This window comes from Gasterosteus aculeatus, chromosome 1 (genome assembly GCF_964276395.1).
Source record: "Gasterosteus aculeatus chromosome 1, fGasAcu3.hap1.1, whole genome shotgun sequence".
Lineage (NCBI taxonomy): Eukaryota > Metazoa > Chordata > Actinopteri > Perciformes > Gasterosteidae > Gasterosteus > Gasterosteus aculeatus.
The window spans coordinates 12,628,205-12,911,903 of record NC_135688.1 but is presented as its reverse complement, the minus strand read 5'-3'; the positions used below and the strand labels follow the sequence as shown (position 1 = coordinate 12,911,903).

Here is a 283,699-nt window from a genome sequence, read left to right as displayed (position 1 = left end):
AATGTTATGAAAAGAAAAAAAAAGAAGAAAAAAACCCCAGTTGTTGTACTATTCCATGTCAGCATGGTCAGAGGATGAGTTGAGGTAGATCATTATGGAAATTATGTAAGAGCGAGAAGCACGTTCACTGTTTAACTGCTGAGCATGCAGCTGCTTAAATTGTCTAAACTTTTCTCAAAATATTTACTCCGTTTACCTAACAGATCCTGACGAAATTAAGGATTTTATCAAAAACCAATGAATAGTATGTATCTTGGGCCGGTTAAAAGAGTTTTATTCTACACCAGGAATGGGGTATAATGAGCTGGAATTGTGATTCTTAAAGCTAGATTTAAGCATTGTGCGTAAAATATGGTCTGGGAACACTGGGAAGGAAATTGCTCCCATGTGAAGGGAAGGACTGCTGGTTTCTTTTCCATTATGATTCGCGAAAGGTTGAAGTCAGCTGTGATTTAAAACCTAGCAACCGTTTTTTGGCTTAATTTGTGCCCTTATTCTCCCTGTTGTCTGTTCCTTTGCTCCAAAGAAATCAGTCTTCTTTCTCATTTGTTTTTTCCTCCCTGAAAGTCACTTATCATCGCTGAGTCGAGGTTCTTTTTGTACTGTCCACACCTCCCTAATCATCTAGAGTTGATTCGTTATGAGGGATTATCAGGGATCTTGAACATCTTTGTCACTCGTGACAAAACTGTCTCGTGGACCAGCATAACTATACAGTTATAAAGTGAGGTTTAAGGGTGTGTCTCTCTGAGCAACATGGGCATGATGTCTGGGAAGTAAATTAATATAACTGAAAAAAATTGCATTGAAATAATTACTCCCACGACTTGAGTAATGAATATCTTACCGCCACACTTGCCTCTATCTAAAGCTACTGGGTATTTAAGGCCTTTTCAGGTTACAGAGTCGGAATCTTGTCAAGGATTAATGGAGCTAGCTCGTGAATCAATGTGTGCCGTTGTTGCAAGGTTTTTTTCTTTTGAGCGGATGATGTTGGAGCCGCGGCGGCCCCGTGTTTCTCTGATGCTCTTTTGTCATGCGATGAGCCGAGTTAGATGCCCTCCGACACCAGCATGGTCTGTAAAGCTATTGAAAGAGTAGAAGGTAATGCCTGTATAAGAAAGAAACCATCATCCCTGTGAGTCCATTCAGTTTACTGTCTGCAATAGAGAACTAGTTAGTTACCTAGCAGCAACGTAGCGCTGACGGTGACCTCCAGCTCTGCCTGACAGCGGCGTCCACTGAATCACCCTGATTGTTATTCCAAAACAGCATCGGGGTTTGATTTGTTCTGTGGTCTGGAAAGCAATATATGGATGCCGCAACAGCGACGGGGAACGCATTAAAACCTGAATAGATCAAGACGGCAGAGAGCCGGGGGGGCCTCGGGGGGCAAGAAGGATGCTGTAAATCACCGTCTGCACCTTCCTAACCAAAGGTCATTCCTGAGGTCCGCAGGTAGAGACAGAGATAGTGACGTGTACCTCTGGGAAGTTGGCATGACAACAACTCTGCTCTTTAGGTCAAGCCTGGTTTAACATATTTTATATTATATATTATATCTGTCTTGTTTTATATTCTGCACATTGTCATGTAAATTAATTTTACTTCGAAATAGCGGAAAGTAATTTCCGCAGCGCAATATTTGTCATGATTCTGGTTAGGAGGCTTAATGTAGTTGACCTCATTCGTCCGCTGCGGTGACACTGCAGTAAAAGGTTTCGCTGTTTGGTGGTAGTTTAGGAAATGACCAAAAGGATGCACTGCAGCCAGATTATAAATAGGTCTTCAGATCATTTCGCAGGGCGCAGCACCCGCTGGATGCTCGGACGATTTAATGCGCACAAAATCCTGTTATACCAGCCGACAACACAGGAGTTCCGTCTCTGAGAATATGGGAAGCCGCCGCCTTAGAATATTTTCCGGCGGGGGGGGAAAGTAACAATCTCTAGATTGCATTTGAGAAAGCAATTATCCAAAAGGCCTCCCAGAGCAGAGGGTTGAATGCAGGAGACACGGATCAGTTCTCAGCGAGTCATCAGATGTGACGAGCTGTGTCCTACCTTCACTTCTATCAGTAACCAAAGTCATGCATGTCTAACTTGGGACGGTTTGATGTGGCAGAGTAGATGCCCGAAGCTAAACAAGTAGCTGCATGTTCAGGTTAGTCTCACATGTTTTTTCATGTGTTTTCCTCCACTTTGGTATTTCCTTTAAATAAGAGATGTTATGTACGGTCATCTTTCGTTTAAGCTTTCCAGCTAGTGTGTTCCACTAGGTAGCTTATTAATGCAATATCTGTTTCACTCGCAGCATCGTGTAAGATGAAAATGAAAGAAAATGATTAAAGAGGAACTGCATGAAGAAACAGTGTGTGGCTCTGTGAGATTTCAGTTTCCCGGCTCTTAAATCCAAAGCAACATTTATTGAGTACAGAACCTAAAACAAGAATCAAGAAAGCAACATTTCTTCAAACTACAAAGGGACATAAGTAAGTGCCATTTCAAGCACTACTAAAGTGCCACCTATTCAAGATATAGTCTGAATAGGTGTGTTTTTAGTTTGCGACTCAAACGTGTGTCATGGAAGATGTGAAAAAGAGATATATGCATCTTTATCTTCCCATCCACCTGGAAACTGCATGCAGTGGAGCTGTGTAGAGTTGAACATCATTCTAGGAAGAAAAATGAGGTGTTGTAACTCAAGTAATGTTAAACCAAGACGTGTCTATAAACTCTGGAGATTAATGTTTAACCTTGAAATGAGCAGGTAGAGTTTATACATCATCTATTGTTTTGGACTGTGTAACTTTGCTCCGTCTCATGGACATCTGACTTTTAACATAAATGACTTTCTCCCGTCTGCAGATGGGTCAGGTGACTCTTTCCGCATTGTGAAATGGACAGAATGTGGCCTATATGTTCATTGTCAGTGGTTTTCCTCTCCTATGTTCATACACAGCACGATGCGCAATGTCAATGAGCACAGACACAGTCCTTTGAATGGAACTCCTCAGAAGCTGATGAAGATCAAAACGCGCCAGTGTGCATCAATAAAACACAGAAATTTGCATACAAAAAACATGGATGCAGAAATGATGACAATGTGATTCTAAAAATATTTGTCGTGGTTAGTTACAAAAAACTGCTGTTGGGCTGTTGTAATGAGATTTAGTAATGATGCGTGCTTCCAATATAATACACAATTAGCACATCGACAAAGTTCAGCTTTATCATACAGCACAGCCGGGCTCACTGATTGCTGCTCGTCCACAAATGGGACAAACCGCTAATCAGGGATAAACAAAAAATATTGCGCAGCACGAGCTCGATCGAAACTCACACACAGACAATAGCCGGACGTCCTTGGCTTCCTTAAAGGTGCCCTTTGGAGTTGTTATTGTAAACAAACCGAACCTCTTTATTATTTAATTCTGTATTATTCGCCCAACCCCTGTGTGTCTTTAATAAGGAATAAAGTGCCAGTAGGGAGAAAGGCAGAATAGGTACAGGAAAACAGACGGTGAAAGACACGGCTCGTGACTATACAAACTGTATTAAACATTTAAAACCGCAGCCTTCGGATCTTGGCCTCCTTGTGCTCAGGGAACAGAATCTTTTTACACATGACTTTCCTCGTGCAACATTTGGAACTCACCGTTGCTTTAGCATCTCCTTGTGCATCACGTTTACCTTAAGAATAGTTTTTTGAGAGATTGTTACTAATGTGTGTACTACTGTATGATGTGTAAGATATTACATAAACAGTACAGGACGTAATGCGTACTAAATACAGTTTATGATTCTCTCACAATGTAATGCACAAAGTAGATGGCAAAGCTGTTCACCGCTGGTGAAAATAATTGTGGGCAGTGGTGAAACAGCTTGATAAAAATCCAGAAGGAGCACATAAGAATACATATTTGTTATTCATAACTGGATTTCATTAATGAATGTGTTGTATTGAGTTTTTTCATTTAGTTTAGTCCGTTTTTTTGTGACTGTGTTCGCCAACATTTAGTCAGCCTCGGGGGGAGAAAGACAAAACTGAACTCTGTTGCTCTTTGTCACATGATCATCTATAAAGAACACCTATATGTTGGTACTGCTGTTGATTTATATTTTTTTCTCAGTAAGTCTCAGTGAAATACACATCACTCCCACAGAGCATCAATGTTTGTCACATCCAGATAAATATCAACATGTCAACATAAAAAAAAGCTGTGGCTTGGCAGAGACAATTAGAAGAAGTTGGGGATAAAGCATCGAAGACAATACTGACCCGAAGCTGTGGGGGAATATGAAGAGACATCCGATGGACTGCGTGTGAAATAACAAGTGACAGATACAAATCACTGGTGCTGCAGCACACAGCATCTGTGGCAGTCATTCCAACAGGCCGATTGATTTGGCCAACATGAAGCCTCGGGGGTTCGGGTTGTCTCACTAAGGGGAGCTCATTGCAGAGTCCACTCTGCAATGTGACTCAACAGAAGCAAGTGGATTGAGCAGGAATGCAACATTTTCTTTTCCCTGTTATCAGAGATGTATATACGGATAGAACTCACACGTCTTTTCTGATCAGGTCAAATCAATCGATCCGACAATAACAATCTTTTTCTTGCTCATGTTGTAGTTGACAATTTGTTTAATATTTCATGGCTGATTCTGGGGTTATTAAGACAATAACGTTTTTAGGTTAGTGCTGTATAAGAAAAAAATCATCACTGCCTAAATATGGGTAATACCTGCATTTTGTAGCATTCATTTTCATGAAACCATGCTGTGTTTCTTTGTCAAACAACATTGAGGGACAAACCGACTAGCCGCGCCATGGTCAGCCGGTCCAAAGCAACATCTGAGTGTGAGGAGAAACCTTGAACAGTTTGCTGGTATAAAGCGAGAAGAGATCTGAGGGAAAGGGAAACTTGCACACCCAATTCGCTACATTAGTTTTATTGTCTAGCTGTGAGGTGTCACTTTTTAACATGGATTCAACATGCACAGACACATTATGTTTTGAGTAAATTCTCACTCGACACCCGCGTAAAATCATCAAAACAGGATTTTTAATGTTTGCAAACAGGACACAGAGTTGAAAAGTCATGTGCCAAGCCTACTCACAGGTCTTCAATCATTTTTGGAGCAGGAATATATAGTTGGAAGATAAACATGGTAAAGTGAGCCTAGTGCAATAATCTCACTTGGTCCTTATGAGGCAGCTCTAAAATACTTTAAAGCACACAACATCTGAGTGTGTAATCTTATTGTTACACACATTTACACACAACCTTTGCCAAGTGAAAAAGAAGTGTCGCTCATAGAAATCTATGAGCGCGGTGATGCACAGTGTCTCCGGGCTGCAGACAGTTGAATGGGTTCTCTAGCTGACAGCAGCAGAGGGCTTTATCTCATTTAGATGTTGCCAACACATGGACTGGTTTACCTTTGCTGCTGAAAAAGTAAGTCAAAGAACCATGTCATGGTGCCAATGTTTCATATCCCTAAACACTTAAATGAACATGACAAGCTAAATTATTGGAGACTGATTTCACTTCTTTAAAGGAAACCTACCCCAGTCATTAATATGCAGGAGATGTTCATCATGTAATAATCATGACATCACTCCTTATGTCGGTTTGCACATCCTATCTGACAACACAGAGGTAGAACGAAAGCAGCTCATGGTTATTTAATATGATTCCCACAATGGCATCTTGACCATATAATACTTCACTCATTGAACGCAGTGAGACGCAAAATTACATTTTAACCGCATTCAAATTTAAAATAAATTTGCAAATGTCATTTTTGTGCATTGTGCATTGCTTTGGTTCCACATAGTACACATTGTTACGCAGTAACTCGTGACATGTAGTTTGTATAATGTTACCAGAACAAATTAAGATATGATTTTTCTTTTTGGCCAGCATGAAATGCAATATGTAAAACGAACCCTGAGTAAATTAATAAGTTACCTTTTAAGAAATACATTGCACAGCAGTGGGGAATACTGTCCCTGGAGATCATCAAAGAAGTAAATGACAGAAAGGGCCAACCCTGCAGGGGAGAAACCTGCATTTGTATCTGGTCCTGCAGACATGGAGGGGCCCAGTGACAGCCTCTTCTGCTGCAAATGGCTACGCCACCGAGTTCCGTTGGCCCACAGGGAAGAACTGTACCACATCCTGAGGATGACAGTCCCTCTGGTAAGGTTGGATTCTGTTTACATATCTTCCTTTGGCTCTTAGGGATTGTGTGTGAAAACCTGTTTTATACAACAGAAGTGTTTGGCTGGAAATGTCAAGCAAAAAGAAACTTGTGTCTTGTTATTTACACCCAACAGTCAACCCAAAGGCAGCGCCTGCCTCGTTTCCCCCAGCGGCTGCAACCTGTGATCGATCATTTGCAAAGAGAGTCAAGCCAATTAATTGTGACAGGCGTCTCTAGTCATTTACAACGTGTCGTCTGTGAGCTGGTAACTGCAACAGCTGCCTCATTGTCGATGCTTGTCTTTCTAGCTGCTCTCTCGCATCCTCAATTACCTGCTCCCCTTTGTGGTCACCATGTTCTGCGGGCGTCTGGGAAACGATGTGATGGCTGGCTACGGATTAGCTTCTGCTGTAAGTGGTCATCTTCATGCCTCCACAGACCTGTGCACGTAGGGAAGAAAAAAGGAGGAGATGCAATTTATATCACAGTGCTTCATATTTGTTTCATATTCCTTTCCAGACCATTAATATTACGACTGCGGCAACGGGATGTGGTCTGGGACTGGCTTGCGATACTTTGGTGTCTCAGGTTTGCCCTGTGCCTTTTTTGCCGCCCCCCCCCTTTGATTCAAGGTCCCCCCACTGTTCTTTCAATACTCCCTGTTCTACAACGATGAGCGCGGACTGTGCTGTTGCCTGCAGACATTCGGTGGTAAGAACCTGCTGCGGGTGGGAGTGATCCTTCAACGGGGCACCATCATCTTGCTGCTGTTCTGTCTGCCCTGCTGGGGTCTGCTCCTCAATGCCCAGGCCATTTTGTTGTGTCTGGGCCAGAACCCCGAGGTGTCCAGGTAACTAACAGTATTCAAAAGCTCAGCCTGTCTGTCCATGAATGGCTCTCAAACACCCCAACATCCGAATCCCCGCAGGCTTATGAGCAAATTTAATTGGTATATTTATACTGTTTTTCCTGAAAGGCCAAACTTACAGGCGGGGGACATACAATAGCTTGAAATGACGACATTGATCTGTGTGTACTATAAAATAATAAGTGAATTGGACCCGACTACATCCTTTTGATTTCAGAATAGCCCAGCTGTATATTACAGCCTTCCTTCCTGCCGTACCAGTGAGTAGTGACTTTTCTTTTGCCTTTTTAAACAAATTCAAAGCCAGATTTCATTGAAATGTTTTTGAAAAAGCCACTACCCATCAAAGGTGTGTTTTAAAATCTATTTTTATGTCTTTTAGGCCATGTTTCTCCATCAGCTTCAGGTGTCATATTTGCAGAACCAGGTGCTCTAATATCCTGTATTGTATACAATCCTTTTCTTTCAGGGATTGAAAGCATGTCATCTTAATTAATGCAATAAGTGGTACTCATCATAACCTGGTGTTTGTGTACTCAGGGTATAATACTGCCACAAATGTACGCTGCTGCCGTGGCAAACATAGCAAATGTCGTGACAAACTACATCTTTCTTTACTGGCTGGATCTGGGTGTTGGGTAAGTGTACTCATTCACCTTTTTGAATCCGAGTAAATCCCACACACACACACACACACACACACACACACACACACACACACACACAGAGACTGATATCAACTTGTCTGTGTCCGTGTCTCACAGCGGATCAGCAGCAGCCAATACTCTGTCTCAGATTTACATCTGCACATTTATGTTCGCTTACATTTGGTGGAAGAAGCTCCATGTAAAAACATGGGGAGGTGAGAGATTTCATATTTATGGTTTATCTCTGCTTCTATGCATCACTCTCTTCAGCCTCCATCTTTTTTTAGTCTACGTGAGGTTCTCTCTCCCTCTGCAGGCTGGTCTCGGGAATCACTGCAGGAGTGGGGCTCCTACATGAAACTGGCTTTTCCCAGTACATTAATGACGTGTTTCGAGTGGTGGGTTTATGAGTTTGGCGGGTTCTTTGCAGGTAATCCTGATATTTTCATACATTAACACCAAACCATGTTGTCAATTGCTACCCATCTAATTATTTATTTAATCACAACAACACTCTTTCTCGGTCTCCGACAATCAGGAATGCTGAGTGAAGACGAGCTGGCCGCCCAGCATGTTGTGATAATGGTGGCTTTCATAACCTACATGGTACTAGCAATAAGTCATGGTGTGATATTCTCAATGTGTTTAAGCAAAAAAAAGAATTTAAGTCTAAACCCTTTTACGTGCAGGCTCTAAATCCGTGTTCATTCTTTCTTTTGCTGTTTGTGTAAAATGATGAATCCACAGTTCCCTCTTGGTATTCAAGCTGCAGCATGCGCCCGTGTGGGTAATGCTCTCGGTGCAGGAGACACAGGCAGGGCCATCCTCACCTGCAAGATGTCCTTTGCTCTTGCAGGTCAGTACTAGACACGTTCTGTTGAGGTTCTGTATTAATAAATCAGCAACTAATGTTTTATTTCATTACTTTTTCTAGGTATCTTTGCAGTTGTTGAAGGTATTTTGCTCGGCTCTACTAAAACAGTGATCGGCTACCTCTTCACCTCTGACGAGTAAGACTTTTCACTAATTGGACGTTAAAGTTGTCACAGAACAAAAGGCTGCACACAAAGACACAATCTTGATTGTCCTTTCAGGAAGATCATTGGTCTGGTCTCCCATTTGATGAACGCTTACTGTTTCCTCCAATTCTTTGATGGTCTTGTGGTGAGTCTAACAGAAAGCAAAATACCTTCCAATGCCAAAATCAAGTTATATATGTCTATCTAAAAAAGAAAAAAAAAATCTCATTCTAGTGTGTGTGCACGGGCATCTTCTTGGGAACGGGAAAACAGAAGATACCAGCTGTGGCCAATTTTATTGGATACTACTGCGTAGGACTCACAATGAGCGTAGTTTTAACGTTTGTTGCCAAACTGAGAATTTTGGGTAATTGACCATGACTGCACAGGATGATCCAAGTTCTCATAAGTGAGGCCAGCTGTGTCCATGACGAACTGACTTGTCTTTTTCGCTGCAGGTTTTTGGCTGGGTTTGCTCATTTGTGTTGTTCTGCAGTCCACCTTCTACATCACCGTCATCTTCAAGCTCGACTGGATCAGAATGACGGAGGAGGTATGCTGCTGGCCAATCGATCAACGGGGATCCCGCAGGGCCTAGAGACGTTTTGATATTCCAGCCAGAATCGGGTTAATTTCCATAGCATCAGCTTCTCAGGCAAATCGGGCAAATTTCTTCTCAAATGTCTTTTTGGTGAATCGATAAGAACATTGTCAGTTGAGATCTTGTTTATGCTTGTTTGCAGGCTGTAAAACGGGCTCAGAAAAAGACACACGTGACATTATTAAGCCCAGCTGATGACCAGACAGCAAGTAATGGGAAAGTATGTGGCTTTTTATTCTCAACACTCATTTGTTTAATACATTGAATTCCCAACCGATCACGTGCCAACGTTTATCATACTTTTCGCTGCCTTGGTTCTCCGTGTGACTCAACAAAAGCAACTAATATATGATACTTTTTCTCTTCAAGTCAGGGGAAGGCGACTTATTCGTGGGCCCGGAGGGGCACAACGGGGACGCGGACACGCAGCGTGGTCAGGTAGTCCCGCTGAAAGGCGGCCGTCTCTCTACCACCCAGCTCGTCCTCAGGAGGGGCCTCACCGCGTTCGCAGCGGTTGGACTTCTGGCGGTGGGAGCGACGGTGCACTTCCTGGTGCCGCTGCCCGAGAGCCAGGCTTCAGAGGCCAACTTCACTTTGGACTGGATTAACACGACGTATACTCCTCATCCAAATCTTTCCACCGAACTGGTCCCAATTATGGCATAAGATGGTGGATGATTAAGTTGTTGCTGTTCAATGTACCTGAAGCCCATGATCCTGTTTCATATTTCATTCTTTATTTGATCATAGATGATTCCATTTTTGAATCGAGTCATTTCATTTCAAACTGAGATGCGGCTCTGCATGATAAATACTTTTATCATGCTATTTTTTTCCCAAATCTTTAGAGCATTTTTGAGTTCAAGCCTCGTCTGATGGCAAAATAAATCATTTGGTTTTTAGATATGTGAAGATGTTTTATTTTGTTGAATGAGAATGTTAAAAGTGTATCTTTACTGTTTTACTTACAGTGGCTGTAAACAACTGTATGCAATGTAGAAAGCGTAGAATTTAGCAGAGCTCTGGATTAAGTGTGGAAGAAAAATTGTCCTCACACACTACACGAAGTGTATTATTTTTTACACACCACAAAAAACACACACTCGCTTAACTAAATTAATAATCAAACAACTTAAGTTTAATGGGGACTATTAGTCATGCCACAAACACGTACTTGCTAATCAAACAAACGATAAAACTGTAATTTCCTTCCAGTCGGTCCCTCTATTCGTTGTCGTACTCTTGTGGTCCATCAGGAGCCCTCTGGCTTTTTCTCCTGTTCCAGACATCTGACCTCCTGCGCTCCTCTTTCCTCCACTTCTACAGTTAAATCAAGCCTATTTCATTCACACTTGTTTGCCTTTGTTACTGGATGAATTTCTGATTCTTCTCCATGTAATTGCTAAACTGGCTTCAACAATAAAACAATAAATAAACACTTGAGTTCATACGAGGATGGGTTTACTATATGTTGATGGATACTTTTCCAATGGGTCCTGTTTCTTCAATTCTAATTACATCCATCAATACACAGTCTTAAAAGTTCATGTTTCCTTTGAGGCGTTTCCATGAGCATTGATTTTGATCGATAAATATATTGTACTTAAACTGACATCAGTAACTAAACCAAAGCTTTATTTCTCATACTATTTATAGCAAGTAGGTTGAATGTTACACTCTAAGAAATTTTACCGTAAATTAACGGTATTTTACTGGCAGCAAGGACGCCAGGAATTTACCGTTATTTTACGGTATAATACCGTAAATGGTTTTTACACTATGTTACCGTAACATGGATTTCTGTATGATACTGTAAACTTGAACAAATTTTACTGTGAATTAACTGCAATTTACTGGCAGTCGACGCTAGTAACTTAGTTTTATTTACAGTTCCCTACTGTACTTTACGGTATGTTGTCGTATATTGGATTACAGTTTGTTACCATACGATTACTGTTTTTGTGTTATAAATACCAGAATGTTACCATTTACTTTTGAATTTGATTCCCCAGAAATTAAAGAAAGACAACCGAACTCATTTCGGTCACAGTGGTTGGAGTTTATTAGATGCCTTTAAGACAAAAATATTAGGCATTTGGAAACAAGAACAAAACATAAAATTTGCCACATGTATACAATAATAAAAAAATGAATCATAAAATCATTAGGAACAAGGTAAACTAACTGCAACAATACGCTATGGAACCCTTTCAATTGACCGCGGCAAATGGCTGGCGTCCTTAATCCCTTTGTAAAACAAACCAAAATTAAATATTTAGAAACACTGTCATGGGTAAAATATTAAAATTACAAAGTTGAGGAAGTCAACAAGATGTAAGGAAGGAGAATGTTAATCATGCTAGGCAAATAACACTTACCAACGTTACCTGGAGAGACGAAACAATGAGAAACTCCTCCGATGTTGAACTGCACTGACAGGTGTTCTGGATGAACTGAGATTACGCGTCTGACGTCACGTTCAGGAGCAGTCGGTCACGATTAACACTCAAATCACTTTTAGGTAATGAACATTTTGAATAATACAAATATTTATAATCTTTACATTCCGGCCATTGAAACAACAGTGAAGGTGGCGCTTGGCATAGGGAGGGTGTGCTGTGCAGCACGAGGTTGGCGGTTTGAATCCTGGCTGCTCCCTGTGCCAAGTTGTCTCAAGTGTCACTGAGCAAGACACCTAACCCCCAAATACTCCACATAAAATCATCTCAAACCATGGGTGTTTGGATAAAAGTGACAGCCGCATGTATAGTAATGTCCTGTAAGTCAAAGTCATCATTGTATCTATGAGATACTATCTCATTATGATGACTTACAGGACCTGTTTTTCAGTGGCTGACATGGGCTTCCACACATTAACCTACAACAGATGTAGATGGATTGTGATTCACTGCACTCGCATGTGTGTTCCCACCACTTCATAAAATATATGTAACATGCAGTTGAATTACGGTAGTCTGCTATTATTGTAAATTGACAGCTTTAACTGTTTATTCATGACATTGGCCGTTAATTTACAAACAAGGGATGGAAATTTAACTGTATGTTACAGTTATTATGACATACTGTAAGATACTGTTAGAAATGCACCATATATTTACAGCAATTTGATACAGTGTAGAAAATATGTGAAAAAGATGAATTAAGTCAGATGTGCCATTTTTTAAAATGTTTTTGTCTTTGGGGTGATAGAAATACCTAATTTACCATTTTTATCATTAACCTGATTCATAGGTTATTCTTTTTTAAATTATACACCACTCAAGATCACAGCATTCATTGTTTTTTAAGTCATGAATTTTTTGTCTTTGTTGTGATTGCAAGTTTTTTTTCCTCCTTGTTTTCCACAATCTACATTGTTTCAGCTGGCCTTGGCTTCATTCCAGGGCAGCTAAGTAAATATTTCCATCCTTTCCCACATTATTTCCGTGACCGTGAAATAAAAGACGGACGTTGCGAGACGAAGGATCTGCTTTAGCATTTTGTCCTGCAGACATGGAGGGGTCCAGTGACAGGTTCTTCTGCTGCAAATGGCTGCGCCACAAAGTTCCGTTGGCCCACAGGGAGGAACTGTACCACATCCTGAGGATGACAGGCCCTCTGGTAAGGTTGGATTCTGTTTACATACCTTCCTCTGGCTTTAGGGATTGTGTGGACTGAGGTTGTCTCTGCTGACGACATGATTTATACAACAGAAGATTGATGACAGTTATATTTTCACAAAGGAAAGGTGAAGATGTCAGGTAAACAGACTTCAAAGTAGGCTTTTTAGAAATCAATAGACGCAACACAGCTTTTGGCAGGTAGTGCTGCCAGTGTCACCGACTCTCTTTGTGAATGCAAAGAGAGTCATGCCAACTAATTGTGACATCTCTAGTCATTTACAACGTGTCGTCTGTGAGCTGGTAACTGCAACAGCTGCCTCATTGTCGATGCTTGTCTTTCTAGCTGCTCTCTCGCATCCTCAATTACCTGCTCCCCTTTGTGGTCACCATGTTCTGCGGGCGTCTGGGAAACGAAGTGATGGCTGGCTACGGATTAGCTTCTGCTGTAAGTGGTCATCTTCATGCCTCCACAGAATTGTGCACGTAGGGAAGAAAGTAGGAGATGCAATTTAACGAAAGAAAATGAAATACTGAAGCTATGAACTCACCTTCGCAAGATTTTAACATCTTCTGACAGGCCCAAATATGTACTGGTGAAATCATATGGATAGACAATAGAGTGTTTGTTTCTTATTCCTTCCAGACCATTAATGTCACCACTGCAGCTACTGGTTACGGTCTGGCACTGGCATGCGATACTTTGGTGTCTCAGGTTCGGAAAGGACTTTTGATACCATGATACGGAACGTTCAAATTGTTTATCATCCCTTCTTGTTAAAAAATGTCCATTATGTGGCGTGCAGACATTCGGTGGTAAGAACCTGCTGCGGGTGGGAGTGATCCTACAACGGGGCATCATCATCCTGCTGCTGTTCTGTCTGCCCTGCTGGGGTCTGCTCCTCAATGCCCAGGCCATCCTGTTGTGCCTGGGCCAGAACCCCGAGGTGGCCAGGTACAGCCGCAAACATGTACCGATGCCATTGCTAACATTACGTGTGAGTGTGCTTGAGTATGGGACATTGAGACGCGATGTTAATGAAAAATAAATCTCTCCACTTAACTCAAATCCAGTCCTCGACATATTCACTTAGTTGCTCTCATTGCGCTTCAGTATTTTTATCCCCATTTAATTATGACAATCTGGGTCAGAACCTTTTTTTTAGTGGTTACATTAAAGTTATGACACATTGTCTGCTTCTAAATGGCAGTGGAATTAGATTAAACAGAATGAACAGTGTACATTATCATAAGTTGAGAAAGTGCTTCTTTGTCTTGATTTCAGAATAGCCCAGCTGTATATCACAGCCTTCCTTCCTGCCGTGCCGGTGAGTTCTACCTTCTTTTTCACCTTCCAACAACAATTCAACATGTTTTCTATTTTTGCTTTTCAGTATTTCTGCTCAAAAAGCTGATAAAATGTAAATCCCCTTCTTTATAGGCGATGTTTCTACAGCATCTGCAGGTGTCTTACCTGCAAAACCAGGTACATTACTTTCTTAAAGACAATTTATTTTAGTAAATGTTCTAAATCATATTCAGTCTAACTTAATAAGTGGTACTCATCATCACCTGGTGTTTGTGTACTCAGGGTATAATACTGCCACAAATGTACTCGGCTGCCGTGGCAAACATAGCAAATGTCGTGACCAACTACATCTTTCTTTACTGGCTGGATCTGGGTGTTGGGTAAGTGTACTCATTCACCTTTTTGAATCCAAGTAAATCCCCCCCCTCCCACACACACACACACAGACTGATATAAACTTGTCTGTGTCCGTGTCTCACAGCGGATCAGCAGCAGCCAATACTCTGTCTCAGATTTACATCTGCACGTTTCTGTTCTCTTACATTTGGTGGAAGAAACTCCATGTAAAAACATGGGGAGGTGAGAGACACTTATATTTAGCAGATACTTATTGTGGCTCTATGATATCATGGAAAACTTCATCTTCCAATAGTTTTCCTGCACCTTCATGAGGTTCTCTCTCCCTCTGCAGGCTGGTCTGCAGAATCCCTGCAGGAGTGGGGCTCCTACATGAAACTGGCTTTTCCCAGTACATTAATGAAGTGCTTTGAGTGGTGGGTTTATGAGCTTGGCGGCTTCTTTGCAGGTAATTTATGTTATATATATAATGTTAAGACATTTGTTTTTAAAATTGGTAAAACAGATACAAACTTTTTTGTCGTGACTCTCTGCTTTGTCTCTGTTGATCAGGAATGCTGAGTGAAGATGAACTGGCAGCTCAACATGCTGTGATAATGGTGGCTTTCATAACCTACATGGTACTAAAAACAGAGCAATGTCTTCTCCCGTTGGAACTTCTCTAAACGCGTCCCTTTACTTCTCAAACACTCTCTAGAGTTGACTCAGTTTCATACCTTTACTAAGAAATGATGAATCCACAGTTCCCTCTTGGTATTCAAGCTGCAGCATGCGCCCGTGTGGGTAATGCTCTCGGTGCAGGAGACACAGGCAGGGCCATCCTCACCTGCAAGATGTCCTTTGCTCTTGCAGGTCAGTTCTAAACACGTTCTGTTGATGTGGCCTGCATTAATACATTTGCATGTAACGTTTCATTTCTTCACTTTCCCCTTTTACTAGGCATTATTGCAGTTATTGAAGGTCTTCTGCTTGGCTCTACTAAATCAGTTATTGGCTTTATCTTTACCTCTGATGAGTAAGTCTCTGCAGCTGCACTTTATTTCAGTAACTCTGATCCAAAGATTGGCCTGGAAACACAGATGTTAATTCTAAAACCTTATTTCAGGAAGATCACAGGTCTGGTTTCATACTTGATGAACGCATACTGTTTCCTTCAGTTCTTTGATGCGTTTATGGTGAGTACAACAGTTTGTCTTGTAAGTAGAGCAAATACATTTGTATGTTGAATGAGACAAATTTCTAAATGTTGCCAATGGAGTGAATAATCTCTTTACATCCCAGTGTGTGTGCTCAGGCATCTTCTTGGGCACGGGCAAACAGAAGATACCAGCTGTGGGCAATTTTATTGGATTCTACTGCATAGGACTCCCACTGAGTGTCACTTTAACGTTTGTTACAAAACTGAGAATTTTAGGTAATTGTATCAAGTGACATGTTTTGTTTTGGGGGGGGGGGGGGGAGTCTGCTTTGCACTAAACTGAATAATTGCAGGATTTTGGCTGGGACTGCTTGTTGGACTCATTTTACTTTGCTCCTTTTACATCACTATCATCTCCAGGCTTAACTGGGAGGAAATAACACAGGAGGTATGCTCAGCGGGGCGTCAGCATCTGGACTTTCAAGAGCTTTTTGTTTCATGTAAACATCTGAGAAGTTCAACGCTGGTTCAGTTTCTGTTTGTATTTGTTTGCAGGCTTTAAAACGAGCACAAAAAAAACCTCCCATGACATTGTTAAGCACAGCTGCAATGTCAGACGCTCAGGGTAACGCCGCTGTTGACCGAAGAGAGAGCCTTGGGAACGCAAGTAGCCTGCCAAACTTAACATTAACAACATCTTGAAATACTTTCTGAGCGTATTAATCCATCTTCTAAATTGGAACTTGTACTTTTTAAATTGTTGTCAAGTTTTGTTTTTTTTCCATCCTTTGACATTGACTTCATGGTGTCTTAACAAAATGAAGTCATGGACAATGCCTGTCCCTCTCTCTCCCCAGTCAGTGGAATACCACACGTCCATGGGCACAGAGTGCCATGATGGGGACTCGGACACACAGTGTGATCAGGTGGTCCGGCTGAAGGGCGGCCATCTGTCCACGGGCCAGCTGATCCTCAGGAGGGGCCTCACCGCGTTCGCAGCAGTTGGACTCCTGGCGGTGGGAGCGGCTGTGCACTTCCTTGTGCCCCAGCCGCAGACCAACTTCACCTTGGACTGGAATAACACGACACATACTCATCAAATTCTCTCCACTGCACAGGTCCCAAATTAACCGTCAAATTAACTCAAATTTAGACTAAAAATATGTCACACTGCCAGCTGCTGTTTAAATGGAGTACTGCAAAGCAAAGTAATGCCTAATATTTACCATATTTTAAGTTGAACCAGATTGCCGTGTTGAGGACGATAAACATATTTAGTGCAACATGGTACTTTTTCACAGGGACTTACACTGGTAAGTGTGTAGTTGAGGTTTGTTTGCAAGAGCCAGTTGGACGAAAATCTGTTAAGTTAGTTATGTTTAGATAAAAATAAAAAAAATGTTTTAAATGACACTACAGTAGAAAAAAGAGCAAGTACATACGTTTTAAAATCCTGTGATCAGTCCATCCCTTAAATAAGTTTGAATTTTTCTATTATTCTATTCTAAACAGGAAAAATATTGTTGCTTTAAAAATTCAAGATAGCCACAATGTATATTTTTAATGCATTAAATACAAAGGTTGTCAAACTGTCTTTAGTTTGACTCATTATCATTGACAGATTGTCGTTGCGAACACTATAATCAATTGATTGACCGTACACAATTTCCCATTCTTTTGCATGCATGCCCGGCTTTGTGCCTCTGTATCACATTGTGCACTGGTGTCCAAGGAGTTACTTCACTCAACACAACAGATTTTTATAGTGTTCACGTGAACACGTTTATGATCAGCAGGTTAAGAATGATTCCAGCAGCCAGGATGGCCAACATGAGAGCAAGAGTCAGTCCTCTACGCAGAACCAGAGCCCTGTGAGAGAACTCCTTCTGCTCCACTGTTTCTGCTGCTTTCCCCGCTGTGTCAATCAGGCCCACGTGGTCCTTTTGTTCTACTGGGGTCCATGTTTTCTCTGGTGGGATCCCTGGAACATCTGGTTGGGAACCTGGATACATACAAACACATACATATAGATAATCCTCATTGAATTCAATGAGGAAGTGTGTCCAAACTGGATGGTACTGTATACATACACATACACACTATATATTATATAGTCGAGGCTGGCTTGAGCTGTAAAGGATACATGTATTTTTTTTTTCCTTACCAGTAGAAAATATTTTACTTACTTGTGCCACTCAAGCTCTCACACACTCCCGCTCTGATTTGAGCCTGGAAGAAGAACAATGTCTTGACATGTATCCATAAAGAAGTAGAATCAGGCAATTTGCAAAGGTAAAGATGTCCCTCTGAATACAAACCTCAATTGCTGCTTTCATCCAGTTCATCCTTACCAGGTAGAGAATGACGAATGTAGACTGCAGAAACCCACAAGCAAACATGCCGGTCCACAGACCTGAGAGAAAAAGAAAAATACTTTTACATCTTTGGCCTTAAGTGTAGCGTGTGATGCGGTCAGATCTCGCACAAAATAAAAATAAAATACTAGCTGTACAACAATGTGGCAAAAACAAACTGCTTGCGGCAAGAGAACAAGCAGTAAATCTTACCCGTGATTCCCATTTTGGCTGCAAACATGAGCGGCACTCCAACGGGAAAAGCAACACCATAATATCCCAAAATGTTGACAATAGCCCCGATCCTCTGTTTACCAGCTCCTCTTATAATTCCTCCCGCGGCCGCCTAGTCACACAAACACAGTAAAGAAATGGATTTGGAAGTTTGTCAACGGATCTGGTCTGAATGGAACACTTCAGTGATACTTACTGATATTGCATCCAGGAGAACGAAAGGTGCGTATAAAACCATGACATCAGCAACCCTTTCCTGTATTTTTCTGTCAGTAAAGAGACTCAAAATGAACAGTTTGACAGAGGTTTAAAAACAAAAAGACATACCATTGGATTTGTGTGTTAAATATATTGAGAAACCTATTTTCCTTGATCAAAGAGAAGTCAGTAGTTGCAAGAAATCGCGGTGATGCTGAGCGTAACATTTCCTATGAGTTAATGTTTCCTACAAGTTAATGTTTAAACAAATGTGTAGGCAAAGTTCACTGTAATGAAGGTCGTGGAACAGATTTCCTCTCACAGGCGTAACATCATCTCAAGGTAAAGACATACTCACTTGTCGTAAGTAAAGACATAAGAGATGTGGTCCTTCAAGCTCCCCATGAGAATGGACAAACACATAGAGGCCGACACTGTGGTAAAAAGTAACAGACTTCATTTTCTGCAGGTTGCATCATGCACAAGGTGTTGAATGTTTGTTTTGTTTTACAACCACAGTCTCCTAGAACTTTTTAGTTCTAAGCAAATCATGAATTAGTTTGGAATAGAAACGGTGTGTACTGACTTGCACAGAACATGGTGAGTTTAGCTGACAGCTTAGCCTGCTCCGTGTCTCCAGCTCCCAAGGCATTTCCAACCCTTACATTGCCTGCTATACTGAAGCCCATAGGGAACTACGAGCAGAAATGCAACATCCACACGCGGGTACACAGAGGGGCCGAATAGAGGGACAACTATTTGATGGATAGACATTTTTGGAAGCAAAAAAGATTACCATGTATGCAACATTAGCAAGTCCATATACAACCGATTGAGTTCCAAGCTCCACCTCACTTATCAGACCTGTTGGAAACAAACGAGTAATTAAGATTCCACACCAGAAACACTTTAAACAACAAAGTGGACCTTGACTTTACCTGCCAGAAAGCCTCCAATCTCATACGTCCACCACTCAACACACATCATGAGCATGCTCGGGACGGCCAAGTGGATGTACGAGCCCCAGTCCTGCAGGCACTCTTTAGACCAGCCTGCATGGGAAAATAACAAAGCAATGAATCATTATTTCCCTCTCACACGTATGACATACGGGTTTGATTAGATCGTGACCTTGTCTCCACAATGGGATTTGTATCATCTCCAAGAAGCTGTGCTGGGAACATATCATAGGAGAATTGGGCTCATGATTTGAAATCTACCAAAACATCCTCCAGTGTCTTAAAGCACGAGAAGCAAGGAAGAGAAGGAAAAAAAGAGCTTTTTTGTGCATTTTTAGTGACACAAGCCTCAGCTTCTGAACTAAACCATTGTTTTTGCACGCAGCTTTTTAAACATGGAAGTTGCATTATGTTGCTGTGGAAGGAAGGGTATGGAAACATTCCTCTGGGAGTTAAAGATCTTTGCCGCACGAAACGTTCACTGCATTGCAGTATTACAAATCACGTAATTATATTCAATACAAGCAAGTAGTGCCCCCCCCATAGCTTTCTTCATCATTGCAATAACTCATTAACACCAGCATGAAGGAAAGAGCCCGAGTGTATAAGTGAATGCAGGCTCACTGTCCGCCCATGCAAATGTACTTCTCACCTCCCCAGGTGGCCTTGTGAAGGCCTTTCCACATTATATAAGAATAGAGAACGACGACCATGGCGAACTGGGAAATGCTGTTGGCAACAGCAGAACCTCTGTAAAAAAAAAAAAAAATGCAATTTGTTGCATAACATTTGGTATGTGATGCAAACGATAGATGTATACTGAAAGAGGCAACATGCAACGATACTCACGCTACTCCCAGATGCAACACGTAAAGGAAGATGTAGTTGATGAGGGCGTTAAGAAGGTTGACCACAACGCCTGTGATTACCTGCGGCCATATGATGCCCTGAAAGAGGAACGCCACATATATTATTAATTATTAGACACAAGCAACAATAGGGGATCAACCGAGTAACAGACAGAGGACGTACGACTAGATACATCTTTACCTGTTAAACCTTTAGCAGATGTAATAAAAAAATGTAAAAAAGGTGCCATTCTTTAGTGTTGTTGAGCCCTTTGGGTGCAGAATGTACTGTACAGTTTCTGGACTCAGCACCTGAACAGGAGAGATGTGCTTTTGTTCGACAAACTGAGAGGTTCGCAAATGCAAAATCCAATCAAAACTTTAGGTCCCGACGGAGGTTTGTGCCAACAATCACATCAGTTTTCTCATACTGAATTTGTAAGAGTACTTCTGTCCAATCTCACATCTACATTGTCCCTACTTCAGCTCTTCAGGAAGTTACTTTATGTTGAATGATAAAATGACCGTACCTGGTTTTGCAGATATCTTGTTTCTAATGAATACATGAATGTAGCCTAAACCAGACAACAAAGAAAAAAAATAACAATGTTAATGTGTCTTTTGGTTCCTCCTTTCTAAAAATTGCTTGCTTTTGTTATTCAAATACTTACAGGAAGTGCCGGCATGAAGATATTCACGTACATCTGAGCCAACCTAAAAAAAAAGATTTTTAAACAAATCATAAATATATCCGATAAATCCATAAAGCAAAAGAAGGTACAGTTGTGAGACAGCTGACCTTGCCACCTCTGGCTCCTGTCTGACCGCCAGCAGAATGGGCTCAGTGTTAACCAGGATCGCCCAACAGGGGAAACACGCCAGTAACAGGATGAGGATGGCCCGTTGCAGAATGACCCCGACTCGCATCAGGTTATTGCCTCCAAAGGTCTAAAAACAAGAGAGCTTTTTTTCTTATTTATTCAATCCTTGTATTACCTGATACCAAGTGGAAGGCACATACCTGTGAAATCAGAGTATCACATGCCGAAGCCAAACCAGATCCGATAGATATACCCGTGACATTAATAACCTGAGGATGCAACACAAACGTTGAGGAATTGGGATCGGACTTGGACTTTCGCTGGAGGAACGTCCCCCGTCCGGGACTTACTGCTATGGCCAAAGACACCGCTGCCAGCTCCGTCCTCCCCAGATGGCCACAGAAAACAGTACTGACAAAACTCACAGCAAACACCATGAGCTGGGCTATGATCTGACAGGGATCAATCAAATAGAATAAACAGATTTAGTTACAAGCATTAGTTTCGGGCCTAAATGTGGCCCGCGCAGTACTGATTGGTTCAAGGTTCAGAAGTAATCCCAGCAGCCATGACAGCTGACAATTAATCAAGAGTGCATTAAAATACAGGGCCACTTACCACCGGTCCGGCCAGCTTAGACAAGGCTTTTATCTCGGCCTTGAAACCAACGGGGACCAAGCCCCGGATCCGCCTGAGCGAACAGCGATGGCCGCCCGGAGCCGGAGGGCCGCTCGGCGGACCGCTGTCCATGGAGGCGCCGGCTGCGGCGCCCTGATCCCCCGGGTGTGTGCGTGTGCGCGCGTCGGTGTCAGCGCCTCTGCGTCGAGGCGGTGCGATCGAAGCGAAGAAGGTTCCCCATGCGGCGCGTTGAGTGCTAATGATCTGTCGCGATCTGCGGGTCAGCAGGTGAGGCAGGAGGGGTGAGGCAGGTGGAGGGTGAGGAGAAGGACAAAAAAATACTGTGGTGGAGTCGGATAGTTTTTTTTTTTTTTTAGACGCCTTCACCGGGAACACAGGAAGACACCGGGACGATTACATCCTGTTCGATCCGATCTGTAGGCGACTTGTAGTTTGCGGATTTCTGTAAAAGGCTTTTTATGTGGAACATGTGCGTGTGATCGGCATCGTAGGCTATTTATTTTTTATTTCAATGTCTGCTTGTGAAACGCTCGTTTTGAGTACGTGGATGAGCTTTATTAAAATCACACCAGATTTGCTTTTAGATGCACAACATGAGACTAATAGACCATCAGACAATCGAGTGTATTAAAATGACACAGAAATTGACTTTCGGATTTGACAACAAACAGCACGTTTTAAAGAAACCCAGTCGGCTCAATTGCTGGCTAAATCTACGGAGATTTCACCTTATTGTATATGTATTAATAATGATAAAAAAAATAAGCAGTACAAGTAATAGCCTACTGGCAGGGGTTATTTATGTAGGCTATGTATCAAAGCCAGCAACAAATAACAAAATATAATGCTAAATACACGCAAATACCCCCCTTAAGATGTATTTACAACCACACATGAAAACCTCTAAACGAGGTCTGTCGATTGCAAGTAGTTTACGGATCGGATTTAAAAGGTTCTAATTGTCTTTGACTTCATGTTTATTCCTTGAAACGAGCTGAAAACAATGTGACACAGCAGTTTTTGTTTCACGCCCCCGGCTGCTCGCGTCCTTTAGCCCGGCGAGGCTGAAATATTAACTTTCATTTTCGCCAAGTCCAATGATCACAAGGTGAGTGAACGCCTGGTGAAACAATAGTTGACAGACTATAAATTCTAAAAGTGGAATCAAACTAAGCCTTCCAACACAGCTCAACACTTAAGATCGTGTCAATAATACATTTAATATTCAGAATCTCAAATTCAGTTGAAGGCATTTCCTAGATATTTTATAATATTTTTCCAACTGTTGCATTGAACTAACATCTTTCTATTTTTATTCTAATTGTGCCCATGTGTTGTAAGAGGCCTGGTAGCCCCAAAGCGATCCGCATCTCTGTTGTCCTTCAACGACCCCTGTGAAGTAACGTCCTGACACGTTGTTGTAAGTGCTAAATCTCACCAGCAGATGGAGCCATTTCCCTGAAACACGTGCAAACCGAGTGTAGCTGTGCATCCCGAGGTCTTTGTTGACCAAATCACATCACAAATGATTAAACCTAAATGACTCATCATTCGTTATTCATTATGTTGATTATCCCTTAATGTCTTCATTCTCCACTATCTAATCATTATTAGATAGTTATAGATTTAAAATGCCATTAAAACATTTTTTTTTAAATCCACTGTTTTATTAAAATGTACACTGTTGGATTTATGGGGCACACATATGCTGCTAATGATTTTGACACCTTGCTAACGGCTAATAATTTATAGGTTGATAATGAGTCAGCAGGCATTACAAACAAGTTCCATCAAATGACTGCATAATCACCTATTATTGTACTTTATTCTCAAGGGTTCTCAAAAGCGGTCTCAAAAAGTTGAATCCACGGAATTTCATAGTGCTAGACAAAAACCCCATTATCTAATTGAAGGGGGGCTCGGAAATAAGCTAAGGGGAGATCAATGTCACTGCTGATTAGCATCTGCCATGTAAATAAATGTAATTGGTCTTCAAAATGTCTTTTGCACGCACAGTCGCACACAAAGGGTTTTTGTACGTTCTTAGGACGACAAGTTCAAGCCAGATTCTAAATCCACAAATGTACTGTCCTGTAAATGACGGTTCCACACAAGGCGGACCCCTGATGAAAAACCCTGTGATTCACTATGACGTCATCTGGTGGACTCAGTTGTCCGTTTTTGTGGCCACCGCGGCATGAAAACAATCAAAAAGATCCAGGTTTAAGAAGGTATGCATGGTATGCAAGCACGTGCTCTTTGGTCACCTAAATGTGCTCTAATTTACACGGAAGAATAAAAATACATGCAACCTCAAATCAGTTAGCTACTTATATGAATTCAAAACTGTTTTGATGAAACTGTCTGTACTGTTTGAACTGACTATTGAAAACTTCAGAGAGGAAGACAATTGTAGGGTTGCATCACTTTAGCCTGTTATTACACCTAAAAATGCCATATTTCCAATTAAAGTGGTGGAAAGAATACATGAAATGTGGTCATACAGTCTGATGAGTACATCTCGATCCCTTTTTTGAACATGTGTGGTAGCCGCAAAACAAGTGTCTAAGAGGGCTGTGTTCCCTGTGAAGGGAAGGGTTCTGGATGCACTTCATGGTAAGGATATACCCAAAGAGTACAAAGAAAGGCCCTCTGTCCTCTTCTGGATCTTTTAAGTTCTGGCCCGGGCTCTTGTCCACGAGTTAACTGGATACGTTGCAAACCGAAAACCATCTCTACAAACAAGTCTTTATGTAGCAGGAAGGATTGATTGTATCAAACAGGCTGCATATTGTCTTCGTGTGTAACTGATATAGAAAAGCTGGAAGGCCAGTGTGGCTTTAAAAATACTTCCCATCCGAAAAATGCTCTCAAATTCATTGGGTTGATAAGTCACAAAATCAGCTTTTTGAGCTCATATGTGCCTGAAGAATTTGTCCTCTTACTTCACTTCTGTGAAGGCTCAGTTTAATACATTGTACAAGAAACAGTTTGTAGCGCTTAAAAGGAATCTTTTCGTGGAAATAGAATATGATAGAATATATTTGAAATGAAAGGATCTGTTTGTTTGCATTGCTTTATAATCACCTGCAAATAGAAAGTGTGTTACCTTCGAATTAGCAAGTCCTCCAAATGTAGAAGAGACAAACAAACCCAAACCTAACTCAATTTTGCACTGATGCCTCTATGTGACATGTTGGTGGATGCGCATAAAACCCTAGCAAATAGAACACCTTGAATGTTCAATATCTGAAGCCTTGCGTGTATATATGAGCACTAATGGAGGCAGTGATACGTGAGGAAGGGTTTTTCAATTGGATAATGAGTGGGTGGCTGAGAGGCAGCAAAGGAAGAGAAACGCACTGTAATTACATGAGCTTTTCCCCCAATTGGGACCCAAGATCATAGTGATCTAAAGGCACCCAACCGCTTGTTAACCACTTTCAAACCGTCTAACATTTTAATTGTCCGACAGAACTGAGGTCAAAACGTTGTTGTGATCCTCTCTTCTACCCCCCCTGCAACCTTTGCTGCAGTACAACATGTTTTCCTCTTTCACGCGATACCACCAACACGGTTAGCAGCAGCCGCGTATGCAAAGTCACAGGATTGATGGTCTTTTGTTTTGCTGTAAAACACTGTCCTCATCATGGTGATAGTGGTTAGGCTTGTAATAAAGTGCTTTGTGGTATTGAAATGCAGACATATGAAATGTCTTCTTAGAGCTCATAATGTTTATGACGCCGGACAATATGACCACCTTGACCCTTGTCTCACGCAACGTCTCGGCAAGAGGACAATGACACAGAGCTCCTTCCTTCACGTATTAGGTGTGGCCTTTCAGTGCAGGAGTTATGCGGCTTTGCGCCCTGTGTTTACAGGATTAAATCAGCTTCATGCGCGAGACGAGAGGTCACTAAGCGAGAGGCGCGGAGCAGCTAATAGTCAGGCGTAGTTGAGAAAGAGACGACCGGTGAGGAAAGCGGGATTGTTTTGTTATGGACTCAGCAGTTTTGTTTCCACTGGCTTCATTAGACTCTTTGGTTTGGTGAAAAGGCCAAACTCTGAGTGGAAATTGTCAAATCAGTGGTATTTTAAAAATATTGTGTGCATGGATAACTCACTAAATAGCATTGAATATGGAAAATAAATTACGTTTTGTAGCACTGTGTGTGGAGGCAACGCAACGAGGAACACACTTGAAAACGCACTGTATTAAAACTTCTTTTATTTTTTAGTTTGTCAAAGGTCAATTTAACATTATGACTTTCATCCACCGGCTACTTAGGCAAAGAATACGCTTCATTAATCATTACTCATTTCCATGCTACTCTTGAAAACTAAGAGGAAAATACGTAACTTAAATACCACTTTATTGCAACTCAGTGCGAGTGTACAAGGCCCATATGTTTCTTGCATTGTAGTGATAATTCACTGCATCCTGATATTGTCCAAAGTACATGTTTACAAAAAGCATAACAGCGTTTAAGATGTAAGGTGAAATAGTTTAAGCTCCTCTCCTTATTTAGTCAATTTCTACCATGAAAATAAAAAGATAATTTGGCTTTAAGTAGCTATAGCATTTCCCTGTCAGTATCAAACTTCAATTTTCTGTCCTACTGTTCATATTAGCCCATTATATATAAATACTTTATTACCAAAACCAACCATTTGTTATCTTAAATCTATTAAAAAATATATTCTTGCACATATATGTGACACATATGTAACACATATGTGATGGCGGTTTAACTAGCACTGGGAGAAATAGCAACAACATAATGTAAAAACAGTCAATCAGTCTAGAATTCAACTTTTTATTTTGTTTTTTTTCAGTGAAAGTACAGATTTTTGATACAAAAATGTATCAAACGGTAAAAGTACTGAATAAGCAGCTTAATTGCCCTCGTCAGTGTTATATTAATGTCAATGACTATACTGATATATTAACGAATAAAATAGTGTTGGTTGAGATAGGGCTATTTCATATGTAGTTTAATCTGTTATAAAAAATAAAAAAAACATTTTCCTCACAAATGTCAATGTCAAATGTCAAATGTCTTCCTCAATATTGTGCATGACTTGAGTGAGTGTGCAAAGATACCTTCTTGTACCACATGGCTTATTGCTATTTAGATGTTGTTACATGTTAAAATGAAGAAAAAAAAAGAAAAACCTTCACTGTATGAAAACAAGAATGTAATAAACAGAGTTTAATACTTTATCTTATGCATATTATATCTTGTCTGTTTAATATTTGTTTTGATCCTTTTTTTGTCATAAATAAGGGTAATTCTTTTGCATTTTGTCCCGATGCTTTTAATGATTAATGATTTATCTGCCTTGTTGCTGAATATGCAAATAAACTTATCTTGCCTTAGAAATAGCCGTCCCTTATTTCACTATTTGAGGGTATAAATACCCACAGTGTGATTTCTAGGACACTATGTTATAGCATAAATTTGAGTATAACTGTAACTTAATTACGATATAATGTAAATAAAGAAAGCTTTTTAATGTAATTCCTCTTCATATTCCTCACCACTTTCTTTCACAAGCAAGTCTCAGCTGTCAAAACAAGCCTTGAGGGTCTAGTATTTCACCAGCAATTGGACGCGCACACTGTGTGGTCCTGTGCCGTCGCTCCCACCAGAGGTCTTTGTCTGGCACCTGTGGATGAGGAGGGCAAGGTGTGCGAGGATCCACTCCCGTGGCAGCACCAGGCTCACACCCCGGTCCCGTTGGCCCAGGCAGGGAAGGATTCCAGGTCAAACATGGCCTTTCCCCAGCTATTGATGGCCAGTGTGATACAAAGGATGCCAATGATGTTCATGACTATTCCTGTCCTGGCCTGATGGAGAAGAAGAGCAACAGTTCAGACATCTTTTGAGAAAATAAGCTTGTTAACGCTTATTCACTTTCTTTCTGAGTTAGATTAGATCGACACCATCCTTGTGTAATTCCATTAAATAGGAAGGTATACAGCCAGAAGCTGGTTAGCTTAGCTTAGCATAAAGAGAACCTGGACATCAGAACCACACTACTAAACACGCTATATGTATATATATATATATATATATATGTCTTTTTTAGGGGGTTATTTGCCAAACTATATTTTCCCAATGACAAGTGAAACAAGTCAAATTTTCCTGCTGCATCTTCACATTTACCACTAGCAGATAAACGTGTGTCGAGACAAAATCAACAATCAATTGCAAACTGACATTATGATATGATTTCAGCTTGAGGAAACAAATGTTCGCATCCAGGTGTTTATGACGCACGGCAACGCAGACTGAGCAAACGGTCCGGCGCCCACATTTCACACCTTGAGAAGACTTTTTGGCAGTAAAGCCAAAAGGCGTTTTTATCAAAATGATATCCTTACATTTGCCACAGTCCCCCTAAACTGACAACTTTGCATGTTCAAGATCTCATTTAGTGAACCAACACAACAAACCGCTGCCATACTCACCATGTCAGCAACCTTGAGGTATCCATAAGAGAAGACTATAGCATTCGGGGGCGTAGCAACAGGCAGCATGAAGGCAAAAGAGGCACTCAGGGTACAAGGCACCATGACGTACAGAGGGTTGATTCCAATAGACTGAGACTGCAATAATCACACAGAACGACAGGGATGAAAAGAGCCGTCATCACAAAATCCTCCATTCAGCTATCTTTCTGCAACCGCGAACACTGACTTATAATTCAGAGGTAAATGTGTGCAATTCTGTGCAGAGTGAGAACTCTCATGCGGTGGGTGTAATTAGGATGTCATTCCTGCGAGCTCGGAGCTGAGTCGTGATATCTAGACTAGAGGCGCTCTACGTGTGCAACGATAATGAAGCACAACGAAGATGCAGCAAACATCACTTTGTGTAATTTGCTTCTGAATTACATTTGCTGCGGCACAGTAGCCTAAACGTGCACAGTCAATTCTGGCATTCAAAATAAGGAAAAGGTGAAAAAAAAAACCGTATAGTTAGTCTTCTAAGAAATACAGGCTGTATATCAGGTAACAACAATGACAGCACATTGTCGCGTCTGAAAGCTTTTGATCGAATCAAATTAGCCTGACGGGATGACACATGAAGTGACATTACACAAGCCATGATTACCAGAAAGTGTCATCTCCTCACTTTTTCTATCTCTGCTATCACACAGGAGTTGGACGCCCCCCCGTCTGCCCTACTGGGCTTCGCCCTCAACAAAGATCTATCTTAATACCCCAGCTTGGCAGCGGCTTTGGTAACCCAGCCACGGCGTTCTCTCGAGTGTTGGACTAGCGGTGCACAGTGATGCCATTCTTCAGCAGCAGCGGGGCGGGCCCTGCTACAAGCCACTGGGCTGCATTGGTGTGTTTGGCAGGCTCATTAATAGGAGGAGGGGCCTGGGGAAGGGGACCAAACACATTCAGCCAGAATGACCAACTCGATGGGTGACCAAATGAGGAAAGAAATAGGCCGAAACGGCTCAGAGTGGGAGTCGCTTCAATGCAGGTCTCCAAATGAGGAAATCGTTTCAAAAGAAATTAACACGTAGCATTTCACATAATTGAGCCAGTGTGTTCAAACGTAACAAACTCTCTCCTGCAGAGTGAGACCCTGAAAGCCTCTGCTTTAAAAAGCAAACAAACAACATCCCACCGTCTTCCTGAGAACGTACCATTGAGGCTAAGACAGGTAGGAAGAGCGTAGCAGTGGCCACATTACTGGTGCACTCAGTGAAGGTAGCAATCAGCAGGCATAAGATGATAGCAATTGCCCAGGGAGGGATGCTTTGCAAGGGAGTCATTTGATCTCCTATCCACTTTGAGAGTCCTGATTCCTAAAGAGAGAAAAATATAAAAACATGAGCATATTTCTGGGAAAGTACATGTTTCATATACATCTGGGTCGACATTTGCTAATTTACCGTCATTAAACTCTGTTTCGGGTTGGCTCTTCTTGTAGAGCATCCTTTGAAATATTATTCAGGGCTATTTGTGGCAGAAATGAGTCTAACCAAAGCAAAACAATCCAGGAACATTTGATCTAGCACCAGTAAGATGTTAGCATAGCTTTGACCTAAAACAGCATTAGGAGGCTACAACATAAATAATGAGGCTTATTTGGATAGTAATGGAAACAGGCTGGATTACATGCTGCATCGTTCCCTGTGAATCCCTTACGTATAGGAAGGCCATAGGGATCAAAGGTGGGAATCGACAACAAATTCAGAGAGGCTTTTACATTATGTCAATTCTTTGATAACTCGAAAATAAGCCCACACTTACTTCACTGCCCTTGGCCAGAGCAAAACCTCCGCCCAGAAGAAGCACGATGCCCCACGGTAGCTTCTTTTGTGCAACTTTCCAGGTGAGCAGAGGTGGAGTTGGGCCAACAGTTTGATGGGGTACTTAAAAAAAGAAAAAAATCAATATCAAATTCAAGACTTTGATATAGCTGCATAATACTAAATATATCCAGAAAGATGGCTCACCTGTGTCAAAACTGTGAGTCCTCCACGAGCAGAATCGTGGCGGTTTAGAGGGAAGGATAAAGAGAAGGGCGGCAATGAAGATTGCCACTGTGGCATCTGTCACATACCTAAGAAGTGTTGAGAGAATAAACAATCTTAGAAAGTGTCTTTAAAGCAAACAATACAAAAGTCCTAAACTAGATTGACGAATGAGTTTGTTATCATTAAATACAAACTCTGCTTTGGAGTTGAAGATATGTGACGCCCAGCCGTCGACAAAGCCCGGCTCCCGCGTGAACCACATCACCACGAGCAGAACGAAGACGCCGAGGACGCTGATCTCTCCGAAGGACATGGGCCCCAGCCGGCGGTGCTCTTCGCGGATCACATTATAGGCAGCGATGTCCTTCTCTGTCTTCACGGCCCCACAGCCCCACGTCTTCTTGAAGCTAGAGGGATCGCAAAGAAAACCGTCACAATCAATCACGCTCCTTACGCAGGAAGACTTTTTTGATGTTGAAGTCCGTGTCACTGTAATTAGGCTTTGACCGTCACCAAACCCACTTGAATCCCATGAAGACAAACTGCAGCCAGAGCCAGGCCAGGGTGAGCATGAGGATCATGTTAGGGAAGGCAAAGCCAAACCAGGAGGCAAAGTTAATCACATCCCCGTTTTCAGGAAACAGCCTAAAACAAAAACAGTTTTATTTTAATAGAACATTTGATAGAACACTAATAGAAAACTGACTAAAAAAAGCTTTAAAAGAAAAGCACTCACTGGTTCATCTGGCCCTTGAGCACCAGATTGGGACCCGTTCCTGTCAGTGTGGCGGTGCCTCCGATGCTGGCAGCGTAACAAATACACAGGGTCATCCCTTTACACATTTTCCGCTTTTCTGCTGCCTCTTTTTGCATAGCTGCCTCAACTGTCTCATCCAAGAAAGTCACCACCAGTGGGCCTTCAAAGAAAGGGTCACTTATGAAAAGAGCGACAAATGAACTTGTTTTACAAGTGGTGCGGTGGGCAATCGGAACGCATGGCTTACCTTGGCCCTCACTCGGTTTCTCTGTCTGTGGAGGCTGTTTACCGTCGGCCTCCGGGGTCTGGACCTGCTCCGCGGAGCTGAGGATCTGAGGTATCTCTTCCTCACTGGTGTTGAGCTGCTGCAGCACCGCTTGGACAATGGGCACCATCATGGCTGTGGTAGCTGTGTTACTGATCCACATGGACAAGAAGGCCGTCACACCCATGAAGCCCAACATCAAACTGCCCGGGAAGATGAAAAACAAAACAAGGCAAAAAATATTGACACCTTTCGTGGCCTTGGAACGGAAGAGGTCTCCCAGGCGGCTTTACAACGATCAACAATAAAGAGTAGAATAACTTTATGATGCCCATAACCAACCTGAACATAGTTTCCTTATTGACTGTATATGAGGTCCTTTCATTTGATTGTTGATTAGATATGCTTTGGAAATGTCGTGAGAGCATTTGAGCTACTCACAGCGCTGGTCGCACACCAACCAGGAGCAGCACCCGCAAGGCGATGCGCTTGTGCAGATTCCAGTGCTCCACAGCTACTGCGACCAACAGTCCCCCCACAAACAACATGTTGGTGTCTTTCAGGTACTGCATACACACCTGGGTCAAACCGACGGGAGAGGCGCATGAAAAGAAAACCCATCCCCACGGAGACTGGTTTGACACCCTGCTGCAGTTATTTTCACTCACATCTTTGGATTGCATGATGCCGAACGCCGGGAAAAGGATGGCCGGGAGCAGAGCTGTCACGGCCAGTGGTAGGACCTCTGTGCACCAGTACACCGCCATCAGGATTATCACATAGGCACATTTGGCTTCCTGCGTAAAGGACATGTGATGACATCGCCGGAAAATGCACAAACACAAAGAGTTGTAAAGTCCAAAAAAAGCGTCAGGGGTCAGCGAGTGTTACATCAGTTTTAATGGGACGTTGTTGTGTCTCAAAGGTCAAAGATAATTCTCTTTTTTTCCAGTGTTTCTGTTCACCTACATGTGAACTTCCGAGGCAAACACTCTTTCGGTTATTAGAACAAGTCATATTCATCGTTTTATGTTTCAATGTTCTGCAGTATCATTACGACAGCTCAGATAATGCATTTTCAGTTCTTGCCCCCCTCCCCATCACAACGCATGTCCCCGCAACGTGGACAGATCACACTGTGTGTTCCCACGCTGCACATGAACCCTTCATGATAACAGCAAAGAGTTAAAATAACAAGACTTCACAGTGCCCCTGCCCCGGGCAACACCGGACAGTTCTCATGCAATTTGCCTCCAAGTGCAAGTGCATCAACAGGTGCAAAGAGAGAGAGAGAGAGAGAGAGAGAGAGAGAGAGAGAGAGAGAGAGAGACTGCGAATCTGATTCAGTCATTGAAACTGAATCTGCAGGAGGGGAAGTTTTCGGATGAATTTACTTGTTTTAAAACGGCGTGCACGCGCAGCGGAACGTCTCCTTAATTGCGCTAAATTAAAAGGGAGCGGATTGGAGTAGCCGGGTGCTTTTGCCAAGTGTTATACAACACTGCCATTATTTGGTGAAAGGATCCCCGGGAGTTGTCGCGTTTATCCACTTTTTTTTGGACAATTTATCAAACGTTAAACATTTAACCGCATTGCGTTACATACCGATGTGCCGATCACTAGAGGCAGTGGAAGGAGGAGGAACGGCGCGGAGAAGAGGATGAGCTCATTCTTAACGGAGCGCAGATATTTGAAGAATGCCATCCTGCGGGAACACGGAGAAAAGGAGGCTTTCGCACCATGGATCGCGCTTTTGACTAGTGGACGAGAGGAGGAGGGAGACGGGGCAGAGGGGTAGTGCAACAGTGCATGAAGGAAAGAGCGAGGGAGGGAGGGAGGGAGAGGCAGGGAAGGAGGGAGGGAGGGAGAGGTGGACAAAGGACCTCTGACTGATTGGCTATTCTACCAATGAACACAAAATAATCAGCATCAACTGTTGATAAAATAGTCCCAGAACCCGAGGTTCCTTCATACCGACAGGTGCTGTCTTATATCATCGTGGGGATCGGATCATGTGCGAAGTGAAAAGCCGTCGTGGCGGATAAAGAGCCTCTGCGGGCACCAATTGTGTTGGTTTCTGATTCATGTTTGAATGGGGGGGGGGTATTTGATTCATTGCTTGGAAGATGTACAGTACCAGTCAATAGTTTGGACACACCTTGTCATTCCCAGACTTCTGACTGGTGTTGTTTCAAATACTGGCATGATGCAAGTAAGGCTTAAACATATAGCCAGGTCTATGTATACACGTTCCATTATGTAACCTAAACACACAAGACACACACGAGTACTCGTGTATTCCAACTGTTTCTGCGAGATAAGCTGACGGTCTCCTCAGCATGTTGTTGCCTCGGCGCTCAGAGCCCCCACCTTAAAAATGTGTTGCAACCAAGGAGCTGTCAAACCAAGTGACTTGTATACTGTGCACTAAATTAAGTAAAAACAGGTTCTTCTGTGTGTTTCTGTTGACCTGAATACATCAGCACATCTACTCTTCACGAGAAAAGAAAAACTGTCTGTTTCTCCCACAACACATAAACATATCACGGTGAATTTGTTCTTTTCTATCAGACTTAACATCAGGCTACTAACCTGCGAAAGAGTGAAAGTCACACTAACGTGAAAGTTACACTCATGTGAAAGTCACACTAGTAAATAATGTGAAGTTGAACTATTTTGGGGATGTTTGCAAAATGCACCACTTCTGCAGAAATATCATCCGGCTGGTGAGATTGACTTTTTTTGTGTGTATCGATCAAATAATGGAAACTTTTATCAGATACTTACAGAGTACATTTCTAGCCAAATGACTTGAATGATCAGACAGGCGATGATTTGCGAGATTTGTGTGCATTTGGTAAAATCATGTTCTGCCACATAATGTATTTCCCCCTCATGATGCCAAAGGAAAGACTGACTTTCTCAAATGTATTGAAATGACCTATAAATGAATGATTGCTTTATCAGCAACTCTGTATTTCAACATTAGAGTCATGTGGATTTCTGTATTTCCGTCTTGGTCGGTTTTTCATTTCTTGGCAAGAGATGCATCGTTCTCTTTGGTCAACATTCCGGTATTTACTAGCCCCCCGACAGAAAGGATTCTTGTTTTTGTGGTGCTGCTTAACTAATAGCTTGAAGGCTTTCTGGTAGAAAGAAGAAAAATCTTGCCACTTGTGCCACCTCAGATTGCCATTTCAGAATTTTATTCTGATCTTTTTGGCAGGTCAAATTGGTCATGTACGTAAGAATACCAGCACAAATGTATTATATGTATACATATATATATTTTAGGGTTTTCTAAATGTTTTTGTGTCACCAATTCAATTTGTATGAAGAAGTAAGGAATAGCTAGATATGTTCTGAGATAAAGTGACATCTGACTGCACCATCCCAACCAAAAAACAATGGCCGCTTTGATTTTGATTGAAATCTGTCATTCTAAAAATCCAAATCACTAAAAGACCATCAGACCCACAGAAAATACAACCCTGTTTACAGCAGTAACAACTTCTCTCCAGATTTTGACAATGATCAACAAATAAAACAATGTATTTATGATGCAAAAGTATCAATACTATGAATAGCAAGGATATTAAGTATTGACATGCAATACATTATGCGTCTTTGGTCATCCTTCTTTTAATTTATTGCAAGTATAGGTCATTTGTGAAGAATACCAGCGTACTTTGGGGCATGAAACCCATTCTGCCTGGCACTACTATTAGACGAAAAGCAGAGATAAGATGAGAACATAATGCTAAGCCAAGGAATGTCCTGTTCTTTGGCTGTATTTTGTCCGTCAAAGTACTGACAGTAACTATGCTGCATGGGTGGTATGCTGAGATGAGAGAAGCTTGAAATTTGTGTACCTGTGTTTGTGAGTTTACAACAGAGAGTGGGTTTAAAAATTCCTGCCTTGTTTTTACAAATTTTCAAGAAAATCTGTCTGGACCTTGAACATAACTGCTTTGATTCTGTCCATAATTTTATCAATTGTTTTTTCATTTGAATCGGTTTTGCCTGCTATTTTTGCCGTCTCAAAGAATATGCACATAATATATATATATATATATATATATATATATATATATATCCATTTGAACGATTAACTTTGTCATATATATATATACATAATATACATGATATATATATATATTTATATACTCTCTTCTGATAAATAGAGCACAGTGATAACACATCTGTTCCATTCAGTCTCTGATAAACCTTATTTGCACGTTCACGTTAAATCAAGGGTCTAACTTCAAATGACTTCCATGCAAGTACACACACATCGCCCCCATGTGGAAATGGGTCTGACTACGATACAGACTCAGGAACTGCAGCCTTAGGAACTGTCAAATTGGGAAAACGTCTATAAAAAGCCTAAATATCTATGTGGTGGATCATTTCATGGGACCTTAAAAGACAATTAACGGCAGGCCGTGTTATTAGTACATTAACTCATCTGATCTGTTATGCCATGAAGATGAGATGTATTGGAGCCCTTTCTTCACTCTTCAAACTCACTGTTACCTTAGATATATAGTCCAATACAATTAAATTAAACCCCCCTACATCGATACATCTATCTTGTCACAGTATATGTAGCACAGTTGACTATTCTGCTTTATCAAGTGGCCACAAAAACAATTTCTGGTATTAATCAAATTCATATTTGCAGGTATTTGGGGAAGTGGCCCTCGGGATGAAAGAGGAGAACATCAACATTTAATCCAAAATAGAGGGTTACCATTGTGAGAAACAGGAGAGGGCAAACGGGAGCAGGATTACAGAGCACACCTGTGAGTGGTGGAAGAGGATGTTTAGTCAGTTAACTGAACACTGCAGGAGCACATGAATAACTCCAGAGGATGGCAGTAATGCCAAACTAAGGATGGCAGCTCTGCCTTTATACGTCAAAGAGGAAGAGGCGCTGCCTCTCAGCCTCAGCAGCAGGAGTCACATGAGAGGGGGCCGGTGTTGTGTCACGTGAGGTGTCTCTTCCGAAAACATGGCAACAACTAACTAGCACGGAACGAAACAGCATCCGACCGACTGTCGTCCGTCCGCTAACGCGCTTCATTAAGCATCGGAAAACATGGTGGACGTAAACGTCGCCCCGCGCGTTTGTTCTCGTCTCATAACGTTTCTCTAGTCCCACTTCGCGATGGCCGAAACCGCCCCTGAACCGTTAGCTTAATGCTAGCTAGCTGTCAGCCGCCACAAACGGTAAGAGGAAGCGAAATGTGAAACGCTGATTTTGAATGCCACTGCCCTGTAATAACATTGGAGTTACGTTTAACCAGTATAGCCGGTCTTTATTAGCTCCGCGTCACTGGTTTTGGTAAGAAACCTAACGCTATATGGGGGCTTTTTGCTAGCTCTAGTGGGATCTCGTTAAACTCTTTAACGTTACGTTAAGCTAGCCAGCTAGCTGACGTTAACTTCTCCCGATCGTCTTCCTTCAGGCTGCCAACTCACTTTGGCCTTTTCAAAACATATAACTCGCATTGGCTAAGTCACTTTGATATGTGCCGTTTGATAGAAACAATTGGTATTAAGTAAAGTACTTTATTGGATGGTAGTTATCTCTTCCAAACAGTCCACCGACTCCCGTCAAGAAAATCGATTCAAACTGTTATTCACCTCTGGTTGCCGGCGGCTAGTTCGCCATTGACGTTAAGTAAGACTGAACGGTTTAATTCGTTAGTTGTCACTCGGGTGTGACGTAGAACATGTGTCGATGGTGGGGAGCAGGAGGCAGTCATGTGAGCGCGGCTAAACTTGAAGTGGTGCACAATCAACCACGTCACTCCTTTACTGTCATCACAGCATTGTGCAGCAATGCCAGCGTTAAAGCACTGTACGATGAGCCCATTTTGATCATTTCCACAGAGGGACCGGTGGAAGGGGAGACGAGTTCTGCCCTTGGTGACTCTGAGATCGTCCCTCATGAATGTCTGAGAGGAATCCTCGTGGGAGACAGCGAGGTGAACGCAGCAGGACACTTTGCTACTGTTAACAAGCATCGTAAACTCACCATGGATTGGCTGATGGACACCGTCGAGAAGGACTTGGGGGTTGACCGGCGGCAGCAGGGCCCAGGTCCCCGTGCCAGGGAGCTCATCGCCCTCGTTCCCACGCGCTGGGTGACCAGCCTGAGGGAGATGAGGCTCATGCGCTGTGCACGCGTTGATGGTGTCAGCGAGCCGGAAATCCGCACCTTCCTTCAGTGTTCTCAGGCAAAGTTGCCCCCCGGCTGGACGCGAGTCTGCATTCAGGGACTGAGGAAAAGCAAGCTGGGCTACAGGTTGGCCAGGGACCCGTGCCATCAGCAGACGGAGTTCACGTCAGGAGACTCTTATGTCAAAACCATGCAGTATGTGTCGCAACATAATGTCAGGTAGGATGCACACTTTGATATTCTTTTATTCTGTTCATATTCTAAAATGTATCTGAGCCTACATTTGTGCGGACACACATTTACATTTTTTTAAAACATTTTTTTTACATTTTAATTACAGCCATCCAAAGAACTAAAATTAGCTTGTAAAATGGATCAATTTCCAGGTATTGTACTTTGAATCACGCAAAACGTGACCTTTGGCATGACCCATCCGTTGTTTTGACTAAATTCTTACATTTAATAGTAAATAATTGCTAAAAAAGTAATGATGTTATATATCACATGTGTAAATTCTTTTATCAGGATACCTATAAGTTCAAAATTGAATGTGGTTTGTTTTTGTATTTAGATGAGCTTCATCCAATTGGATTGCTCCCCTCTTTGGTTAGGACAATATTTTGCTTCATCGTGCACACTTAATAATGTAAAGAGGTTCACTCATGCTTTTAGTTTTTGGAAGTTTCTATGGTCAGAAAGTCCATTTGAACGATTAACTTTGTCAATTTAATTCTGATGGATCTCTTAACTTTAACTGCTAACAAGACATTTAACACATGTGAAGTTTATATTATTGAAATGGTGGATGATAAATGCAACCATTGAATATATTTCAGATGGTAAACCTCCAATCAATCGGCCCTTTTGTCTTTTCCCCTTTTCAGGAATCTGTGGCGTGATGCTCATTCTAAACATGTGCAAGCCTATTCAGGAGCCAATGAGCAGATGCATGTTGCAGCTGTGGATGCAGTGCGTCAGGCGTTACAGAAGCTCTTCAATTCACCGTTCATCTCAACTGACAGAATGTCACCATCTCTTTCCCCGGCTAAAGAGAAGGAGAAAGAAAACAACTTGATGTCCGGTCCATTGTGCTTTTCCAAGTCCCAGCCGGAGCATCCGTGTCCCAACGTTCTGCCTGCAGATTGTCTGCTGGAGACAGCGGAGATGCTCTACGTTATTCTACCCTACACTCAGTATTCGCTCCATGATATTATCTCCTTCAGCCCGGCCAAGCTCGCAAACAGCCATGCCAAAGTGTTGTTCATCCTCTACCAGGTACTAATAGCCCTGCAGGGATGTCATGCGTCAGGTCTGTCTTGTGGAGAGCTCTCACTGATGGACATAGCTGTAGATGAGCAGCTCTGCAGCCGTCTCAAGCTCAACCTAGCCCATTACGAGGAACTGGGTCCAGAAGGGGATGCAAACAGCGATGTTACTGGCAAACGAGTGCCAAAACCTGTCCTGCCAAGGAGCAAGTCATGTGTGAGCCAAGGGAACAAAAGACTTTGCAAAGACTGCTTTGATGAGCTTAAGAAGTTGGTTCTGGACTGGGTCCACGGGCGAGTCAGTAACTTCCGCTACCTGATGGAACTGAACAGGTTAGCAGGACGGCGTGAAGGTGACCCTAATTATCACCCAGTGCTGCCATGGGTGGTTGATTTCACTGTGCCATTAGGAAAATTCCGAGACCTCAGGAGGTCAAAGTTCAGGCTCAACAAAGGGGATAAGCAGCTGGACTTCACATATGAGATGACCAAAGAGGCTTTGGCCGCTGCAGTGGGTAATGGGGTGGGTGGAGGTGGTGTAGGTGGGGACCTCGGTGGCTCCGGAGGTGCCGGTGGTGCTGGACCTTCTGACCATCTCCATGTGCCTCATCACATATCTGACGTTCTCTCAGACATAACCTACTACGTCTACAAAGCGCGACAAACGCCCAAGTCGGTGTTGTGCAGCCACGTTCGCTCCCAGTGGGAGCCCAACGAATACCCAGCCAGCATGGAGCGCATGCAGAGCTGGACCCCCGATGAGTGCATTCCTGAGTTCTACACAGATCCCTCCATTTTCCGCTCAATCCACCCCGACATGCCAGACCTGGAAGTGCCTTCCTGGTGCAAGTCGTGCGCGGAGTTTATTGAGGTGCATCGGCGCCTTCTGGAGAGCAGAGACGTGTCCCAATACTTGCATCACTGGATTGATCTCACATTTGGCTACAAGCTGTCTGGTAAAGAAGCTGTCAAGGCCAAGAACGTCTGCCTGCACTTGGTTGACAACCACACCAATCTGACCACCTATGGTGTAGTGCAGCTGTTCGACCAGCCCCACCCACCACGCCTATCGCCATGTCAGTACGCCCCAGCAGAACCTCCAGTCCTTGGCCTTGCTTCTCTTAATGTGCCTTCGCTAACCATCCCTCAAATCGACGCCGTAGCGGATTCTGTGGATGGACTGGTGCCGGAGTCAACAGGGTGCGAGTCAAGTGGCTGGACCGTGGTAGACCGGGATGAAGATCTGGAACAAGGGACGGAAGCTCTGGACTCGTTAGCGTCTGCCGGCTCATCCGGCTCTGCTTCCTGCGCCGTGCCGATGCCCGGCGTCGGTGCGGCTGGAGGAAAGATGGGAGGAGAGCACACAGGACATATTGCATCGCAGTCCCCGAGTTCATTCCCCGGGGAATTCACAGGCGCCGTGGGTTCTGGTTTACGGAGTGCCATGTTGCAGAGAGGTGGGCCGACCAACAGAAGGCACGCGGAGGGCACGGTGTCTGGCACCAATGCGGAGGAAGCGAAGATCCTCCTCCCCGAAGGCTTCCACCCGCTGCAGCCTTTGGATGAGCTGGAGAGGTTGAACAACTTCCTGGTGAAGAGTCTGCGCGCCGATGTGGGGCTTCCTGACTGCATGAGGGACGGCGTCACCGCCGAATCGCTCCCCTCTCTCGCGCGGCTCTATCAACGGGACATGCAGGCCCTCGGCGTCGTCATCGCTGAGATGTTCTACCCCGCTAAGCTGAGGGGACTGAAACCCGGCACCCCCCTGAGACAGCGTTTCCAGGCGGTGATGAAGCTGTGCTCGGCCAGCCTCCGGGACGTGCCGCTGTCATTGCATTACGCCCTAAAGACGCTGCTGCTAATTGAGAAGCACTCTGGAACGGCACAAACGCAAGATCCAGATTGCCCCCGCCCACTCCTTTTCAAATATGAACCCATCTGGGATGGTCTCCCTCCCCCGAATCCCTGCCAGCTACTGAACTCAATCATCTCGCCCTTTCCTTTCCCTCCCTACTTTGCACCTCTTCATAGTTTTATCTTTTCCTACCACGCCACCATGGAGACCACGTGCAGTCTTCAAGGTAGAGAGGTTGTCTTCCAGCTGTGGCAGCAGCTGGAGACACTGTTGCGGGGGAACATCACGGCTGAGGGCCTCGAGATCCTATTACCCTTCATTCTGGCCCTCATGCTCGAGGAGTCCACTGCGGTCTACGCTGCCTGGTACCTTTTCGAGCCCATCTCTCGAGTGCTGGGTCCCAGAAATGCGAACAAGTACTTGCTGAAGCCACTTGTTACCGTTTATGAAAACCCTCACTGCCTGCGTGGACGCTTCTATCTCTACACGGACTGTTTCATCCTGCAGCTAATAGTGAGGCTCGGCCTGCAGGCCTTTTTGTCCAGCCTGCTCCCCCATGTGCTGCAGGTCCTCACTGGCTTCGAGAGCTGCATCTCCGGCTCTAGCGGGGAGGCTTGCAAAGGGCTGCGGGACGCCACGTGTAACCTTAGAGAAGAAGAGGAAGAGGACTTTCAGTGTGGCGAGGGACGGCCGTCTTCCGGGTCTGTCAGCGCGAATATGGGAGGTGGCAGCGGGGCCGGCGGAGGAGTCGGCGGGGTGGGGGAGACTGGGATGGTTGATTACTCCTCTGGCGTCAGTCTCAATGACCAAGTGTTCATGTCAGAGGCGGAGGACTTTCAGAACGGGTTCTACGTCAACAATGCAGCGGGGTCGGCTGCTGGGAAACATCAGAGCCAGAACTCTGCCTCCAGGGATCAGGACCAGGAGTCTCTGAGCGTGGGGAAGCTAAGCGACAAAAGCAGCACAAGTGAGCTCTCATTGGGCGATGGGGATTCAATGCGGGATCGAGCTAGTCTCAAATCGTCCAACAGCAGCCAGGACCTGAAACAGGCAAGTGAGGGAGAGGAGGGAGGAGAACTGGAGGAGGAGGAGGTGGGGATGGAGGACCCTACCACTGCCGGACCGGGGCTAACTCTCTCTGGCTGCACTGATGCTTCAGGAGCTACAACGGCCACTCTGGAGGGTGACTTTGTGAACGCAATGGCACCGGAAGAGACTGAGAAAGGCATCGTGGGAGAGCAGGAGGAGGAGGACCATGATGCATCTGACGAGTCTGGGGAGAAAGAGCAAAAGATTCTTCTAGGTGAGGGAATGATGAAGGTTTCTGTAATTTATTTGGACCCAGTACATTACTGATGGCTTTTTTTTGTTGTTAATTAAATATTTTCTCTGCACACAGATACAGTCTGCAAAACGGTCCGGTGGCTTTCGGCAACGCTTGGGCCTACGGTGACTTCTCGATACGTCGCCAGGAATTTGCTGCGATTGCTCACAAATTGTTACATCGGTACGTTGTTGCAGAGTGTTCATAAAACCAGTTTAACTGTCTCACTCACCCTGAGAAAAGCCGTAAGGGCAACTCCCTCACCGCTGGTCCTCATCATGTTCTCTGCTTGTAGGACTCGACAAACATCAGTTTGTGTCCGTCGCATCTGAGGATAGCAGGCGGGAGAGTGTGGGAATGGGCAGCGTTTATGAGAAGAAGCCGGTTGTTGGTGACCAGACAGCCGGACCCGTGTTGGAGTGTCTCATCTACGTAGCTCAGCTTTATGGAGAACCTGTGCTAACTTACCAGTACCTGCCTTATATCGGATATCTGGTAAGTGATATGTACAATAACACAGTACAAAACTGCTTCTGGCCATTGGGCTTGTTTTCTTTCTTTTTTATGACATTTATACCAGCAGACTTTTATATGTTGGTTACAAATATATGTTGTTGTTTTTCTTTTTTATCCAGGTTGCTCCACCTTCTTCACAGCGTCTTAACACGCGTAAGGAGGCAAGTCTGCTTGGAGCTGTTGCCCTTACGCAGAAGATCATTGTCTTTCTCTCTGATACCACACTTATGGACATGCTGATGAAGATCAACCAGGATGTGCTCCTCCCTCTGCTGGATTTGCTCACCTCCCCTCGCATGGGGTAAAAAACACACATTCAATCATGCACAACACTTTAGATGTATGTTGAGGTGTAACTGAAACACAGCATGTTGAATAGAAGTACTAGGAAGTAGAAGTACTGTAAAATACTGTGTTAATTTATTTGCCTTTTATTCAACTGTTCATAGTTTTGAAAGTTTAATTTTGCTCAACATTTTTGAGTTATATGTTAGTATACTGCTGCAATAGCTTTGTCATTAGCTCTGTGCTGGTTCTGCTGTGCTCAGGTTCCCCAGCGGGGTGCAGACACGCACCGCCGTCTGCCTCAAGACACTCAGCCTGATGGCTCTCATCTGTCTGCGCATCGGGAGGGAGATGGTGCAGCAGCACATGGCTGACACTCTGCGTCGCTTCTTCGCCGTTTTCTCTCTGCTGCATTTTTTGAAGGCCCAGGTATGCGCGCACACACACACACACACATGCATCAATACTGACAACCATAATGTTGGGTTTTTTTCAGGAAAGCTTTCAACCAGCACGTTGGCAGATGAGAATAAATTTGAGACAGAAACCTTGAATACAAACTGTGACAGACCGAGGGAGAGAAAGCGAGTTTATGCATGTGTGAGAGGACGGGTGGTCGCTCTCCCCTTCACCGACCATTTAGAAGTGTCTTCATGTTATGTTTTTTTAAAACAGAATTCAAAGTTCACCGATGTGGTGATTTATCATTTATGGTGTAGCTGGACAGCGCTCCTTGCAGAGTTGTGGGAGAAGTCACGGTCGTGGACGTCTGCACACCTGAAGAGACGAATGTCACATATGAGTTGGCGGTGTTGGAGGAGCTACAGACTGTATTCAACGCCGAGATGGCCCATGCCTCCTACATCCCCTTCTACTGCCTCATAGGTATGACACATCTCATCTCCTGCCAAATTCAAAATAGTCGGTATAAGCAAGTGGCATAGAATCTGTTCCTCTTTTTGTGATTTCTTTAGGGGACGTGGCAATACGGAAACTGGTTCCCAACCACGAGCTGGTGTGGCAGTTAGCCCAGTCCTACCACCAGAGTTTGCACCAGGGCAGTTCAGAGACGTCCAAGGTGGAGCCAGCCCCGTCCTCCACCGGCGTCCCCTCTGGTTTTGCCCGACCTGTCGGCTCCAACCCATTCCCTGCACCCTCGTCCACCTCACCGGGAGACGCCCTCCCGGAGTCGGGCACGTTTGGGAGCCACCTGGTAGGAAACCGTATCCAAGTGTCCCAGGACAACGAATATGACCGTAGCCGGAACCTGGGTTTGGCCAACTCTTGGGGACGATCCAGCCACACCAACGCCACCACCAGCACCACTAGCACCACCACCGCCTCCAGCCTCACCACTCCATCCTTTGGCACGGCTTCCGTCTCTTCCTCCTCCTCCTCCTGGGTGAAGGGCTCCACTCCAGAGGACAGTGCACTGAAGCAAGAGCTCCCTCGCAGTGGCCGCTCCCTGCAGGGCAACTGGCTGGCCTACTGGCAGTACGAGATTGGCCTCAACCAGCAGGATCCACATTTCCACTTCCACCAGATACGACTGCAGAGCTTCCTGGGTCACTCGGGCACCACAAAGTGTTTGGCCCCGCTGGCTGGAGAGGATTACTTCCTCTCTGGAAGTAAAGACAAGACGGTGAAGCTGTGGCCCCTCTATAACCACGGCGATGGAACGCAGGAGGTGGAGCCCCGGGTTACGTACAACGACCATCGAAAGTCCATCTTCTACGTCGGACAGCTAGAGGCTTCGCAGGAGGTCGTCAGCTGCGATGGAACGGTGCACCTGTGGGACCAGTACACAGGTAAGAGACCACAAGAGGCTCATTATTAGTACCTCGCATCATAATCTTAAATAAAGTTTGTTATTTAGTTTGTTTTTTAGTACAGCGGTCCCGCTAGCAAGTGGCCCGCGGACCGGTACCGGTGGTTGGGGACTGCTGATTTAGAGGGTGTGACACTTAAATGTGTTGAGGCAAAGGGGTGGGGGGGGGGGGGGGGGTGAAATAGTCGTATCTATTCCGTGTAACCACGCTCAATCTCTTTTCCTCAGGCAAACAGATCCGCTCGTATGAAGCCGTGGACGGAAAGAATCCCATCACGGCGGTCACCACCATGCCGGCGCCACACTGCAGTGTTGTGTTCGGCAGTGCGGATTCTATCCTCCGCTTCATCGATCCTCGCAAGCCCGGCCTGCAGGTAGCAATCCGCCGCGCGACGTCCACCGCCGCGGTAAGGATGTCTCCGCTCCGGAGTTATTCCTGACTTGACGGTTACAAATCTCCCCGTATCTCCCCAGCATGAGTTCCGACTGGCATACAACAACGTGAGTGCCGGGCTCATCCGCTACCTGGCGGTGAGCCCTTCAGGGCGCACCGTGGCTGCAGGTTTCTCGTCGGGCTTCATCGTTCTGCTGGATGCACGCACTGGACTTGTTCTCAAGGGCTGGCCGGCGCACGAGGGAGATATCCTCCAAATGAAGGTATGCTTTTTCGTTCCCTCGCGCCTGTATAACCGAATAGGGCCGCCTCCTGGGTTACATTTTTGTCAGTAGTCAACAGCTTTTTGGAAGATTACGTACCGATGGTACTGAACCTGATTCCATGAAGGTGTGGGTGTTGACTGCAATAGTAATGTATGCAATGACCAAGTATATTTCTTTTTGTACTTTGGTATCTTTGCCTTTCATTTGAATGGCAGACCGTAGAGAGAAATGGGGCAGACTGGAAGGAAGGACGACGTGGCAAGGCACATTCAAAAATAGGTTTGGACAATGTATAGTGTTGGATTCCCAGCAGACTTTTGATAAAAGGGCAAGAAGGAAAGCAACAACAGAGGTAAAAGTCCAAATTAGTATGATTGTTTAGGTTGGGAGGGATTTCCTAATTCTCAGGAAGAACAAGTCAATATTTTTGCTATGGAAGAGGATACTACAATCAAATAATGCCCACACACCAGCGTGGACCTTTGTTACACCACTTCTTATCGTTCCAACAAGGGGGCGACGTGTAGAATTAACGGTCAAGTTGTTGACTCAAGAAGTGGACTGGTGGACTCTGCGGGGATTCAGTGGGTCACTTAAATGGGCGGTAACTCGCTATGCCGTCGTCCCACTTTGTTTTCTGTCAGAATAACTTGTGGCCAAACAGAAGTGAACACCTTCTTTTATAGTGACTGCCTTACTTTGCTACTCATCTGTGTGGTTTCCAAAAAAGAAAAGCTTTAAGGGGGCGTTGGATGAGCTTTGTACCATCAAATCCAACAGGCCTGTAGGCTTTTACTGTAAGGAAGCTCATTCATTATTTGTTTATTTAAGACGTACAAACCAGTGTATAATGTGCTTTTACCAAATGGCTTTTGAGCAACAACATGGGGGCACTAGCTGAGAAGTGTGTGTACTTTGTATGTTTTGGTGCATCAGCTCTCAGAATCAGGTGGGCGGTTAATCCCAATTGGGATTCGTGGGAAACGGTTAAAACTTTTGGATCTGCCTTAAATGAATACTGCTGTTGGATGGACATTCAGCCTGTACTTAAATTCAGTCTTCATTTAGTACCATATAGGTGTAAAAATGCGACCTATTGCATGAAATCAGTACTGTCCCCAAACTATTTGCTGACAATAGTTATACGAGCTTGTAGTATTCCGTGACCACGTCACACTTTCAATTCAGAAGGTGTGGCTGTACTCCTGCATGATAAATACTCAAGAAGATGATCAGCCAAGTGACTTTTTTTTTTTTACCCCCAAGGTAGTGATACTAAGTGGTGCAGAGATGGTGAAAGTTGTACCCGGCAAGTCTGTTGTCAACAGTAAGCAAGGATGAGCAAACTTTATTTAACCCCGAATTAGGTCAAGGATTGTATCTCTAGTTTTAAAGGCACAAGTTTAGGCAAATATGGACACTGGTTAGTCATTAGAAATCTGGGGGGTTCTCATTGGCACATTCGTATTACTCAGACTTCCCCTTCAATTGTGTGTGTGTGTGTGTGTGTGTGTGTGTGTGTGTGTGTGTGTGTGTGTGTGTGTGTGTGTGTGTGTGTGTGTGTGTGTGTGTGTGTGTGTGTGTGTGTGTGTGTGTGTCGATCAGTAGCTGTTTTCACATCTGTCTGGGAAATGGAAAAGTTTACTTTAAAATATGTTTTAATACAAGATTATTCTGACCAAAACCATTGATTTTAATGTTATTTTTGTCATCTTTTCAGCTTGCATTTTGTTAAGAAACAAATCTTTGTATTGGAACACATTTTTTTTTTAGCAATTTATGAAGAGCAAACGATATTAAATTATTCATTCAATTCATTTTCTTTACACAATCAACGTATCATGAATATATCATCCCATTGCACATGTTTCAGTTTCAGCTGCCTCTACTTAACAAGTATCCTATTTAGTTAAATCATTCTTTTCACATATTTTCTTTCATTTCAGTGCGTTTACAAGGAAATTGTAACTGCATGCCTGCTTTACAATCTTGAAAAAGAAATGTTTGCAAACGTAAGCTGTCTGCGATTTCTGGGATTGGACATCAACAGTGAGTGACTTCTTTTCTTTAACTTTTCAGGCTGCAGAAGGAAACTTGGTGGTCAGCTCCTCCACTGATCACACCCTCGCCGTGTGGAAAGACCTGGAGCACAAGCCTCTTCGCCAGTACAAGTCGCAGTCCGACCCCATCCACGCTTTTGACCTTTACGGTTCCGAGATCGTGACCGGAACGGTGGCCAACAAGATCGGGGTGTACTCCATGGCAGACATCTCCCTGAGTCCCGTCAGCAGCACCAAGCTGAGTTCGGAGAACTTCCGCGGCACTCTGACCAGTCTGGCGGTCCTGCCCACCAAGAGGCTGCTGCTGCTGGGCTCTGAGAACGGCGCCATCCGGCTGCTGGCTTAGGCAGGATCAACGGCTCGCGCCTATGCTAAACACTTGTTGACCCTGAGAGTGTCTTTATTCCTGAAGAAGCCAGGTGTCTGAGCTTTCTCTGTCCCCTGTCCTGTGCTTGAGGTCAAATGTGTTGGTAGAGCACGTACTTTAAATGGCTTTATGTATGAAGAAGCACAAATAACGGCATCGGTTGCCACTGAATCTGACAGCGAAAACGATGCGTGTGTGATATTCACTATGTACAGTAAATCCACTGTTTGTTTGTTTTTCTTAAAAAGCCTATAGATGTATAGAAATTATATTATAGAAACGTCATATTTTGACAGGTCATTTATTCCTTTGACTAGGTCAGTTACTCTGTTGAACAGAACTAATCAGAAGACGCGCTCAGGAAAGGGGAAACCTAACACAGTTCTCATGTAGTGTTTACGCTTTCCAAATAGATGCATAAAAAAACACCAAAAAAAAAAAATACTTTGACCTCAACTCTCATTTCCTTCACTGTTAGAACCCATGAGTACCCAAATGCACTGATTGAACTATGCAGTATTTGTAGATCAAATCACTTGTTTGTGTTAGCAATACTCCGTGTTTCTCAGCAGATTGTTTGTGCGCCATGAACAATAAAAGTACACCCGCTGCTCTGCCGGCGGTCCTGGTGCAGCGTGGAGACGCTTTCAACTGTCGACGCTCACAGAACTCGCTTACTGATGCAAAGCCTTTATCCTCCTGCAGAAGTATGGCCTAAATCGTGACATTTAGATCCTCCCTCAGTTTTTTTATTTTTTATTTTTTTTATCGACTAATGAATTACTTGAACCAGGTTTTGCGATTCTTGATTTAGCGGTCAGAGCCTGTAGCAACGTTCCAGTGGGAAGGTATCGAAGCAGGTGCCACTCTGACTGCTTATGTCACTTATTAGACTCACTACCTTCTGATTGCTCATTACTATAGCTAACAAAAACAACAGTCAATGCCAAGATGCACTGTTTTATATTTAGTCATTTATATTAAACGGCAGATCTATATGGAGAGATCATGTTGTAATCAAATAAGTATTTGTTTTACTTTACTCTTTAGCGTGTAATGCTAATGCATATGTCCGTATAGTTGTATGCTCACAAAGATCTTAATGAATCGGAGTCTTCAAAGGACGTTGGTGTCGCTTAATCAAATCTCTTCCTTTTGTATGATTTCATTGCTTTCATGTTGTAAAATGCAGTTTGTCTACTTTTCTGTAATCTGCCATGTATACCACACCTTTTGATATTTAGTGTTTTTTGTAAGTAAAAGTTCAATGATCATAAAAGAACAAACCTTGTTTTGAAAAGAAGCTTTGTACTTGCATATTGATAATTGGTTGCAACGGCTGCAGCTATTTGAACATTTTAAGAAAAGTCCTGGGAAAACGCTTATTTATTAACTGGAATAATAAAATGATTGCTTCCATGTTTTTTGTTTGTCTTTCATTTTTGTTGCGATTCCCCTTGATTCATTTTGACTTCTAGCTTTGTTTACTGCTCTAGAGCTCCAAAGAGAACAAAAGTTCCCTCTTGTGTTTGCAGACCGAGATATCATTTTTTTATAATGCTGAAATGTGTAAAATGCGTCTGTCTTGAATAAGTTATTTGCCACAATAAGAAGAATCAGTTACTAGATTTAGCAGAGCAATTATGTATTTTCTGTAAAGTTAATGATACATCAAAGCCAGAGGGTTCTGAGAAACGTGGGCTTGTGATCCCTGAAATCAAATAAGTACCCGTGGAGTGAGCGCGCTGTATTTGTTTGCCCACGCCGTGTCGGCAGCGTTGGCCACACTTTAATCTGATGTAATCTGACGTATATTCGCTCCCAAGATGAAATGGTCACGGTATTGTCATCTTTCTGTTGAAATAGAGACTAGCTAAGCACCTTGCTCTTCACTATTTGGCCCTGGAAGAGTCTCAGTTGCTGCATTACAAATAGAGGCTTAAATGAGGCCCCAATCAATGTAAGTTGATGTTTAACTGTTGGGGCAAGAGCCAATCTTTGACTCTCAGGAATTCTGCCATCCACAGTCACTTAGTCGCTCCTTTTTTGGACAAGGCTGCACGTTTATTTTTTCTAATTTAACTTTAAGGTAAGATCAAACTCATTGTAAAAAAAAAAACGTATTTTGATAGTATTGTGCCATTGATGACTTGTTTGGAATATGTTTAATATTGCTCAGCTATTTGTGGGTCTTAATGTGTGTGAAGGGGATTATGGCTAAACGGCCGTTGGTGCTTTCGACTCATTTATTGTTCTATATTTAGACATGTAAAGTTGATTTGAACGCCACAATGCAGCAATATTCGAAATGTCCCGCCGATTACCAACTTTTACAAAACGCCAAATAAGCGTATTGGGGTTTGGTGGTAAACATCTTGGTGCAGGTTCCACCCAAATCTTTGGTGTTGCTTCCGTTCTCCCGGTATATTTCCAGATGATCTGGGTTTGTTTAAGAGATATGGGTACCAAGCTGAAGTGTAAGAAACCTGCTGACAGAAAGGCAAAAGGTAGCAGTGGTGTGTTCAGGAGTATTAAATATGAACTGTATATGTGTTTTTACTTAAAAGTGACCCTGGCCATGTGCTTCTTTCAGCCAACGTGATTTCTCTCTCTCACAGTTACATTGTAAGGACATGGACCTTCGTCTGACACTCCTGTTGATCGGTCTCTGCAGCCAAGGAGTCACTGTAGGGCATTGCAATGACTGATTTTTCATTCTGAAGACCACGCTAGATGATCATAATCTGTGCCGATTGCATAACGGTTGTATAAATTGTTGTCGTACTGCTCACTTCCTTCTCAACAGAATGCTGAATTGGCATTAAAGGATTCGGTGCCTCTTATCCCCTTGATGCCCAGTCATCCCGTAGAGGTTAGAGAAACACAAAAAAACAAAAAGTAGTTTGAACTCTTTTTTTTCCTCTGATCATTTCCTCTGTTCATTTCAAAGTAGATATATAATTAACGTGACACTTGCTTTAACATCTTCTACTTTTCCTGCTTTCAGAAAGTAGAAAATGGAAGCGCAGCACAGCCAAGTGCTGCGTACACCCCAGAAGCAACTCTACTTGCGCCAGCCATAACTAATAAGCCCGATGGGAGCTCATCGGAGGGAGACCGGGAGGACAACTGTCCGTCCCTCGGACGGAGCCAAGAGTCCCGGGACGCCATCGCTGCAGCCGTCCAGAGACTGGGTGTGCAGCTGCTGCAGAACCTGGAGACGACACCAGAACAGCCAAACGTCATCATATCTCCTTTGAGCATTTCGCTAGCGCTCTCCCAACTGGCTCTGGGTAGGAAGGTCCTCCTTCAGCATCTGCATGGACCGAAAACATCCCTTCATACGCGCACTTACTGCATGTGATGAATTGTCGTCTGGAGACCGTCGCCCTTCTCCATCTAAATATCTTCCCCTTTCCTCTTCTTCTCCAGGCGCAGTAAATGAGACGGAGGAGCTGCTGATGCATCACCTACATGAAAACACTCTCCCCTGCTACCATCAGTCTCTGCATAATGTCTTAGCGCAGCTCAGAGACAATGAACTGCAAATTGCCACACGCATCTTCCTGCGTCAAGGTCACTTCTTAGAAATAGCTTCGTACCATCCAAAAAAAAGAGAAAGTGGACACAACACAGCTGTTGTTTGTAGATGACGTCCATTTAATATCATGTATGATGTGTTGTAGGGTTTAAGCCAAAGCAAAACTTTGTCGATGAGTCGAAGAGGTTGTATGACTCGGAACCAGCAGTTTTTGAGACCCTGCACCAGATAAACGATTGGGTCGAGAATGCAACAAACGGAAAGGTGACCGACTTCCTTCCCGCTTTACCACCAAATCTGCTCCTCATGCTCATCAATGCTGTCAACTTCAAAGGTAAAATGGCACTGAAATTGAGAGTTGTGATTTCTTAAAATGCCAGTGGAAATAACCGATGAAGTCGCACAACGTTTTTTTTTTTTCGTGATACCCACAGGAGAGTGGAAAGCTCGATTTGACCCGCGCTTCACCTCTAAAGGTGTGTTCTACCTTGACAACGAGCGCATGGTTGATGTTGAAGTGATGGAAGATGCCAAACACCCCTTGAGTTTATTTATGGATAATGAACTGGAGGCTCAGGTGCAATACAGTTTTGTTATCTACGCAGATGGGAAAGAAAAACATATATGCCTAACGTAACCTATATATTTTACAACATCATTTCTTCTTCACGTGCAGGTAGCGTCTTTCCCGTTCCTAAAGTCAATGAGCTTGTTGGTAGTCATGCCCACGTCCGGCCAGGTGAATGTGTCTTCGCTTGCCGCAAAGCTGAATATCTCAGACTTGTATCACCGTCTGCCTAAGGAGAGAGCTGTTCAAGTTAAAGTCCCCAAATTCAAACTGGAGTATGCTCAAGAACTAAAAGATGTCTTTATTAAATTGGGTAAGAGGTTGTTCGATCTTCATCTTATTGAATTAATTTTCACCAGACATGCAAATTATTATGGTTCAATGGAATTTTCGTTTTTATTTAATCTGTCCTCTGTCCTCTGCGCTCTTTGTCAGGCCTCGGAGATGTGTTTTCCAGTCCCAACTTGGCTGACATGGCAGACGGCCCCCTGCTGGTCTCCAGTGTGATGCACAAGTCTATTATGGAGATAAACGAGGAGGGTGCGGAGGCTGCTGCAGCCACCACTGTAGTCATCTCCCGCTCATCAAACCCTGTTTTCCACCTCACCAAACCATTCTTCTTTGCCGTCATGGACGATACAACCCAAGTGCCCATTTTCATGGGCGTCATTAACAACCCAAATCCCGATGTTCCTATTTTCAAGAGAGAAGTTGGAAGCAAAGATTTAGCGGGATTCCAGGTTGACAAAAGTTATGTTGGCTCATTTAGCGGTGCACCTAAGTAAGGACTACTTATTCTGCTGTCCCAGGGAAAAAACAAAACAAGATCTCTCATGATTGTGTAGATTAAATGTACAATATGAATAAACTGAATCTAAATGTGTGTGTAAAAACAGATGCTTCATGTGTGTCTATGCTCATCAATGAATTCACACTGTAGAACCATGTAGAAACCCCAAAACACTTTTAGCAGTTTCGGTGCATTCAATACCATGTCCAGGGCCTCGCTCAAATGTCCCATTATCCAGCTCAAATTAACGAGATGATTGATGTCAGGCGATCTCGGTTCCTCAAAGGCTGATCTACGTTCATACAGTGTCTGCCCAACAGAAGGCTTCATGGAATGCATCATCATCTAAGTAGATAAAAACAAGCCAAAAGAGTCTAATTGATGAATGAATAGTTATGTATCCGCTTCATATGTAGGCCTATGTGTAAGTGTGAATGGAACTAAGAATTTTATTACGTGTGTGTGTGTGAATATGTGTAGGGCGGGTCAGGATATTGTTCATGATCAGACATTTGGTCAATTGAAGCAGTGAAATGTAGAACATCAATGTTCGAATGATAAAAAGGTTACGACGTTTGTTTATTGTTGTCTTATATGTAAACTGATGCATTGAGTACCTTTGCAAGAAATTATTATTTGGGGATCCCACCCTACCATTTTTCTCTTTGATTAAGCAAGGTGTTGTTTAAAGTGGTGCCATAGTGGATTATATTATATTTATTATTAAAAGAATATACATATACCATTTTGAATGTAGAATTAAAACAGTTTGTGATAAAATAATTGAACAAGCTCAATTAACCTACGAGCACTATGTGAATGCGTTATCGTCGAAGATAAAATCTCCTAGTTTCCTATGTCCTTGAATGCATCGTAGTCACTGCCTGACGTCACGCATTGTCAACCGCTGACATTCGTGCTGCTGTTCTCCGGTCAGTTTCAATCCGTTTACCAAGTCGCCGTATTAACGTTGTCGACGGACGGAAAACTGAGCAGAGATCCGTAAACGGAAACGGAAGCTGTACAAGCTTCGCGCGTTCGTCCAAGACTTTGGCGCCAACGGCACAACGGAACGAGCACTGCCAGCGTCACGAGCACCCGGTCGGCTGTCTAGCAAACGTTTTGGCAAAGTCATATTTTTCCGCGACTTGTTCCCTTTCTCGTTGACATGGCGAGGCTCTCAGAGGGTGCGATAGAGGTAAAGTTGAGCTTTTCACTCCAACGTCAAGTAAACCGAGTTAAAACTGTTAAACTATGAGCTGTCGAAGTTAAAGGTGGTTCGGTTCGGCGCGGTCCTCGTTCACCGGGAGAAGCGTTAGCAGTTAGCTGTTTGTAACCCTTAGGAACACCATCATGCAGTTTTCTCTTAAATAAAAATGTGCGTTGTCCCATTTTGTGTTTGAGTGTGAAATGGAGAAAAGCAGTAATACCGCGTATCTGCTGCGAATGTCACAATGGACACCACATATGTAAAACTTACACTAATATTTATTGGCCTTCCTTCATCCCTCGTTGGGGAGACTTAACCAGTTAGACATGTAAGTAATAGAGATTGCCACGTTAAATGAGTTGTTTCCTTCCAGGCTCTATCAAAGGGCGACCCTGTTGCCGACGCAGTGCTTCAGTTGGTGGTGAGTAACACAATAACCCACTCAATGTTTCCTTAATAGCCCTGTTAAGCCACGTCGTCTCCACATTACTTCTACATTCAGCTGATTGCATGCTTGATTCAGATCAGATTTATGAAACATTATGCAAACCAAAGACATGCCAAACAATGCACTAACTTCATTTCAGACCCACGGCCTGTGACTACAATAAAAGCAGTTGGCAGCTTTTTCCACACGTGTTCAATAACTGATCCTAACATGATGCAGCTCGCTAAACAAGAAGTAAAGGTTTTTTTATAACAAAAGAAAGTCAAGGGCCTTGCATGAGCCTCTATTCTTAAATGCACCGTACATCAAGCTAAACTAAATGATGCTGCATTGACACAGTTAGACATGTTTTAGATATAAAACCTTTTTTAATGGTATTTATATATGGTATTTATATTTAACTATCACTTGCATGTCATCTCTCAGAATATTCGCAAGATTGACAGTGGAAACGGTGCGATCCGGTTTCGGGTGATGATGAGTGATGGACTGAACAGCATGTCCTGTAAGTTTTAAAAACAATTCTATACGTAGCCAATTAGGATCCATAACAGACAATGTATGTTAAACATGTTATTGCGAATTATTATTTTAGTCTGACTGCTTTAAATGATACATATTGTGATTGAATACTGCTAACCACATTACCATTTATAAACCGACAGAAAAGACTTTCTTACAATGATTACATTTTTGTCTTTTTGTTTGCTTTGTGTTTATCTTCTGCCTGTTGATTTCTGAATGTGCCATCTAACTAAAGTTTGACTTTGACTTGTCAAGAACCCCTCTGTGGAATGAACCTGGGCCGCTCGTCTAATTTGCTTCTCTTGCTTTTCGACCCCTCTGCAGCCTTCATGCTCTCAACGCAGCTGAACTTCATGGCTGAGGAGAACGTATTGGCCCCTAACTGCATCTGCATTCTGAAGAAGCATGTGACCAATATACTGAAGGATAAACGGTATGCAGATGTTCTTGAAAATACATTTTGTCATTTGTATGGCTTTGTGTCTATGATAGTGAGCACAATTATCTTCCAATTATCAAACGCTATTTTTTCTCATTACAGACGGGTGGTGGTCATTTTAGAAATTGAAGTCATCAAGCCTGCTCAAATGGTTGATGGAAGAATAGGTGATCCCATTGCCCTCACAGAGGGTAAGCAATCCAATTATTATTATAACATCTGGTACTTAATAAACACATCTTGTCATGAAGGACTGGTTAGTCAGTGTATTTATGAAGTGAAACGGCTGTGCACATTTGGCCTGGTCTTAAAGACCCATAAATGCAGGTAAATACTAACGTTGAATCTTCCCCACAGGTACAAAAGGCCAGCAGCAGTCTGCCCCAAACCCTGAAAACCGCCAACCACTACAGCAGCAGCAGAATAGAAATGAAGGTGAGTGCAAGTGTTTATTTAGACTGCATTATTTAAAATGGGTAAACCTTCAAATTAAAATTGAGGAAAGCGGACATAGCCAGTGAATATTCACCAGATGGCAGCATTCCTCTGCTGCTTTCTGTTTTGAGTCACTCTGAGATGTACAGGACACAAGTCATTATTAAGACCATTTTAATTTTAAACAATCTCAAGCCGTTGAGGGTTTTTTCACCATGTTATTGACGCTCACAATGCTGAGCTGACGTTTTTCACGTGAATGCTTGATATCATAGTGTCCTACTGTTTATCTTTTTGGCAGCCCAGTAGAATACATGAACAAATACACTCCACGTCGTCTGATTCTGGGTATTTCCGGGGTGTCAAAAGTATTCACATTCATTACTCAAGTAGAAGTATAGATGCTAGGGTTTAAGAAGATTTCTGTTGAAGTATCAAGTTAATGTAAGGAGTAGAAAGTACAGATATTAGCGTGAAAATGTCAGTAGAAGTAAAAAGTCGCCTGGAAAATAAATACTCCAGTCAAAGATAGATACTCAATTTCTACTTAAGTAATGTAACAAAGTATTTGTACTTGAGCAAACAGTTTTATTTGTCAAATTTGTGCATATCCGCGATAAGCAGCGGATCACAGCATTGCAAATAACTTGAATCGGGAAAGATGTCGAGAGCTTTTTGCTGTCTTCTAGTGCTTTCGTAGCAGGTATTCATCCTTTTTAATCTGCCGTGTGAAAATGAGGTTTGTGGCGAGCACCGTCCTCATCAGCACAGTCATTGTTCATTTCTCTGTGTGTTCTGGTTGATCTGGAGGCTTAATTACCAGAAGTGCAGGGGCTGGCAAAGTGGCAGGACTTAAGTGGACACTTTGAACTCTAATCCTCTGCGTGAGACGCACACGAATAAAATGTGCAGCGCTTGTTTAAACGGCAAATCTCAAAGTCAGGCGGCCCGGCTCTCCGGGGGAAGAGCAGATCCTGTTTGTTACAGAATTTCACACTCTGCCCTGAATCTGTGAAATGCGCATCATCCTTCACCAGAAATGCCGAACAACACATCTCCGCCAGCGTGGCGTGACAAGATTTCTGTCTCCGGTTTGAGGCTTTCCTCTCCCTGGAAGATCCAGCAGTCTTGGCTTTGCCTTAAGTTGGTCCTTCGATGGTTAAACTTCCCTCGTTGAAGTGAGATAACTACGCCGATCGAGCCGTTGCAATCCTATGAAATTGGATCGGTGTATGATGAATAATGAATGTGCACCTTTCTTGACTTCTCTCCTGCTCTTTGCTGATCATTTATTTCTCTCTTCGTTCCTTCCCCAGGGCTCAAAGGGTTCAGTAGGGACTTTGGGAAGAAGACCCCGTCTGCTATGCCCAGTACTCCAGGGGGCAGCTCCAAAGTTGTGCCCATCGCCAGCCTCAACCCCTATCAGTCCAAGTGAGTGTGCCTCGCAGTCGGCTGGAGATTTCATGTCAAAGGGTGTATGTGTATTAAATGCACGCACTTATGATGAAACCACACAATTGGAAATGAGTGAGTAACCGAAAGCCATTAAAAAAAAAACAACAGAAAAGTCATGTGAAGTGATGCGTGTTAAAGCTAGACATTAAAAGACTAACAGGGAGGCATGTTATCATGTGCAACTACATAATTAAAAGCAGCAGTGGAAAATGCCCAATCGACACTTTGAAGATAACCATTCAAATAATTAAAAAAAGTTGTTTTTTGCAACGCTGTTATAAAAAACGACTTGAATATCAATATCACCGAGGCATCCTCAAGTCCAATGATGCGTCTGCACTTTTAGTTGACCACCGTGGCGCTAGTCTAAAAAGTGCGCAGGCAACAAGCACAGATTATTAAACGATTGAGTTGATGAATAAATGCATGAGGCGCTCCAGAAAGTAACCTCACTCTTTTGTTTTCCGGTAGGTGGACCATCCGCGCCCGCGTCACCAACAAGACCAGCATCCGCACGTGGAGCAACTCTCGTGGAGATGGCAAACTCTTCTCCATGGAGATCTTGGACGAGAGTGTGAGCATCGTTGTGGTCCCGCTTTTGTTACGTGAATAAACACCAAAGACATGAGTTTGAAATCCTTTAATATATGAACCAACGTTTCTGTTTTATTACAGGGGGAGATTAGAGTGACAGGTTTTAACCAAGAAGTGGACAAGTTCTTCGGCCTCGTTGAGGTTGGAAAGGTGAGACGTTCCTTCACATCATGATTCAGCGCGCTATCTCTTAATTGTCTGTCAAAACCGACTGACTGCCAGTGCTTTGTGAGTTAAAACCGCAGAGACTGTGAATGATTCATCGGGCTGCTCTCCACCCGTACACTAAGCGGCTTATGATCATCTGCCAGGCTTGGTTGATTTCAACAGAACGCCTGAAGTCGTATCTTGTTCGCACCAGCCAGTCAGGTGAGACGCCCCTCAGATCTCTGAATAACGTGCGGTTCATCCGTCTCTGTGCGGCTCAGGTCTACTACATCTCCAAGGGCTCCCTGAAGATCGCCAACAAGCAGTACACGTCGGTGAAGAACGACTACGAGATGTCTCTCAACGGAGAGTCCACCATCATCCCCTGTGACGACGCCGTCGACGTTCCTGTGATACAGTGCGACTTTGTCTCCATTGGGGACCTGGAGAACCGAGAGAAGGATTCCATCATTGGTAAGGATCCGCTCGTGCCTGCGTATACAAACACGTGGGATACTGTCAAAAACTAAACCAAGGCCAATGCGTTGCCCCGAGAGGCCGAAACGCATCATAAGTCTCTTTAAGCGCTGCTGTAATGTGAAAAGCAAAAACCGACCAACCGGAGCTCAGAGCCCTGCTCATGCTGAGGTGTTCCCAAGCAGCCAATAACAAGTTATCATAAGCGGGGAGGATGGAGTTTGTAGCTGAGCGTAGAGCCGGATACGCTGTGAGGTCGGGGTAATTACAGCATAGGAGCCGAAAGATAAAAGTGGTATTAATACTGATGACAGTAATAGCCTGTGGTGCAGATTGACTCTGGGCCCAATGGCAGAGCCGATGAGAACCGGCTGTCACAGGTAAAATGAAGTGGTTTTAAGGAGTCTTCTGCTTGTAATTCTCTTAATGAAGACTGCGGCTTGCGCTGCTATTTGAGTAATTCCTCACCAGCTTTCCATGCGGCATCAGGAGTTTTATTCCTCTCGGTTAATGCAGCTAAAACCCTTTTTACTCCTTCCGGGTTTATAGAGGAGCAATGTCAGTGATGCCACTCTTGCATTTACAAATGAATGTCTCTGCGTTCATCGTTGCTTGATTACATTAGACAATAAAGTGTGCTTGATGAAGAGCTTTGGTGGAGACAATTAAAGCCCATTTCTTGGATTTGCTTCTATATTATGGATGTAAGTACCTGGCACACAGGTCAGTGCACCCGATTCGCAATGACTGAATTAGTTATTTCCCATGAGCCAATTTATGCCGTTGACCACGGGACCTAGAATGACCTCTGGGCGTGCACACAATTCATTTTTATGATTTGTATATCAGGAAAATTAAACCTATGCGGTCATTGTGTCTCAGAAGTATCTCAAGTGGTATGATTCAATCTTTACTGTGAATAATTAGAGAAATGTGTCCCGTGTCTGCTGCTAATGCACAGGTTGATGTCTTCTATTACAGATGTGATCGGGGTGTGTAAGAGTGTGGACGAAGTGACCCGCCTCACCACCAAGTCCAACAAGGAGGTGTCCAAGAGGACGGTCAACTTGATAGACATGTCCGGGAAGCTGGTGACCGTCACGCTGTGGGGAGAGGAAGTGAGTACAGTGAGTTTAGAGGCTGAGTGTAATGCAAAGTACAAAACGTGCAATGAGGTCGACCAAGTGGTGGAACTATTTTAATACGGGTGGTGAAAATCAATAAGTCGGCGATCGGGTTAATTAGTGAGGGTTGTTCACCAGTGTGAGGGGTCAGTCTGTAGCGGGGAGCGGAAATGACTGCTTGTGCAGTTGATTTTTAACCCGTGACTCAGATGGACTGTGTTGAATTGGCCGCTATTTCCTAACAAGAAGCACCGTGTTCCCAGTTTGTTTGTCCGTTTTCCACAGGGACCTGCTGAGGTACACAAGGTGTTTAGTTTAGAAAGAACAATGGCGATAACAAGAAGTGCATGTTGGAGATATTTTTCTCAGTCCCTGAAGGCTTTTGCTCCCCACTTCTTTCTCTGTTGATTTTTTTATTACTTTGGGCCTCAGGCTGTTACAGTAAAGAGTCCTGAAAAACTACGAAATTGGAAAAACAGGCAAACATGGTAAATTCTCCATAAAGTTTTTATTTTTTAGGATTGCACTAATTAGAAATGTGCTAACAGCCGTGAGGTCTGTCTCTTGGCTGCTGAGTCCTTTGAGGTCAGTTGTTCAGAATGAAGTGTTTTAATTCCTATTCAATGGATCCATATTCATGGTCTCCTGTTGATGAACCCTAAAGTCTTTGGCTAAACATACACCCCTCTACTTCTAGTTCAATGAAAAAACGTTATATCTAAATTATAAAGGATTTCCGTGACATTTGCTAGACATTCATGCTTCCCAGTGAATGAAACATAACTTTATTTGTTACTCTTCATCTTGAGTCAAATGTTTTGGTTCTGAAATACTTGATACTTATATACTAATGCTTATTTCTGAGTCACATTTTGAAAAAAATGGCTTAATCTGGAAGACAATAATACTTTTTTTGTGCAAACCTGTAAACTATTGAATAACAACAAAGTTTTAACGAGTTTTTCCGTATCATGTTTTGTGTAGGCAGAAAAGTTTGATGGTTCTGGACAGCCCATTTTAGCCATAAAGGCGGCAAAGCTCTCGGACTTTGGGGGCCGCTCCATCTCTGCATCCTTCAGCAGCACCCTGATGATCAACCCAGACATCCCAGAGGCGTATAAGCTCCGAGGCTGGTAGGTGATGCAGTGCAGCAAGTAGCTCATTTGCGCCAAATGTACCAATGACAAGGACTTTCATTGCAGTTATGAAATATGTGTGTGTGTGTGTGTGTGTGTGTGTATATGTATATATTAAATGCCGTAGGGGTTTTTCTATTTCACCCGCCCGGTGTAGGATCAATTTCTTGCATGCGAGTCTTACTGTTGAAAGTGGAAGATCAAAGGGCTTAAACGGTTGTTAGCGTGCACGCTCTGATTTTCATGATTAAGACTAGTTTACCCCCATTAGCGTGCGTGTGTGTGTCTCTCTCAATGAGGCATAACAATTAAATAGAAATCATACATAATCTGTGGAAATGCATTTTCTTCTAAACGCCGTTCCAGAGTAAATGAAGTCCAGACTAGTTTCTGTGTAGATTATAGTGCGTCTGGCATGTGTATGTATTGGTTTTTCATCTTTGATTTAGCTTTTTGGCAACATATCTTTGTCTTTTTCAAATCAGAGTAGTTATCTTTTGTACATGATTGTTGCACAAAATTTTATTTTTACTAAGTACTAGAGCCAAATGTAGAGTTTGAAGAATTGTACGCTAACACAATTGAGGTATTTATGACCCTTATTCTTTGAAGATTTTTGCACTATTCTTGGACTGGAAAAGATAAATATTTTGAGATCAAAGCTTTCATCTTTAATTTAGGTTCCTGTGTCAGTTCCTTGATTCCCTATTTTTTTTAATTTTTTTAAATGATCCCCTTTTTCCTGGTGCACAACATGACCAAAAACACTATTCGTGTATGGTTTTTTTTAATACACCAACAAAAAAGATTCCAAGTTAATTTGTGAAGTCAAGTGTGGTCTTCTGCTGCCTTGAAAGAGAGTATTTCAACACGGTCAGAGGACCGCATCCACATAAGAGGAGTGAAATGTGACTACTTTGCATGTGAGAAAAGGCAAATTGCAAAATATGCTCCAACGTGCGGCTTTAATCAGACGTCTTGGCTCAGTCATTTCCTAATGACGGTATTACCACCAACCTCTGGTTTCTCTGAATATATATATATATAATATATTTTATATATATATACATACATACACACACACACACACATTTCATTTCTTAGAATTCAAACTACTGTTACACTACAACTGCTGCTTTTAGGCCATTGTATTTGCGTTTTCTAGGTCTTCTGCTTTCTGTAACCTGAGCATGATTACGCCCTGAATGCCGTTTGCATATTCTCTTCATACTTCCCGTGCTCTCCTCTGTATAATGACAGGAGGTCGCTGCTATTGTGATTTTCAAAGGGGTCCCTTGACCTCTCCCCTCCCATCTATATAGATATATTACAATGTTTCGGCATGCTGTTTCCTAAACTGGAATCTCGTGTGATGTGTATCACTGGATGGATATTGTCTCAATACTGCAAACCGAAGAGAGATAGCAGCAAATTACAAATAAGACTGTAGGAAGAAAGATTGCACAATTGGAGAAAAAGATGAGTGAGACAAAGAAAGCGAGAGAAAAGGATGACTGAGGAAAAATAAGGAACAAATGGCGCCCTGCAAAGAGGAAAGTGGAGACCGAAAGTAGAGCATTTAATCCAGAATGGATGGGCTCGTTTCTGCTCATACTTCCCACTGGAGCAGTAAAGCAGTGTCTCATGCTCGGAAACCGTAGCGCTTATTAAAAAGTGCCAATGTGAAACTCCCGTCATGAGGCACAATGAGCCGCTGCACGTGAGGAGGAGACGGGCTTTGATGCGTTCAGGCCCAGGTTTAAAGTCCCACTAGGACGAGCTAGAGGACAATTCTCCCACTGAGCAAAACACTGGGGGAATGGGGACATGATTTTGTAGTGCCGCAGACCTTTTGGGACCTTAAATTGTCTTTTCTTAGGTCTGCTATTGCCACCAACTCAACCGGTCCACTCAGCACTTTCCAGTGTGCTTATAAGTAAGAATGCTGCATCTTGATCGTTGCTTGATTTGGGGATTAGGTCCATTGTTGGTGTTTTTGACACTGTGTAGGTTTGTCGTCGAGTTGGTTTACTATTTCCTCTTTGAGGGAACGTTACCAGTGTCCCAATCAGACTTCCCGATGACCCATTTGCCCAACCTTAGTGTGAAGCCGCCGTTGTCCATTAGGTGGCAACGGCTCATCTAGAGATGGACATGCTGCCTTTTCCCGGACGGTCACTTCTCTCATAACCGCTTTTTTTTCCCTTCTGTTTTTGTCTGTGCTTTCAACCTTCCGACGCAAACATCCTACACGGACTGATTCACTCACACCAGGGCAGGCTGACCGTTTCTCTGTCCGCTCCCATTATTTCCACATGAGCAGGTCTCCGCATACGGTTGTGACATCAATTATGTCAGCCCAGGAGCAAACAGGCTTTAAAATGCAAGTATAATGAATGTGATGCCTCAGTATTTAATTGACTTTCACTTTATCGCATGTTTTTCCTTTGCTGTATTGATTAAACAAATAGGGGGCAGATATACGAGCTGGATTGCTGGAGTTGAGTTATTAGCTGAATTAGTGACTTACTGGATTTGCCTGTCGAAGTCAGTAATTCTCGTCTTGGGCGGCGTTACTGCAGAGTAGCTGTGAACTTGGCCCCGGAGGCTTTTTGTAAAAAAAAAAAAAAACTAACCACGGACTGATTGACTCACACCTCGAGGCATCGTGATTGTTCCTCTGCGTAAATGCCTTATTTGATTTGGAGCGATGTTTTGGGTCGTTGTCCTGTTGGAACACCCGACTCCGCCCTAACTTCAGTTTTGTTAGATTCCTCAACGTTATTTTCAAGAATTTGCTGGTACTGAGTTAAATCCATGCCACCCTCAACTTTAACTGGATTCCCACTTCCTGCGCTATCCACACAGCCCCCCTCCACCTAATCCACTTTTTCTGTGTGTTATTCTAGGAATGCTCCATGCGTAACGCCTCATGTTGTGACCAAATAGCTCTATCTTTGTCTCATCAGTCCACAGCACTTGGTTCCAAAATGAACCTGCCTTGTTGGAATGTAGTTTGGCAAACCTCAAGCGAGCCCGTTTTTTGGCACGTGTGCAGAAAAGGCTTCTTCAGCATCACTCTCCCACACAGCTGTTCTCTGTGCAATGAGCACCGGATGTTTGGGTGACGCCATCTGCAGCGAGATGACTTTGCAGGTGGTCTGAGTGTTGTCCTGTCCACTCTGACCATTCTTCGCCTTTTGCCTCTTTGTTATCTTTCTTGGCCTGTCACTTCTGGCCTTAACGTGAACCGTGCCTGCCTCCTCCCATCTTAATAGCGTTCACAATCACAGTGGAAACTGACTTTTTGTAGCCTTCCCCTAAACCGTGCTGCTGAGCAATCTTTGTCATCAGATCATTTAATGGCTGTTTCGATGCCCCCGTGTTGCCACAGAGGAGAATCAAAGTAAAGCACAACCTGCAATTGGCTACCGTTGCTAATCACTGGATGCTCCTTTCTATGGAATTGAAGGTGTAACAAGCTAATCAGACTAATCATGGGTTGCAGTTAATCAGCATTGAGTAGTTGCAGGTATGCAAATCAACGAAATGATAAGGGTGGCCAAACATTTTCACAACCTATTTTTTACACTTTATTTCACGCAACAAAATACTGCCACACTAAATATCTTTGTCTGGGAAACACCCCAGCACTCCGGGTTAACTAGAAAATGAATAATCACTGTGAGCTATTTTTTGGTGAGCCTCAGAGGCTGCATGATCATTTACAACATAAACCGTTGCATACGACTGTTGGTTTTCTAACTTCTTTGTTACAGTAAATTGATATTTGACTTTAAAGCAAGACATTTGAGAATATTCATATTTTTCACCGATTTTATACACCGAACATTTACTAACTACAAAATACTTACATTAGTTACTATGGACAATGAAAACCATTAGTTCTGGAAAAGCCTCCGTAAGTGTAATAGAGATGTTTAAAACAATTTGCATACTTTTTATTGAGAAAATTATTGTTTTGGCTACAGCCAGGCATATAATTACAATTATTGCGTGCTTTTTAGAAAATACTCGTGTACGATTCAGTTAGTTTAATTTACAGACAATTTGCAAAGATATCACGGATATTAATCACTTTGCCAAAATTATTTATTCATAAATGTATGCTGAGGTCAATATGTTTATTTTGTAAAACGCATCATAAAAACAGGTTGCAGGAAATAACTTTCCGCTCTGATGGCGCTCTGTGTATGTATGAGATACATAACACATTAAAATGCAACACTGGTAACACAGTGGTGAGCATCTACTGATTAATGCAGAACTATCCCATGGAGTAGGAATGAAACATAAGTCTTAGATGTTTGTATTTCTGCTTTTATTCAAAACAACAGTTTAAAAAATTTTTTTTTAACAAATGTAGCCTGTGCGATCCATCCGTTATGAGGAGAGAGAATCTCCCCTTCGGTGGCCTGACCCGTCGCTAGTCCTTTACCAGGCAAATAGGATGTCCAGAGCAGCCATGTGACCCAGGGCGGCCTCACGATTATCCAGCTCTGCTTTATTTCAAGTGCAATGCATTTTTAATCACCTCCCGTATGTGGCCGCTACATCTTTCTCCCCTGTAGATCATCGGCCCGAAAGGGAGAAGGGGAGCGCGACACTTTTGTCCAATTTTGATCCATCCGTAAAGTCTTGCATTCTCCTCCCTGGATGCAGGAACAGTTGAAGCAGTGCGGGTTCAGCCGACAGGACGCCATAAAGAATTGCTCACATTTGTCAATGTGGGGACTTGGCAGCATGCGTGTCGCTCTGCCGCTGAGCGTTAATGGGGATATTTTCAATTAGTCATGCCTCCAGGAGCAAAGCATGCTGCTTCTGTATTTACATCCCAGGTTCCCTGTTGTGCGCCGCTCGGCCTTCTCGGCGACGGACCAGTGAGCTCTATTGATTCCAGCGACCATTTTGACCTTTTACCTCCACCCATCGTTCCTCTCCTTCCGCCTGGCCTCCTCTCTTCTTTTTGTCTTTCCCGTATTTCCATGGAACATTGTGTGAAAATGGGTTTCTGATTCCGCTGTAACAGCCCTGGCCGGCTTATCTGTCCCTCCGCTGTTGATTCATTTCACCTCTCAGCTGAGCCGTCCTCGCTTTAACACAAACGGATTCTCTTTCTGGAGGAGCTTTTGTTATTAAACTTTTACTATATCCGTTAAGTGGACTTCCTGTGGTCTTTTGACTGTCATGTGGACGGCAGACTATTGTCTCCTGTTTTGGTCGGGATGCATTCAATGAACAGAGCAGCTGTCTGAAGTATTTCTCAACATGCCAACTTTATAAATCTGTGGATAAGCAGCACTTTCCAATTTATTTTTAATGAGTCAAAAATGAGATACTACTGTAAGTTGGAACCACAACTTTATGTATGCAATTTTGACCAAATGGATCTGCAGCTATTTGGATAATTAGTCTTTATTGCATATTCTTTAGTAAAAAGGAAAAATGATTTGCAATATGAAATATATCTCTAAAATGAAATGTATTTTATGTACAAACCATGAACCAATAAGATAATTAACATGTTGATGTGTAAAGAATCGAATCATTACTTCGATCCATTTTGGTCGATGGTGACAATTGCACCACCATGGCAGAATCCGCCGTGACCGGCGTTCCTTCTGTCCAACAGGTATGACAAGGAGGGCCACGCCTTGGACGGACAGTCTCTGACCGAGGTGAGAGGCAGCGGGGGAGGACTCACCAACTGGAAGACCCTGTCTGACGTCAAGACGGAACACCTGGGACACGGAGACAAGGTACACATGTCCTCCGCTTTGCCCTGACAAACATTTGTGCACCAGTAACCCTGCGAGGGGTTGTGATTTCAAAGAGGATCTTTTTGAAGATCTTCAAGGACAAGCTGAAAGCCTGCCGTTGCATTCCAAACAATATTTATGAAGGTGCTCACAGTCAATCTGCATTTCTTCAGAGGCCACAGTGTCCCGCCCAATGACCCAATGACGAGTGGCCCAGTCGTCCACTATCCGGGGGCGGGCGGCCCCACTCGCGTTGACGTCAATCACCAGTAGCTCGGTACTTAATGGCGAAGTCGGTGTGATGAATCTACTAAATTATTGACTCGTAAAAATTTCTGCACCAGCAGATACGAGTGCTTAAAAACCAGACTCCGCGGTGACCATTATCCCCCCCGTGGTGCGGTTCCCCTCACAGCCAAAGGATTGTTAGGCTGAAGGGGATTTTTATCCCTGCTATTACACAGGTTATTTTCTTTGCCATCTGAAATGAAATTACTGCCCTCGGATGTGTTCTCTATTGCCCCCCCCCCCTATACCTCAATACCTATTGAGGAAAATGGTGCTCGCAGAAGTGAATGTTTTATAGAGCGGATAATGTGGCCTGTGCAGGGATCTTAACCCGTGTAATTTTAACATCATTCCACATTACATGCTCATTAGTAATCATCACAGTATGATGAAATGATCCCATCAAGACAGTTAATAAGTACATTCTGTTAAGGGACCAGGAGGCTTGAGAACAATTTTATCCCGTAGTTCTCAATGACTTGATGGCCCATAATTCACGAGAAAACAAAATACACAGATTTAACCAAAGAAGCGGTTATCTTTACTCTGCACCCCTCCGCCCCGCCACTAAAACATCGTTTTTACTTTAGCCTCTTCAGCTTTGCTGTCATCCACAACGCTGCCGAGGCGGCAGCCGCCATCTATTTGCTCCAAAATCCCCGACCGCAAACGCTGACAAACGATTATGCCCCCTGTGAGGTGAAGGGCTTCTCGTGACAGCGGCCTCCTGCCGTTCAGGAGGAAGAGGTCTGACCCCCGGCCCACGGAGGCTCTCGCTCCGCCGTGTCACGGGGCCCCGTGCTGACAGAGGGGTTGAGGACTGCCTTGGTTCAGCTCCTTTGAGACGTCCCGTGCACGGGGGCGTGGGGGGGTCAGGCCTCTCAAACACCCCCCTCCCCCCCACCTCTCTAACTAACGACATTCTGTTGCAATTAATTGTGCCCGTCACAAAGCATTTGTGTCAGAATCTCAAGTTTCCACACGGCTCCCGTGGCCTCTCTTGACAGCATGTGGTCCCCCTCCTCCCGTTGGCCTGACACGGCGTTTAAAGGCGTGTAAAGGCCTACGACCGCGAGCTCTTGTGTGGCAGCCCCGCTCGGCCGTTCGCTAATAAAGAGGGATTTACTTCATTACTTGCATCTCATTGAGCAGAGGTGTATCTCTGTTTTTTTTTGTCAATCAAAGCAACAATTAAACAAAGCATAGTTGGCGGCGCCGCGGTTGGAGCAGGCTAGTTTTGTCTTCTGCTGTCATTTACCGCGCGCAAGGGTTTAGTCAGTCCAAAGTGGCAATTTGGATTCTACCACAATGGTCAATGCTTGGATCAGAGGGAGGATTTTCATTTTTTTTTTACTTTCTTTAGCAAATCTTCCTTGCTGCAAAGTATCATGATTTCGTTCTCATTTGGAAAAAGAAAAAACACTTTTGAATAAAAATGAATCCGGTCGCCCAGATCACGGAAATATTTCTGATAAAATATAGCAGTTATTCCCAAACCTGTAAAATATGCATGTATGTTGTATTATGATATCCCAAATCTGAAGCCACATTTTTTTTCTTCTTCTTCTGGTGTAATTGTCTGAACTAACCACAGTGTAGCTGTTCTATTGACCCACTTAGTTACTATATCCACATTACTGATTATGTATCAAAGATCTCCTAGTTTTTCCTTTTCAGAAAAACTCAGCACTTCACAATAAACCTGTTTTCCCTTTTACATATTGGCGTCAACGCGTACAATCGTACTTGAGTCACGCCGCTGAAGTGCCTTTAGCCTTCATCAAAGTGTGAGCAGCGTCGTCTCCTTCCTGCTGTCACAGCCAATGTCGAGGTCCGTAAGAGAGGGAGGATCTGTCAAAAACAGTCGTCGTTTGGGTGAAACAACCACCTGTCGATGGGAAATTCGTGTCACTTGGTCGGGTGTTTTCCATGCAGACTAAGGATGTTTCCTGAAGGCTGTTTGTGTGCCGTCTGTTTCAAAGCTTTACCCGTTCCCTATGAACGCAGCAGCTGCCCCACTAGTTTGCATTTGTGTCGGAGCCATTTGGATTCTGGTTGAGAGCAAAACAGACGGTTCGCATGCACCTCCGTGCGCTGCTTAAAATGCCATCTTAATGTTAATTTCATGCAGTTTTATTCCTCGTTGTCAACATGTTTTACATCTAGCAGAAGCTACATTCCAGTGACATTATTGTGGATTGAACCTTTTGCTCATGATTTTTTTTTTTTCTTTTCTTCCATTTGTTTTCCCCTCCAGGCGGACTACTACACCTGCATAGCTACCATAGTGTACCTGCGCAAGGAAAACTGCCTCTACCAGGCCTGTCCCAGCCAAGACTGCAACAAGAAGGTGGTCGACCAGCACAACGGGATGTTCCGCTGTGAGAAGTGCGACAAAGAGTTCCCCAACTTCAAGTACCGCCTCATCCTTTCCGTGAGTGACTCAGCCCGCGCTTCTTGTTCAGCTGTGGCACACATGCGCTCGCACACAACCGTTTATGCTAATGCACAAATCTTAATTGCCTGTTCTTCCTGCTTAGCCGCGAGCAGCTGCCGCCGCCGAGGCTGCGCGTGTTATCCCTGCAGTCGTTCCCGTTGTTGCCTCTTCTTTCTGCTCACCCGGGACTCCGGCCCCCTTTTCTCCGCTTATGGCCCCCTCTCCCAGTCCAACATCGGTCCAATCTGCTCTTTGCAGTTAATTTGAGACTTTCAAAGCCAAAGCTGCTGTATTTGAGACTCCGTCTGATGAGTACTAATTTTAGATTCCTTTTTTGTGTTCTATTCAGAGCCGCAGCGGGTTAATCGCTACAGCTTTCCATGCTGCGTTTAACCAAAAGACGATTGAGGAAAAAACAAACGCGGGACTTTTTATTCTCCGCTTGTTTGCAAACCAACATTATAACAAAAGAAAAAAGAACATCAAGCACCAAAACTCACTCAGTCGGCAATGGAGCATTTCTACATCTCAACCAAGTGGCTTTTGTTTAGTAGCTCTCACTAGTCTGCATCACTTTGCTTCCACTCTGTTTCACCAGAGCATTGTTGCCGCTTGTTTTGCCGGCCTTTTTCCGCGGGTTTGTCCAATTAGAGGATGTAACAATTAAGCACAGAGATGTCGGGTTTTCAGCAACCACTCTAACAAGATGATGATAGATAATAACCTTGAACTATACTTGTGTACGTGCATGCAGTTTTTCACCTATTCACTCTTGCCTTTTGTTTTCTATATAATCCGACAGGCTAACGTTGCAGATTACGCGGACAACCAGTGGGTGACTTGCTTCCAGGAGAGTGCAGAGGCCATTCTGGGCCAGAATGCAGCTTACCTGGGGCAGCTCAAGGACTCTGTAAGAAGCACCTTGCTGAATATAATACTGGCCTCAGGAAAAGAAGAGGCTTTGTTACAGCCAGATATGCACCCTCACACACTTGTGCATGGACAAATTTGTCTAGAAGACAGACTGTGCTTTGTTTCTTCCAGGCACAATTACTCAGACACTCACAGTAATGTTGTTTTCCCCCACATTAAGCTGTCAGACAATTGCTTTATTTTGCACCAGAAACTACAATGAAACTGACATTTAATTAAAATAATATGTGAAGCTTTTGAAATTCAGCCAATCAAATGTTTTTTTAAATTCCAGAACGAAACTGCCTTCGACGAGATCTTCCAACAAGCCAACTTCAACACATTTGTCTTCCGCAGCAGAGTGAAGCTAGAAACGTATAACGTGAGTAGAGCAGGAATGGAAATTGTCTGACATAATGTCTACAGGTTTATTGCTGTGTTGAAATAACTGAAAATATGCCTGTTTAATAAGACAGGAGGGGAAAATCTGCAATCCCTTGAACCTCCATTTTGTAGACTGTAATTGCCGCACAGAAACGGCTTCTGCTTCGTTTTTTTTAGTCGTTTGTGTTTTTCTGCCTCGATAGTTTTCCCATTCATTAACAGAACTGGTTTAGTGTTATTCCGAGACCGCTGCTGGTTTTCAGCGGTGCTGGGAAAAGTGCACACACAGATTAGCCGCGGTCACTATTTCCGGAAGGCCACACAGATAGAGGTTTGTTTTGAGGGAAGCGCATAAAAGCGTTGATTGGGCTGGGACTCTGAGGCGGAAGCATGGAGCCGAGCCAGAGGCTCATCCGCCTTCAGTCCACAGAAGAGGCCTCTGTGTCTGTCGCATTCAGCTCCGCGTCCTAACTGCCAGTGGCACGTCTACAAGCATGCATTGGCTGCTGCCTCCAGACTTAGACACCTGCAACCCCTCCTCCTCAATGCTACAAGCCAGCCATTGTGCGGCACTCTCGCACGTTTTCATGTGTGCAATGTTGTATATGCTTGATGTCAAACAGGGGAAGCTGATGACACCCGATTGTCATGTTCCATCACAGTGAGAATTGTGAGTCTATTGTGACAAACTCATGTTTCAGGGTTTTTCCAAACGCAGAAATAAATTCGATCAGAAAACGGCCACAATGATTATGATGAAATTGTCCCCTTTAATGACATTAAACCCCAAACAGACTGTCGGCACATTTACGGGTCTCCTTGTCTGCACCCAATGTTAGAAAGGAGGACCTCAGCATTTAAGCCTTATTTGTGTGTAACCAACATTACTGCTGAAACAATGAATAGATAGCTTGATCAAAAAACTATTACGGTAATTGTCACTTTTAAGCAAACGAGACCCGCTGGAACACAAACTAAATCACTTGTAGCTGAGTGCTATCTATATTACATAGATGAAAAAGGGTAGTTTCTATAAAAAATGATTGTTTTAGCATCAAAGGGAAATGAATGATCCTCGTGTTTGTGGCTCGTCAGCACACTGAACAAAAGCCCAAATGAGCTCGACGCTCCTAAGAAGCCAGGCCACTGGAAGGAGATGGGTGTCCCATTTAGGATCAAAACAACATTCAAGTTTAATTAATGTCATTCTGGCATCCAAATTCTCAACTAAACAAGCATAAAGCCCTTTCAAGGATAATATGTGGTGCCACTGAGAACCAAATGCTTTGCCCCTTGATATATTTTCCCCGGCCATTAAAACAAAACATGATTAATTACAGCATGTTTATCAAAACAAGTGTGACGTGAAGCTGGCTCGTGTAAGTGTGATGTTGTTCTAGTCGCACAAATCAATGTGACTGTTGTGTTTTGGCCCTTTTATGAATCCCGTCCGTTCGATGAGATGTGACGATTGATGATGACAGGATGTCTGTTGCGTTACTGCCGGGCGACAGCCGTAGTTAATGTGTGAGACAGTGGACCCCCTGAGCTGCGAGTACGACTGTGTTTTTTTTTTTTTGTTTCTTTTTCTGGTGCTGCATCAGAACCACGGGTTGTCCAACTGGGATCAACACCCGACTCCACTCTGGTGTTGGCTGCCTTCAGACACACACACACCAACTCTTATTCGATCTGATCATTCGCCGGCAAGTTAACCGCAACCATGGTTTTAACTTTTCCTGAAAGGGAAATCCACACAACGGCATCTCTGAAGGTCCATGTTGGCCAGCGGTTTGTTGTAATCGAATGATGCAAATTCATGAGCGTTTTTATTTTGCGCTGCTGTTGGTCACAAACGCCACAGGGCACCTCTGTCCACAATACATGCGTCGGTTTGAATTGACACACATTCCTTCCGCTGCGCAACAATTAGTTTTATCTTGTTCTTCATGTTGTGCCCATTACGTCGTACCCAACATGGAAGGGACAAGGCGACCCGTTTCCAACTCGTTAGTATCCTGTTTGTTTACCTACAGAGGTTCTGCAGGACAGTTGTTTGTACTCTTGTGTCAAACTACGATGATGAAATCTCAGTGTTTTTGTAGGATTTCTCTTGCATCACACAGAATTAGCAAGGAGATTATAGTGGGCCCTTCTGGAACAAAGCAGGGACCAGGCTGAAGGAAGGTGATTTACATTCCACCCACTTCAGCTGCAGAGGATTAATGAAGACAAAATGAGTGTAACCCCTGTTTAAATGCAGAGAACAATGGCCCTGCGAGAAGATGACCTTCATGTGTCTAGACGGCCGTGGAGGCGGTTATGGCTTTAAAAGATGCTTCTTCTTTTTTTTGTGTCAACCAGTTACCTGAATCCTAACACGATTCACATAGGCGGTCCAAACATTAATCCACTTTTTCGGGGATGAGGAGAAGCCAAAATAAAAGCATGTCCTCTGCAGATGAGTCCTCTGGACTGATTGCGTACTTTGACCTCAGCGAGATGGAGGCTCCTCCTGTGCGCGAGTATTGCATCTGAACAAGACGTGTGCGACCTGCCCGCTGTCGGGACGCAAGGAAGAGCAGATTTCCTTCCGGTACAACTTCTTCACGTGTCGTCATACGGCCGTGTAGCCGTGACAACTGGCTCTTCGGCAGGCCGTTACAGGCGAGGTTTTATGTTTCAAAAAGCAGACGTTACTTACCGCTATCGTTTGCATTGTGTCGTGTTCCGAACATGGTGGGCTTGTGTTCGTAACCGTCATATCTGTTCTGCTTCATGATTTGTTCCCATTATCTTCTCAATGAGAACTGTGTTTTGTTAGAGTGGCCCTCGTTTTGCCAGACGATACGTGGTTTTCCTCAGAGAGCTGCTTCTTGTACCTCAAGGAGCTGTCGCAGTATTTTAGTCAGCGTGCTCTGCTGGACAAATCTAAGTTGTCCAAGCACCTTTTTCTGCGTAAACTTCTGTAGACTATTATATTCCTGATAAGCCAGTTGGACTCAGTCTGACAACATATGTAATGTGTCTTGGGTGCTTATATAGATAAGACGACTAGGCTGACACCTACAAGTTGATTCTTATGCTCAATAAGAATGAAAATCAACCGTGATGACGTCCCGTGCCGACCGGAAGCTGAGATTGTGTACTGTGTAAGAAACGGTGTGCTCTTTGTTTGCTCCTGTAGCGACTCACTGCAATAACAATCTAAATGAGTTTCCTTCCTGTTTGTGTGACAGGATGAATCCAGGATCAAAGCTACCGTGATGGAAGTGAAGCCTGTTGACCATAAGGAGTACAGCCTGCGGTTGATCACCAACATTAGGAAGCTGGCTGCACAGTAGGAACTTGGGATCCATGAAAAGTTTTGACTTTGCAAGTGAACCTTTTGTTTCTCTATCTCTTCTCTTGTGTCAACATCGGCTCTAAATGTGTCTCGTTTTGCTCACGAATCAATTGTTTATTTCTTTTCGCTCTACTTCCCTGTAGAATGAAATGTCCTTAAAGTACTTATGACCGTTCACCCTTCCTTTTGTTGAATGATGATTGCTGGCGTGAGACTTTTTTGTTTGGTGAACACATGACGTTTTCATTCTTTTTGTTATTTTGGGAAGCAGAGAGTGGGCTGGTAAGCGGAAAAAAATAAATCAGAACTGTCCATCTTTAGGCGGCCGGTTGTTCTTTAGACTGGTCCCGTTGGGCTGATGGGGACCAGTACGGCAGCGACATCGCCTTTCACTTCGTGCCGCGCTCTCAAAACAGTGAGGCTGGACCTGCAAATCCCTGATAAGACCGCTTACTCTCCCACGCCTTTGTGCTTCGTCCCTCACATAACTTGCAGACATAAGCACGTAAATGCGCACATTCCTAAGCGAGGAATGTGCTGTAGAAACATTTTTTTTGTTGCCTTTAACTATTTTGTCTGTTCTGTAATTGTGTTTTTTTTGGTGGTTGTGAGAATAAATATTTGTTATCAAGTTGTGTTGTTTTACGATGCGTCCGAGGTTTCCTGTCTACATGCCAGTAATGTGAACTATTAATAAACCTTTCAGCACCTCATCCAACCAAAATATGTAGACCATTTTTTATTTAGCAGTTGCACTATTTCTTTAGTGGATTTATTCAAAGGCTGGCACACAATGCCCTCCGTATCTCCTCGGGTTTTGCTCCGGTGTGCAACAGACTCCCCCAACAGCCTGACTTTCATGTTGTATTAAAGAAGAACATCAGTAATGCTGCGCCGCCCCATTTTTCATGTGATAACGTTGCCTTTCTGCTGAGCGTTGCATCTGGCGCATGCAGTGGATTAAACCTGTCGTCAAATGGTAAGGAAAGGCGAGTTTTACTTTACTCCCGGACTGTCACTGGGGAGTAAGGTGAGAATTCCAGGATAAATGATAAATTAGATTATAATTTGACTAGATGACCTTTGACTCATTTTTACAACGACAGAATAAGATTGAGGTTGGTTGGATTATCTTAACTGTGCGTGAGAGTGTGCGCGTGTGAGAGAGACACTTTTAGTGTGTGTTTGTTTTCTGGTTGTCTCTCCCTGTTTCTTTGTCATACAGCGCTTCATGGTGACTCAAAATCTGACAAGCCTATGAGTGATGACATCCATCACCATTAAATATGGATGTTGTCATGCTGAGTCCTTGAAACCTCTTTTTTTGGGGGGTGGGGGGGTACGCATTGGAAGTGTTGTATACTTTGTTCAACTTAATTTTCAAGGCTTTTATACAATTTCAGATTTTCCCTCCTTTTTTCAGTGTTGTTTTGGGCAAGCTGCTGCTCATTAGGGTGTCATGGTGATGATGCTGGAAGCATCGTATGAACAGCGATCCAAGGACCCCCTCCCAACTGGTCCAAAACCCACCAATTCACTGCAGCAGTGGTCATTTGATTGTATATTCGATTTCTGCCTCCTTAATGCCTTTGCAACTGAGGCCAAAAAAAAAGAAGCCCAGTGAGACGTGGGTGGTGGTCAATAGGTACCCAACAATAAACAAGGATTTAATTATGATACAACTGCAGTTACAATTTATTGTTTTGTATTTTACCACATGCCGTTTGTCCTAACTGACACGTTGTTGCATGCTGCTGAGCAATCCTTGTTTTCAGATCATTTGAACGCTGTTTTGATGCCCCCATGTTGCCTCTGTTCAGAGGAGTCAATGTAAAGCACAACTTGCAATTTGCTTCCTCTAATCACTGGATGCTCCTTTCTATGAAATTAAAGGCTCAACGAACTAATCAGACTAATTATGGGTTGCAGTTAATCAGAATTTAGTAGTTACAGGTATTAAAATCAACTAAATGATAAGGGGAACCAAACATTTGCACCACCTATTTCTTCACATTGGATTTTAGTTCACACAACTAAATACTGCTACACTAATTATCTTTGTCTGTTTTTTCTCTGCACAGTTCTCCGCTGTATGTGACGCCTCTGTTTTACTTCCGATGCAAAAAGCTCTGTCCGATCTGACGGGCTGCAGGCACGCGGCTGTTTCGGGAGTCAAAGCACACCAGAAGTAAACCTGTGTTAAAATAATTGATTGCATTAACCTCATAGGTTAACCCAGTCAGAACACCTCCTCTTCAGTCTATAACACACTGACTGTGTATTTACCCACTGCAGGATACTTTTTAAGTAGCATGTGTGCCAACTATTGAGTTATTTTGCTCAGGCAGTCACTAGTGCTTTAGCTTGTCTGCTTTTTAACTAGTGCTTCTCCTTTGGACCCGAGGAGGCCGGCAGGGTGAGACTACCCTGCAGCCCTGACACGATGGAGATGAACGAGCAGGAGGCGGAACCCCCCCCCCCGGGTAACGCTGTCATGAACGGTAGTAAGCAGTTTGCGTGTATTTGCTTACGTGCACACAAAAGGGGCAACTATCGTTTTTGTGTGTGTTTGTGCGCGCAGAAGGCAGCATAGTCCTGTCTGGGGACCCGGCGACCAAACTGGTCGTGTGGATGTGGTGTTTTTTTTTTTTCCTCTGACTGGCCTCACTAACTGCTGTGCAGTTGAGACAGAAAATAAGGGTTTCAGGATCTGTGCTCTTTCTTCAGGGTGTGTGTGGGAAATTGTACTGACAGTCTAAATGTCTGCAAGGTGGAAAGCTGATCATTACAATAATTGCTGCAAACAAATGAATAATCCATTGTTGCTTCTGAAAAGCCGTTCAGATTGAATCTGTAGATACAAATGTGTCTCGGGCGCGTCTCCTGTTTCCACTTTAATTGGATTTGTGTATAGATAAAGTTCTTTCTCTTCTGAAGCACTAGATTATAACGTGTAGTGAGTTTATTTTTTTTCAGTTTGTCATTGCCAAGGCCAGCCTTCCAATAAACACATTGATTCAATTTCAATGAATCATTTTTAGCTCTGTTTTCATTTCTCCCTTGCAACTATTCTGTGAAAAGTCTAAGAAGGCAGTTGGTTTATAGTATTGTCTTATAATGGCTCTAACCATTATAAGACAATACTATAAACCAACTTTTTAGAGCGTCTCCAAAGATGATGTACCTTCAGTCGCTGCAGATTAATCATTGGGTCTTAAAACCAGGGAATTACCGTCGTCTGACTTTGTGCCATCAACCCTCAACTGAAATGCACATGGGCCTCTTTTTATTTATTCTCTCGTTTAAATTTTGTCCTGCTGCAGTTAAGCATTCAGTAACCTTTATCTTGACCGTGTGCGTGAGAGGAGATCCTTTATGAACTGAGGTTGGTGTGAAGTCGGCTCTGTCTGTTACCTCAACCATAGCTTTAGGAAACCAAGAATTACCATTGTAAAGTGCTGATGTTTTAAACACGGCACAGCTAGTTGTTTTTTTTTAAATCTCTGTTTAGTCGTAGTACTTGGCGGCCAGTATCTTCATTTAATCGCCCCTTTATAACCTGGTAGTTGGACTAAATTGTCATTTTGTTATATTTCTTTCAGGTTGGATCTTAATGACTGGGGAGTTCTGGAGTGAAAGGTTAAGTTATGCATCTTTCTCACCAGCATCCTTGTGGAGATGGTGAGCTTTAACTAACAATGTTGGACTTCTCAAAGCACTTTCAGAGCTTTTCTTCTGGGCTTTTTTCTGGTGTTTCAGTGGAGTGATTATGGCCACTATCTGCACAATATCTGGAGTACAACATTTTGTGGATGCAAAGACTGGCCCTCAATATTCACTAAATAGTGATTTTTCATTATGAAAGGGTAAATAATAAGTCGATGGGTTAAATAAACTAGTGTAAATGGGTCTGGTTGTATTGGCCAAACAGTCATTTGTCAAAGAAGCTGGTGGTGCTTTGTTCTGTAGTGGACAGGTTTCTCTTAAGGGAACAGAATCAGCACCACAGGGGCAGAATATCTTTTTCAGACTCATTACATTGAGGGAGGAAGTGGGGGGGGGCGGCGGAAAGAAACATCAAAGGTTTTGCATGTCACTGAAATTACTATTCCACGTATGGTTTCCCAATATCAAGATAACTTTGAAGTTTCATGTTGCTCTTTTGTAAAGCTCACAAAGGAAGCTGACACCCCGTGCCTTGAGATCGGCGGGCCTTCATTCTGTATGTACAGGTGCAGATGACCTTGTCTCGGTTCTCTCTAATTGGATGACCTATAGCTTTGAAAACCAGCGGCTCATCAGTGAATACTGAGGAGTGCCATCGCCTTCCGAGTTCATTGAAGTGTCAAGATGAAAAGTGATTAGACGTGCTGTCGGAGCCCATCGCAACACTGCAAAATATCAGATGTCTGCCCGTTTTCCCTCCTCCAAGGAACCATCCTGTTTCCCCGGATGAACCTGGATTGCGTAATAAATAGTTAATAGTTGCTAATCAATTGTGATGCCAATACGGTACAGTTCAGTTCTTGGATTCTCGTGCATCATCACTGCGTCCACCCTCTTCGTCCCCTCCCTGTCTGTCCACTTTCACACTACACTGCTTTGCTCTCCTTCGCAGCCTCTACACGGGGACATTTTTAATGGTCCCTGCGGTGCTGGTTTGGACAGGCGTTTAGTTATGTGGCCGTGCTTGTGCTGCTTCGGTGCCTCTCCCTCCGTTCTTGTTATTTCTCTTTTTATCTCTTTTTCTCTGTCGTCTTCACTTTTTCATTTATTGGGGCTTTAATTGCTAAGAAATGCTTGGGGCGTTCCCTAAAGGCCCGAGTGTGTGACCTGTACGTCATCTGGGACGACTCCGCTGCAAAGAGCCAGGAATCTGCAAGTTCGGAGTCCCAGTCATCGGTACCTCGTTCCCTCTGTACACTACATTTATAGTATCCCTCGGGGGGGGATTTACTTTCTAGTATTCACTTTTTCCCCCCTGTTGTATTGTTGTCCTATGCCACCTGCATATTTATCTCCTCTAGTGTGATGGAGTCCAGGTGCAACTCATGCATTCAAACGTTTGTTTGACCTCATGCCGAGGTCTTATTGGGAAAACAAAATTTGCTCGCTCCACTGTTTCTTCTCGGGATACAGATTATATCTCCATGTCAAGTAGGCCCGGGCCGGGAGAAAAGAACGTCCTCGCGGGAAGGCCGTAGCCTCGGGGCCCCCCTGCAAATACGTCTCGTCGCTCGCCAGCTCCTCGTGACGCTCCGGCTGATGCACCACAGTGACAGTCTTTTTTCTTTTGCTGTGTCTGCACTGAACTCTAATTTACACAAACCCCTTTCAGCCCCCCCCCTCCCCCACCCCACGCCCCCCCTCATACAATAACAATTAGCTTATATTTAAGCCTAGTTTATGCTTCTGCGTTTTCAGAGCGACGCAGACGCAAGCCCCCCTTGCGTGTCCCTGTTGTCCGTGGTCCGCTAACTACATCCTTTACAGAGTCTCACATTTCCGCTTTCATAGCCCAATACCGCCATTATTAAAACGAAGAATGTTTACGAGAGAACGGATCAGATTGAAGAGCTTTTGTCGGAAGTAAATATGACCGCTTATACAAGCCGTCATTGGCGGATTATAAGGACGCGCGGATGGCCTCTGATTAATGGAGGGAGATTCCCACAAACCGGTCGAGAGGTGCGCGAAGTTGTGGAGGAAAATACGGGACAAATGTGTCCGCGATGACAAGCAGCAGTGGCGATGCACGGGGCAATAAAGTCTATGATAAATAAATAAATAAACACACCAACGACTTCCACACACAAAGACGTGGCTCTCTTGGTCGTCAACAAAAACGCGTCACTCCGCCTGTTGTTCTGGCGGTGAAGTGCTCTGCAACACACGCAGAACCATGAATTGAAACGAGTGCGTCGACGCAGACGCATACGCATGCGCCGGCCTTTACTGCTGTCGGGGAGGGTCCGAGAGGGACTGAGCTCAGTTTGCCCACACAGGCAGCTTTGCACACTTCCTGCAAGAGATGGACTTTTGACATGAGTCTTAATCTTGAGGAGCCCTTCATGTCATTCATACGAAGGCTGTGAAAAACAACAGCTGCTGATAATTGAATGTTCAAGAAAAAAAAGTATTTCCAGCGTTTTTGTGCGTCGCTCCGTTCATATCGTGACCCATTTCAAGTGTTCGACAGTTCAACGCTCACTTAAAACCAACAGCAGAAGCGACTGTGGGTTGTTTTTCTTTTCTGAAGTTGGACTTTTGAATAACGGCCTCTTTCTACGGCGAGAAAATATATCCGCCACAAACGCGACTGAGCTGTCGAGGTGCTGCCGCCGCGCCAAGTCCGAGGCTTTGCCGACCCCCCCCACCCCCACCCCAGCAGATGGCCTGCAGCTAACGGCCCACTTACAAGCCGCTGTGCCTTTTTTGTGTTTGAGCAATAGAACAAATCCACAAACCGAAAGCAGGGGGTTGAGGGAGAAGCCGAGGACGGCTTCATGACAATCATTAGTGAGGGAAAACAAAATGAAGCTTGTGTGGAGCATTACTCTGAAGAGCCATAATTAAACAAGAAGGTCCAACGCCAGCAGCGCGTCTTCAGAGGAGCCCCCGGCCGTGCACGCCTGTCTGCGGTGGGAGAGATAACGCCGGCGAGTGGGTGGGCAATGTCTCCTGGAGCCAGTGGGAGCCTGAACCAGCACCCGTTGTTTTGTTTTTCTAGACCGGGCAGTGACCTCCAGCGTTGCCCGGCCGGCAGCTCGCAGGGAGGGGTTCAATAGTCTTGTGTGTTCGGGAAGCGTTCGGCCCGGTTTTCCGATGAGCGGCACTGGGAGTGTGACGTGTTGCAGTGGAAGCGAAGGACGTGCCTCTGACTGTAAGCTTTACAGGGGTGGGACAGTGTGATACCAGGCCTTACTTTCAGGCTTCAAAGCCAGGTGGAGAGATGTTTGGGTCAACATCTTAATCCCTTCTTTCACGCCTGTCAGTTCTGGAATCAACAAGATCCCCTCAGGACTGTGATTTACACTTGGTATGAAGACAGAGGGCTGGCTGTTGTTTCCTAACATGCTCGATACTGATAGAAATGTAAGCCCGGGATCTGGGGTCACAAGGAGCAGTGCATCACGTTGGTTTCTGTAAGATTGTTTATTCTTTTGCGAATAGAACCGTGTGTTTTACGAGTTTGAGAGAAGCAGTATTGTCACCAGTCATGTTTGGTCTGTCACTTTGGCATGGCTGTAAGTAACACAATAGCCATGTTCCTAGCCTCACGTTGCCATGGATGAAGCTAGTTTAATACTTAAATCCGAGTGGGAACACAAACTGCTTTCTCATTGAGTTTGCTAACAGAACACAGTCGTGCCAAGTTTTTGCCTCTGAATTCAAATGCGAATTCATTTAAGGTCTCAATGTGCAATTTTCGAATCCGTGGTGGGATGGTAATTACTAAAGTCTTCAACTTTATGCACATTATGTGGGTCGTTTGTGCTATTAGCGATGCTAGCTTCTAGCCGTCCTCGCCGTGTGGATTGTGGACACACTGTGAATTCTGTACGGAGAACCTTGACGGAGCCAAATCCACACTTCTGTGTTTGTTGCCTCATTCCAGCTGCTTACTAAGACGGTTAATTAAACCGGGCCTTTGTTAATGTTAGTTACCCACGCGTGTGTTTCTTGCTGTAAACATGGCTCCCAAGGTACACTGTGCTGGATTCTTGTATTTTTGTGATCCATCCATTACAAATATTACTTGTGGCACGTTGGATAATGCAGAAAAGTTGGCAAACTGACTGATGATCTCCTGCCAACACTGCACCATAAGCGGTTTATTTATTTATGAATTCCACTTTGTATCTGTACGTGGACAATTCGGCAGCTTGAAAAAAGTTAAACCGGCTTTTATTGTTTTTGTGTCTACATACTTTGCTGTGAACTGTTGTATTTTCAGGAGAAACTGGTCTAAATGAAAACGGTTCACAGCGATGAGTAACCAGGGCGTTGTTTATGTAGAGACGCAGTGCCGTTGATTTTATTGTTTTTTCGTAACCCGTTTTTCATTTTCTTTGTTACTCAGTTGGCGTTGTGGGTCTGTTGATCTCGCTTTATTTTGGGGTTTTTAATTCAATTTTTCTCCAGGCTTCCTCCAATTTCCACACTATTTGTCCCGATTACCATGCATGTGCATGTGCATGCAATATAAATGTGAAGGGAGGGTTGTTATGTGTGTGGTTGATGAAAATGTGCCCTTATATGTTCTCCCAAAAAATAAGCCAGGTTTTCTATAAATTAAAGAATCATATTGTTTTGGTTTGGATAAGAAATGAAGACGTGTCCCACAGACTTGAAACCATGCAAGGGTTAAAAATAATAGAGCATCACATACCGAATCCCATTCCCAGTCAAGCTTGACAAAATATTTATTTAAAGAAATGCACTTTTTTCTGGATGTAAGTAATAAACTGTCCCCCCCACCATATTTAAAGAGTAGTCCATCAATAGTGTCACACAAAGGTCCAAAAGTCCAGGGAATCTGTTACCTGCAGCGAATCTGAATCTGATTTTTACAAATCGGTGGTTGAATCTCAGCAGTACACAGCTTTCACTGAGCGCCTGTCTTGTGGGGCTGATAGTCCAACGTTCGGGATAAATGGGACCTCCACGTGCAATTGAAAATGGCCTCACAAATATTGACGTATCTGTCGGCCTGTGTAATCCTTAATGACGGCTCTCTGAGCCTGCAGGGATGTCAGTTTATTCGCCTAACCACATGACAGTTTCTGCTGGATAATGCAGCTAAAGAGAGCTAGTGGAGTGTGGACTTATTTTCAGGTTCAGCCGAGCAGCCCTAATGATATCTTTGGTCAACAAGTTGTTCCAGCAACAGTGCTGCTTGACATTTAACTGGCGTCATGCTGTATAATCTCACAGGGCAACCCCGGAGCTGGCTTTACTTTAATTGTGTTTTCTCTTATTATTTATATAAATGACTGTGAAAACAATGTGAGCTTAGATGCATGTATACCCATTATTGTAATGAAATGTTTATTAAGATAATATCGCTTCTATACTTTTCAGACTTTCAGCTCAAACAAAACGAAGGAGGATTTTACGGTCGTTGATGAAGTGTTTTGTGTCCTCGTTTCTGCTAAAACCACCAGGGGCTGAGTACGTATCTTTTATAAAATGAGTATTGGAATAGCTCATTTTCTCCTAGAAGCTTCATGCATATGCAGGCAAGAGCAATTATTTCTGTGAAAACACTCGCTGCCTGCATTAGCTCATATGCATCACTCTGGCCAAAACCCTAATTATCTATCACTGAAATACTGCATCCGTAAATGCGATAAACAAACTCCTTTCCTACAAATATATCAATTTGTTTAATGACACAATTTCCATTATCTTCAGCTGCCAGTCGAAGTATCGGCAACTAATGACACGAGAAGCTAGACCTCCGCTGCGAGGCTACACGCTCCTCTGTGAGGGAAAAGCAAACATATTTTGTATTTGCCATGGAAATGCGGTTTCATGTCAACATGTGTGGATGTGACTTACTTTTAACTTTTTTTTTTTTTTTTTGAAATAAAAAAAAAAACCGCGTTGGACCCCGCTCGCTTTAATTATATTCAACCAGTTGAGGGAGAATTTAGTCCTGAAAGACCGATGCGACAGCTCTGTGGTGCTGACATAATTGTGCGTGTTGTGCTGTGTACATGACGTCTAGATAACGGATAAAACATTATCGAGCTGAGCCGGATAACAGTGACGGATGGAGCAAACCGACAGGATGACAAATGGGTGAGAGCGGCATCTACCGGGAGGTTATTGATTCAGCTACAATTGATAATGACTTGAGAAGGCTTTTCAGTGGACCGTAGGCTAAGTAGAAATGGAGTGATCGGGTTAAGATGTATTATGAGTCGTTACGTCTGAATAAAGAAATGTCCTTGACGAGAAGAGAACAGGCAATTCTGACTGTCCCAAGCAGTGGATGAAAGGTCAGAGCAACAACGGAGACGGAACCTGATGATGAGGTGCTTTTTGAACATTGAGTAGACGGAAGAGGAAAACCCTTCCAGGACATTACACCTTCCTCTGAATACACAACCATATGTGGCAGGCGTGAGGCGGGGAAGACTGCCCCGACGTTTGTATTTTAAATTTGGAAACCAGCAGCGCCACCCCGGGAGGTAACCCAGGGAAAAAGAACAAAATCTATGAATAAAGTAAATGACTAAATTTAAGCAAAGGACAACACAAGTTCGCTATACTGAGCAGGCGGGAGACGTGTTTCCAAAAGAAATATACAAAGTTTATTTCAGCCACAATTAAAATTTATCCAAAAGGTTACCGTGTTTTCCAGGGCCGGGGCCTTCGTGCTCAAGGTGAAGGTATAAACTTAAAATGGGAGCACCACAATCCACTCTTTAACACTCAACAAGGGTAAAGCAAAAAGGGAGTGAATAAGACACTACACGCGAGGGGACACCATCACCAAAAATGGTTCACCAGTGAGGCCCTCAGCCCCTGGAATCACAAAGGGGGACAGTAAAGGGGAGACCGAAAATATATTAAAAAACAATTAAGAATTACCACAAGTTCCAAGGCAAATCCAAAAGGAATATCAAAATATTATACAGTGTAAACTCAAGAAAACTAATCAATTGGATGATCGAAATAATTACAAAAATAATAAAGTCTCCCTTGCCATCCACCTCATGTTTCAGGTAGCAAAAACGAAATCAAATAAGGGATATTAGGTGTTGGCATAGGGACTTCAATTCCCATAAAACAGCAGCGTGCCATGTCCATAAAAGGAGGGTTGTTTTATCCCCATAAAAAAAAAGCAGCAGCGGTCCGAAAAGCGTACGGTTCAGGGTAGCTGGGTGCCGAGCCGAAAGGGAAGCTAGCCGACACACGCCATCCAACCTGCCAGTGCCTGCACACAAACGCACGCAGTTACGGTGCACGGATGGAAACATTGGCGTGAAATTAATTATAACGTACCCGCGCGGCGGAACTCAATTTTGCGCAACACCAGAGTGCTGAGCGTCTGCAAAACCTGCAGCCAGGCAACCCGGAAGAGGAAAGGTACGCCGCCGTCGCCAGATAGAGAGCAGATCTACCGATCCCTTCTTACATGGCAGAAAATCAAAGGGACAAGACAAAGAGCAGTCATCCTGCTACACATAGGCTACATGCCTATTTTTTATGTTTTCCCATTAAAAGAGCAACTGTGATATTACTGGACCTCAACCCTGAAATAAACTAATTCTCATGCTTATGCCAATAAGGATGGTGACCTTTGCACATGATGAAGTCCCACACAACGACCCCTGACCACCAGGACAAAGGGCCCCAGGCGGCGTTCATTTGTTCGCAGCCACACGGGCGTCTGGAATGGGTCTCTGTTGATGCTGTTAGCGCTCCCTCGTTAGCCCAAAGCCTTTTTTGCACAGGATTATAAAAGCTCTTCCAGAACCCCTATCGGTTATAGAGTGGCGTTCATTGACTTTGGTGTTTGTGTGTATATGATAGAGAATGATACAACACACACACACACACACACACACACACACACACACACACACACACACACACACACACACACACACACACACACACACACACACACACAGGGTTCAAGTGCACTATGTGGTTTAAAGAGCTTAACTGAACCAAAGAACTAAAAAAAAGAAAAGCATTTTTTTTTTATCGTTTTACATTGAATAATTTTATTCATTTCATTTCTTTTGAATACTGTGTTGCGTTTAAATGGATTAATTTTTTGGACACTTGGGAGCAGCCCAAACAAGGTTGACATATGACTTATAAAGTTGTTAAGAAACACGACTCCAAATCATCAGTTGGCCCGTGGGAAAAAGCTGTCTCTTTAGTTAAATGCTCAGCTGTTCCACAACTAGTTACTACTATTGTCTTTGATTAACTGTCAGGCTGGAAGCCCGCAGTGGTTTTTTGAGATTTATTTTTTGGTGAAATGCCTTGTGTGAAGGAGAAATACTTCCTTCCTTCCTAATATATGCAATAACATGAATTTAACTATTCACTTTGTTAAACTATTATGTGCACCATTTATTTATAGGCATATCTTTTTAAACCGCTGCTATCTGTTTGAATAACAGGATTATTTAATCTTAAAGATTACAACCCGGTGAAAAATATTACCCGATTAGCAATGTTCGAATTGAGTTAAATAGTCAAAGTTGATATGAAACATATGGAGTTGGTTGAGGCGTAAGACCATACTTCATGAATGTTTTCATTTTCCTTGTTTTTTTTTAATTCATCTATTTTCGATTCCTTATTTGTCTTAAATCAGCAATACAGCTGAGATGTATTTTTTCTGCGCGGAACCGGTTGTCTGTCATTACGATGACATGCTTAAAGTTAAAGTACAACAAGCTTTTAAAAGCTTTTAAGACGTGCATATCCCATCTATGTTAGTGTCTGCAAGATGTACCGGATTCCATCTTTGCTTCACACAATTCTGCCATTTCTTTTGCAGCCAAATGAATTGCTGTACCATTCACAACACACAAGCGCGCAAGCCGCACAACGCCGATGAAAGGGTGAGCAGTGGGCATAAGAAAAGTTCCCGTGTATAATAACATTATATTCTTCAATGGAAACTGAGCAGAGGTTGTGTTTTTGTTTTTATTCAAATTTCCACTTGCTTTAGGGGCAAAACAAGTTCTCCTTTTATTTCCAATGTCAAGAGTCCATGAAATAGGTAGAGGAGGGGTGGGCGCCTCCGAAGTCAGTGCAAACTGTCAAAGTGTTTTTTCTGAAGGCCCCACGAGGAAAGCTGAGGACTTACAGTGTGAATACGCCGCGCGCTGTTTACTTCTGAGAGCGGAATAATAACAAAGATGTGTTTAAGCGTTTTTTTGTTTCAATGATTACGGATAAATAACATTTTGTTTGTTAATTGAAGAAAGACAGATTATAAACCTATTATGATTGGATCTGACCGAATAAAATTCCATTTTAAAAGAAACACTGTGAACCTTTCACTGTCCAATGATATCATATGCCGGCCATGTCAGTGTAACATGACTTCCTATCGTAAATGTTTTTAGGTTTTTCATTTAATTCCTGCTAGGGTACTAGGGGTTATATAAATCAATCTCAGTTGACTCAACTTGATTGAAGATAATTGTGTTGCCTGTTATATATATTGATGTGTGTTTGTTTTCCTGGTTTAAACTGGCAGTTAAGTAATTAAATAGTAAAACTATAATAAAGATCAAAAAGAATGAAGAGAAGCAAATGAGCAGGGTTTTCATAAACATTCCCAGACCTTCCGATGCCAAACAAGATCGTGACTTATTCAATACAAATATTCCATCTGTGATTTATTCAGCATCTTTAAAAATATGCATGTAAATTCATCTCACTGTCTCAAAAATGGAAAATTGCAAAAACTGAAAGCTAACGATGAATGTTTGAAATGATGTCCGATGCACAATCAAAACGGGTATATCAGATTACATTGTGCACGTTACTCTGGTGATTTTACGCTATTATATGCACACAGGCTCAATTGAATACATTTTTTCTTGTTTTCACTGTACTTTGCATTTTCACTTCAGAATCCATCCCACTTGATTGATGCATGCGGTTCATATTCGACCTTAGAAACAGCAGCTGGTCGAACGATCCGTGGATCAAAACAGCAGCTCGGCAGTTCAGACAATACACTCTGCTGAAATTGAAATTCCACAGGAAGGAAACAAAACATAAGCTATAAACTATAAATCAAAGAAGATGGTGAGCAACTTGTTTTGCGCCGTGGAGACCCGGGAAGAGGATTACCCAAACCCACCAGGAATAGCAGTAGTGCAGCCGTTGTGATAGCATTTAGCAACAAAACAGCACTAGTATATTTGTATCTTTCGAACACAGGTCCTTGTGTGCGCATTGTCTTCTCGAGTTTGTGGATGGTGGAGGTAAGTGCCTCTGTAGGTGCTGGACGTATATGCTCAGCTCCGTCCACATCATGTGAAAACCGATCAAAGGCCTTCACGGAGCGTGGCGTTAATTGATTGCACTGGACGGTGTGCGCTGCCCTCGCAGCCTCCCTGTTCACAACCGACGCTCTTCGGCAAATGACAGCCTTTTTTTCCCCTCCTCACCGTAAATTAAAAGCACTTCCTTGAGTCCTTGTGGGGGGCTGTGATATATATATATATATATATAGGTTTGATCTGACAAGCTTGAATCTAACTGACTGTGATGGGACTCCGGAGGACACATGACAAAAAATGGACAGGAAGCTGTTTTTTTTTTTCCCATTTCCATCCGACCTTCCACCCAGTGTGGGCTCTTAAAATATGGGTCGCAACATTTCTTTTGAAATCAAAGAGCGCTTTGGTGGGCCTGAATGTGTTTTGTTCCCTACCAAAGAGCGCTGGATCTGTTTTATTTTCGCAGGAATCTCTGCGTTCCTTTTTGGTTTGTTTACAAATCTACAACATCCCAGCTATCCTGAAATATTTGGACTTGTTTGATCAGAAACCCTCTGTCATGAAAGGATGTATTTTCTGCACACCACCCTCCACGCTGACTGATGTGAAACTCCTCAGAGGTAACCCTTTCCATGCGTAACACGTTTTTTCGGGGGATTCTGACAGTTGCCTCCCAAGCGCTTGTTGGATAGAGAAGAGTTGCACCGGAGCTGATGGGATAGATGGAATCTCTTAGAGTCTCCCTGTTGAGACAACTTAGCAAACCGAGTGAGACGGAGGCAGCTTTTTGGAAGGGTTTAACATCTTATTTTTAGAGCGTAAGGATCGGCGGCGTGCTGTCATGAGTAGCGGCACCGCTAGTCCCCTGTGACTGAGTGGCACTCACAACGTGATGCTGGAGCCTGATTCTCCGGCTCAAACCCCCCCAGGCAAATGGCAAAGGACATTTTTACATTTTAATAGCATGCGCTGCAAAGATCATTATTGACGATGGCTGGCGATTCCTTTCCATTGAATTGAGAAAAGAAACGTCCGTACCATTTTTTCTCTTTTGTTGTTGTGCTGTTTATCTTTTCATCTATCTTCCCATTCATCGACCTTGTCACTTAGACTCCCCTCACCCACGCCAAGTTACTTTTTCCTTGTTGTGATTGAGTGAAATTCTTTTGTTTCAGTTTTATTTTATTCTAATTAATTTAATTTAATATTTCTATCATATTATATTGTATATAATGTGTATCTTTTTATTCTATTTTCTTCCCTGTACATGCTGCTGTGATACCAAAATTTCCCTCTTGAGGGATCAATAAAGTATCTATCTATCTAAATAGGTCTGTGGCCTTACAGTAAATATGATGCATCCCTTTATATATTAATATGTAAAGAATCAACAACTCAACACAAATACTTCCAGCAAAATGCAATCCGGTAGAGACCGCGTCAATTATAAAGGTTTGAACGGTGTTGAATAAATCCTCTCATTGGTTTGATACATATGATTTTATTTTTCTCGAATGAATTTCACTTACCTGCAGTATAGATGTAGATAAAAGATAAAAGCAGGAGGAAGCCTCCTATGGCCTGCCAGGTGTGTTAAAAATGTACAAGGCTTTTGGCATTTCTCCCCTGTACTAATATCATCCACTGCATTAGATAATGGACTTTAGGGTGTATGGAACTCCCCCACATGTTAGATGCACATCTGTTCAGGCCAGCTGTGCTCCCTGAGAGCCAAGAGGAACATGTGGGGTAAGGTCAGCAGAGGTCGGACTGTGCAGCCCTAAACACCTGACCAGAGAATTAAAGCGTCCTCCGTGAAGCTTGAAATTCTTTCCATACTCAAAGGTTTTTGCTTTAAATGTAGAATAAGCAACATTTTAACAGAATGCTCAGTGTTTAGAAACACGCATGACAAATTCTCCATAATATGGCTCAAAAGACGGTTTACTGTATGAACTTATTACATTACAGGTCATTTAGCTGACGATTTTATCCAAAGTGACTTACATTGCATTTTAAACCCATGGCTTTTACATGTTTGGAGGAGCAATTAGGGGTTAGGTGTCTTGCTCAGGGACACTTCGACAAGGGACATGGAGCAGCCAGGACTCGAACTGCCAACCTTGCGGTTCCGGGCGCACCCTCTCTACCCCTGCGCCGCCGTTATTCATTCATAGCTGTATCCATTCAGATAAAAAGTCTACTTAAAGGCCAATTCTGTTTTCTCACTAACACCTGGAGCCCTCTTACACGAACAAGGATTTTTCTCTGCCTTTGCAAATCAGCCATTGAGCGAAACACTCGCCTCCCATTGTGATATTGACGCTACAGTGTTGTCACGCCAGTGAGATAAGAGTGATAAAACAGGCCCAGTCCTCAGACCACCGACCTGGAGCGATTATTCTGCACACAGCTGCAGCCTTTGTTGGCTGTAGAACCAGGCCGGAACTGTTGAGTGTCACGCTGCCCCGGGTCCCAGCAGCCCGCCTCCAGCTGCCACGGCCTCGCGCAATTAGCTCGGAGGAGTCCGAATCCACACATCCCATTGAAGCCGGGCCGCATTCACTTGACACAAAATCAATGCGGTCTGGCCCTTAACGTGAGAGGCAGCGATGGTGTGAACAAAGTGAAGTCTGTCTTTCCTTTACTATTATTTTCCTTCCCTCTGCTCACCAAATGTGTGATACGACAGCATCTTAGTATTGGAGGACTGTCAGGGCGCAGGGAATGAATTGTTGAAAGAAACTGTAGTTGATCAACAACTATTTTTTCTTTTTTCCCGTTCTTTCCCAAAATCAAGTAAAGTCCTTTGGATATTGTGGTGTTCATGCAGCCGGCCATCTCGTTTCCTGCAGAAGTCTGCAACATTTAAAGGAAATATGCTGACAAGCATCTAAAAGAAGGATTCCACTTTGATATAACACTTGCATGCTTACTCAACTTTTGACATTAGTTGCCCTGTAAGCTTATTCATCTTATTCAGTTTTTTCAGCAAATCCCTTTTGTTGACAGTAAACTAACTGTAGCTTTCCCCCCCGCTTGGGCAAAATGAAGTCAATTGAGTAACAAAGAAAAAAAGTGTTTGATGCATCAGTGAGAAACAATTTCCTCACGTCCTGGTTTGCCAACAGTCAATTTTTTTCACTTTTTCACGCTTTTATTTTGAGTTCTGCTCAGTAATTCTAGTTCATATGGCCATGAATAATTTTACATGGTGTGTGTTAATTCAGATATGGTATTAGTGCACATGGATCTTTGGACTTTACCCACTTGGAAGCTGTTGCAAGCGCACTCACACACGGATGGTGGCACCCGTGTCTCTCAGATTAAAAAGTGCTATGAGCATCACATGTAAAAATACATGCTTCTAACAGCACGTATGTGTGAGTGTTGTTGTAAATGCGCGGCGTTGTGTTTCAGCGTGGGTGTGTGTTTGTATGAGTGATGCCTGAGCCGCGGGGCGGGAGCACGGAGCGAGGCAGTGAGACATATTTGAACCCGGCCTCAGATACCATGCAGCCCATCCCACTGAGTGGGAGGCTGCATGTGGATGTGAGGGGGACACGCTTGTTGTAGTGGCTTGACTTAATCTTCAGAATAGTGTTAACTGGAACTTTGTTTTTAAAGATGAAGAGATAAATGCACCAAACCCTCTTGGATTGTTAGACCCCATTCTATTGTTGTGCATAATGCGAGCGCGGCTTCAAATTGTTGGCTTTGGGAGGGCTGCGAGTGAGATATTGAAATGTGTTCAGAATATGACATGATAATTAGACAGTGTTGGCCCAGTGATCAGGCCCATCAGCTGCAACTGCCACCCTTCATTGCTTTCAAATGGTACGCTGGAGCACATGGGAGCTTCAAGCCTCCTCTGGTAAGTCTGTGTTATTTCTCCGTACTTGGAAAGTCGGAGAGGATTAAGTGGCTTTGTGAGGGTCTGTCACTGGCTAGCCTCAAGTTAAGTGACAAAATCACTTCAACGTCAGTGTATTTCATTCTCTTTGAACCCAGCTGTGTCCAGAGAGCCACTTTGTCAGAAGATCAGAACAGTTTTTTTTATTCAAATTAAAAACTTGGCGATATCTGGACATGGACTCCATGTAGTCTTCTATGAATTTCCCCCCTTTTGCTCCATGCTAGCAGTTGCACAGTATATTGAGGCCCTTTCACTCCCATTTCACTGGATGGATTGATATGATGATCTTTTTCAATACATTTATCTCAAGAACGTTCTTTGGAGAAACAAAATAACGTAACAGTTCTGAAATCCCAGTTAGGGATTTCCTGACAAAACGCAGCCGCGGCGTGTCATCTTCCACTCGTGACAGGAATAGCTTCTTTTCTAAATAAACTTCTGTTGGTATCTTTAAAGGTTTTTCTTGTCTCCTCTCATGTAAAAAGGTCATTGGATCCTTTTTGAAGATGTGTCATCACCATATCATCATTTCTGTTTTGGTCTCTTAATCACAGGATTCTCACAGACCTACAACATTATTTTTATATGATTTTAAAGCTCGACAGATACACACTTTGATCTCTTGAACAGTTTTGACAGTAAGCGTTTCCTTTATCCTTTTGAAAAAAATACAGTTAATGTTTCCAGAAGCACTGTCAAATGTGACTACAAAGAGTGGATGGAGGAACACACATGATACCAGTAGCCTGTGTTGCTTTAACTTACTGTTAAATATGGAAACTATGTTCAAATTATGATTATTTAATATCTGCAAACATTTAATGCAGAACACACAAATGCACATATCGTCAGTGGCCCTGAAGAGAACAGCATAAAATGTTGCTGTGCAGAGGAGTTTTCTCTCCTGTCACATCCCCCACAGGGGTGATTAATAATGGGGGGAGAGAAAGTGTGTATCATTAGCCCCTTGACTGGAGCGAACTCCCCCCCCCCAGAAGTGATGGGCTCCGTGACTGTTACACACTCAAAGGACAATGTCTGTGTTTCTCAGGCCTCCTCAATTGATCGTGGCTGTAATTGTTGTAGGCATTGATCAGAGACAAAAGAGCCTTTTCCACAGGGATTCAAGCTCGATAGAGGAAACCTAGGAGTGCATCTGTCTTGAAGGGGGAGTTAAGATTTTATTTTATGGTTGTCATTAATTATCAAGTGTATCTCAAATCTGACGAGCCCACAACATTGTCTGACAGAGCGGGATTTAAGTTTGCGTTCAGGCATTCAAACTGAGTTTGAATCTGATACTATCCACGATAAGGTTGTCAACATAGTCGAGTTATTTAGGGACAACTATTAATGATTTGTCAATCATCAAGGCTCACTCTTTCCTGACAAAATGCTGTGACTTTTATGTAACTCAATGAGATATACATAGGTCTCTAAGTATTTGTGTTGTTCATGATCAGTGTTACCACATCGATCATCAGATAAATGGCAAATGACTATTCAATGTTCTTGTGAAACATAAAAAACTGATGGGAAAACAAAGTTTTTTTTTCCGCTCAGAGCGTCAGAGGTGAGCGTAAATGCAAGTCCGTAAAAATTTAAATGCATCGCAAAACCCTTCTCTGGTGAACCATGCTCATTGTTAGCTTGCTTTCCTTTATTAGGGCCCAGCTCTAAAGAGGCCTAACAACTCCCAGCAGACATCCAGAGGATTGTAATTGCTGACTCTAAATTGACCGTAGGTGTGAATGTGGTAGTTAATGGTTGTTTGTCAGCCCAGTCCAGGGTGTCCCGCCCAGGGTTGTAGTGGAAGGTAAACGCACGTAAACGCCGTTTACGCACCTCTGGAATTTTGGAAAAGCGTTTACGCACCTCAAAGTTCCCTGCGCCTTGTATTCTTCCGTTGGACTAATCCGAAATAAGCTTGGTGTAATTTTAAAACAGCTAAGACTACGTTTCCTGTTGTTGAACATATAAACGCCGTAGTCAGAATCACTTTCATCTGCGCTGTATTGCGGTCTGTGAGCATCCAATCAGTGCCTTGCGGCTGCAGCAGCTACACCAATCAGGTTCCAGGAGGTGTGTAAACATACACGTTGTGGATCAGCCCAGTGGTCCCCAACCTTTCTTACCTCACGGAACGGTTTCATGTCAGACAATATTTCGAGGACCGGTCTAGAAGGTCCGACGGGGCGGGGGAGCGGGGAGCAAAGCTGTTGCTTCACTGAATAGGCCTATATGCTTAATCAATTATTTGAAGTCATGAAAGTTATAGAGTAGCCTGTAAGCATTAGAAAACAAGTCAGTTATAAATGTGAAAAAAAAAAACATGCTGATAACATAGGTAGTACATGAGTGTTCTCTACGCTTAAATACTCTTAAATTCAACATATTTTTTTCAGGCAGTGATAGGACAGGCAATGATGCAGAGAGCACAGGGAGAGGAGAAACACCAGGTCGAATAGAGAGAGAAGCACAGAGGAGCCATGTGCAAGGCTCTGTGCAAGGCAGGACCTGACGTGGAGGACAAGGAGGCCCTCTGGGCACTACTGTAAAAAGCAGACTCCGTATGTAGATAGTTCTTAATCTGCAATTGTCTTGCTGTTTTGACATACTTTTCTTTACTGTTTTCTTAAATTTAATAAACTACTAACACATGTATTCATTGTCATTGATTGTATATGACTTTTACTGATAACATAATGCAATATAGCCAGGACAGCCTTACAGAGTCGCGACGCTTTGTGTTGCGTTGCTTCGCATCGCGTCGAGGTCTGTATGATCACAAAATTCAGAGTTTACCCACCTCTAATTTTACCACTACAGCACTGGTCCCGCCTGATGTTAGCTGGGATTGACACCCCCCCCCACAACCCTTTTAGGATGAGCGGTATATTTCCATGGCAAAATACTTTGGATAAAGGGATTTTGATTCATAGAAAGCTCCAGTCGCAGGTTTCCTAGTGAATCAGCTCAAGACAAGGGGCCAACAGTCAGCATCCTCAAACGTGATTCATGAAAAGTAACACTGCACCAACCAGCCCCTCCCTCCTCCACCTACGAAAAAAAAAAAAGTAACCTAGATATATTGTTACGGAGAAACATGCAATGCTGACTTTGAGTCATTTTCCTGCATATTCCGTCTGACTTGAGGTCAAACATGAGAGGCTTAGTGAGCCTCTTATCCATGCAGGTCGTCGTGTGGCCTTCGGCTGCTTAAGTCCTCTCAGTTTATTATGCCGGCTGGCTGGTTTGGAGAACTGGAGCACGCCACCACTCTGGGGGGGGATTTTAAGCTAAATAAATAGACAAAATAAAAGCGCTGGAATAAGAAAGGATTTTATGGAGAAAGAGGTGATATTAGCTGAGTGATTGTGTTGGGAGGGTGGGACTCCAGGAAGGAGAGGGAATGGATAGTCACACTAGAGGTTGAGACATTTCGTAGCGTGTCTGCTCTTAATTATCATATCCCCCAGTGTGCTATCTTCCTTCCCAGCTCCCCCACTTTCTTCATCTCCTTTTCAATTTTCTAAGTGCTTGGTTTTAATTAAAGCAACGCAGAAGTGACAGTGAGTCACCTAAAAGCCAAGAAATGGGCACAGACAGTCAAAGGTGACATTTTTAGAATGGTATTTTTGTCACGGAGCATTGCTTCCTCCCACAATACGATAACACCTCAGGTTCAATCAACAAGCTGCTTCTCTCCTGCATGAAGAAGTGACGTGGAATCACGCATGCTGATGCTATTTGGGAGGTGCGTAGTGTTTTGGTTGGGAATTGTAATAAGGCTTTGTGGTTTTGTAAATACATGCACGGTATATGTATATGTATCAAACACCGATCTAATTAACTAACTGCGTCTTTTTTTCTCCTCACTTCCCCCCTTGATAACTGTAACATCACATCTGTCCTTTCCCCCCCAAAGTACCACAGCCAATTCCCCTCCCTGTACTGTAGCTACTTACACACTAACCCTTTACAGCTGTCAGCTATTTTACACCTTTGCATTGTTTGCTGCTCTGAATGTTGTATTTTGTTCCTTTCATGGAACCACGTTCTACATTTCGATGATTCTCCTCATGCCACTTTTCAAACATGCAGCAGCGTTCGGGCTCCAGCTTCTAGCGGTGCCAGTTGTTCTCCTCACCTGTTTTTTGCACAGAAGATCTGCCAGCTGAACTGGATCCTCCCTGTATGTTGATCACTTCTCTGCAATGAGACAATCACATTTACATTTCCCAGCCTTTGATGTGCTTCAAAAATAACTGGGTCAAGTCAGATGAGAGTCTGTGAGTCAGATACTGATTTACTGAAAAGTTGAGGAAAATCCAACAATTCAGTGGAAAGCTCTCCACCCACACGATAACTCTGAGCTGGAAATGATCACAACCGTCCCATTTGTTTCCAGGTTTACATCCACATTTACTGCTTCTTCATTAGGTCAACAGTCTGTGTAATTAGCATGTTTGAGAAAAAAAAGCTGACACTAATTCATTCATTGATAATACAAGATTATGTCCACAACATAATAGCTGTAGCTAGTAGGTCAATAGCATTCACAGAGTTAAGAATTAAGTACTGAGAGCTCTTCATCAGATTGTCATCATTGATTATTAAAAGATTCTTGTTTTCGTATGTATTTAAAACAGTGAAGTGATATAACGCAATGTCCACTTTCTAGTGTTGTTATTGCTTTAAAACTCATATTCTTTATCTCTGAATGGAACCACATAATAACCTGAGTCAGATGATAACAGGTTAAGATATTTAGAAAACATTGTTCTTTTCCTAGTTGATGCTGGGTCTGCTTTTAGATTTGACTTAGTGGTAAATTTTGAGAAAACACATGAAACAAGTGTAAACTGACGCGCTATCCCTGCCACCTCAGAAACCGATGCTAAAGTGTCATAGTCTGAACCTCAGGGCCTCTGACCAGTTCCAGAGTTCAATGGTTTGGGAGTGAGAATATGCTGGCTCATGATATCATCTCTTTTTTTTATTTATTTTTGTATGGATGAAACAGATTGTGAGTAAGTGAGCTTCAGAGTGGCTGATAAGTGGATAATGTAAAAGTGGAACTTGGGGTCGTTATCAGTGTAGTCACGTGTCCTTCAACAGAAACTCACATGAAAATCTTGTAAATGGACATTGAGTTGAGATTAATTGAGCAGTTTAACAAGCTACTTACTCTGAAAAGACTCAGTACATCATTTATGAAAATGAATCTCTTTGAAACAATTTACAGCAAAGTTTAACCTACAATCAGTGTAAATGGCCAGATCATGTAAAAATGGAAAACGTTCCATTTAACACAGTTTTCCCAGATTTATGAAGTTCTGTTCACTTCTATTTGTTTAATGCGTGTTTTCTTTTGTTTTTTTACCTTAATTACAATGATGGATGTTTGTGTGCATATGAACAAGCTTATTAGAGAATCCACACCCCATCAGCTCCTGCAAATAGTTACAAATGGATGGAGGGAATGCCTCATTTTTTCCTGTTTGTGGTTTAACAGAGAAAAGGGAAAATCAACCATGTTGACTTCGGACTAATATCGACCGATGTAGCATTACATCAAAAGATAGAAAATTCTAAATAATACAATGTAATAGTTTATTTATTTAAATTTATTGTTTTTTTATTCTTGCAACCGAAAACTAATTATTTTTTTAAATTTGGGGAAAATAAAAAAAGATCACGGCCGACGTACCAGTCGTCGAGGTGGGTGTTTCAAGAGCGCTTGGACGAGGTTGAAAGCTGCTGAGTAGATTGGCATCAAGCACCAGATGCTAGTTTGAATATAATTATACCCCAATCTCATCCATGCATACAACCTCTGCTTCTGTGCTCATTTATCATTTAACACAATTATGAAAAAAGGTCAAATGGAACACTTACTTGTGGATCAATTTCTATCTCGGTGAGGAGAATCTAAAGAAGAGGAAATAGAATTTATGTTCCAGGGCGCTATTAATAATAACCTAGAATATCTACAGATTCAACGTGACACTTTCATTAATATCTTCAATAGCTTTTAAATGATTTATTGAACTGCAATGCATCGCACCATAGTCTGCATGTCAGCTTAGAATTTACTTTTTTTCCTGTTGTTAAGGAACTTCAGTATGTTGACTTTTTTATTCCATTTTTAGCCAACATTTTTCTAATATTATTACATTGTATATTGTACATACATACGCACCAAATCCAAAAATAGAGCATAGATAGGAGGGCAACATCAATGGCTTCATCAATTTCTTCTGTAAATGAATGAAAGGAAAAGAAAAGCAACGATAGGGTCGAGACCATGGCGTTAACTTTCTCTAGATAAGCCCCACAACTTTAAATACACCAATAAACAAACTCACACTGCAACGGTGGACATAAGAAGATATAGATTTTAATATCTTTATAAACATTTTGCAGTTTTCTGATGATAACTTACTGAACGTTTGAATTATGGCAATGAAAGAAGATGAATAGGCATATAACAAGAACAAGAAATAGGGAAGTGAGAAATTGTGCATTAACAAATAAAAGGCTCTAAAAATATAACATGAAAAATATGTAAATAAACAAATCACAGTAATAAACGAATCAACAAACGTAAGACACCTCCTAAAAGGAGGAGCTGAAAACCCTGTTATCATCATCAATGTCACTGATACTGTTTTTCTCATAGTAATACAGTAAATGATTAATATCAGCACTGCAAGAAGTCCTCTTGTCTCCATTGTTACTGGTATAGTTCACATTGATACAAACACCATCTTCTCGGTAGATTTAAGGGAGGCACAAAAGCTCCAGAAGTACAGCAAGACGTCCCGCAATCCTCCACATGTCATTCTGCATTGTACTACGAACCCGATTGCCTTGGATTCCCGCATCCATTGACAATCAGTTAATTAAGTGGCATAATTTCTTCTGTACGAGCCTCGTTATACCATGCTCCTTTCAAAATGTTTTTTGAATGCTTTATTGAGTCATTGATTTCACACGCACTCTTTTTTCGAGTCTTTTGTTTCTTTGAAGTTGAGTGATTGTGTCCCTCACGTTCTCAATGAGGGAGGTTTGCGCTCACTCGGGGGGGGGGGGGGATCAGTTCAGCACAACCTCACCGGGAAACTGAGAAATCACCTCTTTGACCCTCCACCTCTAAGGCTCCTGTTGGCCCCGCAGCAGGATCTCTCTCTCTAGGTCCACTTTGTGTCTGATAAAAATCAAATGAACGACAAGATATAGACAGAATTCGTCGATATTCACAGCTTGATCTCCAAGGGACAAACACACATAGTTTTTCCAAGCAAATGAAAAAAGCGTGCCTCGAGTCCTCGTCATCTTTAAACAGTTGACTGCCGAATATTCAGTTGCACACAGAGGGAGAGAAGTGGCGTGTGTGAGGATGGAACTCAGAGCTATATGTAGAAAAGTATTAGCAATGAGAAATCCTGTTAGAAAGGTCGGCATTGTGCAGATATTTGTTGTAACAATTTGTTACGGCTCCGCACAGCGTGTGAGCTAATGGTTGCTCTGTTTACAGCCTTTGAACATCGGTGGCAATAGATTTCCGTTTCGCTGTGTCAATGGCACATTCCGTTGTATGAAACTGAATGACTATTTATTGCCAAGCTTACAGTTTACCTCTTTGTTCACGAGAAACACTTAATACACCCAATTGTCTGGACAAAATACATTTGGCAGACAGAATGAAAGAAAAAAGGGGCAGACGCATGGGGGCTGACAGGGTCATTGACTTTGTGCTTGGTAAGAATTTACAAACTGTGAACGTAAATTTAAAGCTGGATGGAGCACTCCAACGCCTAGCTTATTTTTCTCAGTGCTAACAACTTCAGCTCCTTTGCTCTGTCATCTCTTCTGTCTTTTGTCTATTTTTACCAGATCTTGGTTGTATGAGCTCCAGTTGAGGGAAAATCTAGTTGAAAATACACAAAGTACCAGGACATATGCGGATGAAATCATACCGGCATCAATGGCAGTGCAAGCTTGGTCTGCATTAATCTTTTGTCATACTCTCCTTCTCACAGTCCTCTCGATTTTTGTGCAGTGAGTCTTTGTGCTGTAGATGTTTGATGCTTTCGAGATGCCTGTTTCAGTCTAAAGCTCCCTACACTACATTTACACAAATAATCACACTCACGCACACATACATAAAAGACACACAGGCCTGGTAGTGCAGGAGCAAGAGAGGGTCTGAGGGCTGTTTTTTTATCTTTCTCTCATTTTCCAAACCCTTTGAGGGTCAACGGAGAATGAAGTCAATATTTGTCGTTATCAAGGCCGTGAGGAGGGCACAGACATGTAGTAATGACTGGGAAAAGGTTGCCGTGTTGTTGGCCTGCTGAACCCCACTAGGGGGGCGAACAGTGGTCCTGGGAGTGCACTTGTGCTTCCTCCGTGTGACGGTACCGTCCGGGGATGTGTGGTCATGTTTCCCCCCGTCTGTGAAATCGGGGGAGGAATCATCCTTGTCTACGATGACCTCCTTTGAGTGGTGAACCTCATTGTCCCCCTTCCCCTTGCCCCTGACACGAGGCTTTGTGCAGTTCCGAGAGCGGCCAGGCCTTGAGGGGTGCACGATGTGGGTCTGCCCTCCAGAACCAACCACCACACCACGATTCGCGGACGGATTCACTGTGCCAGATAAATTGTTAGTCTGGGCTCTGGACTCAGAATTGGGTAAGGTGGGTGAACAGTTGGGGAAGTCTTCCTTGCGCAGATCCTTCAGGTCCTTCCCCAAAACTTCAGCCGGTGCCTGGCATCCGACCGAAGACGTGGAGCCTCGAAAGCGCTTCAACCACTCCCATAGTGACAGGGCCTTGCAGTCACATGACCAGGGGTTGTCGTTGAGGCGTAGGTATTCCAATGCGGGCAGTGTGTCCAGGCACTGTCCAGAGAGCTGTACAAGGGTGTTATTGAACAGGTAGAGGGTGGTGAGATGTTTCAGGTCGTGGAAGGCCAGGCGGTCAACCCACTCAATCTGGTTTTGGTGCAGAAGCAGTCGGTCCAATGCTCGAAGACCTCTAAAGGTGTTCTGGTTGAGGCTCCACAGACGGTTGCCATGCAGGAACAGGTGGCTCAGGTTGTGGAGGTCCATGAACGTGTCATCCTGAAGGAACTTCAGATGATTATCCTGAGGAGGCACAGAGAGCAATCATTAGTCTGCATATTGTGCAACGTTTACATTTCAATAATATTGTGCTGAATTGCTGTCACATGATCTTGTGTCTACGTGAATCCCTCTGACCTATTCCATAGACTACCGTGGCTACTTTCCCAAAAAGGAGAAAAATAAGTAGCAGTGCCGAATGGATAATCATGACGCCAAGTGACAAACAAAAATAATTTGGACACTACAGATGGAAGAAATTTTGAATAAAAGTGAGGTTTGTTTGCTGATGTAAAACACAACTGACAGCTTGTCGCTCAAGTAAGGCAGGAGAGGCACAGCGAAAAATCAACAACACATTCATTTTGCAGCATAGTTTAGAATTTGTCTACACAGGTTGTGTTTGTTCAAAGAGTGACAGCCCTAATAGATTTGTGATTGTATAAACAGTACCTGCAAGTAGAGATACTGCAGGTTTCTGAGGCCTTGGAAGATGTTGTTCGGGAGTGAACTGAGCCCGCAACGGTACAAGTGAAGGGCATTGAGCCGATTCAGCCCGTGGAAAGTATCTTCTGCCAAGGAGCGCAGGTGGCGGTTGTCTCCGAGGTCGAGCTCCTCAAGAAGCGTAAAACCGTGGAAGGTGGACGGCTCAATATAAGTGATGTTATTGGAGTAGATCCAGAGAGTGACCGTATTGGAGCTGAAGTGTCCACGGAGTAAGCGATGGATCTTATTGTTCTGTAGGAAGATGCGCTCATTGTCGGGATGGATGCCTTCAGGGACCGTCAGGAAGTTATGGGATTGGCAGGAGACGGTGCTGGGTGCCATGTAGCAGATGCAGTGACGGGGGCAGGACCAGGAAAACTCGAGCCCACAGAGAACCAGCAGGAACTCCAGCCCACAGCCTAGAGAGAGCACACACGCACGCACGCACACACACACACACAACACACACACACACACACACACACACACACACACACACACACACACACACACACACATACACAGATGAAGGAGAGAAAGGGAAAGATTTAGAAAGAGGGATTCAGTGTATGGTGAGAGCATTTTACATTTTTAAGTTAGCTAGAATTTTGAACGCCTCCTTCTCTAGATCAAAACTTGAAGAGTATATGTATGTAGATGTATTGATACACAATTGAACACTGAGAGTTGACAGCCCTCTATAGGACTGTCGGTCTAACACAAAACACAATATTTTAAGAAAGCATCAGCATTTGTATGCATTTCGATGACATTTCTAGCGAGAAGTATGCTTTATATCTTCATAATCTTCGATCAGAGAATGTAGAAGACCTTCCGTTTATTAGTTTCTAGTGACGTAGTTTCAAGGCAATGTAAATGAATAGGCCAAAATAAAACGTAATATTGTCACAATTTTGGGGAGAAAGAGTGAGAATACCACGTTCCACAACGTAGCTATTACACGTTTTGCTGTGAGACTGGGTTGCTATAGTGGACCTGTGAGGCGGCGCTTGCCCCAATTGCTGACATCAGTATGCTAAACAGGCTCACAGAGGCAATCCTAACATGCTGATGTTTATCAGAATTCATGTTTACTGTGTACAGCGTCTACAGTCTCAGGTTGAGGTTCAGGTGACTTTTATTCATACCCGTGGGTAGACTTAGTTTGCAATGGAGAGCGAGTTTAGCATGTTAGCATGCAAACATGTGCCCAGTAGCACAAGGGGATCATTAAGCATTTTTGATATCTTCAGCAAGTCTTTCAAAAATAATGCAGTCAAAAAAACAAACTAGGTCTATATATTTCAGCCGGACCCTCTCTGTCATGGTGGACTTCATGAATAGTGCAATAGTGCATGTTGGCCTGCACAATGAGTCTATTGAAGCGAGCAAACAAGAACAACTGATGAATCACAAGATGTCTCCGTGACGATGATTGGATCTCAGTCGCACTATTTCACCCCGATGTAGCTATTTCACAATCACCCTTCTCAATGTTCTGCCACCAGGAAGATGTGCTCGTCCAATCCCTGCCCTGATTCTAGTGGCCCCACTTTGCATTAAGCGGAGGCTGTGATCAGTCTTCTTGTGTTGTTAAATGGGTTGTGGAATGCCTGTTTAAACTCGCAGCAAGCTACTCAGAGACATTTTCTGCTCGGTGACGTGATTCCGTTGATCCTTGAGACTGGAGATGTGACTTATCCACAGTCTCATCTAAAATGAGCATAACTCACAGCCCATCATTAAAGTCCCATCTGACAACCTCTGGCCATCTTCTACCCAATTTATTATTCACAGCACAACAGCGGGCTGATTCACTGCCTCTCATCGATATGCCTCTTCTGCCTTTTAACTCTCCTTGTAATTCTGGGTCTTTTATGCTGGCAAATTTGGGAGCTGAGGAATAACTCTTCACCAAGAGACGGGCGTATTTATCTAATGTATTTTCTCGCCAAACTGTGGCTAAGCTGTGACATTCAGCGTCTGACTCCACTGACCTTTAACAGTAATTCTCTGTGTCTCGTCGTAGAGCTGGAGCTTGGAGCTGCGTGTCACCTGAACAGGAGTGTGCTCTCTTGGGCACGGATCTAATCCTATTTGTTAAGCCTCGCCACTGGGCAACAACGGATATGCATGCATTCACCTAAACACGCGCCCACAGAACGGAGGGATTGTTCACGGCTGAACGCGGGCGAAAGGTTAAGTCTAAGTGTGCGTTCATGTGTACTGTCTGGATATTTTGTGTTGGAGATCATTACATGCCATGACAGCGCTACACTAGGCCTCAGCTTTATTTTTGACTCCTTGTTTTAACGTAACGCCCTGCATAAATAAATGGATCCTTCACTTTTTCAATGCTTGTTTCATGATTTCTCTCACCCATATTTCACTTTTTTTGGTCACTCCAGGTGCTTGTTATCCCAGTGTTTCTCTCTACTCACCATTTCCATAAAGATGTATTAAGCGTGGCACCTACTGACTGAATAAATAGGTGAAAGTGTTTTTCATTACTCTTGGGAAATAATGGTACGCTCTATGTGTCAGACAAATAAGTCAGAGCCAATCTTTCTTTATGCTGTTTGAGGAACATTTGCATTAAGCTGCAGCCACCAGACACTTGAGATGCAGGTATTTGTTATTGTATTTCACATATTATTAGGATATTGACCCACACAAAAGAATAATTTTGACGCAACGCATTTAATCCATCTTTTTCTTTGATATTTATTCCGAGATGATATAATACTTGTTTTGATCACCTACAATCGCTGGAATTCAACACAGTGTTTCCATCATTCATTAAACAGATTTTCTCACTCTCAGTAAAAATCTTATGAAGTCTTAAGCTATTTCCATTAACAGTTTACTTCATGCATGTCAATACAATCAGGCAGCTGACCTCTGACGGAAAAATGATCTGAGCAGTTGGATGACGGACTGGTATATGTGTGATACAGGGAAAGGGAGAGGATGCTGCCTTAATAGTGAGACAATTTGAATAAGCAATCTGCTAATCAGGTTGGACACAAGGATGCGCCTCCTCTCCTCTCTCGCTCTCCTCAGCTTGTCAGGACAAAGCACTAGATTCTTTACACTGCTCAATCTTTTCCTCTAAAATGGAGTTTTTTACTCCTTTGCCAAATACGTAATTTTGCACTGAAAAACATTAAAACATGGCCGATGAACAGAGTTGTATCTACATCCATTCCTTCCATCAAGAACAAGATATTTTCACTAAACTTTTAATGTGGCTTTAGCCAGCAGGAACTTCTGATGACGATGCTCTCCAGATGCTGAAAGCACGTCTTCCACTCTCTTCTGCATGTAGATTGACGTTGAGGGAATTTCCTTTTGTTCATCCACACTGAGGCCATGTGTGCTCTCATTTGAAGATAGCACAACATGCACTCTCACTGGAGACTTCCATCTGCCAGCTCACTGATCTCAGCACACCATATATTTGCACCTCCAAACACTAATTTAAATCTAAATCACACATGCATTCACACACCTCCATTAGTTCATATACTGTATAGGCAAAAAAAGCTGTCTGTGGACCCACTAAGACACATTAGCATTAACAGTACAGCATGCGTCACGTTTGGAAATAAATTAAGCAGATCATGTCAATGTGACGAGCATAAAAGCCGGAATGACGCTTGTTTACAGAGACTGGCTGTCAGCACAGAAGCAAAAACAAGCCTTGTGCGGGAATGCTAAAGGAAAATGTTGGGAATGAATATCTGTCATAAATGCATTATGTGCTCACACAATGAGCCATGCAGCTCAGATTGTATTATATAAATAGCTTTGGACAGAACAGAGCATATATATGCCAATAGTGTCTATTGGAATTTGGCAGGATAAAGGAGAGGCTCTGAAAGAGAATATGATAATTACAATGTGCTTTTGGAAAGGAAAAGGAACAGCTATCTCATCAGTTGCATTAACACTCGCGTCACAAGCCTTTCACTTCCAACTCTCTCCCCATACAGCTTTCCTCCCAGCACACAGCGCCGCGTCCTGCGTCCCGTTTTCAATGCCGATGTTCCTTATACATGCAGTACTACAAATGACCAGCAGGGGCAACGCATCCAGTTGCAAAAAGAAGGCCAATTCGATTGAACTAGATCAGAAAGAAAACTTTGCAACAGCCAATGTTACAGATCAGGTGCACATTTGAAACCTTGACCCCCATCATCACCAAATTCTCATTTTTGTTTGGGTGTGCAGAAAGAATAGATGAAGATAGATGAAACACAATGGCTCAGGGGCCCAGACAGAGTGACTGCGTAAAATATCAGTGAATTATAGTTCACACTAGACTTGCCCTCATGAATAAAACATCTCTGCTAATGGAAGGGAAATAGTACGTCTGTGGAGCTGCGTCACTCTACCCATAATTATACTGGACAAACTGAATTTTCCGTGTCCCTCCAAAGACCCTGATAAGCACCCCGGTGTTTCCTCTCCTGCTGGTGGCGGTTTCTAAATAATGTCTCGACACTCAAAAGGTGTTCAGAGTCATATTCAGGCACCCAGTAGTTATAAATGGTGAAGCAACATATTTGATTATTGATTGAACCGACTCACCGTAATATGGTGAATATTCATATTAGTGTATAACACTGCTGCCATCTACTGTATATCTTTTTATGCCAAAATATCTGCATGGGACTCAACTAGGATATGTCCCTATTAAAGGTCTGGCTGGAAATAGAATGAATTTTCAACAATGGTCATTTTGCATGACTTTACTCATGAATTGGAGGTTGTATAAGAGTCTCTAATGAGTGTAAGTTGTCCTTTGGTTCTACTTAGTTACTTAAGCTTGTCCTTTATTCTATCAACAGTCAAGTCACGAAAGGGGTCAGGCGTCAATATTTGATGATATGGTAAAAAAAATAACTTCTTTAACAGCAAATACTCTGCTCATGTAATGATTTTAAAACAGTATATTATAAACTCAACATTATAAGACAAGGTTTCATGACTTGGGCAACATCAGACAATATTAGCTACAATCAGGAGCTAGATAAATATATGATTTGACATCAAATCATTTGGGATTTTCATCAGTTCGTACACGCCTCGATTCCACAGCAATCTGAATAAAGCCTTGGATTCAACCTCGGTATCTGACATTAGTATGGGTCAATAATTGCCTATTCATCTCAATTAACATTGTTGGAACAAAAGCATAATTGCAAATATGTCTTCTTAAATCATCACAAAACAACAATAACCGCAGAACATTTTCGTTCAGCACAAATACAAGAAAGACATTTTCTGACTGAACACAACGCTCATGAACAACGCTGCCAACAGCTGTGACCAGCAACACTTCCGCCCCGGAATATTTGTCTTTTTTCCCCCACATCCTACTGCGGAACCTTATAGATTTAGTCTCATTTGCCATTCGCTGGCAGCGCTGCAGGCAACATTGCCTCATAAGGTTGCCTGACTATTCTTCTAGTGAATGAAAGGGAAATGGGAGAGAACAAGGACCATGCAGAGCTCTCTGAGAAATGCGGCAGGAGAGAAATATTTTAGAAATATAGGACATTATAGCACAATTCATCTGGTGCAGAGCAAAGTGAGCGTCTGCTTATAAGAGCATGTGTGTGTGTTTGTTTTGGATCAGCATCAACACCCCCCCACCCCCCCTCCTTCTTATCTCATGCTAGCACACTGCGCAGAAATTAGAGTCGACATGCAATTAGTATATGCTATGAATTGACTAAATATTAAGGTTATACGCATCAAACTTATTACGGGTATATGGTCAAACTGGTTTGTGTGTGTGTGTGTGTGTGTGTGTGTGTGTGTGTGTGTGTGTGAGGGAGGCGGGGAGGGTGGGGGGGGGCGATTTGTGATTGAGAGAGATTAATTAGTTTTCACCTCATTTCACCTTGTCACCGACTTCATAAATAATGCTTTTTTTATATTTTGGGAATTCACAATAATAAAGAAGTGCTCAGAGGTCCAAAATCATAATGCACAGGCTGTTCTTCAGACTAGCAGGGCTCGCACCACTGATCAGAATCAAGCTCATTTGGGCCATTTGTGTTGGCGCAGTGTGAGCCTTGATACCGTAAACTGTCAACAATCTTCAACGGCGTCATCGCCTCGCGCAATTGTATTGTGATTTGACCATTTAGTCGAGTTGGCTCCACTTCAGAGGACTGAACTTTCTCTATGCTGTTGATTTGCATCCCTGTGGAAGCAGAAGGACGGTGGAAGTACAGAGAGCAGGTGAGGACTGGAGCCCAGTCACGTTGCATGTTGACGTGCTGAGTGCCATGGTGTGTTATGTGTTGGTTAAAGAGCCACCATGCGCCCAAATATTATTGTGATTTACTTCTGCTATGTGCAGTTTTATGGCCGTTTAATATTGTGCTTACAAGCAGTGACTAGTCAATAAGGAAAATCAGTCCATTAATGTCTTTGGATTCACAATGGGGAATGGTTAAAGTGAGAGAGTAAAACAATGGAAAAAATGCTGCTAGAAAAGAAACACAAATCTTATGCAGGAAACTGTAATGAGGTCTCTTTCATCCAAACAAAACAGATGAGGATCTCATCTGATAAGGTGCTATTAACAAACTGAAAGGAAGTGAAACATTAAAAAGACAGACAATATGAGTAACAGCAGCATTTCCCAGGATCAAAACCCAGAGGGCCTGAAGTTATATACTTATATTTTACTTTTACATACTTTGAGGATGCTAATACCATTTGCTTACATGTATAGTTGCATCTTTACTTGCTGATCTAATACTCTCATACTCTAAAACACTCTACACACCCCTTCCCAGCATTCTGGTACATTGATATATGCCATAGCGCTTGTGTGCAAACACAGAGAAAGCACTTACATAGAGTACCCAGGCACAAACAAACACTGACACACTAGCCAAACCACCGCTGTTTGGGGCAGCATCAGCCACCAACTACATCCATTCATCATGATTTCATCATTCAACACAAAGCCAAATGATTCAAATATATTGCACTCAGTGTGGTGGCTAAACCTATTCAATGGTTCCACCAAACCTATTAATCATCATAATTGTATCCATATTCTGCTGAGCAGGTGACGGAGAGCATTTATAATGCAATCCCCGTCAGTGGAGGTGCTCATATGTATCCCTCATGGGGGGAAGGTGCACGACCTAATGTAGAAGCTCTTCAGACATAGAAAAATCTTTACACTCCTTTTCTCAACACACGAGATGACAAAATGACTAAATTGCGTGGTAGATCTGTCACATTATCACATCATACGGTTGGCTTTTTTTGTATTCCTCTAAATGTGGGTAACGGCAGATCCCCTTGCCCACCCAGCGTCCCTTTTGTTGTCCACGTCAAACCGGCAAAACAGCTGGCTCGATCACACAGCAAGACGCATCCTCGATGGAAACTATGAATTTGCCAGAAAGACTTTCACAAAGGACAATAATCACACACTCCAACTGCACACTCTCTGTTTTGCAGAGTTTGGAGCAGAGTTTATAGTTCTCAGTAGCGTGATGGACGATTGCCAAGACGCCTGGCTTGTCCATTCGCTGAGCCATGTTCAATCATGTGCAAGCTGTCAGTCCAATCATTGAGTGGATCTATCAGAGTGACAGCGGAGTTGACGTGATACTGTGGCAGATAAAGAGAAAAGCAGCAAATGACCAAGAATTATCAGCACAAAAATAAGTTTAGTTGTAATAACTTAATAGATAACTGAGTGAAGGCAGGGGGAAATATAGCAGGGAGGTTGTTTCAAAGAGGAGTTGTGGTGTTGTGGTGTTGTATCCACAGCAGGAGGGACTGTAGTTACTCCATGAACCAAAGAACCTTCAAGTTACCGTATGAACAATCTGAGCATTAGATCATTATCAGCTCCGGAGTAGTTGCTCTTGACTCAATCTGTGCGTTTCTGTGGAATGGTTCAAACAGAAAAGTGCAATTTCCCTATGTAGTCTGTAAAAGCAGAGCAGAAGGGCCAAAGCAGGCCTGCAGTCAAACGTTACAGAGAGTTATTTCTCCTTTTGAAACTCATACAGTGACAAAATAAAAAGACATTATAAACTATTACATGTTAAATTGCAATCAGTCCAATAGCAAGCTGATTTGTCTCAATCTGCTCTACACCTTTTTCTTAGTGCCCTTCATTTCAGCTCAAACCCAATCAGCCAAGTGAGATTGGCCTGCTAAATTTCACATAATTTACCAGACAAGTACAGCATGTAATTTGTTTTCAGCTTCTGAATTGTTATTGTGTTGCTCAGAGATGGGCAAAAATACATCAAACTGTATTTTGATACAAAATACCCCTCAAATAAATTTATTAAAATTAAATACAAAATACTGGTGCATGAAAATGTAACAATAATATTACAATTTAAAATACAGGAAATACTTTTTTGACTTTTCCGATTTTTCACGATTTGGTCTAGCAGGGCATTTGGGCTTTGGGCTATATAATGTACACAAAGCTCTGGTGAACCAAACAAAAAGGAAGAACAGGCACAGAATGTCAGTGTAACTATGCAAAGCTATTAAAAGACAACAACTTGATTATGTGTGTGTTTATATACATATATATATATATATATATATATATATATATATAAACTACATTACCTACCAGTAATCATTATGACATTATGATATTCACATGAGAAGATACAACATAACTTCTAATCCAGTGCAAGGTAAGATGGTCAGACATCTCTTGATAAGGTTATCATGAGTTTCTTCTTCCTGTAGCTAGTTACTCGACTGAGATGTTTTTGCTGACCGTGAGACGTGTTTTCCCAATGTCAACGTTCTCCAATCCACCACCACGTCCTTTTTATATCAGACATTGTTGTGAGTCAAAAGGCTACTTGAAACAGCCGATTAAAAATGCATTTTGTTTACATGTGTAGACATGCGCTAACCCTGGAGTGAACACATTATGGCTCAAGTACATGCAACTAAAAGCTTTTGCAGATGAATGATTCAGAAGCTACCCAGATCTGCCTGGGAACCATCAGGTCACTAAAAACCAGTACCTGCACTGAAAGACGGCATTTTCCAGTTCACCAGTCTCCATCTCCTGGTACCTTACATATTTACCCTTAAAACAAACTGTAAGCCGCCTCCCTGCTGCAGCAGCTGCCTCCTCGCATTCAAACCTCATATGGCCTAGATTCAGCAGATCAATTATTCATAGCAGGTGAGGGTTTAGTGATCCAAGGTCGTAAAGGCACACAAACACACACATACAGACATATTTAACAGTATCGGTTAATGGTTTCAAGCAGGAAAGTGTGTGAGGGAAGAGCAAAGCATTGTGGCACAGAGACAGTTGGATGACCAAGAGACAACGAGGACTAACTAGGTGAAAGCCAAACCTGGAGGGAGTACATAACAAACCACCAACATATGAGTGTAATATGCATCCAGCGGCATATGAATGTACACCATCCCATTATACAACCCAGGAGGTCAGCGGAATGCTACGCGTCAAACGCTAGACGCAACCTTATCGAAGGAGGATGCTAGTACACTTACATTCACAACACTTCATCAAAACCTTCTGTCTTCTCAAACCACTCCGGCACCATCCTCAACTTTCCCATTGATCCATTCACTATGCATGGTTGTTACAGACAATGAAATTACCGAGCAGATGTTAAATGTGCTACACGTCTTTGGTCAGGGGGAGGGGGGGGTGAGCTATGAAAAAATGTCACATGAAAATTAGACCTATTGGCAAACACAGATTTCAACATGCAAGGTGGACTGTGTGGCGTGAATGATAAGTTTCTATCAATCTACAGATTTTAACATTTGCCATCTGCCTTGAATAGAATCCATTGCTGTGGATTAGTATATAGAAGTTGGCGTTCTTACACGACTCATCTACACACCTTTCAGAGTCACATTTCAAACTTAAACTATATATATATATAGTTTTACTCTCTTAAGTATATATATATATATATATATATATATATATATATATATATATATATATATATATATATAAAAAAACATATATATATATATATATATATATTCACTTAAGCAGAGTCTTACATTTCCACAAATCAATTATGTCCAAGGCCATAATCTGAACGAAGGCTGAACATGTGTTTTTGTCTGACAGAGTGGGGGTGTGAGGGTAGAAAACACAACAGAAGACGAAAGAGAAGAAGAAAAGGCGCAGAGGGAAGAAAGGGAGTGGAAGACCTTGATCTTAAGAGAGTAATCCCTTTTCATTAAGTGCAGTTTTTTCTCTGACCCTGAGAGCTTCAGCATTGATCCTTGTGTAACGTCAATTGATTAAGGTCCTGAGCCACTTTGAAGGCGTCCAACACTCTCTCCTAACAAACACGTCCAGCAATTATTGTATAGTTATTATCTTTTTCTCAGAAGGGGAGGGGCAGCAACTATGCGTTCAATTCTATCTCTATTTCTCCTGATTGCATTCCATCCTGAACTTTCCAGTTTTTAATTCACATTATTCTCTCCATTCATTAGGTCTCCGAGTTACAATTCAGCACTCTTTCCTGCGCCTGTTTATTGCGTCTTCACTCCTGAGAAAGAGGCAAGTCTCCGATGTGAAACTACTTCTGTTAAATGTTATATAGTTCTTTAATGATAAGCTTCCTTAAGTCAGTGTCTCCCTTTCTCATTCAAATTACCTGCTCCTTTTTACAACCCGTCTGTCTCTGCCATCACTCACTCCTCTCCTCCCTCATGCCGTGTCCTGTTCGTTGCTTAATTGATTCTGTTGTTGTTTCCCAAAACTACAAAGCAGACAGTTTTGCACGATGAAAGAATCACTGTTTGGGTATGATTAACGGAACCCCGGTCTGGCTGTTAGAGATACTACAGAAGCTTATAGGATTTGGTGAGTCACTAAGAAGGCACACCGAATCAAAGATTCCCTTCAAAGTGTCCTTTGACAAAAACCTTAAAAACATACATCCCAATAATGCTTTTTTACTCAGGCCTGTTTCTCCACTGGAAAGGGTAATTTGAGGATCACGACAAAACTAGTCGATTTCTTTCACGAGACGTGCAAGGAAGTTTTTGTCGCGTTGTCAGTGCTGCTTCTTCTGTCAGAACTCTGCCATTTTAAGTTCCTATTTTCCTTTTCTCCTCTCAATTGTAAAATCTGAGCCCTCTGAAGTCGAACCGCACAAACTACTCAGCTTGGAGAGTGCTTTCCTCCTCCCTCCCAGCATGCTTGTCTGCATGCAACTACCACTTGGTAGAAAGTGCTCCCCATCTCCTCTCTCCTTAAAAAGCCAAGTGCCTTGCTGCAGACGTTCCACGGATAAGTGGTTTATTTATTTTTTCCTGTCCACACTGACGGCCTGAGACTAATTTTTGTTGCATGTAATGACTCGGTCCCTTCAACTTTTTCGACATACAACAACCAAAAAAATAAATAATCTGTCCCCTGAATAATGCATCGCGCTATAAAACAACAAAGATGTACAGACAAGCAGCTGCAAAAGATGTTGCACTCCATCTCAGTAAATACGGCTGGATGATGAAACATGATTCCCCTCCAGCCACTCCCTCATCTCTCCTTGAAGACGGATAACGAGATGTAGAGTCAAGGACAGAGAGAGAGAGAGAGAGAGAGAGAGAGAGAGAGAGAGAGAGAGAGAGAGAGAGAGAGAGAGAGAGAGAGAGAGCCAGCAAGGGGTTTGTTTACGCAAGAAATTGTGAGTGTGCTATCTCAATGGTCGAGGGAGCTGCAATAAAAAAGGGAGGTGAGAGGGATGCAGGGCGATACACTGGGATCGTACAAGTGTAGTCAAGATGTAAAATAAAACCGGGATAGAGGGAAAGAAAACACTGGAGGTTCAGCGAAAACTGAAAATCTAATCTGTATAGCAGGTTTAACCTGTGCCTTGCTTTCCTGTAAAGACATGAATTATTTGTTTCATATTTGGCATTACATTAATTGTTTAATTATGCAATTTGTTAACCTTTTTTATGTATATTTAGTCAAATTGGTAATGTTGTGCATTTTTAAGACATAATTTGACATTAGTTGTGCATTATATATAAGACATAATCTTATATGCCCTAGGAGCAAAATGTATTCAGATGAATCCAACTAGTAGTCTTTGCATATAGCAATGTAACCGTACACTGAATGTGCACAAAAGCAAATTTTTTGTCTTTTCTTTTTGTCACATTTGGAATTACACTCGGATTGTAAGCTTGCAGTACTTATTTATAAAGAGATGAAAGACAAAGAGACAGAAGCAGAAGCAGGAGAGTGATAGCCAAAGCCACCAGAAGTAAAAAACTGAATAAGTTGAAGATTACTCTTTCGATTTCTGTGTGCAATGCAGGACTTCTTCACACTACACTGACCGAGCCGCATAAAGAACCCCTGCCTTGCATATCTCCCCATTGGGGCCATTATCTTCACACCTCTCTGCCCTCACCAACACAAATGTTACCACCTTACCATGTCACCCTCTCTCTCCCTCCCACCTATTCTGCTCTACCCCGAGGCTGGCTCTATCGGTGGTCGGGCTGCTTCAGGTGTTAGACCGAGCCGCACTCAACCATGGAAGCGGTAATGGCGAAAGCTCAAACCCAAACACATCAAGTTTGCCAAAGTGATTATTTCGTTCAACTCATGCAATTATCTAATTAGCAATGTTTACACAGCACTTTTAAAAGGGATCAAATTTACTTCGAAATAAGACAAAAGTATTAACGCAAACAACACAATGTTTTGATCAAACACGATGAAACAACCAAATACAGTTAAACAAAGCTGTCATTCATTCAAATTGACTGGTTTGATTTATAATCTGTCACCTCTAAGGATAAGGATAACATTTTTAACGAATCTAATCAATAAAAAATAACATAAGAAATACAATATCTTATACAATAATACTAGAATACCATACAATATCTAAGTATTGTCTGTCAACACGGGGCTGATTCGGGAAACTCATGCTCATTGTAATAAGAACACAGTCTTCTGTTTATAGAAAATCAAACAGATCTTCCCTTGTCAAACAAAATAGTTAAAAACAGTCTTTTGTTGACCCAAACACCCACCCTGTTGTTTGGTGAAAAAATAAAAACAGAGATAAAGACCAAATCCCATTAAAAAGAAGAAGTGAGAGAACGCCCACATACCCTCTAAACATGTTGAATAGGGTGAACAGATAAAGCAAGACTGTCATGAATCTGTTATGAACTCCTCTCACAGTTATTAATATGGGCTGAAACAAAGCTACATATCAGAACAGCCAATGCTTGTTGTTCTGGGAGCCGATTCTGGGTGTGCTTCTTTTCACTTCGCTTGAGGGGATTCCCAAGATTCTTCATAGTATATTTCAAGAGAAAAAAGCCTGCATTTGGCTGCATAGGAAATGGGATGTGTGGGTTGGTGCGTATAGGTGTAGAGAGGTGTGTGTGTGTGTGTGTTTTGGGGGGGGATGTTGTTGTCTCTACAGAAGTTTTGCCTAAAGTGATGTTGCGGCTGACTAATGATCTGTATGTAGTTATCTCATCCAGAGAAGCTTCCATTAACATAATCGTTGTGATGATTGGAGGTAGAGGAACGTAAACATTCCACGGTGTGCTAATCTAACAGGAACATCAAACAATTGTAATTTCAAGGTGGGCTACATGTTGATTATGGTTAAGATTACCTTAAAAGGGAGGCTTTATTTTACTGTGATGTGCTAACTGACTTCTAGCACACCACAATCTAACACATACCACAGCATGTCACATTTGCAATTTAAAAGAAGGAGTCAAGAAACAGTTACTGAATGAGCAGTTATTATGTTCCTCTGCTTATTGCAATACTTGAAAACACACTACGGAGTGCAACAATCCTTTGTTGGAACTATGATGAAGCGCAATGTACGTTGTATTGATCATCTTGAAAACGTAATACCTTATTTCAGATCCACTGGTAAAGAAAAGCTTATAGAAGAATAATATCTTTAACATAAACCAATGGACCTACAGTTTAAGAAAAGAATATATCTAGTTGTCAGAATTATCAGTACAACCAAACAAAGTTAGTTAAGTTATTCAAGTGTTGTTGAATTCCAATTAAACAATCCATTCCAAAGCCCACTTTAATCCGAAATAATGTTGCTCATGAAAAGGAATCAAAATAGCTGATGAATAAAATAGGTTTTCAAGCCCTTATAGTTGAACCATGGCAAGAACTCAGATAGCACAACTTCTAGTTATAACGAAAAAGTCTGAAGCAAATTAATATCCCATTAATCATAGACACAAAAAACAAACATTAAACCTTTTTTTTGTCCCTCACTGACCAAAGCACATCTGGAAGCTGTGAGGTAAGTGTGCCAGACCCCATCTGGTGCCAGAACACAGCCGACACTTGACACAGTCAGCCCAAGTTGGCTGATTACCCAGAACGCCTGAATCCCTCTGATCACGTCTGCCCTCTACACATGAGGTGACATACCGCTGAAAGGAATGTGCTCCTTCCAACGTCTCAAGGTTTTTGAGTGGTGTTGAAGCACCTCCATGAGACTCGGACTACGCGGCTACTATCTTCGGTGTGTATCTTTTAGTTCATGTGTAAGATGTTGGGTTAAATTGAAATCCAGTATGCAATCATAAACCATTCGGCAAGTGGAACTTAGTGCGAGTTTTACACTAGTCGACAGTACTTTTAACAGCACTTTGGGGATATACGATATGATTTCCAATATGGCATTTTTTCCCTTAATGCCTGATATATTTTGGGTTTTCTCTTGCCTTCCAGTACCTGAATGGTTTCAGTACAGTAACAGTGTAGAAATCCTGTAGTGATGTTGTCCCTACTCGTTATATTTGGCCACTGCCGAGGGGGAGCCTTCGACGATGAAAGTTGGCGGTTAGGTTAGTGCAACAAAAACAAGCAAGAATTTCTATAACAAGGGACGTGTGCTTTCTGCACCTACTGCCCCACAAGGGCCTGGGTGCCTTGAGGCCAGCTGTCATGCTTGTGAGATTGTGAGCCAAACTAAAAGCTGTTAATATGTCACTTAGTTTTAATACATGTTTGTGGAAGAAAGTAATTATCTAGATTTACCAAAAATATTGTTCAGTTTTTAAAAAATAAAACTTTTTGGGAATTTACAGAAACATTTTTGGGCCTTGAGACGGGCCCCCGCCAGGCATGCTTAAAGCTGTTAATATCTCACTGTATTAATTTAAATTATTTCACTGCGAATATAAATGAAGCGATGAAGGATCCGCTTGGTGGGAACCTTGACACTCGCCCGGCGGTGATCACTCCGAAAGGTAGTGTTTCATACAGAAAGAAATAAAAAAGTCGGCAAAATGAAGACAAATCATGTAGCTGTGATCAAAACATGGTTTATAAACGTTTTCTTGTTGGTGCACTCCTGTGTTACTCCAAAACTAAAGAATGAGAACTTTAGCAGCAAACTTTTTAATATGAGAATTTTACATGAAGCTTCCAGCAAAATCCATCTTTGCGTGTTTTTTTTGTTTGTCCCCCAGGTTTGACTTTCCATAAACGTATTTTGTGAATTTGATGCTTTCCAGCAACTGAAGCCAGATCTTTCCCGAACACACCAACAAATAGTTCATAGCTGTTTGTGCTTACAACTGAATAACAATGAGATGGTAATGTTGTTTGACAGGGAACATTACATGCTGTAGAAAGTGGTCAGATGTACGATTGAAACATGCTTAATGGGCTAAAACACACTACACTACACAACATTATAGATTTTGGCACATATTGCTCTGGAACCGGCATTCCAAATAATATATATTTTTACTTTTTCGAGGATGGTAAATGCCACGACCTACAAAAGCCCCAAAACAAGCAGCAACATACATCCTTCTCCTGATAGCCAATCATCCGGTCCAAGCAGTGGACCTTCTCAATTCCTATCACATGAAGAAGAAATCATCACGAATGCAAAGGTCAACGACAAATCAGACACGCATCATTTTTTCACGTCATCATGTATCAAACGAACGCGGCAAGTAGTGTTCACTTGGTAAACCCACTCTGTGATCGGAGCTCCCACGCACGGAGATTGAGTGAGTGAGAGAGTGAGTGAGTAGGACAAATGGCACTACTTTCATTATATTCACCGCTGCAGCGCTATTATCCTCAGGGCTGTTCTTCCACCAATGACGGCCTACGTGTCTGACACTGCAAATCTGTAGAGAGATAATGTAGTGTGCTTTCGACAGCAGGAGAGTTTGAAAAAAAGGTGACGGTGAAAACGATCTGGCAGTAAATGCGTCTCAATCAAGAATAATTATTTCCTGTTAAGTGCAGGAGGGGTTTGTGGATCCTTCCCCCTCTTTGCCACGCATCTCTGTTTCAGGCACAGACTTTTGGTTCTCCAGGATTTCCATTGGTGGACGGCTCAAGTTAGAAATGATGAAACATAAATTGAACAAAAAACCCCGACTGCGCTGTGAGTGGGAGTGAGAAGAATGGCGCTAATGTGTTGAGGGACGGAGGGTGGAACTCTGTGTGTGGTTTACAGCATTTCCCCTCTTTACAGTCCACACGCTCAACAGACATGACCTGTGCTATTCTTGGGATTTATGAACGGATTCATATTAAATGCTGTGAAAGCAGCAGGACCTCTGGTCAGACGCCTGCCAAAGGCGAAATGGAGTTAGCTATGGACCATTTTTCTATTTTAAATCACAGACTTGACAGAACACACAGTTTGTGTGTTTGTGTATTGGTAAAAAAACAACCTTTGGCAACATCCAAAGACTTATGCTTAGCATTTTCATTTTAGCAGAGGTATTATTCATATTTTTAAAGATGCACATAGATGCATATTTATGTTCTGTTTGGTTGGGCCCTGTGTCAAAAATGATTCATATTAAAACACAAAAACAGATGACCAATATGGGTTAATATTAGCGAGTATTACGTGTATGGCTCTGTAAGTATAAAAGAAAGCGATAAATAGTGTAGGACACCGTGACAATGTGTGTAAGAGAGCATGTTGTACATGTTTGATGGTACAGTTATTATGATGCTGTTGAGATAAAAGGTAATATTTATTTCATATTAACCTTGTATAAATTTGTTTTGTGACACATTTGCATGCACCCAATTGGTACTCGGGTGGCATACTTTTAATACATTATTTTTTTAAACCTTAATCAGTCTATGTTCAAACGATCCAATATTTGAAGACTCACATTTTCACGTAACAAACACCCTCGGACCACCAAGAAACACCCCAACTGGGTTAGCCAATAAATAATCTAATTTACCCTTATAAATGCTTCATTTTGCTCCCACTGCTGTTTTGTACTGCTGCGACCTGAGAATGACTGATTCGCTAATTAAGCTCCCATCTGTCCCGCCTCTCTCACTTCGTGGCTGATGTTTACTCTGCAACGTCATTTCCGCCTGCAGGCTGTGTGCCTCGTCTCAGACTCAGTCAGTGTGCTGTATGTGCGCGGTGTTTGTGCTGACAGCATCATTGATGTGGCTGGTTGAACCTCAGGTTTGTTAGTACATTTGTAGTACAAACAACACATTCAAATAGTTCTCTTTTCCAAGAAAATGCGATGTATACTTTAAATATAGAAGGAATTTCATTTCAGTGCCGGACATAAAACCCTGAAAGGAGGCCACTTGGTTAACTTGAATGAATGCTTGATATTTTAACCTTATGTAAGATTAGGAGTTATTTGCATCAGCCTTCCCATTCAATCCCAACTCATCTCCATAAAGTAACGTTTCTTTTTTTATATTTATTTCCGAATTGTGGGAAAGCAACGCCTTATGTCCGCCTAGTTTATTTGTTTATATATTGGGTCCCCAGTAGCTGACGCCTTAACGGCTGCTAATCTTCCCGGGGTCGATGCCCTAGTGAACATTGGGGAAGATTTTGATCACATTTAAAAATGTTACCTCTATGCCATTTAAGTTGACATTTTGTTTTTTCCCCCCAGAAGTCAATTTTCATTCGATCCCGTGTTGTTATCAGTTGCAGAATGTTGGCATTACTTTCGCTGGCCAAAACTAATACATACTGTACATGGACAAACCCAACAGTGACAGCTCCTATGCCTATTCTCACAGATACATAAAAGTAACACGAGATGAGCCATGCGCTTGATAAAGCGGGATGCCATTAGAAAAGAGTTTGAGTCCTGCAGGACTCTGAGGCAATGAATTACTTAAATGTACCATCCGGTGCAATGAGTTGATATGTGTTGATACAAGTTCCATTGATCCAATTTGATCAGTTCCGCTCTGTAATGTTTTATGATTCACCAGGTGGTATTGATATAATAATCTTTTGTGGTAACCACCAAAAAAGACTACTGAGGGAGGGCCTGTGGCCATTTGTGAGTGAGTCACTGACATTCTGCTGTGGAAACAATTTCCAGAGCAGAAAAACGAATCTGCGTACATTTCGCCCTTAAATGTGACATGCTGTCATTATCTCTGGACAGCGGCTCTTTTTTAGCTGGGCTCATTTGTTTTAAGCAAAAATACGTGGTCAGAATTGAGTGCACACAAAGCCCATATTTAGTTTCCACCCAGATGCCACTCACATCCTGAAAACACTTAAAGCGACACTGCTGCAGTAACGGCCGTCACAAAACTGGGATAATTTGCCAGAAGTTGAATGTTGAATCTAATGGGGAGAAATCTGCACAAGCGACAGCTTCCATACTGCATACACATTTTTATTATATTTAGCAAACCATTGTATTTGTATGTATTTTAATGAATTAGGCTGCCTGAACTGAGAGTGTCAGTAGCTCTGTCACACTCCATTACAGCTAAGCATTCTGGGAAATGATACTTCCAGTTCAGCTTCAAAATTTCTATTATATACAAACCTTTTAATACTTTTATTGATGTTGTAAATCTTTTTTTCCTTCTTATAATGCAACACATTGCCCTAATTGTATTATTTTGTATGTAGGACAATTTAAATATCCCAAAACATTATCACCTTAGTGCATCAAATATTACCCCCTGATCATGGTTCCAAGGCTATGATGCGTTTTACTTTTAGTTTAGCAAGGGACACAAACAACGGTCCAGTGTGTTACCCGACCGCCCCTTCTTGACTACCTCAGCGGGTGTCAGTCGCTGTAATTTAGTAATACTAAAGAGAGTCTACTTTAAAGTATTGCCAGTTTTGTGTGTTGCATTCACATGTTAAAGTGGTCGGTTCATCCTCAGAAAAACATGCACGTCAAAGTTGGATTCATTAACTGTAACAATTTTCAACCAATCTTGTTCATCAGCAATAAATGTATAACATTCTGTGAGGAACGAGTACCAGCCAAGAGGAGACCGAGGCTGATGCACAAAGAATCAACCTGCCAGGCAGTGAAAGCAGGTAATATGGCATATGCATGAGAGGGTACTATAACATTTCTAAAAAGGTTTTGAATACAATCATAGCAGTCTTCAACGAGATATGAGTCATTATGCAGCTTAACAGACAAAAAAAAAGTCAAATCACTCAAGCCGCAGCACTCACTGCTGCTTTGTGAGCATTCAGCCCAAAGGGAATAACTCAGACCTGTTATTTGAATTATGGAAGCATGACAGTCAGAGGGATTACTCATTATATTTCGAAAAATCTGCTAAAATCCTTTAAAAGTGCTGGGGATTTAGCAAGGAAATATGTATGATTCATATATGTAAACCTGATGAAGGCTATTCAGATCAACATGTTAAAAAGAGATCAGGATGCAGCCAAATAGTGTGTGGGAGTTTTTCACTTCAAGACCATGAAATACAGGTTTGAGGGCACATCGCAGGAGTCACCACACGGATCCGTGGCCTTTGGCACAACAACAAACACACCCACCTTACTTCCTTACAGTACATGTTGCCTGTTATAAACTCATGAACTCATGACGGGGGCTCATGATGAGTTTCATCCTACTGATGCTGCATATACAACGTGTTGTGATTTTCAGGCTCGGGTGAAATCACCTGGCTCAAATGTGAGTGGCATGCGAGTCATCCTGCCGGATCCTTTTTCTGATGAGTCAAGTCAATTTTAGAGCTCGCCATCTGACATTTGAGTCAGTTCAGAGAATTTCACCCCCCCCGCTGCTCACAGAGGAGCATGTGAAACACGGGAGCATAATCACCGCATGACATGCATCTCAACTCCCGGACTTTAAAGCGGATTAGGGGCCTTCGTGCCAGTTTAATAGCAGCTTCATGGGAGAGACATTTTTTGTCATTTCAAGCAATCAAATAATTTGTCATCTTGACGATTAATATTTAATAATGACCTTGTTTTAAATCAAAACTCTACAACATATACAACTCTTACTTCCCTGGCATTGCTTGAATCAAGAAATCTTTGTCTGTTGAGATCTTCAATTTCCTCCTCAGCACACTGGAGGTTGATTGATGGAAGAATCCCTCTCTATAATTACCAGTAATTGCATGTTTCCCTTTCCAAGTCGGTGTTTACATGTGTTGTGTTTAATTTTAGATTGCAACATTAAATAATTCCCAACTCTCGGTTATTTGCGAGAGCAGTAATAATTAAAGTGATTACCGGTGTTGGGTAAAATCAGCGAACCAGAAGATGCTTTCATCATTGGAGAGCTGATCTATCTATCTATCTATCTATCTATCTATCTATCTATCTATCTATCTATCTATCTATCTATCTATCTATCTATCTATCTATCTATGTCCTTTGGTAGCTGGCAGGTGAAAACCCTGCAGAATATTTGAACGCTCTTCCAAAAGGTGGACAAACATGTCTCCCAAGCCTCCCCAAACCTTTAACAGACTCCAATTATTCTGCCTTAATGAGCTCCTGTAGAGGAGGATGTGCTCCCCCATCATCGTTACTGTAGGGACAGCGCTTGCTGGGTCTGACTGGCAGCTAACATGGACCTGTTCCCTCTGACTGACTTTGGGCTGCGCTCCCTGACAGCTGGAGACCGGCCGCCACACACAGAAAAAACACACAGGCACTCGGATGTTTGGACTCGTGAGGCCAAACAGAGTAGATATTAGAAATTCCTTTACTTTACATTAATATGATTATTAATGTTATTATTAGCTAAATCAATATCACAGCACAACAACCGAGAACAAAATGTTCCAGAGTGTGAGCTTATCCTGTTGTTTTCCTCCTACTTCTCCTCTAAACTTGTTGTTTTTCTGCTTTACTTACAGCTCTTTACAATTAACATTCTTAAAACTGAGCAACTTGAAAATCTTCACATGTTGCATGTTGGCAAAAGGTGGTTATCCACTGAAAACATTTTATTTGAACGCAATTTTGTGTTGCACTGAGCTTTTTAAGAATTTAAACCGCAAAAGTTAAGCTGGAAAAGTCATTTATATGGATGGATATCGTTATGTCAATAATGTATTTAATTCTTCTTGCACACATGCTTGTGAGGGCCGGAGGTCAGCAGCGACATAAAAAGCATCTGCCAAAGAAAAATCCAAACAAGACGGCTCTCAACCTGCCATTATGCTCTCCGTCCCAGGGCTTGATGTAAGCTCTGACACAAGTACATTTTCCTCCATCTATTTTTGTATGCGCTACAGTTAAAGCTCTACAAAGTGTAATTGTTTCTTTCCGTAGGGTGTCACTTTAATGATTTATGTGGCTTGCATGGCTTCACAATGGCCTTCCCATCACATCTCACAGTATTAAATCTGCCTGGGGGTGTTGCGAGGAGAGACGTCTAAAAGAGCCTATGAGGAGCTTGAAAGAGAAGCTGAAATACAGAGCTACTGCGGAGAGTAAGAACGCAGCATTATAACCTGAGGAATATTTACCACACTCCCTGTGCACGCTGGCCAGATGGCTGTGACAACCATTGCTTTAAACATTTAATGCTGCCCGCTCCGGGCTTTCTGTTTTTATGTAGGTTTGTGCTGATTCAATCAAATATATTTATTTAAAGAAGACATGTCATGCTGCGTTTTAAGACTCATGCCCCACCAGACCAATCTTAGCGTGAATCCGGCGTTATATTCTCCCAGGTTGAGAAAAAAAGTCTGTTTCAAAGTGATTTGCCCAAATCCAAAGCTTTTTCCTCAATTCTTTCCAGGACATGCTCTTATAAGTGAAGTGAATCCATTTTGTTCCTGTGCCTTCTAAGCCCGAAACGACATGTAGAGAATTGTGTAGAACTGTGCGGCTGACCACAGCGCATTTTGAGAGGTTGAGTGCGTGGGCGTCATGGGGGACGTGGTGGGGGGAGGGCCACGGCGATGGGGGAGGGGGCTGCCGCTTAGTCTGATGATGTCGGCAAACCCTGCAGCATCCAAACAGGTTTTATTTATAGGTATTAATTCATTATAGGAATCATACAAAAACGCATAAGCAGTTTTTCTCCAGCGTTTGGGGGTTGGTAAACATGCCAGACAGCCACAACAACATGTAGAAGCACTATCAAAGCTTAAATGTCATAATATCTTCCCTTTAAGAATGTATAACATATGAGTGTTAAATGTATAATTTGACTAACTTGTGACCTGTTACCTTTGCCCTTAATACAGGGCAACAAGATAAGGTAGTAATGCAATGCAGGTTATATTTGACTTAAGTGGTCCAAGCGCTTAAACCAATCTTCAATTGATATTCATTTTATTTGAATTAACGGTATGCGGAATACTGACACCCTGGTTAGTCAAAATCTTGTGCACTCTGCATGCTGTGTATGTAAGGCGATCTCCCACATCACAGGTAAACAAGGAGGTACTTTATCTCAGCAGTTTGTGAGCTCTGCGTATGTGCAGCTAATGACAGTAGCATTGTAAGATGCAATTTCATTCTGGCATATCTAGATCAGATGACGCTTATTTTCTCTGCTTTATATGATATTGTATTATTTAGTTTTTAACATGTTAATCACCATTATGTCAAACTGATATAGAATAAAGGTGATGGGGTATAAGAAATATCCATAAAGTTAAAATACGTTTAAAAAGAAGCAAAGACTTGAGTATATTACAGTAATAATGGACTGCATATCAGATTTTTCGTTGGGTCAAGTATTTATCTACATTGTAAAAAGCAGATAAACATCAAGGCGTTTCAACAAACAGGTGATATCGCTGTCAAACACCACCAGGCCTGGTTCTGCCCATGTTGGTCTCGTGGCTCTCTGCCGAATGAACCGGTTGGCTGCGATAAGTGGACCCGTGCGCCGCAGCAACATATCAGCCGCACACTGTGACCTTCACTTGCAGGCTCAGAGCAGAAGAGAATGAAGATTGACAGAAATGTAATGAACTGTTTGGGAATATTAAGTGCCATTCTCACTGACATTGGATTGCAGTTTAGAGGGGATATTATTCCAAAATTGCCCAAAGAAACTGTAAAATGTCTATTCTGGACTCAAAGTCACCCCATAAATGTCGAAAAGAAAAAAACAAACAAATGGTTTGAGGCTATATACAACCTGTGGTGAAAAGCAGACAGATACTGCTACTGGCCATCAGACAAGGCTTTTTCATTGTATTACTTTGTTCAAGTCTTTGTGTAACCACTTAATTGCCGGAGAAGACGCTTGAACATTGTATACAGGCACACACACGGCCACCCACACATTTATACTTGGCCTAGGCCCCCACTCCATTGAACCAAGATTGCTTTTTAAAAACACTGTTTTCACTTCTCAATCCCCACAAACACTTTGACAAGATTCGGAACGAGAAAAAAAGACAGAAATAGTGGCCATGTGGAAGCACATGTCTGGAGAATAAAAGAAAGATGTTTTGAAATCCCTCTCATATCCCCGGGTTTACCAAAACTAATAATAGGTGTCAAGCTCCACGGGATATTAGCCGTTTTTTAAATCATTGCTTTTTGAAGCTTTACTCTGCTACAAATTACAGAGGTTCATACAGCAAATGTTCCCATCGTTTCTGAGAGAATATATAGTATATATACTGTATATATTCCTCCTAAGAGCAGATATCAACGTGACATTAACCATTGAGTCTATGATTCTAACATAACGAAGAATACCCAGTTTGTGGAGGAGTTGGAATTGCACGAACACTTCAAATGCACCTCATGAAATGAGGCCTTTGAAATAACTGAATCTTCATGGATTTTGTCCTCTTTAGTTTAATAGATTTTAATGATCCAAAGACTTTCATTAACAGGAGTATATTGTTATTCTCCTACTGAAAGAACCATCAACCTTCTTCAAGAAGAAATGTGCTGAAATGTTTTGCAGATAAAGAAAAGTTTTTTTGTTATAACAAAAAACGTTTTTTATCAAAACCATAATCAACATCTACATCCTAAAATACTAATACATCCCCTCGGCCCCCTCCATTCCCGACACAACTAAAGGAACCTCCGCTGATGATGAATCTACTGATGAAACACTGGTGTGATGGATGATTCAGGGGCAGTGAGTGAATCATTTTTGACGCTCCTTCTGGAAATTTGCACCATTGCAGGATGTAGCATTGAAAATGAAGTACAACAGAGTTATTTTCCCATTATTTGTTCTCACCAGAATACACCCCGAGGACTCATGGATGCGTCAAATGTATTTCCTTGCAGAAAACCACTTGCCTTCTAGGACAGAACCAGAGTGGTCCACTGGTGAAGCTTTCCCAACTCGCAGCAGCGAGTTGCAGAGCTAAATATTGATCAGATTAGAGTCTGAGCCTGAACAAGATACAAGGTCCTCAGGAAAGGGGGGCATTTTGTGTCACAATGAGACGGGACTGATTTAAGTAAAAGATAATCACAGATTAAACATGTAATCCAACTGGTCCACAGGCGACGATATTTAGCCAGATTAATTTTTCAGTGGAATATGCTTTTGGGGCTTTGCAGGAGTTAATAAGGTCGTGAGACAGGGATCTGCACTGCGCATATATGCCTTCAAGAGAGGACTCGGTTCGGTGGAATCCCCGTGAGAGGAAGTGTCCTAGTGTGGCACAACTTCTTCAGAGGAAAAGAGTTGCATAACGAGAGATCGTCGACTCTTTCATCCCGTCTCACTCAGTTCAACTGCTCCCTGCGCCCGCTGCAACGGCAGCAAAACACACAATCACTCACATTTGATTTGATCCACTCTGCACACTTGTGCATACAAGCCACATTCAAATTTCCTCATTACACCTTCTCATAAAAAGTCTTTGTGTTCGTCCTTTCCACTCAACCTGACACAGAGAGAAAGTTTAACTGGAAATGTTTAGGCAGTGAGAAAAACTCTCACCTTCCTTCGTCTCCACGTATCGATTCCTAATGTGTTTTGTGTTAATGCAGATATCGGTAAACGGTGTGCCGAATGCGGCTCGTTGTTGTTTGGTGAAATAGTCCTCCGTTCATGCTGTACAAGGTTGACAGGGCTCTATAAAACTTTATAGACTGTGTGAACAGGCCAGCGCTTTTCCAATTACACTTAAGCCAAGGTAAGGAGGAGTCAGATGCAGCAACAATGTCACCTTGAAAAGTAAAACGCATCTATAACAGTCTCCCTTTTTATACTGAACAGTCTGGGAAAGAAAACTCTTAGTTTTGTGGCTCGTACTGCATTAATGATGCAATTCAGTAGTATTCAGTATTCACTGAAACGAAAGTGTTACTTCAAAACAACATAACAAACTCCTGATTAATGCACAAACATTTTCGTCTGTCTTCAGTGATGTTAGCGGGACAATCAAAGTAAAACTGTTTGGCAGAAAATGTGTTCAACGTAGGACTTCATTGCTCATTGTAGTAAACCAATAAAGATTTATTTTTTGCATTATAACAAAATGTACAGCATCACTTTGGTTTAACTCTGGCACACATCGCAGACAGCAGACTGAAATTGATCCGTCTCAGGACACTTTAAGACAATTTATGTTCAACTACTTTTGAATTTTATCACAACACTTGTATTCCCTTGCAGCATTTCTTATTTTGTTTTTACTTTGTGGTTTGTTTCTGAGCCAAGTCAATGCCACTAGCTGTGATCACAGCTTGAGTAAGCACTTTGCTCAGTCTGGCTGTGAGTTGGAGACTAAAACACCACTTTATGGCTTCGGATATGGTTAAAGCTGTGTTGGCCTATCACTGGGACTGACACTTAACATAGCACCATTGGCCCCTGAAAGCCTCGTAGGGCCACTCTGGCCAACAAGACAAGCAACAATATTATGAGAAAGCACCAAACCCGTGTATAGGGGTGACATTACCCCTTTGGCAACTCATTTTAGTGCCACACCACTTCTTACTTTAGTTACCACATTATATTATCTTTAACAGATTCACTGGACCATATAAAAAGGTTCATCATTTCTCATAATTGGTGGTAGTAACTCTCAGTCATTAAGTGTCAAGTGTCATGTAAATGTAATAACATTTTTAACACGCACATTTAGAAAGCATTGATTTTCTTTTAATCTCCTATTACGTCAAACAGTTTTATATTATATGTGTGAATGATTTCAAGCATCTTCGGTATTGATGGTGAACGGTTTTGCAGCAAATTTGAAACGCTCTGATGACAGTTGCTTATTCCTCATCTGTATTGTATTGTTATGAAATATACAGTATGTGCAGTTGTTTCTATTATTTTAATCCACCTCTTTCTTTAGAGCGCTGTGCAGTGCACAGGTTTTTTGTCTTACTGGGGAAGCATGTGGTTTGTCATTTTAGATGATTGATATTTGATCTGTTTGTTTGTTGCATGGTGGTACAATAAAAACAGAATAGAGGCTCCTATGGGCCACCAGGATTTTTAAAACATCTCAGCAGGAGCCACGATTGCCGTGTAAATGATTACAGAATAGCGGAAAAGAGGAAAATGGAGCAGGAGAGGAAATTATAGAGCAGGAAAGGTTTTTCTGAATTGATGACTGTGTTTTGTGCTTTTTCTGTCAGAAAAATGCACAGCTTGTTGTTTGGTTCGGGCTGCAGTGTGAAAGCCTGTCAATGAGTTGGGTTTGCTTCTTTAATTAGCATTTTTTAGATATTTTATTGGGCCCTTCATCTGATGTCTATGTTTAGGAAATCCCTCGAGACTTGAGCCCTTTGGAATACTCACTTCAGAACTGCACCAATATGAAAACTTGACCACTTTCACACAAGTAGTTCACTAATTGCTTATTTTAGCTCTCTCTTCTACTAAAATAAAGAACTGCCTCTTGGTTGGGCCTCTGCCAACGTTGTAGTTATAGTTTACAAAACAACATCAATTCATTACTTTATCTTTTTAGCTAGAAATTGTCATGATTAACATATTAATTGATTGAGTCATGGCCAAAAGTTAGTTTTTTGAAGTCATGACTCTAGACCACCAAATTGTAAGCAGATCATCCTTGAGTTGAGGCGGATGCTTGAGCCAAATTTGAATAAATTTACTGCAAACATCTCCGAAGTATCCCATTTATGAGAGTCGACCGGACAATCCAAAAGCATGACGCTTTCGCCCACAGCTACTGCCAGGAAGGAGCCATAAAATGTGCGTCACAACGACCAAAACGGTATCACAGGGGAGCGTTTACAGAACACTTTGGCTGTCTGCAAGATTGGAAAGGTAATTTAGAAAAAAATAATGTCTGACTTCTGGTCCTGAGACATTAAGTGGTGTTTATGCAGGGAGATTGTCACTCAACGTAGATATGTATTTGTAGTCATGATTCCCTTGATTGATTTTATGGAAACTCCTTTCTCTGGAACAAAAACGCAGAGGTCTTGTGCAGCATTGTTAAACGCAAGCCTCCTGAATAGCTTCAAACTGCAGCCACATTCCCATAAAAATCCATGATTACACAGGAGTCTGTCTATTTTATTTTTTACACGCTGCCTCTGTTGTCCCTTAAACGCAGAAAAGCAAAGGTGCAATTGCAAATGCATTATTCTGGCTAAATTACAGCTCGCGGGCTCAGCCGGTTTGTCCTAAAATAGATTGGAGACAAGTGGTCAGCCACACTTTTGTCATCTGCTGTTAAAAATGATTATTTAAGTCGCTCCCATCTTTTATGTAACAAGAAACAATTCCTGCATGAGTGATGGTCACAAGATCGTTTGCTTTGATTAATGACACAATAACATTTACGGCCACTATTCATTCTTTTCCCCCTCAAGTGTGTCTTTTAAACTTTCCATTTTGACTCGAAGATATTTTACGTATCTTACGTATCTTCACGTCTTAACTGGTGCTGAAAGACAGGAGGTTGTGGAAAATTCCCCACTCCATCTCTCTTACTTACATTGGTTTCCTGTCTGCTCCTAGCGTATGCTCCTCTGTTTCCTGTCTGTGTTTTTATTGAGAGCCGTGTGCTTGTGTTGTGTTTTTGTGTCAATCTCCGTGTTCCTCCCACCGCCGCGCCCTCCTCTGTGGCTCCTCTCAGCGATCGCTGCCGGCTGGCTTAAATGCTTTGGCGTTTCCCCGCCAGTCCGTCCGATTACCCGACTGGCCTCAAGTCACTTATGTCTCAACAGTGATTAAGTAAGAGTCTTGACCTCCCTCTGTGTGTGTGTGTGTGTGTGTGTGTGTGTGTGTGTGTTCTACTTCCCTGCAGTGACGCCGTCCTGTCCCTCCAGACCGTGTCCTGTGTGAGCGTGCGTTTGGGTCCACCGACTCCACCATCTCATAACAAATACAGTTCATACAGAACTCTGACAAAACTCTCAAGCTCACTTATTGACTTCCATAAAGGAGGAAAATAACTATTCTACCAGATCAATAGAACCTCCTGTTCTCATCTCTCATTACAGGATCCAGGACGGTGGGGGGGGGGCGACGAAGCCATTAGCCTCTCTGAGACGGGGGCCTCCGCCGTGAGGCTCAGCGCCTTCCTTCGGCGCCTCTTGTACTTCAATCTGTTTCGATGCATAATCTCCAACGTGCCTCTCACACCTCGGCTGCCCATTTGCTTTCCTCTGTGACGGGTTCGTTGTTACTGAACCACAATACACTCTTTTCCGCTCGTGCTTCAGAAATGTCTAAATGAGTTAATTAAAGTGGGTCGGTGCTCTGCACGGGAAGGACTAGTGAGGCTTGGTGCACATCTATATGTGTGTGTCTGATGTTTAGTGTGTCCATGTGTGTGTGTGTGTGTGTGTGTATTTGCACCGGGCTGTCAGAGTAAAAGCAGGCCGTGTTACAGGTCCCGACAGTATGATTGACAGGCCTCCTGGGAGTTGGACAAAAGATGGATTTGGCTCCACTAATTGAACTGTGAGAGCATTGAAGCTTTCAAAGCAGCCGGCCTGAGCACTGGTTTCACTTAAGACACATTGTGGCAGCTGCGGGTGTGTTTACACTCTATGTGTGTCTTTTTGCATTTCTATATTTTCTGTCAGGATTGATGTTCTTCGTGTTTACCATGAAGAAAGAATAGATCTCGATTGAGATTTCCCTATGTGGCTGTGGGTTGTTTATGAAGCCACGCTTCACCGTTGACAACTTCAGCTTTGGTTGGAGCTTTGTTTTTTCCAAATTATCAGCCACATCAAAAACAAACTTATATGCCAATCGGTGATCTCAGTAGTGAACTACTTGAAGCGCACCCTGTGGTACAAACCTTGTAGTTTCTGTAATGTTTAACACCACATTGGTGGTCACTAAGTAGGGTTGCACTCACATATACTCGTGCACACAATGCAAACACACACCATTAACGTCTTCTTTGACAGGCTGATGAATATTTTACATGTTTATCCATTTCAACTCCATGGCTGGTGTTTGGTGGTGATTATTGCTGGTGTGCAGCTCATACTAACCTTCTCAGACAGGGCAGAGACAGGCTACGGCAGGACAGGTAGTCTCTGTCTCTCTCATATCTCACTGTCCATCATCTATCATCATGTGTTCATCTGCCTCTGTCTGTATAGACCCTTGTCTCTATCCATCTCCGTCCGGCATCTCATCCCTTGTCGTAGCTGCGATGGTGCTCCTCGCTGCACCTCTGCATCATCCTTCTCTCAGTCATCCCCAACCTTTATCTTCAATATGTGTACGTGTCTATGCTGACAGAGAGTCCCTATATGCTGTCTCTCCGGAGATATCTATCAAGACGAACTGTCTCTGTGTCTGTCCGTCTGACTTGTCTCGATGTGTCTGAGAAGTTGACGGCCATTTGAGTGCGACTGTGCTTTGGCCACAGAGCTCTGCCATAAAACTTTACTTGGCCTGTCTGGTAGAAGACAGTGAGGGGGAATTGCGAGGGCATTGAAGAGGTTATCAATTCCTGTATCAAGTCCTCCGCTGGCAGTCAGCTCATCCCCCCTGATACGGTAGGGACAGACGGCATGGAGGGCTCCCAGCTGGATTGAGGGCCGCGAGTATACGACTCCAGCGAAAAGCACACCAACAGCTGATAAACCGAGCGATGAGAGCGTTTTGACTATGAGCCCAGGTTTGTGTACGGCTGCGTGCTTGTGTTTATTTGTATCCGTGTGGGTAAAGGGTAAGGGAGGAATCGATAAAAGATGTGACTGGAGCTGAAGCACTGCAAGAGGCAAGGCAGATTATGTCCGAAAATCCCTGCATACATTTGTCAGCGTAATGGATGTGTGGCCATTGAGAGAGAGAAGGAGAGTAAACGCAAATCAGGCCAAATCAGGCCTTGCTTTCTCACTGGGCTTTTACTCCGTCTTGCCTCCTTTTCCAACCTCGCTATTGTAATCCGCTCTCTCCCTGGCAACGAGTTATAGCTACGGCTCTGCACGTCCCATTTGGTCCCTCGGCAGAACACAGTATCCCCTCCACAGGCGGGGCCTATTGATTGCTGTGTCAGAGGCCATATTATACCAAGCCCTCAATAAACCTGCAGAGATTTTATTCAGTCTGTCGCAGGCTGTGTATGCAGCCAGCAGATGACATTTAAACTATATCTGGTCCAGGCCTGCTAGAGATGGATATGACAGCCTTACTAATGACTGCTTTACAGATGGCCTTTCACGCTTGGCTTATTAACACCATTAAAACTCAGCATCACAAGTTGAAGGCCAGTCACATTGTTTTGGCCTGATACCATTTCAGGCTAAAGGGTGTAAATATTGCTCATTAGCAAAATAACAAAAAGGCCTTTGTACTTTATTTTCATTTCTTTACTTTTTGCCCTGTAGACGACACTGCAACAACACAGAAGAGACGTATAGAGCTCTCTTTTTAAACAAAATAAACATTCTCTATGGGCTTCCTTGTGTATCCCGTTGCATGGTTTGTTCATTTGGAAGTTGTCAGGGCATAAGCGCAACAGAATAGGCGCTCTAGAGGTCTATAAATGATGGTACTGATTAGTTGCTTCTTTGTGAACACGAAGGTCACACTAATGCTCGATAATTCATGCAGTGTCCCAGAGGACCACTGAAGCCAAAAGGTTTCACACACACTCAGCAAACACCAGGACCGACACCACCGCCAACCTGCTCTTTTCTCCTCAGTGGATCGGCCAAGCGCAGCAGCTCATTTAGATCACATTGAAGGAGGAGTGTTTCATTATCGTGACCGTATCATCCACCCTAACGCCCACGGCAACTGAAACACATGCACGAGCTGGTTTAACGCACGTTTCTCTGTGTTTAGGTTGCTGTGCTGATGCTGTACTCACTCCCACAGCAGATTATGTGGTTGAACGAGGGAAGAAAGGTCCTAAAAGCAAGTTCAAATACCAACAATGAGACACAGTAGACGATGCCCCTTTGGGTGGAGGAAGAGAGATTGTTTGCTGACTAATTGTTGATGAGTTCTATCGGAGGTGAACCTCATAGCAAAGACAACCATGGCAATCGCAATACAGAGTGAAACTGTTAACCGCCGAAACCGACACTTAACATTTCTGCTATCTAGTCCGAGAGAAAGAGCTTAATTTTTTCGCGCTGCAGCCCGTTTGACACAGATGAATATCTACTACTCTTTGTTACGCCCCTTGGTTTCCACAAGTGGATCAATTGCTGATCAATCAGAGGTGCTTCAACCAGGAGGCTGGTGTTTGTTTCCTAAAGTCACAATGTTTATGATGTTTATACTACCGTTATTGTGTACGTTTTCCTTTACAGGCTTATTTCAAGCCCCTCCATGAGACTTTTCTTTAAACCTGTTTTATTTTTTGCCAACATAAACCATGTTGGGTGTTGGGACACCCGGTGCGTTAGAAAATGACGCCAAGTGTGAAAAAGTGAGATTGGCCTCCCTTATCAATCTGCCTTATCAACACTGTTATGGGTTCGGGTGAAGATTACAAATAGTACATATACATCTATATGTTACAATGCGTTGCTATGGAATCATCTGTGTGTTTGTGCTCTGACAAACCAGGACAGATATTTCTACTCGTATTTAATTTCAACTTAAACATTTATGCAGTACCGAAATGACCAGTGTCACAAAGAATTTATTCATATGTATTTAAAGCATAATTGACAATTGATAAGAAGAGTCCGTCTAAAATGCATCAGCAGTATTAGCTCATGCGGGAAGTTAAAGCTGTCGCATGGGGATTTAGTTTAAGTGAAATCCGGCATTGTAAAATGGTAAATAGTTAATTCTCCAAACCAAAGACAAAAAGGGAAAAGGAAAGTTGTTTTTATTAGAGATTAGAAAAATGACTTTCTATGTATCTCTTTACCTGACTTAAATCCCTCTTATCATTAATATTTTTTATTTGTGTATGTAACTAAAGTGATGGTTCATCATAAAACATTACCAAGGATGTTTGTGGTCATTGGGATTGCATGCAGACTTTCTGTTGTTATTCTTCATGTTCGCCGGCAGCGGCCATGAAAAGAATCTTAATGTGTGACATTTTCATTAGCATAACACAAAAGGTATACACAAAGGCACGGTAGACAAAAACAGTTTAATTCCAGCGCTAATAAGCTGTGAAAAGTTGAGGCCGACAGCCGTTTGCGTGAGGATGTTGGGGCAGTGGTGAGAGCTGAAAAAAAAACTCACTTGCACCACTGGGGGAGGAGAAAAAACATAGGGAGTGACAGAGGACGGTGGACAGAGGTGTGAAAGGGAGCGGAAGGAGACATTAAATTGGAGAGGGAAGAGGGACGCTGTCAATACCCACGAGAGGACAGGTGTGGAACACGATTAAGACTGAGTTTCACTGGCAGCCATCTGGAAACAACCCTGACGTCAGCCGCAAGGGGCCGGACATTTGCAAGCATTCACAGCCGTATGCACACATAAGATCCCACACGGAGATGCACGTATTCAAACACACATATGAGCACACACACACACACACACACACACACACAGCTTTAACGCCGTGCTGCTGGGGTGAAGCGACCAAGCTACACAGAAATGCCGCAGTAAAACTTAAGGCGGAGGGACCTTGAAATGACTTATGAATATAATAATATTTCCCTCCATTTTAGATCTCCCTGCCGCACTCATCCACAAACACAGATACAGTCGGTCCGCCCTCACTACTCTGCTGGCTCAACTCAAATTCCATCCTGTCTGAGCTGCAGGGTAATAAGGGAAGAGGAAATGGGAGGGTAAGAGGCAGAGCCTAAATGAAAAACCAGCCTCAGTTTAACATCTTCTCTTTCTGGGGCACGGCTAAGCTTTATTGGATTCTTCTTTTTTTTCTTCTTTCTGCTAGTTTCCTCAAATCAGAAAGAATTCTCTCATAACCTTTGGCGCATATGCAATGTCAAATTAAATCACTTCCCTTGTTGAAACACACCGTATGTGAAATTAAAACGCAAAGACGGGGACAAATAATAGTTTAGTGTCTGACAGGTATTGCTCAGCTACACCCTTTCCTTGTTAAACTAAACGATGCTCCGTCTCAGCATCTTAGCACTACGTTAATAAAAAGATATGAGTTTCATGAATCTCATGAACCCACTTAATTCCCAGCCTCATTGTTGGTGCGCAGTCCAATAACTAAAAGATAATTCTCAAACTGCCCTCTGTGATTAGAGACGCAGAAGCGGGAAAGTCAATTTCAGGTCTAGTAGTTGGGTTGAGGCCTCGGAATGTAATTGCCTGGTGCAAGTTGAGTTAAGAGGGAAAATACCACATGTTCTTGAAGTGTGGTGTCAGGAATTAAAAAAGACTACAAGAAATTCTTCGTTCTTCATTTTTCAGTTCCTGTTTCTCATTGAAACAAAATATCAACACCTCCTTAAAAGACATGCAGAAATTCTAATTAAAAAAAACAGCCCCCTATTGTCCATCCATTCACCCACCCGACTAATGCTGGTAAGGCAATATAATACATGTTCACGTTGGTCATAATTGCCTCTAATGGCCCGTAGATTATTACACATTCTAAAGGGCCCTATTTATGTATTCCCTATATATATTTTTAATTGTCATGTCTGTGTGATTAGTTCTAGTCTAGAATTTGAGTATTTTAGGGAGAGCTCCTATGATTGAAGAAGAAATGTCGTCATAATTGTATCAATGAATGAATTATTATATAATTATTTTTAGAATCTTTAGGGATCTTCGGAAGTTATTTTGAATGTATCATAATGTAATTGCATAATCTATAATCTAGATTGCATTTCGTTTCATTTGATGGTGTGAATAAAAAGACATCAGAACAGATCATAACAGTTTGACCACAGCATTTACTGCAAAGCTGCGTTTGAATCAGGTTCATATTGGGGCTCATTTTCTGCTCGCTGACGTCCTAATGGATAGATCATCATCATCAACATAGAGTCCTTTATCCCCCGAGGTGCTCGTGCAAGTCATCAGGATGGAAAAACATTCATTAAAAAGTAATATGTCGCTTAATTGGAATGGTCAGTTTCGTGTGAGATAAAATAGATCCTTTGGTTTGGTGCAGCAGCGATTATGACGGATTAGATCACACAAGCAACAGACATCAAATGTTCATAAAACGCTTGTAAATATAAACTATATATTATTGAACAAAGGGGTTTTCAAATGTAGATAAATAAATGCCCATTGGACGAAGCCAATTTATTTTCTGTCATCAGGGTGGACAGAATAGATCTTGGTGTAGTTGGATTTGTGTCCTCCCACTAATGCAAAGCCCCCAGCGTCATGAAGTAAGCCACTCTCATTCGTGCATAAACTCAGCAGCGCAGCAGAGACGAGGCCCTGAAAGCAACACTCAGTAGAAGCTGATCCCACAGAGAAACCTCATTTGGATGCAACTGATACAATGTGAATTGTGTCTGTGCACAGTTCATAAAGTAGGCCTTTCTCCCTCGTCGTAGATTCTGTTCTCCGTGAGTTCATAGAACTGCACAGATGCAAGTTACTTTTTCTGGTAAATTTGTTCACGTAGTATTTTTGAAATATTGCTCTTGTGCACCTAAAACATTTCTTCTAGGAGCATTGCTCCCCAACTCCTGCAGCTGCTGGTGCACCTGTGGCAAACAATACCCTTGTGTTCTCAGCAATTACACACTTTTTTCATCAGAGAATAAACTCTGGAATCTCATTTGAGGTGTTCTTTTTCTCACCTATTACATGCTCTGTAACGTTTCACTGGGAGCACATCTGGGGTAACCACACATTCTGTTCCCCGTTGTATGTGCAGCCTCTGTAGATTAGCCACCGACTGTTGGTTCCGTTTTTATGAGCACTGAAGAGCTGAATACATGGATCTCGCACACAGCTGATGGGAGAAATTTTCCGCTTTGACATTTAATAAAATGTTTTCTACATTTAACTTATGAGTAATATAGTCGATAGATATTTTAAAACAGAAATAATTACACCTAGTGTTCTTGTAAAAACGCAACGGGGGGAGTTGCAGATAGACAAGGGAACAACAAAAAGTTCAAAAAAAGATTATAAAATAAAAGGCACAGTAAATAAAGCAAACTGTCATTCTCTCAAAAACAAGTAGAAACAAAACAAGCTTGTTCTTTCATATACTGTATATCATTAAACTGTTAAAAAGCACAATATAGCCGAAACATTTAATCCATACGATGGAAATATTGACATTGAACAGCTTCATTGACGTTGCAGGAGTGAATCCTCAGTTTTTACCACAGAAGTGTTGATCGTTAAGTGTGACAGCAGCAGGAAGGATGGAGCTCCGGGGCGCCTCCTTCACACACAAATAGTGAGGAGTACTCTGACGCTTTCGATAGAGGCTATGGAAATGTGGGAATCCCCTTTAGAAGGTGCATTTTCGGCGTGGGATGTGAGGTGTGGCCCACGGAGGGGACGTTTGGGGTTACCTGCTGGTACTGTTGCTCCTGCGACCCGACCTCGGATAAGCTGAGATGAGGTACCCCAGCAAAGGTTTAAATGCACTGCGGGGGTGTAGGTGATTAAATCAGCGGCGGGGCGGACAATCACAAGGGCAGAAAGTGAAGAGAACTCAGGACACACGAGGCAGGAAAATTCAATAGAAAAGTGGTAAGCAAGCGTGTGACAATAACCAGTGATAATCAACCCCAGAGTTCGCTTTGAAGTGCTTTGGCCCCTCTTTAAAACACCCAACATTGTTTTATCACCTAAATTCGTACTTCCATTGAAGTTTACAAAAAAATGTAGTCAGTATTCAGAAATAAATTGGAAACACTAGACAACTAAATAGGGGTAAAATCACTGTACTTTACGTTAGCTCCTTTAGAACTAGTAAAGTACATTCGACTTAAGTCATATTAAAAAATAAATAGTACTTGTCCTTTAATTGCTAAATCTCATGCATGAGAAGGAACAGTTTGGCCGTAGACGGCAGAGAACACAATATGTTTTTGTGCTGTGTGGTAAAACAGATTATTTAGTTTTTTTGTTGAAATAAGTGAAGAGTGAAAGTGGCCTGTGATTTCACAACACTAAGGAGTTAGTGACAGGCCATAAGAAAAACAGACTCAGAAAAAATGGCAGTAAAATGTAGATTATTGTAAAAGCAAACAGTAAAATGTTTGCTACTTGCTAATTCAGCTCCCTCACAGCTCCTCCACCAAGCTCCTGCGCTTCCATGTTCTAATTAAGTCTATAAGTTGAAGTCTGCTTGACAACCGTAAACCGTGAGCCGGTCGCTCGTCTTTTCCAGATCACGAGGCAGTGCTCAATTCAATAGCTTCATATTTACATCATGAGTATCAGTATTATAGTTGAATTCAACAGTTACAAAAAATCCTGAGAGTCACAAGAACAACTTCCTCGTGACTATAGTAGTAGTAGTCGTTGCGGTAGGAACAACCGATGGGGGGGGTAGTAGTCGCGCGCTCTGTGTTCGCTGGTCGTGCACGGTAAAAGGACAAGAAAAACGCCTGGTGACGCGTAGATTAGAAAACAAGTCAGTTCTCAATGTGAAAAAAAACTGCTGTATAGGCTATTTATGTTGACATAGGTAGTACATGAGTGTTTTCCTTTAACTTATGTTGTCAGTGTAATTGACAGGCTGCTTAACTCTCAACTCTTAAATTCAACATATTTTTCCAGGCAGTGATAGGACAGGCAATGATGCAGAGAGCACAGGGAGAGGAGAAAAACCAGGTCGAATAGAGAGAGGAGAAGCACAGAGGAGCCATGAACCCCAGAACACGTGTTCTGCGGTTCATGGCTACTCTGTGCAAGGCAGGACCTGACGTGGAGGACAAGGAGGCCCTCTGGGCACTACTGTAAAAAGGAGACTCCGTATGTAGATAGTTCTTAATCTGCAATTATGTTGTTGTGTTGTGTTGACATACTTTTCTTTACTGTTTTCTTAAATGTAATAAACTACAAACTACTAACACATGTATTCATTGTCATTGATTGTATATGACTTACTGATAACATAATGCAATATAGCCAGGACAGCCTTACAGAGTCGTGACGCTTTGTGTTGCGTTGCTTCGCATCGCGTCGAGGTCTGTATGATCACAAAATTCAGAGTTTACCCACCTCTAATTTTACCACTACAGCACTGCCCGTAACCGAGCGGCACAGGGCAGTACAGTGAGAGCACTCAGGGGCCTCGTAAAGTCTAACCCCCGATCTCATTTTGTAACAGTGTGCTCTTCCATTCTAACATGGCGTCACTGGTGAGTGTGAATTATAGAGGAGCGAGACGGGCTTCAAGCGTGCCATCCGATATCCGCAGTTCCCCTCTCTCTCTCCGCCCTGGAGGTCCTTCACTGCGTCTGTTACAGAATCCCCTCCTGTCTGCCGCTGACCCCCTGGCGTTGTCGACCAGCTAAAACAATCGTCTTTCCCCTTGAGATTTTCAATCTGGCTTACATCTATTCAAGTTTGCTCTCTGCTGCTTCCACCCAAGCCACTGCTACACGCATGCAGACGGGCTGAGCTGGCTTATTGTTGGGAGACGGAGAGCAGGGGAGACTGCACTGATGCTTCACAGCCCCTAATCCTATTGGAAGCCAGGCCTGCTGTTTGTTTCCCTGTGTTGGCCCTATCAGTCACACTTAGATGAAGCCTGAGGGGAAGTAATATGCCTAGATTGGGCCTGAGTGGCACGGGGAAGTTGCCAGTGCAGACGAGGGACTGTGCAGTAATACTGTGTGAAGTACCACAGCCAGGGGTTCAGTTCGCCGTGGATGGATGTGCGATGGTAATGAAGAGAGATGAGATGGATACAATACTCTGAGGATGGAAATGTCTATGACTCTATTACACACGCACACTCACACAATGCTCAAGAATGGCCCTATGGATTATGCGCCGAAGCGCTCGCTCGCGATATACATCATTCGGCGCTGTGATATTTCTGCAGTGTCCCCACTTTTTAATGTTTTAAACAGAGATAGAGTAAAACTTGTAAGAATAGTCCTCACTGATACTCAGTATGAAGGGAATGTGCTGACATAATACACCGTCCATTCTCGAATTGTGAATGCCTTGAAATAATTTCTGTGATAGGCTACACACTGCGTATCAGTGGGTAATGGACTTCCTCTGCCAGGCACTGAATAAAGACTCCGGGAGATGGAAAGACCGATAGGCTGGCATTTTAAAATGTCTACACCCCATCCTGCTTCTATCCAGCTTGGCGGGACGGTGTCAGTGGGATGATTCAGTGTGCCTATTTTTAAGCATCTAACACTTTTAATGCACGGCAAGCTCATTTTTTTTTACAGGATGTGACTTTTAAAATATGCAGTGATGGATGTCACGTTCGGTAAGAGAGTGCATTAGTGATTCGTTATGAATAAATAAAACATATGTGCCATCTATTTTCACGGCATTTTATCTTGAGTGCTTAAAATAAACTGCAATAAAATCACTAAGTGGACGTTTGAAAATGCTTGTTATCTTATTAAGGGCTAAGCAAATACATCCAGTGCTTTCTCTAAACAGCTGTTCTAAAGCCCAGTGAGCTACATAATGAGAAATCTCATTTTAAAAATAGGAAAAATAAGTTGTTTTCCGATCCTGGTCGTGTAACTAATGAGCTCTGAGCGTCCAACAATTTCTTGTGGGAAATTGAATGCAGGGTTAAGGGTTGCACTTTAATTCAAATTATTGTGAAAGTCATCAATAACACTCTTTGGTCGGTTGGAAGGTGCAGATTAGCTGTTGCTCCGTCACTTCAGCCCTATCCCTCTACAGGATAAAACAGATCTTCACAATCAGAAATAGCTCCTTTTCCTTTTTACATCTACTAATGAAGATTTATGGCTGGCGGTGTCAAATTCTAGATGATTTACACAACGCAACGTGCGCCGTACCACCAGTTGAAAGAGAGTAAGAGAGGGCGAAGGATGGAGCGCTTTGAGGTTCTTCAGCAGGCAGGATGCCCCATTAATATGTACACGCACAATATCTGCCTGCGTGTGTGAAATCATTTTGGGTTGACAATCACATCTGCCAGATGCACGCAAGCACGACAACAGCAAAAAGTGCACACGATATTAAGAGTGATTGATACACTGACACTCGATGCCTGTAACTTCATAAGAAAGTGGGATGCAGCAGCAATTTGGAAATGTCAAACGAGCCATTTTGTTTATCATTTGCATGCTTACGGCAAAACCTTTTTATCCACTGTAAGAGAAACACAATGATGAACATGGAAAGAGTAGCCCTTATCTTTTAGACTGGGGCCCACAAAATCAAATTTCACTAGGCCTTTAAAATACTAAAAAAGCAGGTGGAAATTCCAAAGCCAGGAGCTTTTAAAATCAATCATGAACGTGAGCAGGAGTTACACACAGTTCTCCTGTCTGGCCATCCGTCTTGCTATGCCCAGGTAAGCTTTAATCAACACTGATCCTTCCCTACTATTCAGAAGCCCACCGTTCCTGCCCAGAAAGCCTTTGATATGGATAGGTGTGAAACCTGCTCTTATTGCTGATCCCTAACCACCACCAGGCTCACCAACCCAGCAATTCACTTTGCAATCTCTGGTTTGTGAATTGATAACTTTGCGTTGCCTCTTTAAATTGATGCCTGGAGAGTGGCGCACACACTCTCTCTCCCTCTCTCTCTTTTCAGAAACGCTCCCATCAAACCAAATGGAAATCTAATATAGGAGGGAAATGTGAAGTGGCTGACCTATAGTTCAGGTTGATCTGTGCAGGTGATGATTTTATGTCTGCTGGGGAAAGTCCACACAACCCAACTCGTCCTCAGTCCTCAGCAGGACTGGCATCAGGGACGGTGCAGTGTTATACGGGTCCTGGGTTAGCTTTACGAAGCACGAATTGAAGGGACACTGAATAATTATGTATTAGTGCGTCAGTTTGACTAAGCATGTAGTCTTTACAGAACATTTGGAACCTGTAGACCTTAAATATCACACTTCTCGTCCGTCGCCCTCTTGTGCATCCCTCACACCTTTTCCACAATCTTATTTCATATTTCTATAATCCTTTCTATCTCTGTATTCCTCAACACCCCTTCCACGTCTAGACAGTTGCGGTTGAGGCTGACTTTGCTGATCGATGAATCACCCGGGGGAACACACGCAGCACAGATGTGCGCTGTTGTTTTCCTTGGAGCCACAAACAAACGCAGTCACAAAGATGTACAAAGATCTTGACGGTACACATGCTGTCATAGTTGAATGTTATTCCCACAAACATCCCTGCTCTCCAATCAATGCCCCACATGCAAAATGCCCTTCCGTGATGTTGCCATTGTATGTGAGCATAAGGCGCATAAGATACTGCAGTCAAACGTTTGACGTCGGGGCGGGTGGACGGGGGGTGTGGGGAGGTGCAGACGGTGCTTTCAGGGTCCGATCGATGCTGCGAGGTGCGTCCGCTCCTGCCGCCCCCCTCGCCATCCACGCCTTAAATCTTCGGCTGCTCTCCAGCCACGCCGCCTGCCAAGGGCTCCTTTTAGAGTAAACTTATTTCCCCCGTTAAGATGGTTCAGCTACTGTAAAGAAAAGGGCACCGTCTCTCGCTCTTTAATCTCATGAAGTGCTCGGCAAGAACGACAGCTTTGTTTCTCCGACGCGCCCTGAAACAAGCTCCATATCTCACGCGCTTGAGCGCCGCTCAGCATCTCGCCGTCGTAGACCGAGCTTTGGAATGTTTGGCAGAGCGCTTTGAGCGCCGTGTACAACCAGTATGGATCAACCGATGAACCAATTGATCCATATATAAGGCGCTCCGGATTATAAGGCGTACTGTCGTTTGAGAAAATTAAAGTATTTTAACTGCGCCTTGGATTCCGGAAAATAGATATATTTACTGTAATACTACAAGAGGGCGCCCCGTTTGACATTGTTTTGTTTGGTGGCGCCTTTTGTTGAATAACGACAGGCGGACAAGAGCAGCCATTTCAAGCGAGAGCCTTATTGTTTTATTAATCTGTTCGTTTAAATCGTTTGTGCTTCATCAATTAATGTTTCACATAACGAATGTGCCGCATCATAAATATTTTGATATTATTTCACCAGTGGGCCGCGGCCCACACTTTGGGAATTGCTGACTTATAGTGTTATAGTGTCAAAATTCTGAGTTATTCTCTTAACTCATCCGTTTCGAGTCTGGTTGGGTTTTTATAAAATATCACTGACTGCAGCTGGATGGACTGAACCCCAACCCTGCACCGTAGCCCCACAGCCCTCCCTCTTAAGGGAGGGGGTACGGAAATGTTGTGTAAATATTCCATCAGCCGATAAATGGCAGGGCTTGAGTGACAGCTTCAGTGCACGAGCACAACTTTTCGAAAGCAGTGAGTGAATGAAGAATGTAAGAGGAAGTGGAGAGATGGATGGATGGAAAGGCAAAATATGTCAAGACAAGTGAACATTGCAAAATTGAGAAAAGAGTTTAAATACAGAGGACAAGTCAATATTTTTGCGCACTGATTCAGAAAATGAATGGCCTAAATGATCAAGGATGTTTCGGTTGAGCCAGAACTGAAATTGTTATGGGGCACGGATTTATATACTGGGTGGTGCATGAACTCTGTAAGCATGTGGCGACCGCAATGTTGTCCCCATTGAAATATTTAAGAGGGATGTGCAGTGGAGCAATTTCACCAAGGGAAATAAAGTACATCCAAGAACAATGACTTGCTCAAGGTCATTTCTTTTTTAGTTTTTTTTACCTCTTCTCACCACACTGGTTTCCTCTAATCACAGTTATATTCCACACACGTTTGCCTTTTACAGCAGCAGCACATGATTCATTATTTCTAAGGAGGGTTGACTTTTTATTTTTTTATAAAAGAATGACCTATTAATTCAAACAGTACTGATTTGTTTTTTTGGGAAAAAACACATCTCCTCCTAAAGATAAATATATCCATCTGTAGAAATGTATACTATTTTTACTTCCTTTTTCCCGTAGTTAATAGTGCCAGTTTTTCAATAATTAGATTGTGTCTCGCAACTGAGAACAAAACTGCCTAATTCAGCTCATGGTACCTTAAGACTTCTCCAGTATCTTATAGTATATGAGCATATTTCTCCTTAGTTCCTCTTCCAGTGGAAAAAAAGGGCATAACTAATAATTGCCTTGAATCTGAGCTTTGAAAAAAACCTCTCTAGGCTGTTGAGGCAACTGTGAGCAGGCAGAGCATTACAACTCTTGCTCTGTGTGCAGCCTGGATTTTCCCCTCCTGAGAATGGTGTCTCCCTGGCGACAGTCCAATTCAACCCAGCACTGATGGCCTGTAAAGTCCCGGTTCCTAGAGCACCAGCTCTTAAAAAATTCATCATTCACTCATTTCCCTCTAGGTGCAAGCTAAGCTTATATCAGAGGATTTTATTCAGCCCTTTTGGGAGATTTAACAGAGTCCCCCCTACAACCACCGCTCCTCACTCAAAGAGCGACTAATGACGCTTATATTCTTCTCACGTCAATAGGCTGACTGGCTCAAAAGTGTGCTCGCTACATTCAAAACCTAGCTTACATCAAAACGCCTGGCTGATTAGTACATATCCGTCAAATGTCGTTACAGTATGTTACAGCACCGGGACACGGTATTTAAAGATGATCCTTGAACAAGTTTGAAAGACTACTCTCAGCTAACATAATAGCAATTTTTAGCTTTGCTATTTATTATCGTTAACTTCAATGCCACTTAAGACTATACAAGCTGGGTGGACGGGAGCCAAACCACAGCCATCCCAGCCTGGTGTTGTCACTGACTGGCTTTGAATCATCATGCAATTGTTTGTTTCCATTCAACACCAGTCTGGTCTGCTTCTTTACCTGCGTAGAATTACATCAATTCTTGCTTTAAATCAGCCACGAGTAACAAATGACCGATTTTCCACAGTTCTTAGCATCACCTCTTCACAGCCAGAAGGCTATTTGTTGCTAAATAAAAATCAATAGGGAACAAGAGATCCATTCAGCTACAAGTACTCATGAACCTTTTTGTAATTAGTCCTTCACATTTGTGCCTTGGCTTTTGGAAACAAAGGATTCTTGAAGCAAGACCAAATGTCATCTAGATAGCTCATCCTTCAAGCAAATAACTGTGAGGGTAGCTAAAGAGTTCTCCTCACCCAGACAAAGTACATAAAACTGTATAGAGCCGCCACTACGTGTTCCCCTTGATGGGAGCAAACTGAAACGCGTGTCCTTCAGTCCTGTCTGTCTTCACTTGTATCGCAGTCTGCAGGCTGTTCTCGTCTTGTGTAAATTGACTCCGATTATATTTATTTCCTCTCTTAAAACACACAATGGAAATCTTGTTTGATTGTATCTACAAAACAATGATAAAATACATAATGTGTTCATACTGTTTGCTTAGTCACCCGAGGCTGGTTCCTACACACAATCTCATCTGCCCTGCTGTCGATGTCTGTTGACACATCTGCAAGTGTTCAGCTTTATCACTACTCCTTTGGGAAAGTCCACCTAATAGAATTAATTCCTTTTCAAGATCTGTTTGCATTTTGTAATTGTTCAGTTTGTGTTCTCGGTTAATCCCCTCCTCCAGGTTGTCTTTATCACATTTCGCCCAATATTTAAATGGTCTTCCTGACGACATCACACAGCACAACCAGATCCAGTCATCCACTTGCTGTTTTTTTCTCTGCCGCAGCCTTTAAAGAAACGACCCATCCTACTGATAGAGGGGAATAAAACACCGTAGGCTTTTGCATATATAAATTGGTAAGCTGGTTTTCTTTATGTCAGCCAGCACAAGTTGGCATATCGGTCCTGTGGGTGGGAAGTCTGACTGGAACATTTTATGGCTTGTCCCTGGCACTGGTAGTGCCCAGAATTATGGCAGCAAGGGCACCAAGACCATGGACAATATGTGTGCCTCCAAGGTCTGGTAGTAAATATTGTCAGAGTAAAATAAAACCACACACTGGCTGTCTCATAGGCACTATAGCTACCATTTCCTCTTAATATAAAACAATTTACAGTCTTGTCCTTGCTGAAAATTCAGGGGACTATCTATTATCTGTTGTGTTATGTTTTTCCATTAAAACTAGCCAGTGTGACATGGAGCTCGGGGCTAAGTGCATGCAGTAGCTGCGAGTGTGTGCGTGTGTTTGTGTGTGTGTGCCTTTGTGAGTTATTAAAATAGTGGCTTGGGTTAATTACCCTTTATCAAACTCTCCAATCAGCTGCCTTGAAGTCCCCTTTAACGTTACAGCCACGCGCTGTAATGATATTCATCATCCAAACATAATTAAATCTGGACCTGAAATAGGCTCCATCTATTGGACGGAGCGCTTAGGACCTGCAACTAAAAAGCCTGTGTCCAGACATCATACACGGGCGATCAAAAAGTATTTGATACATGCCAACATTGTGCACAGAGGGACAAAACAAATTCAGAGAAACAAAAGGCCGTGTTACGGGTTATCCGATTACGTGAGTAATAACACAGCCATAAATTCATAATATCTAAGCTCTTTGGTCCTCATAACTGCATTATAGTGTGAACAAAATGCCTGCTGCATTGGGCTATTGTGTATGTAAAAGCCTATTTGAAGGATTAAGGATAATGGGCTTTATTGTGAAGTTCTTAAAGGAGTCAAGTTCATTAGTGTTTTTGAGAGAGAAGGAGATGTCAAACACAACTCGAATCAGAGGGGAAAGGAGAGAGAGACGGTGGAAGCTTTCGCTCAGAGCTGAGCGAACCACAAACAGGCTCCAAAGGGGAAGCTATTTAACCTCTGTCACATCGAAGCACGTGTGCCACAAATGCACATGAGTTCATGTTATAATAATTTCTTGTTTTTTCCATTTGGCCCATTTTTCATCCGTCCTCTGCTACATTTATCTGCCTTGAATAACTATTTGTCCATTGCTGTGATTGTAGCAGTTTACCGCTGTAGGATGTGTTGCAAGTAAGCCAGAGGGATCCCTAATTGGGAGCTGATATAATTGTGTTACATCAATACAAACAGAATACAGTTAGTTCTCTCGCAATTGAAACAAGACTGATTTGAAAAGATTGTTAAATCAGTGAGGGGGGGCAGAACTGGTTTTCTACTGTGATTACTTCCACAATTTGAACCCTTTTAATGACTCCCAAAGGATGAATACGTGCGATAGACACAGTTAACATAGTGCCAAAAGTTGCCTCAGTTGTGAAAGAAATGTCACCATTTAGTTGCAAGTTTCATTGACATGGTGTGTTTAATTGCCCCCTGAAAATAGCAGGTGACACAATTGGCTAAATGACAAAAATGGTTTTAATCTGCTCCAGTTCTTATGTTCCAGATCCCAACTAATTCATACTCTTTATGCTCACATTGACAGATTTTTAGCGAACATCTCAGCAGATAAGTCGCAAACAGCTCTTGCGGTTTTATTTAGGGCTGTCAGGATATCAAATTATTGCGATATGCGATATTATTGCAATTTTCAGACCATTTTATGCCACTGATAACATAATGACAATATAATAGCGTAGTACTACAATTTCGCTCTTTCAAAGAACAAAGAACGAAAAAAATATTGTAAACAAATAAAACAAATACAAGAATAAGTGCAAGGGACACGGAGCGGGCGAAGCAGTAGTTGAGGTTAAAAGACGGGGCGGATGGTTGTTGTTTTAGGTGAGATTTTAGCTTAGTTGTGTTGCCTGTTTCCGTTGCCACTGTTTTTAAACAAAGCCGACGTACCGCCTCGTTCACCTTCTCTCATTCGGCTTAAAGCCAAAATGTTCCCACACCGGAGCTGATTGCAAAGATTGCGGCTTTGTAACCAAGTCCATTTGTACTTGTTTATCCTAATTGTCTGTAGATGTCACAGAACAATATGACTTCATAACACGGTGGCTTCACGCGTTCCCTTCCCCTGCTGGTGTGCGCTCTGCATGGAGGCGCTGCCTAAGCCCCGCCTCCGGCAATGAGAGCAGACAAGAAGATCACACCACCAAAAATGATCGCACTTAATTTCTAACATCGTGCGATAAGTCAATATATTGCATATCGCGACAGGCCTAGTTTTATTCCATTCAACAGCTTCACAAAGACGATGAATGTAACTGTTTTAATTTACTTTTCGAGAGTCTTTAATTCAAAAGCAGTGGGAAGTAGAGCTTTCAAGCAGGCCTATTATGTCCAATAAAATAAACAAGACTGGAAGCCATTTGATGGAACACTGACGGTTTAATATGATGACAGGCACCATAAATCAGCTAAAAAAGCAAATCAAATGGAACAGGAGCTAAGTGGCTTTTAGGGCTTTTTGTATAGCATCAAAAAAGCAAAGGTAGATATTTTTGAAAGGAAATGCCCCAGGTGGCCTTAATGCCCAGGAAAATGCAGGGTCACGTGTTTTTTTTTATTGGCCGCCTTCCAATTTCCTCTGTTCTATTTCATTCAGCACGAAGGCGGCAGTCCTGTGGGGCTCCACAAAAGTCTTTCCTTACCCAGTAGTGCAGAGTAAGTGTGCATGACACAGGCAGGAAATTAAGAAATATAAAATACTTCCAAGATATGCTGCTCTGGTAAATCAAGTAGAACCGCGTAGCTGCACAACCGCAACACTGACATTCAATCAGCACTGAGGGGGCGTTCGTGTGAGAATAAGCCGACTGACTGACAGTGCTAAAAGGGGTCAGGAAGTCCAAGGCTATTGATCAATAAATGTGAGCAAGTATACACATGATACATGAAACATCCACACAAACCAACTCTGTCTCCCTCTCCCTCTGCAGGAAAGATGGCTCCATTTAGGCTTTTCTTTTGCATTAAAATAGTTAGCATCTTTACTCCCTCACACACTCATTCCATGGAAGAGTGCAGAATAATAGCGGGGAGACGCTCAGCCCTTTTAACACAAGCCACGTATCCCCTTACGTGACAGCTATGATTGGGTTTATGTTATATCTTTATGAAGCTGTAACAAAGCATTCAGCCACCCTCCTCTCTACATTATTAAATGTTCCTGTCATTATTTCTGATGCCTTCTCTCAGGCATTCCTCTGAAAATAGAACTCCCTTGTTCAGAGGCTGCGAGGGGGAGGTGAGGGTGGTGGTATCGGTGATGCTGTAAAGTATTTGGGTGTGATCATGTGAAGTGTCGGGAGATGGGGGAATCTGATGAAATGAACAAACCCCTGTGTTTGGTGCTAATGATGAGCTCGGAGGAGAAGCTTCTATCCGCCTAGTGTCAGATGGTGGTGAGAAAGACAAAAAAGAAGAAAAGAGCATTGCACATTATGTGTACTAAAACTTTTAAGTGATGCACCAAAGAGGCTTTAAATCGCCATGAAGAATTTTTCAGAAAGAATAGGTTCCTTGAGTGATTTATTTGTTCACCTTCCAGGCAGCGATTTCTAGTTCTCCATACTTGAGATACATCACGTCTCCAGCAAGAGATCCGTTGGGTGGAACATCTCAACTTCTTTCTGTATTGATTTTTTTTGTTCAAGCTGCAGCGGGGAACACATTCAACTTTGCGCTAGTTAAGAAAAAGGAACATTGGGTCATCTCACAAAAACCTGTCAAAGCCAGTAAATCTAATCTAAGAGTTAAACAGCATGTGATGCCATTATCCCCCCAACATCGTTTTCCCCCATATACTTGTATATACCTGCAGACGTGTGTATGCAGATTCAATTAGAAAGAATTGTTGCATAGTCGTGTTGTTTACTTCAATGCAAAAGTTAATGAAACGCATCTTGCAGTTTAGCTGGATTACGTGAAATCTAAAACCTCAGGAAATTGCAACATCCAAAATTCACAGAAAAAGTATTTCAGTTGGAGACCAGAGAGATCCTGTTTTCATATTTAATGAATGTAAAAACTAACTTTCTTTGGGCCCAATTACTGTCTATTTATTGAACAAGGCATTCCTGATTGATGAGTGCTCACAGTGAGAAATCCATGATTCAGATCCATTCTTTCTTTGATTATCACCACGTTTTATCCACATATCCATTAATGAGTCTTGAATGTAATTGGCCCAATGAATGATTAATATTGTTACAATTCCAAAATATATGCCTGCATCAAGCACACAAGAAAAAACGCAACCTTATGCACCATTGGCCTCACGAGAGAGCATGAGTTGATGTAAAGAGTGACGATCGTAACGGCTTTAGAAGCCAGCTTTTCATAACATGGCCAGATTGTGATTTATTTTCATCCCTTTTTAATTTCATGTATTATAATGCACTTATATTTTAGTTCATAACCATGAGTTACATTCCAAGCTGTAAAAATGGTCTGTGGCTGAAGAACTTTAATAAACAGCACTCACACGTTAAAAGTCACCACTCTGGAGCCGCCTTTAACCATCCGTCACTGACTACTTCCTGGTGTCAGCATTACATCCAGCTTTTTCTATGGCTAATGGATATCATTCTACTCTTCACTCGTGCTACTTTCTCCTCTTCCCCCGAAAATACAAATTCGCAGCTGACTGTAGAATCTTGAATGGGAGTGATCCAATAGGACCACGACATCAACAATCTGCACGCTGTCTCTACAGACCCGCTCATAAACGCAAACGAATATTCTCACGAGCAGGCACATGCCAACAAGCACATAACCACACACACATATCCACAAACACTCCCTGTATTCCCTACTCAAGTTAAGGAACCAGCACCATTTTTGTCTCATCCCTTTCCAGCTCTGCCCTTTGCTGCTCTCATTTTCCACCTGTCTCTGATCCTCGGCCTCTTTTACATTTCAATCCGCCGCCTTTGCCTCCTAGTCCTGAGAGTGGGGTGAGCAGAGAGACAGAGCGGGGAAAGAGGGAGTTGTCCCCTTTGGGTAGCAAGCGATTACCGTTTGAAAGATCCAATCCCTTGCATCATGCCTCTTGGAATACTCCGTGGGAACCCATTGCTGCTTCTCTGCACGTCTGGCGCCCAAGCTCCTCTTTTCTCCTTCATGACTGTTGTCTGTAATCCCACCCGCTTGTCCAAAATGCCATTTAATTCCCACTCAGGATTTTTTAATATTGACACGCAATACTGCTCTGCAATGTAAACTGTTATCATCTTTCTACAACTGATGGTGTTTCCTCTGACCCTTAAATGCAATGGGGCTGTGGTGTGTGTGGGGCACAAGCTACTGCAATGATAACCTAACATACAAATTTAAAATGATCATGAAAAACGCAGTGCATGTCCAAAACAGGAAAGTTCCCAGAACCGAGTCCACCTCAGTGAGTAAACTGCTTAAAGAATACATTTGTGTATGCCTGTGCACTTGAATTTTCTGCCTATGTATGAGTGTTTGTCAGACTATATGTCAGTGTGTGTTAGCATATGCTCTGCGCTACTCCAGGAGCCATTTCTGCCTGCTTTATCTTTCTGACTTGAGTGCTGGCTGCTCCAGCTGCAGAGCCAGAGCCCACTGCCCACTGCTTAAGTGGAAGAAGACTAATCCCTCCTCTCGAAGCCGACGCTAGAAAACACCACTCCTCCAAAGCCACCCATGCACACCCAGCCAAGGGACCCTAAGACTCTGCGTTGGTTATGTGCAGCCTGGGGTTCACTCACGAAAGGAGTAGATTTTGAGGGCGCCCGATGTCATATCAAATAATTACTAGAACCATGTTTCATAAACAGTAGGAAAAGCTTTTTGCACATGCCAGCACTCAACAGATATTTGCCCCCAGAGTGCTTCAGCGCGGCAGAGCATGCTCATGTGCACTTTCCAGAAGCACCCATCACCTGCACGATAAAGGGAGAAGATATTGATTTGGAAAATGTGGAATAACTGGTGTTTGGACCTCTAAAATCGGAACCTATGTAGCAGCTGCAACGGAAAACAGAACCACAGTGAAAAATGCCTAAATGAGATTTCACCAATTACCAATAAAAGAAAATCAGCTCTGAGAAAAGAGAACTTAGGGTTTTGTTTTGCCACTTTTCTTTGGGCTTTGTTGTGCACCGTGTAAAGAGTTTGATAGAAGCTTTCCTGCCCCAGCAGCACTACTGAAGGCCGTTATCTGCTTATGTTGCTGCTATGAAACAAGGTATTTAACAAGAGAAGGTCAGATGCAAAATTGAGTCCTGCCATATGGCGCGACGAGTCTTTGATAAGGAAATTCATCAAAATCGTGGCCGTATCTGGCAGCCTAGTGATTTTCCTTGTAACACTTCCGTTAGGCATTTTGGGCAATTTTCAAAGCTGGGTGGGTGGTATGAGGGACAGGGTGTTAGATTTAAATTCATTAAAGTGAGCTTTGCATACATGCTGCACTCCGCTCTGCATGAATGGTTGGTTATCTACTCAATCAAGTCTGGTAAAAATGTACCGGCATCATCCATTCCTATGTGAGTCAGAAACTCTGTGTAGCACGGGATGATTTTTGCATTATTTCAGGTTGGCCTTACTTTTGATGGCATCTTAGTTGGAGTGAAAACAGGAAAATGTGCCCCGTGTGGTCCGTCTTCACATCCTGCACTATGCACGGGTCTCAAAAGAGGAGATTTGATCCTTTCCTCCCATTAGCATATACAAGAAAGTTGTGCACCCTAATTGAATAACCCATTAAAGTGATACTACAATCCTTGTTGTTTTGATTGGGTATTTGAAAAAAATGACTTGTTAACAAAGTGACTACCCAAAAATCAATAAAGGGTTTCAAAATTGGTCTTTTCAGCCTTCTGTGTCAACGAGTTTGATATTTTCTTTAAGTTGACACTTCACCCAGCCTCTGAAGAAACCTTCTGTGGCTGAAAGCGGACACTCTAGAAACCGTGGATCGGAGTTAGAATAATCGCTGTGACACACATGCTGACAAGGAAAAATTTGAAGATTGAACAATATCAAAGCTGAAATTGTTGAGTCAGGGCCAGACAGGTCCAGTCAGGATGTGTCTGGAGGTTCCATTAGCTGTTCCTTGCACCTGCGAGAGCGTTCCACACTGTGGCTACTCATCAATCTTTCAGGAATTTGCCTGTTGAAGACAAGGCGGCTCTGGAGCGGAGTAGCTGCCAGATGCCGCACTGCCAGGTCCTAAACTGGCACATGCTGCCGCGGCCGTCTGGGCCTGACCCGTCCGCTCCGGTCTGGTAGATGGGCGAAGCAGCGGCGCTCAGTCTGCTGGTCTGTCTGCTGGTCTGTCTGCACAGCAACAAGCAGCCCAGCTAAGTACAGTTAGTGCCGATATTATGGCCACAGTCAATGCAGGCTTGTGTGTGTCGAATGCTTCGGTAACAACAGGGAAGGTGAGAGCTGAGCTGACTCTGACAACAACAAGCATGCTGGGAAAGAGTATTTCTCTCAGGGAGGGAAACCGCACAGCATTTTGATCTTTTTTTTAAACTCCTCCTACCCATACCAAGAGAAACTGTCAGCTGTCACACACTAAACCTTGACTGAGCGCTTCCTTTTTAATTATTGTTTTTTTTAAAGCCATTCACGTCAAGCGGAAATCATCTTGTTGGTCAAAAATCTGTTGGGTTTTACTCCTCCAATGTTACTGTCAAGAAAATACCTATTTGTCACTTTTTAAACAGGCACATCACAAGCACACACATACAATCTTCAGCTCTGACAACCGAGGACGGTCTGCTACACAGTAGGATCCGACTCTGTTTGTAACAGATTTTGTTTGTTGCTTCTGTTTGATGGACTTGAGTGTCCCACGGGCTCAATATTGTGGGCAGGCCCAAAGCACAAGCAATCTGACGCTTGCTTTTTAGGTAGTGTTCTCCATAATAAAAAGAACAGCTACGCTTGTATGCAGATTGTAGCAACACAGCAGCATTTAACTGGAAATATTTTTGATTTGGAAACCATTATCGAACCATCATGATTCATGGGGCACACCGATGATGATGTTCTTTGTTTTAAATGTTGCTTTTGGACAAGTTTATTGGGGATAGTACCCTCCAGTATTATTAAGCCTTTGTTTGGCTTCAATTAACCTTTTTGTGATTGCTCTGGAGGACTCATTGTAATCCATTCTTAATCCAGAAATGATTGTCTGGCAGATGTACTTGTCACACATACGTCCACATCATAGTTTATTTTTCATCTTCACTGGGTGTTCACATCATAGTCTATTCATCTCCACTGCATGTTCACTAACTCTCCTGTCATTTCAGATCCTCCCACCTCGTCACCTGATTTCCTGCACCTGGTTCTCCTCACCCTCACCTGTGGTGCCTTCCCTCGTCAGTCACTCACTATTTAAGCCAGTCACATTCTGTTGCTCACTGCCAGATTGTCTTGTGTGTTCTACCAAGTTTTCCAGCGTTTCCCGAAGCCATCCTGTTTTTCTCGATTCCGACCTCGTCTGTTCCTCGACCCCGATTTACCTGCCTGCCCCGTTTTGGATTTGTCTGCCTGTCTGTGTGCCCTCCTGATTCTGACCCTGCCTGTCCTCGTCTACGGATTACCTGCCTGCCCCTCTGGACTTGTTTGCCTCCTGACGGATCTCCCGGTTTTGACCCTGCCTGAACCTTGATTAAAACCCTCCTGTCTTGTCCATCGTGTACGAGTCGTGCATTTGGGTTCTCCCGTACTCCGGTATCAGTAACCGTGACAGTACAATCTGGCCAAACATGAACCCAGCCGACCAAGAACGTACCGAGCCCGAAACCCCGAATCCAAGCAACATGTTGCAGCGCCATGAGCAGCAGCTCCACTTCATGGCTGAGGCCATGCAGTCTATGTCGGCCCGCCATGAGAGCAGCATGGAGTCCCTCCGCGACCACCTGCGGAACCTCGCCGTGGTGACGCGTACTCCGGACGTCACCCCCGCTGCTGCCCAAGCACCCACCTCCGCTCCAATGTCCGACGCACGTCTTCCTCCACCCGAGCGTTGTTCCGGCGCTCCCGGTTCCTGTCGACCGTTCCTGGTACAGTGTTCGCTCGCCTTCGAGCTCCAGCCGTCCGCGTTTCCCACCGAGAGGTCCCGGGTAGCGTACATTGTTTCCTTGCTCACAGGGAGAGCAAGGGATTGGGGAACGGCCGAATGGGCTAAACAGACTTCTATCTGTTCCTCCGTCGCGTCGTTTTCCGAGGCGATGCAGAGGGTTTTTGACCATGCCACTCCCGGACGAGAGGCGGCCCGGGGACTGTTTGGTCTGCAGCAGGGAATACGATCCGTTTCCGACTATTCCATTGACTTTCACACCATGGCAGCGGAGAGTGACTGGAACCAAGCCTCGCTTCGCGATGCCTTCTACCACGGATTATCCAGCCGCGTAAAGGACGAATTGGCAGCTCGGGATCTCCCTGCTGGTTTAGACGAGCTGGTCGCCCTCGCCATTCGGATCGACGGTCGTCTGCGGGAGCGGAGAAGAGAGAGGGTCGCTTGCGCAGCTTCAGGATCACCGCCGCGCCAGTGGCCGGAACCGCGACGGGCACCAACCGAGGGTGGACCTTCTGAGTCTATCGCGGGGCCAGAGGCAATGCAGCTGGGACGGGCTCGACTCGCTCCGGCTGAAAGGCACCGCCGCCTGCAGGCCAACCAATGCATGTACTGCGGTCAAAGCGGTCATTATGTGAACGCTTGTCCAGTAAAAGACAGGGCTCACCAGTCAACCAGAGGGCGCTGGTGAGCCGGGAAGTTAGATTAGAAATGCCCTCTCGACCCCAAATCCATGCCCAGTTGTTTTTCCAGGATAAGAGCTACACTGTTCCGGTTCTGATTGACTCGGGTGCAGACGCCAATCTCCTCGACCAAGACCTGGCCTTCAAGATGGGGATTGAGCAAATCGCTTTGGAAAGACCCATCCGGGCCACGGCGTTGGACGGTCGGCTACTCTGCAGGGTGACTCATCAAACCACCCCGCTGCGCTTGGAGATGTCAGGTAACCACAGTGAAGCACTCACCTTTCATGTACTTCATGCACCTCAACAACCAGTCATTTTGGGGTTTCCATGGCTTAGGAGGCATAATCCGCACATTGACTGGGCTACTGGGACTATATTTGGGTGGAGTCCTCACTGTCACGCGGTTTGTTTAAAGCCGGCGTCTGCCATTAGCCGCTCCGTGTCTCCTGAGTCCCCAGATCTCACGGGCGTACCCGAGGATTACCACGATGTAAAGGAGGTGTTCAACAAGGCTCGGGCCACCTCACTACCGCCTCACCGCCCGTACGATTGTGCTATAGACCTCCTTCCGGGCACCTCGCCCCCAAGAGGGCGACTATTCTCTCTGTCGGCCCCTGAGACTAGGACTATGGAGAGGTACATCAGCGACTCCTTGGCTGCCGGTCTCATTAGACCGTCGTCATCCCCGGCCGGCGCGGGGTTCTTTTTTGTGAGCAAGAAGGACGGATCCCTGCGACCTTGTATTGATTACCGGGGACTCAATAACATCACCATCAAAAACAGGTATCCACTTCCACTCATCTCATCTGCTTTTGAGTTGCTACAAGGGGCAACTGTATTTTCCAAACTAGATCTACGCAACGCGTATCATTTGGTCAGGATCAGAGAGGGGGATGAGTGGAAGACGGCCTTCAACACTCCCAGTGGACATTATGAATATTTGGTCATGCCATTTGGCCTCACTAATGCCCCAGCTGTTTTCCAGGGGCTGGTAAACGACGTTCTCCGCGATCTGCTCAATGTCTGTGTTTTTGTCTATCTGGACGATATTTTGATTTTTTCCAAGTCTACACAGGAGCATGTGATACATGTACGGCAAGTCCTCAAGAGACTCCTTGAGAATCACCTCTTCGTTAAGGCAGAGAAATGCAGTTTCCACACCTCGGAAGTATCTTTTCTGGGCTTCGTCATCAAAGCCGGCAATATTCAGATGGACCCTGCGAAGACCAGGGCGGTGGCAGACTGGCCCCAACCCTCCACCCGCAAAGAACTGCAGCGTTTTTTGGGCTTCGCCAATTTCTATCGGCGGTTCATTCGGAACTACAGTGCTGTGGCTGCTCCTCTCACCGCTCTAACCTCCCCACAAGTGCCCTTTCAGTGGACCTCGGTAGCGGCCAGGGCATTCGGGGAATTGAAAACACGTTTTACCTCTGCCCCTATCCTTGTTTTCCCAGACCCTGCTCGCCAGTTTGTGGTGGAGGTGGATGCGTCGGACACCGGTGTAGGAGCAGTTCTCTCGCAGCGGTCGTCTACAGATCAGAAGGTTCATCCATGCGCCTTCTTCTCCCGGAAACTGTCTGCCACGGAGAGGAACTATGACATCGGGGATCGGGAGTTATTGGCGGTAAAGCTTGCACTGGAGGAGTGGAGACACTGGCTGGAGGGAGCTGACCAGCCGTTTATGGTATGGACTGACCACAAAAACTTAGAGTACATTCGCTCTGCCAAGCGGTTGAACTCCAGACAGGCAAGGTGGGCTCTATTTTTTAACCGTTTCGAGTTTACTCTAACTTACCGGCCGGGCACGAAGAATGCCAAACCTGATGCCCTGTCCCGTCAGTACCAGTCCAGGAGCTGCGTTCAGAGTCCGGAGAACATTCTCCCCCCTGAATGTGTTGTTGGGGCAGTGGCCTGGGAGGTGGAAGAGGAAGTAAAACAGTCTCATACAGCGCAACCGGCACCGAGTGCCTGCCCCGATAACCTTCTGTTTGTCCCAGCGAATCTGCGCTCAAAGGTCCTGCAGTGGGGTCACTCTTCCCGCCTGGCTTGTCACCCGGGAGTGATCCGCACGCTAGCTCTGCTGAAACAACGGTTTTGGTGGCCCACCATGGAGAAGGACGCTAGAGAATTCGTCAGTGCCTGCATTATCTGCGCTCAGCATAAGCCCTCTCACAAGGCTCCATCCGGCCTTCTTCACCCCCTGCCCATCCCTCATCGTCCCTGGTCCCACATTGCCTTGGATTTTGTAACCGGCCTACCCCCATCTGACGGTAACACAGTTATTCTAACGGTAATTGATCGCTTCTCCAAGTCTGCTCAACTCATCCCTCTACCTAAGCTGCCTTCTGCTAAAGAGACAGCAGAATTGCTATTACAGAAGGTGTTCCGCCTGCATGGTCTGCCCGTCGATGTGGTCTCCGATCGGGGGCCACAATTCACTTCTCATTTTTGGTCTGAGTTTTGCAGGCTACTGGGGGCCACAGTCAGCTTATCGTCTGGATTTCACCCACAGTCCAACGGTCAGGCAGAGCGGATGAACCAGGAGATGGAGACTTCTCTACGCTGCATCTCTTCCCGCAACCCCCGCTCTTGGTCCCAGCAACTCCTATGGGTCGAGTATGCCCACAACACACTCCCCAGTTCGGCTACCGGGCTCTCACCTTTCCAATGTTCTAGAGGATACCAACCTCCGCTGTTTCCGGAGCAGGAACTGGAGGCAAGCGTCCCTTCTGTCCAGGCGTTCATTCAGCGGTGTCGGCGCACCTGGAAGCAAGCCCGCTCCACGCTCCTGCGTACCTCGGACCGGTATCAACGGTCGGCTAATAGACGTCGCACCCCGGCACCCTGCTACGTCCCGGGACAACGTGTCTGGTTGTCCGCCCGGGACCTTCCACTCAGAGTGGAGTCCAAGAAGTTGGCGGCTCGATTTGTGGGTCCCTTTCCAGTCTCCAGGGTCGTCAACCCTGCAGCAGTCAGACTCCAGTTGCCGCGGGCCATGAAGGTCCACCCCACCTTTCATGTCTCCAGGCTAAAACCTGTCCTGGAGAGTCCACTTCAACCCTCCTCCAGACCCCCTCCGCCCCCCCAGCTCATTGACGGGGGCCCAACTTACACGGTCCGGCGCCTACTCAAGTCTCGTCGACGGGGTAGGGGGCTGCAGTATCTGGTGGATTGGGAGGGATACGGCCCAGAGGAGCGCTTGTGGGTCCCGTCACGCCACATACTAGACCCTTCCCTGATCAGGGACTTCCACAGAGCACACCCGGACCAGCCCAGTGGGACGTCGAGAGCCGTCCCTAGAGGGGGGAGTTCTGTCACACATACGTCCACATCATAGTTTATTTTTCATCTTCACTGGGTGTTCACATCATAGTCTATTCATCTCCACTGCATGTTCACTAACTCTCCTGTCATTTCAGATCCTCCCACCTCGTCACCTGATTTCCTGCACCTGGTTCTCCTCACCCTCACCTGTGGTGCCTTCCCTCGTCAGTCACTCACTATTTAAGCCAGTCACATTCTGTTGCTCACTGCCAGATTGTCTTGTGTGTTCTACCAAGTTTTCCAGCGTTTCCCGAAGCCATCCTGTTTTTCTCGATTCCGACCTCGTCTGTTCCTCGACCCCGATTTACCTGCCTGCCCCGTTTTGGATTTGTCTGCCTGTCTGTGTGCCCTCCTGATTCTGACCCTGCCTGTCCTCGTCTACGGATTACCTGCCTGCCCCTCTGGACTTGTTTGCCTCCTGACGGATCTCCCGGTTTTGACCCTGCCTGAACCTTGATTAAAACCCTCCTGTCTTGTCCATCGTGTACGAGTCGTGCATTTGGGTTCTCCCGTACTCCGGTATCAGTAACCGTGACAGTACTGGACTTTGCACCATGAGCCAGAGAATTCATATCATCTGTTATTTTTTTCTTTGTGGCTGGGTCGATATTTCCTTTGACGAGAAATGGATTTGAGGGTTTTTGGAAAATGGAAATATTTATTAGGTTGTTCTTAACCCTCCAGTAATGTGTTAATGACTCACATGTGAGCTTTGAAAAAAAAGTATATGAGCTTTGTATTTTCCATCAGACAAAGGTATGAGCACCAATCTACTATTATCTGTGACAATTCTTCACAGCGTCATGAGAGCACTTCCAATCATGAGAGTGCTGTTTCTTGTCAGATAAAGACCACAACTTGAGCTTTACTCGCTATATCAGAGCCATTTAAACACTCTACTATGTAACGTCTTGTTGGTCCCACAGCTTTGACGTTTTGCTACTCATACAGTACAGTCCACATCAGAAAGCGTGTATTTTAGATACTGTTGTTTAATTGTATTTTAAACACAAAAGTACACACACATTTGATCATCTCCAAGGAAAATTTATATTGGGTGGAACATGTTGAACTGGCAACTTTGTGTTGTACTCGTGCAGTTTGCTGTGCTCTCAATCCTCCATAATTTTCAAACCACTGTCTTTTAGGGACACAGTGGTTCTGCAGATCTGGTGCTGCCCAAGATGTTGAGTGGACACTAGCCTGGCAGCTAGCTTAGCCTAGCAGCTAGATTAGCCTATCAGTGCACGAAGTGGTCCGCTTGCTGCTCATCCCCCTCCGGTTTGACACAAGGCGAATTACTGCCGTCTCGCTCTCTCTTATCTAACTGACTACAACTAGCGGCGGTTGAGTTGTTTATCTGCGTTAAAACATTTCATGCCATTAATCACCTCGCTAATCGCATAGATGAACGCGTTAATTTTGAAAGCCCTATTGAAAAGACGTTGTCATTGATGACGTATATTGCAAAAGGAAAATGCCTTTTTTCTATTCCTGCTCCTCTCCAAAAGACCCATCTGTTGTTAGAAACTATTTACTTATCCTGGTTTGCTGTTGTGCCTCAATTTATCAATGACTCCCACACTCCAAAGTGTTTGCCTTCCAATTCAAGTGGCCCTGTAAGAGCCGTCATATGGTACCAAGAGAACATCTGGGAATGTCGAAACCTGGTTAACATTCTTACCAGCGACAGCATAGTGACATTTAAAAGTGGTGCATTTTTAAATTCATTGTTTAAAAGAGTATCTGTCTTTCTTCCTGCCAACCAAACAACAACAAAAAGTGTCAGTGTCAGTCCTATCTAATCACCAGTAATGAGCCTATAATGATTATTATATATCGTTAATTTCTGTGTTATTATTTGAGGTCAAGTGGTAGCCAAAGGAAGTCTAGAGTCAGAATTTGGATCCGAAAAAACACCAGGGAATGCAGATTATGAGATCAAAATGAAGTGCGTTTTTATGGGTGACATTAAAGGTTGAAATTAACGATGATGAAACACACTGAGGAAATAAATGTGAAATTAATGAAGTGACACAATATCAATTAATGACTGAGGGGGGGACGGGGCTGTAGAGAAGCAAAGAAGGGTATGCAAGGGGTGGAGAAGCGGGATATAGGAAAATATGACATTGAAGGAGGAAGGTACGAGAACATAATATAGGAAGTGAACAATCCAAAAACACTGCTCACACTAACATCATTGCTGAGGAGGTCAATTTACGCAGGGCAACAACCAACTATGTTTAATGATTTATCTGTCTAATCTGACGGCCCCGGTATAACTGAAACAAGGCATGCATGGAACATAGTGAATCCATTAGCTTTACTAAAAACAACAGTAACTTCTCCTCTTTTCATCAGTTTGCTCCATTTTGTAAATATTGGAAAGAAGGCATGCTAAGCCATTTCTTCATGGGCTGGTGATTGAATTTTCTTATTAACGGTGACTGATCAGGACGGGTGTTTTGCAGCATGCAACAAGCTTTGAGGGAATACCAGCTCGGGCCAGAAACAGCCTCACAGCTGGGTACTCACCAGCATACATATGGACATATGGAGGAGTGCACGCTTCTCCCGTACAGCTGAATGCATCTCTGCTATAGCAGTGGAGTGTGCTAATGCTGGTGCCTGCTACATTGGCTCTATTATAAATGAGCATAGCTCACTGGGGCAGCTGGACCAAGCATGGGGCAGCTGGGTAATTTGGAGAGCTGCACAGAGAGTGGTTTGTTGGCCCAGCTGTGTTAGCTGAGGTGGTAGAAAGGGTCTGGGTCGCTTCAGTGTGTGTCAATATGTATATATATATATATATACATATATGGCGGATGGTCTGCTCGAGTGTCAGCGATCTAAGAGTGTTTTTCATGGCAAGTCTAACGCATGCGCTTACTCATACAGTGCGACGCCCAGTGGACTGATTAGGAATAGCAGCTACTTTTATAGCAAAGCAATGTATTTCTTTCTGTAATTCTTCAAAATCCTGCGGCCAGCCTTGAGTTTGACACCCATGAGGTAGACAGAGGGAATAAACTGGAACTGGAAGTGAAATTGCCCTTCACTAAAATATTGATCATGCTCCACAGCAGAGGGAGAGTGCACAGACAGTACAGGCGGATACAGAGATAGATGAAACTGAGTAATGCAGATAAGAGGGAATAGGTTCCACAACAGAACCTCCTTGAGGCGCATAGCACTATTTAAACATTTTTAGCTCATATATTCTGAAATCTCTACTGATATTTGGTTAGAGTCAATAGGTTCTGCTCAATGTATTATAATTGATTCAGTGTTGACAACACATATATGGAGGGACCTGATATGTAGTATAACTTTAAATAAATAAACAGACAATGTTCTGCAAAGGGAATGGTCGCTGCTGGCGGGGTTACTCCAGACAAATACATTATTCAGTTTTCAATCAATTTGTAATCTCAAATACTAAGCACACCCTCGCCGCAGGGGTAGCTAGGAACAAAGATCTTCAGCCAAGAAGAGTTGCTGCTCATCAGGGACTCCCTGTCGTTTGAGGGGAATTATTGATCACTAGAGTCAAACATACCTGCCTCAATCCAAAAACATTTGGGTTCAAAAATGACGCGTAGACACTGGTTTTTGCCAGGTTATTAAGAGAGCAGACTCACAAAGTAAAGCAAACCCTGATGTCAGGTAATATTGAGAAGACAGGACGTCCAGAACGCACAGCTTGACAACGCTTGGCGATGCCGTTAGTCCCGTTGAGTGGCTAATCGTTTCTCCCCCTGTGGCGCTCATTGGCTCTATTCTTTTTTCAACCAGAAAAATGTTATTTCAGGTCACATCGCCAGCCGAACTCGGCGGAGTGGGCGGATTCAAAGGTCGGGACCCAGGCAAATGAGAAACGAAATGGCTTATAACAAATCAATTAGCATCCTTTCCCTATGATCCAGCTGACTGAGGAGTGAGCGGGTGAAAAGGGAGAGGCGGAGGGGAGGGACAAGAGGCATTGGAAGGAGGGGGAGTATACTGACATCAGGCGGGACGGTGTGAGTCGAATTCTAATGGCACGTGTGTGGGCGTATACGACACTAACCTCAGCCTATACAATGAAGGAAAGGTAAATTATGCCTTGCTGTAAGTGAGTAAGATTTTAAAAAAAGAAGACTTATGTTACAGTTGAGGTTTGCTAAGTAAGAATGATGACAAGAGGGAAAAGGACAAACTTCAAACTGCAGACAAAAGGTGGCTGAGGAGCGATGCTGCAGAGTGCAGCAAGCAGCGGCGTCACACCCTGTGGAACTGTGTTACTCTTTGTAACCAATTCTTGTCACCATCATCCTCTCTATGGCTGGTATTTCTCAATAGAACTGTATATGCTTTTAATTTTGCAACCAAATATTATTCATCCTTTTTTTCCTCCTTTTTCTTGCTTGTTTTCAGGTTGTCAACTAGCGCAACCTGCTTCGCTTCTTTGAGAAATGAAAGAGACTCTGTTGGAGGTTTGCTTTGCATGCAGAGCCTGCATTCCACTTACGAGCAACACAATCTGTTCATCAAAGCACCATAACCAGTCATGTAAAATGAGAACAGTGAAGGTTTTTGTCTGGTATCAAGAGTGAATAACTTGGAGCATGTGGTTTTAGATTTCGATCTGCCTTACTTGACAATGCTTATTCTACTACGAGGCTTGCATCCCAATGATAAAACATCAGGATCAGACAAACTTTTATGTGATGAATACAATTGAATACATACACGTATTTTTCAATGTTCAATACCAAAACTCAAACTCTGAGGTTCAATTTTCTTTGAATGGTCAAAACCTTTGGCCTGGATTTGGCTCCATAGAAATGCGCCTCATCCTCATACACCTTCAATTTACAATTATCACAATATTTCTTGTAATGACATTCTAGCCGCGGAATATGATTTCAATTTAAATTTAGTTGCAAAGTAATGTGATTTCTTTGAGACAACAGGGTTGTTTTTTACTAGAAACACACACATCCTTTTAAAATCAAATGGGACAAATCTCACAGGCCTTTTATCAGTATTAACCTTTTTGAAGTCTATCCAATAATCTTTTGTTTTAGAGCAACTGGGGGCAGCACATGTACTGAGCTGGAGCAGTAGTTAAATAAAAGTGGATTAAATGAAGCTAATAACACCAATGACACAGCCTCTGACTATAGACAACATATACACTTAATTACCTTATGTTATAGCAACTATAAAAAATTCCTGCTTTGGCAGGACGGGTAAAGGTTGAGAAAATATTAGATTTAATTGCATTAGATCTGCAATTCAAAGGTTTTTGATCTGCCAGAAACTCTTGCTAGATACCAGTGAAAAAATACACCGAAAGTCTATAACATCAAACACAATGTGATCAAATATGTAGACAGCGCCTCACTATAAACAGCATCTTTCTGACAAATAAACCTTTAAATCCTAAAACACACCAGCCTTTTGGGACTTTTTTTAGATAAGTGTCAACGCGCTCTGTTCTTCAACAGGAAGCCTTTAAGTTCTGCTGTCAGCTGTGTCAGGTTTCTGCATAACGATAAGGTCTAAGGAATATCTGTGGAACAAGGGGATTATATGCCCTGAGCTCAGCCTCATCGCTCTAGGCCTGATTTGTCATTCTGCAGGACTTGAAATTCCCAGTTAGCTCTTATAATGTTTGTTTAAAATTTGTGCCTGACTTTAGTAGAATAATATTGAAGAAATGTCAATATACAATTTTAATACTCGAAATACATTAGAAATAAAGCAACATATAAAAACACAACAGTTCAACTCTTAAATCTACAATGACAGAGGAAACAGATTGTGCTGCTTGGTACAATGGGTGCTTACTGTGATCTAAGGTGGCTTCATTAAATATTAAGCAGCATTTCGAATGGAACTGCCTGACTGTGATTCTGAAAAGCACACCTGAAATTGAGATAATCCATCAACACATTTGAACCTGCAAATACTGATGACCTATTTCCACCTGGAAAGTGTTTCAACACTTCAGTCGAAAGATGCATTATTAACAACATTTATCTTTCACTTCCTGAGCCTGTAGCATGTTTTTACATTTGTGTGTAAGGCATAGAGAAAGAACTCATGTAATGACCTTTAACAAGAAAATAATATCTCTTTTGACACTTTGTTTGTATCACACAATCACAGTAATACGAAAAATAAATTCATGTGCCATCAAGGGTCATCATAGCTGGCATTAAGAGTTTTAAGCATTTTTGGTCTAATTTTTCCTCCTTTGCATCTGACACAATGCTCATATCCTAGAGACTCTTTCATCTGACGGCTCGGTTGCCATGCCTACATGTGGGACTTTAGTCCTGTACAACAGTCTCTGAATGGACTGAAGGTCTTTTTACAGGGGCACATCGGTGATTTGGTCTAAATCCTGTCTCTAAATGGAGGTTTGCACGGTGTTCTTATAGTTTCCTGGAAGACCCCGACTCTGAAACAAAGCTTCAAAGCCACTGTGGATAATCCATCTGATTCAATTTTCTTTCGTCAGGAGCCGTAATTAAATTTCTTAACGATCAAGGCCCTTTTACGGAGGGGAATTGGACACTGAGTGGAATTGAAGTTCAGAGGAGCGAGACCTTTACAATGAAGCTTATTCCTATAAAGCATATGTCACCATGCTGTGCTGTCTCAATTTCACTGCTTAGTCACCAAATGACATGACAAAGCAAAATACGATGATGTGCTGTATGTGGCAGCAGCAATAATTCAGTTTAATATGAAACCTGATAGATGTCACAAAGATGCAACATATCTTTTTTTAATAAGGAAGGCAATTAGGGTGGGATTATGAGGGTGCATGTGTATGAGATTGTTTCATTTAGAGGATACATCACTGCTCAGCTTTTCTTTTCCTCTGTGAAGAAATCTTAGAAGTAGTTTAGAGAGTAGTTAGATGAGCTGGCTATCAAGCAACACACAGTTGTATGTATTAGTGGGAGAGAGAACAGGAAGAAAAGCTCATGCTTTGAAGTTGGAAAAACAACCTTGGCAAATGGCTTTTTGATTTGGGGTGATGTGCCCTTGGCCGGCATATGGTCTCAATTTTTAGACAGAATGAACGGGACCAAGAGAATATCTACATGACTTGTTCCTAAGTGAAAGTAAAACGGAACATTTGATCAAACACAGTTTGGCAGTTCAGTGCTGCAGGTGCAGTCATGCACACATTATACCGGACAAGGTTTTCAGTAAGAAAGGCCTGAAGGCAAAGCTCTCAATCTACCAGATGATCTATATTCTACACCTTACCTACTGCCACAAGGCCTGGTTAGTGACTGATATGATAAGATGGATCCTCAGGGAGAGAGGGGTGGGCTTAGGGTAGAAACATAGCTCTCTTGCATCAAAAAAGAGGCAATTGAGGTCTCGGGCATCTGATTAGAGACCCTCACAGATGCTTCTGTTTGGAGGGCATGTTTGACTGAAAGAGGACAGACTGAGAGGAGACCCAGAACTGACCAAACTGAAGTAGATTACATATATTGCCATTCACCTTGGGATCCTCTTGTAAGAGATAAAAAGACTGCTTCCACTACCATCCATACACAGTGGACCAGCTTTGACTGTAAGCCGCTTTAAGACGATAAAGGGAGTCATGAGTACTTACTGGCTATCTGACGACATGTGATTTGTAAATTTCTAAAATGCTAAAAAGACGATTCAACACAGGATGTTTGCAGATGATGCCATTGTTCTGGATCAAAACCCAAACCTCTTCAACGGATGGTCCGCTAGCTGTTCAGTTTTCATACAGAGGCCAGGCTCTGAAAGGAACCAAACAAAATTGCCTGGATTAAGCTACAACGCTTTTTGCTGCCAGAACAGACAAAAAAAACACAGATGTTTAAAGAGTGGGACATTGGAAGTGCGTCGGGCGGAAAATCTGACACATGCTAATGACTGAAAGCAGCACCGAGAAGAGGAGAGTGTTTGTTTTAGTTGTTGAGTTGGAATAAGTTCTACCTTCAGAAACTCCACCTTTTAACGGGACGTTCATCTTCAGTGTGCACTGGGCGATATTTGTTGAGGATGAACATTGGTATGTGGTTTTCTGGTTTCTCCATCCATGTGAGGGGATAACATGTCTTCAAAGTCGTACCCATGTGTGACAGTAAGTAGGATCGTAGGATTATTGGCTTCACTTATTGCAGGTGTTATGTTGCGCAATTTTTCCAGCGAGACTGAAAAACATCAACATTTGGCTTTGGAACGGCAACAAATGGCTCAACTCCCTTAATCTTGAGTGTAATGCCAGTATTATTGGAGACATGGTGTGAGCTCAAAACCATGATAGGGTGCGTAGCAGAGTCATTTTGTGCTCATATTCTACAATTGGATGGATGTTCAAAGAAAGGAAAACAAATTAATCTAACGACCTTTTGCTTGTTTAGCACTTGCTCTGTTTCTGGCTGAGTGACAATGACGAGGCATCCGCTTACCACGATACACAATCCATTGTGAATAAATGAATATGTGAGTACACTGCAAAACGAATGCAAATGGGGGAATTCAGTCAACGGAATGAAAAGCCTGCATTGCCAGATAAGCCATAAGGCTTTGCTGCCGAGGTATGAAACAACATTTGCTTGAACCGCATTGATACGAAGAACGCATGTAGGCTACATGTGAGAATCCGTCCGTGCAGCGTTGACTGGTAGGCTTCTTGCTGCGGCCGGAGTGTCTTGCAGCATCAACTCAGCGTCTCACTGGCGTTTTGGCTGTATTTTCTGCATATGGGCAAAGTAAGTGCTTGGACAAAAAGAGGTCAAAGTACAGCGGAAACATGCCATAAGTTTTCTGTCGGAGGGAGTTGGCTCTCCGATGAAGGAAATCAGTGCTCTGTTTTGAATAGTTTGCCTATAGCAAGGAGCTAATAATTCAATACATACATATCTGCATATGCTACAATGTAAAAAGATCAGAGAGGGAATCCATACAAGGATCCACATTTATCCAGACCTACAGCAGTGCAAGTCCACTCGGCTATCAGGACAGCTAAAACAGCACCCGGCTACTAGCTGCTAGCTACTAGCTTATGAAGCTGCAATTGGGAAGCATTTAGTTTTTTTGTATTCTTACTCCATAAAGATGATGAGAAAATAGAAGGCAGGGTTTGAAGTATGTGACTTGTCCAGTGGACACACTGTTTCGCCTGAATGGGCAAATATAATGACCATGATGGAAAGAGTCTGCATCACTTAGCGTAAACAAGGGCAGCTTGGGATGTGTTTCCAGGACAAAGAGACTTTTTTTGAAAAGTAAACTGACGTGACCTTGACATTTTCTTTAACAAACAAAGTGGAGAAAACTAAATAGGCCTGCAGGGAATGTTGAGTGTAAATACGTTGACTAAAGGTTGACTAAAGTCGACAAACTGCCAGCCACACATTGTGCAAATAGATTTTTTGGTTTCACTGATCTTCTTCATTGTACACTGATGACTCAATAATAGACTCTTCAAAGAAAAATGAAGTAGAGAGGTGTAAACTCAGATGATAAGTTCACACAAGAGGCCACATTGAAATGAAATTCAGTCGACACAGAGGGGAAGAAAAAAATGGCATCATATGAGGGGAACACTTCCGATTAGTGGACTGAAAAGAATAAAAAAAGCCAATTTGAATGTGTCTATGGCTCTCAGTTTCCAGCATGAAGGAAAGGTACATGAAAAAAACATTTAAGCATGACAAGGAAGCAGGAATTCCATCTGCTCAGTCACACTGCTTGAGCCGGGCCTGCAAATGACCTTGACTACATACATACATAAATGTAAGAACACATGGAGACCATATAGAAATATTTAGATTTAGATGTGCAGATAAATCTGCCTGGGTACCTTTGTGATTATCATTACAGAATGTATGTTTAAGATATGTGACCACCTCGATGCACACACGCTGAAGATGTGTATCACAGATTTCCTTCAAATGATTCTCTTCACATCTGTCACATTTTCACTCAGATTAACTCCATCATGCAGCCAAAACAATGGAACAATGGAAATCTCTAATTACAATAGATACGACTTCTAGATACCTTTTTCCTTTTTTTTTAAATATCTCTCTGCGCCTGCCATGGGAATTACTTCCTGTCCCTTATCCCCATTCCACAACTATGTATCATGCCATATCAAGGATTCTCAATATACTCTCGGCCCAACCTTTGCACACTGCAAGTCCACCATAAAAATATCTGTGAGGTCTTAATGGGTCAAACGGCGTTAAGTGTACCACTCAAAGTCTTAAACTCTGTCCCCCTTCACTCCCTAGCGCAAAAAAACAGGCAGACATTACGAATGCCACATGCAATGTGTTGTTTGCAGAGAGATGCTACTGTATTAACCATTAGGAAGAAATAGTTTCTATATTGTTTTCCCCTGTCTTCATTGTTGCTCTAAACTCAACCGTGAAAGTTACTGTAAAGCTGTACAATCCTCGGCCACAAGTGAAGGTGCTATTTTATGTTTGGCTGCAGATGCGAACAAAAGTTGCATTGGATTATTTTTGCAATCAGTGTAGTTGCTCCCTGATGGTCAATCCAGAGACTGCGCGTTCACGCCACCTTTGCACTTGCTTAACTTCACAAAACCTGTGGACGCCACCTGCTCAGAAGATGTAACTCAGCTGATCCATTTCATAAAGATGGCACATTCAACAGGAAATCTCAAATAAAAAAGCCTTTTTATTATTTAAAGCCCCAAACTGTGATTTTTATTCCAAACACCTCCACCCACACCGATGCAGCAGCAGCAACCTCTAAAGTCAGTGAGATGGTGAATAGCCTCCAGTAGGAGGAGGAGAAGCCAACCTTGATCCAGCGGCCCCCGGGGCTCCGTGCGTGTACCGGCCTCACCGGTTCCCTCTCTGCATCCTTCTCTCTGGCACAGGAGCCCACTGTTTAGCCAACTGAGTAGAGCCATACAGTTAACAGCAAACTACACCGTCTCCTCGTGTTTTACTGCTTTAAGGGGTTTATTCAAGTATCAATGTTGAATTATTTAGTTTGGCCATGGTCAGCGGTTGGTAAAAAAGGAAGAGGAGATGATTTATTCATGACATTGTGGAGCTGTGGATCAGTGGAGGGGGGTAGAAACAACGTGAAATGATTGGGATTTGTTAACAATCAAATATGCTGGCTCATTTTAGATCTTCTCTCCTTTTTATTACCACATAATCGCATGGAAAAAATAAATTGCTGTTACAGTGCTTGGCATCATCAAATTGTGATTTTCAATTTTGAGGAATTGTGTTGATTTTCAATTTTTACTGTGTCCACTTTGTTTAACTTGCCTCATTGACTTCAACAGTCCGTGGTTTCCCAGAATGACTGCTGGAAAAGGCCATCTCATATATGTTTAATTTTTGATTACATGTGGGAACGCAACAATGTTGCCATGGTAGCAACCCTACCTTCATCCAGTGGAAAAGACAATGATATTTCACTTTAGCAAGACACCTCACAGAAATTGATAAAAGTTTAATGAAAACTCACAAGTAGTAAAATAAAACAATCCCAGTCTAAAAAGATTTTGACATTACTAATCTGAGAATAGCTAAAGTCTGAAGTGTTGAAATTCCCAACACGGCTACAAACAAAAACATCCAACACTTGCTCACTCTTACTAAAAAGTGGTTAGATGTTTTATTAAATAAAAACACAACAAATAACATTTGGGTATCTGGAGTGTCTACCAACCCACTAACAAGGAAATAAATCACGATTGTGGGCTGCCTGGATCATAAAACAAATGATTCAACCATCCATCCGAATTTGTCTCTGCTTCATATGTCACAAGCAGGCTCAGTAGAATATATCCTCCTCTACCTCTACCCACGGCTTAAGAACTACCATCACAAACATGCATCATTCCTCGCAAGCCAATCAGAGCTCACTGGTATTCTTTGGGAGGGGGCTTAAAGTAACAAGCGCTGAGACGCATTGTTTTAGAGGGAGGGCGAATGTAGGAACCCACAATACATATATCTGTCTCTTTACGAAAATAAATAAACTAATGGGCCCAGTGGGAGGAAAAAATGTCAAAATTTCCCATTTTATAATTCACAGGATGAGGCATTCTCTCTTTAATCTCACTGGTGCACTTTTAACACCTTTAAAGGACACGCTGTAAGCCGTTACTGCACGCATACTATGCTCATTAAACACCTTTATGACGGCTATGAAAGACACAACATGTCATTGCAGGAAAACATCAGGACGTAAATCAAGACAACCCTCGAGAAACTATGGTGCATTACACAGGTGGCCCGGCAACATTAATCACTCTCCCGATCCATTGCCTCCTGACACCTTTGGGTCGCTTGACGTTTTCTTTCAGTGTTTCACTACGATCACTGTCATCTGCAGCCACTTTATCTTCAGCCGAGAGCAAGCCCACCAGAAGAGCGAGTCACATGCATATGCACCCAAAAAACACCTGTATCTCCTTTAATGAATCTCAAGAGCGGAGGGGGGAACACGGAGGGAATCGTGTCTATGTATAACTTCTTAGATTGAGTGTGAAGGTACCAGTCAAATGTACACTGCCTTACGTTTTGCTGGCCATCCATCACCTTAGAAGTAGACACATCAGATGATTAATGTCGTCTCCAGTCAAAAGTGCTGAAAGAAGTAAGAGATGCTATTGTTTTCCGTGATCCACCCTACTGGGAACCCCAAAAAATGGACACTGTGATCTTTTCTGTTTAAACTTACGTCTATTCTCAAAATCACACAAAAGATGTGCAAGGGATAATTTATTTGCACACTGTAACAAATTGCTGTAAATTTAAGGTGCATTTCTAACGGTATCTTACAGGATGTCATAATAACTGTAACATACAGTTAGATTTACATCCCTTGCTTGTAAATTAACGGCCAATGTCATGAATAAACAGTTAAAGATGTCAATTTACAATAATAGCAGACTACCGTAATTCAACTGAATGTTACATATATTTTATGAAATGGTGGAAATACACATACAAGTGCAGTGAATCACAATCCATCTACACCTTTTGTAGGTTAATGTATGTTTAGTGGCTGGAATGTAAAGATTATAAATATTTGTATTATTCAAAGCGTTCATTGCCTAAAAGTGATTTGAGTGTTAATCGTGACCGACTGCTCCTGAACGTGACGTCAGACGCGTAATCTCAGTTCATCCAGAACACCTGTGCAGTTCAACGTCGGAGGAGTTTCTCTTTGCCTCGTCTCTCCAAGTAACGTTGGTAAGTGTTATTTGCCTAGCATGATTAACATTCTCTTTCCTTACATCTTGTTGTCTTCCTCATCTTTGTAATTTTAATATTTTCCAATGACAGTGTTTCTAAATATTTTATTTTGGTTTGTTTTACAGAGCCTCTGGATTAAGGATGCCAGCCGTTTGCTGCGGTCAATTTAAAGTAAATGGCAGTTAATTCACAGTAAAATTGGTTCAAGTTTACGGTAACATACAGTAATCCATTTCACGGTAAAGCATATTGTTCCTAATAATTTTATGATTCATTTTTTTATTATTGTATACATGCGGCATATTTTATGTTTTGTTCTTGGTTACAAATGCCTAATATTTTTGTCTTAAAGGCATCGAATAAACTCCAACCACTGTGACCGAAATTTGTTTGGTTGTCTTTCTTTAATTTGTGGGGAATTTGTGGTGAAATTTTTTAGAGTGCAGTGTTTGATGGGATATATATGTGTATATAATATATATATATATATATATATATAAGGAATAATCGTTATTTAACCATCCGACCTATTTGATTCCATTCAAACATCATGAAGTGGATTTGCTTTTGATGATACTCCTGTGTGGGTCAGTGACAACACTTATTCATATAATGTGGATTAATTAAAGGCCCACTCTCACCTAGCTTTGTTTGGCTCAATATTTAACTAAAGCACCACTCCAATTTTTCTCTCTTTTCTCCAGAAGCCCAGCTACTCTCCTCCTACATTTTTCTCTTTTGTAATCTAACAATAGACAGTTTCTAATAACACAGAGATTGGGTTCATCAGCCCTACAAAGTCTCAAATTGCCTACTGTATTTCCATGCATTGTGTTATTGTAATCAGGTTAGTAATTAACTCATAGGATAAACTGATGAAGTGTCTTGGCAGAAAATCATTTTAGTCATTTAGATTTTGTGAGCATAGTAAAATATTCATGGGTGAGCAATTCATATATAAAGCTTTGTGTTATGTGGGATGCATATAACAAAAGTTACCCATTTGATGCTGTATGTCCCTAAAGGAAATTGGAGTATTTATCATGTGGCAGACGAGCAATAACTATTGTTTTGACTATTGACTAATTACTGATTCCTGATGATTAGAATGGAGAATAATCCAGCACATTTGCTGAATCCACATTGACTTTATGAGACATGAATTGAAGAAGCAATGAGGTTAGTTTTCGTTGATTTTTCATCAGACAATGAAGGTCATAAAAGGTCATAAGGCTGCTGCGATTGTGCCATGAAAGGTTTGCAAAAAGGGTTGGTTGTTGTCACCTCTGTGTGCTCTGTAGAAAAAGGGAGGCCTTCTTTTGGTGATATGACATAGAGAGAGAGAGAGAGGGCCGTGTCTCAGTAACCCCTTAACACAACACTGCTTATTGATTGATTGCCAGTACCAGGGATAAACCCCCCTTTCAAGGACAGGCAGCGATACACGCATAGTCGGTGCAGCCTTTGCCTTGAACACGTCTTTAAAGTACACAGTGCTTGCCTTTGTCTTTACAATCAAATGGTGTAGAGGAGCAGCTACAGTCAAAGAGCCTCCCTGTATAATGTAACATGGCTCTACAAAGCCATGTCCACTCAGTTTACTTTTAGGTGGTTAGGCTTAGCTCCAATTAAATAAAAGCTATTGCTAGAGCATAAAGTGATATTCTTGACAATTGTTTCCCCCCGGTGCACAAAGCCGAGTCCACACAGAAACGGTTCTCCAGCTTATGCGTGGAATAATTGCACCCTGACTTTACCTCCAGCAGCTCTGAACGTAAACATTGACTGCGAATCTTGTCGCCCTTATCGGCCAACATTGGTGACGCCCTCGTGGCTGAATGGGAGTAAACTGTTGTGAACCGGGTTCTCGTGAAAAAGCCTTCAGGAAAGAATGAAGGCTGTTATAGAGAATACAACTGTTTTGGAACGAGACGTCCCGGAATCACATCTGGTTGTAATGTGTGGGTGTGAAAATAGATTTGCAGTATAGTTTCCTTTAAATGCAAATAGCCTGCCTCAGTGCTGTGTACTTTTCTCATATGTGCTGATGAATGTGCCTTTGTGTTCACAAGGGACACGATTCTGGTGCATAACACAGTGCAAATCAATGGTTTCTAAAAGCAACAAGGTCGAAAGAAGTACAGACCTCTACAAAAAATGCTGAGCTACGGACAAAATTCTTTTGACAGGCAAAACAACACCACCTTCTACCACAGTGCACTGATTTTAAACATTGCATTCATCTTTGTATTGTCAAGCAGAATTTATAATAAACGCTGTGTACATAGTCACTTTAACTTCATCATTTGTTCCTCCATAATTCACCCCATTCTTTTGATTTCTTTAGTGTATAGTTTTAAAACAGTTGCTTTTTTTCTTTCTCTACCTGTGTATCCCTGTAAACGTCTAAATCGATCTGCGTGACCAAGCCTGCACATATCACAGAACAATCCCAGATATCCCACTTATCCCGCTAAACCCACACACACATGCCTGAAGGCATGTTGTGATTGTACAAATGCAAATGCATGCAAGTGATGGGTAGAGTTATGAGGTTATGGATGGAGGCTTCAGGCCAGGCGGTGGCAGGGGAGGGGGGGCACGGGTTGGACAAAGTGCCACAAAGCAGCTGTGCAGGCTGCGCTCTGCCTGCTGTGACTTATTTATTGCCGCAATGTCTAAGATCTCAGCTTGGTGTCTGCAAAGTGGGTCAGCATATAATCTACCTCCCTCCTTGGCTCCTTCTCTCAGTAAGTATCTCGCTCCCCTCAGCAGGCAGCCCTTGCACTAATATTGACTCGGCCTCTTTTGTTTCCTCTTTCCCTTTCCCTTGTCACTCTAATCCATCTTGTCCTGGCAGTGCCCTGATCATCCAAACATCATTGGTGCATCTCGGTAGTATTACCCACGTAGCCCGGGAGAAGAAGCGTGGAAGAGAGAGTGGAATTTGGATAGAGGGAGCCAAGTAACCAGCAGCAGAAGACTTCCGTTGCCCAGACACCCAATGAGCTTCATTATAAGCCTTTGAATATGATTCAGGGATCACATTAAAAATAATAAATGCGCAGTGCTCACAGGAGGGGACACACTCACATGCATCCACTCCCACCTGCACATTGAAATACACACAAATACCAACAAAGCCCTACGCCCAAAGCCTTTTCAACAGACATAAGTTTATGAAATCACAATTAAATCCCTTTGGTGTATAAGAATATACCTGAACATGCGATGAAAAATCCGCTCTGACTCTGTGAAGGATGTAACCTGCTGAGTCATTAACGGTTGCTTAGTTTGGTTTTTGAACCCTCAAGGCTTAATAGCTGCCGGGTTCCCGAAGGCCTGGAGAGCAACGCTGATGATTTGCAATCCCCTCTCCGACTGGCCCAACGTCTTGATCAGAATCTCAATCCCGGCAGCCCCTGGGGCATGGGCGGGACTAGCCTATTCCCATAGCCAGGTTGCTAGGATACAAGTCTTGGATCTAATATAAGTGAGCACCTGTGTATAACTTGCACCTGCTTCGCTACGGGGAGGAATTATTAAAATACATGCCAGCACCTGTTCTCTATCCTTTATTTCCCATTAATCCCCATTTGATGAGAGCAGATTCAAGCTTTGCCGTAATTCAAATAGTTCACACATTCTTCTTCCTTCTCCAACATCAACAAAAATAGTCCTGTCAATCCAAGTGCTAATAAACAAGCTGCATTTAAACGTTTTTTTCTCCACCTTTCATGTTTCTTGCTTTGACTTGGTAAAAAAAACAACGGAAAAAAAACATTGAATCTAGGCCATGCAAAGTCTCGATGTCTCACATTCTGCTTTTAGAAAACACACATGCACGACCATATCCAGCAGTCAGGTTTTGATGAGGAAAATGACGGCACTCCAGCAACTCTTGGAGCTGTTAGTTTTTCAGATGCCTCTTCGTCTGAGTCTCTTCCTTTATTTTTGTTACCAAAGGTTTCTGGTTCTCCCCCTTCTTTCGACCCTTCCCCCTCAGAAAATACAGGGAGAAGTGCTGGCCGTGTGGAGATAATAGCTTTGAAGGGATTGTAACCAATTAAAGGGAGCACTGCCACACTTTGAAGAACTGCTGCACACAAGACAAAGCGGTATGTTTGTAATCTAGCCCAGTGTCTCATTGCTGGCCAACGCTCATCAATCCCGGCTACAGCGGGTGGCAAAAGGGCAAGGGGGACGAGAAGCAACGCTTTGCACCAGGGTCACTTCATCATCACCATGCACCAACCTACCCCTGCATCTCTCACCCCTATTGGCTCATCCGCTCTCCGCTATGGATGTCAGTATTGCCCACAACACTCTATGGTCTCATGGCCATATACTGAGAATCAACCCCTGGGGAGTAGATACATGTTTTTGTGCTACTCTGTCCACTCCGCTGCTACCCCAGAGAGCTCAAGGCCCATTCTGCTGCATAATGGACATCAGTCGTGGACGCTCACTCATTCTGCGGTGAGACTGCGACGGTGTTAATGGTGGCAGGCATTCCAGGTACTGGGACAGACAACCAATCTAGATATTTCCTATTCAACGCAGTCCAAAAGGTGAAATGTTCTGCAAAACAACCATTCAGTTATTCTCTTTGCATTCCTCATAAACAATGTCATTTGTCAATAAAGCACTGAATAAACAACTGATTTATGCCTCGTGGCATAAACATGTTAGAAATGCTTTGACACCGGCCAGTCTTGTAGATAACAGCTATTGAAAGCAGACCTGCAGGGCAGTGAACAAGAAATAAAACCCACAGCAACAAGGATGGAAGATGGTACCCATTAAAGAGGTACTAACCATGCTGTGATCCATGTCCCATTCAAACATTAACCTGTGTCCTGTCATAATAAAACAAACTCCTCTTCCATCTACCTTTTTTTATCTGTTCTATTCTGCTCAAGGGAAATGGGCAATTGGTTTTGTGTCCTTTAATGTATTTTTAATCAGGTGAATGCCCTGCTGCTCATCAGAAAAGAGCCTGATGTTGTTTGGGGTCCATTGACCAATTTCTATACCAGCAATATTAGTGGCTATACACGAAAACCATTCTTATTCGCTTCTCATTTTTAAGTTAAATATACGTGTATGTTAATTTGTGAAATAAATGTTATTGCAGCAGTTATATAAAAAAACACATGCACCTCAAGAGAGGATTTGAGGCCCTGTTCTTTCATAGTGCTGAATAAGAATTGCAATGCTTCAGTCTCTATTTCAGTGAGTCAGTGTTATGTGTACGACAGAAATAAGAGTGTCTGAAAGCCTAAACCAGCTGTGGCCTGAATGCGTCAGGTTCAAACGTCAATTGTGTATTGAATAAGGAATAGAGCATAAGCATGTAACAAGCACAGAGCAGCTTTATGAGGGCGCCATCAGCCTTAATGGAGTCTGAGAGGCAGCTATGTACAGCACGTCCTCTCGGTTTGTTCTCTCGCCTTTCTCTCCCTATCCCCATCATTTTCTCTGCCATTCCTCAGTTGCGTAAACACACATTTCAGAGCTATTATAAAATATCCGCTTGAGCAGGCAGACAGAATAACGTTAGGGCACATAAACATTCACTCAACACCCATATTGCAGCACACGTTATGATTATTATCAACGCTGTCATATTTAGAGTAATTTCATTCTTCTATTCACAGTACAATGGGGTTGCCTTCTTAGAGCAGATAAAGTCTCATTCCACAATTTCATAGCTGGTCATATCTAACCAAAAGTGAACACTTAACGCCACTGTAGAGCTTCATGTCACTGCATGTTGTGATATTATCTTACATTGTTCAGAGGCCACTATTTGTATATTCTGAAATGGCTGCCTCTTGTCTTGTACTTCATCATTTCTGTGTGTCACTTGTTCCCACTCCATATCCTTACGTGCCTCTCAAACACACACACACACACACACACACACACACACACACACATGTACACACATAACCTTGCAGACACTAACCGATCACCGTGACTACCACCACCAAGAATGAATTAAGGAAATGCACATTTTTAATGGACCAAACCACACCCTGCATCTTCATGTAGCATTTTTTCTCATCTCACTAGTATCTCCCTTCCTGTGCCTACGTGGAGGAGAGGAACAAAGAAAGCAGACAGTGTATTGTTTGGTGCCCTTGATGAGGCTTGTCGCCATAAATGGAAAAAAAATAACTGTCTGGTTTCCTTATGCAGTTCTGACATCAACTACAAAGCCCCGTGGAAATGAGCAATAGCAAATAGAAAACAAACACAGATGACCAGCAGTGCCAATGATGAGTCTACGATTGTCTGATAACAGTGGTCGTAACCGGTCAATTTTTAAAAGAACAAAAGCACATAAATGCAACCCCCGCCCCCCCCTCCACCATCATTTTCTTTAGAGTTCTGCAGACAGCACTGTCTTTGAGGCAAGCATAGCAGAAGTGAATTTTGAATAGCGTATTGGGCTACTGCTGGGCTATTCTTTGAAAAAATAATGGACATGCATTTAGTTTTAGCTCTGAAGCTCGCCGTGGCTTTCTATCTGGACTGCAAGTGGATATTTTTCCGAGGGCCATGAAAATGAGTGACTGAAAGCACACTAGGCCACACCCAAAGGGTTTCCGAAATATAATGGCTGATTTGATAATATTGAATATTATCTCCAGACATGGTCTTGTGCCCAAATGCTTCCTTTACTACATTCGAACATGGAAGAAAATACTGGATAGTGCTCAACATGCTGCTGTTTTACGATAAGTTAACATGATGTATTCAAATGATTCCACGTAGGAAAAGGCAGCACAATCACTGCTGAAATGATACAAGCCTCAAAGACACTATTTAAACAGACAAAATATTGTCATCACCATAATATGGATGCTGACTCAAATTAACTCCATTTCCTCACATGAAATTAGTGCTTCTTGTTGAAGCTAAATCTGAATAAAACTACTCATTCCTTTACAGCATGGCACCAAAGAAAGAGGATTCATCCCCAAACAGAAAATGTGGTCAAACTTGTGAAGAGAGAATACTCCCGCCTGCAAGCTGCAGCTGTGCCTTGGTATCACAGATTAGTTAATCACAGCATGCTCCAAACAAATGGCTGTGATAGGTCAGACAGTTTATCTACTTAGTTTGGACACCCGAACAAACATAAAAGGCATGATATTGTCTTTAATGGTAAAATTGCTGTAATGGTAGCATGCAAAAACATAAAAATTATGGCATTAACAGCCCGATATTCAAGTAATTGTCTCCCTCTTTAGTAACATGTCAGTGCGCGGATATAATGTATGATGTCACTATCAGAATAGATCGAAGAAAATAAGAAAGTAAATCGGAGTCCTGTGGTGACAAGTTAGGAATGTCCTTTTATTCAGTGTCTAACATCCAGCAGTTGGATCACACGTAATTCAACATTGTGTATCACATAACCAAGATGAAAAGATGCTAGAGAATTAAAAGATAGACATTTGTGCATCCATGTTCGTGAAATGAGGGTGCATTACCCCACGAGACGGCTGCAGAGCGGCGAGTCAAGGAGGAGCTCGAGTACTGTGGGCAGATGTGCTGTGCAGCAGGACCACAGGTGCAGACTGGTTTAATGAGCAAAGGGAGGCCATGTGGACTAAACTCCCTCATCTGTTGCCATCACACTTATGATGAGTCCATTTTGGGGTCAGTTCCGCTACGTTTATCCCCCTCCAGGACAAACTAGATTTCAAACTCGACCATAAGGAGTCCGATGTGGGACGGTGGAGCCCTGGTTGGTTCTGACCTGTTGGAAACGAGCCCCATGCTGGGCAGGGCTTACCTGTGCTCCTTAGGGGTGCTAATGTTTTTATGGAGAGATTAATGCAGAGGAGGGAGCAGCGGCTTTCAAAGGATTATAGTACTGTATGCGCCTTCTGAAAATAGAAAGCAGAGACGGGGTTGTCATGTGAGGAGGGTTTAAAGAATGTACACGCTAGAACAGAGTGATAAAATGCTCAAGGTCATAATGAATAGAGATGGATGCAGTATTACTGAGACTGTATCATGTAATCTTGCATAGACAGGCTTCTGTGGGTCAAAAACAGTGTAAAATCTCAACCAATGATGTAATGATATGTAGAATTTGTTTGAGCTCAGCTATTTCCTAAAGCTGAACAGACTCGGAGTCACTCAAATAGCTGCCTAGGGTTTACAGTACCTGGTGCTCATCATATTTTTATTCTCTCCAGACCTCCGTTAGCTTGAAGAAACAAATTACACCCCCTGTGTAGCGCTAAGACATTGTTCAAGTCAATGGGATATTAAGAATGTTGCGGGCCGGAGAGGGCTGTGGGAACAGTGGGAGGATAGTTGAGTGGGGCTGTTTGGGCTGCCTGGAGTGTGCACGCCGCTCGTCTGTGCCCGCCTTTCAGAACGCCCGCAAAGTAATTACAGGATTCAACGTGCTATTGGGAAATATGCACTCAGCTTCGCAGGTTTAAAATGTGCAATCAGCCTGAATTTAACACTTGATCTCAAAGAGGATTTTGTTGTCCCAGCGGCTGATACAAAGCTAAAAGTGTCTGTGCACAAGAGCTCACCTGGAGCCATCATTACCTCCATTGTTATGCTGCACTGTCTGCTATTTGGTTTGCTCTGTTCTGATTTAGTGAACAAACACACATCAGCTGTGAGATGCTGGTATTCCATCGTTGGGGCCAACGCAGGATCGGCTGTCAGTAGTTGGAAGCAGATGAAATGCGTTTTTGCCGTTTGAAGTCTCTTTTGTCTGACATGGCTGGTGCGCATGAGTTGCACAGCCAATAGACTTAGCCGGAGCAGGGTACATATGGCTGAACAAGCACGGGCCTGGGCAGATGAAAGGTTTCGGTACCCTGCTTGTGACAACAGCAGTTAAAGAACTCTTTGCTTTGATGGTATCACTCTCTGTTCAACACTCAACACACTGGCATTCCTAAAGAGTCACTTCGTCTCCCTCAAACGTGCGTGGCGTTATTCACAACCATCAAATTGGTCACTAATACTATTTAGTTGCCCTCTGATCCCAAGTATCACTGTTAATTACCATGACTAAATACAGACACTGGCAGTAAACTTGTTCGGCATTGATTATAATCAGTCAGTCAAATCGGAGAATTAATGGCAGTTGGTTGTTGCAGACATTTATCCACATAATTGTGTGTCTCTGTGTATATGTCTGTATATTAATATTATACGCTGAGGAAGAAATGTTGTTTGTTATTAATGAATATGTATGAAAGTCCATTTCAAGTGGGTTTTCTATCTTAGAGACAATATTTTTTATATCTGGGAAATGAGGAACAGGTTAAATTGCATTATGGGAAACACTACCGCTGTGGTGCTTGGTTTAAATTAGCCGCGGGCCCTTTTATGTAAGCCGAAACTCTCTCTGAGTCTGTCTTGGGAGTTTGAATTTAGTTACTGTGGATCCACGGATAATGACAGGATAGGTTCACATGGACCAGCGGTCCTGCCGTCTGTAGGGTGTCGGGAGTTACACTCATGGATATAATGCACGTCCTTTCAACCAAAGATATAATAGCAGCCTTTCGGTGTCCGTCCCTCTCGGCATCTGACCTCTGAGCGATTACGCAGTATTCACTACAGATGGCCTGCGTGCGCATCACTGCTCGTTGCTCACCTATGTACAACCGCTGTCAACTTGTCACCGCAAACTCTCACACAAGTCACAAAGCCCCATGGCAGAGCCGAGAGCTGGTGTCCAACACACACCTCAGTGCAGCTGAAAAAGAGGTTTTATTATTCCCATAGAAATGGAATGAATGTCTCTTATGTGTGTAAGTTGTGTGTTGTTGTTAGTGTCTTTGTAATTAGAATTGCAATCTAAATAAAAGATGAATGAACTATGAATGAACTATGAATGAACAGTGAAATATTATGTTTATTTAATTTTATTTATGAATTATTCAAAATACCAATGCTGTAATTTAACATTGGTATCACAACGTGATATTATATGAAATATATGTGACGTTCAGAACACAATTCTGCAAATCACATTGATTTAGACACAATGTAACATTTCCATGGTTGTAAATATGCACAAAAATGGAAACCCTTTTTGTTTGCTTACTACTAATATTAAGAGCACACATAAATAGTATATTTGCAGACAGCCTGCAATATAATTATTTCCATCATCATTATTGCAGGAAAAAAAAGGAACTTGCAAGCAATTTTTGTTTTGTCGACAAATGCTTTGTTTGCTCATTTTAAGATCCAAACTGTTTCTTCAGCCACTCACCTCCTCCTTGTCCTTCTCCCCACCACCACATCCTCTCTGTCCATCAAAAACAAGCCTCTTCAGAAGTGGTATACACTGTAAGTTGTATACAGTCAAATATGTGAACATCCTGTGACCTGCAGCGTTTCATTCTGCAGATCCACTGCAGTCAAGAGAGGGAGAAAAAGGCGGATACATAGACAATGTTTTGCTCACAGAGATAGATAGAGCACTTCAAACTGCAAGGAGCCTCTGGACCAGATAGACGTAGACACATGCAGCCACTAGAAAGTGTGTGAACAAGTCCACTTGAATGCACTGCTACATCTGGATTAGATAATGCAGATGTAGAAGTAATTGACTTAAATAGATGTAGAGGCTTCAAATTTGATTTGCAAAATACGTTTATGATGTGATGCATTGCTTCGCACATGTTGGGCTTCATTACACTATAATTGGTCTGTTTGCAGAAGGCTTGTCTCAAAAAGCCAGACGGGATTCTGTCTCTTCATGGTGAGGAGACATGACAATTAGCTGAAACTGTGCTTGTGGATCACATGGAATATAGCGCTGTCAAAGCTGTGCCGACAGGCTTTTGGGAGCCTTTTGTTTTTAATCATCTCCACGATCACCTACACAATGTGTTGGAATGTTGAAGAAGCTTCCCTCATCAATAAATAGGTGAGTGCTGCTTTAAACCCGATTTACTGGGTGGGGGCGGTGGGGGGGCGTTGTTACCACCCACCATCAAGCCAAAACCCACCACAGTTTGTCTGGCAGAGGAGTGAATTTGAGATGTGAGGCTGTGTTTAACGATGGCGCTTCATGTCGTGCTATCAGCTAAAACAACTGTCTATGTCAACAAAATGAGCCGCCTAGTTTGGTGTTGTGCAAATGAAAACAATGAAAATTTCAATATGACAATAATATAATTCTTTCTCTCTTTATCTATCCAATTATCCATTAAGCGGGATTTTGTGTTGCCCCCCCCCGAGCACTTCTTGGGTTTGTCTCAAAATATTTCCCCTTTCAATTTACTGTCCCATCAGTGAAGTGGTGTGACAGAGACAAGAAGAGGGACACTGGTGCCTCTTTGCGGTGTGATCGATACACTCACATGCACTTGTGCCACCGTGCACTAGGGGGAGAGGAGCAATGGTGCCAACACCTTTTTAGTTGATCAATAGCATCGTCGCTGACAGACCCCCACATGTGTGTGCATGTGAGAGGAGATGCGTGTGTGTCTGCCCTGTGTGCTTTCAGATGATTGGATTAGTGTGCGTGCGTGTGCGGTGTGTTAATGTCAACACAGACTGCACTGGCCGAGGCTCATTGTCTTTGAAGACGTCAGAAAGAGATGAAAGGGCTTTCTCTCACTTCGCACTGATGCCGCAACCCCGTTACCCCGCTCTACCTTTCAATACCTTTCTCTCCCTCCTTAATCCAAGGACGTGCCTGGCTTCCCTTCACACTTGACATGCACAGGCCATACCGCTCTCGTGTTTAAAGGAAAATGGATTTTGCGGAAGTGAGTCCTGAAGCACTTTTGCCGTGTTGAATGTCCCACGGGGTTTGCGAATGGATAGATTTTTCCTAGGAGCAAGTATAAAGAGAAGAACCCGCCACCCCGCCACACTCTCCCACGCACACACACTCACACACACACACACATTTACACAGTTAATCTTTTAGCTCTCCATCCAGCTGATCCCAACACCCGCCAAGCATCGCAACAGCTGCTGCGCATTTCTTTTCAAGAAGAAGTTTGCCACGTCCTCGGAGAGTAACCATGTAGATTTTGGTACAGTCATTTGTTTCATGTGTTCATATATTAAAATCAAATTGGTCTGCTGGAAAAAATATGTATGTATATATGGCGCAGAGGCTCCTAAAAAAATGTACATCAAGTATAAGGGTGCCTTGCTGGTTTGTGAGACGATGAGATATTTTCACAGCAAACATGAAGTATCGTTCTATGAAAATAGCGCAGTCTGACTTTGTGATTTAGAGGTGCTGAAAAGTTGCTTCGGGTTGCTGCTACCTTGCATTTAGGTCAATGCACCGACGTAGACCAAACAGTCTTTTCTACCCGCGTACTCACTACACATGAGACAATCTCAGCTGCTTAATTACCTTGTAAAGAGGCACTGGCACACACCGTAGGTGAGGGACTAAAGGGCTGAGAACGGGCCAACCTCTTCAGTCTTTGCTCGGCTTAAAGCCGGGTGTCCTATATTCAGCAGGAGCAGCATGAATGTCAGGGAGGAGAGGAGATTAGCGCAGCATCAGCCGTGACGGAGGTTAACTCCAGAGCAGGTCCACCATTTGTAACCCAAAAGGAGATTAATAAATGACGGACTGTGCATGTGTCAGCCTGAGCGGGGTATTTGCTTTGTTGTTGTTGGTTTTGGCGCTTGTTCCATGTCTTGAAAATCTAGCTTCAATACGTCTCATCTCTTCCCTTTGTGCAGCGCTTTCTTTCTACTTGAATCAGCATCCACTGCATCATTTTTTTTAATAAGAACGGCCATTTTGTTTTCGGATTTCATTACTTTTTCAGATTCTCCGGGGGGATCGGAAGACCAAGCCAAAACGCACCGACTGCTGCACGCTCTGCTTTGCAAAGCCAGTACTCAAAGTAGACTCGGCCTCACTCTGCAACACTGACACAACCAGTTTTGATTTTCTTTAGCATTTACCTGTGCAGCAGAACAATGTGACAGTACTGCATTTCCGTCAAGGTCAGTGATCAATTTTTACAGAATCAAGGATTACTTTGCCGGGTACAGACGGTCTGGCCTTTCAAAATGTATAATACAATGGATAATTTAAGGAGTGATCAGTGTAAGATAACTATGCAACAATGTAATGTAAGACAGTTTAGCATGTAAGGCTGAACAAGACTTAGTTGCATATGAACGTTCTACTCCATTATTAAACTTTTCTGTTTTATCTCTCACCTAACCACTTGGCGAAAGTCATTTTCCGAGACACCAAAACTCAACAAGAAAAACGAAAGTGAGAGCATTTACGGGTTCGACGCTGCGCCAGAGAGCTGTGTAAGACGACTACTACAAATCAGACAAATCCCTGCTGCGCTCTCATAAAGGGCAGTCAAAATGAAATGCTTCAAATGTCAGGTCAAGTTCTAAACTATAGTGAAATTGTATTTGTACTTTTTCTAATAATTTCATTTCATGTCAGACGGCAGGTCATGCAAATGAGGGTAGTTTGGGAGAAACGAATTTGAAAAGAAATGAGGTGATGAAAACACATTTTCTATGAAAATGTATACCTTTTAAGGAAAGGCAACAATATATACTTTTAAGGGATGGTTTAATAATGTGATTCTTTGCAGAAAATTAGAAAGAATGTCTGAAAACCATGTAATGTGCATGTTTCTTTCTGATGTACAAAACACAAGTTATTGGAGGTAAGTTACACACTTTAATGCTCCATTTCCTAATCTAATTTGTTGTGTAGACAGTGTTAGCGGGGCATCGTCAGGTCGCTTTACATACGCTTTGTTGTGCTCAATGGTCTCTACAAAGATTCTTTTTCATATTTTGGCCCACTGCTGAAGGGAATCCGTATGGATTCCAAGGGCGCTGAGCGCTTTTCAAGCGCTGGGTCGAATTACAGCCCACAATGACCTTAAAGTGCAACGCATGTAGCTGACACTTTAGCTGTAGCAGAGCAAAGATCTCTGTAGAAGAGCAATTTGTGCCCGGCCATATGCTGAAATTCTCTCTCTTGTTTTATTCAGCAGAGGATTTTGCCAACTGATCCGACTGTGACATGGTGGAGTCACGTCTCACTGTGAAGGGATAAAGGGCAGAAGATTGAGGAAGCGATTCCGTTGAAAGGATCGCATGGGGGACGACGTTGAGAAAAAAAGGCTCCACAAAGTAGAAATTGCTCAGGGAAGTACAACACATTGAGCACTGTCCCCGTGGTGAACCAGTCTGATGAGAACAACAACAACAACAACAACAACAACAACAACTGCTAACCGGCCACAGATGTGTCCACACAGAGTTTTCTAAAAGAGAAATAGGACAACAACCTCTTCACCCTCCATTGTTTATACCCACAGGCTATCTGTGGCTCTGCAGGTTATCCTGCCATGATCCATCCTGCACTTAGCAGGTAATTGGTTAAGCTACTTCAGCAGCTGGAGTAAGCCTCCTATCAGGTCTAACAATCGTAAATTCATTCCACACATCCATTGTGATTTTCCGCCGTTAACATTTCCTAGGAGTCGGCCTAAGCCAGGCTCATTTTCACAGAAAAGTCTCATTTCAATTAAGTGTGTCAAAGTGGTTTAATCTAGAATCAGATATGGCTGTGCGTCTGAGGGCTGCGTGTGGTTATAATTACGGCTCAGTGGGAGTTGTGGCCCTGGAGGACTCTATGCAAGCATGGTCTCTGAGGTCACGCTACAAACACTGTCTTAACATGAGGGGCGCCTGCCATATTCCGCGCAGCGCACACATCTGAGCTTCTAGACAGGTGACTTTATTATCAGCCGCCTAATTGGGAAAAAAAACATGGTTTTCATTGGCTGGGTAATGACTGTGAATGGTTTTATATCTTGTCAAACAGCAGGCTATTTTCAATTACGTGCAAAGTGGCGTAAAAATTCAGCCGTGGAGGATTTAAAACATAAGCCTGCTGATGTGCTTGAATCTGTTCCTTTGGAAATTGGACCTGCGATAGCCATAATCCCAATTGGAAATGTAAAAGCCTGACTATAGATAGTAGCCCCAACAGGTATGTTTTCCTTCACCTGGTTTTGTGCTCATTTTCCAAACAAGTGTAAAACAATGAGAGAAATATGCAATTCAAATGCGGAAATCTGTCTGTGGTGGAAAGGTTAGCAAATTGATAACATTGATAAGGCTGTCGGAAACAGAATTGTCAAAACCTCCACGATGTTTCTATGTCTGCTTCTTTTGTCTTTTGCAAACAAAGCAATTATTACAGGTTAACATATCACATTTGCATATGGAATAGTTTGCGGTAATAATTCACTTATTATTGTTTACCAATGTCCTTTTGAAACATTTTAATTGAAACTTGTCTTTCACGGGGTTTGAAGCATCTATAATTTAAGGATGACATGAAGACTCTGTCTTCACCTACAACAGATCTAACCTGAATTAAATGTTTTTGCCTTCTTGACTACCGGCACACGCAGAACATTTTACCAAGTCTTGTCTCTTATTCTAACATTTTTTTAAATGGCACTGTTTACCGTCACCTTATCTTCTTCCTCAAAAAATATTTTTAAAAACCCCCTATTAGCAACACTTCTTGAAACACAGGAGTGTTTTCAAGAGGTGATGCTAAACTAATCCTACTTGCCTCCTTGTTCCAGCTCTCTGCCCTCCTTCTCTATCCTAACTCAATGGACCACTCCCTCATTTCTACCTTTGCTCCGGACCTTACATCTAAATCACTGCCAACCTTATATGCTGTTGCTCTTTCTATACCCTGCTTCACAGTTTACATCCTCTCCAGGCTCTATTAATAGATGGGCGAGGGAAAAATAGAGAGAGAGAGAGAGAGAGAGAGAGAGAGAGAGAGAGAGAGAGAGAGAGAGAGAGAGAGAGAGAGAGAGAGGGAGGAAGAAGATAAGCATGCACTGGAAGACTCTCTGTTTAAGGAACATGGAGGCATGTTTCAGGTCAGAAAGCCCTCCACACACTCTGCCCACCACAGATCCTACTGTTACAAAGAACAGACGCCCAACCCACCCCCTTAAGTACTAAAAGCAGTCTGTGCCATAACACCCCTATTTAAACAAACCAGTGTGGGTTCAACAATGTGCACAATGGGGTTTAAATTTCAGGCTCTCCCTCTGGACATTGTGACTCACTGACGGCAACGGCTCGCATTGCGGTTGCTTAAAAGCTCAAGCTACCAGCTTAAATTGGTCTGTTTTCCAGTTCTATAATACTCATTAACAATATCACGGCCGAATAAATTGGAAGCATTCTTGTATTACTGGTACAACAATTTTATAGGAAACCAGGCTACTCTAAACTTCAAACTAAAAGGCAACTTATATATATATATTTACATGCACATATATATATATATATATGGGTGCACACGCAGTATTCATATCCCTTTGCTAGTATTGGCTCACTGTGGAGAAGCCGTTAAGAGTATGGCAGGAGTATGAAGGAGCAGACGGGAAGGACTGGGTCTTGAGGTCAGCTCAGCTGGAGAGTACGCTCATTCAATAACAGATCAAGAATGGTGAGAGGCTGTCTCTCTTTTTCTGCCCTGAAATTAATTGGTTTCCTTTGCTAAAACATGCAAAAAACGTGACTGCCAAGCAGCGAGTGTGAGGGGCGAGGAAAAAGGGGCAAGAGGTTATCTTTTCATGCAGTTAGTGTCACAAGGGATACTCGGGCCGACGAGAGCAATGAAGAAAAATACGGCAAAGGGTGTTTCACTGAGAGAAAAATAGGAATAAAGGGCTATCTATCTGAGATTGTGATCACAGTACTGCAGAGCTTGAGGCGTGACTGAATGCCAAGATAGAAATAAGACGATCCGGTAAACTCAAAGTCAGTGATTGCTGTACACAGAAAGTTTGTGTGTGTGTGTGTGTGCACATCTGTGTGAGTATCTTAATTCAGATGAGTAAAGCCAGTAGCTTTTTCGCCTTAGCCGACCGACATTAATCAACGTTGTTAATGACATGCAAAGGTAGTTTTATGTCTGTCTTTTGCTGACATAACTCTTGTAACTAATTGTGTTTTCAATTTTGCTTTTACCCCAAGGAACAACACTTTTACTTGACAGATTCCCTTTATTTCCTCATGTTAGTTCCAGTATTTTCCATTAGAAGTTAGTAAATGATAAATAAATAATATGATAAATTTATGATACAACCTGTGCAGAAAGTTCTACGCTGTAACATTTTTAAAGGACAAAGAAGTGATATTCAAATATGTCATGTTGGGATTTAGGTCAAGAGCAAGGAGAGCTTTTCAGCGTACCCCACTTCGCCGGCTACCTGGGATTGCAAGGAAATGCAAAGTCCGTCTCAAACCCTTTTACCAGTCTCAGCTCTGAAATTACATATGAATTAAATATTGGAATATGAAATATTGGAATACGAAATATGTGGCGTCACGAAACGCGTTAAGGAGGTTAGATAAAGCAACGAGTGTGCTACAAAAAAACGAAATGCCATCTGGCTAGCGTGTATAAAATAAATACATGATAAGAAATGCACAAAAATAGCTTTGCCTTGTTTCAAGAATAAGTGCTCACGCTCCGATTTTATACCTGCAAACCTACCATTTACTTTGACATTTACGATTTGAAAATAACTGTTCTAAACCATCATTAACTGTTAACTCCTGACTTATCTTTGCCAGCCAGGTAATCAGTAACTGCTTCCATCTGGCAATTAGTGTTTATTTTCAGTCAATCAAACATTACAGCACTGCTAATTGCAGACACACTAGGCCAAGATCTGCATTTTGTGTACTATGTACGCAAACTAATTGAAATCTCATTAATGCACGTCACTAATTCAGCTTTTACCCCGTATTTTTTGTGCTTTCTTGCCTCGCAGGTTTCCGTATATCATGGTTCAGTCTAGACCCTGGTGCTCCCTCCTGCCCGGCCCTGCTGGCACCTACCGCTTCTAACACCATTATTTTTCCCATTGCTATTAGTGTCGACATTAATGCGCATCACTTTGTTTCTTCCACGGAGTATTTGTTGCTTTCTCGCCTCACAGGTTTCCATGGATTGTGGTTCTGTCTGGACCCTGTTCCTGCCTCCTGCCATGGGCCTGCTGACAACTGCTGCTGCTATTATCATTATTATAAGAAATATTACATTACTATTACTGTCATCACATACCAACATTACCCTTTCCTGAAGTCTTTGCTTTCCCTCCCCACAGGCTTCTGTGGATGGTGGTTCTATCTGATGTTCCCTGCAGGGGTCCTGCCGTACACCTGGCTTACTACTCGCAACATTTGAATCATTTCGGTCATAGGAATTGAATGTATTATACATATTTTACATTGTTCATTCTGTACACATGACATCCGTTGTAGTCTGCCCATCCCGGGAGAAGGATCCCTCCTCTGACGTTCTCACTGAGGTTTCTTCCCTTTCTTCCCCATCGAAGGTTTATTTTTTATTTTGTTTTTCCTGTGGCAATGTGAGGGTTTCGAAAAGGATGTCGCATGTGTACACACCGTAAGGCCCTCTGAGGCAAATTGGTAATTTGCGATTTTGGGCTATACAAAATAAAATGAATTGAATTATGTAGTTTGTTTTGTGTTCATTCTTTCCTCTGCGCCTGCTGATATCACACTTCCGTGCTGTCTGCAGGTCGAGCTTTGTTATTGCTGCCCTGCTGCTGTTTCCTATTAATGTCAGTCATGATTGCTTTCTTTCCTCTTGACAATCTGTGGCTTGACATCCCACCACTCATAACGGCTCGCAACCTCACCCTGTATATACTTCAAACCCTATTAGTCAGCCCAGAATCACAAGAGGCCATGCTTTCCCCACTGGTAAACTGAATCTGCTATCACAGATGTATTTCACTCCTGTGCATTCTGCCTCTACAACTCAGATAGGAACACCACCGAGATGCACAGACACATGACACACAATCACAGACCAAAAACCACAAACACTCCAGGTGGGGTAAGGGTATGGAGCTGTAATGTATTACCCCTGCTGGCATGGCCTTTTCACACAACCTGCTGTGGGCCTCTTATTGCCGACATTTATTTCACATGGAGTGGCAATATTTCTAGACTGAATGGCTTGGATGTAACCGTACATCAGCTGAAACCTTAGGGCCGCCGTAGCAGCGCCCGTGAGGATAGAGAGGTAAACAAGTTCATTGCTCGGCCATTCCAGTTGTTTTTTTTGGGGATGGAGAGTTGGGATGGGAGGAGAGGATCCAGTGGAGTAAAAGGGAGGAGTGAGAGGCAGTTTGATTAGTGCATAATCATCCCTGATTGAACAACAAGACAAAAAAACTCCTTTACAGGCGCAGGGCTGGCAAAAAACTCATTATAAATATTTATTGAATCCCAAATCAAGACTAAGTTTAGGAAGGCAACACCCATAGAGTGACTACCTATTGCAGCATATTAAGACATGGTCAGAATTTAGCTAGAAATTATTTTCGATTTTATGTCAATGAAGATGGGTTGACTGCAAAATGTGTCATGTTATCGTCAAGACTAGTTTACTGAGGGGATAAAATGATGTGTAATTCTATAAATATTAATTTTCTATGAACTTGTTTATACTGTATAATGCTGCTGCAAAAAATACAGCAGCAGAGGAGGAGGCATTCTGATTGGCAGCGGTAATACAAGTTCAGCGAACAATAAAAAAATCCCAACCTGCTTTCCGATGTTCCTAAAGTAGGTTTGGTCTAAATTGGATTTCCTTAATAAAGCAATCATTCATACTTTATTATGACCATGTCATTAACTTAGTATTACTCAAACACCTCTTTATAACAGATACTTATTATTATTCAAAGTTATTTTGATTACAAGTCTGATTAATTCATACTTTTGAATTGGGCTGTTTTTTTAAATGAAGATCTATTTACACATCCCCATTGGGTTTGCTAGTTGTACTATTCATAGCCGTTTGTGTAACCTTAGATTGCATCTATTTTCATCCCCTTGTGAAGACGACAGGAACAATGATATTCTTTGTGTTGCTTTATTTTTTCACTGGTGACTTTCACTCTTTCTTTTCCTAAAAATCCCAATCCGTCTGTTCAGGCATCTGTGATTCTTCAAATCCAACACCCTTCTCCTGGAGTGTCGCCTAGACATGCCTACCGTTCGGAGTTTACCCTTTGTCTTCCTGGTATCCTCCTTGGTTCTCTGTGGCCGCTACACATTGCCTCCTGCAGCGTTATAGCCAGACATTGAGTTGGCTGCCACTTACGCCATCTGGTCCCCTGCGTCCCACAGAGTGAGCGGCTCATCAGGGTCAACTAAATAGTCCAGTGGAGCCGAGCAATACCAGTTGGTGGGAAACCATTTTTATTTTTAAAGCTCTTTCATAAACAATTGCAGTGGAATGGGGGCATTGAACAATGTATTGTTGGACTTTACTGAAAGAACTCAATCAGGGGACATTGTCCTAAGAGACAAAGTATTGGCCTTCACAAGAGGGGAATGGCTGCCAAAGATCTTACAAATCTTTGAACTTGCCGAAAGCATTCCTGGACGTTTGAGGCCTGAACTGCTCCTGCCTTTGCAAACGCAGCGCTGATACTTGACCTGTGATCTGACAAATAAATTTCCCAGAACTAGAAAAATCGTTCGGCTGAATTTTTGATAACCCCGACCAGGCTCCAATTCTTGAACACGTATTCTTACAAGGGGAGGATTCGATCTTGCGACTTTCAGTGGCAGTGCTGGTATAAGCTAACTCGTGTGTAACTAGTGCACGGTGGCAAATAGAACTACCTCATGCTACTGCCTAAATGCTGGCAATATGTCATAGAAACTGAGCTGGGAAGTCACAGTGTTTCACTTTGCAGACATCCAACGCTGCACTTGATAGAGGTTGTCATAGTAACAGGGCAGGGCCAGTCTTTCATTCATCAAGTTTCTTCTTTTGGTTGCTGTGTCATCCACCAATGGCATGTCTTTAGCTGCCAGGGTCTCTTTGACGGGAGATCATTATCGCTGGATGTTACGACCAAACTCTTGTTCCCTTTCCTGGAGTCTGTGAGAGATCAGCAGTTATTGACATCACTGGAAGCAACGCCTGCGGGAAACACGCTCTGATTGGGCACACTGGCCGACAACGCGGCAAGTCGTCCTGTCACTCGTCTCGAACCATGATGTAAATGATGCAAAAGAGATTGTTTGAGAGAGATTGGAGGGAGCAACTGATTACAACGGATATTTGTTCCTCTTCCGAGTGCAGACATTCAGAATATGAACACACGATCAGCCACCGCTGCAGAGAGTGGAATTTAGGGGCCATTTTCAAAGCTTTCCATGGGAGACTATCTAATAATCATGGCCACTGCACACAAAAAGGGACCTTCTGTATGTAGGTGAGCACGTTGAGCGTCAGTAATTTCAGGTAGTATCAGTATTGGACAATATATCGTACCACAGCACTGAGGCATTTTGGGTACGTGGTTGTTCAGATGTTTATGAGAAAGCCTCCAGTTAATGTGAATCCATTGTCCTTATGTATGTGTGTGTTTGAGTGGGGTTTGATGTGGTGGGTATAGAGTCTTTTAGGACCACATGTTTGCCATTAATATCGTCCCTGGATTTTTTGATTAATAGACACAAACTATAACCAAATTCAATCAAGACATTGCAATTATTGTTATCTTACTGAATGAATTCCCGCTGCATCTCTGAGGCCCAGAACACCATCTCGCATACATTCTGGAAGCAAATACTCTGAACTTCTCTCACAGCCTGGTGGAAAATTAAAATACATGTAATTACTTGTCGCCAAGATGCCTTCTATTAAACCAAATTGAGGTAAATTATTTAATATTAATTAATGTGATTAAAATCACATTAATTCAATAAACATCCCACATAGATGTCACATAGCTTGTACACATTAGTGATATTTCCAGATACGTTGCTCTACTCCTCCCTGACAGCCTAAGCAGAGGATTCAATAACAGGAAGGACATGTTTGTATGACAGGAATTCTACATAAGTGAAATCATACATTCTACAATTGGCCTTTCCTATTATACATGCCTCTCATGAGACATCAAAGTGTGAAGTTTAAACGGCTATCATCCTCATATTAAGCCTGGGTTAATGGCTTTCACAATGAAGTGTTTTTTGATTGCGTTATATTTCAGTATTTTGCAGCCCAGCGACCATTCGAGTGTGAGTAGCCCGTGAAAACGCGTAACGGCAATCAAAATATTGAGACCTCATTAATCTTTTCTCAACAAGATGTACTTAGTAGCTGAGCTCCATGTACGCGTGCAACAGCAAACCCAAACATACACATGTTTGCACAAATATTCCATCTGTCAGAGGAACAGACCCAGGCAAACAAATGGGAACACACATTCAGCTAGCCATCCCGTGACACGCTGCAGGATCACCCTGTGTTTCACACACAAACAGGCACGCACACACACACACACAACAAAGAGAACAATGGAGGAGGAAGCAAGTGCAAAGAATTACAATACTTCACTGCAGATCTATTTCCTCCAGACATGACATTTAGTCAGTTACCAGAGACGTCAAAACAATTGTTTTCTTCGCTTGCCAAGGCGTAGTAAAGGTGATGGCCTGGGAGACAAACAGGGAGAGAAGAGATACTATAGATAGCTAAGGAGGCCACAATGGGGATCATCAAGGTTAAGATCAGCCTGAATGATAACTGAGACAATAGAAAGATCAAACGATATCTAAATCATCTGATGGAGACTGAAACTCTGTAATGCTGAGTTCAGAATGTCTTTGCTTCTGACATTAACTTTATATGCACTATGCTAATATCACGGCCATCTATTATTACCTCCACTACATTTACCATGCGATGTTCAGAAGTCTGAGGCTGATCTCAGACTGCTTCGCTGTGTACACATCCAGCCCTGGGGTTCTGAACTGGGGAGGACAGGCCTCTGGGTTTCACTGTTAGAGCTGCGGTTTGACTGGTCCTCTGATGATCTGGTTCAGTTTCCTCAGCTCCCGTTAGGGTGTGATTAGGTGCACGCAGACAGCTTGCACTGACATTAACATGCCGCTTGCAGTCAGCGAGAAAAGATGCTATCTAATATTGCTTTGAAAGACTACAACACATGCAAGGCCGTGGGATGCCTGTTGATTATCCAAGCCCACACTACTGCAGTTGAGTTATAGCACAGATAAATACATAATGCAACCAGCCTCCAGTCTTCCACGGCTCATTCAGGAGTGTACTTTTATGAGTTGCTTTAACAATCTGTAACCCTGAATTCATTTTCCAGTCCTTCTGTTGCAACACCTGTTGTTGTTCCCTCATTACCATCGATTCATCGGAATAAAGAACCACTCCACGGTTGCTCTGCGCTGCCCAGTCCCACTACATCCACCTCTTGCCTCATTCAGCTACTGCCAAAAATCCCTGTGGCCTTTAACGCTAAAAGTGTCCCTATTGTGTTTTTTCGTTAAGCACTTCGCTCTACGGAACACTTGAAACTGTTAATACTGGAATAAAATGGGATCTAAATTCAATCATATTGTTTCCAAGGATGGAGCAACGAATCTTGTGAATTGAGCCCTCTATGAGATGAAGATAAAGTGTGTCTCTGAACGGTAACACAGCATAGATTCATGATATCCAAAAGCAAAACACATCGAAATTATGTTTTGTCTTACATATACAATTATTTTCATCTCAGATACAAGAATTGGGCTCATTAAATGGTGAGCATCCATTACACTGCCAGTGGTCTGTCAGGTAGAAAAAAAGATGGTTAGCAGTACAGATTTGTGAGGAGATATAGTACATGTATGCTGGAAATAGCTCGACTACAACTAAAACTCTCTTAGCTATAGCAAGAGCATCTTTAGCCAACCGTATCTTTGTCTCTCCTCTCCCTCACTCCATATCTTCCTCCATCGTTCTCTCTGAGGATCCCTCTCATGTTTCCTGCAGCGGCCTATTAGAGTGTACATCCAGCCAGAGCCACATTAAAATCCCTACAACCCATTGCTTGTGGCTCAGTGAGAGAGCCCCCCTGTTTAGTGTGATCCGTCCCAGACAGCACAAACTACATTCATATTCTCCCACAGACCAGAGACAAAGATCCCCAGACGCATGTGCTGCACTGACTGGTGTGTCATCTGTGCATCATCCAGAAGGAGAAAGAGAGGCACAGGGAGAAGGCAAGAGGGAATTAAGGCGGGGATACTCAAATGTAAGGTAACGCTGTATGAATTTTTCATCCGCCCGCAGCTGTTTTCATAACCTTTTCTCGGGGCAGCCATTATGGTTTCCGCAGAGCCAGGGAGTCATCGGCGCGTCAAGCTTGGCAGGTATGGGAAGCTGAAGGAGCGTGAAAAACAGCTGAGGTGGGGTCGTTGGCCATTGTGGCGGGTCAGCTGGGGAGGGGGGGGACGAATGTGTTGATCCCCTTGAGCCTTTGGTTTTGTACAAGAAGAAAACAGGCACGTGTGTTGTAGTAAATGGATGTCCCTGGCAAGTTTTCCTCAGAGGGAGTCAGGCAGGAGACCACATGCTTATCCCTGGAGAAACTGCCCAAACCTCTGTGCCAATTTGGGTCTTGCTGCTGGTGCATGATGGGAAAGAAAAAACATCCCGCCCACCCCTTTTCCCTCCCATGTGAAAAGCCGCCTGACCTGAATAGAGATTCAGACAAATAATACTCGTTCTGTAAACGAGGGCAGACTAAACTTTTTGAGTATTCATCATCTTAAATCCCCCTCATTCTCCTCCAAGGTGAGATTTGGGGCGGGAGGACCGCAGCATCATGCTCCGGTTGGTGAACCGAGGGAGAAAAGGCAGGGCAGAACACAGTGAGGAGCGAGAAAAACAAGCAAATGTGACTGCGCAGTTGAGTGCTGCAGCCCCAGATTCCCAATCACACTGGGAATCACAACACTTTTTTAATAATTCAGGATGAATAGGGGAGAAAAAAAATTCTGCAGCAAGCGAGGAAGCCGGGAAAATGCCAGGGAGAAAAAGACCCATTTTCCCAGTCTGAAGAGGTGTCTGAATGAGTGCTGTAGTTACACGATACAGATCTACAGAGAGTTATTTTAGCAAAGTGGATTGCTATGCTACTTGTTATGTTTATGGTCTTGGCTCACTCACACTATAGCAACAGTCAACTCCACCACAATGCTTTTGAATCAATTTACCCCGTCGATTTCACGTTGTAAACATCCAATCTAAATACTCTTTGTGGGTCATAGCTCTGCCTGTACCTGAGGGCACTTTTCAAGCACCAAACAAAATCTACAATTATCGTGGGTAGATTGTTTCAATTTGTCGAAGCACCAGGTAATTTTCCCAGACAAGACTTTTCTTCTACCGTGGCGTTAAATTCTAATTAATTTAGTCTCAAATGAATCAGTTCATTTGGTTGTTTTACTTCTCCGACCCTGGCCCAAACCACGTCTCTTCTTCTTAATTTCTTACTACTGGCAACAAGGTAGCAAAATCCCCCAAAAAATACATTTGCCAATTAGTCAGAGCCCTTGTGATTTTGCCACTCTTGCTAACAATTCCAATTTATATTAATTATTCATTTTGAGTCGACACACACAGAGCTGTCTGTGCCGGGAGGGCTTGAAAGAGAGGAAGTGCTGCAATGAGTGTGTTGACACTGTTGTGTTGCAAACACCGGCATGTGTTCTGTTGTTTCCATGTTGCATTCATTTATGTGGATAGCGTTCAATAGTCTTCATATTAAAATCTATGATTCCTGCATCAAATTGGATCATACTATCGTTAATGGATCTGTAATTACATGTACGCATATGTCTATATCTGTACACCAGCTGCTGCTTTGGATAATATATTTACGTGACCGTAGTCATCTGTTTATTCCGTCCTTATAAATCAGCATTCAGAATGAAACCGTGCCAATCATCCTGCAGTCGCAAGAGGCAACGAACCAGACAGAAAACACCTCGGCTCATTGTTCATACGGCTGTCTCTTTTCAATAACGCCTTGTTTATTGCCGTGACTGGAGATAAGCTGGAGCTCCGTGAATGTTGTGCTGCAGGGGGTTTATTATTCTGATCTGAGGGGTCACAGAACTGGTGCTGAGAGGTCACGACCTTTATGTTCAGGCAAACTCCTCAGGGGGGAAAACTGCTTTCTTTGCCTAGTCTATGTCTAAATACTGCACAGGCACACACACACAAACAAGTAAATAAACACTTCTTAGATGTCTCTTATTAATTAACAAGCCTAAGAAGACGTCAAGAACTATAAATACACTACTGATAATACATGCAGCAAGAGTGAGCTCATTTGCACAGACTGGGATCTGTGTCCATTTGCGAGAATACGGATAAATGCGATTTGCTGGGATTCAAACTTTGAAATATGAAAACTTATTACTAATTATTTTGAATTGGCAAGACTTGGTCTGACATATTTTAAAATGTTTAAGCGTATATGATATAAAAAGGAAAAAAGGTCTTGTGTAACGGAAGCAGCAGAAGGTTTGCTGATGCGCCTCGGAGTTAGGACCGTCCCCCAGGATCAGATCCTGGTGCCAGGCTTTGCACAGGCTGAATGTGAGTTGCTACAGTTAAAACCGATAAAAAAAACAGATAAAAACCGCCCCTCCACCCGTAAAAAGTGTCCTCTTAGTGAAGGGGGGAGTAAAAAAAAAAAAACGAATAGTTTTTTCTCCTTTTACTTCCAACGCAATTTCAAGCCCTTTGGGCAGCTCCCCTTCTTCGTCGTCTCATGATGGACACCGCGCCCTGGTCTCCACGGTGACTCACTCTTGCATGGAGAGGTACAAGCGGTAATAATAACCAGGAAGGGCTGGAACTACGGTAGCTTGTTAGAACGCTCATTTTAGTAGATAACTCTGGAACACAATACATGTCGATCTATGACGCAGTTTTAACTGTTAACTTTAAAGTATAAACTGTTTTGTTTCACACGTACGTGGTCACAGTATCACATTTTTCGGCGAGGACTATACGGGCCACGATGAGTAGACGAGTGAAGTATGGAGAGAGAGTGCTGAAGCGTTTTAGTTCTATAGAAGTGCTCGCACCTGCTGGGTGGGAGGCACGGTGCTGAAGAGGGCTCATACACTGATGTAACAACAATGGTGTGACTCTCCAAAAGAGAGGGAGAGTCAGAGAGTGTGTGTGTGTGTGTGTGTGTGTGTGTGTGTGTGTGTGTGTGTGTGTGTGTGTGTGTGTGTGTGTGTGCGCACACTTTCAACCAGAATGCCCCATCTGCTCCCACACGTCGCTGAGAGCCATTCTGATCAGCAGGATAATAGTGCCATCATCGCATGGTTTCATAAGCCAAGGGAGAGATGAGAAACTGACTAAATGTATGCATGCCATCAGACAGTTGCAAACCTGCTGTGAGGGGCCTGACAGATCGGGCTGTGGGCGAGCCTACTTCTCGCTGCCACATCATGTAGCTTGTACTGTGTGGAGACTTTGGGACAAGGATGATGTTTTAATCAGAAAGCAGGTGTGGAATTTGGAAAACAGCTCTTTGAAATGTAAGGAAGGGGAGGGGGACCCGGGCCAGTTTCTTTTCCGATTAATTCATTTTACCTGAACATTAATTTATTTCCTTCTGGTTTCTTTTTGTAATTTCTTTTTCTGAACAATTTTCCCATTTAAGAAATGTTATTTCTACTATGTTATTTCTACCCGGGAAGCAATCTTCAAGCGCCACCTTATATGTTTTTTCTGTTTCCTTCAACCCTCTGTCTCACCATCTTATCAAGTGACACAAAGCTTAGAACCTTCACCTTTAGTGACGTGGTTAAAGAGCATGTTTGACTGTTTTAGTGTGTGCGTGAGGGTGCTTATGGTCTAGTTCAACAGTGTAACACAATCTTAATAACTGTTTCTTTGTAGAAAAAGCAGAATATCCTCATGAGTGCAGGTCCATCAGTCCATCAGGTTGGTGGATCAGGTCGGTGGGCGAGCTTTGACCCCCCCCTGACCGATCCGCTCTCCCCCTTTTTTCACTCTCTCCTCACCAACTATTTGTACTTTGTGCTTGATTTTCATTATTTACAATGTAATTTAATCTATTTAGTTCCCCTTGACCAGTACGTCAAAGGCTTTTCCACCACAACCCAATATGTGTCAGAAAGGTGTGCTGGTATAATACCGCTGGCCTACTACATGCAAACATCTACCGTATACCTCTTTGGCATGCTTTGCGGTCTCTCAAAGAGAATGTCTCACATTTCAGAGAGTGCGAGACAAATATGTAAAGGGATGTAAGCGGAGTAAACAATGCAGCCTGCCAAACGCAGCAAGATGAAACGCGTGAAAGCAGATTATTGGGACAACGTGGCCAGGTTTCTGGTTTGTTGTCACAATCTATGGGTTAAAAGTTAGATCCAGATTGGTTGACTGACTGATCGGCAGCTAAAGGAGGGTTCAGTCTGGAAAAGCTGCTCCAGTGGACGTTGTGCGTTCAGCTGCCTATCTGACAACGAGTGTTAACCCCCTGCATCCATCAGTGGAGAGAGCAGCCGTGACACACAGCGCCTGCTTCTTCCATTACAGCCCTGCCAGCGCTTCATTCTTGTCCTTGCACTCGTTCTCTCTCTCTCTCTCCTTTGCCCTACAACTCCTTGTTACAATAATAAAGTCTTCTGGCCCCCCTCTGTGCCTATGACGTGAGCAACTAAACAAGTCTTTTAATAGGTTTTTTTTTATGTTACCTTCTCCCCAGCGCCTCTTTGTTTTCCCTTGATGCCCCAAGTCTTTGAGGAATGAGGGGGCTCACGTTGGCAATAGTGCAAATTAGCACTCAGACGCGTTGGGATGAAAGACCAGCTCTTATTATGGCCCAAACGCATGAGCACACTTCTGGGAATAGAGATGTGTAAATGAGCTCAACACACCATGCACTGTCTTTTCTCCGCCGTTGTTTTGAGGATGTGCTTGTGAAGACAGGGACAAATCTGCTGAGTTAATGTCCCAGCCCGATGAGTTTTAGCTTCAAATGCGATCAATCCCCCCCTTACCTAGAATTGTTACCACCATGGCAGTTCATAAATCTTACATAGCCCCAGCTCAGCAATATAAAAAGTCCATTCCGCCAGTTGTTGTTGTATGTTCTGTTTATTGTTTTGCTAGAGAGCTGGCAGTGGATGACATCTATATTTACCCTCTAGATTACGCTCCATTTCCAAACAACGTTTTAACGTCAGGCAGGTTTCTGCATTGGAGCTGGGGACATATTAGCGTGATTGCTGAGGGCAAACTGTTGGCTATTCCCTACCATCTGGGGGAAAAAAAAAATACTGGTTGTGTTTTCTAAGAGTCGGAGCTGTCAGGGGTGCACACATGGCTCAGACAGTACTCTTATACTGGGGTGTTGGGGCAGAGCCGTGGCTGTGTTCACTGTCACACAGTGGCATCTGTGTTCCCCGGCCTCCCATGGGAATTGAGCAGTGTGTGATTTAGGCCTTGAATGAGAGCAGCAGCCATGAGAGATGAGAGACAGCATAGATGGTAGTGACTATCCGTTGGCCTGACTTTTCTTTTCTTTTTTTTGAAAGCTGGCGAGGCAGGATTCAGCTTTCTCTTCAAGGTCCTTTGCCAGCCACAGCAGATGGGTGGAAACCTCTCTTCGGGAATAAAAAGCAGCTCTGAGGTTTTCCCTTTTTGTTCGCCATTAAAATGTATATCACCAAAAACTAAACCTGCGCTGCCATGGAGCCATAACAGAAATGCTACCTGGATTTTAGCCTGATCAACGTGCACAGGAAAGGCTTCATTAGGATGCACAACTGAAAGCCTGCAGGATCAAGACTGATTGGAATGTAAAACGACGAGCTACGGGCTTCACTACTTCTCACTGCTGCCTCTACGCCTCCATCGCTAAGCAGGATTTCCCCAGACACACCACATGCCAAAATTAAAATAAAAGGCAACATCAGCTATGGAGCCCAAGGATGTGATGCAGCACCTCAGCAACATACATTAGACATTTTTAACACATACACCATGTGTCACAATCCACCTCAGCTTGCCATTTGAGTCCAGCTCGGGCTTTGTACTCTTTACCAAGTAGTGGAATAATTAGCTTATCTTTGGCACACCGAACGGCACCTTGCACCTCCATTGTGTGTTTGATGTCCTGTGTTTTTGATGCAAGGTCTTAATGGCTTGAATGGTTCCTATGAGTGAGTGCCAATGCTGAAGAGCAAATCTCATTTAAGAGGGGAATCAGTCATGTCAAGGACTTCGCTCTTGTTCACAGTGGCGAAACACATGGAGAGACTGTGAGAGACGTCCTATTTGCAACAGAAATACAATTGAAATTTCCATTTTGAAAAAGGATATACAGGGTGAATTGAAACTGGCAATTCCAGTGCATGGTTATCCTCATTGTACAATTCTCAATGAAGTCAAAACATGGTTCTTCTTTGTAAATTTTGTAATTTAAGTCTGTGAGAAAACTGTGAGGTTCACGTCAAAATAAGTTTTGATTTTGGAAAAGGCCATGGCCTATATTCTATAATTACTACAGCACCATCTGTCTCTCACTCCTGACTTTTAAATAACACTCAGCCATCCTATCTTTTGGATTCCAAAGTAAATCCTCTTGTCCTCCTCCTCCATTATATAAGACAACAGCTGGTGCCAGCCTGTATCTCATCGATCCGCTCCTGAAAGAAAGGTTTATTTAAATTATATTTGCCTGTGTGCTAGACATACAGCAGTTGTTCTGAATGTCAGATGGCTGTAAGGAAAAAGCCAAGGTTACTTTGTTTGGGTAGACCCCAACATGATTGCACTGGCATCCAACAATTTGCCTAATCACCCTGCGGTAGGTTAGAGAGGGGCTGACTTTGTAAGTGGTTCTGCAATAGCAGTATCAAAGGCCACGGCGCGCATTAACATCGCATGACTGAATTAATTCTAGCAGGATGCAGTAATAACCTGAGCCCTCAGTGTTCCTAAAAGTCAACCTGAGCCGTGGCCGACGTATGAGCACAGATAGCATTTGCCAGAACACAGACACGGCAGATATTACAAGCACTCAGGCTCAGATGTGACTGTGACACTAGCCGGTCTCATTAAAGCCACGGACAAGGAGGTCGGCTCTCGAGGAACGATAGAGCCAAAGACGGGTGCCTTGGAAAAACGGAATGGAAAGATGATTGCTGCTCCTTTTTCCTTCATCACATCCCACTGGGTGTTTTAATTTCACTTAACAACCAGAGCAGAAACTTTAATTTGCAGGCATCTTTAAACAGGCCCACTCGAGACTAAATTAGCCATTGTTTTCACGTCTTTTCAAACATCTTGAAATAAATGAGTTCTGACTGTGACTTGGATGGAGTGTCAGATTAATCGGACGTATAATAACCACGATGAATCAATGCCAGCAGTCAGATCAGTTCACGCTTAATGTCACACATGCTTTTGAGGTCACATGCAAACCAAATCCCAAATCTGTTTCTTTACTTGATAATAACAAACAGAAATGCTCGTGACAGACGGCCCCTTCTCCCTTTTTCTTAACCTCTGCTCTATCTTGTGATGATGTGCCACTCTACCTTGAGGACTCCCTAACTCTCAATGCCAAAAGGGCAGATGCCCAGGTGCTGGTGTAACTGAATTCCTGTCCTCGGCACATAAAGGCAGTGTCGCCTGCGGTGCGAAAGGGGGAGAGCTGTCAAAGTAAAAAGAGAGCACCTGGGATTACTGTCAACGTCTCCTGGACTGCCTTGCTCTCCCTCCCTCCCACACCTCACTCCTGTCTCCTAAGATCTATGGCATACGCATTGACATTGACCTTTAAACTCCAATTAGCCACTTAAACAGAAATTAATTATTAATAATAGAAAAACCAACAGGGCTTAGGTTGTTTGTCTCTTTCACCTCATTATCATCTGCTAATGACCATCCTTGCATCTCATTTTCACAACAAAGGCGTTTGCACCAGAATCAGTTTTTTTTAAAGGGCAAATATTTTGAGTTCCTTTCTCTGAATGTCCTGTGGATTTAATTACTCAGATGTCTCTTCAGACTGCATAAGTAAGAAAGTCCTTAGCTGCACAAGAGCACTGCATCCACTCCTCAACCCAGAGCCCTCATGCTGTAATTCAGTGTGAAATAGTTGACAGGGAAGTGTGAAAATGCCTCCCAAAAAAACATTTCATGGCAAAAAAGAAAAAGTGACTTGTACACCAGTCAATGCTGTCTTAGCCACACAAACACGCCCTTGTTAATTATTTGTCATCTTCTGTCACGTGGTGAGACTGTGCCAGAGGCTTCCATGGAAACATTTGACTATTGCCCACTAAATAAATAGCTTTTGGATTGGAACACTCTCTTGTGGCTATATAAGGTGTTTATAGTACACTGAGGAAGCCAGCATTGCGTGGCTGTTTTGGTGACTAAGCTGTCCAATGATTGGTAATATTCCTCTGTCACTCACTCACACTCACACACACTGTTGTCTTGGATAGATCAATAGACCTTGTAGCGGGACTGTAGCGAGACTCCAACAGACTACGTTGGATGCGGCTTGCGGGGGAACTGTCGACAAACCAACGCAGGAATAATGAAGCGTCCTTTGAGCCTCCCCAACACGCACCGCCGTGAGGAGAATATACGAGATGTATGAAACGAAGTGACGACGTTACATCAGTGTTGCTCTCACTGACAACATGCAGACTCCGCAGTTCAGTAACGTAATGGTCTCCTAACCCGGGCCGTTTTTAGCTAACTTTGCAGTAAAACTCTTTATAAAAATCATCGTGTCATGTATTCAAGTGATTTAATGGTGTTAAAGTACGCGTTAGCTCCTCACCCTTTGAGTCGTCTTAACCAGAGTCGGTAAAAGGACTTCCTTTTTTTGTGCTAAACTACTTTACCTCACTAACTGGGACCCTTACTACTGAACATATACATTATGCATTATGCATTATTATGTTCCTTGATAAAAGACAAATGTTTCTTCTGGTACCTGTTCCGAAAATTAAAAAAACATATTCATAAAATGTATGTTAACTTACTGTTGCTCCGAGAATGCCTCTTACATTGTTCTGCTAACATTACTTTAAAAATAAAAGTGTACACACTAGTTTTTATGTATGTATTATTACATATTGCGCATAATGCGACTAATCGCTGTTAATCGCAGAACAATTATGCAATTAATCAAGTTATATTTTTTGATTTTTGTTACATTTGCCCCAACTAAATTTTATTTTTCATATTCCGACAGGAGTAGAAACTGTGTCCGCTCTGAATTCCTTTTCTATTTTTTAGGTAGCTTTGATCGATTTTAGGGGTTTATACTCTCTAAATGATCCTTTTTACTTTCCTTCAGTCATCAGTCCACACTGCCTCTCACGGGCACGAAAACACAAGCCCGGCTGAAACGTATACAATGCAGAGTGGACAAGGAGGGATAGCAGAAAGCTGACACTGTGGCAGGATTAGGAAGATGATAATATGAGTGGGGAATCTATTTTCTTTAAATAGATATCTCTCTGGGCCCTGACGATGGATCAAAGTTTGCAACATATTACAGATACAGTACAGTGGGAATGTATTGCTTTTGTGCAATGTTGCGTAGTCCTTTAAAAGCACTTGCGTGAGGTTGGCTTGGGGGCACTGCCTGCGTATCTTTGAAAGGAAAAGCCTTTGTTTGTTTCGGAACAAAGAAAGACCATTTGGTTTTATGACTTAAATATTTTCCATCAGAATCATGAGCAAAGCACTTGTGGTGCACGAGTCGTATTATTCTTTACATCTCACAGGCAGCACAGAGCCGCCCCTTGATGTGTGGGGTGATTAGGTGCTCTGACGCCACCATGAGACACAGCACAAGTGAGCAGAGCGAGGAGCTGACCAGCAGAGAACGCAGGTGTTTCCTTTATGTAGCATTTATTGTGCTTGAACTAGCAGATCCCCCAATCCTGTCTGCCACCACTGGAAAAAAGATGAGCAATGTGCTTCTTTAACGTCCGTGCTCTTAATTGTGGTCCATTTAAAATGTCCATCCATCCATCCATCTTCAACCGCTTATCCGGGGTCGGGTCGCGGGGGCAGCAGCTCCAGCAGGGGACCCCAAACTTCCCTTTCCCGGGCCACATCTACCAGCTCTGACTGGGGGATCCCAAGGCGTTCCCAGGCCAGTGCAGAGATATAATCTCTCCACCTAGTCCTGGGTCTTCCCCGGGGCCTCTTCCCAGCTGGCCGTGCCTGAAACACCTCCCTAGGGAGGCGCCCAGGGGGCATCCTCACCAGATGCCCAAACCACCTCAACTGGCTCCTTTCGACGCAAAGGAGCAGCGGCTCTACTCCGAGCTCTTCGCGAATGGCTGAGCTTCTCACACTATCCCTAAGGGGGATGCCAGCCACTCTCCTGAGGAAACCCATTTCGGCCGCTTGTACCCGTGACCTAGTTCTTTCGGTCATGACCCATCCTTCATGACCATAGGTGAGGGTAGGAACGAAGATTGACCGGTAGATCGAGAGCTTTGCCTTCCGGCTCAGCTCTCTTTTCGTCACAACGGTGCGGTAAAGCGAGTGCAATACCGCCCCCGCTGCTCCGATTCTCATTGTCATTTAAAATGTATGATTACTTAATGCCACAGGATTTCCTAATCGTTACAATTATCTATGGATGTTGTCTATCACTTGAAGTGGAAGAATAAGGAACTGAATGTTGTGCTTTTTGGATTAGTATTACCATTGCTGATGTGTTTGGCAGCTTGCACAAATATAAAGGCTGCCGGATCAGCAGTGTTCTTGCAACGCATCTTTGTTCTCTCTGAGCTAAACTCCATTAGAAAATGCTCATCACGTTAAATTAAGTCAATTCAAATTCTTATCTTGCTAGTCTGACGCTTCCAAACAGCACACCATACGATAATTGTGTGCTTGTGTGTTTGTGTGTGTGTGTCTGAGCAAGTGTGTGTGCACATACAAAGAATAGCGTTTTCTTTTTTAAACTTTCGACTTGTAGTAGTCATACAATAATGATGTAGTAGAGGATTTAAAAAACATGCGCGAATTATGTTGTCTGTCATTTTCTCAAGTAAATTTCCAGTCCCTGCTAATTTATTTTTATTCTGTCATTAAAAAGAATGGAAAACATTGGCTGCCCATGTGGGTGAGAGAATCTATTAGGTGAGCAACACATTAGTCACAGATCATCCTCATGGTGATTGAAATACAAGGATTTTGCACGTTTGTTTGTTCTTGAGTTTAAAGGGAGTCGCACATTGAGTTGTTTTTGATTTGAGGAAGGATGTGAGATGGTTGGTACAAAGCAAAAAAACAGCTGACCGTCTTCCAATAATCCTGAATATCCTGTAGCAGGAATTACTGCACTTCATAGCGTATGTTCGGTCGACATCTCATCCGTTCCAAGCGCTGTTCTGACAGATCATCCCTTGTGCCCACTCCACGGCCGAATAGTTTTAAGGAAAATAGAGATTGTGAAAGCGAGACCGTCAAATCGACAGAAAAAAGTCAATACAGAGATGGAGTGACATGTATGCTTGCATTGCTATGTAAATGTGCCAGAGACCCACTCATTCACACATTGGGCTGTCCTAAAAGCGAAGAGGGGAGAATACACACAATCACGAACAGCATTCTGACTGTTTAAACAACTATTTGAGGACCATGTTGTCTCACCTGCAGTTGAATACACGCAGCAACTAATGCACACGTATAGACACACTGGTGGGTGGCGTTAACGCAATCTCATCTTGTCGCAGGATTGATCAACCTGTACAAACTCGTGGCCCACAGATGAAGAGATCAGCAGCGGGTGACAGTCAGACAAGGTGTGTGAACCCAAGAGCCATTGTTGAATCTACATTTGTCCACTCCATTAACTTCAATTCACAGCAGGCCAACCACGCGCCATCAATTTGGGAGGTGACGCCAGTGTGTGTCAATGAGGAAACTTTTCTTCTATGAGTTTGTGGATGGTGCTTCTGTGACGGTGAAGGCTGTGCCCGCCGCGTCAGCCGGGCTACATGGAATGTGTTATTTTAGGTGCAATAAAATTCAAATTCACAAGAGAACCTCTGCGCTGTTCTTGCCAACGCTGACGCATCTCTGCCTCACTATTGTGGATTCAGACACGCTGGCATACCGAGCACTTTTGGCAGGCTGGTGGAGTCTGTGCTTTGAAGTTGTTTGTTTTGAATTAAGAGATTTTCAGTGCAGCACTGCTAGGACAGTTGATCCACATACAAAAACCTTGGACAGAGCAGGGATGGAGGGTGTTTGGTGTATAAAATCCGGACATGCCCATCACCTCCGGTTTCAGCTCTCCATTTAACGATCAAAATAAATGGAGATGGAATGTATTCTGTGCGAAATCGTCTCTTTGAGGATTGATGATAATTATACATCATCACCCGTGATAGCATTTACCAGCATGGCCATTAGTTTCACTCGAAACGGAGACGGACATATTTGCTCAAACGTTAAACAGTAAAGAGTCTCTTCTGGAAACCAAACCGTGACTCACCCTAACAACCCGCAACGAAACACTTTTCATGAATGATAAATAGATCAGTTATAAAGGGCAGTCACTTTAGACAATAAAGGCCTTTCCTAAAATCCGTTATAGCTATAAGCACTCATCACTATGGTGGGTCTCATCTCCACTGGAACAGCAATCGATCTGATGGCGGCAAGAAAAACCTGTTGTTTTGTTTTTCTCTGCCCCTGAGGCACCCACCAGAAACACACACACGCTAAACAGATGTTTTTTTCACAAGACAGACTAGATAAAAACAAACATAAACAAGCATCAATTGTTATATGATGACCCTCACAAAGCACGCCTCCATGTTTGTGTGAGCACAAGGCTTTCCTTTATGGTTTGAGTATCTCTCAAGCTGCTTTTTTTCGTCCATATGGACGACATAACAACAAAACAAAGGCGGAGGCTGCTTCTCACCCACAGCAAAGTGATACACCAGACTTGGTTTAATGCAGCGGTTTCTAAAGTGGGGTCTCGAGACCTCCAAGGGTCCCTGGGGGCTCCAGTAAAATGGACAGTTTCTCACTATCATTTCACCGCCCTCGATAACAGCACAACGGTATATGTATTACTGTAGTTTGTTGTCATTGGAGATTGTTGTCAGACATCCAGAGTAGACAGTTATTCTGCTGCACGGCCAATTAACGCCTAGAAAGAAAGAGGCTGTTCCGTGGGAGAAGAGATCCACTGTAGGAGTATAGTGTGTATTGTGTATCCACCTGCCAGATATTAAAACTTTGAGGAATTCTTCCATCTTATACGAGGTGCTAAAGGTCTCGAGTGTTCATATCGTGTGTTGCCGGGGGGGAGGATAACCCTGTGAACTGAAGTTTTATCCCTCACATCTAAATGTACTGACACACAGCAAATAATAACGCCTCAGCGGAGCGGGAGAGAGATGTCTGTGTGACCCGGGAACAACTCATCAACTGCAGTGCGGCATCAGCTGCATTAACAACACACAGATCGTCCCCGCGCGTCCCGACGCACGACGTGTTCGTTCTCATCCATCTCCTTCTGCCAGATAAAGTTGCGTTTGAAATGGCGCATCGTCCGTACAGGACGTGGTGCGTTGTGAATGTCATATGTCATATGAAAACATCGATGGCCGTAGAAAGTCGCTTATACCAGCGTTAGACGCGCACACATCACGCACAATCCGCCATTGGAAAAGTTCCATTTTATACTTACCCCTTTGGAACATGTTGTAGGCGTATGTGTGACTATGTCGTCTCCGGTCCTCTGACAATCATCGATTCTTGTATTCCAGAACCTAAAAAACTTGTGCGCTTCGTTTTTCGAAGTTGATCCGGACCTTCCTCGCGCGGCTCGTTGCGTAAATGTCAGTTGTCACTCCTCACGATGTGCACGCGATCCACTGCGTTGAATTGGCACCCCGGACTGCCGTGGATTTGATAAACATTGAGAACAGGCAATAATCTCCGTTCCCCTACAAAGTCCGGCAGACCGCAGTCGGATCTGGGCAATTAGGAGACAATCGTCGCGAATCCGACGCACTGAAATCATCCCCTCGGTCCGAAATAGCGGCAACTCCAGTGAGAGAGAGAGAGAGAGAGAGAGAGAGAGAGTGTGTGTGTGTGTGTGTGTGTGTGTGTGTGTGTGTGTGTGTGTGTGTGTGTGTGTGTGTGTGTGTGTGTGTGTGTGTGTGACGAGCACACACGCACAATAGTCCGATACAACCTTTGATAGCCGACTCCTCTCTTTTAGACGCAAATGACCGAAGAGGCTGCAAATCACTTCTGGGGGCCAGCCAACGGTGAGCACAAGCAGCCCCCTCCAACACCCCCAACACCCCCCCACAGATACTCAAGCAGCTGATCTCAAATTCTTCTCTCGGTGCTTCAGAGCATTTCAAATAGCAGCATATTCGTTAAAATCTGTAATTAACATACATTATTTGGATTCACAATCCGCCTCTGATGTCGGATTATGAACGCAGACGCATCAAATCCTCCTTAATGGTGCAGACTTTGATGCTTTCGGTCGCCTTAAAATCCCCTCTCTCTCCCTCTCTCTCTTTTTCTTCTTCTCCAGCTTGACTCGCGATTGTTACGTTTCTGGGATGTAGTGTGAGAGGATCTCTCGGCTTTCCACCTATGGATCAGAGCTCGTGGATGCGCTCAAGGAGGGATAGAGTATGCTGTACCGTCTCAGACCCTCCACTGGGCAACATCCCGCTCCATCCCTCTGTCACTGTCTCCTGTCTCCGTCTGCCCCAGGAGGACACGCGCGGCTCCCTGACACCCGAGGTCTTCATGTTGAATATGATGTGACACAACAACCAAATCCAAATCTACATGTGACAACATTATATTTACTTGTAGACCCATAGGCCAGGAATATAATCTGTCAAATTGCTTGATCTATCATAAAAAGAGCCTCCACCCAAATTAATAATGGTGGACTGAGGCTCCCCCCTCTTTTACAAAGATACGCATTATTAACGGATGTAATTATTGTAGTTTATTATAACTTTTGATTTAATTTGCATATAAATGTGGTGTTTTTAATTAAGATTAAATAATTCATTCATAAATAAATTCCGATCCTACGCAAATGCCCTTGTTATATTCAATTAAATATGTAATATTTAAATGTAATATTTGTGTTTATCTTTTTTTCTTATTCTTGTTTTCTTCGCATGTAGCTTACTTGAAATGGTCGATCACCATTGCACTTGTTGTAAAGTAGGTATCCCGTAATACTGCCTTAGATAATGTATATTGGCAGTAAACCACACAAAATATTACTGGACATTGCAATATAACCCAAATAGCTACATTTAGTGTAATAAATTGTCCAAACCCTGCTGTCCCGTTCAGTTACATCGGTTTCATTGGTGCTCGACTTCTTTTCACTGACCTCCGCAATCGATTACTTCTGCCTTTGCCTTCCTCACATGTTTTATGTTTGCGAGTAAGAAACATGGCCGCGCCTGCTGCTGAAGTCCAGATTGTTCCTTCAAATAAGCCCACAGGTACAAACGCCGGATGTTTTATATGTATTTATTAGAGAAGAGAGGTAAATGAATAACTGCCATGATCTTTCCGCCTTCCACCCCGACGAGGAAACGTTACAACCGGCTGTTTCTGACACGCAGCAGTCTGGCTCTCACGTAAAAAATAACCTGACTAACCACCGCCTGACGTTTGGTGCACACGGCGCGTAGTTTCTACACACCTGCGTTCAGTGACATTCATTAACACACAGTTATCTTTCCTATGGCGTTCCGCGTTGTGACGTCTCACCTGACGTCATGACAGTGTTGAGTTGTGTATGTGTTTTTTTCTTCATTGTTACGATGAGGATCATAATTCTTGTCATTTCCGTGATTGGAGAAATACTTAAACCGAAAAGCTTAACGCTGAGCACAGCGAGGGGAACCAAACAGGCGCCGAATTATATTTTACATCTCGCCCCAGGGATTTTCTGTATTTACTCGCCGCTTTGTCCACATTGTATATGTTCAACTCATTACGTACTTGCTAAAAGAGTTAAAGAGACGTTTTAAATACATAGTTTTATATGTTATATGACATAGTGTGTCATATACACATTTGTTTTCTCTTCTTCGTCAAACTGCGCTGCAGAGTTGTTCCACGTGACGTTTCTTTGCACAAAACAGACTCCAATAACAATGATGCTTTACCAACTTCATTATTATCATTTCAAAAGAAGGCTAAAATGCTCGCTTCCTGTTTCAATACATAAACAACAAGCAACGTGTCAGACCAGCGTTTAATGTCCAATATATTTTTTAACCCTACACATATGAGACGGTTTGACAATTCATGAAATATGAATTGCTTTGTTATTAACTGTGACGACAACAGACAGGGTCACCTGTAACGCAGGTCAACGCAGATTGTGGTTATACCTTATACCCATATGATTATTGTTATTAGTCCCATTTACATTACTAGTTATTCTATTATATCCACTGCAGATGCAGATTGTTATCATCAGTATTCAACCATTATAACCATTGTAACCATTATTATTTCTGCTGCTACTGTTCGTGACTCTTTGCATGATATTCTCTGTTACGTATGATCGTTGGGCTTGATCCGGTGTTCGCAGCGCACTGCTAACAGCTAAATAATTTGTCTCTGTCTTCAGTCCGAGGACCACGGCGGGTAGCCAATCAAATTCCACATGAAATCCTGCAAGACACTGAGTTGCAGGAGGCCATCAAAGCCCTGCCTGCAAATTACAACTTTGAGATCCACAAGACGATTTGGAGAGTGAGACAAGCAAAATCTACAAGGGGTGAGCTTGTGATTTCCATACACATGATTGAATTTAAGGGGAACATGCAAGATGTTTGATGGAAAAGGGAATTGTAGAATGAGATTTATTGCAATAGTGAAAGTGTCTGGGTGGTCTCGCTTAATAAGAAAATGCCCTAATGCTCGTGAGTGAAGTCTAACCACTGCATACATTGCAAAACTGATTTTTGAAATGAGTTGCATAAGCTGAATTGGAGCGGAAGTTACTTGGAAGTTAATGTTTGCAGTAAAAAGCCCTTACATAGCCTGTATATAAGGATAATAATAACCCTAATTTATAGGCATTCTATCTAGCAGAGATGGAGCACAAAGGCTTTTTGAAATGATATCTCTGTACCCAAACCGGAGCCTTACAACCAATGTGCCACCCAACCACCAGTCATCTTGATTCAAACATCTGTACTTTATGCCCATTAACGTCAGTGTTACCACAATACAAAGTTTGTAGCGGATGCAGGTACAGCACTGAATTGTTACTCCCACCTCAGTTACTGCTGCTTTTAGTTACACTGTTAATGAATGAGCACAATGAGAAGATGTGGCATCGAGCGTCTTATACAAAAACAAGTGTGCAAGCATTATTTCCAAATGCCATCCGTCAGTGAATCTGGGGTTTCACCTACTTTTGCCGACTTTATTGTGCAATCTGTAACCTGCAAGGTTTATCCAGTGCACTTACTAATCAAAAACAAAACTACTTTCCAAAACACCATGTAGGTCATTCAACAGTGACTCTGCCATTTAAATCTTACATCACCGCACAACAAGTATTCAACAGTGCACGTCAGAAAGGGAAATTGTTACGTTTAAGTCATAATGTTTGTGGTGAAGTGATTCGGTGGCGTGTTCTCTCTTAATGGACCAGCATGGATTGGTGTCCAAGGGAAGCAGAATTATTTTTTAGAGGCAATTCCATGACCAGTGTGTTTTGGAGTTGGTTAACAGTTAACTCACAGAGTTTGTGAGGGGGAGTCTGTTTCCCTGATTATGTTATTGACAGAGTTGGAACTCTTTGCTCTCACTGCAGCTGAACGTGATCAAACTCAGATGTCTTCTCATCATCCATGCAACACAGATGTTTGTTGCAGTGTGAACAAATACAATACATCAAAATGTATTTGGATACAGAATAAGCCTCAAATAAATTAATTCAAATCAAATACAAAATACTGGTGGCCCGGAAATGTAACAAAACAACTTTATCAAGTTTCTGGTCAAAAACTACACTACGAAATATCATTTGATATAATTAATTTAATATCGCTAATTAAGTGAGGGGAGCTGGAGAGAAAAGAATCGTCCTCCACTAATGTAAATGTCAAAATGTATAGTCCTTCAGTCCTTCAGTCTCCTTGGGTGAAAATATGCAAACCAAGAGGATTGAATAATTAAAAAAACTTCCTAGCGGGGAGCCTGTGGTTTTACCGCAGAGCTTGCTGGCTCTGCTTTATTTGTTGCGTGACCTTTTTTTCATATCAGCGCTCACCCTCTCTCTCTCTGAACCCAGAGAGCATAACTCACCTATCACCCTGTTGTCTCTCAGTTTCTCTTTGTGTCCATCTGTTTCTTTGTCTTTCAACTCCTCTCGAGTGTCACACACTGGGCTTTTGAAATAGAGGACTGCGGAAGATACAGCACAAAACATTTTATTGTCTCCAGAGTTCACAAATAGTCTCCAGCTTTGTGTTGTTTTGCCAAACTTTGTCATTTTAATTTGTGTGTTTCTTCAACATAATCTGTTGCAGCCATTCTGGAGTGAGCCGTCTTGATAAACGTTGCGCATTCGGTTAAAATAAAGACAACGTAAATGGAATTAGGAACCAGCTGGCTGGACTGTTATGTTTTGTTGATAGAAAAGCTGTTTGAGTGACGATTGGAAAACAAATTCCGACCAGCAAACAAGAAAATTGGAGGTTCTTCACGTTTGCACGTTTGGACCAGGATATATTTTAGTTATAGCTAACCTTTTTAGGAACAGATGAAATGTTCGGTTGAAACAATTCGATTTGCACTCTCCAGTGCTCGTGTTCATTTCATCTAAAGACATGTGTTTCCAGGTCATCACATTTTCCATTTGAGTTTAGTTCATAGTAATTTAACTGTAAAGTTGCATTTTATTAATTTAATTAAGGATAAAAACAAAAGCATGGCTCGAATTAAAAAAAAAAAACATTTTATTTTGGCAGATACTTTTATTAAAGTGTAATAATGACATAATACATTTTTCCCCTTTCTACAAAAACACACAAAATAAACAAGATGTTTACTTCACTTTGCTTAAATGTGTTTGAAAAGTATCTCCAACATATATACCAGGCCAGTGGTTTGATCAGTCAGCTCATAGAAATTACCATATGTTCTTCCTCCCGGTAATAATCTTTGACCCTCTTTAGTTTGAAATAATGATGTTCTCAACTAGTAAATCTTACTTGGAAAACATCTAGATGAAGCCAAATAAGCAAAAAGCGTTGCGTCCTTGAGTGTCTAAGGGGACCTTGAATCTATGAAAGTGTTCCCCTGCAGGGATTCTGCAAGGCCTGGGGGATTGTTCTCTTTTCCAAGGTCTTCACGCAACTTAACTACAGACAATCAAAAGACAAGCACAGTTGACAACTTTTTTCAGATGTTTGCTTGAGCTTCAAGGCAACAAGCAACATGTGGAGCATTTAGTTAGTTAGTTCATGTTGCAGTAGCCTTGATGAGAGGCTGATAGCAATATTCATATTTCCATGACAAAATATTTAGTATCTCAAATCCAAATGAGATCTTGCGGATTGCATCGATGTCAATGTGAGTTACTCATCCAGCGAGGCGGCAGATGGCCCACTGAACAGTCCATCGTGTGACTGGTGAGCATTACATAATAGTCTCTATGTGCGTCCCACAATATCGTAACTACTGTTTACATTCATCCCTTACTACAAAATGACTCCCCAGTGAGAAGTCCAAAATGACCTATTCTCCTTTGTCTGAACCGCGTGTTCCTTTCATGTTACGTTACAGCAGAATATGACCACTAGTGTCTACACATGCTGAAGAGCGTCTCATTGACAGGAGATTGTTCTACACAATAACTCACCCTAACGCAATTGTCTATATTATATTGTCTGTATGTAAACACAAACTCTAAAGACTGTCCAAGTATGGAAGACAATAATCTAATTCCCTATTTCATTATCTCTCCTTGTTCTAGTATTGGCTGTTTTGAAGTTCCATAAAATACGTGACACAGAGGGCTGAGATGCAATTCGTTCTGCATACACACCTTCAAGTCAATACAAGTTATTTCAAGGCACCTTTTTGTAAATTGCGCAGGTTTGGACTGTAACTTTAATAATATTATTTGCAGAGACCCGAGAGAGACAGATGATATCTACTACAGGATAAACTCTCTATATATCCCTTTTCCAATCTTCTTTGTCGTATCTCCCTTTTTGAAAATTCAGAGTAATCCCTTGGCTTGGTCCGTTCGCTCTGCCGTTCACTGATAGATTGGTCTTTCCTGCACTTACTTAGTTTACCTCCTGCCTTTGATATTTAACGTAATCCCCCATGTAGCTTTCCTGCAACCTATACTATTGACAGTTCATGTGAACAAAAAATATCTTTTTGTCAGTAAACATTGAGAAAACTGCACGTATGTACATGTAGTGGTCTTCATTAAGTAACGTGTCCCAGACAACAAAGCTCTCTCCTAAATAAACATGTGACACCTGAAGCCGTCGAGTGTATTGTCCCGTTTCACGTCCGTGTGGTTTAGTTTCTCTGTTTTTATCGGGGCGGCAGTGGCACTTCCGAAAGCAGTTCACATTCTAGCTCGAAAACTCGGACATGCATTCAAACAGCGAGTCCCATCTCATCTTCAGATGGGGAGAAAGCTCTTTGCCTCTGTCGGCTGTGGCAGAGGTGGGCTCTGAAACCTTTCTCTGTTAATAAACTTGCCCTTTCTCTATGTAATGACCTGTTGCCCGCTGTGATCCCATAACCTTTTACCAGCAAGGAGTGCGTTCGCTCCTCATCTATCACTCCATCTCGCGGCCATCCATCCTAAACCTCCTTGGCCTTTAGTCTGTCTCAGCTTTTTTTCTTTTTTTGATCAATGCCGTCCGGCCTCAAAGTGTTAACGTTGTTTCAGGCCCAGTCGTGTGAAAACGCTGCGCTGAATTAAGTGTCTCTGAGCTGTGAGAATCCACTGAGACGTTGACAGATGCATTGAAGTAAGGTGCCGCAGAGTCGGACTGTGAGAAAATGTCATGGTTGATAGAAACAAAGCCTTTGTTATGGTTGCTCACTCAGTGTGTCTGACATGGTAGCTGGGACCACATACTGGTACAATATGAACGAATGTATCAAATCAATCAACATGGAACGTCAATTATTGCTTCACAAAGGGTTAACAGCAAAAAATGCAGTGTTGACAGGAATGATAACATAAACATTGTAAAAGGAATTCCATAAAGCAGACAACTGAACAGCAAAACCCCCAAAATGTTGTACAATTGGAAACAAAATCACATTATAGTAACAATCAGCTAAATGTTGCTTCTGATTGTTACAAACTACGATCTGCCATCAATCCAACATCATTTTGTGTATTTAACAACATTATTTATTATCTCTGATTGAAGGCAAGCGGCTCCTTTTTAAACACATAATATGTTAAATGTATGTGGGAAAGGAATCCCTTGTTTCCGTTAAAAACAAAATCATTTTTGTGTTTTTAATCTTTGCTGAAAGACTCCTTTATGTCTCTGGAGTTTTTAAAATAATCAGATATTGTGTGCCTTTTCACTCATTATTCATCATTTTCTTTCTCAGAGGCAAAATTGAATCTAATTTTGGGAGCTAAAATTAGTATTATTCATACAGCAGCAATGCCCCCACATTTTATGTCCCTACCGTTCATACAGAACAGCGTGGTGGAATAACAGTGCAGCTTTCTTTATTATAACGGGCTGTGCAAAATGGGCTTCAGTGACACAACTTACATTTGCAGGAAAGTCATTTTAATTGCTTTAAGAGAAATTGTAAGTCATATTATGAGGCCTCTGATTTTGTTATCTGTCAAACTATTTAAAATGAGTATTGGCCAATAATGAACAGTGGCCGATAAATCAAAGCACTCTTAATTAGTTCCACAATAAATACATTCCTTTGTCTTCCATGAAGTACTTATCCCGGTATTTACATCCAGCTCTCTCACATAATCTCCCCAGTCACTTCTGGCGTATTTCTTTCTTTAAAGGAATATGCACAAAGCAAAGGGTTGCACTTCTCTGATTGGTGACAAGGTGCAGTTGGGATGCTTCCAGGCCCTTCAGCCAGAATCTGCACCGAGCCACTTAGCATATCCTGCTCTTTTTTTCTCCTCTGGTTCATCTCGGTTGGTGTCACACATGAGTAGATTTAATGGTTTCATGTTGTCAGCACTCAACACCATCAGCGGGACCAATGTTTAATTGGTTGCTTGATTTCAGTTTTCTAGCAGCCCCATCCGCTATACCACATTAAAATCTGGCGTGTGTGCAGTAGAGGGGGACGGGGGGACGGGAGAACGGGGTGGTCTAAAGAGAGAGACTGTGTGACCCAGACCCAGCGGCAGGCATAGAGACAGACATGAAAAATCGATTTTAAATGTTCTGTACGAGCCATGAGACCCGTGGTTATTGGTTTGCAATACGTTTCCAACCCCCCCCCCACCAAAAAAAAGACCCAACACTGTGGAAAAGAAGAAATCAACTTGAAATGTCACAATTTTCTTTCAGTGAAGAACTTTGAACCAGTGAGAGAGGATATGAATAACGGCTGTCCAGGGTTGATTAAATAACATGTTAACACGTTATGGTAACTCTGTTTGCCTTTTCCTCCGCTCTCTCCAGTGGCTCTGCAGCTTCCAGAGGGCCTACAGATGTTTGCCTGTGTCATCGCTGACATTATTGAAAGGTAAAGTGATTATTTTAATTGCTTAACTTATTTTCCAGTCCATGTGGGTCGGGAGCAGGCGTAGAAGTCAAGCCGGCAGAGAAGGAACGTTAACAGCCGCAGTCACTTGGTACTCATTAGGAGTGCGTGAGCTTTATCGTAATTCCCCGCATTCGACCCGATTCAGCAGAAAATGAGCCATGATTACGCTGTCTTAGGGCGGATATCACAGAATCCTCTGCTTACAGTGGGAGGAGGGGAAACATACCGTTCTTGTTAATTACATCTTGTTTCAGTCCGCATTTGCCCTATTGCACGCACACCGAAAAGTTATTTTTAAAGTGCTTTAGCGTTAATGTGCTCATGATATCCTGTGATCAATAACATGTATGCTTGTTTAATAGTAATGTACTTAAAAAAAACACTTTCATATGAGTGAATCAGTAGTCTCTGAAGTCTCATTGCACATTAACTTTGCCTCAGTCTTTCAGGAGCAGTGTTTGCTAAGTGTTTTCTCATAATTTGCTGTGATTAAACACCCGCAGTTGTATCTGTTCATAGGTGTTTAGTCGATACTAACCGGATTACATGATGGACATGATGAAGAATAAAGCTGCTGTAAACTTTCTGGTTGGGGCGAATATTTGATTTCACACAGGAAACTTTGATCACTTCGGTCCGACTGTATTATTGTTCTCTTTGTATCTACGTGGCTTGACTTAGCAAGGCAGAGATACATTTATTCACCATATATGCTACCAGTCAAACGTCGTTTACAGTACCAGTACTGTAAATAAAACTAATTACTCATCACTATTTACAGAGGTGTTGTGTAAAGTGGTAGTCTTTCTCCGTGTCTTCAACTATTTTATCCGTCTTGTCTTTTTACTCAATTTTTATTTCTCTTCTCCAGCAGGATCAGACATCTATTACTTTATCGACTACATTCATTTGTATTTTTTCTTTTCTTTTCCTGCGAGGAGTGTAATCGAGTGAATGAGAATGATAGATGATAGTGATGACTGAAGCCGTTAGCTGACGCTTGTATTAAAATGGCCCAAACCACATCCATGATGCAACATACCTGACGCAGCAATAATTCAACTCAAACCTAATCAATCATGCACGCCATGAAACTTCACTTACACTTGAAGCGGGAGCGCCGTGACTACCAGACAACAATGTTTGCTGACCTCTGACCCGTCGCTTCGCCTCCGCAAATTGCACAACTGTAACGCCGGCAGCCTCGTGGGAGGGGGGAGAGCTGCACTCATGTCATTGGTTAAAAATGAGGGCGACATCTGATTGGCAACAGATTGGTCCATCTTGAAAAAAAAAGACAATTCATGAATCAAGCCACGTCCGGGGAGTTTATGAGAATGAGAAGATGAGAAATGAGAAGCGATTTGCAAACAACTGCAGTGCGATGAACAAACCAACATAAAAATCCACAAACAAATAGAAAAATCCACACACAAATAGACACAAATGCAGAAATATATTTGTAATTTATTCATTTGTAATTTGAATACACTTGTGAATTGTTCTGTGCGCATTTGTATTTTTTTGTGTACATTTGCAATTATTGAGATTGATCTGACCCCATACTGAAGGGCTGTTGTTAAACTTTAAGACACGTCAGCAGTGACAACACCGCCTGGCTTATTTTTGTCAGATTTGACAAATTGCGAGCTTTATGTGTTCTTTAAACCCTCTCCTCCACGCCGACAGCATGTCTACACATGTGTTTGTGGCTGGGCTTTTCTTATTCCAACCTGTTATAGCACCGGCTAAAAATGAAAGGCTACTAATCAGAGGAGAGATGACAGATTTGTTGCCATTTGAGTTTAAGGAATGTTTTATGAACCTCAGTGTCAATCACTTGTGCTCACAAATACATTTTTCCTTTCTCTCTAATTGTCATGCTCATATGCAGTGAAGCGGCTGGCTGTCATTAAAGTCGCTCTGCAAAAATAGCCAGTTGAAAAGGATTAGTTTGGATTTTCTTTCAGCAGATCGGTCAATTTCTTATTTTTAACAATACCTTAACTGTTAATATCTAATATTTAGTTACTCATGGGAATGTCAACCAAAACTATGAAGATAGGATCAATGTTCAAATAAACATGGTTTGCGTCGTCTTTCTTTTGACCACTAGAGACATAACAAAGGTAGACGCATTGGAACAGGCTGCCCCATGAATCTGTTTACACACCTCGGAAAACCCATCACAGGGTCTTTGCAAAAGTCTACACCCATATGTTTGTAAGCTGCAGGATAGAGCTAATCTGACGGCCACAAGAATGACACCTTAAAGTAGACAGTCACAACAAGGTAAAGAGATTATCGGAGCAAACCGTGATTAAGGTCAACACCATCTGGTGGCTCATTACTGTATGGTTTTTGATCCACATGTGGGGAGGACATTGCAATATCTGTAAGGAGAATTTAAAGGTTTCAAGTCTACAATCTCAACTCAAGAGCTGAGAATTAGCTTGATTCCTTCCCAGGTTTAACCTGCAGGTGAATCACATCTGCCTGTGTGGTGTTTTAATCTTCACCCCAGATTAAACTGCTGGTGGGAGCGAGGACCCTGATGTTGTGCCCAGAACTGAGTCTATTGCATTGATTGAAATGCAGCAAATGGGCATGCCAATCCTAATATGGATCTAGGACCGAAGGGTGGAATTTGGGGAGAGTGAGTGACCGTAACCTTTGGATGTTGGCGCAGCAGACAACTAACCTCAAATCACTGAGCTTATGTTGAGGGTTAACCAGAGGGCCCACGAGGTGGGCGGCTCTGCCATCATCATCACTGCCACAGTCAATCATACTCGGGTGACAGGGCCGAGGTCCATATCAAAATGGGGATGAAAGGGCTAAGCTGCCCTCAGAGTAAGGCGCTTCAGTGAGAGGGACTACTAAGTCCTAATGAGGAAAAGCTGCTCTGAATTATGGACCGTGCTGCATGTTAATACAAAACATACACCCTGTACACTCATGGAAACACACTTTTCTGACTTTAAATAAACAAAATAAGGTGATATAAAATAAGTTGGAAAAATTTCTCTCACCAGCTTTTGCAATTAGTAGTATTGTTGTCACTGCTGTAAAAAATACCATCAACACAGTTGACTGTCTTACTAATTGACTTCTAAGAAAAACTCTTTTTGTGACAAGTGACTACATTTCTTTGGTTTTTAGCCATCACCTGAGATCAATGGACAATGGCGCACCAAAGGACCTCACACTATAAGCAAGCTTTTATAGTAAGAAGGCCTGTACTGTCCACTGGGAATGGTGCAGAGGCTAGCTCTGCTTACATTTCAGAATTATTCTTTAATTTGAGTTTGAATTAGTAAATTCTATTTAAACAGTCCTCTGACTGCCCAGCTGTCAAAATCCAGCAAGAATGAGAAACGCTTCTTTGCCCTCATTGTCACCATGCACTTAAAGCAATTAAGCCTTCGAGAGGTAGCGAGCGATTTGCCAACCTATTTGCCCTGTAAAACACATTATTCATGAATGGTCATTGTAAATGTCGGGATCAGTAGTTTGAGTCTTTCGGTCAAACAGTTTTTGTAGAACTTTACTTATCACAGATCTTTTCAAGGAAACTTGCCTATTATAGGGTTAAAGCATAGCTAATATTGCAAATTTCTTAAATTATTCTTTCATGCTTTCATTATTTTGAACAGCATGCTAATTCATTTTAAGTGAAAAGCAAGATGATTTATATGTAGGAAATTGCGTTTCTCTAGCTTGTGTTTTTTTCAACCAAGCCTTCATCTTCCCCTTGAATCCATCACAAATTACACCTATCTGTATCTACGTATGCTAAAATTAATAAAAGCAGGGCTTGGTGTAGGTGTTTTATTTAATTAGAGCAGCGGTTCCCAAACTCAAGAATGCCGCACCTAATTTGAAATCTGAATCTTTTGCGGCCCACCCAAACCTTTAATTACAACTCTGATCAAAATATAATGATTAAATGACCTTAAGAATTTAACCAAAATCAAACATCCGCGAGCAAAAGTCCGTCTGGCGCGAGCAAAAGTTTGTCTCCGCGAGGTATTTCCTCGCTTGCGAAACGTGAACTCGCGAGCTTAGTCTCTGCTGGATCAACCGATTAACCAATTGATCCATATACAAGGCGCTCCGGATTATAAGGCGTACTGTCGTTTTTTGAGAAAATTAAAGGCTTTTAAGTGCGCCTTGGAGTGCGGAAAATGCGGTATATTTACTTTATTACTACAAGAGGGCGCCCCATTTGACATTGTTTGGTTTGGCGGCCCTGTTTGTTGAACAACGAGCAGCCGTTTCAAGCGAGAGCCTTATTGTTTTATTAATCTGTTTATTTAAATTGTTTGTGCTTCATCATTAAATGTTTCACATAACTAATGTGCTGCATCATAAATATTTTTATATTAATTTCAAACTTTTCAAAATTGAAAATTAAAAACTTTATTTATTTATTGTAAATGACCTCTCGCGGCCCACCTGCAGTACCTTCGCGGCCCACCAGGGCTCACACTTTGGGAATCGCTGAATTAGAGGAAATAAATAGAACTCCATACTCACTAACTTAATGATGTTTTGCCCATAATTCTTTGTTGTAATGAAGGTCAAATAAACCTAAGCATCAAATGAGGGCCAATTTGATAGTTTATAGTAGTTTGGACTGTACACATAACCCCACTGATGATGTCACAATATGTAAAGCCGCATTTGATTTATTTTACTTTCAATTTTTTTTCAAATCAACCAAAAAACAAAAAATGTCACACATTTTCCCTACTGAAGAAGAATCATTTTGCTATATATTCTTGATTGAAAGAGATGATATCTATGATTGAAGAGCAATATAGCTATATTATTTATTTATAATGTATACCAAGGACTTTGTATATAGAAGTATTAATAGAGAATGTAATGGAGTTCAATTTACCTTGATGCAGGACAAGAGGCACAGGCAAGCTTTGACAATGACACGGTGGGGAGCCACCGGCTCTCTTGGTAAAAGGGGCTCTTTGGTTACATACCCCGAGCAACGTGAAGGCTCCTGCACGGAAACCACCACTGGTACTTGACAACGTATCCCCTATTACCTCCCTCTGAACCCTTGGCATGGGCAGTACATTCACCAGATACTACTGAGTAGACATTGCAACCTCCATCCCCTGGGTGTGGTTCTTTAGCCGATGTGACACATTGAGAAGCATGGCAAATTGTTGACAGTTCAATGGTTATTGAATCGTTGAGAGTGAAGATTTAAAACCATTGAATGTTTTAGACCCTCTTAAACTCAAGAAACAAGAAAAATTGACCAAAAGAATGTGTGACTGGCAATAACAGCTGGATTTAGACATGTAAATCAATCAGGAGAGCCGGTGTGGATGCAATTTTTCTTTTTTCTCCGGAGCAGTTTTGTGCTTATGATATGATATGTGTGACCAACTGACACATGTCGGCTGTTTTCTGTCTCTCTTCATCATGTACTTTCTTAGTTATCTGTCGACGTCGGCCCTGGAACACTCAAGTAGCAGTCATGTCAGATGCCGTGTGTTGGTGATTCTACAGAAAAGATACAGCATGCCAGCACTGCCTCCTGACATCTCCAGGTCCTCCACCATAGCAGTCTCCATCCGTCACAGCGTGTCCTTTTTATTCAGCGCGACAGGTTGAATAATCTCTTTGGGAGCAGCAGCCAAAGCCCCCCCAGCCTCCCAGGGAAAATGTCAACTCCACCATTAGGAAGGTGCCTGGTGCCTGCAACGCCTTCTCGCCACCACATGGCCATGGCCCTCGTGGTGCCCACAGCTGAGCTGTAGCAACAGGTCTCGCTGTAATTGAGGGAGTGAGTGCACATATGCACGTGTGTGTTTTTTGGGCTCCCAGCTCACACATGGAGCCATGTGCCGTCCTAATTAGCTCTCCCGCCAGGCCGCCCTCATTGCCTACCCCGAGCTTTTGTTGAACTTCAACAATATCGCATTGTCCGCGAACGTCTGCAAGCCTTTTTCAGTGTTCCACAGTGTGGAGAGATACATGCTTAAAGTCTAAGTAAAAGAGGAGATTAACCTTAGGGACGTGAAGTTAACTTATTTAGAGGAGGTGTATAATGGAGGAGAGTCCCAGCCTTATATTTTATACTTATACTTATATTTGTACAAGCTCTTTATAAGCAGTGCAGATCCTGCAGTCTTGGCTCATCCTCCCACAGACTGCACTGCTCTGTATGAATCTGTGGGGAATTTCATTTGTAGTGCCAGATAGGAGGCATTAAATTGAAACAGTCACACTTGTGTCCCTTCACACCTTGCAGACAAATGTCCGGAGGACCACCAGGATACCTGCTTTTTCCACCTTAGCTAATCACATCTCCTCTAGGGGGACATCGTGCCCGGGCAGACCAGAAATCCTGACACTGTGTAATGTGATATCTTGGCAGATAGCACCTTGAATATTTCCTGAGCTGTCATGAAAGTACAATTGGTAGATATTCATTTACTCCCTTGAAGATCCTGCTGGTGTGATCTTGGACAGGCTGCTTTTAATTCATGAAGTAAAGACAAACACGTACACCCTCCTTCTCAGCAGTGGGACGGAGACATAAGCAACGCTTAGCGCTGAAGATTTACGTCCTTATTTTCCTCTTTGTTTAATCTCCAGCACAGCCGGTCATACTCAGTCTCGTTTTGGATTGGCACTGTCCCAGGCACATGCCCATGTAATTGTATACTGCTGTGTAATATTATGCACAGTCTAGAAAAAAATGATATACTATGCTGTTGACGTGTCCTTTGACAGTAATTCCACTGACGTTTCTGTGGCAGTTGAAGGACACAAAAGTTGGAAAGAATGAAAACAACAGCAAAGAAAGTCTTACTTGATAGGTAGGTTGGTAGGGAAGGAAGGCAGACATATTTTCTACATGAAACAACCGAGGTTCTCTTATGACAACATAGACTTATTTTCTAACATTTAGCCCTAGTTTTTCATAGATTTCTACAGACGTTTGCATATGCTGTGTACCAAAAAACATATACAATACATAAAAGTAGTGGAAGGGATGATCTATGGAAGTAAATCTGTCATCGGATTTTGAAAGAAAAAGGTGTTTGAATTTATTTATGCATTGAAATCATATCGTATCTGAATGTTTTTCAATGTTAAAATATTCAACCGCAAATAATTCAACCGCAAAAAATTTAACTGCAAAAAATTCAACCGCAAAAAATTCAATGCAAAAAAATTAAACCGCAACATCCGGGAACCGAAGGAAGAGCAATCGATTCTAGATTCAAGATCGGGAGCGTGCGTATCGCAAAAGGAGCGAGCGCCCCAATACAGCTTCGGCTCGTCGACTATGATGACCGGATTTCAGCCATGTCCATTAATAATGGTGCTTCGTTGAGTGTTTTAACTTTAACTTTATGCCATCAGTGTGGTTTGTGTCTGTAAGATTCAGTAATAGACAGCTGATGCTGGGATGCTTCGACAAGCTATTAGGCGGAAACCAGGAACGCGCTTGTAGAGCGCATATGAGCCACTGCAGCGTAGTGGGGGGGCAGCGGCTTTAGCGGAGTGTGTGCAGACGCATAACTAGTATCACAACTTTGCGGTTGAATTATTTGCGGTTGAATTTTTTGCAGTTGAAAAACATTCAGATACATGATTTCAATGCATAAATATTCAGTGCTAGGAATTCAATCACCTTTTTCTTTCAAAATCCGATGACACAGATTTTTCTCACTGGAAGTGATAATCCATGTTTAATGTGACTATAATTGTTTATAAGGGAAGGGAATCAAGGGCAGCTATTAAGATAATATCCCATTTGGTTGTGGGATAAATGAAGGACAACTTAATCACTGTAACCCAGCAACATTCATCAAGCATTGAGCATGCGTTCCTAATAATTAAGTAAGAGTAAGAGAGAAGCTCAGAGAAATTATGAGAAGGAGCGTAAGAACAGAGGAAAAGAGGCGAGCCTTGAGAAAATAAAGAGAGGAGAGAGACTGTAAAATGACGAGGGAGCAGAGTGACAGACGATGGAGGGAAGCCTTGGGGATGAATGAAAAGACAGATTGGATGGATTCAATCTCATCGCTACAAAATATAATCTTTATTTCCCTTAATTTACTTTTATGTCATGAGGATTGTGGCGAAAGGGCAGTAATGTGATGTGTCGACACATATTGTTTTCCAAACTGGAATATTCGACTGTGGCATGTAAATCTTTTTAATCTCTATTCATTTGGAAATGTACACTTAAGGCTTATTTACAGACTGATGAGTTTTCGAAGGCCCGGCTTAAAAGTATTTTTCTGTTTGGCTTTTACCATTAGAGGAGTAAGACGTTTCTGCAAAAGTTCAAACCTGCACAACAACTTAAGCCGAAAGAGATTTTTATATTTGTGTATTCATGTTATCAACCTTTATGTTTATATGACAAACCTGTCGGTAAGTCTTTTCTCAGTGGATTTGATCACCTCTGTTCTCTAAATGCCTGCTCACCAAACCTTTGCTAGATGGGACTTGTTGTCCACCTTAAAAAATGGGAAAATTGTAGTCTTGTGTCATTGTTGTTTCATACATGTGACTTGTGGTGTTTTAATACAGATTATTGAGGAACAACACCATCAAAATCTTATTTTATATAAAATTTGAACCTTTGATCTAAAAAGGATGATTTAGATATTTCTATTTAACAGATATGTATTCACTTGCCACACCAACGAGATATCACCAGACCCTCAAACAGTATTCACATGTTTGCTTAAGATATGACTTATGTAAGGATAGGTTAATCACTCAAGGCTGAACAAGAGGCAAATCAATTATTTTAGCCAACCACAGCGCCTTTAAGGAAACTTTATTGTTCTGTTCTTGTAGATTTAACACAATAAAGCCTAATACTGCCATTATCTGTCCTCCCGAGTCTCTTATCCAGTTTCCTGTCTTGATACCCTCACAGATCTGATAACCACAGTGTCAAACATTTATTTTTCGGTATTGTGTATGTTGGAGATCTGTTGTTGGTTGTAGGCCGAGCCCTAGGTTTTCCCCTCCTAGAGCAAAATCTGCAAAACCGCAGTAACTTGGAATAACTGTTTCCACATGGTCGTGCTCTTCTTTCCTGTACAGCTCGGAGTCAATGCTGATAAAACTCTAGGCCTTTCTATAGTGACCCATGGCCAGGGGCTTTGAATAGAAGCCATGAAAAATAGATTAGATACTCTCCTGACATGGCAGTAATGATCTTGTTTTGCAGGGTGTTAAAGGATTATCAAATGGTATTACGGAAAACATCTGCGTAAGCATCAACCCACGCTCGCTGCGTCACGACTCCCGTTCCTGGCGTATGTTCAACGACTGCAGTTGGACTGGTCATATTCTACAGGGGGATTTGACTCTCTAAATCGTCTCCGTCGAAGGCACAAAACCATTTCCATACTACATATAGGGGATAAGTAATGAGAGAAATCAAATTGAAGATAACTGAGAGTCCAGATCATTTAATCCCCCTGCTGAGTGCCCTCTGCCAAATGTATTTTTGGAGGGCAGCACATTGTGAGGATATCCTTTATGTTATATGCATAAAAAGCTGATTATCAATATCAGATTTGCTAATATTACAACCCTGGCTTCAAACAGCTCATCTGTTATAGGCAGTCTGACCTGCTCCTTGTTTATATCACCGCTCTCTCTCTTCCTCTCTGTGTCCACATCTTTTTCACTGTTTCCATTCTTGTTCCGATTCTCAAATTGGAATGGAATAAAAGATGAGCCTTTGCCAGATGTAGGAATTAATCCACACATGTATGTTGTGTTCAGGGAAAGGGAAACTTGTGTGTGAGTCTCCATGGTTTGACTGCTGTGTGTGTGTGTGTCCATGGTTTGTCTGCTGTGTGTGTCCATGGTTTGACTGCTGTGTGTGTGTGTCCATGGTTTGTCTGCTGTGTGTGTCCATGGTTTGTCTGCTGTGTGTGTGTGTCCATGGTTTGTCTGCTGTGTGTGTCCATGGTTTGTCTGCTGTGTGTGTCCATGGTTTGACTGCTGTGTGTGTGTGTCCATGGTTTGTCTGCTGTGTGTGTGTCTATAGTTTGACTGCAAACATGCCACAGATGCTCATTTTGAGCTGTCTGCCCTCAGTGTATCAGTGGCCGGTGTGTAAAAGCAGTGTTGCGCCTGCAGCCACCTCCATGACCGGCTTGTCACTCTGTTTCCCAAGAGACCAGTCCGCTACCTTCCATTAGTAGAAAATCCCACTGGCAGCACAATCATATAGACAGACAACCTGCTGTTGAGGGTACCACAACCTTCCTCTTTGGTGGTATTTACGCCAAATTCAAACATTCGCTGACTATCGCAGGGTTGTGCGGCGTTGTGTGTCTGAGTTTTTGAAGAGCAGCCGACTGGATCTGAGCAGTCAGTTGGATCCCTTGAAAACTTCTGACGCTCCTCATTACATCCCAAATAAGTGCAGTAAGTGCAATAAGTTTGGCACATCCGAATGTCTTTATTTATGGGGATCCTGGTTTAATTCCTAACCGTGGTAGAGAGAGAAAGCAAAATGTGAAGTTTGAAAGAAACTGTGGGGTTATTTTCTTATTAATAGTGCTCTATAGCAACTGCAGAGAATAGTGAGAAAGATGCTGGATAATTCTCTTATTTATTTAATTTAATGTTATATAAAGTGTAATTCATTGTTTATCAATACATAATAGCACAGACTATAATATATTGTCTTGACATTCAGAAGAAGAAACATAAGGTCCTTTCATGTAGTTTAAAAGCACTATAGAGGATGCTAACATAGTCTGGAGTCCATCCCCGCATGCACTCAGGGAGAGGCAGACTCGATAGATTTCCAATCCATCAGGGTCAACGTATTCACAATCCTTCTTGGCAATTTAGAGTAAAAATCCATTTGAATGTGAGCCCCTGGAGGAAACCCACACACCCACTGGCAGGAACATGCAGACTTTATATAGAGAGAGCTTTGGCCTAAGATTAAATTCGGGACTCTTTTGTGAGGACATTGTGAACTGCTGGGCTGATGCCAGAGCAACAGGTGGTTGTCTGAAAAGTAAAATAAAAATAATTTGATGTTTAGCATTGGCCGCAGGGAATGAAACACTTAGAAACCTTAGAAAGCATGACACATTTTAATTGTTTTTCTCACCCATGTTGCAAAATTACTGCTGAAGAAATTAAATCAGGTCTGTCCAGAAATAAAGGAGCTTGCAAACGTACTAATTGGATTAGTCGACGTAATGATGACAGATAAAAGTTTAATTGTGATTTTTTTTTTTTGTCAGTTTCACCACACACCCAGTTATCAAAGCAAACACTGTTAAATGCATGACAAGCAGCACTAATGCATCTTCTTTGAGCTGGCTGTTTTTCTTAAATAGGCTTGATTGCAGTCCACTCATTGCTATAGTGAAGCTTTTTTATTTACTTCCTGCTTCACATTAACATTTTCCCTTCATTCTCCATTCTGCATTCTGCCTTGACTATATTCAGGACGTAAGCCTCACTATAATGGCCAATTTAGTTATTTTTTTAATATTGAAACGATCCAATAATGCAGTTTCGTTAACTCACTACCTCAATATTGATGTAATTGACACTGTTTTGAGTTTGACTATTAATTGTGGTTTCCTACAATAAAGGCTGGCACATGCGTCTGCGTCGTTGCGTCGACGCACTCGTTTCAATTCATGCTTCTAAAAGTCTTGCATGTGTTGCAGAGCAATTCACCGCCAGAACAACAGGCGGAGTGACGTGTTTTGTTGAAGATGACCTAGAGAGTCACGTCTATTTATTTATTTATTTATCATAGACTTTATTGCCCCGTGCATCGCCACTGCTGCTTTTCATCAAGGACACATTTGTCCCGTATTTTCCTCCACAACTTTGTGCACCTCTCGACCGGCAAACCGGCGTTTGCGGCGATCTCCCTCCGTGAATCCAACCCGCCAATGACGGCTTGTATAAGCGCTCATATTTACGCATTTCTTCCAACAAAAGTTCTGGTCCGTTCTCTCGTAAACATTCTTCGTTTTAATAATGGCGGTATCTGTCTATGAAAACGGAACGCAAGGAGGTGTGAAAAGGCACACAAGGGACACGCAAGGGGGTCTTGCGTCGGCGTCGCTCTGAAAACGCAGAAGCATAAACTAGGCTTAATGCAAATTAAAGGTGAAGTATTGTAGGTACAATATTGCAAGGTGGGTAGACTGATTAACAGTTCAATCAAATTAGCATAAGCAATGACAATTCTCTAGGGGGCAATCCAGATAGTGATTTTTTTTCCTCTCAAGAGTCTCAGAGTGGGTTTGGTCAGGTGCCGTTTAAAGTTTAGTTTTGTCCCAACTACAAAGAAATGAAACATGCTTCCACACATTATCAAATCTCGACCTTTTCCTAAATTTAACTTGTGTTGCAAATAGATATGAACCACATATGATGCCACATGCATGCTTTGACACAGCTAAGTCTGTATGACCTATGAAACAAAGCAGTTTTAAATTGATGTCTGATTTTATATACAACATCTTACAGTTAGTCGTTTCAGTGAAACACCGCTTCACCGGAATAAATCAACAAAAACATCTGCCGTTAGCAGAAATGTCTCCCCATCACCATATGCACAATTATACTCTTCAAACTCATACTCAAAAACAATAACTTTAAATTTGCATGCAGAAAAATCCGTAGAATACATTATCTAGTGTTAATATTCAATCAGCCTAAATATAATACAGCATTGTATTTTAAGAACTTGATGAAGAAGTTTCTGAATAGGAAAATGTTCCCATAAAACCCTTTTTCAACTTTCTCAAACCGATTGTCGGTGTGAACACAGCAAACCTTTAATCAACTGTTTTGCAAATGCATCGAGGAATCCTTTTGGTTTGAATCAGTACAATACCTCCCATCAACAGATAAGTGCCATTTGTGTGAGTGCTAATGGGAATCTTCGGAGACAGGAGACATCTTTCATTTTCTTGTCCAGCTGCAAGCAATTCAGAGCTGTCCTCCATTTATGTCGGAATCAGAAGCAAATCTTGTGCCAGAGTCAGAAAACTGCCTCATCACGACAGCAGAAGAAAGAATAATCTACGTTTGCGTGCATTTCCCCTCGCTGGGACATCAGGGGCCTTTATTCTTCTTTCTGCTTGTATGCACCCACAGTAAATGAAATCACTGCGACCCCCACAAAGAGGTGCAGATTATTTTTGATTGTGAACTGCCTTAGACAAGGAATATAAATGTTAATCAAAATATGTTGTTGTAAAGATGGGGAGGAAGTTATCTGTTAGGACTGAAAAAGCTAGATATATTCATCTACATGCATTTTTCGCTCTGCATGTCTATAGAGAGGGTGAGTGTGTATTTTTCTGACGTTAATATTATTCGTTTGTGTTGTCTGCTAGTGTCTTATCCGTTGTGTTTTGTTCGGACCCCAGGAAGAGTCAGCTAATATGGATCAATATGAAATGCTAAATAGTGGAGCTGAATTCAAACTTAATACAATCCGCTGGCGTGGAATTCACTCCCTGTGTCAGTGTGTTGCATTAACACTCATACTGCACACACACACTTTTTTTTGTAACAAAGATTCCAATCAGTTGGCTATTTCTCACACAGATTGAGCTGTATGCTAAAGAGCTAATTAACAATGACCGTTCTGGAGTTCACAAGCTCCTCTGACATCTTAATTAGATCTTAATGACATTTCCGTTGGAATGAGTGAATTGAGCAGCCTGAAATGAGGAAAACACCATTGCTGATATACTGAAGGAAACAGGAGTGACTGACACCAGAGACAAGTGCATGCAGGAAAGAAGAGCCGGATTAGTAATTAAGGAGATGGAGAAAGGAATGATTGGAAATGAGGGCATTTGGGCTCTATATGTACCCACCAGTCATACAGTATGTCTGGTATTAAGTATCGTGTTAGAAATAGGATTTGATTAACGCTGATAGACTTTTTATTCTGTCTTACGTTCTATCTTCCTTCCCACTTCTTCCACTCTCTCCTTCGGACTATAGGTTTCCCAGTAATTACTCTATCCATGTCCCAATGGAATCGCATTTCTTTCATGGGACTCTTAAACAGTCTTTTCTTTTATTACCATGAAGCTTCAGCATCACTCTGGAAATTACAACATGTATTGCCAATGAAGATGATATGATAATGGTATAATGAGTTCTGGCAGATTGTTGGAGGATTTAGATATTATATGTTTCTATTATGCTCTGTTTTGCTTTGTACACTATTCTGCATGATCTGCAGTGGATTGCAGGCAGATAGTCTCTGATCGTTCTTCTGGTTAGTGGGCTGTGTATTTTTAGCTGAAAGATTCATGCACGTTTATGCAACTCCAACTCGTCAGAGGACTGCAATATAAGAAAAATGGGCTGCAGTGAATAAGGAAACGGGTGCACAAGTCCTAGTCCAACGACCTCAAACTACAGAATTACCTTCCTGCTGGCGCCTGTATACACAAATGTATTCAGTACGAAGAGGCACACACTGGCAACAAATCAAAACCTTGACAAGAGAAAGGTAATTGATTCAAATCTTCAAAGGGAAATATTTATCTACCGGATGAGTTGCTCTGTCTATGTTTGCCCGTGCTCAGCTGGCCTGCACTCTCCTTCACTTGAGAGTAGCCATTAGAGGGGAAGGGACAGAGAAATGGAGTGGAAAAACAACATAGAAAGCTAGGGGCCAGTGACGAGGAGCCCGGATTGAAAGCAACTCAGAAAACGAGGGAGGAAAAGGCTAAATAGAAACGTTGTCTGAAGCCCCTCGCGTGGCGCAGAGTGAGAAGTAAACAGAGAGGCTGAAAGATTGGGAAAGAGGAGACACATTACCAAGAGTCTGTTGGTTGCAACAGATGCTGTTCTGCGTGCGGCCGTGTCTGTTTATCATGATGACTCTCCTCAAACCCTCCGACTGATCTCTCCACTACCCCGTCTGTCCAGCCTAAATCTGTCAGAGTCACAAATTCCTGCCCACCACCACTATTTACAACCACCCTGTCATCTACACAGCTTTCCCCCAAACAATGCATCTAGCTTCGGTTCATTTGCCCTTCCTCCTTGCTACTTTCAACCTTCACTCATTCTAGTTAGCCTTTAAGGGTTTACTTAGCATTTTATTCGGCCAGAAAAGGCGATAAAAGAAAGAGCGTGTTTTTCTGTAATGCGATCAGCAATTCATTCTAACAGATCTGGGTCCACAGATGCCGCTGTAATTGGCTGTTTTTCTCGCTGAAGTAGGCCGTGATTCTGTTTTTCTTCTCTCTATTAAAGGCAAAAAAGTGGAACATTACCCCCACATGATTATTGCTATGCTCCCGCATTCTAGCATCTGGTCTGAGTAGTGTTTTCACTTTTGCTCAGGCTGTTTCTTCTCTTCCAACACATGATGTGCTGTAGATCCTCTCCTACTTCTTCTTCAAAAGGATACTTGTGTCATGCTTTTGAGCCCATGAGGCAGTCACTGACTCACAATCCCGTCAGATTATATATTATGTACTCTCTCTGTAGCAAGCAGATAAGGATTGATCTTATTCGGCTCGTCATAATCACACCGTGCTTGAAATACTGTATTGATCGCTACGGTAAGAAACAACAGGACGTGCACATGGTCCATAACCCCACTGATGCGTGTGCGTCCCAGGTTCACGGACGCAGACACCATCGTGATGGGGGACGTGACGTACGGCGCCTGCTGCGTCGACGACTTCACTGCTCGTGCCCTTGGTGCTGACTTCATGGTGCACTACGGCCATAGCTGCCTCAGTGAGTACCTCTTCGTCGCTCTGCATGCATGATTGCGCCACACAGAGGAACATAGGGTGGGCTACCTACGGAGAGTGGGCCGCATTGGAAAAGGAAGTCATAGACGGACCGACAGACGGCGCTATTGATCAGTGGGAAAATGGGACTGGTCTGCGTTGCCTGTCCAGCACTGCTATAGAAGGAATATCCGCCTTTGGAGCCTGGGCATCACATTTACCCAGTAGATCAATAGGGAACGTGCATTAATGCTGTCCTTTGAAAAGCCTCATGCAGTTCTTGAAGACCTTCCCCCTCGCCCCTGCCGTCTGTCTCCTGCACAACATATGAGGAAATGCTAAATCGATAGTTTTGACATCCATCCCTGCCAGAACAATCTCCCTTCTCCCAAATACCAGAAATGACGTACAGAATTGTAATACACAGGAGAGCATTCTCTGTGTTGATTTTTGTTAGGTTAAGTGTGATTTGTGTCCCTGCACTTTCCTTTTCTTGATCTACGTGGAAGAATGATTCCATGTGTGTATCCTTACAAAAAATATCGGATGCGTACTATGGGCAACCAAATAAAGGCAAAGGTCATAAAGATCAATGCGCTGTGGGTTGTGAAGATATTAATTGTTTGGACATTTTAAAAGAAATGAGATGACCTACAGTTTGTCAGAACCCCCCCCCCCCCCATCTAAGGGCACCACTGTGTTTGTGCTTCTGACCTGCATCTCTCAATCATGAGGACATCATATGCACTGGTGCCCATCGTGTCAGATACCAGTGGGAGATAAAAGACACTGTTCTTACTGACTCCTAGAGAACCTTTCTCTCCTGCAGCCCTTTCATTTCCTCTGGGGTATGTTCTTTTTTTCGAATATTGGTGCCATCTCATCTTTTGTCATAGAGCAGCTGCATCTAGTCCAGGGCAATATGGGCAACATCATAAAAACATGTTTGGAGAAATGAAAATATTGGGATAGAAGTGATGCTTTTTTAATCTAACCTCCTTGATATGAGGGAAGCAAGTAACCACACTTTATTGTGGTTAGTGGAAACAAAACTGTAAAACCAAAAGCGGCTTGCTGGGATACAAGACCTGCTGCCTGAGCTGTTATTGAACCCGTCCTGCTCATCATAGGCAGGTCTCCATTGTGTCGGTGGCTCGAGTCATTTTGGCGGAGCTTTCTTAAAGCAAAACTTACCCATGGCACTAACTTTAGTTTGAGCTCATTTTATAGACGTGGTCAAGGTAAATGCTCTGTGTCGACATTAACGGTCAATCCAAGTTTAGCATACTTAAAAAGTTTAGTTTTCCCTCAAAGAAACACACCGTTACAACTGCTCAACATTTTAAAACAAGTGTCCGCTCAGGCTGACAAGTTAAATCCTGATATGTTATCAGCCAAAAATTGGATATGGATCCGTTCACACAACCAGTTATTGCGGTATTATTCATGAAGTTATCCATAAGCACAATATTGAGTGGAACCCATTTGTAGATATTGATTTGTACAAACCGTATTATAGTTATATTATGTTCAACCTTTTCTCAGTCTCACTTGCTATGATTGTGCATGCGTGTTTGTTTACTGCTGACCGCTAATAAGCCGCTGTACCGAGTGACCTTATTGCTACGACACATAGATGTGTGAAACCACCGCCGGGGCAAGTGAGTCCTGTCCATCTCATTGACTCTGTCTCTAATTGCAGCGTCTGAGTGCTCTCCGGCTACCATGCTAATGTGAACACGGATCGATGTCACTTTTCTTTGCCCTTTACGCTTTGGGAGTCTGGGTTTTTACTCAACTCCTCTAGTCCTTTTGAATGGTATACTTAACTCCTTATCCATCTTCTTCCCTTACCACTCCGCCGAGACGTGAGCTCATTCGTCATTTCTCTTTCCAGTTTATTGATTCCCCCCACCTCCATTTTCTATCTCCCATGCCCCATCTTAGGAATATATATATATAGTACATTACTAATTGCATACCACTACCATTCACCTCCTTTTTTCTGCCTCCTTGTCCAACGTTGCTTCTCTCTCTCTCTCTCTCTCTATGTTGCTTTAATCTCAACATCAAGCTGCACTCGCTCAAAAAAATGTTCACCTTAATGGTTTGCCTGTCATGACAAAAAAAAAGTCCCCTTGCTCTTGATCTCCAAATTCAGGACAAATAATTACGCCGATCAACGGCAACGATAATATACCTTTGTCCCTATTTTCTTGGACTCTCGCCTCCTTTTTCACCATCTAACTGGGCACGTGTTTCAACTTCCCCTCCGAAGCCCGGCTGCCTAACAAATGGCCTGTGAAATTATGCCGGTAGTAGTAATCGCTTGCGTTTCTCCCCTTCCTTTAAATGATTGAGTTTTTTGTATCAGCTGCTGCATGTGCTGGAGATTCACGCTGAATGAGCTTCGGTTATATCACAGGGGCACCTGCTGGGATCTCTATGCTTGCGTGTGATGTTTTTGCATATAGAGGTATCGCTGCACATGTGCTGTGTGCTAATGTTGGAGCCAGCATCAATAGTGCATATACCGCAGGCTTACCTAACACGAGTGACATTTTCTTTTGTCTTTCTCTTGTCTTCGTCTCCCTGCAGTCCCCATAGACTCCACGGCAGGAATTAAGATGCTGTATGTGTTTGTGGATATACAGATGGACAACGCACACTTCCTGGACACGGTCAGGTTCAACTTCCCTCCTGCACAATCCCTGGCACTCGTCAGCACTATTCAGTTCGTGGCAGCGCTGCAGGTGACTACGCACTGGGTCTGTGTGTCTGTCTGTCTGTGTGTGTGTGTGTGTGTGTGTGTGTGTGTGTGTCTGTTTTTCAGTCAGAGGCATCTGCCGGGGTGCGTGTACTTCTGTGTGCTCACCTGACGGGTCATTGCCACGTGTGTATTTTCAGCTTTACTTATATATGTTTTTCGTGCACAAAGTAGGAACAAACACCCGCATGCATTCCTCTGCGCATTTGTGCAGTATACTTTATCTGGTCCCCGTCTTTTTTCGAACACGCTCTTACGCTACACTTAGCTCATGTGTAGCTTACCTCAAGTGTGGGTTCGAGAAATCCTGCAGCAGTTATTTTGGATTTGAAAGGTGGAATGAAGTCGAAAGGCCTCTCGGCTCAGAGTCGTGCTCAGTTCTGCTCTTCACACAAGCAGTGGCAGCGGCGGCAGCTATTGAATTGTGCTTCCAGAACAGAACAGAGAGACTTCCTGCCTCTCGGTTCTATATGGCACTCTGTTGCATTCATTTACTGCCTTGAACAAACACCACTTTGGACCTTCGCAAATGTAACCGCTGTTATTTTTACACCACGCTCTGCCCATATTTTGTATTGTTGTGTTTGAGTGCATCCATGTGTATATGCCTGTGTTTTTGTATTGTATCTATCTCACTCACGTCTTATGGTGTGTAGGCTTGTTGAGGTCACACAGTATCAGTATCATCGCCCACCGTAATCCCTCCAGACCGCCTTAAATTAGCTTTAAATCGTTCAATTCATCCTTCCACCCTCAAGAACACTCACTCTTTATAGCTGTAAATGTTTAATGTTTCATCTTCTCACTTTGCTTAAATGGATATAGGTTTATGTGAAAGAGTTGTTTAGTATTAGAACTTGCTTTTCATATAGTACATGTTGGTATTTTATTTTATCTTCTTTTTATCTGATTTTTATATTTTATAAAACATTTGGAATGTCATTATTTTCTTGTACATTGTGTTTTGTAGACAGTTTCTTAGTCGGTACTCTGCAGAATCATGAATTAATTACATATTTAATGGGTGGCCACATTGGGAGTTAGATTTATGTTAAACATGAGCAATCCAAGATCTTCCTAGTTACCATATTAAGGGCTTTTCCCTCAAATCACTCCTTATGGTCTTAGTCAAAAAAAATTTGGGCTTTGTTCATCCCGAGTGATTTATATAAGAAACTTATAAGCACATCTCCGATCAACAAAATATGTGCTGTAGCATGAATCTTTGTTGAGAACAGATCTGTTCATTAAATCAACTAACCAGGTAATCTACCAATGCATAAATGTTTTTGGATGAGTTGATGTTGTGAAAGGGGAGACGTGGAATGTGGAGAAGAGTGACACCATATATATATATATATATATATATATATATATATATATATATGTGTGTATATACATGTATGTGTGTTTATACAGTGCCAGTCAAAAGTATGGACACACTTTTTTTTTATTGAATTACTGTACGTGTGTGTGTATATGTTTGCGTTTGCATTTGATTCCCTATTTGTATATATATTTGTATGTGTAATAAAAATACAATATAACTGTATTCAGTACAAATGTATTACAAACAGGTCCTACTGTATGTTTGGTACACAACCGATCTAATTCCCCAAATTAAGCAAATTCATTACATCATTCAGTGTTGTTTTTTGTGCACATATTTAACGTGTCACATGTTGTTATGTTATTGTTTCTCTGACTGTCTTTCCTTCTTCCTTCCTCCATGCTGCAGGCTGTGAGTGCAGCCCTCAAACCAGAGTATGACGTGCTGGTACCACAGTGTCGGCCTCTTTCGCCAGGAGAAATCCTGGGCTGCACCTCACCTCGCTTGGACCGCCATGTAAATGCCGTAATGTAAGACACCTTACATCGTTCTTCCTGTTCGTCCATTTAACCATTAACCATTTAAGACCTCCAGTCTTGACTCATCCAGATCCCCTTCTACTAGGGGGGGGGGCACAATTACCCCTGACATAGCTGTGCCCACCCATGTGACATGTGGAATAATCAGCTCTCACAACCAGTATAAGCTAGTTGTGACATCTGACTGTGCCGGCATGCTTCCGATCAGGCTTCTTATATATATTATATCCAGATCCTTAACAGCAAGCCCTAAAAATACAGTCACGTCGTGCACAGCATTGAATTGTGTAAAACTAGACTGAACACAACACTTTTGGCTGTTTCAAACCAACCGCACACATCAATATGCACGCCACTCTTCTATATTGTAAGAAATGTTAACACAGTGTGACACCCATCCCTGCTCGTCCATTGTTTTCTTCTTTCCTTTTTTATTATTTATTATTTCTCCCTTTCTATAAAGCGGAAGAATATCATGACACACAAGAGACTTGCTGATCAGTGTTTTGACATCAAAATGAGTGATGTGTGCATGCGAGACTTGTCAAAGTGAAGCTTTAGGAAGAGATGGCTCTGGAAAAGTAACATATTCAGGCAACAAGCAACAACACCAGTGCTGCACCTCGGTGACTGTGCATGCCATGCAGCTCTGCAGCTCTACGGTGCCCAGTGGGTTGAAGTAATACCCCGGGTGTCTTTAAGTGCATAACCTGGTATGTCTCATTTGCACACATCTTGTGTTAGTCCATGTGATTAAACCCTGTATGTGCATGAGATTAAAATGGCTACACAAGGATATGCTTTGCCATATGCATAAGCCAGGCCCTATGGGAGGCAAAAGGGGTGTGTGTGTGTGTTTGTACGTGCGGAAGACATGGAAGTGAGGGAGTTAGTGTGTGCTTCACCTACTAATCCAATGTGCCTCGTCTTGTCTTTGATGTGTGAGTCAGGGTGTGTAGTGGTGTGATTGTTGAAAGAATCGATTAAACAGTATGAGACTTCTCTCTCTCTCTCTCTCTCACTCAAACACACATTTAGAGATGTAGTCAGGACTTCAACCCTCCTGAGGTGGGCTGTATCTACCTCCTACAATTCTCCAAACACAATGTACAATTTTAATATTAAATATAAATGGAAGAAAAGCTTTAAAAGATGTTTTTGTAGTTAATTTTACTAAATGCCAGTTCACCTATATCAGAGCTTTCTTCTCACTTATTGTATCGCTGTTCAGGCATTGACACAATTACAGCACTTATGGCAGAGCAAGCTCTTTTAAACAGTGCATGATTTTTGTTACTAGTACAGTAAATTCATGCTTAACATTGTACAGACACAAATTGAGTCAGCTCTCTACTTTTTGTAGTTGCATTTCACCTAAGCTTTGAGCTACTTAAGAATTATGGAAAAGAAGGATTGGTGTATTAGTCTTCGAGGTTCATCTTGAAGCCTTAGAAATGGGCCGGGCTGTCTCATCTCTATAATGAAGAAAATCATTTTTAAAAGCTGGAATAAAAAGAGCGATGATCTGTGAACCATTTCTATTTGCCAACTCCGCTCCAGCTCCCACTCACAACAGAACAATATAAAGATGTGAATCTGAAGATATGGTGTTGCATAATTCAAAGAGGCAAAACATTACCATTATAGCGAGAGCACTTTTACAAGGAACGGTAGAATTTGATTGAAAGGACTGTAATGGGAAAATGATATGTAACCCTTTTAAATGCTTCATTTGTATAACCAGTTTATTAATTGCAAGTGCTTAGATGACAAAGGCTCTGAGTCAAGTATGTCTTTTCTCCGTTTATTTCCTTGCAAGGGAAAGAGGGTCACAACAGCTACGTGGTCAGTAGACTGTCAAGAACCTCCTTCCTGCCCCCAACACATCGAGGCAGTTCTTATACCTAAGTTTAGATATCGGTGGCGTCAACAGAAACCTTTGACCATCTTGTTGAGTCTCTACAGCCAGGGTACAGGGAACATCTTGTCCATGTAAGACACGTCAGTTCTTTGACCGTGTCCTTGCTCTCCCAACATGCTAAAACAAATGTGGTCATAGACATAACGAACACTTTGTTCAATCTCTACAGCTATGACTGCTGGAAACATCTAATCCATTACATAATAATCACCTTTGATTACATAATAATCACACACTATGCATCAATTTAGAATGCCTACTCTAAAAATTTACCATATGATATTTACCACATCAAATATCACAAAACTTTGCCTGCCACAGAACAAAAACTCCCTAAAAAACCCTCAGAAATGGGGGAAAATAGGAAGAAATCTGTTAGAAAAAAAAGACTGGAAACCTTCTCACAGGATTTGAGCGTTACACCCCAGATGTCATGTGTACAGTATTGAAATGATACGAGATGATGAAGAGATGAACATGTTTAAATCACAATACCGGAACTTGATTCCCTATCACACAATACAGATATAGAATATTGTGGAAAGGTCATTATATCAATCATATTTACGTTACATACTAATAAACGCAGGGATAAAAGCTGTTTTTGTGAGAATGTTATTTCTCATTGTTTTAGCACGCTACTGTGAAACAAAAAACATTTAGAACACCAGAAATGCACATAGACAGTGTGTCACTATGTCACTATGCGTATGTGTCGAGGTCGTAAGTCGTCTAAATGTTTCTGGTGGAGGACAAAATATGGAATCAACACAGAGCCTTTGTTTCTTACTTAACGATTGTCTGTGCAAATCTTCCACCACAGGACTGTTATAGCAGCTTTAGTGGCAGGAAGGCCAGCGTCTTGAAGCCACAGAGAGATAAGGACCACCATGGTTAAAGTGCAGCAGCTGTACTGTGGTCTTTATTGTATAAAAGCCTTGGATGTTGCTATGGAAAAGAGAAGCAATGCAACAGAAGCTCTTCTCGGGTTGCCGTTGTGTTTCATTTGTCACAGAAAAATAAGGTCTGGGCTAGACATGTCTCCAGGTAGCCTATATGATCAAGCTGATGCCAGCTGCTGTAAACATTGATCAATTAGTGGATTTAATTGCATGTCAATAGCCCACTGTAATGGGCAGGGTCACCGACCCGAGTGCCCACACATGGATTCTCCACAGGATTCCTCTCGGCCCGACTCTGAGAGGGGAGTTTATGTGAGAGCTTGTGTTTTCTTTTTAAGGAAACTAGATTCCTCCGTGTGCTTATGGATGGTGAACTCTGCCTCCGCTCGGGCGCTGGCCAGTCCTCAGCACCAGACCCCGGGTTAATTGCAAGCGTTCGCATTGTCTGTAAACAGCATGCCACGATCGTTGGGGTCATGTTCCCCGGACAGCAAAGATGAGAAGACCCTCCACCCCTGCCTTGCGCATTCTGCCTGGTAACGCTTTGGACCGTCGTTAAAAAGGCTGCACCGAGAGGAGTAGATTTAAAAAGAGAGAAAGCTGCTGTCAGAATGATAGGCCAATGTTTATTATGGTTACACAATAAATTTCATTTTCAAGAGGGTTACTTTGCACAAATACCTTTCTACTTTTTTTAATTTGATTTTTTTTCTTGTCTAACATTTGATTGCATGTGTTTTTGTGTAGTTATCTGGGAGATGGAAGATTTCACCTCGAGTCAATCATGATCGCAAACCCAGAAATCCCGGCTTACAGGTATTTATTTCTATATTTGGCTTTAGATAATGCAATACAACACATTTTACATCAGAAGTTTGCAGTCATTTTTCAAATGTAATAGTGTGTTAATGTTTTTTGCATAGAAAATATATAGAATAATGTTCACAAATACTCTATTAGGTTTCCTGATTTTGAGAGGATGAAGTTCTCTTATGATGAGGTTTTGTTTGTATGCAAGTGATTTGTGTTGTGATAGACATATGCACTGCTGCACAGATCACAGGTCTAAAAAAACAAGATACTAATCTCAAGTGAACCTCTTGCACCGTAGAAAAACAGAATTAAATGCTCAGAAATACCTCAATTCAAATTAATATATACTAAATCAATCCTGTCATACTTCATGGCTTTTCATGATTGCATTTTTAAAAGTCTTTTCTTGCATTTCTGTCTTGCAAGACAGTTGGCTGAACAATAGTTGGTAGTGTGTATGTTATGGTCATTTTATGTCTGTACGTTTCATTGACATTGGTGCTTCTTTGCCTTTTCCTGCCTACGTTTTTTCGTAGATACGACCCCTATAGTAAGGTGTTCTCCAGGGAGTACTATGACCATGAAGCCATGCGGGCCTTGAGGCTGCAGGCGATTGACGAGGCTCGATCGGCCCAGAGATGGGGCCTGATTATGGGCACACTGGGCCGTCAGGGGAGTCCCAAAGTCATGGAGGTGAGTCTGCATCCTCCCAGTCTACGCCACGACATGAAAAGCAGTAAGTCTTCACATTGGGAGCACGTTATTTAACACAGAATGAAACAGCCCTATAGAATCCTATCTTGATCTCACTGCTCAGATTTTAAGCAAGTTGTTTAATTGATTCTGCAATGTAAATGACTAATAATTGCAAAATCAATATTTAATGGGTTAAAAAAAAATGTAATATATATAATCCATGCTTTTCCTCAGCACTTGACAATTGGCTAAATTATATCTGACTGTAAAATTCCCTGGAAAAGTCTATCTTGGACTTGGACAACTTATTTCTGTTTAAAGTGGAAAGAACGTATAAATAACGGCAGATTTTTAATAAAAATACTGACCAGCTCTCCCATGACAATCGGTCGACGTTAAGCAGTACAGTGTCGGATATCCTCTCACCTGAGGGCACAGAACTATCGCTGATAAGAGAATGGTTGCACAAATGTCTGATGATATTCCCAAGGACAGCGGGTATCAGCAACGCTCATACCTTTTATCTCACCAAAAGAACATTTACTGTATTTCTTCACTGGGTTTGGCTGACTCATGCATCCCTGAATAACACAGTCCAAGTACAAATGGCCAAACTTCAAGACAGAGAAAGCAAAGAGAAGAATTCCTTGAAGTGGCTAAAAAGTTTTCTTTCTTGCTATAAAAGACCTGGTGTCTGAGTTTATACCCAAGGTGCCCGGTCCAGCAAAATATGATGATGTAAAGTTGGCCAACCTCCACATGGGCCCACTGTCCGTCAGGGTGGTTTAACACTCAACCAATCAATCAATGACGTAATTAAGTCGTTAAATAACACCGGAACTGGCTTCAGGCATTTTTTAGATGGTACAGAACAGGGCCAAACAGAAACTGGTGAGTTGTCGTCACTTGTGTGTCGCGCTTCAGTTTGATCTAATTAAGATCCAAGAAATTCTCCCACTAATGATTAAATATGGAGCGACAAAAACTGGTTCCTCAAAATGTATGAAAAAGAATAAATGAATACAGATTCATGTACACGCAAACCACTTGCTGAAATGGTCTTGTATGCATATGGATATATGTCTTCTTTAGTATTATAAACGCTTGCCATCAGTTGAAAATTTGAAAACATTATTTTCGTTAATACATCATCTGTCAAAATGACCCCAATGAAAGGTATAGTATTATAGGTCTGATTATCAGTCCATGATTGTTAGATTATTGGGGAAGTTATTACATTATTGAGTTTCATTACATTTGAGATCAAGTGAAATTACAATCTTAAGGTGTCACATTTCAGGATGCTATTACATTATTGGTGTATTATATATCCATCCTGCGGTGAGATTGCCAGGAGCAGTCGGTGGACAAGTCTGAGAAGTCAAATCTATCGGCAAACTTGCAATGGATCAATATATGTTGCTTCAGAAACTGAAAGCTGGATGAAATAGCCTTCCCGCGCAAACACTTCTGGACAACCCTATATTGCATTTAAAGATGCAACTGTCTGTGTGTGTGTGTGTGTGTGTGTGTGTGTGTGTGTGTGTGTGTGTGTGTGTGTGTGTGTGTGTGTGTGTGAGTCCTTGGTTTTGTAAATTGTCATTTCATTCTGTTTAGTTTCACAACACTGGAGATAATTATGTTTGATTGTGGGGATTGCAAACTTTCTCGTTTTCATCATTTAATTTTTTTTTTATCTTTCTCCTCTTAGCACCTGGAGGCGAGGCTCCATTCGTTGGGAAAGTCCTTCACTCGAGTGCTACTGTCTGAGATTTTTCCAGGCAAATTGGATTTGATACATGATGTAGATGCGTGAGTATTAAGATGCACATGCACATTCTAACACACAAACCAAATCAGAACACGTCTCATTTAGTGAATACCAACAGCTTGGTGTTGGCAGGTGGATTATCGTCAATGGCCCATATTCTCTTCATTTTCATTCTAGTCTGTCCTCTCTGACAACGCCTCCGAAGCGTCTCAGCCACGCCACAATGCACTTCCACCGGCAATTCTCTTGTATACAGTAAAAAGAGTTGCCAAATGAGCCCCATTTTGTCTCGTTTTTTTTTTCCCTCTTCCACTGGCCGTGGTCCCCACAACCCAGAGTGCGGATTACTTCCATTGTCTTCCACACGTCACTAAGACAGTTTTTCCTTAGGCTTCTTTTGCAAATTCTTAATCAATGCTTTGCCTCTTTGTTAGAAAGAATGACTCATTTCTCTTTCATGTCGTGGATACTGGCGGAGCCATTATGTTCAAAAGCAAGCAGTCCCCGCAAAGTTGCAAACAACTTTTGAACTGTATTCTGTAAGCATCATTGCACACGACTGACATTTCAGCATAATTTGCAAGTGGATACTATAACAAGCAGCAGAAACACAGAAGTCTAGAGCAGCGGTTCCCAAACTCAAGAATGCCGCGGCCCACTTTGAAATCTGAAAATCTTTCGCGCCCAAACCTTCAATCACAACTCTGATCAAAACATAAACTAGGGATGATTAAATGACCTTAAGAATTTAACCAAAAACAAACATCCGCGAGCAAAAGTCCGTCTCCGCGAGGTATTTGCTCGCTTGCGAAACGTGAACTTCGTTGCTCGCCAGGAGAATCTCTGCTCGCGCTCGAAGGAGTTTTCTTCGCGCTTGCTGTTTTTCTTTTTGACAGTAAGGTGGAGACGGTGCTTTCAGGGTCCGATCGATGCCGCGAGGTACGTCCGCTCCCGCCGCCCCCTCGCCATCCACGCCTTAAATCTTCCGCTCCTTTTAGAATAACTTATTCTCCCCGTTAAGATGGTTCAGCTACTGTAGAGAAAAGGGCACCGTCTCTCGCTCTTTAATCTCATGAAGTGCTCGGCAAGAACGACAGCTTTGTTTCTCCGACGCGCCCTGAAACAAGCTCCATATCTCACGCGCTTGAGCGCCGCTCAGCATCTCTCTCAATCAGCAAATCTCAATAAATTCATTTATTTATTGTAAATGACCTCTCGCGGCCCACCTGCAGTACCTTCGCGGCCCACACTTTGGGAATCGCTGGTCTAGAGTGTATAGCTTCATAAACGTAATTGGCATTCATGGCTTGCATAGATTCAATAGTTTAGCCTTCGAAGTCAAAGAAAGTAGTTGAGCATAATGCACAATTTCCTCCGCTTTGACACAAGGGCATAAAGAGAAGAATTTCGTAAGGAGCACTTTAAAACACATCAGATTTCAATGTGATACTGGTTTCGACAGTTAAATGGACAATCTGTGCAACTTCCGAAGGGTTGAGAAATGGCCTCATGCTCCCAGTAGTGATAATGAATCTGGCTAAAGCAAACAGTAGTGGAAAACCAGTGAAAGAGATCAAGAAGGAGAAACATCAGTGTTTTATTTTCTATTTAATCTCACCATGATTTAAAAAATGTTACATTCCTGCAACAGATAATCAACAGTTAACCATTTACTGACATAGCATGACATTATTACATTATTGACGTACTCGCTGATCTGGCCATCAATACATGATAATCAGAGTGGCAGATCTTCAGCTAAGTCGTGTCACTTAACACTGGTATTTAGCTCACAAACACTTCGCATTACAGCGTCAGAAAGGATTCACTCCAATTTCCTTCAAAGAAATATTAAGTGCTCAGGCTTCAAGGTGCACCTTATCCAATTTATTGGACTTCCAGCCAGAGGTGAAGATGGACCAGTGGTTGGACATTGATGTGCACCGTCTCCAATAACGCACAGGCACACACACACACACACAGATCCACCTCACACTCCCTCTGATTGGCCTCTCACTGTGGAATAATGAGAGGTGTGATGTGTGAGGGAGGAGTGGGTGAGAGAAGGACAGAAGGTCTTAGGGAGATCGAGAGTGAGGCCAAGATGCAGAGGCAGTTGAGGGGGCCGTGTTTGGAAAGTAGCCGATTGTGGTAGAAATAATGTTTTTCTTTGTTTTTGGCTCTCCTGTTTAGACGTACGGGTGAAACGCTGAAACGCTTGCATTATAAAAATAAACTTTAAAAAGTCAAAATCACTTTACATTTCCACTTAAGAAAAATAATCTGAACAACATTTTGGTAAATGGAGAAAAACTATCGAATTACTATCAAACTAGCAGTTGCGTGAAGCCGTGTTGAAGCTGATGTGTTGAGGGGGGAGGAGGAGCGAAGGAGAAGGTGGATGAGAGTCAGACGGTGGAGGTGTTAGTGGATGCATTAGTGCTCAGCCTACTGTACAGAGCCCGGCCCCAGGCTTTCTCTGCCATTAGACGCTTATAAACACATGGACACATTAGCATGGTCTCTTAGGTGTGTAATTAGGCCGTCCCCAAGCAGGTTTTAATCTATTGTACATCTATCTGTACACCCATCTCATCTAGACATCAAATGCCACCCTATGAATTGCACTTTTTAAAATCCCATTGTTTGGGTTGTATTTTTTTGACTCGACTGAAATTAAATCGTTCTTCTCTTATTCAACACATTTTTCCATTAACGGTGAGCGTTTCCGATTCCCCGTAGTGCTTAAGGGTTGATCGTACCCACTCTCGCGGCTCGTGGCTGCTGTTGAACCGAAGCCATGCAGGTGGGGGTGTCCCTCGCAGCATCATGTTGTAATGGGCCACAGCAGGTGATGCAGCCTGCCCAGGCCCGGAGCTGACAATGGAGAGCCGTGCTAAATGTCATGCAACCTTACCTTTTATATATCACAGCGTAATCTGCACCAGTCCTGGATCCCGTTGCTCCAATGCCTCGCATTTCTCAAAGGGTTTCTTTCTATGCTCCCCCCCCCCCCCCCCCGTGATGTGGGAACTACTGTGCTGGCTAGATTGAAGGCCTAATAAGTGCTGGAAATACAATTTGTGCCACATTCTTGCGGCCATACCTGCCATGCTACCATGCATTTAACTGAACTGCACTATTCACTCTGTCTCTGTGCTAATATTAGAGAAGCCTCCCCTGGGTCCATGTGCCAATCACCTAGCTCTCTTGCATGCTTTCTATCATGCTTTCCACTCAGACCTCCTCTCAATGCCCTCTTTCAGCTTCTTCCACTGTTTTTATCAGTTCTACACAGAGATGCGTATCACAGAGGTGCATGCGCACGTCTACGCAGATAGAAGTGCACACAAAAATGAGAAACTGTCAACTCTCCCTTATAATTCGTTCCTGTTTTTTATATGTCGCAATACATTCTTCAGTTAAGAACTTGTGTTAAAGTTGGAAAATGAGTACTAGACAGATGGGTTTTTTTGACGCATTAACGTACACATGAAGGGTGAAGTGTTTTCCATCTTTACGACATTGATTAAATCCCAAATAGATGTATTCCTTTTGACATTTACCTGGATCAAACGTTATCTACAGGGCTCCTAAATCCACCGCTACTCAATTCATATTTCCAAATATATCAGCTCCATCATTAGGATTAGGCAGTGAAGATGGAGCTGTGGCTCACTTTGATGGGTGAAAGCTAACCCCTGTAGCCCCGGACGCTTCTTTCCGTCTCCATTTTGCCATTGTTCATTTTTTTCCCTCCAGCTGTTTACATCCCCACCCGCTTCATCCCTCTCCTGTGCATCTTCTAGAGTAAACACTTTCCTCCCTGACAATCTTCTTCTTCTCATCTGTCTCTGTTCTCTTCATGCTTGTGCCATCTCAATCCCCCTCCCTCTGTTTTTCATCCTCATTGCTCTTTTTCCCTATCACTGTATATCTGTGTCCTTCTCTTTTTTTCCCACCCTCATCCCCCCCTCCTCTAACACACACACCCTGTCTGCCAGCTATGTAGGCTACCTCCGTGGAGACCAGGCTGGTGCTGCGTTTCTTGTTCACACTCACCTAACCTCTCCCCCTTTTCTTTCGGTGCATTTCTTCGGTTTTCACCTTTGTTCACTTCTTTCCCCGTTTTTACTTTTGAGCATCATGTAACCAGCCCCCTCCCCCACACACACACACACAACTCCCTCCCTCCCTCTTCAGCCTCCCTCTTTCTCTCACTTCCTATGCATTCAGACGTGTGTGTGTAGCGTGGCTGTCTTTTAGAGCTTTTGCAAGATCTCGCCAACAGATGCTGGAGATCAGGTGGAGGGAGGCTCCCTGCACAGCCCAATGCATCACGTATCCACATGCAGCCACCACAGATGTGCCCTGCCTGTTGAACAGGATCTCAGTCTCTCAGCCTCTTTGACTGCTTCTGTTTTGCACACAGTCTCACTGATGTGCATTTGATCACAAATCTTTACCATCTACCCCCTTCAGGTGGATCCAGATCGCTTGTCCACGCCTTTCTATCGATTGGGGCACAGCCTTCTCTAAGCCGCTGCTGTCTCCATATGAGGTAAACATGCACCTTGTAGTCTCACGGGAAGATCACAGCTGTCATTCATTTATCTGTTGAGCCACATGAATCGCATGCACATGCAGAAAAACACGGACCTTCCTGCCAGTACACAGACCCGCTGACAGATGTCCTGCTGAAGCCTTCATCAAAGCCCATGAGATAAAGGAACTACTACATTGTTATGGGGGGGGCGTTGTGAGTTTGTGTAATACTCATCGGGGCCTGCATGTAGTGGGGATGAGGGATCGTGCCTACTCCTCTCTCTTTTTCTTTCTCTCCCCGAATCCCTGTTCTACAACACAAGAGAACACATACAAGCACAGAAAACAGCTTCAGCAGGAGACTAGCCCCCCCTACTGGCCACAGCAGCACACAGCCCCCCCCCCCTTCACCTTGCAGCTGTCTTGTTTTTCCAAACAGAGAGAGAGATTGGACAGCAACCCATAAAGACCCATTTCAAAACAAGCCTCTGTGTGCCACTGCTATAGACACTTTGTAATGTGCTGGCATTTATGTGCCATTATGTGACTGGCTGGTTATTATTTGATGTCAACTATTAATTTGTTCAATGATTTTCCACAAAGATACGCTTCTCAATCTAAACCTTGTTAACTTGGATGGCGAAGTGTGATTTCAAATGGTCGCTGTTTTCCTCTGACTACACATCTGTGTGCACCGCCTGTGCGGCTCATACATTTCAGAATGAGGCCATTAAGAATAATGATGGTGTTCACCTAAAGATAAAAAGTGATGATCGAATGAAATCACCCCGCTGTAATGAGGAAAGCAGCATTCTGTTTCCTTTAGCCTTTTTTGTTGAAGCTCTCCCTGATTTGTTTTTCTATGTTTTTTTCAATTTTTCTTGAAAACAAATTCTGTGCATTTAAATAAGTTGAGGCCGTACGTGTATCTGTGTGCTTGTGTGCAGGTTTTGATGAGTCGTAATTCATACCTCTGAGTCTTATATGTCTCAGTGCATGTTTTTGACTGTGGCATTTACAATGAAGATGAGGAGGAAAGCGAAGGGGGGGTGGAGTGAGAGGGGGGGCAGGACCATTTATTTTCAGTGCGTCTCATGTTATATTTATAGTCAATAAGACACACTTGGCTCTCCTGTCAGAGCAGGGATTAGCGAGAAGCTAGTTGCAAAGAGAGAGGAATTTGGTGTGAGCGAGGAAGAGAGGACGAGAGCAGGGGGAAGAAGCTAAAGAAATGAGAGATGCGTGGAATGGGGCCAGAGGAGAGAAGAAAATGAAGAAAACTCCACCAGAAGGATGTTTGAGGTTTTTCCCAGCATACAGATTTTTTTTTAATTAAGAGGAAAGAAGAAGGAATTTAAGATATTTTTAATAGCTGGATGTTAAAGAAGAACTTTGTTGTAACTCAAAGATACATATATATGCGTTTACATGCTGCAATGTAAATATACATTGAGTAGGGCAAAGTAAACAAAGTATATTCATGTAGCACCTTTCACCAAAACAAGCCAAAATGCTACGCAGTCAAAGGAAATCGTTCAAAGATGAATATCTACAGTCGGAAATTAAAACATGATGAAACGGAGTTCCTAAAAGTCTGTCCAAACAAATGTCGTTGTTTTTTTTGCTACTTTTAGATTCCATAAAGTCTTAAGTCCATTAGTCTTAAAATGTGCCGGAGGATAGAGCGCATAAGAGCTCAGCTCATGGTGGGGGGGGGGCACAAGGTCCACGATGTGCTGTGGAGCCAGGCCACGTGGGGCTATACAAATAAGCACCAACGTGGAACATGAAAAAAGGAATACTGAAATGGACAGGAGACTGCAGAGAGGTTGAAATGGTGGTAATATGTGACATTTTGTTAAGACATTTTGTACATTTTTGTGACAAGACATAAAGCAAGAAAACAGATTAGAGTGTGTATTAATATCACCATTTCATTTGACACCACAGACCTCAGTTTTTCCTAGTCAAGAATCCAGTGTCCTAACATGGTCATGAATAGGTCATAAATCATATCAAGATTACACAAACTACTACAAGAAGATGAGGATACGGTGCCGAGATACTAAGCAGTGTCCAGGATCCAATTTTTTTTTTCCATGTGTAACTGCAGTATATATGGAGTAAAATAGCCATCCGCTTCCTAATAACAATCCCACTATCATTCCGAAATGGTATGAGGGCCATCAGGTTTAAATAAAAATTACAACTGGATGTCATCCGTGTACATTGAAAGTAGATGTTGCTGAAAGTACTGATAATCTGCCCAAGCTGCAGTATGTACATGGACAATAGAATGTGTCCCACGATCGATCCCTGGGGAACACCACATGGCAAACCTGTTGTGTCACTCACAATTCAGCTATAGAGGCCAACCATGGCCTATGAAAGATCTAATAAGATATTACCTATTGAATGTTGTGGTCAACAGTATCGAATACGGCACAAAGTCCAATTACGGATTGGATTTACCATTACAATAGAGATTTCAATACTTTCTAGCTGCATTTTTTGTTTCCTTTGAACTGAATTTTCTAGTGTCTCACATGACTTGTTATATCATCGTATTTCTCTACATTATTGACATTTTCCTAAATTGTTTGAAACTCAAGTAAGGTCTTATTACCGAGCTGTCTGAAAGATGCATGAGGAATTGAATCAACCTAAAAATGATTTGCTGATGATCTGCTTATGAATCAGCTGCTCTTTTTTCCATTTAGAATCGATATTCACACGTGTCTTTTTATATCTAGCTGTCTGCAGTTATGTTAGTGCTTTGTCATGCCTGCGCTGTTGCTCTCCTCAAACAGCTGTTGTGTCATGCAGTGCAGCTGCACAGGGATAACATGACACCTCAGCTTCTTATTCAATCTTAATAGTATGACACCTGTCTTGACTGTCAACTCATAACTGGTTTCCTGCAGATGCTTTTCTCTATAACTGCAAATACAGTCTTAGACGAGGGGGGACTCTGAATTGAGCACAGCCATTCAAGTGGGCAGGTATTGCAGTTTACGGTTCTCATGCTGCTTATTTGTTTTTACCGTATTTGTGATTGTCTCACTGTCTCTCAGGCGGCTGTAGCTCTACAGGAGGTTGGGTGGAAGGAAGTCTACCCCATGGACTTCTACTCCAATCAGAGCCTGGGGCCGTGGGCGCCCAACCACCCTGAAAACCAACCTGTGCGGCCCACTCGCAGACAGACTCAGGTAAGCAATGGGGTGGGAGATAAAGGAATACATGGCAGAGGAAATGGAATAGAGATGGGAGGGAGAAAATAAGCCGTGTGAGTGACACCGCCCTGTGTTTAGCATGGCTGTGATGGCTTTTACCAGTATGTCACCACACTGACATCCAGTGGCATAATGACCACAAGACATGTGTCTGGATGTCTGCCTCAAAGGAGGGGGGGGGGGGGGGGGTTGTTGTCTTTGACCTTGACCTTGGATTGTGTCATGAATATTTCTAAATGTACTTATTCATTTAATAAATGTACAAGAGACAGTTAGGATTCAGCTAATTGCTACAGTGTGAATACACCCTGCAGACGCCATATTGCCTCATATTGCCACTAATCTGAGGTAGGTACTGTTGCTATTCCAAGTGTTAATGCTTTCCCCCTGAATGCCTGCAGAAACAAGGATCGGAGCCTGCCCTTCCTACCAGGCAGTGTGAGCAGAACCAGTGCACCTCCTGTGGCTGTCAAGGGGAATGATATATCAAGTCCAGCTCAGTGCTTGAGTTGCCTCGTGCCTGCCAGTGCTTCTGCCTCTGCTAATGGCTGGAGGGGGTCAGGCCACAGTGGGTATTTGTCCAGACAGTCTACCAGCGAGTAGAAATAAAGCCAAAGCAGCCACTCCTCAAACGGATTACCAGCAAATACATTTAATCCCTCGTTTTACAGAACAGCAGATCAAAACAAATTAATTTCTCGTATTCACGTTTCATGCATGGGCTCGGAGCTCAGAATGCGAGCGACTGAGAGAATAGCCTTTGAGTTTGAGGTCACGCATGTCCATGTCAGTCACTCCCCCCTTGAATGAGCTGCTCTCTGCTGTGTGCTACGACGGAAATTCCTCCTGCACAGAAACATTCGGCCATTTGTGCAATGCACATGCAGTTATTGTGATGGAGAGAAAATATGAGGCGACCTTGAGGATGTTGAATGGAATCTAGTCAAATGCAGCTCACTCGTCGTTGGATAAAGTAGCGTATGTTTCCCTTCATGCTTCCAGTCATAAATATGGGCTTTCATGCACTTTAGTTGGGTGTACAGTATATAACTTTGCTCAGGAGTATTCTACTAAAATGCAGATGTACCCTTGTTTCTCCATTCTGCTTTTGTAGTCAAACTCTGAAAACAATAAATTCAAAATGGAACCTTGCTACTTGTGTGATTATTTTTAACAGTCAGGGCCTTGCTGAAGGAAGGGGTTTGTTTTTAAGCCCTCAGTTAAAAAAACAAAACAGTAGGTGTTTCTTGGATGAGTGCAGCACTACTGTAGTCACGACTCCTCTCTATTCTCATAATTTATTGATGGAGGAGTCAATAAATAAGTATATAAACCCTATCTTGCTGTTTGGCTGGTGCAAGAGAAACTGATGAGAAACTGTGGCTCCACTGGTCCTGAGAACACTGCAAAGTCTCAGATTGCAGGAAGTTTTATCAAGTGAGGATGATCTTCTGTGAGTTCCCCAGTCACACCCTCCTTCTACTATCCACCATCGTATCTCCTTGGCAACAGAGGCAAGTATGATGCTGCCCGCCCCACCAGATGTCGTTCTCATGATGTGTCTCCCATGTCCCCCTAGTGGTTGTTACCCTGAAGACCTCAGTACTTCAAATGGTACAGTGTGTAATGCGGCCAAGAATAAATTATTGGGCAGCAGAACTCTCTCTGAGCTGATGTTTGATTTATTTTTGGTGCACTCTGGCAGGGGGAAAGGGGAAGTTTAATAAATGATCTCTTCCCTCCGGCTATGTGTGCAATTTTTAATCTTAAAACCGGAGGATTATTTTTGCTTCGGATATTAATTACTTGCTGATCTGATCTGAAAATATCCTTGCTGACAACACACCCCTTTTGTTATAAGTGCAGAATTCAAATCAGTTTGGAACCAAAATAGGGAACATAAATGATTTAGATATTGGAATAGAAATCAAATAAGGCCCTTACGTTGCTAATAATTGACAGTCTAGACTGCAATTACAGTTTTCTAGTAGAAGTGTGAACCCCTTTGTTTATGAAAATTACAATCTTGTCTCTATAAAGGTACAATTTAACAATTTTCTTTGTCATTTTAAGGGAAATCAGCAGTGCAGTGCAGCAGAAACGTTTTGCCATATGGGATTTTTTGTGAACTTACTATTAAAAGTGTTCACAATAGTCAATGTTTCATAACAAATTGGAATACTCTTTACACTGCTGCCTGGAGAGGTCCAGGGAGACCCTCTTCACAAAATGTTTTCAAACATCAGATATCTAATTTTTTTTCACTTTACTTAAAGCAAACAATGACCACTTACAATGACTTATAACCTGCTTGTCATGTATTATATCCACATAAACCGCAGGAATTTTAATACTTGTCACTAAGGACCACTCTTGATTTTACTTTGTTTGTTTGTTTTACTGCATCTAAAAGACACTTACCACAGCGGCAAGCAAATCAAAACAAAAAAGCAAAACAAAAACTCCAGAAACAAGAGCCAGAAGTCCAATCTGCAACCAACCTTGGTTTGCTATTGTTCCCAAAACTAACACGGCAATTTTTTTGGACTGAATAATGTATTGATCTATTGACTGATGAAAAATAGAGCACATTATGATCTGTATAAACTTTAAATGCAGCAGACAACGTGTTACAAAAAGAAATGGCTAATTCTTACTTAAAAAAATTATTGATGAACTAATCCAAGACGTTTGAACAACTAACTGGGTGCACATGGTCAAGTAAGTGGTACTTAACGTTAGCTAATGGGCTAATTGTTGCTGGTGGGATTAAATATAGCACATCAAGTTGTAGACATCTGTGAGAACTTTAAATGCAGTAGTAAATTATGGTTGTAGCTAGTTGTCATCTACGGCCCACTACGATTACAGAGAGGTGTCGTTTGTGTTTTGACAACGTTTTATCTCATAATTTCGATTTTCTATCCCCTTTCTTTAGTGCGGAAATGGGCTTCTATAGTTCTGTGAATGCATGACTCCAGCCAATACAAAGACGGGGTTTGTAACCAATTAGATGTAGAGATACCATGGTGACTGGCTCCGCCCCCTAACTTTCAAAAAGAACAGCGAGCGCGCAGAAAACCCCTTCGAGCGCGAGCAGAGACTAGCCTCGCGAGCGAGCAAATATCTCGCGCGAGACAGACTTTTGCTCCCGCGAGACAAACTTTTGCTCGCGCGAGACAGACTTTTGCTCGCGCGAGACAGACTTATGCTCACGCGAGACGGACTTTTGCTCACGCGAGACGGACCTTTGCTCGCGCGAGACGGACCTTTACTTGCACGAGACGGAGATTTGCTCCCAGACACCCCCGTGACCAATCACAACGCTGGATTTCATCTACCCGTATTATAATAATTAATAAGATGCATGTCTTAAATTCCACGGTTACAGTTTTGAGGTATAATTGACAGTATTCTTCACTGTGCATCGCCTGTGAGATGATGAGAATGCTGAAGAACCAGGACTGACTAGATATCACCAGATTGTGGCATACAGAATTAAACCCAGGGACAGGTACGAAAAAAAAGCCGACATACACGGAGAGGAATTGTTCTAACATAACAACAATATAAAACAGCAAAAATGTGCTTCTTAATAGAAACATCCATGCATACATACACTTAAATACACACATACATACGTAAGAAAATGATGTGTTCATTTTAAGAAGCATGTCCAGAACAAATGCATGCGTGGGTTACTGAGCCAGACTACGAAATAAAGACTCTGATGTTTGGAAATATTTCTGAGTTGGAAAAAGGCAACTTTGGTGATGCTGGTGATATGATCCTTAAAAAACAGAGTTCACCATCCATGGTTACTAATAGGTTTCTAATCTATTTTTAGTGATCTCAAAATAGCTGTTACAGGAAGAATGTAAAATAACCTAATAGTGTTTTACTCCAGAACCTTTAGCCATATCACTTTGAAGGTGTTTGATTGTATTTATACTATTATACCGTATGTTCTGCTTCACTGCAGAACATCTAGTGATATCACTTTATTGAAGGTCGTAATGATATGGGAAACCTCTGTAAAATATCAGTTTTTTTACCCGCAGATCCTTTAGTGGTATCCCTTTATTGAAGGTGTTTGATTGTAATAATTCAAGAAAAATCTGTAAAATAATAGTGTTTCACTGGAAAAGTTTTTGTAATATCACTTTTTTGAAGGTGTTTCATCATAAAAAAACAGGAAGAATCTGTAAAACGACAGTGTTTTACTACAGAACCTTTAGAGAAATCATGTTATTGACGGTGTTTCATAATAATAAAACAGAAAAAAATGGTAAAATAACAGTGTTCCTGCAGAACTTTTTGCGATATCCCTCTATTGAAGGTGTTTTTTTCATAATAAAACAGCAAAAATCTGTAATATAACAATGTTTTGCTGCAGCAGAATTTTTTGCAATATCCCTTTATTGAAGGTGTCTGATCATAATAATACAGGAATAATCTGTAAAATAACAGTATTTATCTATATAACCTTAAATGAAAATTACCGTAAATATATGGTTTTCGCATTTTATTTGAATTAAGATATTTTACCTTAATGTTATGGTTTTTGTTTGGCAGCCACTACTGCCAGTCATTTGACCTTCTTTCTACCTTGTTTTTACATTATACTTATATAGTATGTTCTTTACTTAACTTTACTTAAACAACACTAATGAACAATCCTAAAATCCCGATTGTTGAAAAAGTTTCACGAATGCTAAACAAAAAGATTTTTTGAGCAGTTGAGTGGATCTATATCAAAGCACCTTGTGAGTGTGACAAACATCTTTGGGACCCCCAATCAGTCTGGTCTCTTCTCCTAGATTGCAGGCAGCTGAGTGACCACTAGATGTCACTGTTTGAATAGCTTATGTGCCGTCCTGTCAGGCATGCAAGTCACACAATTCTTGAATGTGGAAAGGCTCTGGCAGCATGAGGGGGGGGGGGGGGGGGGGGGGGGGTGCTTGGCAAGGTGTACGAACCCATCCTACTTCTGTAACTGCTGTGTGCAATTCTCTCTAGATGTTGTAGAAATTTGATTCCGCGCTCCTTCATCCTCCTTCCCTTCTACCAGGCTGCTCCCCTGCCTGCCCTCATTGTGTTAGCCATCACACTTCTTCTGCCTTCAACACCCATGTTTTTAATCCAGAGGGTACAGCCCACCATCCAGAATGTGTGTGACTTGTTCATTAGGACTGTGCAGAGGTTTTGCGTTTGAGCCTGCACTTTACACAGCAGGTGCTCAGGCGATGCACTGTTCACAGAGATAACGATATGCCCTGACGGGAGCAATTTTGGGGTTGAGGGTCTCGCCCCAAGGATACATTATGCGGAGCCTTTGATCGAAACGTCCAACCTTCTGATTGAAGGACCACTGCTCTCCCGCCCAGGGAAATTAGTCACAGCGGTACCTGGTAGTCTGTTCCTTTCTGAATGTCAAGCAACATCACATGTACCCACTCACTAAGTAAATGCATTATCACAACCCCCTTTTTTTCATTATTATTGGACCTTTTTGACAAAACTGGAAATCTGACAGGGCTGGAGCTGGTAAAGGCTTTTACATTTATTATGACTCATTGCACTACATCAAAAATTAACAAACCTTTTTCTGGCACATTTCTTTTGTGAATGTGAATGCAGAGGCTGTGTAGGGTAAGGAGTGGCAGTAGAGGGCATAAAAGATGGCAAAAGCGGGTCCTTGCTTTTACACATATTTAGCATGTGCAACTCTGAAAGTAGCTTGTTTTAGGGTAAACTGGACTTGCAGTAACACTGCGCCCTTGTATTTTGTCCTATTTTTATATATTGCTAAGCTTCAGGTGTGTAAAAGAAAAGCTAATGAGCCTTTTATGCATGAAAATAAAATATAAAAAACTGGTACCTTGAAGGGAGAGTTAAACAGAAGGGCCAACAGTTAACTTATTCAAAACAGCTTGTGGTGTTCATGTTAAAACTAGTCTAATTGCTCTAAGTGTTTATTTGATTTAGTTAAGTAATCCTATACCCTCGCGGTGGAGATTAGCAGCTACGTGCTTAACAACCCATTGATCTGCATCCTTTTGGAAATTTGAACAATAAACGATGATGTCTACAGGCTGCTGACTGTGCGTGTGGGAGAGAAGATGCCTGGGCGGCTGAACCTCAATGCGAAGGAAGGTTGAATAAGTCGTGTAAAGAGATGACTAATTCTGTGTGGGAGGTCAGCCTGTCCCTGATCATCCAGCCAAGCCACCTAAGCACAGGGCTGTGACAAAGGCACCTTCTCTCTCAACCCACTCTGTCCTGCCGTGGATTGTCTGCACTCTCCTGTCTTACTGCCATCTTCTGTCTCCCAGTAATTGATGTAGTCGCTTTGCACTCAGTCTAGTGGAAAGGGGTCGCTGAGTTTCCTTTGTTGCTTTGCTTGAATGCTTTTGTGTCTTCTAATTCATTTGTGTGGTCTTAAACTTTAAACACCGTACAGACATTGTTTTACATCTTTAAAATACTTGAGAACAAGAAACTATTCAACGTTTAACATATTTAACTTTGTATCATAAGGGCGAGCAGCCCCTGACTCATTGTTATAAAGCTGTAGTAACTATGCAGCTGTGGGATGTATGTTTGGAAGATCAGGACTCTGACAGGACAAAAGACATACTAGACCTGTTCTGACTATTGGATTGTGGATCTTTAATGGTCATTGTTATTTGGAAATAGTTATACCTTGGTTGTATGTTACTTCGCTTAGTTATATATTTTTTCTTTCACTTTTCACATCAGCAATTACCATATGATTGTGTTAGAAATTCTACCTCAAGTTGAATGTTATAATCAGCAACGGTGCCAACTTTATGTTTTCAGTCTTGGTCTCTGAACAGCCAGCTTATGTGCTGCTGGAAAGGACTTCAGTACGATCTTACAGTGCAGAGAAAATGGACCCTCATCTACAGGAAGGAGCCTCTACCAGAAGATGGCAGCTACAGCCTCAGGACGAGGTTTGATACGTTTGTGATGATCAATTTAAATCAGTTCTTAAACCAGCACGTGCACATTGGGTCCTGAAGTTTGAATCGTTATTACTGAAAAAGACACAAACTCATATATTATTGATTAATCTATTTATTAATCAGAAATAAGACATGACATGGCTTGTACTTAAACTTGCATATTTGTGAATGGGGAAATCACAAACCAAAAGCTTTCCTTAGAAATTTGACAAAAAAGACACTTAGGACGAGGAGTGAATATCAGAATTAACGGCAGTTTCAGGAAATTCCCGTTGCTCTTTTGCTGGGAGGAGGGGATTGGTTTTCATTAGGATTATACATGTAGTCTTTCCCTGATGGCTGCCCTGCTCTAACTTCAAAACCCAAAACCTTCACCTATCTGTCAAGGAGTCTTCCTCCTTCCAGAATTTGGTCCTGTAATATTCCTTCTCAAATGTACAGCACATATGTAAAGCTTTTTTAAAAATGTATTCAAACATATTGTCCTTAGCATAACATCTCTTACATGTAATTATTGATACCTATGTGCTGAAATCATAGTCAGGCTCGTAGAGTTCAGTTATTCCTGTGCATGTATATATACATATGTACATGTGTATAGATATGCATATATGTGTGGATATGTGTCAGCCCTGCAATTGACGGCCCCGTCTCTCGCCCGATCTTGGCTGGGATGGATTCCAGCTCCCCCCGCGACCCTGTGGGAAGGATAAATGACTTTGAGATATATCTTACTTTCTAGATTAAAGTTCTTTAATGATATCATAATAATACTAGTTTATATAGCACGCGCTTTCACACCACTGAGGTTCAGATGTGTGTTTTGCCCCCTAGCGACCATGGCTGTAGACTGTTACCAGTGGTGCTGTTGCTACAGTAACAATCTAATGCCACGGTCACCATGGAGACAGCGGGAGGAATATGATTGGCTGCAGTAACCACTGACGTCCTCGGTGCTTTGATGATGTTGGTGATGCAGCCTTCAGTAGTGCTGCGCACCGAAAGTTCACGCAGTACAGCAACATCTTCTCACTCCTGTTAGCTTTTAGGGTCTCAAAGGTGAATTTGAGAACATACAGCAGAGGCTTGCCAGACTTCAGTAGCCATGACTGTAGACTGTTACTGTACTTCGGGACAGTTTTAGCAGTAAGCAGTCTAGAGCCAAGGTATTGATGCACTGACTGATAGAACAGACAAGCAGCATAGAATTAGATCAGACTGACAAAGCATACAAGGTAGTAGAGACCTGCAGAGGGAAAAGTGGGGTGTGCAGACGGGGGGACGACACCATGAAGCTACTCTCAAAATTGCAATTCATACAGAAATAAAGGTGTCAGGTACAAAAGAAAATTAGCTCTGTAAATGCTCTTTATAATCACCTGGCATATCCCTCACCCAAATTACCATCAAACAAATCAGATTATACACCATGACACAGAGCTCACAGTGGTTTGAATCGTTGTCTTTCCTGCCAGAGGCCAGAGGCTACGTGTGACCAGACTGATGGTTACATAGCCCACTTGTTTTGTTTGTAGAATTGATTTCCATGCCGATTATCTATGAGTCAGCCACCGGATATGGACGGACGGGAGCATAGGGTGCACTTATGCAAACTCAACTGAGTAACTCTAGGTTTGACGTCAGTAGACCACTGTTTGAAGTGTTGACTGTGGGGATTTGTGTGTTTTCACATCAACAGATTTTCTAGATGGGGGAGGAAGAGAGATACATTAGCAGTGCGAGTGCAGAAGTTGCTACTCTAGTGTCACCATAGGGTTACCACGGAGTTGGACTTGTTCCTGTGTGACACCGCTCCTTGGCCTCACCTCAGTTAGAACCAGCATCAACAGTTATCAAGGCGTTCCTCCAAAGTATATTTGAAAATAGAATCTTTGTTATCCCTGTTTGTGTAAAGTCGACCGCGTTGCCGCTGTCCGTGGTGCTGAAGACATTCTGCTGCCCGACGAAACAGTGCGTGAGCCGTAAATGTCTCTCGTGAGGCGCCTCTCTATTTTTAAGGAGCAAACAGATGCTTGGTAGTGGCTGAAAAGTTTAAACCTATCCTAGAAGTGAGCTCGTAACTAAATCTCTCAAACATTTGTAAATGTTTTCAATAGTATCCTCTATCAATACAACTTGGATGGGTCACTGACTCTAGACACAAAGTTGAATTCTTAGCTCTTGTGTGTCAGAAACGCACCGGGTTGTTCTTTAAATTCAGCCCCGGGTACCGTGTTCAGCACCATGGACAGCGCTGGTCATTCCAGCTCTTTGAAGGATCTTCCAAGGCGTATTTCTGATCTATTTTCATGCCCCATGTCGTATCCGCCGTGGATATGCCCCGCACAGCAGGACACCGGGGCTAGAGACAGCTGGAGGGATCATTGAACACATTGGCCTTCTGTTCAATGTACCTTCCAGAGGTTACACTGCTGACCCCTTTACCCCCCGTGTAGTGTCCCCTTACTATGGAGACGCATCGCAATGCTGTTTGTAGACGTTCGCGACTCGCGCTGTGTCTTTAAAGCAACGTGATCGGGAGTCGTCTGCATGTGCGCATGAATGACGCAACACTGACTTCATCTCTAGAACGCGTCACGATGTCATTTCAACATGAAAAAAACAACAACAACTTCCGAACCAAGGAGAGGAGATCTGCTCCATCTACAGTAAGGTCTCTCCACCGGGGGAGCATCCATCGTAACACCGGCAGATACCTACGAGTCTGCGTGCTTTACGTTGTGGTTCAGCGTGGAGCTTTACAAGAGCCCTCGGCTGTGTTTGGTATTAATGGGTCCTGGAAGCAGACCGACAGCACACGTCCCACAACGGCTGGCACTCTTTATTAAAAAAATGTTTTAAAAGACATTAACCGTATGTCGTGATTTACTATTGGCTTGCATTGAGTGGATGCGGAATAGTTAATATGCGGTCAGCGCAGCCTACACCCTTCGAGACATTGCATCTTTTTCTACAGTTGTCACTGCCCATGTGCGCCAAAGTGACTCACACTGCAGTAACTTCCAGTTGCCGTGATCTACCGTAAACTCACGACGTGGCACGCAGAGGAAAATACGTTGACGGGAATGAGAAAGAGTTTAGCGGACAACCATTTATCAAGCTCATCCTCGTTGTCATTTATTGTCGCACGTGGATCGAGACATCTGTTGTTATCGAAATGTGCATAAGACAAATATTGGCACAATGAAAAGGAAAACTTACCCCATGGTCTTCTCAACTCCAGCGGAGATTTCTACACTTTACGACTTGAATAAAACTATAAAGAAAGAACAGTTTTATCATTTCCTAGATTGTCACATTAAAATTTACCGGCTGCGAATGTGTTCGTGTATCAAAGAATTGTCCTACCTACCCCCATGGCCAGCACTGCTACTACATTCTTGTAAAAAAATATATGTCGGATTTTGATCTTTTTAAATTTCGCTTCTGGCACCTGCACCTCACTCCTCATGTCATGCAATTCAGCGGGCTGTCCCGGCGATCTGCTCTTATAGACATCCCGTAGTACTAGTATTGGAGGTGGGAGGGGACACTCATTCATTCAGAAGCATCACTTACATGGACGATGTACGTGCACTCTGACGTCACCGGGGAAATTTAGTCAACAGGAGGATGCTCAGGGTTCCGTGAGGGGCGACGAGGGGAGGGGAACAGGAGTAATGAGCATGTACGGGTGATGGGGGACATTGTCTGGCTTTTCATTGGGTACAGTAATGTTACCTCGTAGTCCTGCTTGTATGTGATAAACTCGTTTCTGAGTATTGGAATAATTGTTCCCCAGGAAGTTGTTTCAGAAGGTTACAAGCCAGTGCACTAAAATGAGGCACGAACATGGAATCTCCCTGGAGGGCGCAGGAAAAGTGAACTGAACTATTAGTCACATCGGCCGTGTTGTTGTTTGTCTTGTCAAACAATTTGTCTTCTTGACTAGTTTGTGTATTTTCGCCAAGTTGATGATCAGTGATGATCATGATGTGTAGCATGTGCCTCGTCCTCTAATTGTAGGGCTCAATAATATATTTGTCATTCCTGGGTCCTTTCTAAGAGCACTCCAGTGAATCTGCTATATCTCACTTTTTAAAGAGTAGTACATTTAGTGTTAGACCTGTATTAAGTGGAGATTTGAAGAGTAAGGGTCAAAATAAAAACGGACTGAAAGAAAAAATAGTTCTCTCCTATAATGCAAGTAAACTTTTTAAAGTCGTCTTTCATCGGAAATCTTTCAAACCTCACACACCTCGGTTTCCAACAGACTTTTAAAAAAATGAATTTAGTTTAATTATACCATCACAGTTATTTTCACATCATCATTAAAGCTGATTTTTATGATCAGTGAACTACTCCTGTGCAATTCTGATGTATGTGAGAAGCAGTGCAGAACAAATACTGAATCAAATGTGAAGTGATTTTACCTTTAAGCAGAAAGATGATAAGTTCAACTTCAGCTAACAACGTTTTCTCATAGGAGATGTTTTGGTAATCCATTGCAGAATATAGAGCTCCAGAATATGGAATTGAGTAAACATGATTTTAAGCTTTAGACGAAACACAAAAGTGGACTTTGGGTGGTGATTATTGAGCCTATTTAATTAAGACTTTTCTCAATGACTTATCAGAATCAGAAGACACTCATTGTCACATATATTACACATAGAGAAATTTTACTTGGTGCATTGGTGCAATATAAGAATAAAATATAAGAATTGGCTTGTTAACGTCATCTGTGCTTTTCTCTTTTTAGGACCCAAAATCACTGAAAAACAAGCCGAGGAAGATAATTCATAAACATTCGTCACTATCTGTTTGCATCAACGTGATCTCCAAAACCTGTTCGTAAAAATGTATACGAAATATTTGACATAGAAATTCGTAACAATACATACTAACTGGTGGCGGTTAACCACGCCCCTTGAGTGAACGTCTCTCCGCCATGTTGGATTTTTTGAGGGGGTTAGGGTTAGCATTGTATTCTTACAATTTAACATTGATTGCAATAATGCAATAATAACACGTTTATTTTACATCGTTAGACTTCACAAAGTGTGTTTACAGGGTGCAGGTCCACATTCACTTTGAATAGGGTGACGTCATCAGTTGCCAGTCCGTATTTATTTAGTATGTATCACTACAAATTTGTATCTTCAAGATTTTCGTATACATTTTTACGAACAGATTTTGGAGATTAGGCTGGTTTGCATGGCGTCCCAACAGTCAAACACAAAACCAAACTTTCTGAAGCTTGTTTTGCTCTTATTTTTTCGGAGGATTAAAGCTAAGAGTATGTCGGGTAAAATCCCATCATACAGAAAAAGGAATCGTGATTAAGAAAAGGGTGTAAACGGTATATTATGATATAATGATCAACAATAATGCGTTTTCAACATTTTTAGTATCTTCGCCATTGCAAAATTTTAGTTTTCTTCTTCTTCTCTCGCATCTTTCTCTCCTCCTCATAGGTGGTGTTGCTGGATTTTCTGCTGATGGCTGATTTTTCATGTGTGTGTAGAAGTGAGAGGGCTGCGGTTAACGGAAGCGGGAGGGCGTGACAGCGATGATTCACTTGTTTAATGTCAGCAGGGGGGCGACAAAGAGAAGGTAAATATCTACGGGATAAAGAACTGAGATCCTATGGAGCTCTTAAGCCTGTAGCTCATAGCTTAACATGTTAACGGTATGGCTTGAAAGTGAAAAGTGTCAAGGATTGCATGATGTTACTAATTGTTGTTGCACTGAAATGTAGTGTATTACAAACCTTAGTTTCTACACACATTTATTTCTGTATATAAGTATGCACTCATATTAGAACTACATTGACAAAGAAACTTCTTAATGTGTTAAACAGAACAACAATTGCGGTACGCCTGTAACATGATAGTAAGCACTTTACAGACTTGATTACTTATTTGATGACTGGTGATTGAATATCTCCAATGATTTTAGGATATTAATAATACAGACGCAGGTTTTCTACAAGCTATTCCTTCACTATCTCCCTCCAGACGGTCATTAAATCCTGAGGCCCAAATCTCTCAAAGGTCCAGAAAGTTATCAAGAAAGGAGGCTTGATGATGAGTTCTACAAACTAATGAACCAAACATTAATAAGTCATGTAGAGAATCAAAGGTAACTGCTATCAATGCTCTCACAGGGGCATCATGAATTAGGTATGAAGAAGTAGTACGTCACTGGGAGTAAAAATCTCACGGCAGCGCATGTTGTTATGCTCCTTTCACCCCACCATCCCTCCATTTCATCCCTGAGGCTATGTTTCACACATTTCTCGCTTCAGATTCCCTCTTTTTTCGTGCATCGTACAGTATCAGTCAAGCCCCTCCCCCCCACCCCCCCCCCCCCTTACTGAAAAATGAAAAAAAAACTGCTCTCCATTGCAGCAGCAGCTTTTGTCAGAGAGAAAAAAGGAGAGACAGACACGGTGAGAGCAGCAGCAGAGGGGAGGGACTCTGGGGACGCCACTTTGATGTCCCGGGAACGTCTCTGTACACATCGTCTGATCCCTTGTGTCATTTTCATTCTGCAAGTGTAAATGATTCTCCTCCTCCACTACTTCCATCATTTAAGTCACTTGTCATTCCCCTCACTCCCTCTCTATCTATCCACTTCTGTTAATTTCTCTTTGTGCCGGTCACGTGAGCACCGTTTTGCAGATTGGAAGAAAAGGAGATTGAGACCCCACATAGCTCCAAATTCACCTGCAGAGTGCAGCCCCCCCCCCCCCCCCCCCCCCGCCCCCCTTTCCTGCACGCACCAATAATCAGTATTCTGCTTTGACGCTCTTCGTCCTACTCCTCGCTCCCCCTTCTCTTTCTTATTTCTTACTCTTCCATTCCCAGGCGCTTTCCTTCCTTCCTCATCTCTGTATCTCTGTATTTTCACCACAGCTTCTACATGTACTCAACATTGGCAATGATTCAGTCTAGTTTCCAATCTGCACCCTGTCAGAGCTGAGGGCCTGGAGCCATGTCAGCAGTGGGGCTACAGTGCGTGGTCGAAATAGGGAATCACCGGTTGCTCAGTGCAACAATAAACCAAAGCAACGAGGGTATCCTCATTCCTCTGAATGACATGCATTGTGATGTACGAGGGTCTCATGCATATTTATTTGGGGACTCATGTGGTCACAGCACCCCTTCCACTAACATTGACACGAAGCCCCAATCTTCTAACATCACCACTGCTCATGAATCTTTCATCAAACCCTCCTCCCAACTCTCCTCCACCTCCTTCTCATCTCCCCCCCTGTACGCCCCCCCCCCCCTCCCCCTTTGAGAAAGCCAGTGTAAGTGAGTGAGAATTAATTAAACAGGATCACCCGAAGGCAGTTTGATTCCGTCAGACGTGACTGTCCATTCACCGGTGCAGGTGTGCGGGGAGAAAGGCAGGGCGTCCAAATGTGTCGTCCTAATGACAGCCAGTGCACCATACTGCCGTTCACCCCTTTTCTTCAGATGCGTTGTATAAACTTGAGGCTCCCCTCCCTCGTGTGCATGGATACAGTATGTCCGTCACGTTTTACGGCAGAGGGCTGTTTGATATATGTTTGGTAAAAATTCAGACAGCTATTAGTCACAACTTCACCAAGCAAAGAATTAAAAGCACACTTCAGAAAATAATTATTTAACTTTCGTACCTGGTAATCATTGGAAATCCATATTTTTTCTTTCATGTGATTATTTTTGGTTGTGTCTGGTGTGTTGTTTCATTGGGTGACACATCACCATGGATACCGTAGGTCATAACGATGTGATGGGAAGTGAGAGTAGCGTATCATCGTGGAAATACAGGACTCTTTGATGTGAAACTATTCTCTAGGGGACGGAAAGTACAGGGAATAGGAAAAGGAGGGCCCAGAAATGGGAGAGTGAGAGGATGAGCTCAAAATGAAATCCAGAAACCCTGAATCAATGAAATACTGCCATGATCATTTCCGGGCACCTAGTTTCTCTGAAACTGCTTGTCTTGAAAACCAACACATCTCATTCCTCTTATCTGGCTGCCTCTTCCTAGTGAAACTTTCTCACAGTCCCCTGACTCTTTCTGTTCCTCTTCTGCATGGCTCTCTTTGAGATGTTGCCTTGAATCTGCATATTCAGGAGCCCCCTGCTGGTTATAAACACATACTGCAAGCCAGAGCTGGTGTGAAAGACTGTATTCGTCATTCTGTCTCAAGGGAATACATAAAAAAATCAGACAGCAATAGAATTCTAATCTCTCCAATGGAGGCGCCTTCACATGTCTGTTATTTTTAAATACAGTTTCAGTCACTTGGTACATGGTACAATGACACCTTAGCTATTCCACTCTGGCCTCCTCACCCCAGTCTGCGTCTCCCGATCTGTTCTTCCCAACGCTGTCCACACACACACCGCCCATGACTCATCCAGATGACTCACCCTGCATAACCCTCCTCCTCCCTCATACGCACACACATCTCTGTATTATTTCCCAGAACTAACCTTGACAGAGTAACAGAGAAATGTGCTGGTTTTGTAAGACAAAGCCGGAGATGTGCAGCTGTATTTTTCATAAGTGGCCTGTAGGCTGGGCCCAAAAATATAAGCATGTTTATAAATGTATCTGCACACATCACGCTCTTAAAAATAGCTTGTGTTGTCAGATATACTTTGGGATACACATCGGAGGGGACAAATACTAAATTTCCCACAATTTTATTAGCATAGTCCAAGAAGATTACCTTAATATTATTAATAGCATTGGTAAACTGGCAACCCTCCCAACTGAGTTGAGTTAAGTCTCTTTGGGTATATGTAGCAATACTCCAATTTGGTGGATGTTACCCTAACCTTTGATTTATAGCCACTTATAATACGAGTAGATGAAATATAGCGTTCTGATTGGTTGAGAGTGAGTCACTTGGTGTGCATTATTCAGTGATTATTCAGTAATGTACTGTACTTGTTCAGGTACTGTACATTACATTACTTTGCACTCAAGTAACAGGTTACATTTTGCGTGACCGTTAGTTGACTTTTCCGTTTTTAGCTCGGTGGCCATCGCCGAAAAAAGAAATTCCCACAAATGATCGGTTTCGGGCAATGCGAGTTCTCGCAACCGGACAATTAAGGTGGACGTCACGAGCAATGTGAATGAATGGATGGTGCGAGATCTTGCAAGGAGATGCTGTTTATATGCACGTACAGGGACTATTTTTCTCTAGGCTACTGAAATGCATACACAACGTTTGGTGGCTAATACTATTTTGTGCTGAAAGGCAGCTATTTACTTACTACCTATAATTTTGCTGGTAACTGTATTATAAAAGCAATAAGGTACTTGAGGCAGTACTTCATTTCAATAATGTAACAGTTCGAGGGTTGCCGGGGGCCTCCACTGCGCGTCAGGCCTAACAAAACCCACGAAATGTTACATTATTGGACGATAAAGAACAGCCTCTCGTACCTTATTGCTTAACTACTCACCCGTTAGACTAAAGGCGTCTCTGTTCACATATTTTATTGATTTCGTAAATAAAACTTTTAACCAGACAAAAAAGTACCCTACTTGTATTTCCAGTTATATGTGGGATCTTTTGAAAACTATTAGGATAGTAAATTTCATTTAAAAAATCCTGGTTCTTATGATGTGACTTTTCTTTAAGTTGGGTTAAGCCCAAATATGACCAAATATTAATGTAGAGGCATTGATGGACTATTTCTTCATACTTGTTTAGAGGCAAAGTCACCAACAGGTGTCAGTGTTGGTCTGACAAGATCTTACTGCTCCAGGCCATTATTATGTATTGAATACATCCCTCTCAAACAAATCGGGTCTCATGTTGATGCATATTTAATACACGTTGCAGCGTTATGTTGCCACAGCATGTCGTTGTGTCAGCCGCTGGCCTTGACAGTGCTTGTTAGAACCGTACATGAATTCTTTATGTGTGGATAAAGTTTTTTAAAAACAAGTTTGTGTAATTGTACATTCCTGCAGTGACTGTGTGGGTTGAGAAGGTTATTGTGGTTCCCAACTGGAATGGGAAGAACAGATATGGCTGCGATATGAAATGATTTAGTTACACTCTAAACCACTGCTGGTTGGCTGCAGCACGCATCACCACACACTCTGGCTGTGTAATCTATCTCTGGTCAACCTCGGACAGGCTATGCCAACACACTCGAAACCCATTAAATGTCTTTTCAAAATCTGCTTCATACTTCAATCTGCTGTCTGAGTCAGATGGGTAAGTAGAGATTCCTGGAGCTCGCAGGTGATGTAGCAAAAGAAGGTAAAATAAGTAAGACAAATATCAAGTGAACAGGCATCCTACTTTATTTTCCATCCTTGTAAGCGTCCAAAAGACACTTTTTTGAATGTAACAATGCACTGTTGTGCCGTTGCTGGTGCTCACAGACTCTGCAGGATAACTTTAACTTGCATTCCAGCTGATGCTCTCAAACGATAGTTTGCATAGCCTCATGGAAATATCTGCTTTTTACCCAAAGAGATCATCTTTATCTAACAGTAGATCTGCACACAAGCATCGACTAATATATATAAAAAGAGAGAACAGCAACAGAATGAGCAATTCTGAAGCAATGAATAGATATTTCATTTAGAATTCATGCGATTTAGTATATTACACATAATAATGGTGAATATTGAGAATTAGGGTTCATTTTTTACTCTGTGAACACGTGCCTTTGGTCTAAGAAAAAAAAAAAATTCTAAGTTGTCACCGTGTTTTGGGAAAAAAGCTTCCATATTCTGGAGAAGGCTCAGAGATAAAATTGAAAGCTCTAATTAGCATATTTTGACTTGTACCAACACATGTACGTTGATAATTAATTACTCCTCATTAATTAAACAAAGCTAGTGCATTTTCTGGTGATTTTGTAAAAAGTCTGGTGTGTTAACCCTTCTGCCCCAGTCTGCTATGTGCACATACAGATATATACATATGTGTATATACATAAGTATATGTATGTGTAAAGTGGTCTGGCTGCAGCAGCTGCGTGGCCAAAGTCACGTCCTCCACTGCAATGCTTGTGGGAATGTGGTGAGTTTGGTTGAGGCCATCTCAAAAAACATTGCACCCTTGGAGTGTCCTGCTTCCCCTGCAGACAGGGAACCAGCGACCAATGGGGAAGCCCCACAGGCGGCCAGCGTTAGTAGCTTCGCTCAACTGCTGCTTTTTTGAGTCCCACACATGCTTGCAGCTCAGCTGACCCAGGGTTCAGGACCTTTGGCTTTTGGCTGCAGCGGTCTTTTGTCTCTGTGACCAGTTTCACTTCACCTCAATAGAGAAGAATGGAGCTCTTATGAAAGCTGCTTTTGCACACTTCACTGAATTGAATGATTTTGACAATTCTCTTGTTTATTTGCTTGTGTGGTCCCACTTTTAACAGTGATTTGTAGTTTTGTGATGTTTTATTGAAGGACTGTAATGTCTGTATTTTGCAATGTATTATATGTACAGCATGTAGTTTGCACCAAAGAAGTGCACCAAAGAAACTTCTGAATAAAAGAACAAAAATGGAAATTCAAAACCAATATACGGATGTCCCTTACACAGGCAAAATGGGCACTAGTCTAGTTCTAGTTTAAGAATTCAGTTTTTTTGTTGCTGAATTCATTTTCAAAATACTGCAAAGAATCTACACTTCATATCAAAAATGGAAATTAAGCATCTTAGAGACAAGAGCTTTTTTATCAAAGGGAACTAGACCTAACTGAAAGTAGGTTCAGAATCATTTTTGACCTTTTGTTCCACCGGAGGTAGCAGAAGTGACTTTGTGGTTAGTCGCTGTGTTGCGATGCACAAGTTAGGGTGGAAGTACCACTGCCCTGTCAGTGCACTCTGTGGGTCTCGCTCCCACACTTTCACAAACATGCAAACACACACACACACTTTATGGGCCGAGCAATAATTACTGAAGAAGCAAAAGTAAATCAGCAATTGTTGGATGTTTTATGCATCGTTGCAGTCCATGAAGATCCCCTGTATCCATATTCTACAGTGTGTATCAACGTGTGTTGATGTGTGTGCGTGCATAATTGCATATGAAAGTAATATGTTTGTTGTATGTTTTTTTCCTGTGTGAAAATGCAACAATGATGCCACATGTTACGGATGTTGGCAGATTTGTGTGAGTGAGCGTGTGTATGTGTAACCCTAACCACCAACGGCTCCACAGGGCTTCACCAGTTTCCAGTGGTCCAAAACCCAGTGAGCTACAACGTTGTTCTGGCTTCAGTTACAGACTCCATCTCTGGGCTTCTGCCGTGGCCTCAAACCCTTGGATGGCCGTCTTCCTGTCATACATGTCACAAAACTCAAGATAAATGCAACTACTGTCATGATCCAATTGATATGATGTAAAATCAGTAGCAACATCTTCTCGTACCGTCTATCTCTCTGTGATCTCTTTTTTTCCTCCACAGGATGTAGTTTTATCTACGTAAACATGACTCTTTCTTTGTTGCATGTGAATGAGGATCTTAAGAGAGTTAATAAACGATGAGCTGCACTTGATGAAGTCCATACATTTCTAGATCATTTATTACATTTTGAGAAATTCAAATGTGTCAAAGATCCTCTAGGGAAAAAGATCAAGTTCGAATACAGCTGAAAATACTGACATGAAATGATATTCCCTTCACTGCGTGCAGGAAATAAATTAAATTGTACAGGGTATTGGATATAGGATAAATGAATAGCTATTCAAACGCCCTGAAGTAGGTCTGGTAGTTTTTGCGTCATAAAGAGAGCGATAGTGCTCCGTTATCTCTCTGTGTCTCTGAGCAAAGGGAAGCAGTGCTGCTTTTTGGCTTCTCTATCTGGCTGTGTGTGTTCACTTAACTCTGGTTGAATTTGGTTACCTGGGTTGTGGAGTTTGCTTCCATTCTGAATTGTGCTCACACTTCCTAGCGGTAGAGCAGACACACACACACACACCCACGTGCACACAGTCACAGACTTATACATATATCTACACTTTCATTGCATTTGTATCTGTGCATCCTACAACCAAAAAGTCCACTATGCTCTGTGAAGTAATTCACTGTCAAAGGAAAGGCACTGTGCTTCGGCTGAGACGCATTCTTGTCATTCACCCTTCTCTCTGTTCCAGAAGCAGTTATTGAATCTTGAATGGATGTGATTACGATCTCCTGGGCCTGATCAGACGGATGAGAAGTTGTGCGTGAACGCAAAGCCAGCTGTTATTGGGTCGTGGCTAGCCTTTAAAACAAAGCTTATCATCTCTGCATATTGGACTCTGGAAGTCTCTGGCTCATGGCACTGGCTTAAAACAATATAGCAATCTTTCACCTGTACACATGTATCACACAAGCAAACTGACAGCTGGGATAGCGGGGAAAAGCCCTGCAAGGATAAGAAGGGAGAAGAAAAAAATTGCGCAGGTGTTTTAAAGAGTGTGAGAATATGCGTTCACACGTTGTGTGAATTTGTATATTACTATTTACTATTACTAGTTATTTGTATTTTAGCTCACTCTATGTTGTTTGAACCAATAGCGTTTTCCATTGGTTTCAACATCTTCCCCAGTAGGAAATCAAGCTGTAACGTGCAGTCTATTTTCATCACAGCGATGACCATACGTTGGCCTACTTCAGAGTGGAAACGCACACATCAACACTCCTAAAAACAGACCATGTGTCACCTGGTGGTAAAGGTCGGAGGTAGAAAACCCCATTAGAAAAAGTGATGTGTTATTGGAGACGTCTGAAGTCAATTCTTGTAAAATGCCAGTTTAACTGAAATAAATGATCTTTAAGGGGGGGAAACTAATTCATGATAAAACAGATACACATAAAAATAGCAAAGGTGGTAAACATTTAGCATGTGACACATGTTGACTCCAGTACACAGCACACGTCCTTGGTGCACTCGGGGGGGATCAGAAATCGACGCGCGGCATCGTGACTCACTGCATCGAGGTAGACGGTGCGACGGGTGTCAGTGGGCAGGGGAGAAGAGACGGCAGCACATCGGCAGCTGTTGCCAGGGTTACCACCACTCGTCAGCACTGACGAAGACACACAGGAGAGATGCTCTTGCAAAGACAACGCCAGCATGCTTTCTTATGGGTGAAACATTGTTGATGAGATGTTTTTATTGTTTGAGGGTTTAACGTATGTACATTGGATATTTTACTGACTTACGATCTTTGAGTTTGACAGTTTTATATTGAGGGCTTTATTGTAAAACACAATTTACAATTACGCAACACGGCGTTTGGGTTCATCAGTTGTCAGCCTTTGTTGGGGAGAGTTAAGGTAAGGCGCTTGGTCTTGATCTTTTCACGGACAATAAGTAAAATATATCCAGCCTTGTCCTTTCGGTTGTGTATCATAATGACCCTTTCAAGTAGATAACGCATCCACTCACTGTATTTCAAACATTTTTTAAATGTGTGTGTGTGCCCCTACGTGTGGCGCGTGTGCATCTCATACTTCTCAGGGCAGCGCTTAGTATAACAGCTGGATTACCAGCTGAATGGGGCATAAACAACCGTGCCATTTGCGCTAACACTAAAGTGCCAGACCTGCTTGAGGACTTCTGTATACACACACCCATAAGTGTGTATAATTTATGGAAACTCACTTATGGTATGTTGATACTGAAGGTGATATATTACCAGCTCAACAGGCACTACTGCATAAACTATTGTTTTAATCCGGCCTGCTAAGGGTCACTGCCTCGTTAATGTCTGTCTATGTGACTCCGCATATTAAGGCCATTAGTTTATGAATAATGGTTGGTCCTCGGTGCCCGCGGCCACCTTCAAACAGACTCCTGTCTCCTGAAGCAGCTTTGGCTTAGTAGTGTGTGACACATGAAGGTGCAATATTACCGCTGATGGCTGACCTGCTTGTGGTTCAGTCTACTGAGAGAATGTCCTGTTAGGAGGGTATCATGACACATTGCATTGCATTAAGTGCTGTTCAGGAAGGACAAGAGAAACAGGGTAACCTTCTTCTGTCACACCACAACACGAGCATTCACTCAGTAGCCTTCATTTCGAAATGGTCACAATGAGAATGCTAAATTGGCCCATCGAGGAGAAGTGATTATATGTCCATTTTCTGAGAAAAGTTAGTCAGAACAAAGCACATTTTTTTCAGTGAAGACTGATACTTTCACCAGGATTAACTGTGCACACACCGCAAAAAGCATAAATGAACATCAAAAAGTTCCCCATGTGTTATCCTCAGGATGTTGTCTTTGGGGCTTTCGGCGAAATGTGTGTTTCTTTTTTGTTTTTGTGGCATTAAAATAGTTTGGGCCAAGCAGCCTTGTCAAGCAACTGGTTCCCTGCAAGACTTTGATATCAGAGATAAAGAGTCCTTCCTGTGTTGGTGACTTCTGCTTACAGCGAGTGCATGAACACAGACCCTCTCATTCAACATAAGGCTGCACATTGCAAATGTAGTTAAAGAATGCGGTCAGCAGAGGGCGGACTGCTCCTTTGACAGAGAGAAAGGCCTCTGGTGGCGTTGGCAGCACCGGCTGCCTTGCTGTTAGTTAACTGGGACGTTGATTGACATGTTGACCCTTTGACATTCAGTGTCACCTTCATTTACACCTGCGCTGTCTTAACAGATTTACAGCTTTCTTTGTCCTCTTGCGTTTGTGTCAGCCTGTCTGACTACCTAATCTTCATCTCTCTCTCTCTCTCTCTCTCTCTCTCTCTCTCTGTGGTAGTGTGTGTGTGTGTGTGTGTGTGTGTGTGTGCTGTGTCTGCTCTCGGTGACAGTGTGTCGCAGTGAACCAATCACAAGACAAGAACTTGGACCAGAGAGGGCTCGGAGGCCATGAGAAAGGCTCGCCCACTCCTCCGACGCCGGCAACCACAACCAGCGCTGCTCTCACCCCTGCCGACACTCCGGCACACACACGCACACACTTAGCCTGTCACATGCGCTGAACACAAACAGAAGCACACACACTTAAATGCATCATACTGGTAAAAGACAATTCTGAGCTGCAGCATAAGTCACACGCTCTACTGCTTTTTTGAATGAATTGATTTCCATAACTAGATCTTGCAGATTACTGATAAGCACCATGTTGTTGTTTTTTTTATATTCTGACATAGCAACCATGTAAATACGGCACAACAATGCTTTTGCACATTTCCCAGGGTCAAGTTCCCCATCTCAGTTTAACTGTGAAATGTCAACACACGTTCTCATGTGCCTCACTCCATGTGCGTACTTGTAATGACACATGCACATGAGTATTAGGGTACAGTATTAGTATAATGCTATTTGTGCTACCTTGTGTAACCTCTTATTGTATAATTTCTTTACATGGTTTAGAAATCATTAGAAGTTTTTCGGAGTGTGTGCGTGTGTGTGTGTGTGTGTGTGTGTGTGTGTGTGTGTCCTGACCTCAAAATGAACCTTAACCTCGGAGCAGTGGTGTTTCAAGAGTGCCACACCAGGCAGAAGTGAAACCTGTTGGTGTGCGGCTTTGTGTCAGCCTCCTGTGTGTGTATATTTCTAAACGTGTCTTTTCATACCCACATTTGTACGGACGGCACTCTGCTGCACCACTGACGCCTTGCCTCTCTTTTTGTTCTCAAAATCTCTCTCATTTCATCCTTTGTGGCGGGCATGTTCACTGCAGTGCGGTCACAAATACGTACACTTTTGTAGTCACACCGGGGCTAAAAGTCACATGCACACACTTGCACATACAGACAGGGGCAGGTCGGCACGTACGCAACCTGATTTGTGCACGTACTGTCCTTTGCCCCCTTTGTTTCACAGCAGCCACCGTTGGAAGGGAATGCATGTGTGTGCACATTCTCATTTACTGTCAGTAAATGTCATAATGAAAGTGTCTCTCTATTTCTAACATGCAGCATGATTTGTCTCTGTCCACAGAAACATAACAGCGTTCATGTCTTGTTGTGGTGTGCAGGGAGGAAAGTGAGATGTCCATTGGCCTTGATCAGTGTGCGAGCAGAGACAGTTGGAGTTTTTTCCACGTCATGTAGATCATAAGAGAAAACATTTTCATCAGGGGACTAAGGTAACCTACGAAACAACGTGACAGTTGATTGATGTATGAACGTGTGTTCAGTATGTTGGAAACCAGATAAGATGAGAGAGTTGAGAGTGTCAAAGTTTAATTGATCGCATGCTGTTGGGAAATCTGTGCATACATATATTCACCTTATGAAATAACAAACCTGTCTTTTTTTATAAGATGCATTTTTTCTCTCTTTCTGAATCTAATTGGTCAAATAGATTATATTTTCAACACAAATTAAGACGGTGATCTTTGTTTCATGGTTGAAAATGAATGCTTCAGCTTTCTGTGGATATTGATTTATTGTCTTCTGTAATTAGTGTTCGTTGATAAGAATAAGAAAATTGTAACTTCCAATGCTTTTATGAAGAAACACATTGAACCTGGACTCTCGTGCAACAAGGGAATAAAAATGAAACCAAAACCTCACACCTACTTACATTTTAAGCCTTCACTTACATTACTCATTAGACTCAGAGTCTATAAAGCAATATCGTCCCATAATATTCTCCTAACCTGCATATGGGATTTTTGAAATGACTAAAAACAACAAGCTTTATATTTATTTTCTGGAGTTGTTGATTCATTAATTAAATGCACCCTCAGGAGATAACAATATGATATGTTACAAATCACAGTTGTTGTAACCAATGTGAGAGCATGACAACTGTTGTCAAGCTTTAAGTGGATGAACAATACAATCCAGAGCAGCATCTGTCTCCTCAGTGTGTGGACTGTGTTAAATTCCGATGGTGCCATATTTGGTCACTGGGACAAAGATGTAAAGATCAATCAAAATTAGAAAGCACACAAAAATTTGAGGACTAAGTGCACGGCCCGCTTTTTAACTTCTCAGTCAAGCTCAGCGGAGTGACTCAGCCACTGATGGAGTTTCCAGTGATGCTCCCTTCAGTTTTCTTCTTCCCTGCCAACAACCACCAAGCCCTGTTACTTTCCTGGCTCTATAGGCCCTACCTGGGGGGCAACCAAAATTGGGCTTTGGGGAGTGGGGGTGGGTTCCAAGAGGATCATCGGGAACCAGAGTGTGGGTGGCAGTGCCAAGGTAGGAGAGGAAGGAGAGAAAGGAGGGAGGATACTCCAGAGGTTTAGGGAGGGGGAGTATTGCAGCGACTTGGAGGGGGTGACAGAACAAGGAGGGGTGGATGGCTGACAGATGCCACAGTCCAGGCCCACAGCACAGGAAGTCATTCATATCGAGAAGTGCTTGTTGCCGGCTCCCACTGTTCACTCCAGAGCAAGTTACACAATTTTGGATGATTCCAAAACTGCTTCCACTCGAAGGATCCGAAAAGTCATTGACAGCGGAATAGGACGTACATCAATGTACTCACTGCATTTCAAATGAACTTGAGCAGTTACTTCTCTTCGGTTCGAGATTAGAAATGCTGGCGTCAGTTCCTCTCTGCTATGCTCCTTCTATAGTCAATGCAATCGTTTTTTGGCAGCGCTGGACCAGACGTTTTTCTTGATGGAAATACCAACGTCAATATAAGTTACATAAAGATCTTACAATGATCAGACAATAAGGATTTTGCCATTTTTGTCATCGCTGCAGTGGAATTTTAATTAACTATCAGCAAACATTTGTGTTGACTGTATAAAATTGGGCATTCAAATGCATTGATGGCGGATCTTTTCACAACATTTCCCAGTAAATTGATTATGTCAGATGGGGATTAAATTTTTTTTGTTGTTGTTAGCGCTGCAACATCAGACTTAACGAGCTAAATATAAATTCCTTACGGGTGTTAAAAGACAACCAATTACTGCGTGTGTGTGTGTGTGTGTACGTGGTGTGTGTGTGGGTGTCTCTGGGTGTCGCTCTCACAAAGTGATGGATGAGCATTAACAAGGTTTTTGGAAGGACAGATTGCACTTTGGCAAGCAAGTTGTGTTTTGTACCAGAGAGGAGTCTGTTCATCTCATTGCCCGCTCGCACACACACACACACACACACACACACACACACACACACACACACACACACGTACACGTACAATTACAGTACACACACATGCTAACCCCCTCTCGTAAGCCTATTTCCTTCACACAGGGCATGGGAACTCCCCTGATCCCTCTCTCCTCCCACTCTCCTCTTTTCTTCCACATCATCCCTGTCCTCTCGCTCACCCTCTCTCCTCTTGTCTTTTCTCCGTCCCTCTCTCGTTCACATTTGGTGTTTTTTCCTCTCTCCATCACACTCTCACCTCGTCGTGCCCCCTCTCCCTCTTGCTCTCTGTGGTGCCCCCTTCTTCCCTCGGGGTCCTCGTTTTGCGCTCTGGTTTTGCGAGCGTCTTCTCTCTGTTTTTATGCCCTGCCTCCATCTGTGCCCAATTTATCCGGAGTACAGCCTGTGTTTTTTCCCGATAATTTGTTTTTGATTCCTCAGAATTAGAAAGGCATTGTGTGCACTTTCGCTGAGGCGAGCACACATACAAACGCATGTACACACACATGCACCAGCACACACGTACGCACACATTTTTATTGTATTATTCTATAAAAGTTCCTATAAATCACTGGTTATTAATCGGCCCCAGACGGCCGTCCCCCTTTTGCTCCCCCTTTCCCTCTCCGCACAAACACAGACCAGATGCATAGGAAATGGGATGGCAAAAAGGGCACCCAAGAGACAGGCTCCACTTTTTTTCTTTTTTTCTTTCCCCTCACCTCCTTCTCCCCCCCGGCCTCTCCTCCCAAACCCCTTACCTCTCCCCCGCCTCTGTTTTTCTGAGAACGTTCATTTATGTAGCAATGCCCAGACCCCGGACTCACAGAGGAAACACAGTTTAAATTAAAATTTAGAAAAAATAAATTAAATAATAAATACAAATGGGGATATGTCTGCCAAACAGCCCGGTGTGTGGGATAGAGGTTAAACATCCTTCCTCTGGAGTTGAAGGCAAATTGATTCAATTCCAGCTGTTTGAATTAGGTCCATTTAATCGCAAATGTGTTCATGTGTGCAGTCGACAACACGTTCAGCCCGCCTCTTTCTTTATTTCATTAAGTTCCTGTAAGCTCACCCTGCTTATTGTCGTACGTGCCACTTCCTGTGTTTGACTTGTATCTTAGCTTGCACCTGTGCAGCCGTCCTAATCTTAGAGCTCCTTAACTGGCTGAGACATCTGCGTGCCCCCAAACTGACACTACTCTGTGAGACACAGCCTGCCAGACACCGGTTTCCTCCCTATTAGCTCAGACACTTTCGTATCATCAGCTTTGCCTCATCAAACTAACGTACACACCCTCACACCTGCACTCAGCTGGCTCACTCTGACTGCAGGCAAGTAACCACCAGAGAGAGAGGGATTTGGATGGAGGGGGAAGTGAATTATCGAGACAATTTGGGAAGGATGTGAATGTAATGTAAGCGAGAGGAATTATTTGTCCCACCCTGTCCTGCAGTGCCTGGGAGCCTGGATGATATGAGGAGGCTGAACTGTTCACAGAGAGCAGGCAGAAAATGTAAGAAATGTGTGCGTTGGCTGCACGGACAAGGGGGAGAACGCGGATTTTTCATGCACGCAGGGACAGCCTGCAGAGTTCTGCCAAGAGAAACATGGCGCTGTGTTCCTTGCAAGAGCTATGGCGCTGAGTGAGGAGGGATAGGGGCAAAAGAGAGAGAGGAAAAAAAGGTCTTTGCATAGAGGTGGGGAGATGAGGGGTTCCCTGGGGGTTTTTCTGGAACCGTTGCCAGAAGATATGCAAAATATAAGGTAGGACATGACCTGGTGTGTTAATTATGAGAGAAAATCTTTGTTGGGATAAAACTACTTTTCATCATGCATCACATGAAATATGCCCTCTGGCTACACCATATGTTAAGGATGATAATCATATATTGGATTATATCATATATCTAGTTCTACATGCCCGAGTCCATTCCAAGTTTTTACGATGATTAAATCATAAGATGTCCAATGAAGTGTGCAAAGCTGTCAATTGAGTGATTTTTTGGCTGTCAGGGATGATAAGGTGATAGAGGTGAGGGAGTAAGCTGCAGCCAAGGCCCAGGCCCAGATGTCCACTTTCAGCTGTCCTGGCTGACCACCGCCTCGCCTGCCAACACTCGGCTGAATATCCCCACATCGCTGCAAATATGTAAATATGTTGACTTGGAAGGATGTCCTCTTCTCTTCCGACCTTGTAGCACTTTTGGAGAGAAGCAAGACAGAGGAGAGGAGAGAAAACAGCTCCAGCGCTCCATATAAGGACCTGCTTTGGGCTTGAACACCGGCTTCTCATCACTTTCTACTCCACTGGGCCATTGCACAACTGGGGGAACACATACAGGAACCCTAACCTTCCACACTTAGTATACATGCACACACAGATACACACTAAGTGGTGAGATGTAGAGTTCTTGGGGTAGTTTCAGACACACTCATTGGATGGTGTACAATTTGTTTCACAAAGTGAAATGATGCTTTAATTTTTATAAACATGTTCAAACAAGATGCAGAGCTGGAGAGTAACTAATTAAGTACTAAATCCAGCTTTCAGGAATTCATAGTTTATTTTACAATGACATCTCTATTTACCTACACCCTATTGCAGAATCCAGTTAATTTACAGGTAAAGATTTCCCACATGGAAAATGCCAAATGCTCATGAGATATGTTGGAACATATGTTTTAAAGAAACTAATTTTCAAGCAATGCATTATTTGGATCTGGACCAGAAATATGTGTGTCACTCCATAGCACCATTTGCACAATTTTTGAATTTTCTAAAAAGGTTCATGCTGCCGTGTCCCCACTAAAGGGACACTGACATGGCTACACCGAGATGAATGGGATGGAAGCAACACTGACTGCATCGGGGTCTACATCTGATAAAGTATTATTACTTTGACTTCATCTGAATATTTCCTCACAAGAAGCACAACTGAGCATGCACACAGACACACACACACACACACACACACACACACTGTCACTCTTGTGACCTGTAAGAGACACATTTCCGACCAGTCATCACCTCGGTTTCCCAGGCTTTGCAGTGTAGTATGGCTGTTGCTCATCTCTATAGCGGCACCTCCCCGCTTACACGCCTGCTTCTCCCCACTGAACTCTGAGTGCCCTTTCAGACTTGGATGATTAAAAACGGTGACTAGAAGGCAAAAAAAAGACACAAATCTCACTCAATCTCATTTACGAGAACTGTACCTCTTTACTTGGTATGTGCGGTTGGTTGACTGCGCCTGTGTGTATGCATGCGTGTGTGTGTGTGTGTGTACGTGTGCGTGGCAGTGGGTATGCTCATCTAGGCCTCTCTTGGCTTGTGGGTATTGGCTTGTGGTTTGGTCTTGGTGGAGAGCAAGGGTAAAGGTGGTGGAACACCCCGGCTTCCACGCTGCCACAGACATACTGGCACCACGGAGGCAGTACAAGTTCCTCTTTTCCAAAATACGGAACCAGCATGCTGTATGTGCGTATGTGTGTGTGTGTGTGTGTGTGTGTGGTAACCACCTTGAGATTTTAGAGTTTGCCTCTGACAGTTTCAGTATCTCTGTCTTGAACTGATGAGCTTTCTCACAGTTAGAATTATGTGTGTTTTGCATTTAGAATCTCATAGACGTGAAAAAACAACTCACGTCTGTTTCGAGCAGCACATTTTGCCTTTTTCTATGCTTCAATTAAAGTTTCATTCAGAGTTATAAATACAGGCATGCATCAATTCTTTGGGATTTGGGGGCGGGAGGGTGTAATTCACAGGTAAACAATACTAGGTGAAAGGTTAACTAGATGGAAGAGGTACATTTCAAAAAGTCGCCCTAAAGTCATGTTATTTTACAGATGGTAGCACTCTTGGCAGGCTACTCCTCCTGCCAGTCCTTCTCTTTTTCTTCTGCTCTCTGTTTTTCTATGTGTGTGTGTGTGTGTGTGTGTGTGTGCATATCCCTTCTCCATCCCTCCCTGGGGCTGGCAGCGGTGTCTGGGCACTCGTTTCACTGCTGGCCCTGAACCCAGCAGGATGTGGAGATCAGTGCTCAAGTGTGTGTGTGTGTGTGTGTGTGTGTGTGTGTGTGTGTGTGCGCGCATGCGCGTGTGTGCATGCGTGAGCGCGGGCATGTGCTTCTGTCCTTTTCTTTTTTCTCCTCTTTCTGATTTTGCGTCTTGGCTGACTTTTTTACCTCTCGAAGAATTTGGAAAGGCTGAGAGGTTTTTTTTTCTCCTGCATGACTTTCAGCAGCGCTCCCTCTCTTTCCCTCTGTTCCTCCGTGGCTCTCTCACTCCCTCTCACCCTGTGTCTGCTGTGGCTCCTCGCTAATAGATTTCATATGTTGCTGTAGTTGACATCAGTCTAAAACTATTTTGCATGTGATCTGCGATATTTCCTCAGGAAATCTGTCAGATATTTATTAAAGGCTAATCAAATAAACTTCACTTCTTGTCATTTTACCTTTGTATAGTTTTATA

The 283,699-nt window shown here is 42.7% G+C and overlaps 9 protein-coding genes and 1 long non-coding RNA gene across 13 annotated transcripts; 6 read left to right on the top strand and 4 right to left on the bottom strand.

Annotated features, from left to right (window-relative positions):
* Positions 1-6,019: 6,019 nt before the first annotated feature.
* On the top strand, positions 6,020-10,797 carry LOC120818474 (multidrug and toxin extrusion protein 1). Its single transcript, XM_040175602.2, has 17 exons — positions 6,020-6,208; positions 6,521-6,622; positions 6,732-6,800; positions 6,914-7,062; positions 7,298-7,340; positions 7,463-7,507; positions 7,621-7,718; positions 7,845-7,942; positions 8,044-8,157; positions 8,266-8,333; positions 8,475-8,583; positions 8,662-8,737; positions 8,822-8,891; positions 8,981-9,113; positions 9,205-9,299; positions 9,490-9,567; positions 9,717-10,797. Exons 1-17 carry the CDS (start codon positions 6,041-6,043, stop codon positions 10,011-10,013), a joined length of 1,812 nt encoding a protein of 603 aa, XP_040031536.2. The 5' UTR covers positions 6,020-6,040; the 3' UTR covers positions 10,014-10,797.
* Positions 10,798-12,811: 2,014 nt separating this feature from the next.
* On the top strand, positions 12,812-17,363 carry LOC120818482 (multidrug and toxin extrusion protein 1). The gene is made up of 17 exons (XM_040175613.2): positions 12,812-12,968; positions 13,314-13,415; positions 13,614-13,682; positions 13,774-13,922; positions 14,253-14,295; positions 14,409-14,453; positions 14,559-14,656; positions 14,758-14,855; positions 14,968-15,081; positions 15,186-15,253; positions 15,377-15,485; positions 15,573-15,648; positions 15,739-15,808; positions 15,915-16,047; positions 16,125-16,219; positions 16,327-16,434; positions 16,629-17,363. Exons 1-17 carry the CDS (start codon positions 12,861-12,863, stop codon positions 16,899-16,901), a joined length of 1,758 nt encoding a protein of 585 aa, XP_040031547.2. The 5' UTR covers positions 12,812-12,860; the 3' UTR covers positions 16,902-17,363.
* Positions 17,318-22,206, bottom strand: slc47a3 (solute carrier family 47 member 3). Its single transcript, XM_040175630.2, has 17 exons — positions 21,804-22,206; positions 21,536-21,637; positions 21,386-21,454; positions 21,164-21,312; positions 21,036-21,078; positions 20,895-20,939; positions 20,366-20,463; positions 20,169-20,266; positions 19,496-19,609; positions 19,354-19,421; positions 19,144-19,252; positions 18,916-18,991; positions 18,556-18,625; positions 18,339-18,471; positions 18,090-18,184; positions 17,958-18,000; positions 17,318-17,773 (listed from the first exon to the last, which is right to left on the bottom strand). The coding sequence occupies exons 1-17, from the start codon at positions 21,933-21,935 to the stop codon at positions 17,541-17,543; spliced, it is 1,677 nt and encodes a 558-aa protein (XP_040031564.2). The 5' UTR covers positions 21,936-22,206; the 3' UTR covers positions 17,318-17,540.
* Positions 22,207-26,627: 4,421 nt separating this feature from the next.
* Positions 26,628-33,143, bottom strand: slc13a5b (solute carrier family 13 member 5b). Of its 3 annotated transcripts, XM_078101757.1 has the most exons (12): positions 32,957-33,140; positions 32,020-32,148; positions 31,793-31,929; positions 31,334-31,554; positions 31,066-31,246; positions 30,852-30,974; positions 30,524-30,736; positions 30,309-30,415; positions 30,103-30,224; positions 29,493-29,654; positions 28,300-28,437; positions 26,628-27,675 (listed from the first exon to the last, which is right to left on the bottom strand). In XM_078101757.1, exons 1-12 carry the CDS (start codon positions 33,053-33,055, stop codon positions 27,550-27,552), a joined length of 1,758 nt encoding a protein of 585 aa, XP_077957883.1. In that variant the 5' UTR covers positions 33,056-33,140; the 3' UTR covers positions 26,628-27,549. The 3 variants fall into 3 exon arrangements, with proteins under 3 accessions (XP_077957883.1, XP_077956980.1, XP_040046225.2); XM_078100854.1 differs by having other exon boundaries at positions 31,793-32,148; positions 32,957-33,143; XM_040190291.2 differs by having other exon boundaries at positions 31,066-31,554; positions 32,957-33,143.
* Positions 33,144-36,300: 3,157 nt separating this feature from the next.
* wdr81 (WD repeat domain 81) lies at positions 36,301-49,117 on the top strand. Its single transcript, XM_040179970.2, has 12 exons — positions 36,301-36,583; positions 37,250-37,757; positions 38,423-41,961; positions 42,058-42,165; positions 42,278-42,477; positions 42,618-42,799; positions 43,047-43,212; positions 43,503-43,668; positions 43,758-44,591; positions 44,840-44,985; positions 45,086-45,268; positions 47,351-49,117. The coding sequence occupies exons 2-12, from the start codon at positions 37,396-37,398 to the stop codon at positions 47,675-47,677; spliced, it is 6,213 nt and encodes a 2,070-aa protein (XP_040035904.2). The 5' UTR covers positions 36,301-36,583; positions 37,250-37,395; the 3' UTR covers positions 47,678-49,117.
* A 331-nt stretch (positions 49,118-49,448) lies between these two features.
* Positions 49,449-52,700, top strand: serpinf2b (serpin peptidase inhibitor, clade F (alpha-2 antiplasmin, pigment epithelium derived factor), member 2b). Of its 2 annotated transcripts, none has more exons than XM_040179991.2 (9): positions 49,449-49,787; positions 50,317-50,385; positions 50,505-50,570; positions 50,706-50,991; positions 51,131-51,274; positions 51,385-51,573; positions 51,674-51,816; positions 51,916-52,120; positions 52,243-52,700. In XM_040179991.2, the coding sequence occupies exons 2-9, from the start codon at positions 50,332-50,334 to the stop codon at positions 52,590-52,592; spliced, it is 1,437 nt and encodes a 478-aa protein (XP_040035925.2). In that variant the 5' UTR covers positions 49,449-49,787; positions 50,317-50,331; the 3' UTR covers positions 52,593-52,700. The 2 variants fall into 2 exon arrangements, with proteins under 2 accessions (XP_040035925.2, XP_040035916.2); XM_040179982.2 differs by having other exon boundaries at positions 49,512-49,787; positions 50,292-50,385.
* Positions 52,701-53,466: 766 nt separating this feature from the next.
* rpa1 (replication protein A1) lies at positions 53,467-74,458 on the top strand. Its single transcript, XM_040187291.2, has 17 exons — positions 53,467-53,795; positions 54,181-54,228; positions 54,682-54,760; positions 55,105-55,213; positions 55,322-55,410; positions 55,577-55,654; positions 56,971-57,085; positions 57,581-57,683; positions 57,785-57,853; positions 58,132-58,324; positions 59,309-59,445; positions 60,436-60,584; positions 66,241-66,367; positions 68,913-69,089; positions 69,895-70,002; positions 70,300-70,386; positions 73,628-74,458. The coding sequence occupies exons 1-17, from the start codon at positions 53,766-53,768 to the stop codon at positions 73,730-73,732; spliced, it is 1,803 nt and encodes a 600-aa protein (XP_040043225.1). The 5' UTR covers positions 53,467-53,765; the 3' UTR covers positions 73,733-74,458.
* A 23,572-nt stretch (positions 74,459-98,030) lies between these two features.
* On the bottom strand, positions 98,031-210,967 carry rtn4rl1b (reticulon 4 receptor-like 1b). Its single transcript, XM_040181978.2, has 3 exons — positions 209,815-210,967; positions 101,231-101,682; positions 98,031-100,801 (listed from the first exon to the last, which is right to left on the bottom strand). The coding sequence occupies exons 1-3, from the start codon at positions 209,825-209,827 to the stop codon at positions 99,911-99,913; spliced, it is 1,356 nt and encodes a 451-aa protein (XP_040037912.2). The 5' UTR covers positions 209,828-210,967; the 3' UTR covers positions 98,031-99,910.
* A 497-nt stretch (positions 210,968-211,464) lies between these two features.
* dph1 (diphthamide biosynthesis 1) lies at positions 211,465-254,351 on the top strand. The gene is made up of 12 exons (XM_040181990.2): positions 211,465-211,621; positions 212,764-212,913; positions 218,813-218,876; positions 234,565-234,686; positions 237,281-237,435; positions 239,188-239,309; positions 242,889-242,957; positions 243,491-243,647; positions 245,362-245,462; positions 249,904-249,982; positions 253,041-253,175; positions 253,601-254,351. The coding sequence occupies exons 1-12, from the start codon at positions 211,570-211,572 to the stop codon at positions 253,679-253,681; spliced, it is 1,287 nt and encodes a 428-aa protein (XP_040037924.2). The 5' UTR covers positions 211,465-211,569; the 3' UTR covers positions 253,682-254,351.
* Positions 254,352-260,284: 5,933 nt separating this feature from the next.
* Positions 260,285-263,719, bottom strand: LOC120828661 (uncharacterized). The gene is made up of 3 exons (XR_005713561.2): positions 263,562-263,719; positions 263,411-263,465; positions 260,285-260,886 (listed from the first exon to the last, which is right to left on the bottom strand). It is a non-coding gene; the product is annotated as an uncharacterized LOC120828661 (long non-coding RNA).
* Between the last annotated feature and the right edge of the window lie 19,980 nt (positions 263,720-283,699).

What these genes read in the sequence shown, in the direction of transcription:
- LOC120818474 (XM_040175602.2), top strand. Translation starts at nt 6,041, where the DNA reads ATGACAGAAAGGGCCAACCCTGCAGGGGAGAAACCTGCATTTGTATCT. An exon ending in CCATGTAAAAACATGGGGAG is followed by an intron (nt 7,943 to 8,043) that starts GTGAGAGATTTC and finishes CTCCCTCTGCAG; the next exon opens with GCTGGTCTCGGGAATCACTG. An exon ending in TACCTCTTCACCTCTGACGA is followed by an intron (nt 8,738 to 8,821) that starts GTAAGACTTTTC and finishes TTGTCCTTTCAG; the next exon opens with GAAGATCATTGGTCTGGTCT.
- LOC120818482 (XM_040175613.2), top strand. Translation starts at nt 12,861, where the DNA reads ATGGAGGGGTCCAGTGACAGGTTCTTCTGCTGCAAATGGCTGCGCCAC. An exon ending in GCTACGGATTAGCTTCTGCT is followed by an intron (nt 13,416 to 13,613) that starts GTAAGTGGTCAT and finishes TATTCCTTCCAG; the next exon opens with ACCATTAATGTCACCACTGC. An exon ending in TGGCTGGATCTGGGTGTTGG is followed by an intron (nt 14,657 to 14,757) that starts GTAAGTGTACTC and finishes CGTGTCTCACAG; the next exon opens with CGGATCAGCAGCAGCCAATA.
- slc47a3 (XM_040175630.2), bottom strand. Translation starts at nt 21,935, where the DNA reads ATGGACAGCGGTCCGCCGAGCGGCCCTCCGGCTCCGGGCGGCCATCGC. An exon ending in GTGATACTCTGATTTCACAG is followed by an intron (nt 21,313 to 21,385) that starts GTATGTGCCTTC and finishes TCTTGTTTTTAG; the next exon opens with ACCTTTGGAGGCAATAACCT. An exon ending in GATTGGAGGCTTTCTGGCAG is followed by an intron (nt 19,422 to 19,495) that starts GTAAAGTCAAGG and finishes TGTTTCCAACAG; the next exon opens with GTCTGATAAGTGAGGTGGAG.
- slc13a5b (XM_078100854.1), bottom strand. Translation starts at nt 33,055, where the DNA reads ATGGCATTCTTCAAATATCTGCGCTCCGTTAAGAATGAGCTCATCCTC. An exon ending in CTCTAGTGATCGGCACATCG is followed by an intron (nt 32,149 to 32,956) that starts GTATGTAACGCA and finishes TCCTTTACGCAG; the next exon opens with GAAGCCAAATGTGCCTATGT. An exon ending in GAAACCGAGTGAGGGCCAAG is followed by an intron (nt 31,247 to 31,333) that starts GTAAGCCATGCG and finishes CTTTCTTTGAAG; the next exon opens with GCCCACTGGTGGTGACTTTC.
- wdr81 (XM_040179970.2), top strand. Translation starts at nt 37,396, where the DNA reads ATGGATTGGCTGATGGACACCGTCGAGAAGGACTTGGGGGTTGACCGG. An exon ending in GTGTCGCAACATAATGTCAG is followed by an intron (nt 37,758 to 38,422) that starts GTAGGATGCACA and finishes TCCCCTTTTCAG; the next exon opens with GAATCTGTGGCGTGATGCTC. An exon ending in CCCCTTCTACTGCCTCATAG is followed by an intron (nt 43,669 to 43,757) that starts GTATGACACATC and finishes TGATTTCTTTAG; the next exon opens with GGGACGTGGCAATACGGAAA.
- serpinf2b (XM_040179991.2), top strand. Translation starts at nt 50,332, where the DNA reads ATGGACCTTCGTCTGACACTCCTGTTGATCGGTCTCTGCAGCCAAGGA. An exon ending in GCTCTCCCAACTGGCTCTGG is followed by an intron (nt 50,992 to 51,130) that starts GTAGGAAGGTCC and finishes CTTCTTCTCCAG; the next exon opens with GCGCAGTAAATGAGACGGAG. An exon ending in ACGCATCTTCCTGCGTCAAG is followed by an intron (nt 51,275 to 51,384) that starts GTCACTTCTTAG and finishes GATGTGTTGTAG; the next exon opens with GGTTTAAGCCAAAGCAAAAC.
- rpa1 (XM_040187291.2), top strand. Translation starts at nt 53,766, where the DNA reads ATGGCGAGGCTCTCAGAGGGTGCGATAGAG. An exon ending in ACGCAGTGCTTCAGTTGGTG is followed by an intron (nt 54,229 to 54,681) that starts GTGAGTAACACA and finishes GTCATCTCTCAG; the next exon opens with AATATTCGCAAGATTGACAG. An exon ending in AGAGAAGGATTCCATCATTG is followed by an intron (nt 58,325 to 59,308) that starts GTAAGGATCCGC and finishes CTTCTATTACAG; the next exon opens with ATGTGATCGGGGTGTGTAAG.
- rtn4rl1b (XM_040181978.2), bottom strand. An exon ending in TGCAGTATCTCTACTTGCAG is followed by an intron (nt 100,802 to 101,230) that starts GTACTGTTTATA and finishes GTGCCTCCTCAG; the next exon opens with GATAATCATCTGAAGTTCCT.
- dph1 (XM_040181990.2), top strand. Translation starts at nt 211,570, where the DNA reads ATGGCCGCGCCTGCTGCTGAAGTCCAGATTGTTCCTTCAAATAAGCCC. An exon ending in TCCTTCAAATAAGCCCACAG is followed by an intron (nt 211,622 to 212,763) that starts GTACAAACGCCG and finishes CTCTGTCTTCAG; the next exon opens with TCCGAGGACCACGGCGGGTA. An exon ending in AGTTCGTGGCAGCGCTGCAG is followed by an intron (nt 237,436 to 239,187) that starts GTGACTACGCAC and finishes TCCATGCTGCAG; the next exon opens with GCTGTGAGTGCAGCCCTCAA.